Source organism: Triticum urartu, chromosome 3 (assembly GCF_003073215.2).
Source record: "Triticum urartu cultivar G1812 chromosome 3, Tu2.1, whole genome shotgun sequence".
NCBI lineage: Eukaryota > Viridiplantae > Streptophyta > Magnoliopsida > Poales > Poaceae > Triticum > Triticum urartu.
In genome coordinates, this window is record NC_053024.1 from 719,126,660 (window position 1) to 719,384,943 (window position 258,284).

A 258,284-nucleotide genomic window follows, 5' to 3' on the forward strand; every position below is an offset into this window, starting at 1 on the left:
TTGATCCAGCTTCATGTGGCTTTGGACGTCTTTGTGGGTGGTTGTGTTGAGGCGGTGGGAGGGCGATCGTATGCACTGCTTCGCGATGACGATGAAGCTGACCGACGATTCGCTGTCTGCGGAGTCCTAGAAGTTGTGGCCTTGTTGCTGCCAGCCAATGGCTCTTGTTGGTGTTGTTGATCCCCCGTCGGCGCTACCGGCAACCTACTGGCAGCGGCATGCAGCTGCTAGTGCCAGTAATAGAATGTCCTAGCGGGAGCAGCTAGTGGTGCACCATGATAGTGAGCAGGGCCACAGCCGCGGCGCGGTGAGCGGGTAGGTGAGGACGCTCAGCTTCTTGCCGGCGAGCTGGACCTGATGATGTTTCTACTTGCCTGTCGGTGCCGGTGTCCTCGATAACTCAGGGAGACGTCGACGATGGCTTTTGAGAGAGGAAGCATGGGCACTGCAGTGGAGGAGGAACACCTGGCTATGGGAAGTCGCCGCTGGAGGAAGACTGGTAGCATAGCTGATGAAGGGATAGCATTAGTTTGGAGCGCAGGCGAATCGAAAGAGGGACGGGGGATTTATATGGAGATGAAGGAGAGGAGCCGAGGGGCCTTGTGCATCGGTTACCCTGAAAATCCATCAAGATATTACTGAGGTTTCATGGAGATTAGGGAAGCCGAAGATGGAGTGGGAAATCAAGAGGCGTTTTGATACAGGACCCCGAGGGACAGAAGGAAGCGGTGGGATGGGTATCGATCTGGGAGTGGATAAAGAATCGGCGATCGCCCAGCATAGTAACTTCCGCAGTAAACATATCGGTATGTGCTGACGAAAGGAACAAAAAAAATATCACCAACGAAGGGATGCGTTTCTAAACCTGATGGGAAAAAATAAAGATGGCATTGCTGATGTGGCATATGAGATGAGGTGGATATGCTGCTTGTAAAGGAAATGGATTGGTTCTCTCTACAAACTGAACGCTGACATGGCATGATGATATGAACGGTGTACATGTTGAGAGAATTTGTAATAGTGGGAATTAACTTCTTAAGAATGTAAGATTCGTGAAGACATAAGATTGCCATAGTAAAACTCAGGAATAGAAAAATGGGAGGACCGAAACAGGAACACGACGTTCGGATCAGCGGAGAGAAGAACACGGAAACTGACACAAAGCTCATTAAAAAAATTGAATAGTACGTTGTGTGATGGACATTGACATGGTGATGATTTTTTTATGGGAAACGCTTACCATCACCTGGCGGATGAGAACGGCTGCGTCCATCACCTTCCCTGCATGACACGTGTCCAACTGAGCCCGCATACCGTCCTTCATCAAACGCGATTCTGCAACAGTGGCTATGTTTCTGAAACATATGTTGTGTTGCAATGGTCTACGATTGGTCAATTAATGTTTTACAGCAAAACCTCTGTTGCGGAATGTTTTTGCAACAAGACCTCAGTTGCAAAAAAAAACTCAGTTGTAAATTTTTTCCAACAAAATAGCCAATGCAAAAAAATTCTGCAACAAGACTTATCTACTACCCCTATAAAAGAAAGAGAAGGCGGAGAACCAAATCATCCCACCCATCCATCAGCAAAATCCAATGGCCCTTAATCCTTCGGTGTTTAACCCTGCAAACCACGCATCAAGCCATTGATCGATAACCCAACCCCGCCGTTTATTTTTTTTAAAAGGACAAAACCGATCGCACGACTCTCGTCCCTGCGCGCACGACCTCCCTCTTCACACGACTCTCGCCCCTGCGCGCACGGCCTCCCCCTCCTCCTCCTCCCGCGCCGTTCGCCGTCCCACAAACTCCGGCAGCCGTTAGCCGCCCTTCGCCGCGGGAGCCGCTGTAGGAGCCGCTCGCTACTGGAGCCACCGCAGGAGCAGCCGCGGGAGCCGCTCTCCGCTGCAGCCGCCGCCCACAGGAGCCGTCGCGGGAGAAGCCGCGAGGGCCACTCGCCACTGGTGCCACCGCGGGTCGCCCTTCGCCATGGTGGCCGCCGAAGCCGCCCTGCCCCTGGATCCGCTCGCTGCTGGACACAGCTGGAGCCGCCCCGCCCTTGGATCCGCTCGCCGCTGTTCACCGCCGGAGCCGCCCATCGCACTCCCACTCAGCTTGGCCTCCGCCCGCCGCCCCCGGTCCTCAAGCAAGTAAGTTTGCCTTGCGTTCTGAAGCTCAACTATTTCTAATCTGCAGACTAATTACCTTAGAGTCTAATGAACCGTCAATTGGATGGACTGATGAAGCACAAGGGAGAAAGATGTGGTTGTGTCTAGACTCCAAAGAGGGCAAAATAGTTCAATAATTTTCGAAAAATATGGTATTGCCTGAGATATGATGCTTGCACACAAGAGAAGTTCATGCTTGTGATTGCAAAATCGGTGTATATGTAAAGATCTTGTCCTGGCTTCATGAATTGGCTGGGATTTTTGAAAAGTCTCACTTGGGCAGGACAAGTATGGTCTTGATTATATGTATGTTGAATTTCCCACTTTTCTTTTGAGCAGGCTACTTCAATTTTAGGTGAGCTGGCAGGGATCACAAGCATCAATGTTGCATTCCTAAATCTCACATACACAGGTAAGTAATATTCTCCCTCACATAAAGTCCTTTTAGTGCATGTATAGAGTTTTGCTCACTTTCTTTCCGTGGCACCGTATAGTTTATACCTCAGAGAGGTCATTTTAGTGCATGATGTTCTGGTGTAGCTACCATTAGCTTTACTGGAGCAGAGCAACATTTAATAGGAATTCCACCATAAATATTTACCCAAATACAACATTCTTTTCTGAAATTTGAGTTTTTTCTAGAAGGTTTAGGATCTAAGGATGAGCCATCAGTGGTACTGATTATACAACGAGTTTGTACAAAATGTTTGCTGGTGTTGGGTGTTTACCTTTTATGACTTCTGTATCCCCTTATTGTGTTCTCTGTTTCTAGAAAGTAGGCCATTTGTTCCAGGCTTTCAAGTTTCTGCTATAGCCTGAAGGAGAAAGAGTTCATTATTGACCAACAGTTAAAAGCAGGTTCAGCTTTTTACCTCATTTTCCTTCCCCATGTAGCACTTTCTGTTAGTTCGAACAATATCTCAATGCATTATTTACACACCTAGCTTGTGCTCTGTGACCAGAATTGGTAAACTGTAGCCGTGATAATACTACACTGTATTTAGAAATAGCAGGAGGAGATAAAAGCTAGGTGTTGCATATAGGCCGGTGGTGAACCCTTTTAGAGCTGACCTTCCTTCAAAGTTGGATATCATCTACAGTAACCTCACCGCATCTATTTCCATAGATCAACTGAACAAACAAAAGGCACTTAAGAACTTTACTGCTATCCAGGATGTGTTGCCTGACCATCTAAGCGAACTGGCCCACTATGCTAAGGAATTAGGACAGCTCAGTTACTTGATCGGACTGTTTAGCATGCAGAAATTGGAAGCAGGCTTAGAAAAACACCAACAAACTTGAAAGTAGGAAAAGATGCACCCACTCACCATTATTATCTTCCAGTGATAATTTTAGGCTTGTACCAGGAAACTTGAAGAGGCAATTTTAGTTGGTGATGTGCTTTAAAATTTCATATTGATGTTCGGTGTTTCTCCATAATCATGTCTTCTATTTTTTTTAGAATTTTCTAGCATATGAACTATCACATGAATTTTCCTAGCTCCACTAGCCTGCATATTAGTTTTTCTGAAGAAATCAGCTTTGCTGGTTTCAGTAAGCGTCAACGGCATTCCTAGCTAGGGCCAACAACAATAAGGTGAGAGCTATCACAGTGACAGATATAATGCTAGAGGAGCTGAATTGCTTACCTTCTGATGATATTCTAATGAGGGATCCGTAGTTTGTTTCTAGCAATATTTGTGTCATTTCCTTAATTCCATGGTTATGTAGTTATAATTACTCTCTTATTCCATATACGTTTGTCTAGGAAATTGGAGGAGCTGATTCTATATTGGTTCCTTGTTGACCTCTGACCCTGTTGATGCTGTTCTGTATTGTAGAGGTATAAATTTCAAACCTCAAATTTCCAACAATATTTAAATCTGAAGTAATAGTTCTGCATTAGTGTCATCTTTAAGGCTCAGAAACACAACCTATCATACAATCTGAATTTTGACCATTTCACACACACAACCTATCATTTGTGGTTCCGTTAGTATCACATATAATCCAATACTTGGACAATACATACTTCTACAAGACAATGCCTTTTAGTTGGGCTGAATTATACGATATTTACATATCAATGTTATTGCTCATAGTCATTTGCCAATGTTGTGCAAATGGTTTCCACCAAAGAACATGTAGTATTATTTTTAAATTTGTGATAGGTTATGTTCTTCTTTTTTTACTTGCTTCCTCATCTCATTCTTGATAACCGGAGCGCCATTGCTTTCCTTTAAAATAATGTATGTTGGCAAAAAGAAGGTTTTATAGCTCTCGAATCCTTGAAAGTTGTGTTCTTCTTTTATGTCTTTAATAGCATGAACAAATATATGTTCAGGTGATAGCACTTGTGGAAGGATTAGCCCACCAGTGCTCAGAGGGAACGTGCATTCTAAGCTACTCCCTCCGTTCTAAATTACTCGTTGCAGAAGTGGATGTACCTAGAACTAAAATATATCTAGATACATCCATACCTGCGACAAGTAATTCGGAACGGAGGGAGTAGATGGTGCTCTGCTCCAGCCTTCAACAAGTCAATCTTGTTTAGTACTATGGAGTGCAAACTATGCAGATGATGTTTGTGTTTATAAGTTTCTACTAAAACACATATAACTCTTTGTGTGAGTCAGGTGCCCCCTTTCTCATACAATTGAGCCGTGTTCACTTTGAGTGTAACTTGTAGCCTTGTAAATTAAAGAGAACATGTGTTGATTCCCCAGTTTATAGCTGAAACCTTGCACGCCAAAGTTGAACAAGATATGATTGAGCTAAAGATATTCAAATCCAATGCTGAGGCTAATATCGTAGCTATGCCCAAGGCTTTGAATAAAATAATCTTGTGTGTTGCTCGGATGGAGATATTGGAGCAATTTAGTGTGAATATACACCCCTTTTTCAACGAGAAAGGAACTAACAGTGATATGTGCTTTTGTTTGTGTGTTTAAGCATAATGCTTTTGTTTTATGTTTGGACATATAAGGCTGCGTAGAACCACGTTGTGAGAACAAACATAAATAGATGATTGCCAGAGAATAATAATATTAGTCGAGACGTGCGTTGCACGTGCATGCTTACTAGTGTTACAGAAATAGTTCCGTAACAGTACCTGTGTTTCAATAAGTGAGGCGCCCTCAACTGCTCGATTCAGCTGATCTGACGGCTCGCAACTGAAAAAGATCAGCCGGCGGACGCGCTGCGCTTCTCTCTTCTTGCCTCGGGCCTATGCGAAAAAAAGAGCTACAGGGGCAGATGTTTCTTTTCCATTGGAATCTGGTCAAGATGGCTACCTTTCCGCTGGTTTCCTGCTCAGGCTTCCTTCGTTCCGAACGCATCGAGTGTGAAAAAAACAGCAAGAACTTCATTCCTTTGGTTTTGGACCTTTGTGCCGTTAAAAAAAGGAAAGGAAAAAACAACTATACAAACAAGCATCATATATCGTATGCAACATATGCTTGACCTACACACATGTTCAGACATCAAAACCTGTTCACTAATCAGGGCGTCATATTTCAATAACCAAACTTTACATCAATGCATCATACCTAGAGGCTTAGCGGGCTAAATGACTCAAAGTTAGCACTATTGTGCGAAATAGTGGGCTATTACCGTTATTCTCAATTTAGCGTTAAAAGTGCATAACTTTAATGGGAGAGCTCTCAAAAAGTCATAGTGAAACTACATCGGGCTATTTAAACTTTGCTGAGAAGTCCTATGAACAATACCTCTGTGTGCAAAACCGCTTGTTGCCGCCGCCGCCCTCAGATGCACAATACCTTGGGGTGCGCAAAACCAAACTGAACCGGATTTTTTTTTTCAAGTTTCAGTTTCAGTTTTGAAATCTGAAAACCATTTGCATTTCATTTTTTTTGGAGAAACCGAAAACCATTTGGTTGAATTGAATTAACCGAAATTGAGGTTTTTTGGGCTCAAAAGTGTAACAGGAAGCTATAGTTCAATACTTTCTAGCCCATTTAGTGTTTCAATTTACGTGATTAGCCTGATTGCTTATCCAACGTCCCTTCTTTATCTTTTTCTAATTGTTTTTTTCCTCGTTGTGATATACTCCCTCTGTTCCTAAATATTTTTCTTTTTAGAAATTTTAGAGTGTAGATTCGCTCATTTTGCTCCGGATGTAGTCACTTGTTGAAATCTCTAGAAGGAGTATATCATGTATTTACACATGGAAAAGTGATGTGTTGGCTAAAATATTCGCATCAACTTTGGTTAATTTGGTTATTACCGGAACTGAATCAAAAGTAAATGGTTATTACCGAAACCGAACCGTATGTAGGTATAAAACCGTATAAACCGAACTGAATCCACACCCTGAACAATAGCTACTTGAAAGTTCTGCATTTTCCTTCTTCTTTTTTTGACGCGTCAACGGCGGGCTTACGCCTGCCTGAACATTTATTAACCACCGTCAAAGTGTTACAAGCATAGGGAACAGAAATACAGTGGGTTTTGGGGAAGGGAAAAAGCAAAAGGAAAAGATTACATTATGCCATGGGACTACATTCTCCCGGCTAGATGGTACAACATGGAGCCCCAGTCACGGAGCATAATTTGCCTCTGTGGTTTCTAGCAACGATGGGACCAAAGTCGAAGATCGTCGGCTGCCGAACTAGCAATAGTGTGGGGCTGGAGTTGTTGGTTTCGGAAAACCTTGGCGCTTCGTCTCTTCCAAATGTTCTAGAGAACGGCCATCATAATTGTCGATCGTGTCTTGTTGTTGAAATCGCCCTCCCAAGCATGTAGTAGTCCATGCGGTGTATGATGGCAAAGGTTGTTTAGTTCTGCCCAGAGCGGAGCTAGGTGATCAATGGTTTCACATTGGTTACAGAAGGTGCAGTCGGCGTTGGTGGCAATGCCCCGTCTGAAGCGCCTAGCATTCGTGAACAAGCGGTCCTTGTTGGCGAGCCAGACAAAAATTCGGCATTTATTCGGTGCGTAGTTTCTCCAAATGGTTGGCGCAAGGTTGTCCTTGGGCCGCGACTTCCAAACCGCTTGGTAGGCCAGCTTAGTGGTTAACGGTTTGCCTGCCTCCCTCAAAATTCTTCTGTCAGCAACCTGCAAATTCACGTTTACCGAAGCCAAAACATTGCATAGATCATAAAACTCGCACTCAGCCGTGTGAGACAGCCTGGGGGTCAGGTCCAAGGTTAGGTTGTTCGAGACCAAAGCACGAGCCACCGGAGTGTGGATCCGATTGGAGTGAGAGAATAGAGCCGGGAAAAGCTGTGCTAGGGTTTGGGTGGTGTTAGGGAGCCAAAGGCCGAGCCTATTGGAAATATGCCCTAGAGGCAATAATAAATTAGTTGTAAATATGCCAAAGGTCATGATAATCGTTTATTATCCATGCTAAATTTGTATTGATAGGAAACTCAGATACATGTGTGGATACATAGACAACACCATGTCCCTAGTAACACTAGTAGAAAACGGAGCTTTAAAACTGGTTTGTAAATATGCCAAAGGTCATGATAATCGTTTATTATCCATGCTAGAATTGTATTGATAGGAAACTCAGATACATGTATGGATACATAGACAACACCATGTCCCTAGTAACACTAGTAGAAAACGGAGCTTTAAAACTGGTTTGTAAGGGCCTTTAGTGCCGGTTATGGAACCGGCATTAAAGTGTGGGCACTAAAGTCCCCCCCCCTTTAGTGTGGGCGCTAAAGTGCCACCACGTGGCGTGAGCTCACGCCCTGGTATGGGGGACCTTTAGTACCGGTTGGCGGTACTAAAGGTTTTTTTTTGAATTTTTTTTTGAAAATTTTGGAAAAAAATTGATTTTTTTTCGATTTTTAATTTTTCTGAATTATTTGATGATTTAGTCTCTAATCACCTCTATTAACTGCTCAAGTGTGGATCACTCATTCCAAATCATCTAACTTCCCGACCGGTCACCCATCCCTCTCACTACTCCAGCCCGAGCACGCTTAACTTTCGGATTCTATTCTCCTTCGTTTCCAAGTCTGCACTTATTGTTTTCCTGACAATAGTAAGATGTTAATCCTATTAATCCTCAGGAGTTTAGCTTGAGCATGAAGTCACACATTACACCGTTTGAGTTTGAAACTATTATTCTAAAAAAACAGTAATTATTTAGTAACGCTAATATTTATTGAATAAGTTTGACCATAGTTTGACCACAGTTTGACCATAGTTTGACCAAATTTGACCAAAATTCAAAAATTGAAATAATTATTTAGTAACACTAATATTCTTGAATAATTATGTAGTAACATTAATACTTCTTGAATAAGTAGTTTGACCAGATTTAACCAATTTTTTAAAAAAAACTGAAATTTGACCATATCTTTTTTTCCTTTTGGAATTTGAGGATTCTAAAAAATTCCAAACACGCCATAGGCTGTCTCCATTGGATGCGGATTTTCGTGCTGAATTTTTTGATATATTATATGTTTTTTTCCGACATCGTATGCAAAAGTTATAGCCGTTTTACATTTTCCCTACACTTTTTGCAAAACATGTCCAAATTTAAGTTTTCAAATTTTCCTAACTAGTAGATGTAGTAATATAACTACCTCTCGAAGGATTTTATTTTTTGAAGTTTTTATCATTTTCTTTTGATTTTTTCAAAACTGAAATGGCGATACACGGGGGGGGGGGGGGGGGGGGGGGGGGGTAGAGTTTGAAAATTGCCCTAATAGTGCCGGTTTGTGTCTTCAACCGGGACTATAGGTTAAGACTCTGTAATGCCGGTTGGTGACGCAAACCGGTACTATAGGTTAGACCTTTAGTACCGGTTTGTGTCACAAACCGTCACTAAAGGGGCTCGTGGGGCCCTGGCCGGACGCCAGCCTGCCACCACCCCTTTAGTACCGGTTCGTGGCACGAACCGGTACTAACGGTTCATTACGAATCGGCACTATTGCTCACATTAGTGCCGGTTTTTTTACAAACCGGCACTAATGTGCTTCACGTTTGACCCATTTTCTACTAGTGTAAGCCTCTAGTTGATTAGCTCGTTGATCAATAGATGGTTACGGTTTCCTGACCATGGACATTGGATGTCGTTGATAACGGGATCACATCATTAGGAGAATGATGTGATGGACAAGACCCAATCCTAAGCCTAGCACAAGATCATGTAGTTCGTATGCTAAAACTTTTCTAATGTCAAGTATCGTTTCCTTAGACCATGAGATTGTGCAACTCCCGGATACCGTAGGAGTGCTTTGGGTGTGCCAAACGTCACAACGTAACTAGGTGGCTATAAAGGTGCAGTACGGGTATCTCCGAAAGTATCTGTTGGGTTGGCACGAATCGAGACTGGGATTTGTCACTCCGTGTAATGGAGAGGTATCTCTGGGCCCACTCGGTAGGACATCATCATAATGTGCACAATGTCACCAAGGAGTTGATCACGGGATGATGTGTTACGCAACGAGTAAAGAGACTTTCCGGTAACGAGATTGAACAAGGTATCGGGATACCGACGATCGAATCTCGGGCAAGTATCGTACCAATAGACAAAGGGAATTGTATACGGGATTGATTGAATCCTTGACATCGTGGTTCATCCGATGAGATCATCGTGGAGCATGTGGGAGCCAACATGGGTATCCAGATCCCGTTGTTGGTTATTGACCGGAGAGTTGTCTCGGCCATGTCTGCATGACTCAGGGTCTACACACTTAAGGTTCGATGACGCTAGGGTTATAGGGAAAGTATGTACGCGGTTACCGAATGTTGTTCGGAGTCCCGGATGAGATCCCAGACGTCACGAGGAGTTCCTGAATGGTCCGGAGGTAAAGATTTATATATGGGAAGTCCCGTTTTGGTCACCGGAAAGGTTTCGGGTGCTATCGGTAACGTACTGGGACCACCGGGGGGGTCCCGGGGGTCCACCAGGTGGGGCCACCAGCCCTAGAAGGCTGTGTGGGCCAAGTGTGGGAGGGGACCAGCCCTAGGTGGGCTGGTGCGCCCCCCACCAAGGCCCAAGGCACAAGGGAGAGTGGGAGGGGGCAAACCCTAGGTCCAGATGGGCCTTAAGGCCCCCCCTAGGTGCGCCCCCCTCTCTCCCCCCCTGGCCGCCACCCTAGATGGGTTTTGGGGCTGCCGCCGCCCCTAGGGAGGGAACCCTAGATGGGGACGCAGCCCCTCCCCTTCCCCTATCTATACTTGAGGTATTGGGGGCTGCAAGACACACGAGATTATCTCCCTCTTGGCGCAGCCCTACCTCTCTCCCTCCTCGTCTTTCGTAGTGCTTGGCAAAGCCCTGCTGGAGTTCCGCGCTCCTCCACCACCACCACGCCGTCGTGCTGCTGCTGGACGGAGTCTTCCCCAACCTCTCCTTATCCCCTTGCTGGACCAAGGCATGGGAGACGTCACCGGGCTGCACGTGTGTTGAACGCGGAGGCGCCGTGGTTCGGCGCTTAGATCGGAATCAAGTACGAATCCTTCATCCGCGTTCTTGCAACGCTTCCGCTTAGAGATCTACAAGCGTATGTAGATGCACTCCCCTTCCCCTCGTTGCTAGATTACTCCATAGATTGATCTTGGCGATGCGTAGAAAATTTTAAATTTCTGCTACGATCCCCAACAGTGGCATCATGAGCTAGGTCTATGCATAGTTTCTATGCACGAGTAGAACACAAGTTGTTGTGGGCGTCGATTTTGTCAATTTACTTGCCGTTACTAGTCTTATCTTGATTCGGCGGCATCGTGGGATGAAGCGGCCCAGACCGACCTTACACGTACGCTTACGTGAGACTGGTTTCACCGACTGACATGCACTAGTTGCATAAGGTGGCTAGCGGGTGTCTGTCTCTTTGATGAAAAGGGTCCTTATGAAGGGTAAATAGAAATTGGCATATCACGTTGTGGTTTTGGCGTAGGTAAGAAACGTTCTTGCTAGAAACCTATAGCAGCCACGTAAAAACTTGCAACAACAATTAGAGGACGTCTAACTTGTTTTTGCAGCATATGCCTTGTGATGTGATATAGCCAGAAGGATGTGATGAATGATATATGTGATGTATGAGATTGATCATGTTCTTGTAATAGGAATCACGACTTGCATGTCGATGAGTATGACAACCGGCAGGAGCCATAGGAGTTGTCTTAATTTATTTATGACCTGCGTGTCAACATAAACGTCATGTAATTACTTTACTTTATTGCCAAAGCGTTAGCCATAGTAGCAGAAGTAATAGATGATGAGACAACTTCAAGAAGACACGATGATGGAGATCATGATGATGGAGATCATGGTGTCATGTCGGTGACAACGATGATCATGGAGCCCCAAAGATGGAGATCATAAGGAGCAAAATGATATTGGCCATATCATGTCACTATTTGATTGCTTGTGATGTTTATCATGTTTTACATCTTATTTTCTTAGAACGACGGTAGCTTAAATAAGATGATCCCTCGCAATAATTTCAAGAAAGTGTTCCCCCTAACTTTGCACCGTTGTGAAGGTTCGTTGTTTCGAAGCACCACGTGATGATCGGGTGTGATAGATTCTAACGTTCGAATACAACGGGTGTAAGCCAGATTTACACACGCAATACACTTAGGTTGACTTGACGAGCCTAGCATGTACAGACATGGCCTCGGAACACGAAAGACCGAAAGGTCGAGCATGAGTCGTATAGAAGATACGATCAACATGAAGATGTTCACCGATGTTGACTAGTCCATCTCACGTGATGATCGGACACGGCCTAGTTGACTCGGATCATGTTTCACTTAGATTACTAGAGGGATGTCTATCTGAGTAGGAGTTCATTAAATAATTTGATTAGATGAACTTAATTATCATGAACATAGTCTAAATTGTCTTTGCAAATATGTTGTGGATAAATAGCTCACGCTTTAGCTCCCTGTTTTTATATGTTCCTAGAGAAAAGACTAAGTTGAAAGATATTGTAAGCATTGATGCGGACTAGGTCCGTTGCCTGAGGAGTGTCCTCACTGCTACACAGAAGGCTTATGTCTTTGATGCACCGCTCGGTGTGCCAACCCCTCCAGCGTCGTCTGTGGATGTTATGAACATCTGACAGATACGTCCTGATGACTACTTGATAGTTAACTGCACCATACTTTACGGCTTAGAATCGGGATTCCAATGACGTTTTGAACGCCATAGAACATATGAGATGTTCCAAGAGCTGAAATTGGGATTTCAGGCTCATGCCCGTATTGAGAGGTATGAGACCTCTGACAAGTTATTTGCCTACAAGATGGAGGAGAATAGCTCAGCTAGTGAGCATGTGCTCAGAATGTCTGGGTACTACAATCACTTGAATCAAGTTGGAGTTAAACTTCCAGATAAGAGAGTGATTGATAGAGTTCTCTAGTCACTATCACTAAGCTACTAGATCTTCATGATGAATTATGACATGCAAGGGATGGAGATGATTCCGGAGCTGTTCGCGGTGCTTAAGACCGCAAAAGGTAGAAATCAAGAAGGAGCATCAAGTGTTGATGGTTTAACAAGACCACTGGTTTCAATAAGGGCAAGGGCTAGAAGGGAAACTTCATGGATGGCAAACCAGTTGCCGCTCCAGTGAAGGAACCCAAGGTTGAACCCAAACCCGAGACTAAGTGCTTCTATTGTAGGGGGAACGGTCACTAGTAGCGGAATTACCCCAAATGCATGGTAGATAAGAAGGCTGGCAACTTCAACAAAGTATATACGTATTATTAATGTGTACCTCACTAGTACTCCTGGTAGCACCTGTGTATTGGATACCGGTTCAGTTGCTATTATTGGTGACTTGAAGCAAAAGCTACGGACTAAACGGAGACTGGCTAAGGGCAAGGTGACGATGTGTGTTGGAAGTGTTTCCAAAGTTGATGAGATCACCATCGCACGCTCCATCTGGCTTCGGGATTAGTATTGAACCTAGATAAATGTTATCAGGTGTCTACGTTGAGCATGAATATGATTAGATCATGTTCATTGCAATACGATTATTCATTTAAGTTAGAGAATAATGGTTATTCTGTTTACATGAATAATACCTTTCATGGTCATGCACCCTATGCGAATGGTTCAGTGAATCTCGGTCACAGTAATACACATGTTCACGCCAAAAGATGTAGATAGTACCACTTTCTTGTGGCACTGCCGCTTAGGTCATATTGGCGTAAGATGCATGAAGAAACTCCATGTCGATGGATGTTTGGAGTCACTTGATTTTGAATCGCTTGACACATGCGAGCCATGCTTCATGGGCAGGATGACTAAGACCCCGTTTTCAGGTACAATGAAATGGGCAAGTGACTTGTTGGAAATCATACATGCTGATGCGTGTGATCCAATGAGAATTGAAGCGTGCGGTGGATATCGCTATTTTCTCATCTTCACTGACGATTTGAGTAGATATAGGTATATTTACTTAATGAAGCACAAGTCTGAAACGTTTGAAAAGTTCAAGCGATTTCAGAGTGAAGTTAAGAATCATCATAACAAGAAGATCATGTTCCTACGATCTGATCAAAGGGGGATTTTCTGAGTTATGAGTTTGGCAATCACTTAAGACATTGTGGAATTGTTTCGCAGTTGAAGCCACCTGGAACACCACAGGGTAATGGTGTGTCCGTACGTCGTAATCGAACCTTATGAGATATGGTGCGATCTGTGACGTCTCTTACCGATCTACCATTTTCATTTTGAGGTTATGCGTTAGAGACAGCTGCATTCACTTTAGATAGGACACCATCTAAGTCCGTTGAGACGACGTCGTGTGAACATTGGTTTGGCAAGAAACCAAAGCTGTCGTTTCTTAATGTTTGGGGCTGCGATGCTTAAGGCTTCAGCCGGAGAAGCTCGAACCCAAAGCGGACAAACACATCTTCATAGGATACCCAAAGGTGACAGTTGGGTACACCTTCTATCTCAGATCCGAGGGCAAATTGTTTGTCGCTAAGAACGGGTCCTTTCTCGAGAAGGAGTTTCTCTCAAAAGAATTGAGTGGGAGGAAGATAGAACTTGATGAGGTTGTCGAACCTTTACTTCAACCAGAGAGTGATGCAACACAGAAAGAAGTTTTATGTGGTGCCTACGTCTGTTGAATAGGAAGTTAATGATAGTGATCATGAAGCTTCGGATCAAGTTGCTATCGAACCTCGTAGGTCGACAAGGATATGTACTACTCCTGAGTGGTACGGTAATCCTGTCTTAGATATCATGTTGTTAGACAACAATGAACCTACGAGCTATGGAGAAGCGATGGTGGGCCCGTATTCCGACAAATGGTTAGAAGCCATGAAATCCGAGATAGGATCCATGTATCAGAACAAAGTACGGACTTGGGTGGACTTGCCCGATGATCAGCAAGCCATTGAGATAAATGGATCTTTAAGAAGAAGACGGACGTGGGCGGTAATGTTACCGTCTATGAAGCTCGACTTGTGGGAAAGAGTCTTTTCACAAGTTCAAGGAGTTGACTACGATAAGAATTTCTCACCCGTAGCGATGCTTAAGTCCGTCGGAATCATGTTAGCATTAGCTGTATTTTTCGATTATGAAATCTGATAGATGGATGTCAAAAACAAGTTTTCTTACCAGTTTTCGTAAGAAAGATTTGTATGTGATACAATCAAAGTTTTGTCGATCCTAAGGATGCAAAAAGGTATGCTGGCTCCAGCGATCCTTCTATGGACTAGAGCAAGCATCTCGGAGTCAGAATATATGCTTTGTTGGAGTGATCAAAGCTTTTAGGTTTATACAATGTTTGCTAGAAACTTGTATTTACAAGAAAGTGAGTGGGAGCACTACAACATTTCTGATAAGTATATGTGGATGACATATTGTTGATTCGAAATAATGTAGAATTTCTAGAAAGCATAAACGGTTGTTTGAAGAGTGATTTTCAAAGGAAGACCTGGATAAAGCTGCTTACATATTGGGCATCAAGATCTATAGAAATAGATCAAGACGCCCGATGATACTTTCAAAGAACGCACACCTTGACATGTTTTTGAAGGAGTTCAAAATAGATCAGTCAAAGAAGGTGTTCTTACCTGAGTTGTAAGGTGTGAAGTTGAGTAAGACTCAAAGATTGACCACGGCAGAAGAAAGAGGAAGGACGAAGGTCGTCCCCTATGCTTTTGTCATAGGCTCTATACGGTATGCCATGCTGAGTACCGCACCAGATGTGTGCCTTGCCACATGTCTGGCAAGAGGGTACAAAAGGTGATCTAGGAGTGGATCACCAGATAGCAGTCAAAATTATCCTTAGAGGAATAAGGAAATGTTTCTCGGTTATGGAGGTGATAAAGAGTTCGATGTAAAGAGTTACGTCGATGCAAGCTTAACACCTATCGAGATAGCTCTGAGTAGATATACCGGATACGTATAATGGAGCAACAATTTGGAATAGCTCCAAGTGGAACGTGGTAGCAGCATCTACGATATGACATAAAGTTTTGCGAAATACATAGGGATCTGAATATTGCAGACCCGTTGACTACAACCTCTCTCACAAACATAACATGATCAAACCCAGAACTCATTGAGTGTTAATCACATAGTGATGTGAACTAGATTATTGACTCTAGTAAACTCTTTGGATGTTGGTCACATGGCGATGTGACCTGTGAGTGTTAATCACATGGTCATGTCAACTAGATTGTTGACTCTAGTGCAAGTGGGAGACTGTTGGAAATATGCCCTAGAGGCAATAATAAATTAGTTATTATTATATTTCATTGTTCATGATAATCGTTTATTATCCATGCTCGAATTGTATTGATAGGAAACTCAGATACATGTGTGGATACATAGACAACACCATGTCCCTAGTAAGCCTCTAGTTGATAAGCTCGTTGATCAATGGATGGTTACGATTTCCTGACCATGGACATTGGATGTCGTTGATAACGGGATCACATCATTAGGAGAATGATGTGATGGACAAGACCCAATCCTAAGCCTAGCACAAGATCGTGTAGTTTGTATGCTAAAGCTTTTCTAATGTCAAGTATCATTTCCTTAGACCATGAGATTGTGCAACTCCCGGATACCGTAGGAGTGCTTTGGGTGTGCCAAACGTCACAACGTAACTGGGTGGCTATAAAGGTGCACTACGGGTATCTCCGAAAGTGTCTGTTGGGTTGGCACGAATCGAGACTGGGATTTGTCACTCCGTGTAACGGAGAGGTATCTCTGGGCCCACTCGGTAGGACATCATCATAATGTGCACAATGTGACCAAGGAGTTGATCACGGGATGATGTGTTACGAAACGAGTAAAGAGACTTGCCGTAACGAGATTGAAGAAGGTATCGGGATACCTACGATCGAATCTCGGGCAAGTATCGTACCGATAGACAAAGGGAATTGTATACGGGATTGATTGAATCCTTGACATCGTGGTTCATCCGATGAGATCATCGTGGAGCATGTGGGAGCCAACATGGGTATCCAGATCCCGTTGTTGGTTATTGACCGGAGAGTTGTCTCGGCCATGTCTGCATGACTCCCAAGCCCGTAGGGTCTACACACTTAAGGTTCGATGACGCTAGGGTTATAGGGAAAGTATGTACGCGATTACCGAATGTTGTTCGGAGTCCCGGATGAGATCCTGGACATCACGAGGAGTTCCTGAATGGCCCGGAGGTAAAGATTTATATATGAGAAGTCCCGTTTTGGTCACCGGAAAGGTTTTAGGTGCTATCGGTAACGTACTGGGACCACCGGGGGGGTCCTGGGGGTCCACCAGGTGGGCCCACCAGCCCAAGAAGGCTGCGTGGGCCAAGTGTGGGAGGGGACCAGCCCTAGGTGGGCTGGTGCGCCCCCCCCCCCCCACCAAGGCCCAAGGCGCAAGGGAGAGTGGGAGGGGGCAAACCCTAGGTCCAGATGGGCCTTAAGGCCCACCCTAGGTGTGCCCCCCTCTCTCCCCCCTTGGCCGCCACCCTAGATGGGTTTTGGGGCTGCCGCCACCCCTAGGGAGGGAACCCTAGATGGGGGCGCAGCCCCTCCCCTTCCCCTATATATACTTGAGGTATTGGGGGCTGCAAGACACACGAGATTATCTCCTTCTTGGCGCAGCCCTACCTCTCTCCCTCCTCGTCTCTCGTAGTGCTTGGCGAAGCTCTGTTGGAGTTCCGCACTCCTCCACCACCACCACGCCGTCGTGCTGCTGCTGGACGGAGTCTTCCCCAACCTCTCCTTCTCCCCTTGCTGGATCAAGGCGTGGGAGACGTCACCGGGCTGCACGTGTGTTGAACGCGGAGGCGCCGTGGTTCGGCGCTTTGATCGGAATCAACCGCGATCTGAATCGCTATGAGTACGACTCCTTCATCCGCGTTCTTGCAACGCTTCCGCTTAGCGATCTACAAGGGTATGTAGATGCACTCCCCTTCCCCTCGTTGCTAGATTACTCCATAGATTGATCTTGGTGATGCGTAGAAAATTTTAAATTTCTGCTACGATCCCCAACACCAGAATGAGGTAGTAGCGCCGTTGCCAAGTTGCACCTGAGTGTTTGAGCGAAAGAAATCAAGGTCTTTCATGATATCCCGCCAGATAGGGGTAGAATGACTATCGTCTGTTCCCACGTCATGGGTGCTAGACCATCCGTACTTGGAGAAAAGGTAGGAAGGTTGTCGCGAAGCCGCACCGTCATGTAGCTTGGAAATGTGTTTGAGGAGGAGGCAAACATTCATTTGCGTTAGAGATAGGAAGCCGAGGCCTCCATTAGTGAAGGGAGCGCACACGATGTCCCAAGCTACTTTGCAGTTACCCTCGGTAACCGTGTCTTGGCCCATCCAGAAGAAGGCTCGACAGCGTTTCTCAATCTCTTGCACAATGCCGGCGGGAAGAAGAAGAACGCTCATAGCATAGGTTGGTAGGGCCCAGAGAACGGAGCGGACGAGAATTGCCCGCCCGGCCAAGGACAAAAGAAGTCCCCGCCAGCCGGCCAAACGTCGATCGACCTTATCGATGATAAAGAAAAAATCCGCTAGAGTGAGTTTGTGGGTGGAGAGAGGCAATCCTAAGTAAGATTGCGGAAAGGAAGCAACCGGGCAACCAAGAATGGCCGCAAGGTTGTTAGATAGCTCTGGGTCGACGTGAATAGGTGCGAAGGTGCTTTTGTGGAAATTGATGGTAAGGCCGGTGGCCTGGGAGAACTGAAGTAGGATTTGCTTGAGGGTCCACAGTTGTGTTGCATCTGGAGGAAGGACAATAAGAGTGTCGTCAGCATATTGCAAGACGGTGCAAGGGATATCATCCGCAATTGGGTGGGAAAGAAGTTCATTTGCGGAGGCCTGGAGGATTAGGCGCTTGAGGACATCAGCAACTATAATGAAAAGATAGGGGGAGAAAGGGTCACCCTGCCGCAAGCCTTGCCGACACGGGAACCAAGGGCCCGGCTTGCCGTTCAGTAACACGGTGGAGGTGGACGAAGAGTTTAGGTGGTCGGCCCAACAACACCAGGACGGTGGAAAACCTTTTGCGCGTAAGATCGCGGCAAGGGCGACCCAAGACACAGAGTCGAAAACCTTGTGGAAATCAAGCTTGATGACGGTTGCGGGGAGGCGCCGTTTAAAACAAGTTTGGACAATGTCTGCAGCATGAACAAAGTTTTCGGCGATCCCACGGCCCCGAATAAAACCGTTTGCTCGTCATGGATGAGGTGGTCGATTAGAGGCTGGGCCTGAAAGGCGAGACACTTAGACGCAAGCTTGACGGAGCAGTTTTGAAGAGACACTGGGCGATAGTTTTCTGGCTTAGCGGGATCGGACTTCTTTGGAAGGAGCACGATGTGAGCTGTGTTCAAACGCATAAGGTCTGCTGAGCCAGCATGAAAGTCATTAAGCAAATTGAGAAGATCCAATTTAACAAGATCCCAGTTGCTTTTGTAAAAAGCGGGGCCAAAACCATCCGGCCCTGGGCTTGCATCGTCCTTCATGGCCCAAAGAGCAGCCTTTATTTCCTCCAAGGTAAAAGGAGCAGAGAGGTTGGAAGCCTGAGCAGGAGTAATTGAGTTCGGGAGAAGTAGACTATCGAGATCAAAGGAAAAGGAGACCGGATGGATTACGCCAATCAGGTTCTTGAAGAAGTTCAAAAGAACAACCTCCTTGTCACAATGCGTAGTGAAGGTAGTGCCATATATTGTTTTCAAGGGATTTGATTTGGTTTTTACGGTGTCTGACCGAGGCACAAATATGAAGGTATGCCGAGTTTTCGTCACCGAAGAGGCAATCCTTAACCTTTGCTCATTGCCTCCAGTAGGCTGCAATGGCAGCATTATGGCGGTGCAATGAAAGCTTGACCGCAAGCCGAAGATCGGATTCGAGAGACGACAACGTTCTGGCCTCTTCCAGCTTGTCCAGGAAGTTGATAGTGGTATGGCAGTTTAAGGCTGAGATCCTAGGCGATCTTCTGTTGGACAACCACTTTTTTGCCATATCCCTGGTACGCTTTAATTTGAGGGAAAGAATTCCAGCAGATCCAAGGTGGGCATGCTGAGGATCGACGCTCCCCCAATTTGCGGCAACCCGTTCCTTGAATAAAGGGACGTTGAGGAGAGAGCGGTCAAGGCGGAAAACCGAAGATCTAGGGATGGAAGTGGCTGCCGTTAGCCGGATGGGGACGTGATCGGAGGTTGTCCTGGCAAGAGAAGAAAGAGAGGTATCCGGGAATTTTGAGGCCCAGTCCACGCTTGCCAGAGCACGATCAAGCCGGACAAGAATGGGCACCTCCTGCTGGTTTGACCAAGTAAAGCGTCTGTCGAGGAGAGGCAGATCCTGAAGCCGGAGAATGTTGATAGTTGAGGCAAAAAGGTTTGCCTCCAGCATATTGAAATGTGTTGTGGATTTGTCCGACGGCCTAAGGGTGACGTTGAAATCCCCAATGACATTCCAAGGGCAGGAGATTTGAGGTTTGAGATCCACGAGGGATTGCAAGAAGAAAGGTTTAGATGCATTTTCCTTTTTAAACCACCACGTATGTCTTTTTCTTACGAAAGTTTGCATGCACTTTCATGGTTGTTGTCAAAATTTCACATGAGTTTGACAAGTGATATTTCCTGGTTCCTTCGTTCAAAAGTCATGTCTTCATGTGGGCTAGGGCGAGGGTGGGGCTACGTCTGTCAGGGTAACTACGGCCCGCGTCGTTTTTTCCCTATATATAAAAAAAGGAAAACCGTCTCCTCTCTGTCTCGCTCTCCTTCCTCCTCCGCCGCCGCCGCCCGCACGCCGTTCGTACCGGACTCGAGCGGAGATCTTCCTCCTCTCCTCTCGGTAAGCTCTAATCCGCTCATCTCCCTTTCATCTTCTTCGTCTGCGTCGTGAAATTTTGAATCATCTTCCTTCCCCGAGCAACCCCGACGCCAAAACCCTACCCGCCTGACCTAGCTCCGACTCCGATGACGAGAGAGACGGTGTTCTTGAGAGCCCTGCTGCTCTAGTGTATGCTATCGAGATGCATCCCCTGCTCTAGTGTTTGCTGCGATGCCTCGACCCCCCTCTAAAACAGCCCTGCTGCTTTGGTTGTGAACTTGTGGTGCTACTGTAGTTGGTGCACCACTGTGTGATCGATGAATTTAACCGATTTCCTTTTGTTTGCACTGCTGTATAATGAATGTAACGGATTTGCCCCCCTCTCATCTACCGCTGTGCAATTGTTCGCATATGGATTGGGTGAATTTTAGCCTCTCTATAATCTACTGTCAGTGTCAGGTAGGAAGGATCACATTGGAGGGTTGCCTGGCCTCATGGAATTTGTTGCTAATCTCATATCTCTTATATGTTAGATCTTATTGTATTATAATTGTCCATCATTACCCGCCTGACCTAGTCCCGTGTCGGTGTTCTTGAGAGCCCTGCTGCTCTAGTGTAGGCTAGCGAGATGCATCTGCACCTCCCCTTGCTACTGCAACGGCGACCAGTGGTGTTCCCCCATACGGTTTGCTGCGATGGCTCGACCGATGGTGTTTCCGATCTGCTTTTGTTGCTGTGCCTGTGTTCCTGGTAATAATTAGTCGTCTTCTGTTGATATTGTGGTTGCTGCACAACTGTATGATCGTACCAATCTTTTCATTACCGCCGCCTCCCCACCCCCCATCCATTCAATTGTTCGCAAATGGACTGTGTGAATTCTAGTGTTTTTTTTCCTTTGCTTGCACAGAAAGCTCCATAGACTGTACTCCTGTATAACAAATCTAACTGATTTCCCGCCCATCGGATCTACCACCATGCAATCGTTCTCATATGTGTTGGGTGTGGTTTTATGTATGTCCCCGATACTTTGTGTTTTTTTTAAATAGAACAATAATAACAAGATAAACAGCAAAGATAGTCCAAAATCGTTATATGTGTTGGTCAGCCTTTGTGACTACATCTCTCTTGCTGTTTCTATGACCTTACCTGTTGCAACCGTTGATATTTTTGTGTAAATGAAGGCTGGGCTTAAGAATCTACACGGTGTTAATTTAGTTCGTAAGGCTGCATATTCTGTTTTCCGGTTATGATCGATGCCTTTTTTTTAGAACATGATCGATACCTTTTGTTGGGTGGCAACTCTGAAGGATGCTCTAGCTAGCTAGCTTCTGTAACAGTGAGTCTTGTTGGCCGATTTGGCATTCGCCTGTATGCTGTCTGTACCAATTCTACCCCTTCCCCTCAACCCAGCATGCCACACCCATGCCTCTGATAGCTCTTAAGCTATTTATAGGTGTCTTAACTCACTTTTGTGCATTCATTTCTCTTATCCACATGATACTATATGATTTACTTTTCATCAGCTGTCTTTGTGAATCTTTCCGCGGTACTGAAATTCAGAGCTGTTTCACTGAATCTTTGCTCGCTACTCAAATTCATAAGCTCGCACATAGATCGTTGTTCTTTTTTAGACAGTTTTTCTGTCGTGTATGTGTCAGAGAAGTTATAGTGCTATTGATATAAAATGAGAAGTTTATATTTAGCAAGAAACAGCAGCAATATTCTCCTTTAGTGTACCACTTAGTTTCCTCAGGGTATAATACAATTTGGTGACTACATAACTATATATGCTGAGACAAATAGGGAAAGTAGAGAAAAACGGCGGCGTTTGTTGCTACCCTGTGAAAAACTGCACTTGACAGGTGTGTTTACCAAATAGAAGTTCACTTGATTGATAATACCATATGTTCCATTTTATTCCCTAGGTAACTCACGGCACCTAACTAGTCTCTACAATGTATAGGACTGAGTATATTATTAATGATTGCTCAAAACTTAACTTGCTAGGCTTAGTGTGGCACCTTGTTCTGCATACACGAAGTATTTATGCAGTACATCTCTCTTCTTGTCTGTACTGTTCTTTTATTTAAATAATGGGCTCTTTCTACTACCTGGAATTGTTGACGCTTTTTGTGTACTGTTCTACAGTCTACATATTGTCTAACAATTAGTGATGTTTGGTTTCCTAGCTCATCCGGGATGCGTATCTTTGTGAAGACCCCCACTGGCAGCACAATCTGCCTCAAGGTCCACTCATCAGACACCCTGTACACTGTCAAGGCAAAGATCCAGCAGCAGTACCGCCTCTTCTTCGATGGGGTGCACCTAGAAGACAACCATACATTGGCCGATTATGGCATCCAGCATGACTCTACGATTGACCTCCAGGAACAAATGCAAATCTACGTGACGGAGACGCGGGCAGGCAGGACCATTGCCCTTGAGGTTGACAGCCTAGACACCAACGGTAACGTGAAGTCCAAGATCCAGGACATGGAGGGCTTTCCCAAGGGCCAGCAGTGCCTCATCTTCGCCAACAAACAGCTGGAGGATGACAACCGCAGCTTGGCTGACCACAACATCTGGAAGGAGTCCACCCTCCTCCTCGTTCTCCGCCCGTGTAGGCCAGGAGAAAGTAGGATGATGCACATCATTGTCAAGACTCTGTACGGGAAGACCCTCACCCTTGAGGTTGAGAGCTCGTATACCATCGAGAATGTAAAGATGAAGTTCTACGAGCAGGAAGGCACTCCCCCTATGCAGCAGCGCATCATCTTTGCTGGCAAGCAGCTGCAGGACGACCGCACCCTTGCGGACTACAACATTCAGACAGAATCTACCGTTGTTATGGTGAAACGCCTTTGTGGTTGCTGAGCTTCATGGCCTGCCATTCAACAACCAGTTTTATTTTGCTGGAGCCTTCTTTCCAGTAGTGGTACTTTATCAGTAAAGTAGTATGGAGTATCATTGTAGTACTGTACGTTAGCACATAATGTATGCTCAGGTATTGTTCCTTCACAGTTGAAGTATAGTGTGGTTTCAGTAAAACTACGTATTGTTATTGCTCCGGTATTGTTCCTTCATAGTAGAAGTGTGGTGTGTTTCCAGTAAAACTACATACTCCTACAGTCCTACTATCATTTATTAGCATGTTAATGTGTTGCTAGTTCTTTTTATGCCAATACTTTTTGGTGGCCTAAAAAATAAGTTGCCCATCCCTAGCTTAAAAGATAAAACGCCCCCAAAATATGTTGACACTTCTAAATTAGTTATCACATAACTATTTTAGATGCCCCAACGAATGAGAGAGATGGCTTACGAGAGAAGTTGAGGAGGGGGTATCTTATTTTTCAAGCCTTCAAAAAACTGGCCCTATCCATTTATCAAGAGGAACTACTATTAAGGAACTGGAAGCTAACCAAAGGGGTAAAACTGCACAATCGTTTTTGAGAATCTTTTTTCGTAGTGCAAAATCTTGCGTCTTTTCCTCCTATCCTCATCACAGGAAAGGAGAACAGCCAACACCCTCCATAAGAAAAAAAAACATGAAGGGCTCCCTCACTATTTGCGGTCCCGTGAGAAAAACAAAGAGCAGCACCCAGACCCCATGAGCTAGGGTTGGCTCTCTGGGCGGTGCGGCCCCTTCAGCCAGCCAGCCATCCATGGCGTGCTGCCCTTTCGCCGCTGCCATCTCTCCATACCCAGCCATCCCAACGCTGCCCCTCTGTTCACTGCTTCGAGCTTCCGCCCTCTGTGCAATGCATAGAGCTGCCGTCGCCCCCCTTCCAAGGTACTCCACTCATCCCCTCTCTCCTCTCTCCATCCCTCCTACCACAACCCTCATACCCCATCAATCCTTCCTGTTCCGTCTCACTTCTCTGTCCATGCACTTATTTTCTTCTGTTTTTTGTGATTCAATGATTATGAGCCATAGATTGGATATTGTCTACATAGCTATCTTGCACATGAACAACCTAATTGATCCGCATATGTATAGTGTGGATTGTATGGCTTCCTTCTGGTTTCGATACTTGTAAATTATACTCCGATTTATATATGTTATATATTATGGATTTGACTTGGACCTGCATTACACATGTGTTGGTACAATCGTATAGCTGCTTATTTGATCAAACAAACACATTAGCACACTTACCTTCATTTCCTGTGCCTCCCAAAGGTATACCATAATAACAAATGTTATTATTCATTATATTCTTATGTGGGACGCTAACTTGGTTTTCATTTTTTTAGGAAAAAACTATCTTGTGGACTCTGGATATCGAAACCGGACGGGATATCTTGCTCCTTTAAAGGGGAGTACATAGTATCTACTAGAATTCCATCTGGCCTTCCAAGTTTCTCACGTCGCACGTAGAAGCATATCATCATTGCTTGCATCGCATTGCACAACTTCATTCATGATAGCAAGTTGAGTGACATTTTTTTTTGATAAATGTGATGTCGATGTTGAGTAGGTACCTCTAGTAGTACTACAATGGGGAGTGACACCAACACAAGTGGATGCCGTTGAAGAGGAGGAGAACGAATATACAATAAAACTATTCATAGTAGAATAGCTGATGCTTGTCTTGCGATAGCAACATAGGTTAGGTGTGTTGATGTAGGTCATCATCAAGTGAACTATATGTGTTCTCTATGGTCCATGCCTTTTTGTAATATTATTATGGGGTCAATATCTATTTATACGTAATATGCAACACCAAAGTAAATTTGTTGAATTGCGTATGTGTTTTGCATCATCTACGTAGTCATAGTTTTTCTTTGCAAAATGGTAGTTCGATTTGGCTATCAATATACTCCCTCCGCTCCATAATGTAGTCGGTATAGATATTTTGGAAAGCCAAACTTTGCAAAACTTGACCAAGTTTGTAGAGAAAACTACCTATATCTACAATACCAAATATATAAAATATGAAACTACATCTTATGATGAGTCTAACAATATATATTTGGCATTCGTGATGCGAATGTTTTTATCCACAAACTTAGTCAAAGTTTGTAATATTTGACTTTCCAAAAAAGATATATGCACTAGAGAGTTGCTATACGTGCGACAGAAATCCATACGATTTTTGTACGACCAGACTCATCTGGTGGTGTGGGCCCAAACCTCGGGAAATGTGCATGTGTCTTCTTGTATGGAAATCATACAAAATGTGATCGTACGCAAGGCAGTTTCGTATGCACTACATTATAGAATAGAGGGAGTATAGAGTACTACTTTACGGTCAATTAGCATATAAAAATATTCACTCATGGCCCATGGGCATTACAGACAATTCACAACAAAATCTACAATTTCACAGTTCTGTCGACCAAACAGCTATAGCTTTTCCACACCTGAAAGTTCACAACAACTTTCTCACAGCTCACAACAACTTTTCCATAATCTGCAGCTTAACTAAACACAATGTAAGAGTCATTGTTTATATTTTTACCAATTTACTGAGAATACTGTATGTATGCAGCTTGACCGACAAATAGCCTCATTTCCACACTTTATAGTGTGAATACATTTGGAGCTTTAAAGAATAGATTTAAGATCTTGATTCAAAAGTCATTCTACACTTTTCCCACTAGGTTAGAGCATCTCCAGCCGCGCCCCCAACAGGCCCCCCAAGGCCATTTTTAAGCGCCGGCGCTGAAAAAACGGCCCAGCCGCGCACACAGGAGCCCAATTTTCACCGGTTAGGGCCGAAACTGGCGCCGGCGGACCCAGGCCGAAACCGGCGCGCTGGGGGGCGCCCCGGGGTGCAGGGGCAATCATTTTTGGCGTGAAAGAACGCCGGGCCCGCTGAGTCAGCGACCCCGTGCCTCGTCGTCCTCATCGCCTCGGTTTCCCGCGGGGAATCAATGCCAAGGATGTCGCCGATCAGCCTTCCATTGATTCCTCACGGGCGGCGCGGTGAGGCGATGCGCCCCATCCCGCCCCGCGTACACACGGCGCCGCTGCCCCGACTACTATATAAGCCGCCCCTACCTCGCCGGTGGACGCACCCCGCCCGCAGCCCCCCTTTCTCCCCGTGCACGCACATTCGCCCGCGACGAACTTTCTTTCCCTCTCCCCGTGCACGCACAGACTATGGGCGAAAGGTTCCCTGGCGATGGGGCGACGGGCAATGGATTCGGCCGCCGCTCTCTGCACGAGTGGGAAGCCCATCTCCTCCACGAAGCGAACTACCCGGCGCCTCCCGACATGCGCGCCCCAGGGCGGTGGAGGCTCAGCGCCGGGGGCGTCTCCGTCCCCCCGCTGCCCGATGTCGAGCACCCCCACTACTTCCAGGCCGAGGTCGACCGTGTGCAGGCGTCTCTGTCCGAGGAGGAGCGAGCCGTCCCGGAGTACAACACCGGCAACCACGAGGCGTGGGCGACGTACTTCAAACGCCGGCAGGCGAAGCGACTGGCCTCCATCAACAATGCGCCACCGGTGAGGGGGCGCAACAACAGCGACGACCGCCGCCTGTGCTGGTGCGCCCCCGGCTGCACGCTGCACACCGTCCTCGAGTACCTCGAGGGCTTCAACGATCCGCCGCTGACGTACCCGGTCACGCCGGTCCCCCGCCGGAGTTCCGGTCCATGGCTGCCGAGGAGGATGTTGGGCGGGCTTCCTCCTCCTCCCGCTCCTCCTCCCACTCCTCCGGGTCGCCGACGCTCTTTAGCGTTAAGGCCGAGCCCGTGGAAACACCGCTCGGCCGGCGCAACTGCGGCGTCGTCATCAACGAGGGCGGCGGCGGTTCCTCGGGTCTAGCCCGATGCCTCATCGGGCCGAAGACGGAGCCGGGCTTGGCCCCGTGAAGAGCGAGCATGAAGACGAAGCCACCATTAAGTGGGCGCGAGAGGACTGGGCACAGATGGAGATGGAGCGCCAGCGCTGCGCCCTGAATGAGATCGCTGCTCGGCACCGTGGCCGCGACGAGGGAGGCGTCGTCGTTCTCGACGACAGTGACGACGAGGTGCCGTCGCCGGCCAAACAAGTCCGCCATGGGGACCCCGGGCAGAGTCCAGCAGTGATGGTCGCGTGAAGGAGGAGAAGTAGGACGACGATGGTGGTGACTTCGGCGTGTTCAGCGCGTTCTTCGGCCTGTAGGCACGGCCGTTTTTTTCCTTCTTTTTAGTAGACTTATTATTATGATTCTATATGTAAAAAACTATGAACGGCCTAAATATCGCCGGATGTATGCCGTGTTCGCTGAAATTTTCCCAATTATGCTTTTTTTAATTTAAAAAAGAGCGTCTGGGGCCGACCTAGGGGCGGCAGCTGGGAAGCCGATCGTCCCCACACCGAAAATATCACCGGTTCGCCCCCAAGTGGTGCTTTTTTCTAGCCCCTTGGGGGGCGAACGGCTGGAGATGCTCTTAGCCTTGTTTTTGCATGTTGCATCCTAAAATGGGGTTGTGATGAGCTTGTGCTGGAGAAGGAATATGTGACCTCTGATGATGTTGAAACCTCCGACCATGGTGTGGAGGCATTTGACAGTGAAGCTTGGAAGAGCAAAAGGTTGTAGTAGGCTGAGGCAATGTGGACAAACAGAGGCAACACAAGATCTGAAGAAGAAGAAGCAGCAACAACATAGGAAGAAAGCAACAACAGAGACGAGAATGAACTTTTGCCTAGTTGGGCGCCGATGAACTTTCCCCTATGACTGCAATTTATTTGTAAGTAGAGTGAACAACAGTTTATTTGCTAGCGAGGACTGAAATGATGTTTCGAACTGCATATGCTAGTGTCAAGCGTGGAATTCGCCACTAGTGAGAAGGAGTGATCACAACATATGTGGTGAACAATCGAGCATCAACCAGCCCAACGCAGGCCACCAAATGCCAGGGAAAATTGACCCCTGATGCAGGTAGCCTACATGCAGGCAGCCAAACTACATGCATAACATAATTTTAGCCATTATTTAGTCAGTTGACCCAACCGAGTCACAAATACAAAGACCTAAAAAACGATGCAACCTATCAAACACATGCATAGCGTATGCACACTCGCCCACTTCTTTCATAATTGCATTAGATATGTGACAATCTAGTATATATGATAAGCAATAGAATTACATCAAAATACCTACTTGAAAGTGCTTGTCGCCGCTGCCGCCCTCACATGAACAATGCCTACTTTTATGCAGAAGTGCTTGTCGCCGCTGCCGCCCTCACATGAACAATGCCTACTTTTGCTATGTTATAAAAAGTGTCACGTCCAATTGTGTTTAATGAAATATGTCAAACTTTCCATGATTTTGGTCCAGTTTAAATAAAAATCGACCAATCCGCATGAAATTTGTCATGCTTGTTAAGTCACGTTCAAAATGTGTTTACGTCAAAAAAAAGGTGTTGGATGACTGGCTCCGTAGCAGTCTACGTGCGTTCAGAGGTCAAAAGTCCAGTCTTCATGTGGGCTAGGGCGGGTGGGGCTGGGGCTGCGGCCTGTCAGCTGGGTTTGTTGACCGTGGGGCGGCGTCGTCAGTGTCTCTGCAGTTGGCTTCCTTCCTCCACACACCTCTCCTCTCCTTTTTTTTTTGGGTTTTATATAGAAGAGAAAACCCTCTCCTCTCTCTATCTCTCTGCTTCGATCGCTCTCCTCCTCCGCCACCGCCGCCGCAGCGCCGCCCGGCCCATCTTCCTCCTCTCGGTAAGCTCTAACCCGCCTGACCTAACTCCTCCCCCTGCGCTTTCAACGGCCTCGATCCACCTGCCCGTGTTTCCTCAAAAACAGCCCTGCTGCTTTGGGTGTGATGCTTGTGTTCCTCACGGTAGTATTGTAGTTGGTGCACCACTATTAGATTTCCACCTCTCGGATCCAACGCCGTGCAATTGTTCCCATATGGATTGGGTGAATTCTAGCATCTCTAGATCCTACTATCAGTGTCAGGTACTATCCTCAAGGAATTTGTTGCTAATCTCATACTTATCATCTTATATGTTAGATCTTATAGGATTATAAGTGTCCATCATTTCTTCTCGTGGAAGAAACTCTTCATCTATAGATCGATGTCCTCACACCACAGAATCTACTAAGTTAGACACTTCATATTTCTGAATTTTCGTTTTGTTTATATATGCATAAATAAAACAATAATAATAACAAGATAAACAGTGAAGATAGTCCAAAATTGTTTTATGTGTTGGTCAGCCTTTGTGACTAGATTTTTCTTGTTGCTTATACGACCTACCTTGCAAGTGTTGACGTTTCTGTGTAAATAAAAGCTGGACTAAAGCATCTCTGCATGCTGTTAACTCTTTTTAGAAACAGTTGAGGAGTCCCCTATGGTATTTTTCTATTTTATATAAGTGAAATAAAGTGACATAGTTAATTACCAAGGTCAAAGGGCCCAACTGATGCGAAGTAGTCAACCAAGCAGAAAGTTGAGCTTGAAGGTGGGGCTTAACCCTATGACCAATTTCTCTCTGATTTCCGATGAAGATTGGTGCCTTGTAGGGTAGCAACTCGTGCTCGATCTAGCTTGCTAGCTTATGTAACGGTGAGTCTTGTTGCCTGATTTGGCATTTGCCTCCTTGCTGTTGGTTCTGTTCGAAAGTGTTAGTAAGTTAATTGAGAAATTTATGTTTACTTCCAACGTGCCGCACCTGCATCACGATGAAAAATTAAATCTTCCATTAGCAATTAATTGGCATATCAATTACTGATTGTCACAGAGATGCCTGCGGAAAACCCTTTACTAACATGAAAATCAAATCCTTGACAGCCAGCCTGCCAGAATGCCCCCGAAGAAGCGTCTGCACTTGTCGTCCGCTGGTCCCAACCAGGAAGACCACGTCGAGGAAGCAGCTCCCGGTGTCTCTACCTCTGGAAGAGAAGGTACGTTTTGCCGACTCCTGCTCACAATGTGCACGATGCGTGCGCAACAAATTCTACTGTGCGGGTCGTTGAGTGGCTTGCGTGTTTGATGAGCTTGCAGATTCCGAGGAAGAGGACGAAGTTAGCTACAGTAGCAGCGGCGGCGGGGACAACAAAGATAACGATGGCAGCCATTCATCGCAGATTGACGGTGCCGACATGGACGAGTAAGTGAACTGTGAAAACCTCTTTTCCCACCTTCCCACTCCTTCCCCACTCCTTCTATTTCGTCTTCTCTACCTTCCGTCGTGATTTTCTGTCGTCGTCTCGGCTCACATCCCCGTATGGTAGTTCGGTTTGGTGGGTTCATACCGGGGTTCCTCTTGGGAGGAGCTTGGCCTGTTCGTCATGGTTCCAGGCTCTTTGCTTCTAGCCCTCCTGGATCATAATGGTCTTACCTTGCTTAGACGCCCTTGTGACCTCCCTGACCAGCCTTCCAGCAGTGCATATGGTGTTATGCTGTCAAATGGTTCTGTGGAGATGGGAGGCTCTCATGGAACAAAGCATTCAAGATCATCTAGCCCATGTAAGCTCTTCCCGTTGGGTTATCAGTTTCGTAACAGGTACCGCATTTCGGCATTTGTCTGTTTAGGGAACCTTTTCGTGTTTCCTAAGTACGTTGGAAGTGTCTGCTAATTTCTCGGTCATGAATTGCCTTGTCTTCTCTTCTTGCTTGCATTTTTTTTGTTTATACACCCTAAATATTGTTGATACACCCTAGATATTGTCTAACAATGGGTGTTTTTTGGTTTGCTAGCCCATCCAAAGTGCACATCTTTATCAAGAATCCCGCCGGCAGGAAAATCTGTCTCAGGGGGGTCCACTTGTCAGACACCCTTTACACCATCAAGGCAAAGATCCAGGAGCGCTACCGCCTCGTCTTTGATGGGGTGCAGCTGGAAGACAGCCATACAATGGCGGATTATGGCATCCAGCATGATTCCACGCCTGACCTCCAAGAAAAGATGCAAATCTTTGTGACGGAGACGCTAGAAGGCAGGACCATCACTCTAGAGGTCGACAACCTAGACACCATTGACAATGTGAAGGCCAAGATTGAAGATATTGAGGGCTTCCCCAAGGTCCAGCAGTGCCTCATCTTTGCCAACAAGCAGCTGGATGATGAGAAGCGCACTTTGGCTGACCACAACATTGGGAAAGGGTCCACTCTTCTCCTCATCCTCCTCCCGTGCAGGCCAACTGTTGTGATGAAAATATTCGTGAAGATGCTGCGAGGGAACGTTATCTCCCTTGAGGTTGGGCGCTCGGACACTGTTGGCAGTGTGAAGGTGAAGCTCTACGAGCTGGACGGCATGCCCCCTAGACAGCAGCGCCTCATCTTTGCTGGCAAGCAGCTGGAGGACCACCGCACCCTGGCCGACTACAACATTCATATGGAGTGTACCATTCAACTGGTGGGACGTCTTTGTGGTTGTTGAGATTCATGGGCTGCCATCGGACAAGTTTATGTTTGCTGCAGTTGAATTTCCACTAGTGGTATATTATCATCATTCTAGTACCTTAGTAGTGGTTTGTTATCAGTAGAATTATCATCCTGGTACTTCTTAGTAGTGGTGTGTTATCAGTAGAACTATCATCCCTGCCTTGGTCTGTCTTGGCATACGTAAGTTGATTGAGAAATACAGTCTCAATGCAGTTTTGCCGACTCGTTTCTTTCCTTAAAACATACTCCCAACGCTTGGCCCGACCGGCACTTGCATTTAAACATGGACATCCTTCATGCACCTCTGGTCCCGTTCCTCCTTCATGCACCTCTGACGGAACGACGGCGGGGTCTACCTCGTTGTTTAGAGCCTCTCGATGGAGCAGAAGGTCGACTTGGTCGGCCGCTGGCCTGTCGTGCTTGACGGATAGAGGCGGCGTCCGACGAGAACCATCGTCTGCGCCTGCGCCGGTGTATGTTGGCTTCGCCATGGAGCAGGCGCACTTTAACGCCATCATGGCGGTGGCGGAGGAGCAACCGACACCATCGGTGTAAGCGTTCCAGATGTCGCAGGAGGACGAATGCTACAAAATCGACCTCCTCGCGCATCACCGGTTGGTAGAGGGGCAATTCTATGGCGAGCAAGCATGCGAGGCGGCCATGGCGGCCTTGTTCACGAAGGACCTGAACTTATCAACCAGGAGCCGTTCTTTGAGTCCGCACGGCTCGCGCCGACCGGCATGCGTGGTGGCCTCACACCCTCAGCACAGAGGACCGCACTGACTAAGATGCGATCACGGTGGAGATGTACGCGGAGGGGGCAGAGGCGAATACAGACACGAACATGACCGCGTATGTCAGCAGCTCCGTGTCATTCATGCTGCCCCCAACGATCACGAGGCCGACTCGTCCACGTCGACTGTGGACCTCACCTCCACCGGCGACGTCAACAGCCAGGCGGCCGACTCCGGTGAGGAAGAGATGGACATAGTAGACGGGTGTGGGCATGTTCGTGTCCCATGTCTTGCCCTTCCTCGCCGGACGTGGGGAAGACAAGTTCATGGAACACGGATGTCTCGACGGCCGGTGAGAAACTTTTGCTATGTTAAAAAATGTCACATCCGCTTTTGTTTAGTGAATTATGTCAAACTTTTCATGATTTTGATCCAGTTTAAATGAAAATAGTCCAATCCACATGAAATTTGTCGTGTTTGTTTAAGTCACGCTCAAAATGGTGCGGACTGTCTTGGATCTTGGATGGCTGGCTCACGTCGCTGTGTTGTTGCCGGCGGGGCGGGGCTGCGGCCTGTCAGCTGGGTTCGTGGACGTGGGGACGTGTCGTCAGTGTCTCTGCAATTGGCTTCCTTCCCTCGCACACCTCTCCTCTCCATTCTTTTTTTCCTTATAAAAAAGAAAACCCTCTCTCTCTCTCTCTCTCTCTCTCTCTCTCTCTCTCTCTTCGACCGCTCTCCTTCCTCCGCCACAGCCGCCGCAGCGCCAGCCGCACAGCGGACTTGATATTCCGCCTCTCGGTAAGCCCTAATATGCTCCCTCTCCCTTTCATCTTCTTCATCTGCGCCGTGAAATTTTGAATCCTCCTCCTTCCCATCAAGGCAAAGATCCAGGAGCGGTACCGCCTCCTCTTGGACGGGGTGCAGCTGGAAGACAACCGTACATTGGCGGATTACGGCATCCAACATGATTCCACGCTTGACCTCCAAGAAAAGATGCAAATATTCGTGACAGAGACGCTAGAAGGCAGGACCATCACTCTCGAGGTCCATAGCCTAGACACCATTAACAACATGAAGGCCAAGATCGAAGACATTGAGGGATTCCCCAAGGTCCAGCAGTGCCTTATCTTTGCCAACAAACAGCTGGAGGATGGCATGCTCACCTTGGCTGACCTCAACATTTGTAAAGGGTCCACTCTTCTCCTCATCCTCCACCCTTGTAGTCCAGCTGTTCCTTTGTTAATCTACGTGAAGATGCCGGAAGTGGAGATCCTCTTCCTTAAGGTTGGGAGCTCAGATACTGTCGACATTGTCAAGGTGAAGATCTACGAGAAGAACGGTGTTCCCCTAGAAAGCAGCGCCTCATCTTTGCTGGCAAGCAGCTGGAGGATCACCGCACCCTGGCCGACTACAACATTCAAAAGGAGTCTACCTTTCATCTGGTGGGGCGTCTTTGTGGTTGTTGAGATTCATGGCTTGCCATCGAACAGCAAGTTCATGTTTGCTGCAGTCGGTTTTCCAATAGTGCTGAATTATCATCATTCCAGTACCTTAGTAGTGGTGTGTTATCACTAGAATTATCATCCTAGTACGTGATGTGTTGAGTAGTTATCTATCGAGAAAAGAAGCTACTTTTAAGAGTCCCTGCCTTGGTCTGTCCTGGTACAAGTAAGTTGACTGAGAAATACTGTCCGCATGCACTTTCGCCGATTCGTTTCTTTCCTTTCCGCATACTCCTATATACTCTTCATTTGAATAGATTTTCCTTGTCGATGCAATCCTGGTGGCATGTGGATTAGACCGAGGAAGCTCTGACGCGTTGCTGATGATAATAGCGGCTAGATGCTCCGAGATGACGACGACGGCATCAGGTTGCTATGGCGGCTCAGGGGAATGGCTATATGCCTGAGAAAGAAGTATAGGAGGAGCACGGGGATAGGCGTGGTTACTGTTGTATTGTATTTTAGGATAAGGTTAGGTTGGCCTATTGGTGTTCATGTATTACATGACAAAAGATTGTAGCTCTATACTGTATACTATAATGGAACTTTGCAACGTACCAGCGAGCATCCAAGCAAACGATCGATTGATCAGACGTGGAGGCCCTAGTGCAACGGTGCACTCGGATGACCGTTGAGCTGTTTGTCCGAGTCTTCGTCAATGGCCGCGTCCGTTCCTATTCGGCGCGTAGGTCGCTGTGTAGGAACCTAGCTAGCGCATGCCCTCCGATCCTGTTGCCATCATGTACTTTGTAAAAAAACTCTCCTCTCCTATTTTTTCCTTTTCTTGTTTCCTATAAATATGAAACATATCGGTTTAAACTAAGGGTATACGAGTGTAAAAATATTACTCATCAATTATCTTCCAACTGGTCAATACACCTGTGTTGGGGAACGTAGTATTTGAAAAAATTTCCTACGATCACGCAAGATCTATCTAGGAGAAGCATAGCAAAGAGCGGGGAGAGTCTGTCCACGTACCTTCGTAGACCGAAAGCGGAAGCATTAGGTAACGTGGTTGATTTAGTCGAACGTCTTCGTGATCCAACCGATCAAGTATCGAACGCGCGGCACCTCCGCGATCTGCAAACGTTCAGCTCGGTGACGTCCCACGAACTCTAGATCTAGTTGAGGCCGAGGGAGAGTTTCGTCAGCACGATGGCGTGGTGACGGTGATGATGAAGTTACCGACCCATGGCTTCGCCTAAGCACTACGACAATATGACCGAGGTGGAAATCTGTGAAGGGGGGCACCACACACTGCTAAGAAATCAACTTGTGTGTTCTAGGGTGCCCCCCTGCCCCCGTATATAAAGGAGCAAGGGGGAGGCCGGCCGGCCCTATAGGGCGCGCCCAAGGGGGGCAATCCTACTCCTAGTAGGAGTTGGATTCCCCACTTTCCTAGTCCTACTAGGAGAAGAAGGAAGGAGAGGGGAAAGAGAAGGAAGGAGGGGGCGCCGCCCCTCCCCCTTGTCCAATTCGGACTAGGCCCATGGGGGGCGCGCGGCCAGCCCTTGTCTGCCCCTCTCTCTCCCCTAGGCCCAATAAGGCCCATTACTTATCCGGTGGTTCTGATAACCCTTTCGGCACTGATATTTATCCGGTGACCCCCCGAACTCATCCGGTGTCCGAATAACATCGTCCAATATATCATTCTTTATGTCTCGACCATTTTGAGACTTCTTGTCAGGTCCGTGATCACATCCGGGAGTCCGAACTAGCTTCGGTACATCAAATCACATAACTTATAATACATATCGTCATCGAACGTTAAGCGTGCGGACCCTACGGGTTCGAGAACTATGTAGACATGACTGAGACTCATCTCCGGTCAATAACCAATAGCGGAACCTAGATGCTCATATTGGTTCCTACATATTCTATGAAGATCTTTATCGGTCAAACCGCACAACAACATACGTTGTTCCCTTTGTCATCGGTATGTTACTTGCCCGAGATTCGATCGTCGGTATCATCATACCTAGTTCAATCTCGTTACTGGCAAGTCTCTTTACACGTTCTGTAATGCATCATCCCGCAACTAACTCATTAGTTGCAATGCTTGCAAGGCTTATAGTGATGTGCATTACCGAGAGGGCCCAGAGATACCTCTCCGACAATCGGAGTGACAAATCCTAATCTCGAAATACGCCAACCCAACAAGTACCTTTGGAGACACCTGTAGAGCACCTTTATAATCACCCAGTTGCGTTGTGACGTTTGGTAGCACACAAAGTGTTCCTCCGGTAAATGGGAGTTGCATAATCTCATAGTCATAGGAACATGTATAAGTCATGAAGAAAGCAGTAGCAGAATACTAAATGATCGTGTGCTAAGCTAATGGAATGGGTCAAGTCAATGACATAATTCTCCTAATGATGTGATCCCTTTAATCAAATGACAACACATGTCAATGGCTAGGAAACATAACCATCTTTGATCAACGAGCTAGTCAAGTAGAGACATACTAGTGACACTCTGTTTGTCTATGTATTCACACAAGTATTATGTTTCCGGTTAATACAATTCTAGCATGAATAATAAACATTTATCATGAAAATAAGGAAATAAATAATAACTTTATTATTGCCTCCAGGGCATATTTCCTTCAGTCTCCCACTTGCACTAGAGTCAATAATCTAGTTCACATTGCCTGTGATTTTACACCAATAGTTCACATCACCATGTGACTAACACCCATAGTTCACATCGTCATGTGACCAACACCCAAAGGGTTTACTAGAGTCAATAATGTAGTTCACATCGCTATGTGATTAACACCCAAAGAGTACTAAGGTGTGATCATGTTTTTCTTGTGAGAGAAGTTTAGTCAACGGGTCTGCCACATTCAGATCCGTATGTATTTTGCAAATTTCTGTGTCAACAATGCTCTGCACGGAGCTACTCTCGCTAATTGCTCCCACTTTCAATATGTATCCAGATTGAGACTTAGAGTCAACTGGATCAGTGTCAAAACTTGCATCGACGTAACCCTTTACGATGAACCTTTTGTTACCTCCATAATCGAGAAACATATCCTTATTCCACTAAGGATAATTTTGCCCGCTGTCCACTGATCTACTCCTAGATCACTATTGTACTCCCTTGCTAAACTCAGTGTAGGGTATACATAGATCGGGTACACAGCATGGCATACTTTATAGAACCTATGGCTGAGGCATAGGGAATGACTTTCATTCTCTTTCTATCTTCTGCTGTGGTCGGGCTTTGAGTCTTACTCAATTTCACACCTTGTAACACAAGCAAGAACTCTTTCTTTGACTGTTCCATTTTGAACTACTTCGTAATCTTGTCAAGGTATGTACTCATAGAAAAAACTTATCAAGCGTCTTGATCTATCTCTATAGATCTTGATGCTCAATATGTAAGCATCTTCACCGAGGTCTTTCTTTGAAAAAACTTCTTTCAAATACTCCTTTATGCTTTCCAGAAAATTCTATATTATTTCCGATCAACAATATGTCATTCACATATATTTATCAGAAATGTTGTAGTGCTCCCACTCACTTTCTTGTAAATAGAGGCTTCACCGCAAGTCTGTATGAAACTATATGCTTTGATCAACTCATCAAAGCGTATATTCCAACTCTGAGATGCTTGCACCAGTCCATAGATGGATCGTTGGAGCTTGCACATTTTGTTAGTACCTTTAGGATTAACAAAACCTTCTGGTTGCATCATATACAACTCTTCTTTAATAAATCCATTAAGGAATGCAGTTTTGTTTATCCATTTGCTAGATTTCATAAAATGCGGCAATTGCTAACATGATTCGGACAGACTTAAGCTTCGCTACGAGTGAGAAAAAACTCATCGAAGTCAACACCTTGAACTTTGTCAAAAACCTTTTTTGACAAGTCTAGCTTTGTAGATAGTAATACTACCATCAGTGTCCGTCTTCCTCTTGAATATCCATTTATTCTGTATGGTTTGCCGATCATTGGGAAAGTCAACCAAAGTCCACACTTTGTTCTCATACATGGATCCCATCTCAGATTTCATGGCTTCAAGCCATTTTGCGGAATCTGGGCTCATCATCGCTTCCTCATAGTTCGTAGATACGTCATGGTCAAGTAACATAACCTCCAGAATAGGATTACCGTACCACTCTGGTGCGGATCTCACTCTGGTAGACCTACGAGGTTCAGCAGTAACTTGATCTGAAGTTTCATGATCATCATCATTAACTTCCTCACTAATTGGTGTAGGAGTCACAGGAACAGATTTCTGTGATGAACTACTTTCCAATTCGGGAGCAGGTACAATTACCTCATCAAGTTCTACTTTCCTCCCACTCACTTCTTTCGAGAGAAACTCCTTCTCTAGAAAGGATCCATTCTTAGCAACGAATGTCTTGCCTTCGGATCTGTGATAGAAGGTGTACCCAACTGTCTACTTTGGGTATCCTATGAAGACACATTTCTCCGATTTGGGTTTGAGCTTATCAGGATGAAACTTTTTCACATAAGCATCGCAACCCCCAACTTAAAGAAACAACAACTTTGGTTTCTTGCCAAACCACAATTCATATGGTGTTGTCTCAACAGATTTAGATGGTGCCCTATTTAACGTGAATGCAGCTGTCTCTAATGCATAACCCCAAAACGATAGTGGTAGATCGGTGAGAGACATCATAGATCGCACCATATCTAATAAAGCACGGTTACGATGTTCGGACACACCATTACGCAGTGGTGTTCCAGGTGGCTTGAGTTCCGATACTATTCCGCATTGTTTCAAATGAAGACCAAACTCGTAATTCAAATATTCTCCTCCACGATCAGATCGTAGAAACTTTATTTTCTTGTTACGATGATTTTCCACTTCACTCTGAAATTCTTTGAACTTTTCAAATGTTTTAGATTTATGTTTCATTAAGTAGATATACCCATATCTGCTCAAATCATCTGTGAAAGTGAGAAAATAACGATACCCGCCACGAGCCCAACACTCATCGGATTGCATACATCAATATGTATTATTTCCAATAAGTCAGTTGCTCGCTCCATTGTTCCGAAGAACGGAGTCTTAGTCATCTTGCCCATAAGGCATGGTTCGCAAGCATCAAGTGATTCATAATCAAGTGATTCCAAAATCCCATCAGTATGGAGTTTCTTCATGCGCTTTACACCAATATGACCTAAACGGCAGTGCCACAAAAAAGTTGCACTATCATTATTAACTTCGCATCTTTTGGCTTCAATATTATGAATATGTGCATTACTACGATCGAGATCCAACAAACCATTTTCATTGGGTGTATGACCATAAAAGGTTTTATTCATGTAAACAGAACAACAATTATTCTCTAACTTAAATAAATAACCTATTGCAATAAACATGATCAAATCATATTCATGCTCAACGCAAACACCAAATAACACTTATTTAGGTTCAACACTAATCCCGAAAGTATAGGGAGTGCGCGATGATGATCATATCAATCTTGAAACTACTTCCAACACACATCGTCACCTCACCCTCAACTAGTCTCTGTTTATTCTGTAACTCCTGTTTTGAGTTACTAATTTTTAGCAACCGAACAAGTATCAAATACCCATGGGCTACTATAAACACTAGTAAGATACACATCAATAACCTGTATATCAAATATACCCTTTTTTCACTTTGCCATCCTACTTATCCGCCAAGTATCTAGGGAAGTTCCACTTCCAGTGACCATTTCCTTTGCAGTAGAAGCACTCAGTTTCAGGCTTGGGTCTAGCTTTGGGCTTCTTCACGGGAGCAGCAACTTGCTTGCCGTTCTTTTTGAAGTTCCCCTTCTTCCCTTTGCCCTTCTCTTGAAACTAGTGGTCTTGTCAACCATCAACACTTGATGCATTTCTTGATTTCTACCTTCGTCGATTTCAGCATCACGAAGAGCTTGGGAATCGTTTCCGTTATCCCTTGCATACTATAGTTCATCACGAAGTTCTACTAACTTGGTGGTGGTGACTAAATAATTCTGTCAATCACTATCTTATCTGGAAGATTAACTCCCAGTTGATTCAAGCGATTGTAGTACCCAGACAATCTGAGCACATGCTCACTGCTTGAGCTATTCTCCTCCATCTTTTAGCTATAGAACTTGTTGGAGACTTCATATCTCTCAACTCGGGTATTTGCTTGAAATATTAACTTCAACTCCTGGAACATCTCATATGGTCCATGACGTTCAAAACGTCTTTGAAGTCCCGATTCTAAGCCGTTAAGCATGGTGCACTAAACTATCAAGTAGTCATCATATTGAGCTACACTAGTAGAAAAAGGGTCAAACGTGAAGCACATTAGTGCCGGTTTGTATTTGAGCCGGCACTAATGTATACATTAGTGCCGGTTCTAACGGCTAGCCGGGCCGCTTTCATTAGTACCGGTTCGTGGCGAACCTTTAGCACCGGTTCGTGCCACGAACCGGTACTAATGAGAGTGGTGGCAGGATGTTGTCAGAATGGGGCCCCTCCAGCCCCTTTAGTACCGGTTCGTGCCATGAACCGGTACTAAAGGTCGCCCTATATAAACCCTTCGTCCACCAGCACTCTGTTCTTCCCCCTTTCCCCTCTCCCTCTCCTCTGTTCTTCCCTTCTTCCTCTCGAGTTCATCACAAAATTTGCCCAAAATTTGTCAAGATTTGAAGGCCCTCATCCATTGAAATGATCACAAAGGTTAGCAACTTTGTCCTTTCATCTCTCATTGCTAGATTAGCTCTTGCATTGGTTTATATAGTGATTAATTTGTGAGTTTAGTAATTTGGGAGGATATATATATATATGTGCTAGTATTTGATTTATATGCAATTTGAGGTCAAAAATAACACTTAGTTTGCATATGTAGGTGCGGTTTACTTAGTGCCTTCTAAATCTCCATCGTAGCCACTGTCGATCGCCCGCACCGTCCCGTCGCAGGCACCACCTTGTGGTGAGCCTCTTGTTCATGAAATTTTATATAAAAATTGATGTTTGTGTGATTTGGATATATAGGTACTCTTATAATTATCTTACCCGTACGTTGTTTGTTAATCATATAGTGCCATGGTTTTGATATCCGTCCCCGTCGGCCCTAGTCCTTGTTATGATTCGGATGTGGTATGTATATTCTCTTTTAAAACTAGTAGCATTTCGTGTTTATGACAAATTATGCCCATCAAGTTGATGTCACGACCGGTTTTCCAATAAAAATGTTTATTGAGAAACCAATCTTTTGAGTCCAGTATGAGAAAAATCCCCCTTACCGGTAGACAAATTCTTGATACAATAAGCCAGTAGCATAGAATATATTACAGGGTCGAGCTACGGTTGCTCAACCAAATTATTACAAGCACGCCAATAATTATACATAATGGCGGACATGACACAGTGGTGTGGAGGCATACTACTGACTCGAGGATAGGGTGGTGGTGGAAAAACACAGCGGGGAGTGAGATACATGACTCTAAAAGTGGCATCTCATCGAGCGTCGAGGTGAGGCTCGATGAATTTATTTGGTAGCGGAAGCGGATATCATACAGTGACCAAATCCAGGGTCGCACGAGGCTGACTGGGATTCCTCTAGGAGTCGGACTCGCTATCAAATTCTTCATCCATGAGATCGCCTTCGTCAGCATCTGGCCAAATCAACAAGCCAGGTGAGTACTTTGAAAATACTCGCAAGACAGTTCGGACGTAAGATATAACAAATGCATGCATGGATGCGTCATGATTAATTTTAACAGTGGCACATTAATTTGTAAAAACAAGACAGGTAAAAAGGGGGTCGGCGGTAGTCCGCTCGAAAACCCAACAAAATAACTGTAAACCCAATCGGGTGTCTGAAGCGACACCTCGATAGGAAGATAAATGAATAAAGCACGCCGCAGTGGGGCGTCTAGGCGACACCACATAAAGGGCTTTAAAAGAAATGCCATAGTCGGGCGTCTGGGCGACGCCACATACAGGGCTTTAAAAGAAATGCCACAGTCGGGCGTCTGAGCGACGCCACATAAAGGGCTTTAAAAGAAATGCCGCAGTCGGGCGTCTGAGCGACGCCACATAAAGGGCTTGAAAAGAATTGCCACAGTCGGACGTCTGAGCGACATCGCAGAAAGGGCTTTCATTGAAAATAAAATATAACAACGCCACAGTCGGACGTCTGAGCGACGTCACAGAAAGGGCTTTTACTGAAAGTAAATAATAACAATACCACAGTCGGACGTCTGAGCGACATCACAGAAAGGGCTTTTATTCACAAGTAAATAATACCCATAATAAATATTCAATCCATGAAAATAAACAGGTTAGCCCATCCACAGGAATAATCATTTAACCGGACTTAGCACTCATGTGATTCACCGGAGTCTCTGTCATCAAAACTGGCACTTGTCAGGATAAGATAATACTGAACTTGGACATGGAATAGATGATCCAAGGAATATATGACTCTGCAGAGTTTGTACAAAAAATTTCCCACAGCCAACGGATTTCCGTAGTCACGAAGGACTAGTTCCGTTTACGGTATTTCGGAAGAAAACACAGCTAACCAGTACACACCCATCCTACCTCTCGATGCTAGGAATCACCCTAGACATCATCCAAGAAAAACTTTTGAGACGGGGAGATCACAATCTCGAATAGCATGGGATCAAATTTATATACGTGCGCTCTAAGGGGTGCCCCCCTCTCGGTCCCGACCGGAAACACCCATGCCCCCTGACCGGATGACTGGCTTTAATCCAGGGCCATGGAACCATCACCACAGCCTCTCCTTTTTGGTGTGTACCAGGAAAGCGGTTTGCAACTTACTAAGCCATATTCCTTGCGGAAAACATGTGGTAGTACAGGGAAGGAAGAATGGAAGGAACTGGACTGATACGGGTTGACACTGAAGTCATATAGCCTGGCATAAGACTGGCATGCTACAACACTACCATCTTACCCATCCTCATGCCAACACATGGCCATGCATACTCACATCCATCCACTTATGGATTTTCGAAACTCACTTGCCTCATCGTTGCATGTAACATGACATTTATCGGTATACTCCTCAACATTCCATGAAACTACTTAATGCAAACATGCCAAAACAATCATCATATCAAAAGTTCAAACATGCTTGCTTGGTTCAGAGCAGTCGGAGCCTAGCTCGGTGAAGTTTGCGGTCCCGTCACCTCCTTCGGTATCTATGGCATAAAGAAAATATACGCGTTATCGTGAATATCGTGAGGTGCACAAAAATTTCTCCAAATATTTTTCAAATAAATCTGATAAAAAACTAGACAAAATTTTAAGGAAAACAGAAAAAGAATCAATCAAAAATACTTTTCTGTTAAAAAGTTATAAGGGTTTTAGTCCAGGGACTCATCTGTAATGAAACAGAAAGTTCCCAGGGGCTAGCTTACAAAAACAGAAAACGACTCGAATAAGAATGCGCCGGCCCAGCGGGAAAACGCATTTGGCAGAAGACGTTTTCAGAAAACGTTTCGCTAAGAAAGTACAGAGAGGCTGACAGGAGGGTCCCGCCCGTCAGGTTTGAATATTCAAACGGGGCGGCAGAGTTCGACGGTGCCGGAGAGTCGCGGTGGTCACCGGCGGCGATCCACGGCGAGGCAGGGAGATCGGAGAGTACCTCCGTGTTCAGGGCGCCATTCCGCGTCGGTTGGTGGTGGTGGTGGTCGCCGGCGAGTACCACGTCGACGGCGAGCCTTGCTCCGACGGACGGCGGTTCGGGTGGTCGAGGGCCTCGTCGGAGAGAGCTGCGAAGGCCAAATTGACGCTGGGGTTAGCTTACTGGGTGCTAGAGGAGGCTATAGACGAGATTTGGGCGCCGGGGACGGCCTCACCGGAGCGAGTCGAGCTGGTGGCCGAGGCGGATCGGGGCGGCCGGAGTTGGGGGAGGAGACCTCCTCGAGGTCCTCCTGGTGGCTTGGCAGGGTCCTGGAGAGGTGCAGTGAAGGTGTGTGCCCGAGGGCGAGCTCGGGGCCCCTTTTTATAGGTGATCCGAGGCGGTGGCCGTGAACGGGGATCTCCGGCGAAGGTTACGGCGGCGCAGAGCTTGGTCGGGGATGTTTAGGGAGTTGGACGTCATCGTGGAGGTCCACCGGTTCCATTTAGGTGCTAAACGAGCTTGGATTGGGTGCTTTGGGCGAGCTCGACGGAACGGGGCGGCGCGGGCCCGTCGGCGGCAGGGAGCATGTTCCGTGCTTGCCGGGCCACGGCGACGGTGCCACGGGCGGTGCGCTGGCATGGCAGGGACACGCGGAGAGCCAGGGGACGTTGGGCGGCGCCGGGTGGCGTGGCGAGCAGGCTCGGGCCCTCGCTGGCCGCCACGGGAGGCGCAGCCACCGCAGAAGCTTCCAACGCCGGCGAGGCTTGTCGCCACCGACACTTGTGCCCGTCCAAGGGGGCGTGCGGTGCTCTGGCCAGGGAGGAGAGGCCGTGCGCAACGGGCCAGGGGCACTGGTGATGGATGAAAAGTCACTGACGAAAAACGACACCGACTGAATTCTGAAAATCTGAATTTTTCTGAAAGTCTACGGAAACAGTGCCGGCCAAGTGTTCGACGAAATGATTTTGGCATCTAGGGATTTTTCCTTGAGCTGAAACTTGGTGGGGTGGCCTCTCATTGCACCAGGAGGCTGCCTGAATTTTGGTGGAATATTTGGAGAAGTGTAAATATGAATTTTACCAAATTTGTCAAATCTGGTCCAAACTTGCAGTGAGTGAAATTTGAAATTTTTGAAAAGAAGAAGAGTGGATCAAGATGGTTCTAGGTTGTGGGTACTAAGGACTATCCAGGGGAGTTGGTTTGGGATAAAAACTCAAAGGCAATGTGGTACTTGCTTTGAAAATCACTTAAGCTCAAAATAATTGGCAGAAATGATTTGAGAGATAAAATAATTGAAATAAAATCCAAAACTTGTTTGGACTTGTTGAGCCAGAGAATTTAGATTGTTCAAAGGTGGAGGGAGGGATTTTGAGAAGATTTACTATAGGAGACATGGTAAAACCATGGGTGGTTTTCAAGATAAGAAAAACCTCAAAATTCACAGAGTTCTTTTCATAAGAAAAAGAATAATTTCCAAAAATATATTTTGAGAGGGGAACCATCAGAGAAAGAGTTTTAAATGATCAAACACCATAGTTTGAAGAAGATACAAAAATAAAAATCCTTGCCAAAGAAGTATTTAAGAGGAAGTTTTTTTGGAAAATTTTAAATGGCCTCTTTTCAAAAACCACAAAGTTTTTGCTGAAAACCAAATAAAATTTTTGGAGTGTCACAGTTGACATAGAAATTTTTTCTAGGAGGTATGTGAACCGGAAATTCCAACCGACCCTATTGCGGAGAGGTTAAATTTAGTTGAAAGAGAAAATGAGTACTTGAAAGAAAAATTGAAAATAATTGAGGGGGAGAAGATGGAATTGGAGTTGCATGTTGCCGATGTCGTCGATGATCTCAAGATCAAGATGGAGAAAATGCGCTTGAAGATTAGAAAGATTAGAAAATATGCCATCGATAGTGAGGCTTGGTATCATTATGCTGTTGGATCCATTGTTACCTTAGTTGCGATCTTGATCGTATTTGTTGTTGCATTTAAATGCTTTAGCTAGAGAGTTATTTGTTTGTTGCATTTAAGTGTTGTATGAACTTTATGTATGAACTTGTATTAATTGTATGAACTTGTATTAATTTGGTCTATTTGGTGTTGTGTAATGAAGATGAGCCGGCAATGGATGTACGATGACCGATGCTCTCCCCAGTTCGTTGAGGGCGTGCATACTTTTCTGCTTGCGGCTGAGGCAAACAAGCGGGCGGATGGTTTTATGCCTTGTCCATGTGCTCGCTGTAAGAATGGTCACAATTACTCTACGTCAAGAACCATTCACGTCCACCTGTTTAAGTCCGGTTTCATGCCCCATTATAATGTTTGGACCAAGAACGGAGAAAGAGGGGTTATGATGGAAGACAATGAAGAAGAAGAGGACGACGACAGCTATCCTGGCCATGGGTTCCCTGAATACGATGATACAACAATGGGGGAAGAAGCTGAGCCGGCAATGCGGGGAGAAGCTGAAGAAGAGGCATCAGATGAGCCCGTTGATGATCTAGGTCGGGCCATTGCCGATGCAAAGAGAAACTGCGCAAGTGATTTGGAGAAGAAGAAGTTGCAGCGCATGTTAGAGGATCACAAAAAATTGTTGTACCCGAATTGCGTAGGTGACAAGAAAAAGCTGGGCACCACACTGGAATTGCTGCAATGGAAGGCAGAGAATGGTGTATCTGACAAGGGATTTGGAAAGTTGCTGGTAATGATAAAGGATATGCTTCCAAAGGACAACGAATTGCTCGAGAGTATGTACGAAGCAAAGAAGGCTGTCTGCCCTCTAGGGTTACAGGTGCAGAAGATACATGCATGCCCTAATGATTGCATCCTCTACCGCGGTGAGTACAAGGATTTGAACGCTTGCCCGGTATGTGGTGCATTGCGCTATAAGATCTGCCGCGATGACCCTGGTGATGTCGAGGGCCGGCGCCCCAGGAAGAAGATTCCTACCAAGGTGATGTGGTATGCTCCTATAATACCACGGTTGAAACGTTTGTTCCAAAACAAAGAGCATGCCAAGGCGATGCGATGGCACAGAGAAGACCGTAAGAAAGACGGAAAGTTGAGAGTACCCGCTGACGGGTCGCAGTGGAGAAAAATCGAAAGAAAGTATGGGAAGGAGTTTGCAGATGACGCAAGGAGCGTATGGTTTGGTCTAAGCGCAGATGGCATTAATCCTTTTGGGGAGCAGAGCAGCAACCATAGCACCTGGCCTGTGACTCTATGTTTGTATAACCTTCCTCCTTGGTTGTGCATGAAGCGGAAGTTCATTATGATGCCAGTGCTCATCCAAGGCCCTAAGCAACCCGGCAACGACATTGATGTGTACCTAAGGCCATTAGTTGAAGAACTCTTACAACTGTGGAATGGAACGGGTGTACGTGCGTGGGATGAGCACATGGGGGAAGAATTTGACCTAAAGGCGTTGCTGTTCATGACCATCAATGATTGGCCTGCTATCAGTAACCTTTCAGGACAGACAAACAAGGGATACCGCGCATGCACGCACTGTTTGGACGGTACTGACAGTATATATTTGGCTAATAAGAATGTGTACCTGGGACATCGTCGATTTCTTCCGAGCAGGCATCCCGTAAGAAAGAAAGGCAAGCATTTCAAAGGTGAGGCGGATCACTGGACGAAGCCTCGCCACTGTACTGGTGCTGATGTACATGATATGGTCAAGGATTTGAAGGTGGTCTTTGGAAAGGGTCCTGGTGGACAACCTGTTCCGAATGACGCTGACGGACGCGCACCCATGTGGAAGAAGACATCTATATTTTGGGACCTGCCCTATTGGAAAGACCTCGAGGTCCGCTCCACAATCGACGTGATGCACGTGATGAAGAATCTTTGTGTGACCCTGCTTGGCTTCTTGGGCGTGTATGGGAAGACAAAAGATACACCTGAGGCACGGGAGGACCAGCAACGTATGCACGGAAAAGATGGCATACATCAGGGTCATGCAAGCTACGCTCTTACCAAAGAAGAGAAGGAAATCTTCTTTGAATGCCTGCTTAGTATTAAGGTACCGTCTGGCTTCTCGTCAAATATAAAGGGAATAATAAACATGGCAGAGAAAAAGTTCCAGAACCTAAAGTCTCATGACTGCCACGTGATTATGACGCAACTGCTTCCGGTTGCATTGAGGGGGCTTCTACCGGAAAACGTTCGATTAGCCATTGTGAAGCTATGTGCATTTCTCAATGCAATCTCTCAGAAGGTAATCGATCCAGAAATCATACCAAGGTTACAGAATGATTTGGTGCAATGTCTTGTCAGTTTCGAGTTGGTGTTCCCACCATCCTTCTTCAACATCATGACGCACGTCCTAGTTCACCTATGCGAAGAGATTAACGTTTTGTGTCCTGTATTTCTACACAATATGTTCCCCTTTGAGAGGTTCATGGGAGTCTTAAAGAAATATGTTCATAACCGTGCTAGGCCAGAAGGAAGCATCTCCAAGGGCCGTCAAAATGAGGAGGTCATTGAGTTTTGTATTGACTTTATTCCTGACCTTAAGCCGATTGGTGTTCCTGAATCGCGGCATAAGGGCAGACTAGATGGAAAAGGCACGCTAGGAGGGGAACAAATAATATGTATGGAAGGACATTCTCTCACTGAAGCACACTACACAGTTCTACAGAATTCCGCCTTGGTGGCTCCGTATATGGATGAACACAAGAATTTGCTACGCTCCAAACACCCGGAGCGGTCTGATGACTGGATTACACGTGAACAAACCAGGAGTTTCGCCAGCTGGTTGCAAGCACGTACCATGCATGACACCTCTATTGAAGATGACCTGTACTTGCTGTCCCAGTTACCATCTTCGAATATAATGACTTTCAAAGGGTACGAGATAAATGGTAATACATTTTACACGATCGCCCAAGATAAGAAGAGCACCAACCAAAATAGTGGTGTCCGCTTTGATGCAGAAACCAAGACAGGAAAGGAAACATATTATGGTTATATACAGGACATATGGGAACTTGACTATCGACGTGGTTTGAAGGTCCCTTTGTTTCGGTGCAAATGGGTCAATATGACACGAGGCGGGGTAACGGAAGACCCGCAGTATGGAATGACAACAGTGGATCTCAACAATCTTGCGTATGCAGACGAACCATTCGTCCTAGCCAATGATGTGGCATAGGTTTTCTATGTGAAGGACATGTCTACCAAGCCAAGAAAAAGAAAAGATAAGGAAGCGAATGCATCGTACGATGAGTCAAAGCGGCACATAGTTCTTTCTGGGAAGAGAAACATCGTGGGAGTGGATGACAAGACAGACAAGTCAGAAGATTATGAAAAGTTTGATGAAATTGCTCCATTCACAGTGAATATTGACCCGAGCATCCCGTTAAATGATGAAGATTTTCCATGGCTACGACGCAAAGGGACACACGCGAAGAAAAAGTTTCACACCCAAAGATATGGGATGTGATCGGCTTAACTATCATCACTTTCTTCTGTGTTTCACACCCAGGAGGAAATCTCTGTAATAGTTAGGGTAGCTAGTTATGTGTTTTGGCATTTGAAACGCGAAGAAATTTTATGTGCAAGCAAATTCTTTCATGCATTTATTGATTTTTTTCAGCTAAATGACCCTGAAATTTAAAAGCATTTCAAATGAACTCAGAAAAGGATGAAAGTTGGCATGGTATCATAATTTCACCCACATAGCATGTGCAAAAAAGTAGAGAGGGTTACCGCAAAAACTGGATGCACTTCGTGTACAAAATGGACAATCTGTTTCGAAGTATTAGGGTTTCGGACGAAAACTCATCCGTTACAAAGGCATTTCATTTTTAAATAACTTAAGCATTACCAAATTGAATATAATGAGAAAACACACTAATATTAAACATAAGAAAAAAGAAGCATTGGAAAATGTATTTTTAAAGTTAAGTTATTCACAAACTAGTGATTCACACAAATTTCAAATAATTCAAAATTTAAACTATTCAAATTTAAAAACTACCGGCACTAACTGAAAGTTTCTAAAAACTATCAAAAATATTCACAAAGAAACTCTAAATACAGCAAAAAACAACTAAAAATAAATAAAACAAAATAAATAAAGCAGAAAAGAAAAAACTAAATGAAAAAAGCCCACCTACCGGGCCACAGCGGCCTGCATACGACTAGAAACCCAACCTGTTGTTGGGCCAGGATGCAGGCCCGCAAGCCCAATAGGCCCCACAGGGCAGAGTAGCAGAGGTAGGCCCAGAAGGCCTGCTTTAGAGAGGAGCTCGAGACAGCAGCGACGGCGGGGCTTATAAGCAGGTGTGAGCGCCCTTCGGCTAGCGAGGTGGGACTAAACTTCTGCGCCCCTCGCCTGGCAGCGCACCCCCTTTAGTACCGGGTCGTGGCACCAACCGGTACTAAAGGGGGGGCCTTTAGTACCGGTTGGAGCCAGGAACCGGTACTAAAGGGGGGTGCTTCCCCCCGCTTGGCCTGGCCAAAACAGGCCTTTAGTACCGGTTGGTGGCTCCAACCGGTACTAAAGGTGTCCCCTATATAAGAAACACTTCGAAAATTTTCAGTTTCTCATCTCCCACTTCTCTCTGCCGCCGCCCCATCCCGTCGCCGCCCCCGTCGCGCCGTCCCCGTCGACTCCGCGACGCCCCCGTCCTCGTCGCGTCGTCCCCGTCGACTCCGCGGCACCCCCGTCGCCGTCCCGGTCGCCGATCCCCTCGCTTCGCCGTCGCCGTCGCCTTTGGATCGACCTCGCCCTCGCCGTCGCCGTCGCCGTCGCCTCGACCTTGCCCGCGCGCGCTGTGAGCCCTTCCCCCGGCCCCTCTCCTCCCTCCAATCGATCGTAGCGCACACCGGCGCCGGCGCCGGCGCCGACCGTAGCGCACAGACACGCGCGCGCACACACACTACATGCACACACACACACACACTACACACACACTAGATGCGCACACACACAATTTTTCTGTTTTTAGCTTTTAGTTTTTTCTGTTTTTCTGTTTTTCATACAAAGTTTTAGATGAATTAATTAATTAGATTAGATTAATGTCAACTAGTATGTAGAAATGTTAGTTATAATATATATAATGTCAAATGTTATAGAAATGTTAGTTATATAGAAATGTTAGAAATTTTGGAAATGTTAGTTTTAGCTAGCTAGATGAATTAGATTAATTTCAAATTGTTAGACGATGATCGATGTTTTTTTAGTTTCTTCTATTTTTAGTTATAAAATTTAGAATTTGCATATATGAAATCATCACAATCCATCATTTAAAAAATGTTACTTTACTTTTGCGGCATATATTATTTTGTTGTCGACGATGCCCGGCCCGCATCCTCGCCGTCGACACGTCCGCGACGACGTCCTGCTTCAGAGGACCCATGTCCGGAACTGGGCTCCGCCGGGCTGGCACTGGGAGGTGCTACCTTCAGGGGCGCGACGCTTGGTGAGGAACCCGGCCCCGGGTCCCGTCGTCGACCCTCATCTCCTTTGGTGGCATTCGCATGGGCCACTTTCGGTGCGGAGGGAGCCGGCCCCGCCGGAGGTGGTACGTCGCCGTGTCAGGGAGGAGGACGAGCACGTCCATCGCTACATGGCTGCTATGGATGCCAGGTTCTCCAATACCTGGCAGGTTCTTTGGGGAGATCACCCGAGCTATGATCTAGTGATGGTTCCTTCTCTTTGGGTGTCCACCGCCCGCACCTCAGGAACCGCGAGTGGCCTAGATCACTCTGTAGTATTCGATCTTTATTAGCTTGCTAGCTAGCTAGCTAGTGATGTATTCAATATTATATCTATTATTCGAGATGATATATTCGAGATTATATCTATTATTCGAGACGATGTATTCGAGATTATATCTATTATTCGAGATTATACTAAATTGTTTTATATTTCTTTTGGCATAGTTAAATAAAAGCTATGGCGGACAATACCGACAGAGAGAGAGAACAGACCATGTTCGATATCATACGTGGGCCAGATGATGATCAGAATAAAGAAGATTTTGACGGCTCCGAATTTCTAAACAACACCGGAGAGGATGATATGATATTCGATCGCGACGACCGAGAAGGTGAAGTCATGAACTACGACGAAGAACATGTTGATCCTGAAACAACAAACACCGGCGAGGTATATATATTTATATAAGCAGGAATCTGGTGATCATCGCATGTTTTAAATGAGTTGAAGATATATTAACGAATCGATCTTTCTTCTTTCAGCCATCTGGATCGAGCAAATCTTCAGGCAAAAGGACGAAACGAGGCCCGAACAAAAAATTGAAGGAGGGCGTAAAGTACAATATCGAGGCATTCAAACCTAATGGCGAACCATTAGCGCCTAAGAAGATTGCGGACAAGTTCGTTCGTCAGTGCGGAGTTCTTGTGAAGGACCAACTCCCGATCTCCCTTCAAGAATGGAGAAAGCCAGCAAATCCACGTCCAGATGTTACTTTTGTCGACGAGAATCAAAAAAATCTGCTTTGGGATACTCTGATGGAACATTTCACCCTACCAGATAATTTCACAGAAGCAGACGTGCGGAAAGTCAAGGACGCTGCTTTTAGGAAGATGGCGGTTGCATTCAAGAACCACAAGAGAATGACGTGGGAGAAGTACGTCAAGGGAGGAAGGAAGACTCTAGTATTCGAGGGGATACTAGAGAATCAAAGTGCTCATTGGGACGATTTCGTGAAATTCAAGGATTCAGAATTAGCTAAGGAACGGTCGAGAATAAACAAGAAGAATGCCGAAAAAAAGGATAAGTTCCATAAGCTGGGGCCAGGTGGCTACGCGGTGGCAATGCCTAAGTGGGATAAGTCTGAGAAAGAGATGGAGGATGCAGGTGTCACTCCGGTTACTAAGAGCTGGCCCCCCAGGTGCAGGACTTGGTTCTATGCGCATGGGGGGGAGTTGGACCCGAAGACAGGCAATGTTTCGACGAAGGCATGTCTGAACGGAGCCGACGATGCGCTACTTGTTGCAATAGAAGAGGCTCGATTGGGGGTGTTCCAGCCCAATAGAGAGAACGACGAGCTTACGCGTGCCCTGGGAAATCCTGAACACCCGGGAAGAACACGAGGCAAGGGCGCTATTCCGTGGTATGAGGGGTTTTCGGACTGGAACGCCGACTACAGAACCCGTGCGAGAAAGAAGATTGCGGAGGAGAAGAAGAGGAAGATGGAGGAGGAGCAAAGGAAGCTCGACTATGAACGCCTTCAAGGCCTAGAAGCAAGTCAAGCGGAATTGGCAGCTAAATTCCAGCAGTAGTAGGAGCAGATCGACTCACTTAGCCAGTAAAGGGGGTCTCAGCAGCTGCAGCAGCTAGCGGATGATCCAGCATTGGATACCAGCGCCCCATGCATGCCGAGAAGCAGCGTGGGTTCCGCCCCGGGCGACGCAGTAGTGCTGGATAGATACCCCGTGGATGACATCACGGAGAACACTAACTGCGAGCTACACTTCAAAATGAAGAACATATCCATGAAGGTGGCGGACGCCGTTGCTTTTTCAAATTCCCCCAAGGCAACCTTCCATTGCAACCCGATTCCAGCGGGCTATGCTCGTGTCTTGGTTGATGAGGTGGTGGACCAATATTCGGGGCTAGAGCTTGACATTCCTGGAGGTGATGAGGAGCACACACTCGGTGATGAGGAGCACACACTCGGAGAAAGGATTGCATCATTTTTCGAAGGCCACCAACACCGCGTCACCTGACTCCTCGTTGAAGTCCGCCACCGAGTCGCAGACTCCCGCTCCTCCAAGTCCACCAACGCGCGAGGCCACTCCTCCTCCTCCAAGTCCGGCAAAGTGTCAAGCCACTCCTCCTCCAAGTCCGACACAGCGTCAGACGTCCACTCCTCCTCCAAGTCCGGCACAACCTCAGGCAACTCCTCCTCCAAGTCCGGCACAGCTTCAGGCCACTCCTCCTCGTCCAACTCAGCCCCGTCAGCCGTCTCCGCCGCCTCAGCAATCGCAGAAGAGACACCCCGCAGCTATGGTGCGTAGCGGTACCAGTCGAGGTCATAGTACAGGAAGTACAGGCAGAGGCAAGCGATATAAATATGGTCCAAACCTCACTACTCCTCTTCCTGTGAGGGCTTACGACAGGACCGAGGAGCAAACCAATGCCATAGTGCGGGCAGAAGTCGACGCCCATTTTGGACCGAAACCGCCACCGCCGCCAAGGGAGAAAGTGCCTGTGGAAGTAGTTGACCACTTCATTCGTATGGCTCAACCACCAGCTCCTAAGCCTGTTGACACAGACTATGAGCACCACATCAGGAAGTTACATCGACAACGTCTACAGAAGGAGGCGAGCTCGAGCTCGAGCAAACAACAAGCAGCTGTCGAAAAATGCGGGAAAACCATTGCCCAGCTGGCAGAACAGGCGGCGCAATCGACCCCCCCGCTTGTTGTGCCGCCAACAACACGTGACAGTATGCGCGCCCAATATTATTGTGGCCAAACAGTTTACGTTCCCGAGGTGGGCGATGTGGTAATAACCCAGGAGCATATAATGCAGGCTGAAGAACTCAAGATCACTGTTGGACAACTCCTCGAGATCGAGGACATGCCTGTGATTACAGAGGAGGAAATAAAACAGAAATATGTCCGGGGCCAACCTTTGGTCGAGCCAGAAGATGTGAAGAAGCTCCCAACGAGAATGTATGAATTGCATCAATGGTACATGGACATTATCAAGAGATCCGATCGAGAGTCCCTCATGGTGTATGTCAAGAAGGATCATTACTACCATGAGAAAGCTGTGGCCTTTGAGTATTTTGAACTGTTTCAGTTATACAATCAAGACGCACTCGACAAATCTATCGTCAGTTGCTATTGTCTGTAAGTGATTTCTTTCTGTAATTTAAGTCTCAAGCTAGCTGTAGTGATCCTTTTGATCAATCATTACCTGTAATTATCCTCACTATATTCTTTTCTGTGGTATTATGTAGGATGAAGATGTATGAAATGAGAAAAGGTGGACGCTATGGCATTGGGTTCATTGACCCAAACACCGTTAATCAATACACATGGAAAATGAGCAAGTATTATGAAAAGCAGGTAGAGGACAGCATGCTAGAGTTCTTGAAGCGCCTCAAATACAATGAAGATATACTACTTCCTTACAACTTCAAGTGAGTCACACTTTCTTGTACTACAAATTCTCTGTTTTTGCCTACTAGCTAGCTACATGTTTTTGCTTACATATGCCCGCTTAATTAAGACATGCAAACGTGTGTGCATGCAGATTTCACTGGATCTTGTGTATCATTAAAGTTGACGCCGGAACAGTTGAAATACTGGACTCGCTACTCAAAGCAAATAGTGACTACAACATCTTGTATGGGATAGTCAACAGGTAATTTCAATCATTATTAACTATATATCTCGGCCTATTTAGTTCGTCATTTCATGATATGAACTATTTAATAACCCCTTTATTCATTTTCTTTGTCGGCGGGCAGGGCTTGGGCAAGGTTCATCAGCGTCACGGAAGGCGAATGGAAACCACAGCTTAAATGGTTTCGATCCAAGGTAAGTAATTAAGTAGTACTAGCTAGCTAGCTAGCTGCCATCTCTTTAATTATCATGCTTGATTAATTATTATCTGATCAAATTAAATTCCATTCTCATAATAAAGGCCCTGAAGCAGGCGCAGGGGACTAATCTGTGTGCATACTGCGTTTGCGAGAACATTTGCATGATGGCGTCCGAAAGAGGCAGATCTCAAAGACAGGAATGGGTACGCTTGTCAGAACACTATTCACAATTTTTACACCATTATCGATATCTAGTCACACAACTAATACACATGCATATTGATCTCCTTCTTAACAGTTCAAAGAGGTGCGGGACAAGCTCCTAGAAACGGAGCGCGTAGAAGCACTTCAAGAGGAAATAGCAGGATTTTTGCTCGACCAGGTCATAAATCCGAAGGGAGAATACTATTACCCGCTACCGCCCCCATCGAACAGGTCATGAACCACTTCCAATTGTCATCGTGCTCCGAAGGCACCAATTAGGCTAATGCCACTGGCTCCGAAGGCAACATGCATATGTAGGAGAAATTGTATATAGCTATACATGTGTGTATGTGTAAATTAATATGGTGGTTTGTGAGACATTGATGATATATATATGATTGGTTCTACTAGAAATTATATATATATATATATGCATAATGTGTACAATGTGTAGTACCGTAAAATACCAGCAAACGAAAAAGAATTAAAATGGAAAACACAAAATTAAATGAAAAAGAAATCATAAAACCAAAAATCCCTAAACATTTTAGTACCGGTTGGTGTTACCAACCGGTACTAAAGGGCTCCCGGCCTCCGGAGCTGGCTCGTGCCACGTGGTTGCCCTTTAGCACCGGTTCGTGTTGAACCGGTACTAAAGGGGGGGGCTTTAGTGCCGAAATGTTAGTGCCGGTTCCGAAACCGGCACTAAAGGGCCTTACGAACCGGTGCTATTGCCCGGTTCTGCACTAGTGCTAGCGAAACGTTCATAATGTCTGCATCTACTCCTGCAATAGGTCTGTCACCTAGCGGTGCATCAATGACATAATTTTTCTGTGCAACAATGAGGATAAACCTCAGATCACGGACCCAGTCTGCATCATTGCTACTATCATCTTTCAACTTAGTTTTCTCTAGGAACACACATAAAACATAGGGAAGCAAGAACGCGAGCTATTGATCTACAACATTATTTGCAAAGTACTATCAGGACTAAGTTCATGATAAACTAAAGTTCAATTAATCATATTACTTAAGAACTCCCACTTAGATATGTTGGGGAACGTAGTAATTTCAAAAAAATTCCTACGCACACGCAAGTGAAGGAAATATGCCCTAGAGGCAATAATAAAGATATTATTTATTTCCTTGTTTCATGATAAATGTTTATTGTTCATGCTAGAATTGTATTAACCGGAAACATAATACATGTGTCAATACATAGACAAACAGAGTGTCACTAGTATGCTCTACTTGACTAGCTCGTTAATCAAAGATGGTTATGTTTCCTAACCATAGACAAAGAGTTGTTATTTGATTAACGGGATCACATCATTAGGAGAATGATGTCATTGACTTGACCCATTCCGTTAGCTTAGCACTCGATCGTTTAGTATGTTGCTATTGCTTTCTTCATGACTTATACATGTTCCTATGACTATGAGATTATGCAACTCCCGTTTACCAGAGGAACACTTTGTGTGCTACCAAACGTCACAACGTAACTGGGTGATTATAGAGGAGCTCTACAGGTGTCTCCAAAGGTACATGTTGGGTTGGCGTATTTCGAGATTAGGATTTGTCACTCCGATTGTCGGAGAGGTATCTCTGGGCCCTCTTGGTAATGCACATCACATAAGCCTTGCAAGCATTGCAACTAATGAGTTAGTTGCGAGATGATGTATTACGGAATGAGTAAACAGACTTGCCGGTAATGAGATTGAACTAGGTATTGAGATACCGACGATCGAATCTCGGGCAAGTAACATAACGATGACAAAGGGAACAACGTATGTTGTTATGCGGTCTGACCGATAAAGATCTTCGTAGAATATGTGGGAGCCAATATGAGCATCCAGGTTCCGCTATTGGTTATTAACCGGAGACGTGTCTCTTTCATGTCTACATTGTTCTCGAACCCGTAGGGTCCGCACGCTTAAGGTTTCGATGACAGTTCTATTATGAGTTTATGAGTTTTGATGTACCGAAGGAGTTCGGAGTCCCAGATGAGATCGGGGACATGACGAGGAGTCTCGAAATGGTCGAGACGTAAAGATCAATATATTGGACGACTATATTCGGACATCAGAAAGGTTCCGAGTGATTCAGGTATTTTTCGGAGTACCGGAGAGTTACGGGAATTCGCTGGGGAGTATATGGGCCTTATTGGGCTTTAGGGGAAAAAGAGAGGAGAGGTTGGGCGCCCCCTAAGGCCTAGTCCGAATTGGACTAGGGGGAGGGGCTGCGCCCCCTCCTTCCTTCTCTTCTCCCTTCCCTTGCCTTGACTCCTACTCCTACTACTTGGAAGGGGGGGAATCCTACCCCCGATGGGAGTAGGACTCCTCCAGGGCGCGCCATAGGGGCCGGCCCTCTCCCCCCTCCTCCACTCCTTTATATACGTGGCCAAGGGGCACCCCATAGACACACAAGTTGATCCTCGTGATCGTTTTCTTAGCCGTGTGCGGTGCCCCCTTCCACCATAGTCCTCGATAATATTGTAGTGGTGCTTAGGCTGTGCCCCCTTCATGTATTAGAGCACCTTTATAATCACCCAGTTATGTTGTGATGTTTGGTAGCACACAAAGTGTTCCTCCGGTAAACTAGAGTTGCATAATCTCATAGTCATAGGAACATGTATAAGTCATGAACAAAGCAATAGCAACAAACTAAATGATCAAGTGCTATGCTAACGGAATGGGTCAAGTCAATCACATCATTCTCCTAATTATGTGATCCCGTTAATCAAATGACAACTCATGTCTATGGTTAGGAAACATAACCATCTTTGATCAACGAGCTAGTCAAGTAGAGGCATACTAGTGACATACTGTTTGTCTATGTATTCACACAAGTATTATGTTTCCGGTTAATACAATTCTAGCATGAATAATAAACATTTCTCATGATATAAGGAAATAAATAATAACTTTATTATTGCCTCTAGGGCATATTTCCTTCGGTCTCCCACTTGCACTAGAGTCAATAATCTAGTTCACATCGCCATGTGATTTAATACCAATAGTTCACATCACCATGTGATTAACACCCATAGTTCACATCGACATGTGACCAACACCCAAAGGGTTTACTAGAGTCAATAATCTAGTTCACATCGCTATGTGATTAACACCCAAAGAGTACTAAGGTGTGATCATGTTTTGCTTGAGAGAGAATTTTAGTCAACGGGTCTGCCACATTCAGATCCGTAAGTATTTTGCAAATTTCTATGTCAACAATGCTCTACATGGAGCTACTCTAGCTAATTGCTCCCACTTTCAATATGTATCGAGACTGAGATTTTGACTCATCTGGATCTGTGTCAAAATTTGCATCGACGTAACCCTTTATGACGAACCTTTTGTCACCTCCATAATCGAGAAACATATCCTTATTCCACTAAGGATAATTTTGACCAATGTCCAGTGATCTACTCCTAGATCACTATTGTACTCCCTTGCCAAACTCAGGGCAGGGTATACAATAGGTCTGGTACACAGCATGTCATACATTATAGAACCTATGGCTAAGCATAGGGAATGACTTTCATTCTCTCTCTATCTTCTTCCGTGGTCAGGTTTTGAGTCTTACTCAACTTCACACCTTGTAACACAGTCAAGAACTCCTTCTTTGACTGTTCCATTTTGAACTACTTCAAAATCTTGTCAAGGTATGTACTCATTGAAAAACTTATCAAGCATCTTGATCTATCTCTATAGATCTTGATGCTCAATATGTAAGCAGCTTCACAGAGGTCTTTCTTTGAAAAATTCCTTTCAAACATTCTTTATGCTTTGCAGAATAATTCTACATTATCTCCGATCAACAATATGTCATTCACATATACTTATCAGAAATGTTGTAGTGCTCCCACTCACTTTCTTGTAAATACAGGCTTCACCGCAAGTCTGTATAAAACTATATGCTTTGATCAACTTATCAAAGCGTATATTCCAACTCCGACATGCTTGCACCAGTCCATAGATGGATCGCTGGAGCTTGCAAATTTTGTTAGTACCTTTAGGATTGACAAAACCTTCTGGTTGCATCATATACAAATCTTCTTTAATAGACTTAGGCATAGATTGCTAACATTAAGGAATGCAGTTTTGTTTATCCATTTGCCAGATTTCATAAAACACGGCAATTGCTAACATGATTCGGACAGACTTAAGCATAGATACGAGTGAGAAACTCTCATCGTAGTCAACACCTTGGACTTGTCGAAAACCTTTTTGCGACAATTCTATCTTTGTAGATAGTAACACTACCATCAACGTCCGTCTTCCTCTTGAAGATCCATTTAATCTCAATGGCTCGCTGATCAATGGGCAAGTCAATCAAAGTCCATACTTTGTTCTCATACATGGATCTCATCTCAGATTTCATGGCCTCAAGACATTTTGCGGAAATGGGCTCATCATCGTTTCCTCATAGTTCATACGCTCGTCATGGTCAAGTAACATGTCCTCCAGAACAGGATTACCGTACCACCATGGTGCGGATCTCACTCTGGTTTACCTACGAGGTTCGGTAGCAACTTGATATGAAGTTACATGATCATCATCATTAGCCTCCTCACTAATTGGTGTAGTAGTCACAGGAACATATTTCTGTGATGAACTACTTTCCAATAAAGGAGCAGGTACAGTTACCTCATCAAATTGTACTTTCCTCCCACTCACTTCTTTCGAGAGAAACTCCTTCTCTAGAAAGGATCCATTCTCAGCAACGAATATCTTGCCTTCGGATCTGTGATAGAAGGTGTACCCAACATTTCGTTTGGGTATACTATGAAGACGCACTTCTCCGATTTGGGTTTGAGCTTATCAGGTTGAAACTTTTTCACTTAAGCATTGCAACCTCAAACTTTAAGAAACGACAACTTAGGTTTCTTGCCAAACCATAGTTCATACGGTGTCGTCTCAACGGATTTAGATGGTGCACTATTTAACGTGAATGCAGTTGTCTCTAATGCATAACCCCAAAACGATAGTGGTAGATCGGTAAGAGACATCATAGATCGCACCATATCTAATAAAGTACGGTTATGACGTTCGGACACACCATTACACTGTGGTGTTCCAGGTGGCGTGAGTAGTGAAACTATTTCACATTCTTTTAACTGAAGGCCAAACTCGTAACTCAAATATTTTACTTCTGTGATCATATTGTAGAAACTTTTATTTTTTTTACGATGATTCTCCACTTCACTCTGAAATTCTTTGAACTTTTCAAATCTTTCAGACTTGTGTTTCATCAAGTAGATATACTCATATCTGCTCAAATCATCTGTGATGATCAGAAAATAACGATACTTGATGTGAGCCTTAACACTCATCGGACCGCATACATCAGTATGTATTATTTCCAATAAATATGTTGCTCGCTCCATTGTTCCGGAGAACGGAGTCTTAGTCATCTTGCCCATGAGGCATGGTTCGCAAGCATCAACTGTTTCATAATCAAGTGATTCCAAAAATCCATCAACATGGAGTTTCTTCATGCGCTTTACACCAATATGACCTAAACGGCAGTGCCACAAGTAAGTTGCACTATCATTATTAACTTTGCATCTTTTGGTTTCAATATTATGAATATGTGTATCACTACGATCGAGATCCAATGAACCATTTTCATTGGGTGTGTAACCATATAAGGTTTTATTCATGTAAACAAAACAACAATTTATTCTCTTACTTAAATGAATAACCGTATTGCAATAAACATGATCAAATCATATTCATGCTCAACGCAAACACCAAATAACACTTATTTAGGTTCAACACTAATCCTGAAAGTATAGGGAGTGTGCGATGATGATCATATCAATCTTGGAACCACTTCCAACACACATCGTCACTTCACCCTTAACTAGTCTCTGTTCATTCTGCAACTCACGTTTCGAGTTACTACTCTTAGCAACTGAACCAGTATCAAATACCGAGGGGTTGCTACGAACACTAGTAAAATACACATGAATAATCTGTATATCAAATATAGCATTATTCACTTTGCCATCCTTCTTATCCGCCAAATTCTTGGGGCAGTTCCGCTTCTAGTGACCAGTCCCTTTGCAGTAGAAGCACTTAGTCTTAGGCTTAGGACCAGACTTGGGCTTCTTCACTTGAGCAGCAACTTGCTTGCCGTTCTTCTTGAAGTTCCCTTTCTTTCCCTTTGCCCTTTTCTTGAAACTAGTGGTCTTGTTAATCATCAACACTTGATGCTCTTTCTTGATTTCTACCTTCATCGATTTCATCATCATGAAAAGCTCGGGAACCGTTTTCATCATCCCTTGCATACTATAGTTCATCACGAAGTTCTGCTAACTTGGTGATGGTGACTAAAGAATTCTGTCAATCACTATTTTATCTGGAAGATTAACTCCCACTTGATTCAAGCAATTGTAGTACCCAGACAATCTGAACACATGCTCACTGCTTGAGCTATTCTCCTCCATCTTTTAGCTATAGAACTTGTTGGAGACTTCATATCTCTCAACTCGGGTATTTGCTTGAAATATTAACTTCAACTCCTGGAACATCCATATGATCCATGACGTTCAAAACGTCTTTGAAGTCCTGATTCTAAGCTGTTAAGCATGGTGCACTAAACTATCAAGTAGTCATCATATTGAGCTAGCCAAACGTTCATGACGTCTGCATCTGCTCCTGTAATAGGTCTGTCACCTAGCGGTGCATTAAGGACATAATTCTTCTGTGCATCAATGAGGATAAACCTCAGATCATAGATCCAAACCGCATCATTGCTACTAACATCTTTCAACTTAGTTTTCTCTAGGAACATATCAAAAATAAAACAGGGGAGCTAAACGCGAGCTATTGATCTACAACATAGATATGATAATACTACCAGGACTAAGTTCATGATAAATTTAAGTTCAATTAATCATATTACTTAAGAACTTCCACTTAGAAAGACATCCCTCTAATCTTCTAAGTGATCACGTGATCCAAATCAACTAATCCATAACCGATCATCACATGAAATGGAGTAGTTTTCAATGGTGAACATCACTATGTTGATCATATCTACTATATGATTCACGCTCGACCTTTCGGTCTCAGTGTTCCGAGGCCATATCTGCATATGCTAGGCTCGTCAAGTTTAACCTGAGTATTCTGCATGTGCAAAACTGGCTTGCACCTGTTGTAGATGGACGTAGAGCTTATCACACCCGATCATCACGTGGTGTCTGGGCACGACGAACTTTGGCAACAGTGCATACTCAGGGAGAACACTTTTATCTTGAAATTTAGTGAGAGATGATCTTACAATACTACCATCAATAAAAGCAAGATAAGATGCATAAAAGATAAAAATCACATGCAATCAAAATATGTCACATGATATGGCCATCATCATCTTGTGCCTTTGATCTCCATCTCCAAAACATCGTCATGATTTCCATCGTCACCGGCATGACATCATGATCTCCATCATCTTGATCTATATCAATGTGTCGTCACATGGTTGTCTCGCCAACAATTGCTCTTGCAACTATTGCTATCGCATAGCGATAAAGTAAAGCAATTATTTGGCGCTTGCATCTTATGCAATAGAGAGATAACCATAAGGCTTTTGCCTGTTGCCGATAACTTCAACAAAACATGATCATCTCATACAACAACTTATATCTCATCATGTCTTGATCATATCACATCACAACATGTCTTGCAAAAACAAGTTAGACGTCCTCTACTTTGTTGTTGCAAGTTTTACGTGGCTGCTACGGGCTAAGCAAGAACCGTTCTTACCTACGCATCAAAACCACAACGATAGTTTGTCAAGTTGGTGCTGTTTTAAACTTCGCAAGGACCGGGCATAGCCACACTCAGTTCAACTAAAGTTGGAGAAACTGACACCTGCCAGCCACCTGTGTGCAAAGCACGTCGGTAGAACCAGTCTCGCGTAAGCATACGCGTAATGTCGGTCCGGGCCGCTTCATCCAACAATACCGCCGAACCAAAGTGTGACATGCTGGTAAGCAGTATGACTTATATCGCCCACAACTCACTTGTGTTCTACTCGTGCATATTACATCAACGCATAAAACCTGGCTCTGATACCACTGTTGGGGAACGTAGTAATTTCAAAAAAATTCCTACGCACACGCAAGATCATGGTGATGCATAGCAACGACAGGGGAGAGTGTTGTCCATGTACCCTCGTAGACCGAAAGCGGAAGCGTTAGCACAATGCGGTTGATGTAGTCGTACGTCTTCACGATCCGACGATCCAAGTACCGAACTCACGGCACCTCCGAGTTCAGCACACGTTCAGCTCGATGATGTCGCGCGAACTCCGATCCAGCAGAGCTTCATGGGAGAGTTCCGTCAGCACGACGACGTGGTGACGGTAATGATGTTGCTACAGACGCAGGGCTTCGCCTAAGCACCGCTATGATATGACCGAGGTGGATTCTGGTCGAGAGGGGCACCGCACACGGCTAAGAGATCAAGAGATCAATTGTTGTGTCTTTGGGGTGCCCCCTGCCCCGTATATAAAGGAGTGGAGGAGGGGGAGGGCCGGACCTCTCTATGGCGCGCCCTAGGGGAGTCCTACTCCCACCGGGGGTAGGATTTCCCCTTTCCTAGTAGAACTAGGAGCCCTTCCAAGTAGTAGGAGTGGGAGGGAAGGAAAGGGAAGGGAAAAGGAGAAGGAAGGAAGGGGGCGCCCCCTCCCTAGTACAATTCGGACCAGCCCATGGCGAGGGGAGCGGCCACCCTTTGAGGCCTTTCTCTCCTTTCCCGTATGGCCCATTAAGGCCCAATATGAATTCCCGTAACTCCCCGGTACTTCCGAAAATACCCGAATCACTCGAAACTTTTCCGATGTCCGAATATAGTTGTCCAATATATTGATCTTTACGTCTCGACCATTTCGAGACTCCTCGTCATGTCCCCGATCTCATCCGGGACTCCGAACTCCTTTGGTACATCAAAACACATAAACTCATAATATAACCGTCATCGAACTTTAAGCGTGCGGACACTACGGGTTCGAGAACTATGTAGACATGACCAAGACACGTCTCCGGTCAATAACCAATATTGGAACCTGGATGCTCGTATTGGCTCCTACATATTCTACGAAGATCATTATCGGTCAGACCGCATAACAACATACGTTATTCCCTTTGTCATCGGTATGTTACTTGCCCGAGAATCGATCGTCGGTATCTCAATACCTAGTTCAATCTCGTTACCGGCAAGTCTCTTTACTCGTTCCGTAATACATCATCCCGCAACTAACTCATTAGTTGCAATGCTTGCAAGGCTTAAGTGATGTGCATTACCGAGAGGGCCTAGAGATACCTCTCCAACAATCGGAGTGACAAATCCTAATCTTAAAATACGCTAACCCAACAAGTACCTTTGGAGACACCTGTAGAGCTCCTTTATAATCACCCAGTTACGTTGGGACGTTTGGTAGCACACAAAGTGTTCCTCCGGTAAACGAGAGTTGCATAATCTCATAGTCATAGGAACATGTATAAGTCATGAAGAAAGCATGTGATCAAGTGCTATGCTAACGGAATGGGTCAAGTCAATCACATCATTCTCCTAATTATGTGATCCTGTTAATCAAATGACAACTCATGTCTATGGTTAGGAAACATAACCATCTTTGATCAACGAGCTAGTCAAGTAGAGGCATACTAGTGACATACTGTTTGTCTATGTATTCACACATGTATTATGTTTCCGGTTAATACAATTCTAGCATGAATAATAAACATTTCTCATGATATAAGGAAATAAATAATAACTTTATTATTGCCTCTAGGGCATATTTCTTACGCACACGCAAGATCATGATGATGCATAGCAACGAGAGGGGAGAGTGTGTCCACGTACCCTCGTAGACCAAAAGCGTAAGCGTTAGCACAACGCGGTTGATGTAGCCGTATGTCTTCATGATCCGACCGATCAAGTACCGAATGTTCAGCACACGTTCAGCTCGATGACGTCCCTCGAACTCCGATCCAGCCGAGCTTTGAGGGAGAGTTCCGTCAGCACGACGGCGTGGTGACGATGATGATGTTCTACCGACGCAGGGCTTCGTCTAAGCACCGCTACGATATTATCGAGATGGATTATGGTGGACGGGGGCACCGCACACGGCTAAGAGATCAATGATCAATTGTTGTGTCTATGGGGTGCCCCTGCCCCCGTATATAAAGGAGCAAGGGAGGGAGAGGCGGCCAGCCATGAGGAGGCGCCCCAGGAGGAGTCCTACTCCCACCGGGAGTAGGACTCCCTCCTTTCCTAGTTGGAGTAGGAGAAGGGGGAAGGAGGAGGGAGAGACGATGGAAAGGGGGGCGCCGCCCCCCTCCTTGTCCAATTCATACTACAGGGGTAGGGGACGCGCAGCCTGCCCTGGCCGCCCCTCCTCTTCTCCACTAAGGCCCATGTAGGCCCATTAAACCCCCGGTGGGGGGAGGGGGGGTCCGGTAACCCCCGGTACTCCGGCAAAATCCTGATTTCACCCGATACACTTCCGATATCCAAGTATAGGCTTCCAATATATCAATCTTTATGTCTCGACCATTTCGAGACTCCTCGTCATGTCCGTGATCACATCCGGGACTCCGAACTATCTTCGGTACATCAAAACACATAAACTCATAATATAACCGTCATCAAACTTTAAGCGTGCGGACCCTACGAGTTCAAGAACTATGTAGACATGACCGAGACACGTCTCCGGTCAATAACCAATAGCGGAACCTGGATGCTCATATTGGCTCCCACATATTCTACGAAGATCTTTATCGGTCAGACCGCATAACAACATACGTTGTTCCCTTTGTCATCGGTATGTTACTTACCCGAGATTCGACCGTCGGTATCTCAATACCTAGTTCAATCTCATTACCGGCAAGTCTCTTTACTCGTTCTATAATACATCATCCCGCAACTAACTCATTAGTTGCAATGCTTGCAAGGCTTATAGTGATGTGCATTACCGAGTGGGTAGAGATACCTCTCCGACAATCGGAGTGACAAATCCTAATCTCGAAATACGCCAACCCAACAAGTACCTTCGGAGACACTTGTAGAGCACCTTTATAATCACACAGTTACATTGTGACGTTTGGTAGCACACAAAGTGTTCCTCCGGTAAACAGGAGTTGCATAATCTCATAGTCATAAGAACATGTATAAGTCATGAAGAAAGCAGTAGCAGAATACTAAACGATCGTGTGCTAAGCTAACGGAATGGGTCAAGTTAATCACATCATTCTCCTAATGATGTGATCCCATTAATCAATTGACAACTCATGTCAATGGCTAGGAAACCTAACCATCTTTGATCAACGAGCTAGTCAAGTAGAGGCATACTAGTGACACTCTGTTTGTCTATGTATTCACACAAGTATTATGTTTCCGGTTAATACAATTCTAGCATCAATAATAAACATTTATCATGAGAATAAGGAAATAAATAATAACTTTATTATTGCCTCTAGGGCATATTTCCTTCATCCTAGTCCTACTAGGAGAAGAAGGAAGGAGAGGGGAAAGAGAAGGAAGGAGAGGGCGCCGCCCCTCCCCCTAGTCCAATTCGGACTAGGCCCATGGGGGGCGCGCGGCCAGCCCTTGGCCGCCCCTCTCTCTCTCCCCTAGGCCCAATAAGGCCCATTACTTCTTTGGTGGTTCCGATAACCCTTTCGACGCTCTAATATTTATCCAGTGACCCTCGGAACTCATCCGGTGTCCGAATAACATTGTCCAATATATCATTCTTTATGTCTCAACCATTTCGAGACTCCTCGCCATGTCCGTGATCACATCTGGGACTCCGAACTACCTTCGGTACATCAAATCACATAACTCATAATACATATCGTCATCGAACGTTAAGCGTGCGGATCCTACGGGTTCGAGAACTATGTAGACATGACCGAGACTCATCTCCGGTCAATAACCAATAGTGGAACCTGGATGCTCATATTGGTTTCTACATATTCTATGCAGATCTGTATCGGTCAAACCGCACAACAACATACGTTGTTTCCTTTGTCATCGGTATGTTAGTTGCCCGAGATTCGATCGTCGGTATCATCATACCTAGTTCAATCTCGTTACCGGCAAGTCTCTTTACTCATTCCATAATGCATCATCCCATAACTAACTCATTAGTCACATTGCTTGCAAGGCTTATAGTGATGTGCATTACCGAGAGGGTCGAGAGATACCTCTCCGACAATCGGAGTAACAAATCCTAATCTCGATCTATGCCAACTCAACAAACACCATCGGAGACACCTGTAGAGCATCTTTATAATCACCCAGTTATGTTCTGACGTTTGATAGCACACTAAGTGTTCCTCCGGTATTCGGGAGTTGCGTAATCTCATAGTCATAGGAACATGTATAAATCATGAAGAAATCAATAGCAACAAACTAAACGATTATAGTGCTAAGCTAATGGATGGGTATTGTCAATCACATCATTCTCTAATGATGTGATCCCGTTCATCAAATGATAACTCATGTCTATGAATAGGAAACTTAACCGTCTTTGATTAACAGGCTAGTCAAGTAGAGGCATACTAGTGACACTCTGTTTGTCTATGTATTCACACATGTACTAAGTTTCCATTTAATACAATTCTAGCATGAATAATAAACATTTATCATGAAATAAGGAAATATAAATAACAACTTTATTATTGACTGTAGGGCATATTTCCTTCACATTTATCATGAAATAAGAAAATATAAATAATAATTTTATTATTGCCTCTAGGGCATATTTCCTTCAATCTGGGCGCACCCATTGCTGGCGTTTTACAAAAGAGCAACGCCGGCACTAACCTAAAAAAGTTGGTGTGCAAAATATACCAACGCCACCATTGTTTGAGAAATATAGTGTCGGCGTTGATTGGAAATGCCGCGCCAGCAACAAAAGTTGTGGTTAGCCATTTCTCTAATTGTACTAGCTATCCCCAGTGTCTATATAAGCTAAGGGGTTTTAGACCATATGGTAGAGAATCATTTATTTACATATGATCTCGAGGTAGATCATCATATACTTTGTACTCCATCACAATCAATACAATAGAAGAATGACGTAGGGTTTAACCTCTTCGAAAGGGTCTGAACCTAGGTAAAACATTGTGTCCGTCTTTGTCCTGTTACCATCTAGCTCGAAACTACCTACCCGAGATCCGTCAGATTCAACTCCAACACATAGTGTGAAATCATCATGAATGTACTATTTTACTCCGTCCTTGCCAAATTATATTGCATATATTTTTCCCCGAAGTAACATTTTATACATTTTGATCAAGCTTATAGAAGAAATCGTAAAATAAAAAAACAATATCATTAGATTCATAAATAATGTTCTCGCAGAAAAAGATTCGTAAATAATTTTGTTTATGAACTTTGTCAAATTTTACAAAGTTCGAGTTGAAAAAGGAAAATCTTATATGCACTAAAAAAAACACCTTTCCTGTCCTTTGCCCCTCAAAATAAAAAACTCTCATCTCCTCTCTTTTTTTTCTATAAAAAGGAAAACCCTCCTCGCCCATCTCTCCCTCTCGCTTGGACCGATCTCCTTCCTCCTCCGCCGTTGCCGCAGCAACGCCGCCCGCACACACCACCCCATCGGACTCGAGCAGAGCGGAGGGAGATCTTCCTCCTCTCGGTAAGCCCTAACCCGCTCATCTCCCTTTCATCTTCTTCGTCTGCGCCGTGAAATTTTTAATCGTCCTCCTTCCCCGACCTACCCGACGCCTACCCGCCTGACCTAGCTCCGAGTCCGATGACGAGAGAGACGGTGTTGTTGAGAGCCCTGCTGCTCTAGTGTAGGCCACAGATATGCTTCCGCCCCTCCCCTGCTCTTGCAACGGCGACCAGTGTTGTTCCCCCGTACGGTTTGCTCCAATGGCTCGACCGGTGGTGTTCCCTATCTGCTTTGGTTGCGGTGCCTGTGTTCCTGCTAATAAATTAAAGAGTCTTCTGTTCCTAGTGTGATCGTTGCACAACTGTATGATCGATGATGTGTGGCGATCTTTTCATGATTTTTTCTCCATTGAGTCTACCTCCCTTCAATTGTTCGCATATGGATTGGGTGCATTCTAGTTTTTTCATTTGTTTGCACCAAGGCTCCATAGACTGTACCGTTGTATAACAAATGTGAACGATTTCATTGTTTATGGATTCTAGCCCTCTATTAAGGCCCCTACTGTCAGTGTCAGGTAGCTAGGATTACATTGGAGGGTTGTGGGACCTCGTGGAATTTGTTGCTAACCTCATCATCTTCTCATCTTCTGCTAGATCTTAGGATTGTTCATCATTTCTTCCCGTGGAAGAAAGTCTTCATCGAGAGATTATTCGTCATATCAGATACACAAGAGTTGTTATATATGTCCTCGACATGGAACCTAATAAGCTAGATACTTTGTGTTTTTATAATTTTTTGTTTTATTTATATACATAAAAAATAGAACAATAATAACAAGATGAACAGCAAAGATAGTCCAAAATCGTTATATGACTAACATCTCTCTTGTTGCTTCTATGACCTTACCTGTTGCAAACGTTGATATTTTTGTGTAAATGAAGGCTGGGCTTAAGCATCTACACGGTGTTAATTTAGTTCGTAAGGCTGCATATTCTGTTTTTTGGTTATGATTGATGCCGGTTTTTTTTTTTTGAGAACAGGATCGATACCTTTTGTTGGGTGGCAACTCTGAAGGATGCTCTAGCTAGCTAGCTTCTGTAACAGTGAGTCTTGTTGGCTGATTTGGCATTCGCCTGTATGCTGTCTGTACCAATTCTACCCCTTCCCCTCAACCCAACATGCCACACCCATGCCTCTGATAGCTCTTAAGCTATTTATAGGTGTCTTAACTCACTTTTGTGCATTCATTGCTCTTATCCACATGATACTATATGCTTTACTTTTCATCAGCTGTCTTTGTGAATCTTTCCCCGGTACTGAAATTCAGAGCTGATTCAGTGAATCTTTGCTCGCTACTCCAATTCATAAGCTCGCACATAGATTGTTGTTCTTTTTTAGACAGTTTTTTCTGTCGTGTATGTGTCAGAGAAGTTATAGTGCTATTGATATAAAATGAAAAGTTTATATTTAGCAAGAAACAGCAGCAATATTCTCCTTTAGTGTACCACTTAGTTTCCTCAGGGTATAATACAATTTGGTGACTATACAACTATATATGCTGAGACAAATAGGGAAAGTAGAGAAAAACGGCGACGTTTGTTGCTACCCAGTGAAAAACTGCACTTGACAGGTGTGTTTACCAAATAGAAGTTCACTTGATTGATAATACCATATGTTCCATTTTATTCCCTAGGTAACTCACGGCACCTAACTAGTCTCTACAATGTATAGGACTGAGTATATTATTAATGATTGCTCAAAACTTAACTTGCTAGTCTTAGTGTGGCAGCTTGTTCTGTATACACGCAGTATTTATGCAGTACATCTCTCTTCTTGTCTGTACTGTTCTTTTATTTAAATAATGGGCTCTCTACTACCTGGAATTGTCGATGCTTTTTTGTGTACTGTTCTACAGTCTAAATATTGTCTAACAATTGGTGATGTTTGGTTTGCTAGCTCATCCGGAATCCGTATCTTTGTGAAGACCCCCACCGGCAGCACAATCTGCCTCAAGGTCCACTCATCAGACACCCTGTACACTGTCAAGGCAAAGATCCAGCAGCAGTACCGCCTCTTCTTCGATGGGGTGCAGCTAGAGGACAACTGTACATTGGCCGATTATGGCATCCAGCATGACTCTACAATTGACCTCCAGGAAAAGATGCAAATCTACATGACAGAGACGCGGGCAGGCAGGATCATCACCCTTGAGGTTGACAGCCTAGACACCATTAGTAACGTGAAGTCCAAGATCCAGGACATGGAGGGCTTTCCCAAGGGCAAGCAGTGCCTCATCTTTGCCAACAAGCAACTGGAGGACGACAAGCGCACCTTGGCTGACCACAACATCTGGAAGGAGTCCACCCTCCTCCTCGTCCTCCGCCCCTGTAGGCCAGGAGCAAGTAGGATGATGCACATCTTTGTCAAGCCTCTGAAAGGGAAGACTCTCACCCTTGAGGTTGAGAGCTCGTATACCATCGACAATGTCAAGGTGAAGATCTACGAGCAGAAAGGCACTCCCCCTATGGAGCAGCGCCTCATCTTTGGTGGCAAGCAGCTGGAGGACGGCCGCACCCTGGCGGACTACAACATTCAGAGCGAAAACACCGTTCATTTGGTGTACCGCCTTTGTGGTTGCTGAGCTGCATGGCCTGCCATTCAGTAACTAGTTTTATTTTGCTGGAGCCTTCCTTCGAGTAGTAGTGCATTGTCACTAAACTATCATTCTAGTACTGTCCGTTAGTATATATGCGCCAGTATTGTTCCTTCACAATAGAAGCGTATCATTTAGTATAGTATGTCAATGTCTCGAGTAGTTCTTTTTAGTATCTATCAAGAGTCCCTGTGTCTGTATTGTCCTCAGTTGATTGAGAATACAGTTTGTATGCAGTTTGATTGACCGACAAAAGGCCTCCTTTATTTACTCATTTCTTTCATGTCTGCATACCCAGCGCGGTTAATTTATGTATCCATGTTTTCTTCTATGTCATCACCGTGAAAAGTTGAAGTGATGAGGATCGTAACACTATGATTGTATGTTTTTTACAATGAAAAAATATTATCGCATATTGTGAACCACATGAATGTCACATGAGTAGGAATCAGGACTGCAAATAGGAGTTGAAATCAAGTTGTCCTCAATGAAAGGGGCGTGGCGCAGGAGCGGCAGAGGAGGACAAGGAGGTGTTAGTTGTATATGACCCCCTCAGCTACCATGGAGCATTGGGGGCATAGTCACGCTGGTGGGCGGGGTGGCATTGGAGATTTGGGGTGGCAGCATTGAGGGTTTGAAGGTGGATGGGTGTTTCGGCGGCCCATGACGAGGTATTTATAGGAGGGGAGGCTAGAGGGCCATGGGGTGGCCATGGCAAGTGGTACAACGCCAATGGTTAGGCCATGAATGCTCTGGTGTCAGTTTCTATAAGGATAGGTAGGGTTTAGGGATAAAGATTGTTTTGGTCAAATTTGAACAAACCGGGAATAGTTTCAGGGGTGACTCTTTGAGGTGTTAAACATTGTAGGAAGGAGTAGGACTAGACTTGCAAAAGGCCAAAAACAGTTTCTTGGAGTGAAAGGGTATTTAGAAAAATAGTCCCTCTCATCCATCTCAGGATTAACAAGTAAGAGATTATGTTCCCTCAAAATGTGACTTAGGGAGCGTTCGGGTCCTCTCCGATCCTCTTAACTCCGCTCCCGGAGCGGACCAGACTTCAGCTCACTTTAACAGAGCTGTCAAAACCGAGCTCCACCAACTCCGCGGAGTGGAGAGATTCCAAACGGGGCCTTAGGATATATATATGTTGGCAAAAGGTGTTACAGAGACAATCAGCTAAGCTAACAAGCCAGCTCTTCATAACTTCTCAGGAGTACATTTTCTCCTAACTTTTCCCCCATAGCTGAAAAGGGCAATAAGTTGTCCTCTATTTACACTTCACTATATTCAAAGGGAAGTTCGAGCACACTGTGATAAACACTTTTATATTTGTACTACTTAAGTTTGACATATCAAATGGATATGCACAGTTCTCATTAGATTGATCTAATGTAGGCCAAGTGTTCAGTACATCGGAGTTCACACCACATTTTTATTAAGATGATTATATTGTCCACGCAAAAAAAAGATGATTATATTGTGTGAATAATCACTAGTGCAGAACCGGGCAATAGCGCCGGTTCGTAAGGGCCTTTAGTGCCGGTTTGGTAACCGGCGCTAAAATGTAGGCACTAAAGCCCCCCCCCCCCCCTTTAGTACCGGTTCAACACGAACCGGTGCTAAAGGGCAACCACGTGGCACGAGCCAGCTCCGGAGGCCGGGAGCCCTTTAGTACCGGTTGGTAACACCAACCGGTACTAAAATGTTTAGGGATTTTTGGTTTTATGATTTCTTTTTCATTTAATTTTGTCTTTTCCATTTAATTCTTTTTCGTTTGCTGGTATTTTGCGATACTACATATTGTACACGTTATGCATATATATAAATAGAATTTCTAGTAGAACCGATCATAATATATATATATCATCGAATGTCTCACAACCACCATTAATTAATTCACACATATATACACACATGTATATATATATATATATATAATTTCTCCTAATTGGTGCCTTCGGAGCTAGTGGCATTAGCCTAGCTAATTGGTGCCTTCGGAGCACGATAATAATTGGAAGTGGTTCATGGGGCGGTAGCGGGTAATAGTATTCTCCTTTGCGATCTATGACCTGGTCGAGGAAAAAATCCCGCTATTTCCTCTTGAATTGCTTCTATGCGGTCCTGTGCTAGGAGCTTGTCCCGCACCTCTTTGAACTGTTAAGAAGGAGATCAATATGCATGTGTATTAGTTGTGTGACTAGATATCGATAATGGTGTAAAAATTGTGAATAGTGTTCTGACAATCGATATCGTACCCACTCCTGTCTTTGAGATTTGCTCCTTTCGGACGCCATCATGTGAATGTTCTCGCAAATGTAGTATGCACATAGATCATTCCCCGGCGCCTGCTTCAAGGCCTTTACGAGAATGGAATTTGATCAGATAATAATTAATCAAGCATGATAATTAAAGAGATGGCAGCTAGCTAGTACTACTTAATTACTTACCTTGGGTCGATACCATTTCAGACTTTGTTTCCATGGGCCTGGAGTGACCCTGATGAACTTTGCCCAAGCCCTGCCCGCCGACAAAGAAAATGGATAAATGGGATATTAAATAGTTGTTATCAGGAAATGACGAACTAATTAAATAAGCCGAGATATAGTTAATAATGATTGAAATTACCTGTTGACTATCCCCTTCACGATGGTGTAGTCACTTGCTTTCTTAAGTAGTGAGTCTAGTACTTCAACTGTTCCTTCATCAACTTTAATGATTAACAAGATCTAGTGAAATCTGCATGCACACATGTTTGCATGTCTTAATTAAGCGGGCATATGTAAGCAAAAACATGTAGCTATAGCTAGTAGGGAAAACAGAATTTGTAGTACAAGACAGTGTGACTCACTGGAAGTTGTAAGGAAGTAGTATATCTTCATTGTATTTGAGTTCCTTGAAGAACTATAGAATGCTTTCCTCTACACTTTTTTCGTGATAAGGATCTATTTTCCATGTGTATTCATTAATGGTATTTGGGTCAACGAACCCAATGCCATAGCATCCACCTTTTTTCATTTCATAAATCTTCATAAAAGAATATAGTGAGGATAATTACAGGTAATGATTGATCAAAATGATCACTACAGCTAGCTTGAGACTTAAATTACAGAAAGAAATCACTTACAGACAATAGAAACTGACGATAGATTTGTCGAGTGCGTCTTTATTGTATAGCTGAAATAGTTCTGAATACTCAACGGTCACAGCTTTCTCATGGTAGTAATGCTCCTTGTTGACATTCACCATGAGGGACTCTCGATTGGAAATCTTGGTAATGTCCATGTACCATTGATGCAATTCATACATTCTCGTTGGGAGCTTATTGACCTCCTCTGGCTCGACCAAAGGTTGGCCCCGGGCATATTTCCGTTTTATTTCCTCCTCTCTAGTCGGAGACATGGGCTCGATATCGAGGAGTTGTCCAACAGTGATCCCGATCGATTCAGCCTGCGCAATATGCACGTCGGTTATTACCACATCGCCTACCCCGGGAATGTTAACGGTTTTCCCACAATAATATTCGGCGCGCCTACTCTCATGTTTTGTTGGCACAACAAGCGGGGGGATTGATTGCGCCGCCTGTTCTCCCAGCTGGGGAACGGTTTTACCGCTCCTTTTGCCAGCTGATTTGCTCGATCTCAAGCTCGCCTCTTTCTGTAGACGTGCTCGATTTTACTTCCTGAGGTGGCGCTCATAGTCTGTGTCAACAGGCTTGGGAGCTGGTGGTCTAGCCATACGAATGAAGTGGTCAATCTTTTCCACAGGCACTTTCTCCCTTGACGGTAGTGGCGGTTTCGGTGCAAAATGGGCTTCCACCTCGGCCTTCGATATGGCTACGTTTTCCTCCTCGTGACTTGTCGTAAGGCCTCTGCGGAAGAGGCGCGAGGCTTGGACCATATTGAAATCGCTTGCCTCCGCCTGTACCTGCAGTACTACCTCGACTTGTACCGCTACGCACCATAGCTGAGGCGGCTCTCTTCCGTGATTGCTGAGGCGGCGAAGACGGCTGACGTGGCTGAGTTGGAGGAGGAGGAGTGGCCTGAAGCTGTGCCGGACTTAGAGGAGGAGTGGCCTGAAGCTGTGCCGGACTTGGAGGACGAGTGGCCTGACGCTTTGCCGGACTTGGAGGAGTGGCCTGAAGCTGTGCCGGACTTGGAGGAGGAGTGGCCTGACGCGTTGGTGGACTTGGAGGAGCGGGAGTTGTTGGGGAACCTAGTAATTTCAAAAAAATTCCTACGCACACGCAAGATCATGGTGATGCATAGCAACGAGAGGGTAGAGTGTGATCTACGTACCCTTGTAGACCGACAGCGGAAGCGTTAGCACAACGCAGTTGATGTAGTCGTACGTCTTCACGGCCCGACCGATCAAGCACCGAAACTACGGCACCTCCGAGTTTTAGCACACGTTCAGCTCGATGACGATCCCCGGACTCCGATCCAGCAAAGCGTCGGGGAAGAGTTCCGTCAGCATGACGGCGTGGTGACGATCTTGATGTTCTTCCGTCGCAGGGCTTCGCCTAAGCACTGCTACAATATTATCGAGGATAATGGTGGAAGGGGGCCATGCACACGGCTAAGAAAACGATCATGTGGATCAACTTGTGTGTCTAGGGGTGCCCCCTGCCCCCATATATAAAGGAGCAAGGGGAGGAGGCCGGCCGGCCCTATAGGCGCGCCAAGGAGGAGTCCTCCTCCTAGTAGGAGTAGGACTCCTACTAGGAGGGGGAAGGAAGTGGGGAGGGAGAAGGAAAGGGGGGCACCGCCCCCCCTCTCCTAGTCCAATTCGGACCAGGGGGGAGGAGGCGCGCAGCCCACCCTGGCTGCCCTTCTCTCTCTCCACTAAGGCCCATATGGCCCATTACTTCTCTCAGGGGGGTTCCGGTAACCCTCCCGTACTCCGGTTTTCTCCGAAATCACCCGAAACACTTCCGGTGTCTGAATATAGCCGTCCAATATATCAATCTTTATGTCTCGACCATTTCGAGACTCCTCGTTATGTCCGTGATCATATCCGGGACTCCGAACTAACTTCGGTACATCAAAACTCATAAACTCATAATATAACTGTCATCGAAACCTTAAGCGTGCGGACCCTACTGGTTCGAGAACAATGTAGACATGACCGAGACATGTCTCCGGTCAATAACCAATAGCGGAACCTGGATGCTCATATGGCTCCCACATATTGTACGATGATCTTTATCGGTCAGACCGCATAACAACATACGTTGTTCCCTTTGTCATCGGTATGTTACTTGCCCGAGATTTGATCGTCGGTATCTCAATACCTAGTTCAATCTCGTTACCGGCAAGTCTCTTTACTCGTTTCGTAATACATCATCTCGCAACCAACTCATTAGTTGCAATGCTTGCAAGGCTTATGTGATGTGCATTACCGAGAGGGCCCAGAGATACCGCTCCGACAATCGGAGTGACAAATCCTAATCTCGAAATACGCCAACCCAACATTTACCTTTGGAGACACCTGTAGAGCTCCTTTATAATCACCCAGTTACGTTGTGACATTTTGTAGCACACAAAGTGTTCCTCCGGCAAACGGGAGTTGCATAATCTCATAGTCATAGGAACATGTATAAGTCATGAAGAAAGCAATAGCAACATTAAACGATCGGGTGCTAAGCTAATGGAATGGGTCATGTTAATCACATCATTCTTCTAATAATGTGATCCCGTTGATCAAATGACAACACATGTCTATGGTTAGGAAACATAACCATCTTTGATTAACGAGCTAGTCAAGTAGAGGCATACTAGTGACGTTTAGTTTGTCTATGTATTCACACAAGTATTATGTTTCTGGATAATACAATTCTAGCATGAATGATAAACATTTATCATGATATAAGGAAATAAAATAATAACATTATTATTGCCTCTAGGGCATATTTCCTTCAGTCTCCCACTTGCACTACAGTCAATAATCTAGATTACACAGTAATGATTCTAACACCCATGGAGCTTTGGTGCTGATCATGTTTTGCTCGTGGAAGAGGCTTAGTCAACGGGTCTGCAACATTCAGATCCGTATGTATCTTGCAAATCACTATATCTCCCACCAGGACTAGATCCCGGATGGAATTGAAGTTTCTCTTGATGTGCTTGGTTCTCTTGTGAAATCTGGATTCCTTTGCCAAGGCAATTGCACCAGTATTGTCACAAAAGATTTTCATTGGACCCGATGCACTAGGTATGACACCTAGATCAGATATGAACTCCTTCATCCAGACTCCTTCGTTTGCTGCTTCCGAAGCAGGTATGTACTCCGCTTCACATGTAGATCCCGCCACAACGCTTTGTTTAGAACTGCACCAACTGACAGCTCCACCATTTAATGTAAACACGTATCCAGTTTGTGATTTAGAATCGTCCGGATCAGTGTCAAAGCTTGCATCAACGTAACCATTTAGGTCTTTCAGGTATATGAGAAACATATCCTTAGTCCTTTTCAGGTATTTTAGGATGTTTTGACCGCTGTCCAGTGATCCACTCCTGGATTACTTTGGTACCTCCCTGCTAGACTTATAGCAAGACACAAATCAGGTCTGGTACACAGCATTGCATACATGATAGAGCCTATGGCTGAAGCATAGGGAACATCTTTCATTTTCTCTCTATCTTCTGCATTGGTTGGGCATTGAGTCTTACTCAATTTCACACCTTGTAACACAGGCAAGAATCCTTTCTTTGCTTGATCCATTTTGAACTTCTTCAAAATTTTGTCAAGGTATGTGCTTTGTGAAAGTCCAATTAAGCGTCTTGATCTATCTCTATAGATCTTAATGCCCAATATGTAAGCAGCTTCACTGAGGTCTTTCATTGAAAAACTCTTATTCAAGTATCCCTTTATGCTATTCAGAAATTCTATATCATTTCCGATTAGTAATATGTCATCTACATATAATATCAGAAATGCTACAGAGCTCCCACTCACTTTCTTGTAAATACAGGCTTCTCCAAAAGTCTGTACAAAACCAAATGCTTTGATCACACTATCAAAGCGTTTATTCCAACTCCGAGAAGCTTGCAACAGTCCATAAATGGATCGCTGGAGCTTGAACACTTTGTTAGCTCCCTTTGGATCAACAAAACCTTCCGGTTGCATCATATACAACTCTTCTTCCAGAAATCCATTCAGGAATGCAGTTTTGACATCCATTTGCCAAATTTCATAATTATAAAATGCGGCAATTGCTAACATGATTCGGGCAGACTTAAGCATCGCTACGGGTGAGAAGGTCTCATCGTAGTCAATCCCTTGAACTTGTCGAAAACCTTTTGCGACAAGTCAAGCTTTGTAGACAGTAATATTACCGTTAGCGTCAGTCTTCTTCTTGAAGATCCATTTATTCTCAATTGCTTGCCGATCATTGGGCAAGTCAACCAAAGTCCATACTTTGTTCTCATACATGGATCCCATCTCAGATTTCATGGCTTCAAGCCATTTTGCGGAATCTGGGCTCACCATCGCTTCTTCATAGTTCGTAGGTTCATCATGATCTAGTAGCATGACTTCCAGAACAGGATTACTGTCACGACCGGTTTTCCAATAAAAATGTTTATTGAGAAACCAATCTTTTGAGTCCAGTATGAGAAAAATCCCAATTACCGGTAGACAAATTCTTGATACAATAAGCCAGTAGCATAGAATATATTACAGGGTCGAGCTACGGTTGCTCAACCAAATTATTACCAGCACGCCAATAATTATACATAATGGTGGACATGACACAGTGGTGTGGAGGCATACTACTGACTCGAGGATAGGGTGGTGGTGGAAAAACACAGCGGGGAGTGAGATACATGACTCTAAAACTGGCATCTCATCGAGCGTCAAGGTGAGGCTCGATGAATTTATTTGGCAGCGGAAGCGGATATAATACAGTGACTAAATCCAGGGTCGCACGAGACTGACTGGGATTCCTCTAGGCGTCGGACTCGCTATCAAATTCTTCATCCATGAGATCGCCTTCGTCAGCATCTGGCCAAATCAACAAGCCAGGTGAGTACTTTAAAAGTACTCGCAAGACAGTTCGGACGTAAGATATAACAAATGCATGCATGGATGCGTCATGATTAATTTTAACAGTGGCACATTAATTCATAAAAACAAGACAGGTAAAAAGGGGGTCGGCGGTAGTCCACTCGAAAACCCAACAAAATAACTGTAAACCCAATCGGGTGTCTGAAGCGACACCTCGATAGGAAGATAAATGAATAAAGCACGCCGCAGTCGGGCATCTAGGCGACACCACATAAAGGGCTTTAAAAGAAATGCCACAGTCGGGCGTCTGGGCGACGCCACATACAGGGCTTTAAAAGAAATGCCACAGTCGGGCGTCTGAGCGACGCCACATAAAGGGCTTTAAAAGAAATGCCGCAGTCGGGCGTCTGAGCGTCGCCACATAAAGGGCTTTAAAAGAAATGCCACAGTCGGGCGTCTAAGCGACGCCACATAAAGGGCTTTAAAAGAAATGCCGTAGTCAGGCGTCTGAGCGACGCCACATAAAGGGCTTTAAAAGAAATGCCACAGTCGGACTTCTGAGCGACGTCACAGAAAGGGCTTTTACTGAAAGTAAATAATAACAATACCACAGTCGGACGTCTGAGCGACATCACAGAAAGGGCTTTTATTCACAAGTAAATAATACTCATAATAAACATTCAATCCATGAAAATAAACAGGTTAGCCCATCCACAGGAATCATCATTTAACCGGACTTAGCACTCATGTGATTCACCGGAGTTTCTGTCATCAAAACTGGCACTTGTCAGGATAAGATAATACTGAACTTGGACATGGAATATATGATTCAAGGAATATATGACTCTGCAGAGTTTGTACAAAAAAATTTCCCATAGCCAACGGATTTCCGTAGTCACGAAGGACTAGTTCCGTTTACGGTATTTCGGAAGAAAACACAGCTAATCAGTACACACCCATCCTACCTCTCGATGCTAGGAATCACCCTAGACATCGTCCAAGAAAAACTTTTGAGACGGGGAGATCACAATCTCGAATAGCATGGGATCAAATTTATATACGCGCGCTCTAAGGGGTGCCCCCCTCTCGGTCCCAACCGGAAACACCCATGCCCCCTGACCGGATGACTGGCTTTAATCCAGGGCCATGGAACCATCATCACAGCCTCTCCTTTTTGGTGTGTACCAAGAAAGCGGTTTGCAACTTACTAAGCCATATTCCTTGCGGAAAACATGTGGTAGTACAGGGAAGGAAGAATGGAAGGAACTGGACTGATACGGGTTGACACTGAAGTCATATAGCCTGGCATAAGACTGGCATGCTACAACACTGCCATCTTACCCATCCTCATGCCAACACATGGCCATGCATACTCACATCCATCCACTTATGGATTTTCGAAACTCACTTGCCTCATCGTTGCATGTAACATGACATTTATCGGTATACTCATCAACATTCCATGAAACTACTTAATGCAAACATGCCAAAACAATCATCATATCAAAAGTTCAAACATGCTTGCCTGGTTCAGAGCAGTCGGAGCCTAGCTCGGTGAAGTTTGCGGTCCCGTCACCTCCTTCGGTATCTATGGCATAAAGAAAATATACGCGCTATCGTGAATATCGTGAGGTGCACAAAAATTTCTCCAAATATTTTTCAAATAAATCTGATTAAAAACTGGACAAAATTTTAAGGAAAACAGAAAAAGAATCAATCAAAAATACTTTTCTGTTAAAAAGTTATAAGGGTTTTAGTCCAGGGACTCATCTGTAATGAAACAGAAAGTTCCCAGGGGCTAGCTTACAAAAACAGAAAACGACTCGAATAAGAATGCGCCGGCCCAGCGGGAAAACGCATTGGCAGAAGACGTTTTCAGAAAACGTTTCGCTTAGAAAGGACAGAGAGGCTGACAGGCGGGTCCCGCCCGTCAGGTTTGAATATTCAAACGGGGCGGCAGAGTTCGACGGTGCCCGAGAGCCGCGGTGGTCGCCGGCGGCGATCCACGGCGAGGCAGGGAGATCGGAGAGTACCACCGTGTTCAGGGTGCCATTCCGCGTCGGTTGGTGGTGGTGGTGGTCGCCGGCGAGTACCACGTCGACGGCGAGCCTTGCTCCGGCGAACGGCGGTTCGGGTGGTCGAGGGCCTCGTCGGAGAGAGCTGCGAAGGCCAAATTGACGCTGGGGTTAGCCTACTGGGTGCTAGAGGAGACTATAGACGAGATTTGGGCGCCGGGGACGGCCTCACCGGAGCGAATCGAGCTGATGGCCGAGGCGGATCGGGGCGGCCGGAGTTGGGGGAGGAGACCTCCTCGAGGTCCTCCTGGTGGCTTGGCAGGGTCCTGGAGAGGTGCAGTGAAGGTGTGTGCCCGAGGGCGAGCTCGGGGCCCCTTTTTATAGGTGATCCGAGGCGGTGGCCGTGAACGGGGATCTCCGGCGAAGGTTACGGCGGCGCAGAGCTTGGTCGGGGAGTTTAGGGAGTTTGGCGTTAGCGTGGAGGTCCACCGGTTCCATTTAGGTGCTAACCAAGCTTGGATTAGGGTGCTTTGGGCGAGCTCGACGGAACGGGGCGGCGCGGGCCCGTCGGCGGCAGGGAGCACGTTCCGTGCTTGCCGGGCCACGGCGACGGTGCCACGGGCGTGCGCTGGCATGGCAGGGACACGCGGAGAGCCAGGGGACGTTGGGCGGCGCCGGGTGGCGTGGCGAGCGGGCTCGGGCCCTCGCTGGCCGCCACGGGAGGCGCAGCCACCGCAGAAGCTTCCAACGCCGGCGAGGCTCGTCGCCACCGACACCTGTGCCCGTCCAAGGGGGCGTGCGGTGCTCTGGCCAGGGAGGAGAGGCCGTGCGCAACGCGCCAGGGGCACTGGTGATGGATGACAAGTCACTGACGAAAAACGACATCGACTGAATTCTGAAAATCTGAATTTTTCTGAAAGTCTACGGAAACAGTGCCGGCCAAGTGTTCGACGAAATGATTTTGGCATCTAGGGATTTTTCCTTGAGCTGAAACTTGGTGGGGTGGCCTCTCATTGCACCAGGAGGCTGCCTGAATTTTGGTGGAATATTTGGAGAAGTGTAAATATGAATTTCACCAAATTTGTCAAATCTGGTCCAAACTTGCAGTGAGTGAAATTTGAAATTTTTGAAAAGAAGAAGAGTGGATCAAGATGGTTCTAGGTTGTGGGTACTAAGGACTATCCAGGGGAGTTGGTTTGGGATAAAAACTCAAAGGCAAAGTGGTACTTGCTTTGAAAATCACTTAAGCTCAAAATAATTGGCAGAAATGATTTGAGAGATAAAATAATTGAAATAAAATCCAAAACTTGTTTGGACTTGTTGAGACAGAGAATTTAGATTGTTCAAAGGTGGAGGGAGGGATTTTGAGAAGATTTACTATAGGAGACATGGTAAAACCATGGGTGGTTTTCAAGATAAGAAAAACCTCAAAATTCACAGAGTTCTTTTCATAAGAAAAAGAATAATTTCCAAAAATATATTTTGAGAGGGGAACCATCAGAGAAAGAGTTTTAAATGATCAAACACCATAGTTTGAAGAAGATACAAAAATAAAAATCCTTGCCAAAGAAGTTTTTAAGAGGAAGGTTTTCTGGAAAATTTTAAATGGCCTCTTTTCAAAAACCACAAAGTTTTTGCTGAAAACTAAATAAAAATTTTGGAGTGTCACAATTACCGTACCACTCTGGTGCGGATCTTACTCTGGTTGATCTATGAGGTTCAGTAGTATCTTGTTCTGAAGTTTCATGATCATCATTAGCTTCCTCACTAATTGGTGTAGGTGTCACAGAAGTTTCTGTGATGTACTACTTTCCAATAAGGGAGCAGGTACAGTTACCTCGTCAAGTTCTACTTTCCTCCCACTCACTTCTTTCGAGAGAAACTCCTTCTCTAGAAAGTTTCCAAATTTAGCAACAAAAGTCTTGCCTTCGGATCTGTGATAGAAGGTGTATCCAATAGTTTCCTTTGGATATCCTATGAAGACACATTTCTCCGATTTGGGTTCGAGCTTATCAGGTTGAAGCTTTTTCACATAAGCATCACAGCCCCAAACTTTCAGAAACGACAACTTTGGTTTCTTGCCAAACCACAGTTCATAAGGCGTCGTCTCAACGGATTTTGATGGTGCCCTATTTAACGTGAATGCGGCCGTCTCTAGAGCATATCCCCAAAACGATAGCGGTAAATCAGTAAGAGACATCATAGTTCGCACCATATCTAGTAAAGTACGATTACGACGTTTGGACACACCATTACGCTGTGGTGTTCCGGGTGGCGTGAGTTGCAAAACTATTCCGCATTGTTTCAAATGTACACCAAACTCGTAACTCAAATATTCTCCTCCACGGTCAGATTGTAGGAATTTTATTTTCTTGTTACGATGATTTTCTACTTCACTCTGAAATTCTTTGAACTTTTCAAACGTTTCAGAATTATGTTTCATTAAGTAGATATACCCATATCTGCTTAAGTCATCTGTGAAGGTCAGAAAATAACGATATCCACCACGAGCCTCAACATTCATCGGACCACATACATCTGTATGTATGATTTCCAACAAATCTGTTGCTCTCTCCATAGTACTGGAGAACGGTGTTTTTGTCATCTTAACCATAAGGCACGGTTCGCAAGTACCAAGTGATTCATAATCAAGTGGTTCCAAAAGTCCATCAGTATGGAGTTTCTTCATGCGCTTTACACCGATATGACCCAAACAGCAGTGCCACAAATAAGTTGCACTATCATTATCAACTCTGCATCTTTTGGCTTCAACATTATGAATATGTGTGTCACTACTATCGAGATTTAATAAGAATAGACCACTCTTTAAGGGTGCATGACCATAAAAGATATTACTCATATAAATAGAACAACCATTATTTTCTGATTTAAATGAATAACTGTCTCGCATCAAACAAGATCCAGATATAATGTCCATATTCCACTTCGTGGAACATCATTATCCTTTCCAGGGTCAAGCGTCCTTACAGGGGAATATTGCCCATCTCTGCATGGCACTTCTTCAAATGGGAAACGTGAAACACACCATGAACTCCTGACAGTCCTTCGGGTGACTCCATCTTGTTGGCCACTTCTCCCATACGCTCCAAAACTCGGTACGGTCCTACAAATCTCGGGGCTAATTTTCCCTTAACTCCAATTCATTTAACTTCTCGGAGAGGGATCACGCGAGACATGCTCTGTCTCCAATGTCATAGACTACCTCCTTGCGTTTATTAGTCTGCATAACTCTTCTGCCTGGACTGAGCTACCTTCATTATATCTCGAATCAACTTAACACTCTCTTCTGACTCCTTGATCACATTTGGTCCAAACAACTGACGTCTCCAACTTTATCCTACATACTCTTGGGGCATCACACAAATCGAGACAAAACTCGTATTCATTTTGTCTGAAATCCACTCAGTGGAGTATCCTTATCTTTTCCAGGGGTCAAAGGTTCTTACAGGGTACTACCACCCTTAAAATGCACAAATCTTCCATAGAACATATTTCTCATATCCTCAGAATGGCCAAAATTCTTCTTCGTAGAGTAACAACTCATAAAATCCATATCAGTACCAACGATGCTAACTTTATTCATTCTCAAGTGATTACCATCTCTCACTTTTCCATTACATGTCTCAAATCAACACCTCAATATAAAAGAAAAATGTTCTCACTTCTACTACTCCATTTCTTTTGTTGCAAACTCAACTATCTAGCACAAGTTTCCTTCTCCTTAGGGCATTCTCTGGCAAAGTGCCGTGCTCCATTACAACTAAAACATATTACTTCTGACAAGTCTCGAGGTTTCCTTTTTGGGAAACTGTTGAGGTAGTGCCCTGACTCCTTGCACCTATAACAGGTGATATGACTTAGGTCCTTCCTGGTATCCAATCTACTTCTCTTCCTGGACTTTTCCATTCCAATCAGGGCTTCTATTTCCTGTGGGTCATATTCTACTTCCTCTGTCGGGAATTCTACTAGATCCCCATTCAAACAATTTTGGGAGATGTGTCCTTCTTCTCCACATGAATAGCAAGACTTAGTGCAGGGTTCGGGTCTTCTTTAGGCATGTCCTCCATCTCTTCCTTCATCACAACTTCTTCTAAAATTTCCATGAGGACTCCTTTCATTACTTCTTTCTTCTGCTTGGTGGTTCGTTGTACCATGGGGTAAATGTGACACTGAGCAGAATAGTGGGTAGTCGCTTCACACAAGAAACAAGTAATCTGCCTAATTGGGCATTCTTCAACTGGGTGACTTCCTTCACAATTAGGGCATTCATCCTTGTGTTCTTTATGGGTGTGTCCTATTTCTCCACAAATCTTGTATGCACAAGGTTTCTTCATATCCTTTCCATAAGGCTTCAACTTCTGGGACACAAGCCGAGACTTTGGCAAAGTCAACTTAAATTCTTTCCAAATGGTTACTCCTTGCCATCCATTTATGGTTTGGTACATCCTCCACCAAGTAGCAGCACCTCTTTCAAAGCACTGAAGAGCATGCTGGGTCATATCCTTTCCAACTATAGGGTTATTCTCCATGTGATCCTCCATGTTCTAAATCCATCGGTCCGTCTCCAATTGACTATTCGGTCCAGGAAAACATGAGTTCATCTCCATTCGTCCTCTATTGGGTCCATGTGGGTTTGGGGTAAGATAAGAGAGAGGGAGAGGGATACACACAATACAAACAAAAGTTTTTAAAAGACAAATTTTATTGTGGCTGTCGGAAAAACATCAAACAAATGGTAGCTCACAATCATCGCATCTAACATAGGTATAAAACAGGGGTTTGGTTTTCTAAGGGTCAATAAATCTTCAAAATCGCCAACTCTTCAAGTCTTTTTTATGTCTCCGATGGCTTCTTCCCAACGTGCTTGTCTTTCTCAAGTTCTTTTGCCAGATCATCTCCGTTGATGTGAAATCTCTCGTGACATCCTTTAATATTCCGAAGTTGCATTTCAAACTTCTAGGTTTCAACATCCTTGGCATGAACCATGGTCTAGTTCTTGACAAATCTCCGGTTTCTCGAGGTTTTGTTCCTCCAATTTGGCTATTTCAGCTTCTGGGTCCTGAGTTCTTCACGAAATGCTTCCTTATCAAATACTGCTTCCTGCAGATCCATCTTAACTTCCTGATGTAACACTCCAGATCCTGGTGATACACCGGCTAAGGTTAAAACTTCATCTTACTAATAGGTGCTCCATCAGCCTTGTTCCATCAAATCCATTCTAAAGAAATGCATCCTTAACTCAGCACGGTGACAATAGCATCAGCGGGCGATGACATCACGGATAACCATGTTTCTGCTCTTATCATTTCCATGAGCTACCATTCCATAGTTGATATCTCCTGCCTTAGGGTTTTCAAAACTTTGAATTCTCATGCTCCTTGTTTCAGCCTCTCTCCGATACACCTTGATCTCGGGCATTGACAACTTCCATAGTCTGCCAAGTTCCATAAGGGTAGCATTCCTAGGTCATACAAATCTGGGGATTCTTCAGAGCCTCCAATTCTCCTAGTCTTCAGAGTCTTCAACAGCTGTAGTTTCCATTATCATAATGTATGGTAAAATCCTCTTCATTCCAAATGGTCTTACTGGTCTGATATCCTGTACTTCTTGGAGTGGTCTCATCAGTCGAATCTTCGAGTGGTCAAAAGGAAAAGGGGTATGGTTTCACTAAAGGGAAATTTGAATAAACTCGGAAGAGAAGAGAGGTAAAAGATCTTTTTGAAAGGGGAAGTTGTAGAGAAAAATCTTTGCTATGGGCTTGCCAGTTTCTAGGGTCACGTCCTACAGTCAACATGTGCTCTGATACCATCTTGTAGCGACCCAACCCGAATGGGTCAAGTCTCTGTGCTTAAGTGTCATCCCTGGATCGGTATGCTGACACCCACAGTACTCGAGGATTTATAACAGAGGTAAATCACATGTAAAAGTAACGTAAATACTATTACCTAAAATCCAAAATAGCGGAAGTAACAAGGTTGTGGATTCCCATCAACACCAACGGCAAAGTTGAGTGTAGAAATCGTAACCCTAACATATCACTTACTCGTCGTAAGATAATCCTGCAACATGAGACGTTGCAGCCACAGAGGGTCAGTACATTGAATGTACTGGCAAATTCACACCATAGAGAATGATGAACAATGGCTATCACTATATGCATATATGGCTGGTGGAAAAGCTCTATGGTTATTATGTTTTTGCGAAAATCCAATTTTTCCCTACTGCAAAGGAATAAATTTATTTAACTATCATGGTGGTTGTTAAACATTGAGAATGGTTGATAGCATTCTCAATCCCAATTAAGCATCATCATTAAAACCCAACAAAGTTAATTAAAGTAATGTGATGAGATCAACAGGATAATCCAAGAACTAGATACTCAAGATGTCCATAACCGGGGACACGGCTAATCATGATTAGTTTATACACTCTGCAGAGGTTTGCGCACTTTTCCCCACAAGACTCGATCAACTCCGTTGGATTTCTCGCACTACATGGTGTTTGAGAAACGGATGACCGAGACACAGTCTTTCAGAAGCGCTAGCACCTTACGATGGATAGACCGGTACACCTACTTTCCCCTACATCTGCTAGTCTACCCTGTAAGAGTTCGCACGACTTAGTCAACTATGCCAGAGCCCATAATGGCTTGTGGCTGCACACGGAAGTTTCTAGTTTGAAAAATCTCATGATCCCTTTGAGCCTGGGTGGCGGTCCAAAAGAAAACAGGCAAGTCCTGGATTACCCAGGTGCCTAGACAGGCAATCCTAGAATAACCAGGTGCCTTAATCCACCCAGATGTGTGTTTAAGTTGCCACCTTAAGTAAACCATTAATTAACAATCTCACATTTGTCATGGATACTCTCAAAACCCAATCCACATCTACGAGAATAGCATGGCAATATAAGCATAACGTAATAGTAACTCCCAAGGTTTGAATGCAGGGCAATAGGTTCCTACCTCATCAACTACTTCCCAATACCCACAATTTAATTAGATCATAATCATGCAATGTTTGAGGTTTGATCTAATGCAATAAAAACTGGGTATGAAAGAGGTATGATCAAAGTGTGAACTTGCCTGCAATGTTGATGAAGATGATTCGCACTCAAAAATCTTGATAGTTCTACTCGTCACACTCTGGTCAATCTATCGTAAGCAAGCAATAGTAACCACACATAAGCAATCACTCCAAAGATCAGAAAGAACGAAGAAGACGATTCAGAAACATCAAAACCAAGTAAATAACTCTTGCAACATAAAACAATTTCTAACAGTACCAAAATTATGTGAATTTGGCCTTATTATAATGTTTAGGTCAAGAGCTTCGATTTGCAAAAAGAATCAACTCAAACGGAGCTACGAAACTCAAGTTATGATCAAACGAAGTTTGAATTCAAATATGATCTAATTCAAATTTTAAACTTTTCAAAAACATGTTTGAGTTGGATTAAAGGATAGAGGAGATCATAACGAAGACGTGGGCGTTGGTTTCGTTGGATTTGGACTAACGAGTAAAAAGTTATAGTCGTTTGAAAACCAGGGGCTGATCTGTAAAGAAAATATTCACGGATTGGTCCCTGGACTGAAATTAAAAAGAAAAAAACCTATCGAGCGAACGCTCGCTAACAGAACCTAAAGAACAAAAATCGTTCGCTCTGGAGACTTAGACAATGAACGTTCCCTCAATAAAGGCGAACGTTTAGAGAAAAAAACAAAAAAAACAAAAGGATCCGGATCGCCCGATCCAGATCGGACGGACGGGGTGGGGCGACGGTTACCATGGCGGCTGACGGCGTCGGCGGCTCGGCTTCGAGCGGGCGGCGGCTCCGGTGGTTCGCGGCGACGGCGGGGCGGTCGAGGAAGGGCGGCTCGGCGAGGCGGAGACGACGGAGGGGACGGCGGTGGTCGAAGGCGGCGGCTTCGTGAGCTGGTGGTGGAGCGGATCTCGTTGGAGTTGGAAACTCCGGCGAGCGCATTTGGCTGGCTGCGAGGGGCTCCGAGCGTGCGATTTGATGAAAAAGGGGGCTGGGGTCGGGGGTATTTAAAGGAGGGAGGCGTGGAGGAGGGGCAACATGAGGGGAGGTGTGCCCGGCCGGGACTCGGCGGCGGCGGCGGAGTCGGCCACGCTCGGGACTTCGTCCCGAGCTCGAAGATGAGGCGGTTGGAAGCTGGGCCGCGGCCTGGCGAGATGCTGGGTCGGCCCAGTCGGTGAGGCTGAACAGTTTTTTTTAAATTTTTTTTACACAGACAAACAAAAATAACAAAAACAAAAGAAATCAAAATATTATATAGGCATATAATATACCAAAATTTGCAGAAATTTTTTTTCTACAACATGGACATTTTCCTAGTAGTAAATAAAACACACACAAAATCAGATAATTCAAAGAGTGCTACTGGTCTATTAAAAACCTACAAAAATCATTTAAAAAATACCAAAATGATTTCAAATTAATTTTTCTCCAATTTTCTATTGTAGGGAATCATGTTACCCTAATTTCCATATATTTTATTTTTGGAGAAAAATAATTTGAATAAAACTCAACCAATTCCAAATTGAAAATAATTTCAAAAGGACTTTGAATTTGAGTTTCTTTGAAACTCCCAACTCATATTTCATATAATTTGAAGAAGTCATTTTATCTTCTCTCGTGAAAATCATTGAGTTGCATGAAGTTTCAGAAATGAAATATTTCCAAATGAAATCCAATTATTTTCAAATACCCTTTCATTTAATTTAAATGGAAGAAGTCATGTCATCTTCTCTCTAGGGTTTTGTATTTGAAAAGAATTTGAATTCACGAAGATCGGAAAGCAAATATGAAAGTTTGGGAAAGTCCTTTTATTCCCTCTCATTTAACTTTCAAAAGTTTCGAATTCACTCACTTTCAGACAATCAATCAAACAATCAATCAAATCTATCTATTTATTATAACATTCCAAAATTTAGAATTTTGGGATGTTACACCCTGTTTCGAGTTGCAAATGTTAGCAACAGAACCAGTATCAAATACCCAGGTGCTACTGCGAGCATTAGTAAGGTACACATCAATAACATGTATATCACATATACCATTGTTCACCTTGCCGTCCTTCTTATCCGCCAAATACTTGGGGCAGTTCCGCTTCCAGTGACCAGTCTGCTTGCAGTAGAAGCACTCAGTTTCAGGCTTAGGTCCAGGTTTGGGTTTCTTCTCTTGAATAGCAACTTGCTTGCTGTTCTTTTTGAAGTTCCCCTTCTTCTTTCCTTTGCCCTTTTTCTTGAAACTAGTGGCCTTGTTGACCATCAACACTTGATGCTCCTTCTTGATTTCTACCTCCGCAGCTTTCAGCATTGCGAAGAGCTCGGGAATAGTCTGATTCATCCCTTGCATATTATAGTTCATCACGAAGCTCTTGTAGCTTGGTGGCAGTGATTGGAGAATTCTGTCAATGACGCAATCATCTGGAAGATTAACTCCCAATTGAATCAAGTGATTATTATACCCAGACATTTTGAGTATATGCTCACTGACAGAACTGTTCTCCTCCATCTTGCAACTATAGAACTTATTGGAGACTTCATATCTCTCAATCCGGGCATTTGCTTGAAATATTAACTTCAACTCCTGGAACATCTCATATGCTCCATGACGTTCAAAACGTCGTTGAAGTCCCGATTCTAAGTCGTAAAGCATGGCACACTGAACTATCGAGTAGTCATCAGCTTTGCTCTGCCAGACGTTCATAACATCTGGTGTTGCTCCAGCAGCAGGCCTAGCACCCAGCGGTGCTTCCAGGACATAATTCTTCTGTGCAGCAATGAGGATAATCCTCAAGTTACGGACCCAGTCCGTGTAATTGCTACCATCATCTTTCAACTTTGCTTTCTCAAGGAACGCATTAAAATTCAACGGAACAACAGCACGGGCCATCTATCTACAATCAAACATAAACAAGCAAGATACTATCAGGTACTAAGTTCATGATAAATTTAGGTTCAATTAATCATATTACTAAAGAACTCCCACTTAGATAGACATCCCTCTAAACCTCTAAGTGATTACGTGATCCAAATCAACTAAACCATGTCCGATCATCATGTGAGATGGAGTAGTTTCATTGGTGAACATCACTATGTTGATCATATCTACTATATGATTCATGCTCGACCTTTCGATCTCCGTGTTCCGAGGCCATATCTGTATATGCTTGGCTCGTCAAGTATAATCTAAGTATTCTGCGTGTGCAACTGTTTTGCACCCGTTGTATTTGAACGTAGAGCCTATCACACCCGATCATCACGTGGTATCTCAGCACGAAGAACTTTCACAACGGTGCATACTCAGGGAGAACACTTCTTGATAATTAGTGAGAGATCATCTTAAAATGCTACCGTCAATCAAAGCAAGATAAGATGCATAAAAGATAAACATCACATGCAATCAATATAAGTGATATGATATGGCCATCATCATCTTGTGCTTGTGATCTCCATCGTCGAAGCACCGTCGTGATCACCATCGTCACCGGCGCGACACCTTGATCGCCTTCGTAGCATTGTTGTCGTCTCGCCAATCTTATGCTTCCACGACTATCGCTACCGCTTAGTGATAAAGTAAAGCATTACTGCGTAATTGCATTGCATACAATAAAGCGACAACCATATGGCTCCTGCCAGTTGCCGATAACTTGGTTACAAAACATGATCATCTCATACAATAAAATTTAGCATCATGTCTTGACCATATCACATCACAACATGCCTTGCAAAAAAAAGTTAGACGTCCTCTACTTTGTTGTTGCAAGTTTTACGTGGCTGCTACGGGCTTAAGCAAGAACCAATCTAACCTATGCATCAAAACCACAACGATAGTTTGTCAAGTTGGTGTTGTTTTAACCTTCGCAAGGACCGGGCGTAGCCACACTCGGTTCAACTAAAGTTGGAGAAACTGTCACCCGCTAGTCACCTTTGTGCAAAGCACGTCGGGAGAACCGGTCTCGCGTAAGCGTACGCGTAATGTCGGTCCGGGCCGCTTCGTCCAACAATACCGCCGAACCAAAGTATGACATGCTAGTAAGCAGTATGACTTATATCGCCCACAACTCACTTGTGTTCTACTCGTGCAAATAACATCAACACATAAAACCTAGGCTCGGATGCCACTGTTGGGGAACGTAGTAATTTCAAAAAAAATCCTACGCACACACAAGATTATGGTGATGCATAGCAACGAGAGGGGAGAGTGTGATCTACGATCCCTTGTAGACCGACAGCGGAAGCGTTAGCACAACGCGGTTGATGTAGTCGTACGTCTTCACGGCCCGACCGATCAAGCACCGAAACTACGGCACCTCTGAGTTTTAGCACACGTTCAGCTCGATGACGATCCCCGGACTCCGATCTAGCAAAGCGTCGGGGAAGAGTTCCGTCAGCACGACGGCGTGGTGACGATCTTGATGTTCTTCCGTCGCAAGGCTTCGCCTAAGCACTGCTACAATATTATCGAGGATTATGGTGGAAGGGGGCACCGCACACGGCTAAGAAAACGATCACGTGGATCAACTTCTGTGTCTAGGGGTGCCCCCTGCCCCCGTATATAAAGGAGCAAGGGGAGGAGGCCGGCTGGCCCTATAGGCGCGCCAAGGAGGAGTCCTCCTCCTAGTAGGAGTAGGACTCCAACTAGGAGGGGGAAGGAAGTGGGGAGGGAAAAGGAAAGGGGGGCGCCGCCCCCCCTCTCCTAGTCCAATTCGGACTAGGGGGGGAGGAGGCGCGCGGCCCACCCTGGCTGCCCTTCTCTCTCTCCACTAAGGCCCATATGGCCCATTAATTCTCCCGGGGGGGGGTTCCGGTAACCCTCCGGTACTCCGGTTTTCCCCGAAATCACCCGGAACACTTCCGGTGTCCGAATATAGCCGTCCAATATATCAATCTTTATGTCCCGACCATTTCGAGACTCCTCGTTATGTCCATGATCATATCCAGGACTCTGAACGAACTTCGGTACATCAAAACTCATAAACTCATAATATAACTGTCATCGAAACCTTAAGCATGCGGACCCTACGGGTTCGAGAACAATGTAGACATGACTGAGACATGTCTCCGGTCAATAACCAATAGCGGAACCTGGATGCTCATATTGGCTCCCACATATTCTACAAAGATCTTTATCGGTCAGACCGCATAACAACATACGTTGTTCCCTTTATCGGTCAGATTCGATCGTCGGTATCTCAATACCTAGTTCAATCTCGTTACCGGCAAGCCTCTTTACTCGTTTCGTAATACATCATCTCGCAACAAACTCATTAGTTGCAATGCTTGCAAGGCTTATGTGATGTGCATTACCGAGAGGGCCCAGAGATACCTCTCCGACAATCGGAGTGACAAATCCTAATCTCGAAATATGCCAACCCAACATTTACCTTTGGAGACACCTGTAGAGCTCCTTTATAATCACCCAGTTACGTTGTGACATTTGGTAGCACACAAAGTGTTCCTCCGGCAAACAGGAGTTGCATAATCTCATTGTCATAGGAACATGTATAAGTCATGAAGAAAGCAATAGCAACATACTAAACGATCGGGTGCTAAGCTAATGCAATGGGTCATGTCAATCACATCATTCTTCTAATAATGTGATCCCGTTAATCAAATGACAACACATGTCTATGGTTAGGAAACATAACCATCTTTGATTAACGAGCTAGTCAAGTAGAGGCATACTAGTGATGTTTAGTTTGTCTATGTATTCACACAAGTATTATGTTTCCGGATAATACAATTCTAGCATGAATAATAAACATTTATCATGATATAAGGAAATAAAATAATAACATTATTATTGCCTCTAGGGCATATTTCCTTCAGGAGTCTGCTGACTCGGTGGCGGACTACGACAAGGAGTCGGATGACGCGGTGTCGGTGGCCTTCGAAAGATGATGCAATCCTTTCTCCATAGGATGATACGATGGTTGGCCTCTCCTAGTGTGTGCTCATCGTCACCTCCAGGAATGTCAAGCTCTAGCCCCGAATATTGGTCCACCACCTCATCAACCAAGACACGAGCATAGCCCGCTGGAATCGGGTTGCAATGGAAGGTTGCCTCGGGGGGATTTGTAGAAGCAAGGGCGTCCGCCACCTTCATGGATATGTTCTTCATTTTGAAGTGTAGCTCGCAGTTAGTGTTCTCCATGATGTCATCCACTGGGTAGCTATCCAGCAATGCGTCGCTCGGGGCGGAACCCATGCTGCTTCTCAGCATGGATGGGACGGTGCTATCCATTGGTGGATCATCCGCTAGCTGCCGAGACCCCCTTTGCTGGCTAAGTGAGTCGATCTGCTCCTGCTGCCGCTGGAATTTGATTGCCAAGTCCGTGTGCACTGATTCTAGGCCTTGAAGGCGTTCATAGTCTAGCTTCCTCTGCTCCTCCTCCATCTTCCTCTTCCTCTCCTCCGCAATCTTCTTTCTCGCACGGGTTCTGTAGTCGGCGTTCCAGTCCGAAAACCCCTCATACCACGGAATAGCGCCCATGCCTCGTGTTCTTCCCGGGTGTTCAGGATTTCCCAGGGCACGCTTAAGCTCGTCGTTCTCTCTGTTGGGCTCGAACAACCCGGATCGAGCCTCTTCTATTGCAACATGTAGCTTATCTTCGGCTCCGTCCAGACATGCCTTCTTCGAAACTTTGCCTGTCTTCGGGTCCAACTCCCCCCCATGCGCATAGAACCAAGTCCTGCACCTGGGGGGCCAACTCAATGTTTCTGGAGTGACACCTGCATCCAACATCTCTTTCTCAGACTTATCCCACTTAGGCATTCCCACCGCATAGCCACCTAGCCCCAGCTTATGGAACTTATCCTTTTTTGCGGCATTGGCCTTGTTTATTCTCGACCGTTCCTTAGATAATTCCGAATCCTTGAATTTCATGAAATCGTCCCAATGAGCTCTTTGGTTCTCTAGTGTTCCCTCGAATACTGGAGTCTTCCTTCCTCCATTGACGTACTTCGCCCATTCACGAATCTTGTGGTTCTTGAATACAACCGCCATCTTTCTAAGAGCAGCGTCCTTGACTTTCTCCACATCTGCTTTTGTGAAATGATCTGGTAGGGTGAAATGCTCCATCAGCGTTTCCCAAAGCAAATGTTTTTGTCTGTCGTCGACAAAAGTAACTCCTGGACCTGGCTTTGATGGCTCTCTCCATTCTTGAAGGGAGATCGGGAGTTGGTCCTTCACAAGAACTCCGCACTGACGAACGAACTTGTCCGCAATCTTCTTAGGCGCGAATGGTTCGCCATTAGGTCTGATTGCCTCGATATTGTACTTTACGCCCTCCTTCAACTTTTTGTTCGGGCCTCTTTTCGTCCTATTGCCTGAAGATTTGCTCGATCCGGATGGCTGAAAGAAGAAAGATTGATTCATTAATATATCTTCAAGTCATTTAAAACATGTGATGATCACCAGATGCCTGCTTATATAAATATATATACATCGCCGGTCTTTGTTGTTTCAAGATCAACATTTTCTTCGTCATGTTCATAGTTCATGACTTCATCAATTCGGTCGTCGCGATCGAATATCATATCACCCTCCCCGGTGTTGTTTAGATACTCGGAGCCGTCATAATCTTCTTCATTCTGATCATCATCTGGCCCGCGAGGATTGCGTATGATTTTGAACAGGGCCTCTTCTCCCTCTCTGCCGGTATTGTCCGCCATAGGTTTTGTTTAACTAATCCAAAAGAAATATATTCAAATTACAATGCATGGATGCAATCAATTAATAAGGAAAAACTGAATCAATCATAGTACATAATAAGCATCATCGAATATAATCTCGAATACGTCGTCTCGAATAACAGATATAATCTCGAATACATCGTCTCGAATAATAGATATAATCTCGAATACATCTCTCGAATAATAGATATAATCTCGAATACATCGTCTCGAATAATAGATATAATCTCGAATACATTGTCGGATCATGCGGCGCGGGCGGTGGACACCCAAAGAGAAGGAACCCTCACAGGATCATAGCTGAAGTGAGATCCCTGAAGAAACTGCCAGGTATTGGAGAACCTGCCGCCCTCTAACGCAACCATGTAGCGATGGACATGCTCATCCTCCTCCCCGACACGGTGACGTACCACCTCCGGCGGGGCCGGCTCCCTCCGCACCGAGACTGGCCCACGCAAACGCCACCAAACGAGATCAGGGTCGACGACCGGGGCCGGGTTCCTCATCAAGCGGCGCGCCCCTCCAGGCAGCCCTCCCAGTGCCAGCCCGGCAGAGCCCAGTCCCGGAGATGGGTCAGCCGGACGTCGTCGCGGATGGGTCGACGGCAAGGATGCGGGCCGGGCATCGTCGAGAACAAATACTAGCTATATGCCCGCAAAAAGTAACATTTTTTAATGATTGGATTTTGATAACTAAAATTTCTAACATTTTATATAACTAACATTCCTATAACATTTCTAACAATGCTATATAACTAACATTTCTATAACACTTCTAATATTTCTGTAACTAAAAAACAGAAAAAAAAATTATAACATTTCTATATATATAACTAACATTTGTATAACATTTCTAATATTTCTATAACTAAAAAAAGAAAAATTTCTAACTTTTTTATAACTATTTCTATAACTAAAAACCAAAAAAAAACCTAACAATTCTATCTTTTCTATAACATTTCTAACAATGCTATATAACTAACTATTTCTGTAACTAAAAAAGGAAAAATTTCTAACTTTTTTATAACTATTTCTATAACTAAAAAACAGAAAAAATTCCTAACAATTCTAGCTTTTCTATAACATTTCTAACAATGCTATATAACTAACTATTTCTATAACTAAAAAAAGAAAAATGTATGTGTGTGCTCACCGGCGAGGCGAGAGGCGACGGGGGGCGGCGACGGGGACGGCGACGGGCGCGGCGACGACGGGGATGGCGACGACGGGGACAGGGACGGGCCGGGGCGGCGACGACGGGGACGGGCCGGGGCGGCGACGACGGGGACGGGGCGGCATGACGGGGACGGGGACGACGCGGGACGGGCCGGGACGGCGCGGCGGTGACGACGGGGACGACGGGGACGGGGACGACGGGGCGGCGACGCCGGGGGACGGGGCGGTGACGGGGGCGGCGACGAGGGATATGGAGACGGCCGGGGGCGGCGGGCGACGGGGCAGAGGAGAAGAAGCATATGAGAAACTGAAAATTTTGAAGTGTTTAGTTATATAGGATGAACCTTTAGTACCGGTTGGAGCCACCAACCGGTACTAAAGGCCTGTTTTGGCCAGGCCAAGCGGCGGGAACCGCACACCCTTTAGTACCGGGTGGTGGCTCCAACCGGTACTAAAGGGGGGCCTTTAGTACCGGTTGGAGCCACCACCCGGTACTAAAGGGGGTGCGCTGGCAAGGTGCTGTGCGGCAAGTTTAGTCCCACCTCGCTAGCCGAGGGGCGTCCGCACTGGTTTATAAACCCCCGTGCGGTAGCTCTCTCGAGCTCCTCTCCAAAGCAGGCCTACTGGGCCTACATGTTCTGTGCTGCCTTGTGGGCCTACTGGGCCTTTGCGGGCCTGCATCCTGGCCCAACAACAGGTTGGGTTTCTAGTCGTATGCAGGCCGCTCTGGCCCAGTAGGCGGGCTTTTTTTAATTTTTTTGCTTTATTTATATTTTAGTTGTTTTTTGTGTATTTAGAGTTTCTTTGTGAATATTTTTGCTTTAGGTACAAAAAATTACAAACTTTCTGTTAGTGCCTGTAGTTCTCAAATTTGAATAGTTTAAATTTTGAATTATTTGAAATTAGTGTGAATCACTAGTTTGTGAATAACTTAACTTTAAAAATCAGTAAAGGCATGAAAGAATTTTTTTTGCACATAAAATCAGTAAAGGTATTACCATTTATCTCGTACCCTTTGAAAGTCATTATATTCGAATATGGTAACTGGGACAGCAAGTACAGGTCATCTTCAATAGAGGTGTCATGCATGGTACCTGTCTGCAACCAGCTGGCGAAACTCCTGGTTTGTTCACGTGTAATCCATTCATCAGACCGCTCCGGGTGTTTGGAGCGTAGCAAATTCTTGTGTTCATCCATATACGGAGCCACCAAGGCGGAATTTTGTAGAACTGTGTAGTGTGCTTCAGTGAGAGAATGTCCATCCATACATATTATTTGTTCCCCTCCTAGCGTGCCTTTTCCATCCAGTCTGCCCTTATGCCACGATTTAGGAACACCAATCGGCTTAAGGTCAGGAATAAAGTCAATACAAAACTTAATGACCTCCTCATTTTCATGGCCCTTGGAGATGCTTCCTTCTGGCCTAGCACGGTTATGAACATATTTCTTTAAGACTCCCATGAACCTCTCAAAGGGGAACATATTGTGTAGAAATACAGGACCCAAAACGTTAATCTCTTCGCATAGGTGAACTAGGACGTGCGTCATGATGTTGAAGAAGGATGGTGGGAACACCAAATCGAAACTGACAAGACATTGCACCAAATCATTCTCTAACCTTGGTATGATTTCTGGATCGATTACCTTCTGAGAGAATGCATTGAGAAATGCACATAGCTTCACAATGGCTAATCGAACGTTTTCCGGTAAAAGTCCCCTCAATGCAACCTGAAGCAGTTGCGTCATAATCACGTGGCAGTCATGAGACTTTAGGTTCTGCAACTTTTTCTCTGCCATGTTTATTATTCCCTTTATATTCGACGAGAAGCGAGACGGTACCTTAATACTAAGCAGGCATTCAAAGAAGATTTCATTCTCTTCTTTGGTAAGAGCGTAGCTTGCATGACCCTGATGTGTGTCGTCTTTTCCGTGCATACGTTGCTGGTCCTCCCGTGCCTCAGGTGTATCTTTTGTCTTCCCATACACGCCCAAGAAGCCAAGCGGGGTCACACAAAGATTCTTCGTCACGTGCATCACGTCGATTGCGGAGCGGACCTCTAGGTCTTTCCAATAGGGCAGGTCCCAAAATATAGATTTCTTCTTCCACATGGGTGCGCGTCCGTCAGCGTCATTCGGAACAGGTTGTCCACCAGGACCCTTTCCAAAGACCACCTTCAAATCCTTGACCATATCATGTACATCAGCACGAGTACGGTGGCGAGGCTTCGTCCGGTGATCCGCCTCACCTTTGAAATGCTTGCCTTTCTTTCTTACGGGATGCCTGCTCGGAAGAAATCGACGATGTCCCAGGTACACATTCTTCTTACAATTAGCCAAATATATACTGTCGGTATCATCCAAACAGTGCGTGCATGCGCGGTATCCCTTGTTTGTCTGTCCTGAAAGGTTACTGAGAGCAGGCCAATCATTGATGGTCACGAACAGCAATGCCTTTAGGTCAAATTCTTCCCCCATGTGCTCATCCCACGCACGTACACCTGTTCCATTCCACAGTTGTAAGAGTTCTTCAACTAATGGCCTTAGGTACACATCAATGTCGTTGCCGGGTTGCTTAGGGCCTTGGATGAGCACTGGCATCATAATGAACTTCCGCTTCATGCACAACCAAGGAGGAAGGTTATACAAATATAGAGTCACAGGCCAGGTGCTATGGTTGCTGCTCTGCTCCCCAAAAGGATTAATACCATCTGCGCTTAGACCAAACCATACGTTCCTTGCGTCATCTGCAAACTCCTTCCCATACTTTCTTTCGATTTTTCTCCACTGCGACCCATCAGCGGGTACTCTCAACTTTCCGTCTTTCTTACGGTCTTCTCTGTGCCATCGCATCGCCTTGGCATGCTCTTTGTTTTGGAACAAATGTTTCAACCGTGGTATAATAGGAGCATACCACACCACCTTGGCAGGAATCTTCTTCCTGGGGCGCTCGCCCTCGACATCACCAGGGTCATCGCGGCTGATCTTATAGCGCAATGCACCGCATACCGGGCAAGCGTTCAAATCCTCGTACTCACCACGGTAGGGGATGCAATCATTAGGGCATGCATGTATCTTCTGCACCTCTAACCCTAGAGGGCAGACAGCCTTCTTTGCTTGGTATGTACTCTCGGGAAATTCGTTGTCCTTTGGAAGCATATCCTTTATCATTACCAGCAACTTTCCAAATCCCTTGTCAGATACACCATTCTCTGCCTTCCATTGCAGCAATTCCAATGTGGTGCCAAGCTTTTTCTTCTCACCTACGCAATTCGGGTACAACAATTTTTTGTGATCCTCTAACATGCGCTGCAACTTCTTCTTCTCCAAATCACTTGCGCAGTTTCTCTTTGCATCGGCAATGGCCCGACCTAGATCATCAACGGGCTCACCCGATGCCTCTTCTTCAGCTTCTTCCTGCATTGCCGGCTCAGCTGCTTCTCGCATTACCGGCTCAGCTTCTTCCCTCATTGTTGTATCATCGTATTCAGGGAACCCATGGCCAGGATAGCTGTCGTCGTCCTCTTCTTCTTCACTGTCTTCCATCATAACCCCTCTTTCTCCATGCTTGGTCCAAACATTATAGTGGGGCATGAAACCGGACTCAAACAGGTGGACGTGAATGGTTCTTGACGTAGAGTAATTGCGACCATTCTTACAGCCAGCACATGGACAATGCATAAAACCATACGCTCGCTTGTTTGCCTCAGCCGCAAGCAGAAAAGTACGCACGCCATTAATGAACTCGGGAGAGCATCGGTCATCGTACATCCATTGCCGGCTCATCTTCAATACACAGCACCGAAAACATCAAATTAATACAATACATAAAGTTCATACATAAAGAGCATACAACACTTCAATGCAACAAACAAATAACTCTCTAGCTAAAGAATTTAAATGCAACAACAAATGCAATCAAGATCGCAACTAAGGTAACAATTGATCCAACAACATAATGATACCAAGCCTCACTATGAATGGCATATTTTCTAATCTTTCTAATCTTCAAGCGCATTTTCTCCATCTTAATCTTGTGATCATCGATGACATCGACAACATGCAACTCCAATTCCATCTTCTCCCCCTCAATTCTTTTCAATTTTTCCTTCAAATCCTTGTTTTCTCTTTCAACTAAATTTAACCTCTCGACAATAGGGTCGGTTGGAATTTCGGGTTCAACTACCTCCTACATACAAATATCTATGTCAACTTGATGGGCATAATTTGTCATAAACACGAAATGCAATGAATAGTTTTAAAAGAGAATATACCACATCCGAATCATAACCCGGACGAGGGCCGACGGGGACGGATATCAAAACCATGGCACTATGCATAACAAACATCGTATGGGTAAGATAATTATACGAGTAAGTATATATCCAAATCACACAAACATCATTTTTTTATATAAAACTTCATGAACAAGAGGCTCACCACAAGGTGGTGCCGGCGACGGGACATTGCGAGCGATCGATGGTGGTTACGATAGAGATTTAGAAGGTACTAAGTAAACCACACCTACATATGCAAAACTAAATGTTATTTTTGACCTCAAATTGCATATAAATCAAATACTAGCACATATATATATAATTCCTCCCAAATTACTAAACTCAAAAATCAATCACTATATAAAGCATTGCACGAGCTAATCTAGCAATGAGAGATGAAAGGAAAGAGTTGCTAACCTTTGTGATCATTTGAATGGATGGGAGCCTTCAAATCTTGGGCAAAATGTGTGATGAGCTTGAGAGGAAGAGAGAAAAGAACAGAGAGGAGAGGGGAAAGGGGAAGAACAGAGCGAGCTCGGCTGGACGAAGGGTCTATGTAGGACTACCTTTAGTACCGGTTCGTGATACGACCCGGTACTAAAGGTGCTGGAGGGGCCCCGGACTGACAATATCCTGCCACCACTCACTTTAGTACCGGTTCGTGGCACGAACCGGTACTAATGAGAATGGCCCGGCTAGCCGTTGGAACCGGCACTAATGTACACATTAGTGCCGGCTCAAATTCAAACCGCACTAATGTGCTTCACGTTTGACCCTTTTTCTACTAGTGAATGGCAACTAGAATAACAATATTTCTTCCATAGCCTTATACATAAACGTGATGTCAACTACACAAACTACATGATTGCCACATGCGTTGCCACGAAAAATAAATATTGTAATCCATAAACGTATATTGAACTTGACAACATATGGTTTTCCATTCATATTTTTTTGAAAAAGGAGGATTACCCGGCCTCTGCATCTGGGCGATGCATTCAGCCATTTTATTAATTATTAACAAGCAGCTTACAAAGTAGTACAGCAGGTAGTCTGAAGCCATCATCTTAGCAACAACTGTCGCTACTCCTATCCACTTGATGAAGGGATGCCGATAGTCCGAGCCTAATACCAAATAGACATCATACAAAAGCCTAACATCTAAAGCCGGAGGCCCCAACCGAGCCACATACCGGGTTTGGAGTACAAACCGGTCCGACGAACTCTCATGTGTCGTCGCCACCGTCTTCCACCAATCCATCTTCAGAGTAGAAACTAACGCATGACCTTGCTAGGCCTCTCTGCCATCGACGCCACCATGATGCCAGACATCGTCATCCTCCTGCGCGAGTCCATCTCTGCGCATCAGACGTGAGTCCCCACTGCGCCATGCCACCGAGATCCGCCGCCATCAATGAGTAGGATGAAGCACCGCTCCACCTGTTTAGTTGTTCATATAGGAAGTGTTTAGTTGTTTCCGTGGGTTTTGCATGCATTGCATCTGTGTCTCACTTGAGCTTGGTGAGAAAAAATAGGCAAAAAAATTCAACATATGCATGTTGTTTGGTTGCCCGCATCTAGGCTTCTTGCATTAGGGGAGCAATTTTGGCATGACGTTTGGTGTCCTGCATTGTCTTTTTTGCGAGAAGACTTCCGTTCTATTCATCTTCAATCATGGCAGTACAACGAACACCAAAAATAATAAAAACTACATCCCGATTCATAGACCACCTAGCGACGACTACAAGCACTAAAGCGAGCCGAAGGAGCGCCACCGTTATCGCCCCTCCCTCGCCGGCGTTAACATATAGGTAGCATGAATAAGAGTTAATAGATACAAATAACACACAAAGTTACACATTACCATGGAGATAGTGGCGGATGGTGGCCGCGTCCGACACGACGGGCATAGAGTCGTGGGCAACCGATCCCGTCGGCGGCACGGCGAACTAGTTGCTAGCGTCATCGCTGCAACAAAAGTCATCACGAAGGGACGAATTAGAGGGCGCTGAGGCAGAGGATGCGGAGGAGAAATGTAGTGCTCCGCCATGGTAGCGTTAGTGTGGTAGGACGAGGGATAGGAGGTCGAAAGGAACGACGCCGGAGACGACTCTAGCATAGTCGGACGCGGGTAAGGAGGTCGAGAGGAACGATGTCGATGGTGACGCTAGTGTAGTACGACGTGGGCGAGCAAGGCGAGAGGAATGATGCCAATCCAGCAGAATGCGGGCGAGGAGGCTGAGAGGAACGGTGTTGATGGTGGTGACAATGCAGCAAGGCGCTGGAGAGGAGAACGAGAGAAACAACGTCAGTGGTTATGTCAATGTAGTAGGACGCATGAGAGAAATCCGCGAGGAACGATTAGAAGGGATGAAGGAGATTAAAGAGTGTCATTAAAACATACCACACATATGCATATGTACAATCTATGAGAAAGATGTAGATCTACTTGTCTACGATCGTCGAAGCAAAATATATGCAACACAAAAGTCGTGTGAAATTGCAAGATGAGCTACTAGTCAAAGAACATTTCAAACGGTCGACCGAGCGCAGCGAATTTGACCGAATTCGTCCAAAATAGCTCCAGATATGAACACAAAATTAAATATCTATGGTCAAAGAAACTACAAACCGATCGTCTGAATAAAATCATAATATCGATATGCATCTTTTTTGTGTAGACCTTACATCAAATCAGAGCATCGTTGTGTGCAAATTCATATCCAGGGTGTACCCAGCCTAAAGGAGCCCATATGTGCATTAGGAGAGACACCCCGTGAGATCGATAGCATCAGTCGGGCGTGGGCTAGTGAAAAACTGCCAAATCAAGCATTCCCTGAGAGTCAGGCTCATAGCTGCTTTAAAGTCTGTGCAATGCAGGTCCAACAATCAATGTAGACAATCAAACCGGCTCAATTCTTCTTGCGTGGACCTGATTGAAATGTATGCAGGCAACCAAAAATGCCTATAGTGACAAATATCTACACTTGCCCGCTTCTTTCTTAATCGCATGAGATATGCGCGCATCTAGTACTCTATATCTTGACCAATAATGGACAATTTAGACTGAACATACAAGTCTCAAAAATATTTTATATTAATAAACAGAGGGAGTATATAATAAGGAATAGAAGGACCTCAAAATACCTGCTTGGAAGTCTTATGATCAATACCTCTGGTACAGAACCGCTTGTCGCCACTACAACCCTCACATGCGCAATAAATATTTTCTGAAAACAACTTTCGATTTATTCGTCAACTGTTAAGGCAGTGCAAAGTATGCCAGAAATAAAAATAACATACAGGTCCATAGACCACCCTAGCGACCACTACAAGCACTGGGACGAGGCGAAGATGCGCCGCTTTCATCACCTCTCCCTCACCAGAGCTAGGCAAGTCTTGTTGTAGTAGACAGTCAAGAAATCGTCGTGCTAAGGCCCTATAAGACCAGCACACAGAGCAACAACCATATCATCAGGGGCGGAGCTATGTACAGCTCGCCGGTGTCACTAGCACCGGGTCCAATTTGTACATGCTTAATATAATCCATTGATTTAGTGTGTAGGCCATTGATTGTTTAACATGTAAGTATATGTTCGTTTACGTGGACACCGGGTAATTTTCAGTCTAGGTCCGCCCCTGACCATCGTCGATGAAGAGAAACGTAGATTGAAAGGATCCAACCTATAAACACATGAACACCGACGAACGAAGACCATATCCACATGGATCCACTATAGACAGACGCCGACCGAATCAAGATCCGTCGGAGGCAAACCTCCACACGTCGTGCAATAATGATAGTAACACCAATGGAATAAGGCTAGAAAGGGATAATCTTATTCCATCTTGGGAGAGCCACCGATGCTTCGCCTCTTCGACCAGGACACAAAATATATAACAAAACTAAATAAAATAGAAAAAGAAGTCCTCCCACTGGCAAAGGCTAGGATCAACTGCATCTTCATGGTCCTAAGGCCACATAAGACGAGGCAGACCGATGACAACAGGGGCGGAGCCAACGTTGTACCGTTGGGTTCAGATGAACCCAGCGAAATTTGCCAGCTACGTGCATGTTATGCACGACATACTAGGCTGACCCCAATAAAAAATTAAGCTTGACCCCATCAAACTGCTAACGCCACATGAATAGACAAGTAAAAAGGCCCAAAAGCCCACTATCAGGCATGTTTGTTACTAGATCAATACCTGTATGTACGATGAAAGATCCTAAAAAAAACTGTATGTACGATGAACACACAAATGGCAGCCGCACACCTCATTGATTTCCCAACTCTCCTCGCCTCTCTCTCTCCCATCTCGCCCAGGTTTCTGTTAGCCCTAGCCCGTTGCTTCGTCCTCACCTCCTCAGACGCCGACGCCTGACGGAATCGATAGCGACAAGCACGGAAGCGCTCAACTGCAGCTTAATTCGAGCCTTGAAGGCAGTCAGATTACCTCTTTCCTCTTTACGTTCTACCCAATCTAAATCTAATAGCCTAGTACAGGAAACTTTTGCCCTAATTTTCTAATTCTTATTTTCGTGTACTTTGTCTGATGTCGGCTATGGAAAGATATTTTTCAAAGAATAGAAGTCGACCACCTGACCCAGAATTCCAGATAATGATGTGGGGACATCAAGGTCACCCGTTAGATGTAAGAAAAGTGCATCAAATGTTGCTGTCAGTAGTCTCCCGAAGCCTTCTATCAAGAAAGAGATTAATTCATATGAATTGCCCTAAGATCCGGCTGATCAGAGGTTAATGGCGTAGACAAATAAACATGTTACTTTTCCTTTGGTCTATCATCTTCTAAAGCTGCTATTGATATTACCAGTTGCCACACCGTGGAGATGCTTTTCGGCTATGAGTATTGTCAAGAAAAAGTTGCGCAACAAAATTGGTGATCAGTTCACGAGTGATTGTATAATTTGCTATGTGGAGAAAGTGATGTTTTCTCCCATTAGTAATGATGATGTGTTTTATCTTTTTAAGGCCATGAAAAATAGAAAAGGAACGCTCTGAAATGTAAGTGACTTTACATGATTCTTTCACATGATGTCACTTTTATTTTAAACTTGCCAGACTAACTTATTAGTTTCTTCAATGTTTTCAGAAAGATGAGAAGCTGGATCTGAAATATGAATTTTATTTGGTACTACTCTATTTATAATATGTACAAGCGATTTTATAATTTCAACCGATTGGTAATTTATGCGCTCTTCAATTTTAAAGTAACAAATATGTGTGATAAGTCGTATCATTTTCCTATTCATTGTGCTTTCTTTGACTAATATAATCTCGTTGCGATATGTCACAAAGTAGGACTTGGTTCATACGGAATTTTGACAGCTAGTTAGTGAATGAACCCATTGGCGAAAATTCCTGGCTCCGCCCCTGGATGACAACGTTGACAAGAGGCACAAGAAAACTAAGCGCCCGTTCGAGGAGGCGACCAATCCAACAACATACCCGTGTAGCTTTCTTGCAGGGCTTGATCACATCCACAATATCAGCTTGGAAGTTTCATATTTTCTTTTTTTGAACCAACACACATATCTTTTTTTTAGAACACAGCACAGCCGCAGACGCTTATATACACATGCATACATTCATCCCTATCAATACCCAAACGTAGACCCTATCCGTATGAGCAGTGGCGAATCTAGCATACCAATGGAGGATGTACTCAAACTCAACAATGAGAAAATTAAATGTCAACTTCAAGAAAAAATCTATCTCATAATATTTTTCTGAACAACCTTAAATAATCTCAGCTTACTGCTGGAAACATGAACTATTTGCATGGTTTTTTTTCTATATTTGCAAAATATTATATTTGGAACGAAAATTTGCATCTGTATAGCAAAATAGCCACCTCCGTCTTGCGTCCGCTCGGGTTGGCTCGTGGCTCCCGGTGTGGGGCGACGACTGCAGCTTGCGGTGCATCCGCTCGCTAGAGTTTAAGGCATGGAGCTTCGTGGTTTGATCCCCGCATGGCCGCGTACGTTGCTGTTGGCGGCTGTGGCCATGCGTGTGTGAGAGCCCTGGAGTATATGGGTTGAGACTTGAGACATGAGAGCTAGGCTAAGTAAGGACCGTACTAGTAGTTGAAAAATTTTATTTATTAGAGGGTAGGCTTGAGCCCGTTAAAGACTGCTTAGTAGGCTCGCCTCTGCCTATGAGCACCCCTGGGAGACTAAGCCAATATATTATCTTGAGATTGATGAAGTCATCAAAGGCGCTTCGTAGTCGACGGTAACGTCTTCTCCCACGCGCGCATCACCAAAAATCCTGAAAAAAATTTAGGAATAATGCGACCACCAGTAATTGAACCCTGATGGGTTGGGGATACCATTGTCTTTCTAACCATCCAACCACAAGTTGGTTCGCCAACACGCATGTCTTCTAGTCCCCCTGTTTCTAAATATAAGTTTTTTTAGAAATTTTAGTGCGGACTATATATGAATGTACATAGACTTGATTTAGAGTGTAGATTCACTCATTTTGCTCATCTCTAAAAAGATTTATACTTAGGAACGGAGAAAGTATTTACCAAAATTTTCATGTTTGCCGTCAAAATTTCACATGAGATTTTTTTTTGAAATAAAAATTTCACATGAGATTGATAAAAGTGATATTTTCTCGTTCCTTCGGTCAAAAGTCATGTCTTCATGTAACTCCTCACGACAGTTCCTTCCTCGCCCCTTTGTGACGAAAGGACCGCGTCCAGTCTCCTACCTCCGCCAGCGAGGCCGGGGGCTCTCGCCTCCTCCGCCACTCCGGTGACTGGTGGGGGAGGGGATCCCGGATCTCCGCCTTAGTCATGTAGTTAGGGTTAGGATCCGTGTTTCCCACGTCGTGGTTTGTATGGTAGCGACCTCAGCGGTTGGAATAAGTTTTCCCTGGTCTCGGCTGTAAAACTGTTGTAATCTAGTTTCTCATTGCTTGATCGAGATACAGAGAGAGAGAGGGGGGTACATATAGTGGCCGCAGCCAGTTCCACAACGTTGGCGTAGTGGTGATCGTGGGCAGGAGCGTGGGCGCTCCTGAGCCTCCTGAGGTGACCAAGTCTGTTGCCTAACACCCCCCCGCAGTGTCAGCGTCGGGCGGGACAACGTTGAGACTGGAGCGGAGGTCGACGAAGGTCGCAGGCGGCAACCCCTTGGTGAAGATGTCTGCGAACTGAGCACTGGTGGGAACATGAAGAACTCTGACCTCACCTAAGGCTACCTTCTCTCTTACAAAGTGTATGTCTATCTCTATATGCTTTGTTCTACGATGCTGAACAGGATTACATGACATGTATACAGCAGAGATATTATCACAATACACAATAGTGGCCTGGTGAATGGGTCGGTGAATTTCGCCGAGGAGCTGACGAAGCCAAACTGTTTCAGCAACAGCGTGTGCGACAGAGCGATATTAAGCTTCCGCGGAGGACCTGGAAACTGTTAGCTGCCTTTTAGAGGACCAAGAAATCAGATTATCACCCAAATAAACACAGTATCCGGAGGTAGATCGTCGAATGTCCGGGCATCCTGCCCAGTCCGCATCAGAGTACGCTGTAAGAGTGTGGGGGAGGAGGTGTTGATGACGAGGCCATGGTCTAGGGTGCCCTTGAGGTAGCGGAGGATGCGATGGATGTGTTTGAGGTGCGGGAGACGGGGATCATGCATGAAGAGACAAGCCTGCTCGACAGAGTAGGTGAGCTCAGGGCGAGTGAGGGTCATGTACTGCAAGGCTCTTGCGAGGCTACGGTAAAGAGTGGCATCGGGGACAGTGTCACTACCGGAAGAAAGTTTTGACCCTGTTTCAGCAGGAGTGCGCGTCGGATGGCAGTCGAGCATCCCAGCCTTGGAGAGGATGTCGAGGGCGTACTGTCGTTGGGACAGAAAGAGTCCCGAAGAAGAGCGGGAAACGGCGATCCCGAGGAAATGATGGAGGTGCCCGAGGTCTGTCATGCAGAATTCCGCCCGTAGAGAGGAAATGACGTGCTCAAGGAAAGAGGGTGAAGAGGCGGTGAGGACAATGTCGTCAACGTATAAAAGAAGATACGCAACGTGAGCATCCGTTTTGAAGATAAAGAGAGAGGAGTCAGACCGAGAAGGGTGGAAACCAATGGTGTGAAGGAACGCAGCAAAACGTTGAAACCAAGCACGTGGAGCCTGTTTTAAGCCGTAGAGCAATTTCTGCAGATGGCAAACATGATCAGGATAGGTGGGATGAGAAAACCCGAGGGGCTGCCGACAGTACATGGTTTCATTGAGAGATCCATGGAGGAAAGCGTTTTTCATGTCAAGTTGGTGGATCGGCCAAGCTGAGGAGACCGCGAGGCTAAGCACGACACGAATGGTACTGGGTTTAACCACCGGAGAGAAAGTCTCGTCGAAATCAATACCCGGTTGCTGCGAGTCGCCGCGACAAACCCATCGGGCTTTATAGCGCGCGAGCGAGCCGTCAGAGTTGAATTTGTGGCGAAAAACCCACTTCCCCGAGACAACATTGGCGCCGGGAGGACGGGGAACAAGAGACCAGGTATGATTCTGGAGGAGTGCGTCATGTTCGTCCCTCATGGCTTGGAACTAGTGCGGATCAAGCAAGGCTGCTTTGTAGGAAGTAGGGATTGGTGAGATAGGGGGCGAGGAGACGGAGGCGGTGAGATTGAGGCGACGTTGAGGAAGACTGAAACCAGCTTTGCTGCGGGTGCGCATGGTGTGGGCGTTGTCAGGCGTAGGAACGGGAACTGCGCGAGGTGGGAGGGGAGGAGCGACGGAGCGAGAGGTAGAAGAAGCAGAGTGGTGGGGCAGGAGGGAGGGAGAGGAGTTGTTTATGGGTGTGACAGAGGAGGCGGAAGCGGTGGCATGGGGTGGGGCCAAGGTGGCTGCATGGCACGGGTCCGGTGTGGCTGCATGCGGTGGGGTCGGGGGGGATGCATGGGGCGGGACTGGTGGTGTTGCAGTGTGTGGGGTTGGTGGGGTAGTGGGAGAAAGCGACGTGGGGTGAGCAGCGGTGGGTGGCGAGTGGCCGGATGGCGGCCGATCGACGTGAACAGCGCCATGCACGGCATGCACGTCGATCCAGGAAGGCATGAGCGGTGTGACCTGAGCAGGAGTATTTGAGAGGGGGGAGGAGGGACTGTCAGAGCGATTTTCTGCGAAGGGAAACGTGTGTTCGTCGAACGTGACATGTCGAGAGATGATGATCCGACTAGAGGGAAGATGAAGGCAGCGATAGCCACGATGATCGTCGGAATAGCCAAGGAAAACACAAGGCAATGATCATGGGGCAAGTTTGTGGATTGTGGTGGCGGAGAGATTTGGAAAGCACAAGCAACCAAATATGCGAAGGTCGGAATAGGCAGGAGGGGAGAGAAAGAGAGATTCGTATGGAGAGAACTTGGGGCATGTGGTAGTGGGTCGAATATTGAGAAGAAAGGTGGCATGACGAAGGGATTCGACTCAGTATTGTGGTGGCATGGAAGCTTGGAGTAAAAGAGGCGTAGGATGTCGTTGATGCTACGGAGGGACCGTTCAGCCTTTCCATTTTGAGGAGAAGTATAGGGACACAAGAAGCGGAGAAGGATGTCGTGATGAAGAAAAAAATCATGATTGCGAGTGTTGTTGAATTCTCGCACATTGTCACACTGAAGAAAACGAATGGGAAGAGAGAAATGAGTATACACATAGCGTTGGAAGTTGACAAATACAGTGTGCACGTCAGATTTGAAGCGAAGAGGAAATGTCCATATGAAATGCGAGTAGTCATCCACGATTACAAGATAGAATTTAAAACCGGAAACATTAGGGACAGGGGACTGCCACAGATCACAATGTAGCAATTCGAAAGGGAAATAACTACGAGTAGTAGAAGAACTAAAGGGCAATCTAACATGCTTGCCCATTTGACAGGTTTGACACAAGGGGTAGTCATGAGCCTCGCGAACATGCGGCAACTGGAACTCGCGAAGAAGAGTGGTCGTGGTGGCGCTGTTGGGGTGTCCAAACCGTCGATGCCAAAGTGAGATGGAAGCAACCATGGCGTGGACGGACGGTGATGAAGCGACGCCGCGGACAGTGTACAGGTCGTCAGAACTATTGAACCGAGCGATCACTTTCTTGCTGCGAAGATCCTTCACAGAAACACCCAGGGGATCAAACTCAACAGAAACAAGGTTGTCAATGGTGAACTTGCGAACAGAGATCAAGTTTTTGATTAGAGCGGGCGCAACAAGAACTTCACGCAAGGATAGGTTAGGAAAAAGCATAGTAGAACCAGTGCCCGTAATAGGGATGGAGGAACCATTGCCTACTGTTATGGAAGGAAAAAGAGAAGGTTGGAGGGAGGAAAGAGAGGAGCCAGATGCGGACATGTGTGAGGATGCACCAGAATCAAAAATCCACTCCGTACCTGTGTCTTGGGTGGTAAGGGAATTCATGGCCGCGAGGAAGGCAGCCTGGTCTCAGGTCGCACGGTCGGTGTAGAGGACGAGGCAGCAGTAGGAGCCGCCGCCGGCGCCTGACCCCATGGTGATGCAGCAGCGGGCGCGGGCGGTGCCTGATCCCAAGGTGAGGCAGAGGGGCCCCCGTAGTGGTACGCTGATGGAGCCGTTGGCGGGGGCGAAGCTTGATAAAGAGGCACATATGCCGGGTAGGCTTGCGGCGGAGGCCGCGGCCCAAGGAGCCCCGGGGCACCGAGCTGAGGCCGCATGCCAGGTGGCGTCCAGGCGCCGCCGTACGCAGGAGGGGCGCCATAGGGAGAGGGCGCAGACCACGGCATCTACCAGGTCTGGACGAGCCCGGTCCAAGGATCGTGCGAAGGGCGCCATAGTGGTGAAGACGCGGGCGGGGCCAGCGCAGGCCTCGATGATGATGCAGGTGGCGGCGCAGAGGAGGACGAGGACGCCCCCGACGAACGCGGCTGAGGAGGATGGTAGACGGGGTTCTTGCCCTTGTAGTTTGGGCTTGGGCGCCACCCAGGGGGCGGTTGTGTTGGGGACGACCCGGGAGGCGCGGCTGGAGTCGGGGCAGGAGCCGATGCAGCAGGGTGCGTGGTGGCGTGGAAGAGACGCGGGACGCTGGCCTTGCGCGCCTGGTTCTCTCCTCCATCTGAAGCATGGAGCGGGCCTCGGCGAGCGTGGGCAGCGGGCGGAGGAGAGGGTTGAGGGTCGCTTGCTGCGCAAACCGCTCATCGAGCCCGCCCATGAGGGCGTGCAGGAGAGAGCGATCGGCAACCACCTCACCCAGCTCCCGAAGCTCGTCGCCGATCGCCTTGATGCGCTGACAGAAGACCCCCACGGGGGCCATCGCCCTGTGATCGTGCGGAGTTCCGTGTTGAGGGCGGGAGACCCGAGCATCACGGTGTCCTGAAGAGCCGACGGAGTTCGGCCCAGATATCACGCGTGCGGTTGGCGCCGTCGGTGACCACAGGTTGAAAGGCTCGGTCGAGATGCGTGTGTATAACCACTGGATGATAGCAGTCGTCCTTGACCCAGCGGGATCGCTAGGAGCGGGGAGGACATGCGCCGGAGATGTGGTGGAGAAGAGAGCAACGACCAAGATGAATCTCAAAGAGATGGCGCCAGCGATAGTAGTTGTGGCTGTTTAGTCCAGAACAATGGGGATGAAGGGAGTGATATCGTAATGTGTCGCTGAAAGAGAGGGGAGAAAGGAAGGACAAGGGATAGAAGAGGGCTGGCTGGTGTAGCCATGGAAGGGTGGTCCGCGGAGAGAGTGCAGTCGGAAAGAGGAGGTGGTGGTGGTGTTCCCCGGCCGGGGTTGGTTCATCGCGAGGAGGGAGGTAGGGATCGATGTCTGATACCATGGTAAAACTGCTGTAATCTAGTTCTCATTGCTTGGATCGAGATACAGAGAGGGGGGGGGGGTACATATTTATAGTGGCCGCAGCCAGTTCCACAACGTTGGCGTAGTGGTGATCGTGGGCAGGAGCGTGGGCGCTCCTGAGCCTCCTGAGGTGACCAAGTCTGTTGCCTAACATCGGCTAAATCTTGGCAACGCCATGGCAAGGAGGTCGAGGGATCCATGAGAGATTGTCTTCTGTTGTTTTTTTGCTGCTGCAACATATCTGGTGTCCTTTGGTGGGCTGCTGGCGGTTGCCCAAAGCGGCACCGTCCATGTACATGGGAAGACTATGGTCCATGATCTGGGATGGTGGTATGTGGATGACGGTTCATGTGTTGTGCCTCGACCACGTCGGCGGCAAGCAGCGGTTCTGGGATGTGAGGACCGAGGAGTACGAGGATGTCCCCCGGTCGACGCGCCACGGCGAATTCGATTCGCCAACGGCAAGCCTCTCAATCGGCTCACAAAGCCCAATTTGACAATGGTACTTCCTCAACTCCGGCGATGGTATGTGGTAGCGCTGACGAGTGCAGTTATTCCTAGGAACTTTCTTGTTTTTCCTATTTTATGTGGGAATATTCTACAAGTGTTCTTCGACTCATATCTTCCTCTGCCCTTTTTGGGTGATTCTATTTATGTGCGTTGTACTGCAACTTGTGATGAATGGATCAATGACAATATTCTCAAAAAGAGAAGTCATGTCTTGGTGTGGGGCTAGGGCCAACGTCGTCAGTGACGACACCTCTCCTTTTTTTGTATATTGTATAATCCCCGTCTTTCCTCTCCTCTCCTTTTTTTCCTAATCCTTATTAAAAAAAATGAAATCCCTCTTTCTGTCTCTCGCTTGCACCGCTCTCCTTCCTCCTCCTCCTCCGCCGCCGCCGCCGCGCCGCCCTACTCGAGCGGAGCGGACGGAGGTCTTCCTCCTTTCGGTAGGCCCTAATCCGCTCCCTCTCCCTTTCATCTTGTTCGTCCGCGCCGTGAGTCCTCCTTCTTCTCCGTGTGCATCCGCCGCTGCTCTAGTGTTCTTGAGAGCCCTGCTGCTCTAGTGTAGGCTACCGAGATGCATCTGCCCTTGTGTTTGCTGCGATGCCCCTCAAAAACAGCCCTGCTGCTTTGATTGTGATGCCTGTGTTCCTCACGGTAGTTGTTTTTTGATGCCATTGTAGTTGGTGCACCACTGTTTGATTTTTTTATAATGAATGTAACTGATTTCCATCCCTCGGGTCTACCGCCGTGCAATTGTTCGCATATGGATTGGGTGAATTTTAGCCTCTCTAGATCCTACAGTCCGTGTCAGGTAGGATTACATTGGAGGGTTGCGTGGTCTCATGGAATTTGTTGCTAACCTCATACCATCTTATATGTTACATTAGATCTTAGGATTAAAATTGTCCATCATTGCTTCTCGCGAAAGAAACTCTTCATCTAGAGATCGGTGATATACATGGCAGTTCTTGTTATTGTACCCTTGGTCCTCGCACCACAGAATCTAATAAGTTAGACACTTACTATTTTTGAAATTTTGTTTTGTTTATATGCACAAGATAAAAAGATTGTCCAAAATCGTTAGATATTCTAGAACTCCCTCTGTAAAGAAATATAAGAGATGCCTGCGCAGAATCCTTTACTAACATGAAAATCAAATCCTTGACAGACTGCCTGCCAGAATGCCACCGAAGAAGCGCCTGCACCTGTCGCCCGCTCTTCCCAAGCTGGAAGACTATGTCGAGGAAGCTGCTCCTGCTTTCTCTACCTCTGGCACAGAAGGTAGCAAGGATGGTGAGGACGATGCATACGCATCACATTCTTTGTTCTGTACGGGGTCGTTGAGCGGCTTGCTTATGTTTTGATGGGCTTGGCAGATTCTGAGGAGGAAGTTGGCGACAGCAGCAGCAGCGGCAGGTACAACGAAGACGGTGGCAGCCATTCGTTGCAGATTGACGGTGCCAACATACACGAGTAAGTGATCGGAGTTCTGTTTTTACTCTTTAGACAGTTTTTCTGTTTTACATGTGTGTTTCCTGCAGTTAATACTAGCTGCTAGGTGCAAATCAGCCCCTCGGTTGCTGTTAGGATCAGTGCAATATCCTGTTAGGAAAGCATTTTGTTCACCTGATAAACTCTATTATCAGATTCTGGAACACATACTTGGTCAACTTAGACCCCTCAGCTGGCTAAATGAATCAAATCGACTCTTCTTCGGCCTGTCAAATATAAGTTTCCAGTGTTAAAGTACTCCTCAGGTGCTAATAGTCCCATTATGAACACTTATATTGTAGCTACATATTTCTTTGAAAAAGGAACTAAAATATCGCACAACACTTGTAACTGTTCTATTAATTTTTAATCTGTAATTTATATGCCAATCGGTAATTGAAGATGTGATTTTCATGTTAGTCAAGGCTTTTAAATTGTTTATTAATCTTGATCCTTGCAATCAATGCAATTTGTAATCAAGCCTTGTAATTATGTTATTGTGATTGCTTGTTATATCCTATCCACGGAAAAAAGCTTATGTCTATGTGTTATATCCTGGACAGAACATTACATCGTTATACTGAGCTGTAGTTTCATCTTTTCTGTTCACAACGAAAAACATTTGTCAGAAAAACAAGCAATAGTTGGTCGATTGGACTAAAACCAGATATGGTTTGTACATGTGTGCTTTCTGCTTCTTCTCCTGTTTTTATTTATTTGAGATGTTTATTGCTTAGAAAAAGAACATACGAACAACCCCCTCCATAAAAAATAGTGCATACTATTACCGTGTTAATATTGAAAAGCTTCCAAATCTGCACACAAAGCTAGCCTTTGTTTTCGCCATGATTGTTCTTCTCCAGCTATATTGGCCATGCAAATTCGTTAAAGTGTCGGATTAGTGAGTTGTCTTTGTTTGTAGTTGTACCTTTGTTTTCATATGGAGGATAATCAACAAAATAGCCTTTCCCTTTGATTTGGTTAGTCACATGTAAATTCACCTCATGCACATCTAATGATATCCATCATCGAATACAATTGTGATGAGAGGGAATAGAGGGGTGTGCGATGATCGATAAGGAGGAAAGTGGGTGAAATTTGATGTTTGTCCCGACATGATAGGTAGCAAAGCTTGCTGAAGGCGAGTCATCATACACGGACAAGAATCTTGTTTCCACTGCCGCAAGAATCGAATGGTGCACCTTCGTTACTACACAGTAAGACATGTGTTGAAGTTGCCACATGTCCTATATGATTGTCCATACTAAGATGACACCATCCATCGTTGCAGTTGATGGATAATTGCTGGGCACACACATGAAAATTGTTGCTACATGGTTAAGAACATGTGTCAACCGAATAGAAGTATCACTTGATGAATACTTATAACTAGTCTCTTCAATATACAGAACTGAGTGATACCATGTGTATTTTTATGGTTGCTCAAGTCTTGAACTTTGCATGGTAAGCTTAGTGGATACCATGTTTTTGTAGAAACAAGATATTTACAGAGTTTTTTGTGTATTGTTCTGCAGCCTAAATATTGTCTAATAATTGGTGTTTTTTGGTTTGCTAGCCCATCCAAAGTGCACATCTTTGTCAAGAATCTCGCCGGCAGGAAAATCTGTCTCAGAGGGGTCCACTTGTCAGACACCGTTTACACCATCAAGGCAAAGATCCAGGAGCAGTACGGCCTCGTCTTCGACGGGGTGCAGCTGGAAGACAGCCGTACATTGGCTGATTACGGCATAAGGCATGATTCCACGCTTGACCTCCAAGAAAAGATGCAAATCTTCGTGACGGAGACGCTGAGAGGAAGGACCATCACTCTCGAGGTCGACAGCCTAGACACCATTGACAAGGTGAAGGCCAAGATCGAAGACATTGAGAGCTTTCCCAAGGTCCAGCAGTGCCTCATCTTTGCCAACAAACAGCTAGAGGACGACAGGCGCACCTTGGCTGACCACAACATTTCAAAAGGGTCCACTCTTCTCCTCATACTCCTCCCGTGTAGGCCAGTAGAAAGTAGGATGATCCAAATCATTGTCAAGTCCCTGGACGGGAAGACCCTGACCCTTGAGGTCGGGAGCTCGGACACCATCAACAGTGTCAAGGTGAAGATCTATGAGAAAGAGTCCATTCCCCCTAGACAGCAGCGCATCCTCTTTGCTGGCGAGCAGCTGGAGGACCAGCGCACCCTGGCGGACTACAAGATTCTGAGCAATTCTACCCTTGTTCTGGTGCTCCGGCTTTGTGGTTGCTGAGCTGCATGGCCTGCCATTCATCAACCAGTTTTATTTTGCTGGAGCGAAGTAGTGGCGCGTTATCAGTAAACTATCATTCTAGTACTATATGTTAGTATAGATATGCTCCGGGATTGTTCCTTCACAGTACAAGTGTGGTGTCTTATCACTTATCAGTAAAACTACGTACTAGTATCATTTAGTAGTATGTTATTAATGTGTTGAGTAATTCTTTTTATCCATCTATCTAGAGGAACTACTATTAAGAGTCCCTGGCTCTGTAGTGTCATCAGTTGATTGAGAATACAGTCTATATGCAGTTTAACCGACAAATAACCTCCTTTCTGTACTCATTTATTTCATTTCTTCATTCATACCCATTGCAATTAATTTCTGTATCCATGTTTTCATATATATCATCACAGTTAAAAGTTGAAGTGATGAGGATCATAACAGTGTGATTGCATGTTTCTTTTTACAAAGAAGATTTATTATTGCATACTGTAAACCACATGAATGTCACATTGACTTTGAATTTGGACTGCAAATAAGAGTTGGAGTCTAAGTTGTCCTCGTCCTTGCCGTTGGAGGAGAAGGAGGAGGACGGTGGCGTGAAGACAACGATGGGGCGCGGTGTAGGAGCCCTGGAGGGGGACAAGGAGACGTTCGCCGAATAGGCCCCCATTAGCCACCATGGAGCACTGGTGGCATAGGACCTTATGTGGACCATGGTGGGTGACGTGGCATTGGGATTTGGGCTGCAAGGTCTAGGGCTTGAAGGAGGATTGGGACTTAGAGGGCCGATGACGGGGTATTTATAGGAGGGGAGGCAAGTATTACGGCGCCAATGGTTGGGCCATGCGTGCTCTTTTAGAAGGATATGTAGGCTTTAGAGATAAGGACTATTTTTGAAAAATTTGAACAAATAGGGAATAGTTTCAGGGGTAATTCTTTGAGGTGTTTAATATTTGTAGGGAAGGGCTACTTGACTTTAACTTCCAAACCGGTTTGTCAAATGCTCCCCCATGAAAAGTAAAATCAAAATAAATAGTAAAACAATTTATGATTTTTTTATGATAAACTTTGACAAATGTTTTGTATGCTTGCAAAATTTTAGCACAAATGACATGCGTGAAAGGCATGGCAAAAAAAATTCAGCACTCCAAAATGTTTTCAAACTAGCATTTTTGGAACATCGATTTTGTTTTTTGTCACGACTTCGAAGAATGTCATTTTGTGCTAAAATTTTGCAAGCAAACAAAACATTTGTCTAAGTTTACCACAAAACAATTTCAGAATTTTTGAGTTTTTTTACTATTTTTTTGTTTTACTATTCATAAGGGAGCATTTGAGCTCAGATGTAGATACCCCATGTCCGCGTTAAAAGACAAACAACTAAGCTAACAAGGCAGCTCTTTATAACTTCTCGGGAGTATATTTTCTGCTAACTTCCCCTGATAGCTGAAATACGTAGTAAGTTGTCAGAAATCCAAATCTGCTCTATGGAGCATATGCTCCTGCCCACCAAAATGGTTTTTGCAAATGTCCATTTTTTAAAAAATAACAGATATATTTATTGTCATGCCAAAATGCTACCTGCAAATTTTTACGAGGAAAGAGTATTTTGATCTATGCAAAAAAAAGTCAAACGACAAATGCTACACTTAGGCCCCGTTCGGATCCTCTCCTGCTCCCAGCTTCTAGTCTCAGCGCGTGAAGCCGTCCCGAATGCGGCAACTCCAAGAATCTGGCTTCGCGAAGCAAACGACCCTGCCAGTGGAAAAACAAGAAGCTAGTCCAACCCAGCTCCCAGCTTCCAGCTCAAAACGAGAAGTTGCATACCGGTTCGATCTATTTCCTCCCGAGCTCCTGTACGAGCCAGCGAGTAGACGTGGACGCTTCCACACCTTTGACTCCGAACTGGGCCGGCAGCCCATATCACCATCTGCGTTCCCTAACAGCCCATGTCCCTGTAGCCCAGCGCCAGCCCATGCAGCGAAGGGAGAAGCTGGTCACAGCCTCCCGAACGCACGCAACATCTCACAGGAAGCTGGAAGCTGGCGTTGGAACCTGGAGATGTGGATTTTCTGAATCTGGAGGACTTCCGAACGGGCCTTATTTGTTTTTCACCGATGAAGCACAGTCATCCTGTTTCACATGAAAATTGTCAAGCACGGTTGTTACACTAACAAGAACATGTACAAAAATCAGAATTTTTAAATTTTATTTAGTTTTTTTTAACACAGTACAGACGTAAGCGCTCATATACACGCGCATACAGTCACTCCATGAACGCACACACGCACACCCTACCTCTATGAGCAGCTTCAAAAAACAGGCGGCATATCATCTTGAAATTTACAAAGTCACCATAGGCATCTCGTCGTCGATTCATTAGGGAGCATAACCACTCCAGAGCTCCGACGCCGGCGGCTCCGCCGGAGGAAGGGCGCGTCCCTCCTGGAGTGGGCCTCGAGGTGGGCCCCTTCAACATGCCGGATTGGGAGGAGATCCGAGCGAGATCGAAGCGAATCGTGCCGCGGGTGACAGATCGGACACAATGCCTGGAGTTGTCTAGAAGGAGAGTAAAGGAGATTGCCAGCACCTTGGCAGGTGAGATCCCTTCGATTCTACATAGGGAAAGCTCGATCGGATCGAGTAGGGCCGTGATTTCCGCTGATTTGGAGGGGGGCGCCTCGGAGGGACCTGCCATGTTTTCCTTTCACGATTTGAAGGCGGAGCCAGCATTGGTAGATTCTTTAACTGACACAGATTTTGGTAAGAGTAATTAGTGGGGGATGGCCAAGGCTATGTATACCTCGCTGGAAGCTGACGTTTTTTATTCAAACGGGGATAAGAGAGTGATTTCCGCTGTAATTATTAAGAAACGGCATATTCATGGCCTTCCAATTTTTGTTAAGAGTATCAATTTCGCATTAGAGGCTGTGAGGAAGGGGATTTTGGGGTGCTCTATTAGTGGGATGGGAGAGTTTCCTGGTCTTCAAACTGCTTGCCCGTAATTCGCCCATTCTTCAAACGGATTCCTGTTCTTTAAACTCTGTTGAATAAGTTGAATTGCAATTGCTTAGTGACTAAGAACATAGGTTGTTGAGTTTCAAGAGAGTTCATTGTTTGAGCCTTAACATGTGAATTGGTTACCACTATAACGTTAGAAGATTTATAAGAAAGAATTGATGTTATGATGCTAGGAAAAATGATTGAAATTGCCATTGATCAAACTTGTTCACTTTGTTAGCATTCACACTTCATAAATTATTATTTTTATCATTTACCTACTTGAGGACGAGTAGGAATTAATCTTGGGGATGTTGGTACGTCTCCAACGTATCTATAATTAATGAAGTATTCATGCTGTTATTTTATCATTCTTGAATGTTTTACAATCATTTCATAACAACTTTATATCATTTTTTGGGACTAACCTATTGACCCAGTGTTAGTTGCGGTTTTTTTGCTTGTTTTTTACATTGCAGGAAATCAATATCAAACGGAGTCCAAACACCGCGAAACTCCATGAAGATTTTTTATGGACCAGAAGGAACTCAATGGGCCAGAGCTGCACCTGGGAGGTTGATTTGCATCTTAAGGTGTTATTCTAAAGAATAGCTTTGTGGTGGTTTCGTGCCCGACAACAATTTCTATATAACAAGTAATTTTGGAGTGAATTCTAGGCCACACTTGAGGGATTCACATATGATTCAACTATATTAACACTGTTGGGAGATCACACTAGTGAAAGTACGGACCCTAGGCCTTGTTTCTAAGCATTGCAATACCGTTTTTGTGCCCGTTTACTATTTGCTACCTTGTTGTTTTTATAATTTCAGATTACAAAAATTCAATATCTAGCATCCATATTGCACTTGTATCATCATCTCTTCGCCGAACTAGTGCACCTATACAACTTACCATTGTATTGGGTGTGTTGGGGACACAAGAGATTTTTTATTATTTGGTTGCAGAGTTGTTTGAGAGAGACCATCTTCATCCTACACCTCCCACGGATTGATAAACCTTAGGTCATCCACTTGAGGGAAAATTGCTACTGTCCTACAAAACTCTACGCTTGGAGGCCCAACACGAGTCTACAAGAATAAAGTTGCGTAGTAGACATCACGCGGGTAGAGAGGCGCGCTGCCACTAACTACCAGTAGCGCGTTTCCCAAAAGCGCTACTGCTAAGTAGGTATATCAGTAGCGCGGTCAAACACGCGCTACTGCTACCCTTTAGCTGCAGCGCTGTAGCAGTAGTGCAGTACCCCGCGCAACTGCTATACCTAAAACTGACGCTACTGCTAGGCTTTTCCCTAGTAATGGTTCATTCTGACCATCACCCGTTGGTACTGGACATGGATTATCTGGATGATAATATTTTCAGACTACCTGAGGGGCGTGCAAAACAATTTGAATCTAGGTGGCTAAAGGAAGAGACTATCACTGAAACTGTTAAGACATCTTGGGAAAAATCTAAGTCAGAAGGTATTAGCCCTTCACTTGCTGATCGAATGAGAGCCATGCACGCCGATTTGCACAGTTCACATCGTGAAACTCTAAAGGGCCCGAAGAGGAGAATTAATCAATTAAAAAAAGAATTAGAGAGACTGAGGCATGGGTTAATGAATACAAAGTCTCGTTGCTGACAGAAGCAAATTTTCTGGTAATCGGAGATAATTATGGTAATTGAGAACCTTTTGGAGCAAGAGGAAATTTTCTGGCTACAAAGAAGTCATGCAAACTGGTTGACGCACAGGGATCGTAATATGTCGTTCTTTCATAACACAGCCACGCCCAGGAAAAAGAGAAATGATATAAAGAAGCTCTTAGATGACTCAGGGATCTGGAGACAAGATAAGGAGATGAAGGATCATATCACTGGTTATTTTTCAAAACTCTTCACATCAGAAGTTCAACATCAAAATCAAGAGGTTTTGTCCCTTGTTGGTAGTAGAGTTTCTACTGAAATGAATAATGCTCTTCTTGCCCCTTATAATGCTGAAGATGCGTTTTCGATACCGGGGACCTAAGAGCTCCAGGGCGAGATGGACTCCATGCTATCTTCTATAAAAGATTTTGGCCCATGTTAGGGACGACCTAATTGAGGAGGTTCTTCACGAAATCAATACATACACTATCCCAGCTGGTTGGAATGACACTGCGATCCTGATGATTCCAAATGTTAATACACCAGAAAAGGTAACCCAATTTAGGCTGATCATCTTATGTAATGTGGTATATAAAATAATTGCAAAAATGGTGGCCTCCCTTTTGAAGGTTTTCCTGCCAAATATTATTAGCCCAACTCAAAGTGCCTTCGTGCCCGACAAACTAATAACAGATAATATTTTAGTAGCTTGTGAGTGTTTACATACAATATAGAATAAAAGAGAAAGTAGAGAGGGCTTGTGCGCTATAAACTTGATATGCACAAAGCTTATGACAGAGTTGAGTGGCCTTTCTTTAAGGAAATTATGTTGAGACTGGGTTTCCGTCAAGATTGGGTAAATTTTATTATGCAATGCATCTCAACTGTCGAATACTGAGTAAGGATTAATGCGGAGGAAAGTGAGAGCTTCAAGACTAAAAGGGGTTTGAGACACGGAGACGTGTTGTCACCATACCTTTTCTTGTTGTGCGCTAAGGGTTTAAACGCCCTACGTACACATGCAGAGGAAAATGGAAAAATTTCAGGAGTAAGAGTCTGTAGAGACACTCCACCTATCACAAATCTTCTCTTTGCGGATGCTTATGAAAGCAAACCAACACAGTGTGGAAGCTCTCAAGGCAGCGCTAGATCTATATTGTGAAGCTTCGAGACAATTGGTAAGTGTTGAAAAATCTTGCATTTTCTTGAGCATCTGAACAACCATCATCCTCACAAAAAAGGGCAACAGCCAACCTCCCTCTTAAGAAAAAAAACACAAAGAGCTCCCTCACTACTTGCTCTCCCATGAGCAAAAGGAATACCAGGACACAAGCTAGGGTTTGCTTGTCGGCAGCGCGGCGCATTTGGCCGGCCATCTGTGGTCGTGCTACCCTTCCCCGTCGCCGCTGCTCTCCCCGTCCACCATACTCCACTCATCCCTTCTCTCATCCCTTCATCCCTCCTACACAATTCTCACCTCCCATCCATCCTTTATATTCCATCTCGCTTCTCTGTTCATGTACTTATTTTTATTTGTTTTTTTGCGATTCGATGATTATGAGACATAGATTTGATATCATGAACACACATCCCTTAGTACTTGTTTCACATTCAAAAGCTTGATTTGTTATTTTTGTGGTTGAGCGTATCCATAAGCAAAATTTACATAGCTATCTTGCAAAAGGACCAACCTAATTGAACCACATATGTATATTGTAGATTCTATGGTTTCCTTCTGGTTTCGATTCTTATAGATTCCACTCTGGTTTATGTATGTTATATATTATGGATTAGACCTTGACCTGCATTACACATGTTTTAATACAATCATATTGCTGCTTATTTGATCAAACAGTTTGTTCATGTTATCGTTACCTGGCGCACATGACACTGAAGGAAATTTGCCCTAGAGGCAATAATAAATTTGTTATTTTATATTTCCTTATTCGTGATAAATGTTTATTATTCATGGTAGAATTGTATTGATCAGAAACCTAAATACATGTGTGAATACATATACAAACATTGTGTCCCTAGTGAGACTCTACATGACTAGCTCATTGATCAAAGATGGTTAAGGTTTCCTAACCATGCACATGAGTTGTCATTTGATAAGGATCACATAATTAGGAGAATGATGTGATGGATAAGACTCATCCGTTAGCTTAGCATATTGATCGTTCAGTTTTATTGCTATTGCTTTCTTCATGTCAAATACATATTTCTTCAACTATGAGATTATGCAACTCCCGGATACCGGAGGAATGCCTTGTGTGCTATCAAACATCACAACGTAACTGGGTGATTATAAAGATGCTCTACAGGTCTCTCCGAAGGTGTTTGTTGGGTTGGCATGGATCGAGATTAGGATTTGTCACTCCGAGTATCGAAGAGGTATGTCTGGGCCCTCTCGGTAAAGCGCATCATTTCCCGTGCCTCTGATAGGTTTATCATAATAAAAATTGTCATCATTCATCATATTCTTATGTGGGACGCTAACTTGGTGTTCATTTTCAGGGAAATACAATGGACATCGAAACCGAACGAGATATTTTGCTCCTTTTAAGGGAAGTACATGCCATCTACCAGAATTCCTCCTTCGTCATCCACCTCAAGGTAAGTATGAGATTGAGCATGCTTTTGGGTTGCTCAAGAAAAAATGGCGCATATTCCAGTTCTCACCTTGTATGTAGAAGCGTATCATCATTGCTTGCATGGCATTTCATAATTTCATTCATGATAGCAAGTTGAGTGACAATTTTATTGATAAATGTGATGTTGATGATGAGTACGTACCTCCAGTGCTACAATGGGGAGTGATACCAACACAAACAGATCCCGTTGATAAGGAGGAGACCGAAGATACAAGGAAACTATTCATAGTAGGATAGTTGATGCTTGTCTTGTGATAGCAACATAGGTTACCTATATTGATGAAGATCATCATAACTTGAACCATATGTCTTTCTGGTGACCCACAAGTATAGGGGGTCAATTGTAGCTCTTTTTCATAAGTAAGAGTGTCAAACCCAACGAGGAGCAGAAGGAAATGACAAGTAGTTTTCAGTAAGGTAATGTCTGCAAGTGCTGAAACTGTAAGTAGCAAGTAGTTTGGTAGCAAGGTAATTTGTAACGAGCAAGTAACGATAATAGTAAAAAGTATGCAGCATGGTAGCCCAATCCTTTTGAGGCAAATGACAGGCCAAAACAGTCTCTTATGATAAGCAAAGCGTTCTTGAGGGTACACGGGAATTTCATCTAGTCACTTTCATCATGTTCGTTTGATTGTTTGCTACTTTGATAATTTGATATGTGGGTGGACCGGTGCTTAGGTGTTGTTCTTACTTGAACAAACCTCCTACTTATGATTAACCCTCCCGCAAGCATCCGCAACTACGAGAAGAGTATTAAGAATAAATTCTAACCATAGCATTAAACTTTAGGATCCAATCGGTCCCTTACGGAATAGCGCATAAACTGGGGTTTAAGTTTCTGTCACTCTCGCAACCCACCATCTAATTGCTACTCCACAATGCATTCCCTTAGGCCCAAATATGGTGAAGTGTCATGTAGTCGATGTTCACATGACACCACTAAGGGAATCACAACATACATACTATCAAAATATCGAACACATATAAAGTTCACATGATTACTTGCAACACGATTTCTACCGTGACCTCAAGAACAAAAGTAACTACTCACAAATGATAAACATGCTCATGATCAGAGGGGTATTAAAGAGCATAATGGATCTGAACATATAATCTTCCACCAAATAAACCATATAGTAATCAACTACAAGATGTAATCAACACTACTAGTCACCCACAAGCACCAATCTATAGTTCCGGTGGCAAGATTGAATACCAGAGATGAACTAGGGTTTGAGATGAGATGGTGCTGTTGAAGATGTTGATGGAGATTGCCCTCCCCAAGATGGGAGAGTGGTTGGTGATGATGATCACGATGATTTCCCCCTCCAGGAGGGAAGTTCCCCCGGCGGAATCGCTCCGCCGGAGGGCAAAAGTGCTCCTGCTCAAGTTCCGCCTTGAGACGGCAGCGTTCCGTCTCGAGAGCCTTCTCCTTATTTTTTCTAGGTTAAAATCACTTATATACCAGAAGATGGGCACCGGAGGTGGGCCGAGGAGGCCACAACCCACCAGGGCACGCCTGGGGGGCCTGGCGCACCCATGTGGGTTGTGCTCACCTGGTAGCCCCCTCTGGTGTTTATTGGCTCCATATAATCCTTAAATATTCTCCGTGAAGTTTTAGCTTGTTTGGAGTTGTGCAGAATAGGTGGCCTGACGTAGCTTTTCCAGGTCCATATTTCCAGCTGCCGGAATTCTCCCTCTTGGTGTGTTCCTTGCAAATTAAGAGAGAAGGCATTAGAATTACTCCAAAAAGCATTATTATGGATAAAAACATTATAAATAACTGTAAGAAAACATGATGCAAAATGGACGTATCAACTCCCCCAAGCTTAGACCTCACTTATCCTCAAGCGAAAACCAAAATTGAAAAACATGTCCACATTCTTTGAGATAGAGGTATCGATAAAAACAAAATACGAACATAGAAGCATCATGTTGATTATTATAACAGCAACAAAATTACACATAGGACTTTTATCATAGAACTTTTATCATATACTTCTCATGAATAAGTAAAAGTTCATCACATAGTCGAAGTATGAAGTAGATGTTGGGGAACGTAGAAGAATATTAAAATTTTCTACGCATCACCAAGATCAATCTATGGAGTCATCTAGCAACGAGGGAGAGATGAGTGCATCTACATACCCTTGTAGATCGCGTGCGGAAGCGTTCAAGAGAACGGGGTTGATGGAGTCGTACTCGACGTGATCCAAATCACCGATGACCTAGTGCCGAGCGGACGGCACCTCCGCGTTCAACACACGTACGGTTGGGAAGACGTCTCCTCCAACTTGATCCAGCAAGGGGGAAGGAGAGGTTGATGAAAATCTAGCAGCACGACGGCGTGGTGGTGGATGCAGCAGGATCCCGGCAGGGCTTCGCCAAGCGCAAGCGGGGAGGAGAGGTGTTACGGAGGGAGAGGGAGGCGCCAAGAGCAAGGGGTGTGGCTGCCCTCCCTCCCCCCTCTTTATATAGGGGCCTTGGGGGGGTTCTGGCCCTAGGAGATGGATCTCCAAGGGGGCGGCGGCCAAGGGGTGGCTTCCCCCCCCCCAAGCCAAGTGGGGGGCGCCCCCACCCCTAGGGTTTCCCAACCCTAGGCGCAGGGGAGGCCCAAGGGGGGCGCACCAGCCAACCAGGGGCTGGTTCCCCTCCCACTTCAGCCCATGGGGCCCTCCGGGATAGGTGGCCCCACCCGGTGGACCCCCGGGACCATTCCGGTGGTCCCGGTACAATACCGGCGACCCCCGAAACCTTCCTGGTGGCCGAAACTGAACTTCCTATATATAAATCTTTACCTCCGGACCATTCCGGAACTCCTGGTGACGTCCGGGATCTCATCCGGGACTCCGAAAAACTTTCGGGTTACTGCATACTAATATCTCTACAACCCCAGCGTCACCGAACCTTAAGTGTGAAGACCCTACGGGTTCGGGAGACATGCAGACATGACCGAGACGCCTCTCCGGTCAATAAGCAACAGCGGGATCTGGATACCCATGTTGGCTCCCACATGCTCCTCGATGATCTCATCGGATGAACCACGATGTCGAGGATTCAATCAATCCGTATACAATTCCCATTGTCAATCGGTACGTTACTTGCCCGAGACTCGATCGTCGGTATCCCAATACCTCGTTCAATCTCGTTACCGGCAAGTCACTTTACTCGTGTCGTAATGCATGATCCCGTGATCAACAACTTGGTCACATTGAGCTCATTATGATGATGCATTACCGAGTGGGCCCAGAGATACCTCTTCGTCATACGGAGTGACAAATCCCAGTCTCGATTCGTGCCAACCCAACAGACACTTTCGAAGATACCTGTAGTGTACCTTTATAGTCACCCAGTTACGTTGTGACGTTTGGCACACCCAGAGCACTCCTACGGTATCCGGGAGTTGCACAATCTCATGGTCTAAGGAAATGATACTTGACATTCGGAAAAGCTACAGCAAACGAACTACACGATCTTTGAGCTATGCTTAGGATTGGGTCTTGTCCATCACATCATTCTCCTAATGATGTGATCCCGTTATCAATGACATCCAATGTCCATAGTCAGGAAACCACGACTATCTTTTGATCAACGAGCCAGTCAACTAGAGGCTCACTAGGGACGTGTTGTGGTCTATGTATTCACACATGTATTACGATTTCCGGATAACACAATTATAGCATGAACAATATACAATTATCATGAACAAAGAAATATAATAATAACCATTTTATTATTGCCTCTAGGGCATATTTCCAACAGTAGAAACTCTGTTAGAAACCAACAAACTACGTTCTCAGTCTACTTTGCAACTACAATTCATCATCTTTTCAGGAAGAGTCACGTATCGGAGCCTTTCAAGCAAGTCCACATACTCAACTATCATATAGTCCTCTATGGTTGCTAACACTCACCTCGTACCCATGAGCAAAACGTTTCAACCGGACACATAGAAAGATAGGGGCTGATAGTTTCGCCTCCCAACATACTCACCTCAAGGGTGATGTCAACAATAATAACTCATGCTATCTATATTCAACTGGACATATGTTCCTAGATCTTTCCTCACCACATGATGCTTGCCAAAAGAGAAAATAAAAATTAATAGAAGGAAAACTTTGACTCTTTGCATAAAAGTAAATAGATAAAAGTAAAAGATAGGCCCTTCGCAGAGGGAAGTAGAGGATGCCATGCGCTTATTTGTTTGCATACTTAGTCCCTTAGTGCAAGAGAACTTCACGTTGTATTGCCCCTTAAGATGACAACCTTTATTATGCAGTCTATCGCTTTTATTCTTTGTCATCCAAGTTTGTACAACGCTTAATTTTCTCTTACACTAAATGATCTCACATATTTAGAAGCAATTTTTATTGCCTTTTTGCACCAATAACAACTTACTTGAGGGATCTTGCTCAATCGCTAGGTAGGTATGGTGGACACTTGAAAAAGATTTGGGTTTAAGGGTTTTGGATGCACAAGTAGTATCTCTACTTAGTGTGGAATTTTGGCTAGCAAAGATAGGGGCAAGCATTACATGTTAAAGGATCTATGACAATATGACTTCTATGTGAATATAAACATACATAAATCATTAAGTTGTCTTCCTTGTCCAACGTCAACAATTTTGGCATATAATATTTTGATGAGGGCTCACAATCACAAAAGATTTCTAGGATAGTATATTTATATGTGAATATTCTCTTCCCTTATTAATTCTTTCATGAGTTTCATCATTGACTAATGCTATGTTTGTCAATCTCTAATAAAATTTCCTACTTATACTTTTCTTTGTGTTGTGCTATCACCTACCATAGGATTAGTATATGATCTTATTGATTTGTTTCCTTTCTTTTATTTATTTTTTCTTTCTTATTCTTCTCTTTATTTGCAACATGAAAGTAAAGAAAGCAAAACTCAAATTAACTTTATTTTATAACTTGCACACGATTACAAGGATAGATCACTAAGCATACTCTCAAATAAGAAAGGATCAAACAAACTTTATTTCATCTAAAGCAAAAAGATCGAACTAAAATAAGTAAAAGAAAAAAGATAGTAGGATGATACGATACCGGGCCACCTCCCCCAAGCTTGGCGGAAGCCAAGGGGAGTGCCCATACCCGATACTCAATTCACCTTTGGTGGTGAAGAAGATGATGGTGGTGAAAAAGGAATCTTGTCCTCGGATTTGCATGGCAGTGGTGGTGGTGAGAAAGTGCGGGTTTTCCTTTTTGCTTCATCCAACTTCTGACGGAGAGTAAAATTCTCCATCATCAACTCACAATTATCTATCTCGAGCTTTATTATCCTCTTACATAATGCCTCCATGCTCTCGTTCTTAAACCGGGAAGTAACCGATTCATCTTCTTCTTCTTCGGAGGTCAAGCTATAGTGCCTCTCATCCCCATAGGACTTGGGGTTTGCGATGAGATCAGCAACATAGCTCTCACCCTCAGAATCTTGGGAAGACATATTTTCAGATCTACACAGAAAACTGCAAGAAAAGAGAACAGAATATTTTCGTTGCGATACGGTGGTTAACAGGTTCGGGAAGTATATATAGATTTTTTACCTTAGAGGACAAGTACATGGAATAAAAACGGAGTCCGGGAGGTGTCCCAGGTTGGCACAACCCACCTGGGCACGCCAGGCAAGCCTGGCGCACCCTGGTGTCTTGTGCCCACCAGGGGACGCTTCCTAGAAGTTTCTTTATTTCCAAAGTTCTTAAATATTCCAAAACTGACAAAAAATATTTTTGCGGATTTTTCGGAGTCCGTTTACTTACCGTATCACGTACCTCCTTATTTTCACGATTCTAGAGTGTTCCGGAAGGACTCTTTTATGTGTTCCTCTGGTGTCAAAGTTTGGATAATATTACTTTCAACGTTAATGGGTGTACCTAAGATGTAATGCTTTATTCGTTGCCCATTGGCAACCTTCGGGTTAGTACCTTCGGAATTATTTATTTTGATGGCACCAGACCGGTAAACCTCCTCGATGACATATGGGCCTTCTCATTTCGAGAGGAGTTTCCCTGCAAAAAATCTAAAATGAGAGTTGTACAAAAGGGCATATTCTCCGACTTTAAACTCACGCTTTTGGATTCGTTTGTCATGCCATCTTTTAACTTTTTCTTTGAATAACTTTGCATTTTCATAGGCTTGGGTTCTCCATTCATCTAATGAGCTAATATCAAATAACCTCTTTTCACCAGCAAGTTTGAAATCATAATTGGGTTCTTTAACTGCCCAATATGCTTTATGTTCTAACTCAAGAGGCAAATGACAAGCTTTTCCATAAACCATTTTATAAGGAGACATACCCATAGGATTTTTATATGCTGTTCTATAAGCCCAAAGTGCATCATCTAATTTCTTCGACCAATTCTTCATGGACCTATTGAAAGTCTTTTGCAAAACTAACTTCATTTCTCTATTGCTAAGTTCAACTTGACCACTAGACTAAGGATGATAGGGTGATGCAATTCTATGGTTAACATCATATTTAGCAAGCATTTTACGGAAAGCACCATGAATAAAGGGTGAACCACCATCAGTCATTAAATATCTAGGGACTCCAAACCTTGGGAAAATAACTTCCTTAAGCATTTTAATAGATGTGTTGTGATCAGCACTACTAGTTGGAATAGCTTCTACCCAGTTAGTAACATAATCAACACCAACCAAAATATGTGTACACCCATTAGAGGAAGGAAAAGGTCCCATGTAATCAAATCCCCAAACATCAAATGGTTTAACAGCACATAGGCATTTCTTGACGCTTACCGATATTACCTATTCTTTGACATTCATCACATGATGAGACAAACTTACGGGCATCCTTGAAAATAGTAGGCCAATAAAATCTAGATTACAATACCTTGTGAGCAGTTCTATCTCCAACATGATGCCCTCTATAAGCCTCATATTGATATTCCCATAGGATTTGTCCCGTTTCATGCTCAGGTACACAACATCTAATAATACCACCTACTCTTTCTTTATAAAGATGTGGGTCATCCCAAAAGAAATGCCTTAAATCGTAGAAGATTTTTTTTTCTTTTGTTGGTATGTAAAGCTAGGTGGTAAATATTTAGCAACAATGTAATTAGGGTAATCAGCATACCAAGGAGTACTATGAGAAACATTTATTGTGGCTAACTGCTCATCAGGAAAACTATCATCAATAGGATGTGGGTCATCAAGCACATTTTCAAGCCTAGATAAATTATCAGCTATGGGGTTCTCAGCTCCTTTTCTATCAATGATATGGAGATCAAATTCTTGCAACAAGAGAACCCAATGAATAAGTCTAGGTGTAGCATCTTTATTTTCCATAAGATATTTCATAGCAGCATGTTTTGTGTGAACAGTTACTTTGGAATCAACAATATAAGGTCTAAATATATCACAAGCAAACACCACTGCTAAGAATTCTTTTTCACTAGTAGCATAATTCCTTTGAGCACTATCTAGAGTTTTACTAGCATAGTGATTAACATTCAATTTCTTATCAACTCTTTGTCCTAGAATAGCACCAACGGCATAATCACTAGCATCACACATAATTTCAAAAGGAAAGTTCCAATCAGGTGGTTGAACAATAGGTGCAGAAATTAAAGCTTTCTTGAGTGTTTCAAAGGCTTCAAGACAATCATCATCAAAAACAAAAGGAATATCCTTTTGCAAGAGACTAGTGAGAGGCCTAGAAATTTTAGAGAAGTCTTTGATAAATCTCCTATAGAAACCAGCATGACCTAGGAAACTACGAATAACTTTGATGTCCTTTGGACATGGCATTTTCTCAATTGCATCAACCTTAGCTTGGTCCACTTCAATACCTCTTTCGGAAATTTTATGACCCAAGACAATGCCTTCATTAACCATAAAGTGGCACTTCTCCCAATTCAAGACAAGATTTGTTTGTTCACATCTCTGCAAAACTCGCTCAAGATTGCTTAGACAATCATCAAAATACTTCCCATAAACAGAAAAGTCATCCATGAAAACCTCAACAATCTTTTCACAAAAGTCAGAGAATATAGCCATCATGCATCTTTGAAAGGTAGCAGGTGCATTACATAAACCCAAAGGCATACGTCTAGAAGCATAGGTCCCAAAAGGACAAGTAAAAGTGGTCTTTTCTTGATCAGGTTGAGAAACAGGTATTTGTGAAAAGCCAGAATATCCATCAAGGAAGCAAAAATGCATGTGCTTAGATAATCTTTCAAGCATTTGATCAATGAAACGCAAAGGGTAATGATCTTTTCTAGTTGCTTTGTTTAATTTTCTAAAATCAACTACCATTCTATAGCTTGTAACAATTCTTTGCGGACTAAGCTCATTCTTTCATTAGGAACAATAGTTATACCTCCTTTCTTAGGGACACAATGAATAGGACTTACCCATCTACTATCAGCTATGGGATAGATTATAACTACTTCCAGAAGTTTTAGTATTTCCGTTCTTACCTCTTCTTTCATCTTCGGGTTTAACCGACGTTGGTTATCAACATCGGGTTTAGCATCAGGTTCCATATTAATTTTGTGCTGACATAGAGTGGGACTAATGCCCTTTAAATCATCAAGAGTATATCCAATAGCAGCACAGTGCTTCCTTAGAACTTTCAATAATCTTCCTTCTTCATGTTCTGAAAGGTTAGCACTGGTAATAACAAGGTATATTTTCTTTTCACCAAGATAAGCATATTTCAGAGTGTCTGGCTATTGTTTTCATTCAAACACAGGATCACCTTTAGGTTGAGGAGGACCTCGAAGAGTTTCAATAGGAAAATTGTGTTTAAGTAGAGGACGTTGTTCAAAGAAATTTTTGTCTATTTCATTTCTTTCATGCATATGTAAATCATTTTCATGGTCTAGCAAATATTGTTCTAAAGGATCAGTAGGTGGCACAGCAATAGAAGCAAGACCAATTAGTTCATTCTTACTGGGAAATTCTTTTTCATGAAGATTTCTACTAAACTTGGAAAAATTAAACTCATGAGACTCATCACCAAAGCTAACACCGACACTTTGCTTCTTACAATCTATCTTAGCATTAACTTTGTTCAAGAAAGGTCTACCAAAGATAATGGAACAAAAGTTATCTTGTGGGGAACCAAGAACAAGAAAATCAGTAGGTTATTTTATTTTCCCACACAAGACTTCAACATCTCTAACAATCCCAAATGGTGATATAGTGTCTCTATTAGCAAGTTTAATAGTAACATCTATTTCTTCTAACTCAGCAGGTGCTATGTCTTCCATAATTTCTTGATATAAAGTGTAGGGAATAGCACTCACACTAGCACCCATGTCACATAAACCGTGATAAAAAATGATCTGCTATTTTAACTGAAATAACAGGAAGGCCCACAACGAGTCTATGTTTATCTTTTCTATTAGGTTTAGCAATTCTAGCAGCTTCTTCATATAAGTAAATAACACGCCCATCAATATCTTCTTCCAAGAAATCTTTAACCATAGCAATGCTAGGTTCTACTTTAATTTGTTCATCAGGTTTAGGTGTTCTAATATAGCTTTTGTTAACCATAGTTGAAACTTTAGCATGTTCCTTTATCCTAACAGGAAAAGGTGGGTTCTCTATATAAGCAGAAGGAACAACTGGATCAACATTGTAAAGTATAGTTTCTTCTTTAGTTGGTACCGGTTCTTTAATTTCTTCTTTAATAGGTGGGTGATATTTAAATCACTTCTCTTTAGGGAGTTCAACATGAGTAGCAAATGCTTCACAAAAGGAGGCTACTATCTCAGAGTCAAGTCCATATTTAGTGCTAAACTTGTGAAAAGCATCGGTATCCGTAAAAAGATTTAACACAATCATATTTAATTTTAATACCTGACTCTTTACCTTTGTCGATTTCCCAATCTTCAGAGTTGTGTTTAATTCTTTCCAAGAGATCCCACCGGAATTCAATAGGCTTCTTCATAAAAGAACCAGCACAAGAAGTGTCAAGCATGGTTTGATCATTACAAGAAAGCCGAGCATAAAAATTCTTGATAATATTTTCTCTTGAGAGCTCATGATTGGGGCATGAATATAACATTGACTTAAGACTCCCCCAAGCTAGAGCGATAATTTCTCCTTCACGAGGCCAAAAATTATATATATAATTCCGATCATGATGAACTAGATGCATAGGATAAAATTTTTGGTGGAACTCCAATTTCAAACGATTCCAATTCCATGATCCAATATCATCGCATAGCCTATACCATGACAATGCTTTTCCCTTCAAAGATAAAGGGAAAAACTTTTTAATCACTTCATCCTTGGGTAAAACTGCAAGCTTAAACAATCCACAAATTTGTTCCACATGTATCAAGTGCATATCAGGATGTTCACCTCCATCTCCTGCATAAGGATTAGCTAGCAGTTGTTCTATCATACCCGAAGGGATTTCATATTCAATATTTTCAGTAGGTGCAGTAGGTTGAGGGGTAACTAATTGTGGTTCCGGACGAGGTGAAGATACCCCAAACAAACCCCTCAAAGGATTGTTTTCCATAGTAACAAGTGACGATAAATTTCAGCACACTATATAAATGTTTCCTTACCGAATTCCACTTACCAAAGGCGCTTCACTCCCCGGCAACGGCGCCAGAAAATAGCCTTGATGACTGATACATCCATTTTGTATCATGCTTTTATATCAATATTTATTGCATTATGGGCTATTACTTCACATTATGTCACAATACTTATGCCTTTTCTCTCTTATTTTACAAGGTTTACACGAAGAGGGAGAATGCCGGCAGCTGGAATTCTGGGCTGCAAAAGGAGCAAATATTAGGGACCTATTCTGCATAACTCCAAAAGTCCTGAAACTCCACGAAAGTCAGTTTTGGAATATATTAAAAATATTGGGTGAAGAAAGCACTAGAGGGGGGCCACAAACTGTCCACGAGGGTGGAGGGTGCACCCTACCCCCCTGGGAGCACCCCCTGCCTCGTGGGCCACCTGGAAAGCCCCCCGATGCCCATCTTCTGGTATAAGGTGTCTTTTGCCCTGAAAAATCAGAAGGAAAGCTTTCGGGACGAAGCTCCGCCGTCTCGAGGCGGTACCTTGTCGGAACCAATCTAGGGCTCCGGCGGAGCTGTTCTGCCGGGGAAACATCCCTCCGGGAGGGGGAAATCATCACCATTGATCCTCTCATTGGGAGGGGGTCAATCTCCATCAACATCTTCACCAGCACCATCTCCTCTCAAACCCTAGTTCATATCTTGTATCCTATCTTTGTCTTAAAACCTCATATTGGTACCTGTGGGTTGCTAGTAGTGTTGATTACTCCTTGTAGTTGATGCTAGTTGGTTTATTCGGTGGAAGATTATATGTTCAGATCCTTTATGCACATTAATACCCCTCTGATTATGAACATGAATATGATTTGTGAGTAGTTACGTTTGTTCCTGAGGACATGGGAGAAGTCTTGTTATAAGTAGTCATGTGAATTTGGTATTCGTTCGATATTTTGATGAGATGTATGTTGTCTTTCGTCTAGTGCTGTTATGTGAACATCGACTACATAACACTTCACCATTGTTTGGGACTAGGGGAAGGCATTGGGAAGTAATAAGTAGATGATGTGTTGCTAGAGTGACAGAAGCTTAAACCCTAGTTTATGTGTTGCTTCGTAAGGGGTTGATTTGGATCCATATGTTTCATTCTATGGTTAGGTTTACCTTAATTCTTCATTCGTAGTTGCGGATGCTTGCGAGGGGGGTTAATCATAAGTGGGATGCTTGTCCAAGGAAGGGAAGTACCCAAGCACCGGTCCACCCACATATCAAATTATCAAAGTAACGAACGTGAATCATACACTACTGGAATCAGCTACTTTGCCATCTGCCAGCTCTTTGCCGTCTGCTAGCGGACGGCAAAGAATCTCTTTGCCATCAGCTACCCAAAAGCAGACGGCAAAGAACTGGCTGATGGCAAAGTACTTCTTTGCCATCAGCCAGTTCTTTGCCGTCCGCTAGCAGACCGCAAAGAAGCTTTGCCGTCGGCTAGCGGACGGCAAAGAGGGAGGGGGCCCCACTGACGAGCTGGTTTAAAAAAACTTAACGGCCCCCCTCTTTGCCGTCTGCTAGCCGACGGCAAAGAGCAAGTAAGCGGACGGCAAAGGGGGGCGGACGGCAAACGTTTAGGTTACTAACAGCGCCCCACCCCGCCCATCTCTCTGTTCGATCTGCCCCCCTCTCCTCCCCGACGACCACCGCCACCCGCCGCCGCCCCCGCCACCCACCGCCGCCCCTTGCCCCACCTCCCCACACCCCGTCGCCCCACCGTCCCAAGCACTCGCCGCCCCCACCCGCTTTCCTTTATATAAGAGTTTGTCCAAGCTTGTCCTTTGCTACAAAAAGTATTGGGCCACCTTGCTGCACCTTGTTTACTTTTGTTACTTGTTACCCGTTACGAATTACCTTATCACAAAACTATTTGTTACCGATAATTTCAGTGCTTGCAGATAATACCTTACTGAAAACTACTTGTCATTTCCTTCTGCTCCTCGTTGGGTTCGATACTCTTACTTATCGAAAGGACTACGATAGATCCCCTATACTTGTTGGTATGCAACTACGAGAAAAGTATTAAGAATAAATTCTAACCATAGCATTAAACTTTAGGATCCAATCGGTCCCTTACGGAATAGCGCATAAACTGGGGTTTAAGTTTCTGTCACTATGGCAACCCACCATCTAATTGCTACTCCACATTGCATTCACTTAGGCCCAAATATGGTGGAGTGTCATGTAGTCGACGTTCACATGGCACCACTAAGGGAATCACAACATACATACTGTCAAAATATCGAACACATATAAAGTTCACATGATTACTTGCAACATGATTTCTCCCGTGACCTCAAGAACAAAAGTAACTACTCACGAATGATAAACATGCTCATGATCAGAGGGGTATTAAATAGCATAATGGATCTGAACATATAATATTCCACCAAATAAACCATATAGTAATCAACTACAAGATGTAATGAACACTACAAGTCACCCACAAGCACCAATCCATAGTTCCGGTAACAAGATTTAATACAAGAGATGAACTAGGGTTTGAGATGAGCTGTTAATGTTGAAGATGTCGATGGAGATTTCCATCCCCAAGATGGGAGAGTGGTTGGTGATGATGATGACGATGATTTCCCCCTCCGGGAGGGAAGATCCCCCGGCAGAATCGCTCCGCCGGAGGGTAAAAGTGCTCCTACCCAAGTTCCACCTTGAGACAGCGACGTTCAATCCCGAAAGCCTTCTCCTTATTTTTTCTAGGTCAAAATCACTTATATACCAGAAGATGGGCATCGGAGGTGGGCCGAGGAGGCCATAACCCACCAGGGCGAGCCTGGGGGTCCTGGCTCGCCCAGGTGGGTTGTGCCCACCTGGTGGCCCCCTCTGGTGTTTATTGGCTCCAGTATTTCTTAAATAATCCTTAAAAATTCTTTGTGAAGTTTCAGCTTGTTGGGAGATGGGAAGAATAGGTGGCCTAACGTAGCTTTTCGAGGTCCAGATTTCCAGCTATCGGAATTCTCCCTCTTGGTGTGTTCCTTTGCAAATTATGAGGGAAAAGGCATTAGAATTACTCCAAAAAGCATTATTATGGATAAACATATTATAAATAACAGTTAGAAAATATGATGCAAATAGGACGTATCACTTTCCTATGCCTTTTGTAACATTATTATGGGGTCATATTGTTGGGAAACGTTGCATGGAAAACAAAAACATTTCTACGCACACACAATGATCTATCCATGGAGATGCATAGCAACGAGGGGAGAGTGTGTCTACGTACCCTCGTAGACCATAAGAGGAAGCGTTTCACAATGCGGTTGTTGTAGTCGAACTTCTTTGCGCGTCAACCCATCAAGTACCGAGCGCACGGCACCTCCGTGTTCTGCACAAGTTCAGCTCGATGGAATCCCTCGCCTTCTTGATCCAGCAATACAACGAGATAGTATGAGTTCCGTCAGTACGAAGATGTGGTGACGGTGAGGGTGAAGTGATTTCCGCAGGGTTTCGCTTAAGCACTACGAAAATATGACCGGGGTGTGAACGGTGGAGGGGGGCGCCGCACACGGCTAACAATTGATCTGGTGTGTGCTAGGCGCCCCCTCCCACATATATATAGGTGGGAGGGAGGGAGGAGAAGCCATAGGAGTCCCTCCCAAGCCGCCCCCTGCAATATATAACCGAGGGGGAAGGAAAGAGGGGGGAAGGGAAGGAAGTGGGAATCCTAATCCACACTTCCTTTCCCTTCTCCCCTTTCCTTCTCCTCCTTAGGTCGGCCCATATGGGAGGGGGGTGCACCAGCCCCTTGTGGCTGGTGCGTTTCCCCTCTTGTCCCATATATAAGGCACATATCTTTTGCCGGGGGTGCCCGGATCCCCTTCCAGTTACCCGATAAGTACCATGTAACCCCCGAAACACTTCCGGTGTTTGAATAGCATCGTCCTATATATAAATCTTTACCTCTCGACCATTTCGGGACTCCTCGTCATGTCTGTGATCTCATCCGGGAATCCGAACTACATTCGGTCACCAAATCACCAAATAATGTCATATAATACTATATTGTCAATGAACGTTAAGCGTGCGGACCCTACGGGTTTGAGAACTATGTAGACATGACCGAGACACCTCTCTGTTCAATAGCCAATAGCGGAACCTAGATGCCCATATTTTCTCCTATATATTCTACAAAGATCTTTATCGGTCGAACCATTATGACAACATACGTAATTCTGTTTGTCATTGGTATGTTACTTTCCCGAGATTCGATCATCGGTATCTCTATACCTAGTTCAATCTCGTTACCGTTAAGTCTCTTGACTCGTTCTGTAATACAACACCTCGTGACTAACTCCTTAGTCATTTGCTTGCAAGCTTATGAAGTGTATTACCGAGAGGGCCCAGGGATACCTCTCCGATACTCGGAGTGAAAATTCCTAATCTTGATCTATGCCAACTCAACAAATACCTTCAGAGATACCTGTAGAGCATCTTTATAATCACCAAGTTACGTTGTGACGTTTGATAGCACGCAAGGCATTCATGCGGTCTCCGGGAGTTGCATAATTTCATAGTCGAAGGAATATGTATTTGACATGAAGAAAGCAATAGCAATACAACTGAACGATCAATATGCTAAGCTAATGGATGGGTCTTGTCCATCACATCATTCTCCTAATGATGTGATCCCGTTATCACATGACAACTTTTGTCAATGGTTAGGAAACCTTAACCATTTTTTATCAATAAGCTAATCTAGTAGAGGCTCACTAGGGACACGGTATTTTTTTATGTATTCGCACATGTATTTAAGTTTTTGATCAATACAATTCTAGCATGCATAATAAACCTTTATCATGAATAAGGAAATATAAAATAACAACTTTATTATTGCCTCTAGGGCATATTTCCTTCAGTCTCCCACTTGCACCAGAGTCAATAATCTAGTTCACATTGTTATGTGATTAACAGCCATAGTTCACATCGCCATGTGACTAACACCCGAAGAGTTTACTAGAGTCAATAATCTAGTTCACATCGCCATGTGATTAACACTCAAAAGAGCACCAAGGTGTGATCATGTTTTGTTGGTGAGAGAGGTTTAGTCAACGGGTCTGACACATTCAGATCCGTATGTATTTTGCAAATTTCTATGTCTACAATGCTCTGCATGGAGCTACTCTAGATAATTGCTCCCACCTTCAATATGTATCCATATTGAGACTTAGAGTTATCTAGATCAGTGTCAAATCTTGCATCGAAGTAACTCTTTACGACGAACTCTTTATCACCTCGATATCCGAGAAATATTTCCTTAGTCCTCTTAGGTAACTAAGTATAATTTTGACCGCTGTCCAGTGTTCTACTCCTGGATCACAATTGTACCCTCTTGCCAAACTCATGGCAAGGTAGACAATAGGTCGGGTACACAACATGACATACTTTATAGAACCTATGGCTAAGGCATAGGGAATAACTTTCATTCTCTCTCTATCTTCTGTCGTGGTCGGATTTTGAGTTTTACTCAACTTCACACCTTGTAATACAGGCAAGAACCCCTTCTTGGATTGAACCATTTTGAACTTCTTCAAATCTTATCAAGGTATGTGTTTTGTGAAAGTTCTATTAAGCGTCTTGATCTATCCCTATAGATCTTGATGCTCAATCTGTAAGTAGCTTCACCGAGGTCTTTCGTTGAAAAATTCTTATTCAAGTATCCTTATATGCTATCCAGAAATTCTATATCATTTCCAATCAATAATATGTCATCCACATATAATATCAGAAATGCTACAGAGCTCCCACTCACTTTCTTGTAAATACAGGCTTCACCGTAAGACTATATAAAACCATATGCTTCGATCACCTCATCAAAGCGTATATTCCAACTCCAAGATCCTTGCACCAGTCCATATATGGATCGCTGGAGTTTGCACACTTTGTCAGCACCTTTAGGATCGACAAAACCTTCTGGATGCATATATATACAACTCTTCTTTAAGATATATATTAAGTAATGCAGTTTTGACGTCCATTTGCTAGATTTCATAATCATAAAATGTGCCAATTGCTAACATGATTCCGACAGACTTAAGGATCTCTACGGGTGAGAAAGTCTCATCGTAGTCAACTCCTTGAACTTGTCGAAAACCTTTTGCGACAAGTCGAGCTTTGTAGATAGTGACATTACTATCAGCGTCAGTCTTCTTCTTGTAGATCCATTTATTCTCAATGGCTTGTCGATCATCGGGCAAATCCACCAAAGTCCACACTTTGTTCTCATACATGGATCCTATCTCAGATTTTATGGCCTCAAGCCATTTATCGGAATCTGGGCTCATCCTAGCTTCTTCATAGTTCATAGGTTCGCCATGGTCTAATAACAAGACTTCCAGGACAGAAGGTAAGTAGATCCGAAGTTTCATGATCATCATCATTAGCTACCTCTCTAGTTGTTGTAGGCATCACGGGAACGGATTTCTCTGATGTGCTACTCTCCAATTCGACAGAAGGTACAACTATCTCATCTAGTTTTACTTTCCTCCCACTCACTTCTTTCGAGAGAAACTTCTCTTCTAGAAAGGATCCATTCTTAGCAATAAAGAGCTTGCATTCGGATCCATGGCAGAAGGCGTACCCAATGGTATCCTTAGGGTGTCCAATGAAGACACACTTTTCCTCTTTGCGTTCGAGCTTATCAAGCTGAAGCCTTTTTACATAAGCGTTGCATCCCAAAAAATTTAAGAAATGACAGTTTAGGTTTCTCGCCAAACCACAGTTCATACGGTGTTATCTCAACAGATTTAGACGGAGCCATATTTAACGTGAATGTGGCTGTCTCTAATGCATAACCCCAAAACGATAGTGGCAAATCGGTAAGAGACATCATAGAACACACCATATTTAATAAAGTACGATTACGAAGTTTGGACACACCATTACGCTGTGGTGTTCCAGGTGGCCTGAGTTGTGAAACTATTCCACATTGTTTTATATGAAGGACAAACTCATAACTCAAATATTTTCCTCCGCGGTCAGATCGTAGAAACTTTATTTTCTTGTTACGATGATTCTCCACTTCACTCCAAAATTCTTTGAACTTTTCAAATGTTTCAGACTTGTGTTTTAATAAGTAGATATACCCATATCTGCTCAAATTTTGTGTGAAGGCCGGAAAATAACGATATCCGCCGCGTGCTTTGATACATCTCCAACGTATCTATAACTTTTGATTGCTCCATGCTATATTACCTACTGTTTTGGACAATATTGGGCTTTATTTTTCACTTTTATATTATTTTTGGGACTAACCTATTAACCGGAGGCCCAGCCCAGAATTACTATTTTTTGCCTATTTCAGAGTTTCGCAGAAAAGGAATATCAAACGGAGTCCAAACGGAATGAAACCTTCGGGAACGTGATTTTCTCACCGAACATGATCCAGGAGACTTGGACCCTATGTCAAGGAAGCTTCAAGGAAGCCACGAGGTAGGGGGCGCTCCCACCCCCCAGGGCGCGCCCTCCACCCTTGTGGGCCCCACATTGCTCCACCGACGTACTTCTTCCTCCTATATATACCTACGTACCCCCAAACGATCAGAATAGGAGCCAAAAACCTAATTCCACCACCGCAACCTTCTGTACCCACGAGATCCCATCTTGGGGCCTGTTCCAGAGCTCCGCCGGAGGGGCCATCCACCACTGAGGGCTTCTACATCAACACCATAGCCCCTCCGATGAAGTGTAACTAGTTTACCTCAGACCTTCGGGTCCATAATTAGTAGCTAGATGGCTTCTTCTCTCTTTTTGGATCTCAATACAATGTTCTCCCCCTCTCTCATGGAGATCTATTCGATGTAATCTTCTTTTTGCGGTGTGTTTGTTGAGACCGATGAATTGTGGGTTTATCAAGATTATCTATGAACAATATTTGAATCTTCTCTGAATTCTTTTATGTATGATTGGTTATCTTTGCAAGTCTCTTCAAATTATCAGTTTGGTTTGGCCTACTAGATTGGTTTTTCTTGCAATGGGAGAAGTGCTTACCTTTGGGTTCAATCTTGCGGTGTCCTTTCCCAGTGACAGTAGGGGCAGCAAGGCACGTATTGTATTGTTTCCATTGAGGATAACAAGATGGGTTTTTTTTTATCATATTGCATGAATTTATCCCTCTACATCATGTCATCTTACTTAAGGCGTTACTCTGTTTTCATGAACTTAATACTCTAGATGCATGCTGGATAGCGGTCGATGAGTGGAGTAATAGTAGTAGATGCAGGCAGGAGTCGGTCTACTTGTCTCGGACGTGATGCCTATATACATGATCATACCTAGCTATTCTCATAACTATGCTCAATTCTGTCAATTGCTCAACAGTAATTCGTTCACCCACCGTAAAATATTTATGCTCTTGAGAGAAGCCACTAGTGAAACCTATGGCCCCCGGGTCTATCTTCATCATATTAATCTTCCAACACTTTGCTATTACCTTTGCTTTTTACTTTTGTTTTTATTTTACTTTGCATCTTTATCACAAAAATACCAAAAATATTATCTATCATCTCTATCAGATCTCACTCTCGTAAGTGACCGTGAAGGGATTGACAACCCCTTATCGCGTTGGTTGCGAGGAGTTATTTGTTTTGTGTAGGTACGAGGGACTCACGCGTAGCCTCCTACTGGATTGATACCTTGGTTCTCAAAAACTGAGGGAAATACTTAAGCTACTTTGCTGCATCATCCTTTCCTGTTCAAGGAAATCCAACACAGTGCTCAAGAGGTAGCAAGAAGAATTTATGGCGCCGTTGCCCGGGAGTCTATGCAAAAGTCAACATACCAAGTACCCATCACAATCCCTTATCTCCCGCATTACATTATTTGCCATTTGCCTCTCGTTTTCCTCTCCCCCACTTCACCCTTGCTGTTTTATTCGCCCTCTCTTTTCGTTTTCCTTGATGTCTTACTTGGCTCATTTGCTCGTTTGGTTGACATAGTTGAGTATTTATTCTCAAACAGAGAAGCCAATATCTATGGATCCTCATCCGCTTGCCAATCTTTTTAAGAGATCCAATTATGATGTACCAATTCCTAGTGATTTGGATGCACTAGATTATCTTTATAAGGTTTTGCCTGAAATCCGTGAAGTGACTCACGATAGATCTTTGAATAAAAAGCATGATTGCAATGATTTTATTATAAATTCTTTTGATGTCAATTGTGCTAATAAGATGCAAAACCCTAAGCTTGGGGATGCTAGTTTTGCTATGTCTACTACTTGTTGCAATGATCATGATTGGGGTGATTCTTCTTATGATCTTGAAAATTTATTTAAGCCCCATGATGAATATGAGATTGATAATATTGTTTGCAATAATATTGAAAGTGGGTTCGGAAGAGTGTCAACTTTAGATCCCACATATTTGGGGAATGTTCAATCTTATGAAGTTTTTGATAAAAGTGGGTTTGGAGAGGTCATGACTTTAGTTAATGATAATCCCACTATTTTGGAAGAGTGTCAACTTTGCATGCATGTGGATCGTGTTGAGAATATACTTTGTGATAGCTATTTTGTTGAATTTTCCTATGATCCTACATGTAATTATTATGAGAGAGGAAAATATGGTTGTAGAAACTTTCATGCTACTAAATTACCTCTCGTTATGTTGAGATTGCTATTGTCTCTTTCCGCTTCCTTGCATATGCTAGTTTTTGCTTGCCTTGATTTGTTTGCCTATAAGATGCCTATGCATAGGAAGTATGTTAGACTTAGATGTGGTTGTCACATGTTTTATGATGCTCTCTTTGTGCTTCAATTCTTGTCTTTTATGTGAGCATCATTAAAATTATCAATGCCTAGCTAAAAGGCTTTAAAGAAAAGCGCTTGTTGGGAGACAACCCAATATATTTCCTTTCTGACGTTGAATAAATCTTTGATCTAGCCTCTGGTTAGATGTGTTTTTATGTTTTAATTAGTGTTTGTGCCAAGTTAAACCTATAGGATCTTCTTAGATGATAGTTATTTGATCTTGCTGTAATTTCCAGAAACTTTCTGTTCACGAAAACAATTGTTTAAAATCACCAGAACGTGATAAAATAGTGATTCCAATTGCTTCTGATCAATAAACAAATTTCCTAGGTCTTCCTATTTTGGCTGATTTTTTTGAGTTCCATAAGTTTTCGTTAGTAACAGATTACTACAGACTGTTCTGTTGTTGACAGATTCTGTTTTTCGTGTGTCGTTTGCTTATTTTGATAAATCTATGGCTAGTAAAATAGTTTATAAACCATAGATAAGTTGGAATACAGTAGGTTTAACACCAATATAAATAAGGAATGAGTTCATTACAGTACCTTGAAGTGGTCTTTTGTTTCCTTTCGCTAACGGAGCTCACGAGATTTCTGTTGAGTTTTGTGTTGTGAAGTTTTCAAGTTTTGGGTGAAAGATTTTTGATGGACTATGGAACAAGGAGTGGCAAGAGCCTAAGCTTGGGGATGCCCATGGCACCCCCAAGATAATCTAAGGACACCAAAAAGTCAAAGCTTGGGGATGCCCCGGAAGGCATCCCTTCTTTCGTCTACTTCCATCGATAACTTTACTTGGAGCTATATTTTTATTCACCACATGATATGTGTTTTGCTTGGAGCGTCTTGTATGATTTGAGTCTTTTTTTAGTTTACCACAATCATCCTTGATGTACACACCTTTTGAGAGAGCCACACATGATTTGAAAATTATTAGAAAAATCTTTGTGCTTCACTTATATCCTTTGAGTTATATAGTTTTGCTCTAGTACTTCACTTATATCTTTTAGAGCACGCTGGTGGATTTGTTTTATAGAAACTATTGATCTCTCATGCTTCACTTAGATTATTTTGAGAGTCTTAAATAGAATGGTAATTTGCTTAAATAATCCTAATAAGCTAGGTATCAAAAATAGTAAAAACTTTCTTATGAGTGTGTTGAATGCTAAGAGAAGTTTGATGCTTGATGATTGTTTTGAGATATGGAGGTAATAATTTTAAAGTTGTGCTAGTTGAGTAGTTGTGAATTTGACAAATGCTTGTGTTGAAGTTTGCAAGTCCCGTAGCATGCACGTATGGTAAACATTATGTAACAAATTTGAAACATGAGGTGTTCTTTGATTGTCCTCCTTATGAGTGGCGGTCGGGGACGAGCGATGGTCTTTTCCTACCAATCTATCCCCCTAGGAGCATGCACGTAGTGCTTGGTTTGATGACTTGTAATTTTTTGCAATAAGTATGTGAGTTCTTTATGACTAATGTTGAGTCCATGGATTATACGCACTCTCACCCTTCCATCATTGCTAGCCTCTTCGGTACCGTGCATTGCCCTTTCTCACATTGAGAGTTGGTGCAAACTACGCTGGTGCATCCAAACCCCGTGATATGATATGCTCTTTCACACTATATCTTCCTCAAAACAGCCACCATACCTACCTATTATGGCATTTCCATAGCCATTCCGAGATATATTGCCATGCAACTTTCCACCATTCCGTTTATCATGACACATTCATCATTGTCATATTGCTTAGCATGATCATGTAGTTGACATAGTATTTGTGGCAAAGCCACCGTTCATAATTCTTTCATACATGTCACTATCCTTTGCCACACTTGTGCTTCAAAGTAGCACTATAATCTTCATGATAGAGAGTCTCTTGTTTTGTCACTTTCATATACTAGTGCAAATTTTTCATTATAGAACTTGGCTTTCATATTCCAACAATGGGCCTCCTCAAGTGCCCTAGGTCTTCGTGAGCAAGAAAGTTGGATGCACACCCACTTAGTTTCTTTTGTTGAGCTTTCATACATTTCTAGCTCTCGCGCTCATATATTACGTGAAAGTTTATAGGTTTGAGATTACTAAAGTATGAAACAATTGCTTGGATTATCATCGGGGTTGTGCATGATGAGAGCATTCTTGTGTGACGAAAATGGAGCATGACTAAACTCTATGATTTTATAGGGATGAACTTTCTTTGGCCATGTTATTTTGAGAGGACATAATTGCTTAGTTAGTATGCTTGAAGTATTATTATTTTTATGTCAATATGAACTTTTATCTTGAATCTTTCGGATCTGAATATTCATACCACAATTAAGAAGAATTACATTGAAATTATGACAAGTAGCACTCCGCATCAAAAATTCTGTTTTTATCATTTACCTAATCGAGGATGAGCAGGAATTAAGCTTGGGGATGTCTGAAACATCTCTAACGTATCTATAATTTTTGATTGCTCCATGCTATATTATCTACTATTTTGGACAATATTGGGCTTTATTTTCCACTTTTATATTATTTTTGGGACTAACCTATTAACCGGAGGCCCAGCCCAGAATTGTTGTTTTTTGCCTATTTCAGAGTTTCGCAGAAAAGGAATATCAAACGGAGTCCAAGCGGAATGAAACCTTTGGGAACGTGATTTTCTCACCGAACATGATCCAGGAGACTTGGACCCTAAGTCAAGGAAGCTTCGAGGAGTCCTTGAGGTAGGTGTTAGGGAAGGTAGTAATTTCAAAAAATTTCCTACGCACACGCAAGATCATGGTGATGCACAGCAACGAGAGGGGAGAGTGTTGTCTACATACCCTCGTAGACTGGAAGCGGAAGCGTTATAACAACGCGGTTGATGTAGTCGTACGTCTTCACGGCCCGACCGATCAAGCACAGAAACTACGACACCTCCGAGTTTTTGCACACGTCAGCTCGATGACGATCCCCGAACTCCAATCCAGCAAAGTGTCGGGGACGAGTTCCGTCAGCATGACGGAGTGGTGACGATCTTGATGTTCTACCGTCGCAGGGCTTCGCCTAAGCACCGCTACAATATTATCTAGGATTATGGTGGAGGGGGGCACCGCACACGGCTAAGAGATCAATGATCAATTGTTGTGTCTCTGGGGTGCCCCCTGCCCCTGTATATAAAGGAGTGGAGGAGGGGCCGGCCAAGGAGGGTGGGCGCCCAAGGCGGGGAATCCAACTCCCACCGGGAGTAGGACTCCCCCTTTTCCTATTAGGAGTAGGAGAGGGAAGGAAGAGGAAGGAGGGAGGAAGGAAAGGGGGGCCGGCCCCCCTCCCAATTCGGATTGGGCTTGGGGGGGCGCCCCCTCCCTTGCTCATCACCCCTCCTTTCCACTAAGGCCCAATAAGGCCCATATACCACCCGGGGGGTTTCGATAACCTCCCGGTGATCCGGTATTGTCCCAATCTCACCCAGAACCTTTTCGGTGTCCAAATATAGTCGTCCAATATATCGATCTTTATGTCTCGACCATTTCGAGACTCCTCGTCAAGTCCGTGATCACATCCGAGACTCCGAAGAACCTTCGGTACATCAAAATATATAACCTCATAATGAAACTGTCATCGTAACATTAAGCGTGCGGACCCTACGGGTTCGAGAACAATGTAGACATGACCGAGACACGTCTCCAGTCAATAACCAATAGCGGAACCTGGATGCTCATATTGGCTCCTACATATTCTATGAAGATCTTTATCGGTCAGACCGCATAACAACATACGTTGTTCCCTTTGTCATCGGTATGTTACTTGCCCGAGATTCGATCATCGGTATCTCAATACCTAGTTCAATCTCGTTACCGGCAAGTCTCTTTACTCGTTCGATAATACATCATCTTGCAACTAACTTATTAGTTGCATTGCTTGCAAGGCTTAAGTGATGTGCATTACCGAGAGGGCCCAGAGATACCTCTCCGACAATCGGAGCGACAAATCATAATCTCGAAATACGCCAACCCAACATGTACCTTTGGAGACACCTGTAGAGCACCTTTATAATCACCCAGTTATGTTGTGATGTTTGGTAGCACACAAAGTGTTCCTCCGGCAAACGGGAGTTGCATAATCTCATAGTCATAGGAACATGTATAAGTCATGAAGAAAGCAATAGCAACATACTAAACGATCGGTTGCTAAGCTAATGGAATGGGTCATGTCAATCACATCATTATCCTAATGATGTGATCTCGTTAATCAAATGACAACTCATGTCTATGGTTAGGAAACATAACCATCTTCGATTAACGAGCTAGTCAAGTAGAGGCATACTAGTGACACTTTGTTTGTCTATGTATTCACACAAGTATTACGTTTCCGGTTAATACAATTCTATCATGAATAATAAACATTTATCATGATATAAGGAAATAAATAATAACTTTATTATTGCCTCTAGGGCATATTTCCTTCAGTCTCCCACTTGCACTAGAGTCAATAATCTAGATTACATAGTAATGATCCTAACACCTATGGAGCCTTGGTGCTGATCATGTTTTGCTCGTGGAAGAGGCTTAGTCAATGGGTCTGCTACATTCAGATCCGTATGTATCTTGCAAATCTCTATGTCTCCCACCTGGACTAGATCCCGGATGGAATTGAAGCGTCTCTTGATGTGCTTGGTTCTCTTGTGAAATCTGGATTCCTTTGCCAAGGCAATTGCACCAGTATTGTCACAAAAGATTTTCATTAGACCTGATGCACTAGGTATGACACCTAGATCGGATATGAACTCATTCATCCAGACTCCTTCGTTTGCTGCTTCCGAAGTAGCTATGTGTTCCGCTTCACATGTAGATCCCGCCACGACGCTTTGTTTAGAACTGCACCAACTGACAGCTCCACCGTTTAATGTAAATACGTATCCGGTTTGCGATTTAGAATCGTCCGGATCAGTGTCAAAGCTTGCATCAACATAACCATTTACAATGAGCTCTTTGTCACCTCCATATATGAGAAACATAAGCTTAGTCCTTTTCAGGTACTTCAGGATGCTCTTGACCGCTGTCCAGTGATCCACTCCAGGATTACTTTGGTACCTCCCTGCTAGACTTATAGCAAGGCACACATCAGGTCTGGTACACAGCATTGCATACATGATAGAGCCTATGGCTGAAGCATTGGGAACATCTTTCATTTTCTCTCTATCTTCTGCAGTGGTCGGACAGGGAGTCTTACTCAACTTCACACCTTGTAACACAGGCAAGAATCCTTTGTTTGCTTAATCCATTTTGAACTTCTTCAAAACTTTGTCAAGCTATGTTGTCGGTGTCAAAACCGGCGGATCTCGGGTAGGGGGTCCCGAACTGTGCGTCAAGGCTAGATGGTAACAGGAGACAAGGGACACGATGTTTTTACCCAGGTTCGGGCCCTCTCGATGGAGGTAATACCCTACTCCTGCTTGATTAATATTGATGATATGGGTAGTACAAGAGTTGATCTACCACGAGATCAAGGAGGCTAAACCCTAGAAGCTAGCCTATGGTATGATTGTTGTGTATGGAGTTGATTCTGTCCTACGGACTACGACCCTCCGGTTTATATAGACACCGGATAGGGTTAGGGTTACATGGAGTCGGTTATAATGGTAGGAGATCTTGAATATCCGCATCGCCAAGCTTGCCTTCCACGCCAAGGAAAGTCCCATCCGGACACGGGACGAAGTCTTCAATCTTGTATCTTCATAGTCCAGGAGTCCGGCTGAAGGTATAGTCCGGCTATCCGAACACCCCCTAATCCAGGACTCCCTCAGTAGCCCCTGAACCAGGCTTCAATGACGACGAGTCCAGCGCGCAAATTGTCTTCGGCATTGCAAGGCGGGTTCCTCCTCCAAGTCCTTCATAGAAGATTGTAAACACCAAGAGTAGTGTCCGGCTCTGTAAAACAAGCTTCCACATATTGCCATACAGAGAATAATATTAACACAAATCAAATCTGCTGACGTATTCCGCAGTGCGTCATCACACTACAGCCAAGTCCTTCATCTGAATCGTTTTCACCTTTCCACCTCAGCACGTTTCGCGAGGCGGTTTCCTTGGCACGTCTTGTCAAAGCAGAGATCGTGTGCCCCCCTTTTACGGGATTCTCATCAATACGGACGTGGGTAACCCAATCGTGTCCGTTAGCATGTTTTCTTGATTAAAGGCGAGTCCCAAACGGTTACGGGGAGGGCTCTTGGTATTCAACCTCTTTATAAAGAGATCAGGGCCTTACTCCTTTTCTCCAATCCAAAACAAGTTCGCCCGTCGCCTCGAGTTCCAACACCCTAGGCTCCAGATTCTGGGCGCCTCAGACCTTTGACAATGTCCGGTTCCGACCTTCAAGGCCGATGGATGCCCTCCTCCGTCATGGAGGAGGACGTGCTAAAGTTGAGAGAGGCTAAGTTTTTGACCGCCGAAATTCCGCACAGGTTGCCTGCTCAAAGGCAGGTTATCCCCAGTCCCCAACCCGGTGAGAGCATAGTGTTCATGTCTCACTTCCTTCGGGGGTTAGGCTTCTCGATGGATCCCTTTGTGAGGGGACTGCTGTTTTATTACGGGCTGGAATTCCATGACTTAGCTCCGGAGTCCATCCTCCATATCTCCTCGTTTATCATTGTATGTGAAGCGTTCCTCCGTGTTACCCCTCACTTTGGATTATGGCTCAAGACTTTCAAAGTGGAGTCGAAGATGATCAAGGGACGGCACGCAGAGTGCGGAGGTGTGACACTCAAAAATTTTTATTTGGTTTTTCAGCAAAAACTTGGTTGGTTTTTGAAAAGAGGCCATTTAAAATTTTTCCAGAAAACATTCCTCTTAAAAACTTCTTTGGCAAGGATTTTTTATTTTTGTATCCTCTTCAAACTATGGTGTTTGATCATTTAAAACTCTTTCTCTAATGGTTCCCTTCTCAAAGTATATTTTTGGAGATTATTCTTTTTCTTATAAAAAGAACTCTATGAATTTTTAGGTTTTTCTTATCTTGAAACCACCCATGGTTTTACCATGTCTCCTATAGTAAATCTTCTCAAAATCCCTCCCTCCACCTTTGAACAATCTAAATTCTCTGTCTCAGCAAGTCCAAACAAGTTTAGGATTTTTATTTCAATTATTTTATCTCTCAAATCATTTCTGCCAATTATTTTCAACCTGAGTGATTTTCAAAGCAAGTACCTCATTGCCTTTGAATTTTTATCTCAAACCAACTCCTCTGGATTGTCCTTAGTACCTACAACCTAGAACCATCTTGATCCACTCTTCTTCTTTTCAAAAAATTTCAAATTTCACTCACTGCAAGTTTGGACCAGATTTGACAAATTTGATGAAATTCATATCTACACTTCTCCAAAAATTCCACAAAAATTTAGGCAGCCTCCTGGTGCAATGAGAGGCCACCCCACCAAAATTCAGCTCAAGGAAACTTCTCCACATGCCAAAATCATTTCGTCGAACACCTGGCCGGCACTGTTTCCGTAGACTTTCAGAAAAATTCAGATTTTCAGAATTCAGTCAGTGTCGTTTTTCGTCAGTGGCTTGTCATCCATCACCAGTGCCCCCTGGCACGTTGCGCACGACCTCTCCTCCCTGGCCAGAGCACCGCACGCACGCTTGGCCGATTCCTGGCGTCGGTGGCGACGAGCCTCGCCGGCGTTGAAAGCTTCTGCGGTGGCTGCGCCTCCCGTGGCGGCCAGCGAGGGCCCGAGCCCGCTCGCCACGCCACCCGGCGCCGCCCAATGTCCCCTGGCTCTCCGCGTGTCCCTGCCATGCCAGCGCACGCCCGTGGCACCGTCGCCGTGGCCCGGCAAGCACGGAACGTGCTCCCTGCCGCCGACGGGCCCGCGCCGCCCCGTTCCGTCGAGCTCGCCCAAAGCACCCAATCCAAGCTCGTTTAGCACCTAAATGGAACCGGTGGACCTCCACGATGACGCCCAACTCCCTAAACCTCCCCGACCAAGCTCTGCGCCGCCGTAACCTTCGCCGGAGATCCCCGTTCACGGCCACCGCCTCGGATCACCTATAAAAAGGACCCCGAGCTCGCTCACGAGCACACACCTTCACTGCACCTCTCCAGGACCCTGCCAAGCCACCAGGAGGACCTCGAGGAGGTCTCCTCCCCCAACTCCGGCCGCCCCGATCCGCCTCGGCCACCAGCTCGATTCGCTCCGGTGAGGCCGTCCCCGGCGCCCAAATCTCGTCTATAGCCTCCTCTAGCACCCAGTGAGCTAACCCCAGCGTTAATTTGGCCTTCGCAGCTCTCTCCGACGAGGCCCTCGACCACCCGAACCGCCGTCCGCCGGAGCATGACTCGCCGTCGACGTGGTACTCGCTGGCGACCACCACCACCACCAACCGACGCAGAATGGCGCCCTGAACACGGAGGTACCCTCCGATCTCCCTGCCTCGCCGTGGATCGCCGCCGGCGACCACCGCGGCTCTCGAGCACCGTCGAGCTCTGCCGCCTCTTTTAAAAATTCAAACCTGACGGGCGGGACCCGCCTGTCAGCCTCTCTGTCCTTTCTAAGCGAAACGTTTTCTGAAAACGTCTTCTGCCAAATGCGTTTTCCCGCTGGGCCGGCGCATTCTTATTCGAATCGTTTTCTGTTTTTATAAGTTAGCCCCTGGGAACTTTCTGTTTCATTACAGATGAGTCCCTAGACTAAAACCCTTATAACTTTTTAACAGAAAAGTATTTTTGATTGATTCTTTTTCTGTTCTCCTTAAAATTTTGTCTAGGTTTTTATCAGATTTATTTGAAAAAAATTTGGAGAAATTTTTGTGCACCTCACGGTATTCACGATAGCGCGTATATTTTCTTTATGCCATAGATACCGAAGGAGGTGACGGGACCGCGAACTTCACCGAGCTAGGCTCCGACTACTCTAAACCAGGCAAGCATGTTTGAACTTTTGATATGATGATTGTTTTGGCATGTTTGCATTAATTAGTTTATGGCATGTTGATGAACATACCGACGAATGTCATGTTACATGCAACGATGAGGCAAGTGAGTTTCGAAAATCCATGAGTGGATGGATGTGAGTATGCATGGCCATGTGTTGGCATGAGGATGGGTAAGATGGCAGTGTTGTAGCATGCCAGTCTTATGCCAGGCTATATGACTTCAGGGTCAACCCGTATCATTCCAGTTCCTTCCATTCTTCCTTCCCTGTACTACCACATGTTTTCCGCAAGGAATATGGCTTAGTAAGTTGTAAACCGCTTTCCTGGTACACACCAAAAAGGAGAGGCCGTGATGATGGTTCCATGGCCCTGGATTAAAGCTAGTCATCCGGTCAGGGGGCATGGGTGTTTCCGGTTGGGACCGAGAGGGGGGCACCCCTTAGAGCGCGCGTATATAAATTTGATCCCATGCTATTCGAGATTGTGATCTCCCCGTCTCAAAAGTTTTTCTTGGACGATGTCTAGGGTGATTCCTAGCATCGAGAGGTAGGATGCGTGTGTACTGGTTAGCTGTGTTTTCTTCTGAAATACCGTAAACGGAACTAGTCCTTCGTGACTATGGAAATCGGTTGGCTGTGGAAAAATTTTGTACAAACTCTGCAGAGTCATACATTCCTTTGAATCATCTATTCCATGTCCATGTTTGGTATTATCTTATCCTGACCAAATGTCAGTTTTGATGACAGAGACTCCGGTGAATCACATGAGTGCTAAGTCCGGTTAAATGATTATTCCTGTGGATGGACTAACCTGTTTATTTTCATGAATTGAATGTTTATTATGAGTATTATTTACTTGTGAATAAAAGCCCTTTCTGTGATGTCGCTCAGACGTCCAACTGTGGTATTGTTATTATTTACTTTCAGTAAAAAGCCCTTTCTGTGATGTCGCTCAGACGTCCGACTGTGGCATTGTTATATTTTACTTTCAATGGAAGCCCTTTCTACGATGTCGCTCAGACGTCCGACTGTGGCATTTCTTTTAAAGCCCTTTATGTGGCGTCGCTCAGACGCCCGACTGTGGCATTTCTTTTAAAGCCCTTTATGTGGCGTCGCTCAGACGCCCGACCGTGGCATTTCTTTTAAAGCCCTTTATGTGGCGTCGCTCCGATGCTCGACTGTGGCATTTCTTTTAAAGCCCCTTATGTGGTGTCGCCTAGACGCGCGACTGCGGCAGGCTTTATTTATTTATCTTCCTATCGAGGTGTCGCTTCAGACACCCGATTGGGTTTACAGTTATCTTGTTGGGTTTTCGAGCGGACTACCGCCGACCCCCTTTTACCTGTCTTGTTTTTACGAATTAATGTGCCACTGTTAAAATTAATCATGACGTATCCATGCATGCATTTGTTATATCTTACGTCCGAACTGTCTTGCGAGTACTTTCAAAGTACTCACCTGGCTTGTTGATTTGGCCAGATGCTGACGAAGGCGATCTCATGGATGACGAATTTCATAGCGAGTCCGACGCCTAGAGGAATCCCAGTCAGTCTCGTGCGACCCTGGATTTGGTCACTGTATTATATCCGCTTCCGCTACCAAATAAATTCATCGAGCCTCACCTCGACGCTTGATGAGATGCCAGTTTTAGAGTCTTGTATCCCACTCCCCGCTGTGTTTTTCCACCACCACCCTATCCTCGAGTCAGTAGTATGCCTCCACACCACTGTGTCATGTCCGCCATTATGTATAATGATTGGCGTGCTTGTAATAATTTGGTTGAGCAACCGTAGTTCGACCCTGTAATATATTTTATGCTACTGGCTTATTGTATCAAGAATTTGTCTACCGGTAAGGAGGATTTTTCTCATACTGGACTCAAAAGATTGGTTTCTCAATAAATATTTTTATTGGAAAACCGGTCGTGACAAGCTTGGTACAGAGCCAGGCTGACTGTAGGAAGCCACTAGGTGCGAACGCTAATTGATTATTAGCATGATAGAGCCAATTTATATTTTTCTGCAATTGTAGTCATTTCTGACAGTCAGCATAAATTTATGATCTGACCATTCAGAATTTTTGCCTACTTTTGTAGATGGCCGACAACAGCTGCGAGTCTCATACCTTCGCCAACGTGCCCGATGGGTTCGTCAAGCTTCTTTCCTTCATCGTTCAGGTCGCGATGGGGCCATCTGTGCGCCCAGTCTTCACACTCTGCCAGCACCGAGTCAACGATAGTCTGACCATGCACCAGGCCGCGGTGCAGTTCAAAGGAGGGCGTGGTGAGTTATGCCGCTTCCGGTTCTTGGGAAGAGCCATGCCTACGGGGAGGCATGCTATGCAGATGGCAGCCCGCGAGGCGATAGCTCATCTCAGGGATGTCCTCCCCGTGATGAAGACTCGTCGTTACCGTTATCTTCCATGCCATGTGCCTTACACCTGTCACTACGCATTCTCCTGCCCCAGAGGAGAACGAGACGAGGCTTTTGAGATGCTTATTGAGTATCTCCGGGCCCTGGAGGCAGCCTTCGACAACCTGGTGGACGACTTCGTAGCTGCCCGCATGGACTCAGTCCATGGCTGTGCTGCCAACAGGAGGGAGCTCCTGCCCACCGCACCGCCACTGACTTTTGTCTCGTCCTCAGCATCTTATGCACCTACTCGTCGCCTGCCTTCTACCGAAGAATTCAACCAAGTCATTGCGCCCACTCCAGCGCGCACTGCACCACCCTGCGCGCCCACTCCTGTTCGTGTTGTTCCGCCCCTGGCACCCGCTCCATCTACTCGGCGCAACACTACACGTATGGAGCCTATTAGCGAGGAGGAAGTCGAGTCCCCAGCCTCGCTACGCCTCACCCTCGGCAGGGCAAAGGAGGTCGTCAACATCTCCGCCTGAGTACGCTTAGCCGCCATGCAATGAACCGCTTTGTATGATATGTTTATATGTACATAGGTTGTGAGAAGTAGCCTGTTTGCGCATCATGTAGGATCTGGAGGAGTGCACTAGCCATAAATAACATGTCAGGAATATGTACGCATATCCTGAGTGATGTATTGTATAATCACTGTCTGCGTGTAAGATATGTAATGAGCAGTCCTTCTCCGCGCGCAAATCGATTTGTTTTTCTTAAGTAAGCTTGGTTATTTAATTTTATTTGCCAGCTTTATGCATTTATGGAATTGTTTTTGCGACTCTTTTCGCTTTTCTTATGGGTTTTATAAAATATATCCCCAGAGTGAAAAATGTCTCGTCCTTGGACTCGTTCCATGCCAACTCCGTCAGAGGAAAATTATGATACACAACCCAGCAACAAGTTCACACAGGGACAGTCCAGCCAATAGGACAGTGAATCGGCACTTTCACAAATGTGTCGCCTTTATGAGCAGAGTCAGCAACAACATCGGGAAATGATGAACCAAGTCATCAACATGGGAAATCACCATGGACAGTATCAGCAGCATTCCAAGTTATCTGAGCTACAGAAGACACGTCCCCAAACATTTTCTCATACTGACAAGCCTCTTGAGGCCAAGGATTGGCTTCGAGATATGGAGAGAAAATTAGTTATTGCAAAGTGTTCAGACCCCGAGAAGGTACTATATGCCCCGCACTATCTCACAGGAGCAGCTGCATCATGGTGGGAGAATTTTCTGCACATGCACCCCAACGAAAATGATATAACCTGGGATGATTTCAAGGAAGGTTTCCATGGTGCACACATTCCCAAGAGTATTATGAAAATCAAGAAGAGAGAGTTCGATGACCTCAAACAAAGGAACATGACAGTGTCAGAATACAACGGTCAATTTACCCTATTATCTCGCTACGCCAATGAAGAACGTATGACTGAAAGCAAGAAGATGGAGAAATTCCTTCACGGTCTGGCGCCCGCGCTTAAATGCCAACTGGTCGTGCACACTTTTCCAGATTTTAAGACACTAGTGGACAAAGCCATTACTCTGGAAAATGAGAGACGTAGCTTGGAGGATTTACGCAAGCGAAAAAGAGACCAGACTACTCTTGCGCGCAACCACCGAAGCAAGACAGATTTTCAGAAAGGTGGGACACACAAACCTACGACAAACATCTCACGCCCAACCAAGAATTTCCATGCAAGGGACAAAGAGTTCACATATCGCCCAGGCGTTACTTGCTACGCTTGTGGAGAAGAAGGGCACTATGCCAAACAGTGCCCCAAGCCAAGGAACTCGACCCCGAAGCCAAACAATGGTGGAAATAATTCAGCGCCCAAGTGCAACAATTTCAACCCCAACAACAACCACAGGAAGGGTCATCTAAACCACGTGACCAAAGAAGAAGCACAAAACGCTCCGGATATCGTACTCGGTACGTTTCCTGTCAACACAATACTGGCAATGGTTTTGTTTGATTCTGGAGCTTCTCACTCATTCATTTCGAAAAGTTTTGCTTTGCAAAATAATTTTTCGATGCTTCCTCTGGAAAAATCCATGATCATCAAGTCCCCTGGATTTCGGCAAGTTACTCAGAGTTACTGCCAAAATGTGGTTATTGCATTCGAAGGATTGGAATTTCACGCCAATCTTATCATGTTGGAAAATAAAGGACTGGATGTCATCCTAGGGATGGACTGGTTAACCGCCAACAAAGGTTTTATTGACTGTTTCAACCGGACCGTAATTCTCACACACCACCACGGGAAGACAATAAAGGTATCAGCCAAAGAAAGAAAAATACCCCGGCAGCCGAGATTGAATAAGGTGGACGTTTCTGAGTTAAACAAGGTTCCAGTAGTATGTGAATTTCCAGACGTATTTCCCGAAGAACTACCAGGCATGCCACCAGACCGAGAAATAGAATTCAGCATTGAGCTAGCACCAGGAACCACCCCCATATACAAGAAACCATACAGAATGGCACCATCCGAGTTGATTGAGTTGAAGAAACAAATAAAGGAATTACTGGACAAGGGATACATTCGAGCCAGCTCCTCACCTTGGGGATCACCAATTTTATTTGCCAAAAAGAAGGATGGAACACTGAGATTGTGCATAGACTACCGAGCACTTAACATGGTCACAGTCAAGAACAAATACCCGATGCCACGGATAAACGATTTATTTGATCAGCTCGCTCAGGCCATGGTATTCTCAAAGATTGACTTAAGGTCAGGATACCATCAATTAAAAGTGCGAACAGAAGATATCCCCAAAACAGCCTTCACCTCCAGATATGGATTGTATGAGTTCACAGTAATGCCTTTTGGATTAACGAACGCCCCCGCATATTTTGTTCACCTCATGAACAAAGTATTTATGAAGTTTATGGACAAATTCGTTGTGGTATTTATCGACGATATTCTGATATACTCCAAGACACCAGAAGAGCACGCGGAACATCTCAGGATTGTGCTAGGAGAACTCAGGAAACATCAATTGTATGGCAAGTTCAGCAAGTGCGAATTTTGGCTAAGACAAGTAGGCTTTCTAGGCCACGTGCTGACCCAAGACGGTATTGCAGTGGACCCAGAGAAAGTCAGGGCCATACTTGGCTGGAAGTCACCAGCCAGCGTAACGGACATACGAAGTTTCTTGGGAATGGCAGGATATTACCGCAGATTTATTGAAGGATTCTCCACCCTAGCCAAGCCAATGACGCAGTTACTCAAGAAGGACAAGAAGTTTGAACGGACAGAAGCCTGCGAGAAAAGTTTCCAAGAGCTAAAACGGAAATTAACGACAGCACCGGTATTAATTGTGCCAGACATACACAAGAATTTTGAAGTGTATTGTGACGCATCCCGAAAAGGCCTCGGGTGCGTGTTGATGCAAGAAGGCAAGGTTGTCGCATACGCTTCAAGGCAACTCCGCAAGCATGAGGAAAATTATCCCACTCATGACTTAGAAATGGCAGCAGTCATTCATGCACTTAAGGACTGGAGGCATTTCTTACTTGGAAATTGATGTGAAATATACACGGACCATAAAAGTCTGAGATATATTTTCACACAGCCAGAATTAAACTTACGGCAACGACGCTGGTTAGAATTGGTAAAGGATTATGATGTTGGTATCCACTATCATCCAGGAAAGGCAAATGTAGTGGCCGATGCTCTTAGTCGGAACCCCAGCTCCGACGAAAACAGTCTGCAAAGCTTGAGACCTGAATTCCAACAAGAATTTGCCAAACTCAACTTGTTAATGATCGCGGAAGGCACCATATCAAACTTGGAAATAAAGCCCGACCTTGTGGAAAGAATTAAAGAAGCTCAGCCTGGTCACCCCAGCATTGAAGGAATTAAAAGAAAGGTGAGTATGGGCAAGGACTCGGAGTTCGTCATAGGCGATGATGGAATATTACGGTACGGAGACAGACTCTGCGTGCCAAACATAGAGGACCTCAAACAGAAAATTCTAGCTGAAGCACACACCACCCCATATTCGATCCACCCTGGAGGAACCAAAATGTATAAGGATATTCAGGAAAGATTTTGGTGGCACGGTATGAAGAGGGACATAGCCACATTCATTGCATGTTGCGATTCTTGTCAACGCATAAAAGTTGAGCATCAAAAACCAGCCGGAATACTGCAACCAAACAAAATACCTGAGTGGAAATGGGATGAAATAGGGATGGATTTTATTGTCGGACTACCTCGGTCACGACACGGGAATGATGCCATATGGGTCATCACCGATAGATTAACCAAGGTGGCACATTTCATTCCAGTGAAGACAACCTACAACACTCAGAGGCTTGCCAGGATTTATCTCTCCCGTATAGTTTGTCTGCATGGAGTCCCGAAGACTATAATATCCGACAGAGGCACTCAGTTCGTGTCGAGATTCTGGGATCATTTACAACAGGCTCTGGGAACTCAACTGGCCTTCAGTACTGCCTACCATCCCCAGACTGATGGACAGACTTAACGCGTAAACCAAATTTTAGAAGACATGCTGAGAGCATGTGTACTCAGCTATGGAACCAGTTGGGAAGAAAGCCTGCCATATGCCGAGTTCGCATACAACAACAGTTACCAGGCCAGCCTGCAAATGGCACCATTTGAAGCTCTGTACGGACGGAGATGTCGTACCCCGCTAAATTGGTCAGAGACCGGAGACAGCCGTATCTTCGGCCCAGACATGCTCAAAGAAGCCGAGGAAAAAGTCAAGCCAATCAGGGACCAACTCAAGACCGCTCAAAGCCGACAGAAGAGTTATTACGATCAGAAACATCATGGGATCAATTTTGAACCCGGTGAATTTGTGTACCTACGAGTATCACCTATGAGGGGACTGCAACGGTTTAAGATTAAGGGGAAGTTAGCACCAAGATTCATTGGACCATTCTGCATAGTGGCACGAAGAGGCACCGTAGCCTACCAGCTAGACTTACCCGAATAATTATCCGATGTCCACGACGTGTTCCACGTTTCGCAATTAAGGAAGTGCGTAAGCAAACCAGAGAAGCAAGTATCCCATGAGAACATTGACGTGCAACCAGACCTCACCTATCGGGAACGTCCAGTAAAAATATTAGAGGAGTCTGAAAGGAGAACCCGACAGAAAACCATCAAGTTTTTCAAAGTTCAGTGGAGCAACCACACCGAAAGTGAAGCAACCTGGGAAAGGGAGGATTTCCTTCGGACAGAGCATCCACACTTATTTAAGGATCAGCTAAAATCTCGGGGACGAGATTTTTCCTAAGCGGGTAGGTGTTGTGACACTCCAAAATTTTTATTTGGTTTTCAGCAAAAACTTTGTGGTTTTTGAAAAGAGGCCATTTAAAATTTTCCAGAAAACCTTCCTCTTAAAAACTTCTTTGGCATGGATTTTTATTTTTGTATCTTCTTCAAACTATGGTGTTTGATCATTTAAAACTCTTTCTCTGATGGTTCCCCTCTCAAAATATATTTTTGGAAATTATTCTTTTTCTTATGAAAAGAACTCTGTGAATTTTGAGGGTTTTCTTATCTTGAAAACCACCCATGGTTTTACCATGTCTCCTATAGTAAATCTTCTCAAAATCCCTCCCTCCACCTTTGAACAATCTAAATTCTCTGTCTCAGCAAGTCCAAACAAGTTTTGGATTTTTATTTCAATTATTTTATCTCTCAAATCATTTGTGCCAATTATTTTGAACCTGAGTGATTTTCAATGCAAGTACCTCATTGCCTTTGAATTTTTATCTCAAACCAACTCCTCTGGATTGTCCTTAGTACCTACAACCTAGAACCATCTTGATCCACTCTTCTTCTTTTCAAAAAATTTCAAATTTCACTCACTGCAAGTTTGGACCAGATTTGACAAATTTGATGAAATTCATATCTACACTTCTCCAAAAATTCCACAAAAATTTAGGCAGCCTCCTGGTGCAATGAGAGGCCACCCCACCAAAATTCAGCTCAAGGAAACTTCTCCACATGCCAAAATCATTTCGTCGAACACCTGGCCGGCACTGTTTCCGTAGACTTTCAGAAAAATTCAGATTTTCAGAATTCAGTCAGTGTCGTTTTTCGTCAGTGGCTTGTCATCCATCACCAGTGCCCCCTGGCACGTTGCGCACGACCTCTCCTCCCTGGCCAGAGCACCGCACGCACGCTTGGCCGATTCCTGGCGTCGGTGGCGACGAGCCTCGCCGGCGTTGAAAGCTTCTGCGGTGGCTGCGCCTCCCGTGGCGGCCAGCGAGGGCCCGAGCCCGCTCGCCACGCCACCCGGCGCCGCCCAATGTCCCCTGGCTCTCCGCGTGTCCCTGCCATGCCAGCGCACGCCCGTGGCACCATCGCCGTGGCCCGGCAAGCACGGAACGTGCTCCCTGCCGCCGACGGGCCCGCGCCGCCCCGTTCCGTCGAGCTCGCCCAAAGCACCCAATCCAAGCTCGTTTAGCACCTAAATGGAACCGGTGGACCTCCACGATGACGCCCAACTCCCTAAACCTCCCCGACCAAGCTCTGCGCCGCCGTAACCTTCGCCGGAGATCCCCGTTCACGGCCACCGCCTCGGATCACCTATAAAAAGGACCCCGAGCTCGCTCACGAGCACACACCTTCACTGCACCTCTCCAGGACCCTGCCAAGCCACCAGGAGGACCTCGAGGAGGTCTCCTCCCCCAACTCCGGCCGCCCCGATCCGCCTCGGCCACCAGCTCGATTCGCTCCGGTGAGGCCGTCCCCGGCGCCCAAATCTCGTCTATAGCCTCCTCTAGCACCCAGTGAGCTAACCCCAGCGTCAATTTGGCCTTCGCAGCTCTCTCCGACGAGGCCCTCGACCACCCGAACCGTCGTCCGCCGGAGCAAGACTCGCCGTCGACGTGGTACTCGCCGGCGACCACCACCACCACCAACCGACGCGGAATGGCGCCCTGAACACGGAGGTACCCTCCGATCTCCCTGCCTCGCCGTGGATCGCCGTCGGCGACCACCGCGGCTCTCGGGCACCGTCGAGCTCTGCCGCCTCTTTTAAAAATTCAAACCTGACGGGCGGGACCCGCCTGTCAGCCTCTCTGTCCTTTCTAAGCGAAACGTTTTCTGAAAACGTCTTCTGCCAAATGCGTTTTCCCGCTGGGCCGGCGCATTCTTATTCGAATCGTTTTCTTTTTTTATAAGTTAGCCCCTGGGAACTTTCTGTTTCATTACAGATGAGTCCCTGGACTAAAACCCTTATAATTTTTTAACAGTAAAGTATTTTTGATTGATTCTTTTTCTGTTCTCCTTAAAACTTTGTCTAGTTTTTTATCAGATTTATTTGAAAAAATTTGGAGAAATTTTTGTGCACCTCACGGTATTCACGATAGCGCGTATATTTTCTTTATGCCATAGATACCGAAGGAGGTGACGGGACCGCGAACTTCACCGAGCTAGGCTCCGACTACTCTGAACCAGGCAAGCATGTTTGAACTTTTGATATGATGATTGTTTTGGCATGTTTGCATTAAGTAGTTTATTGCATGTTGATGAACATACCGATGAATGTCATGTTACATGCAACGATGAGGCAAGTGAGTTTCGAAAATCCATGAGTCGATGGATGTGAGTATGCATGGCCATGTGTTGGCATGAGGATGGGTAAGATGGCAGTGTTGTAGCATGCCAGTCTTATGCCAGGCTATATGACTTCAGGGTCAACCCGTATCATTCCAGTTCCTTTCATTCTTCCTTCCCTGTACTACCACATGTTTTCTGCAAGGAATATGGCTTAGTAAGTTGTAAACCGCTTTCCTGGTACACACCAAAAAGGAGAGGCCGTGATGATGGTTCCATGGCCCTGGATTAAAGCCAGTCATCCGGTCAGGGGGCATGGGTGTTTCCGGTTGGGACCGAGAGGGGGGCACCCCTTAGAGCGCGCGTATATAAATTTGATCCCATGCTATTCGAGATTGTGATCTCCCCGTCTCAAAAGTTTTTCTTGGACGATGTCTAGGGTGATTCCTATCATCGATAGGTAGGATGGGTGTGTACTGGTTAGCTGTGTTTTCTTCCAAAATACCGTAAACGGAACTAGTCCTTCGTGACTACGGAAATCCGTTGGCTGTGGGAAAATTTTGTACAAACTCTGCAGAGTCATCCATTCCTTTGAATCATCTATTCCATGTCCAAGTTCGGTATTATCTTATCCTGACCAAATGTCAGTTTTGATGACAGAGACTCCGGTGAATCACATGAGTGCTAAGTCCGGTTAAATGATTATTCCTGTGGATGGACTAACCTGTTTATTTTCATGAATTGAATGTTTATTATGAGTATTATTTACTTGTGAATAAAAGCCCTTTCTGTGATGTCGCTCAGATGTCCGACTGTGGTATTGTTATTATTTACTTTCAGTAAAAGCCCTTTCTGTGATGTCGCTCAGACGTCTGACTGTGGCATTGTTATATTTTACTTTCAATGAAAGCCCTTTCTGCGATGTCGCTCAGACGTCCGACTGTGGCATTTCTTTTAAAGCCCTTTATGTGGCGTCGCTCAGACGCCCGACTGTGGCATTTCTTTTAAAGCCCTTTATGTGGCGTCGCTCAGACGCCCGACCGTGGCATTTCTTTTAAAGCCCTTTATGTGGCGTCGCTCCGACGCCCGACTGTGGCATTTATTTTAAAGCCCCTTATGTGGTGTCGCCTAGACGCCCGACTGCGGCATGCTTTATTTATTTATCTTCCTATCGAGGTGTTGCTTCAGACACCCGATTGGGTTTACAGTTATCTTGTTGGGTTTTCGAGCGGACTACCGCTGACCCCCTTTTACCTGTCTTGTTTTTACGAATTAATGTGCCACTGTTAAAATTAATCATGACGTATCCATGCATGCATTTGTTATATCTTACGTCCGAACTGTCTTGCGAGTACTTTCAAAGTACTCACCTGGCTTGTTGATTTGGCCAGATGCTGACGAAGGCGATCTCATGGATGAAGAATTTCATAGCGAGTCCGACGCCTAGAGGAATCCCAGTCAGTCTCGTGCGACCCTGGATTTGGTCACTGTATTATATCCACTTCCGCTACCAAATAAATTCATCGAGCCTCACCTCGACGCTCGATGAGATGCCAGTTTTAGAGTCTTGTATCCCACTCCCCGCTGTGTTTTTCCACCACCACCCTATCCTCGAGTCAGTAGTATGCCTCCACACCACTGTGTCATGTCCGCCATTATGTATAATGATTGGCGTGCTTGTAATAATTTGGTTGAGCAACCATAGTTCGACCCTGTAATATATTTTATGCTACTGGCTTATTGTATCAAGAATTTGTCTACCGGTAAGGAGGATTTTTCTCATACTGGACTCAAAAGATTGGTTTCTCAATAAATATTTTTATTGGAAAACCGGTCGTCACAGGAGGCGCTGTTATAAGCAAAAATGCTGATTCTCCATGGCCCGAGGGCTCTTTTCAAGAGGAGCTGGGCTTGTGGCAATGAGAGTGGTTTTATATCACCGCTCCTCGGAGCACCAAGTGGGTGGCGCTTCCTGCCTTTCGCTCGGGTCCCCCACCACGGCTAGCGTCATGGGTCAACAGAGGGTTAGATTGGGGTTTGCCCAAGGACGTGCCCTTGTTATAGGGCCAAATTAAGGATCTCTTGGAAGGAGACCTCAGCTTGGTCAAGGTGACGCAGGTCATGCTGATTAGCCGAATATTGCCCGGCAAACGTCGCCCCCTTCGCCTGTGGGAGTTTAATCCAGAGGGACCACGAGCTCTCCAGAACTTCATGGGCGCAACGCCTGCGGAGATGTATAAACTGTTCTTCGGATCACAAGAGTTGTGTCCGGATTTAACCGAGGACGCAGGCCTAAGCCGCAATCACCCGGATACTCAAGTAAGCAACCTTGTGCCCGGACCTTTTATCCGTATAATTGTCATGAACTTGCCCCTAAAAGAGTCGTCCTTTTAAACAGGAGTGGATAGCGAAGGCGAAGCTGATCAGGTGTCCGACTCCCCTTCCTGAAACTAGGCCGGATCCCGTGCTGGTCAGGATGCTGGAGACAATGCCTTTGGAGGGGGAGGACAAGGAAGCTATGGCCTCCTCGAAGGAGGCTGCTCCGAAGGGAGGAACCGACAATTCCTCTCCTAAGGGGAAGAAGAGAGCCGCCTCTGATGACCCGGAAACCGTGGCCTTGAAGCGGGGGAGAAAATCCTCGTCAGAGGGTCCAGCGTCGGGGAGTTCCTCGGCCGGACTACACCCTCAAGGGGATCAGCCCTCCAGCGAGCCGTAAGTGGAGAAAGATTTTCCTTTTGAGGGATGATGGAAATCCTTGATTTATATCTGAGAAGATTAACCGAATTTTTGCCTTGTAGCTCGGACCTCAGCCCTTCTCAGCAGAGCTCGTCTTCGGGGGATCTCCTTCCGGAGATGATGGAGAGCGGGACGCCTCCCCCTGCCGTGCCGCCTAGCGAGGCGGGTGACCCTGAGGTGTCGTCGCGGAGAGTTTCTCCGACTCCGGCAGGGGCGGAAGATAACTATGTGGCCCCCCGAGGTTCTCCGCGTCCGGCCTTTGAAAGAGGTCGTGGGACAAGTCCGGCACCGTCTGGTGCTCGGCCGGAGGAGCTAAAAATTCTGCTGGGGCGAGCTTCTATCTCGGAGGAGCACCGTGCATTGATGGGCACGATGATTGAAAGGATCTCATCCGCAGAGAGCGGATTGCATGAGGCCGTCAGAAGTTTACTGACGGGTTTTGAGGTACATTAGATAATGTATACTTTTGTTAGTTGCGCATGAATAAGGTGCGCCCTGTGTAGATAGTAGCCCCTGAGACTCTGCGCGTCGTCAAGAAATGACGGCACGCGGAGGATCATAATCCCAGGTCTAAGATGTCGCCTTTGAATGTAGGCGGCAGGGTGTCCGGAATCGAGCCGGGCTGACGATTTTGCCGAACTAAAGCGGCAACTGGAGGTGGCAGATGCCGACATCACGCTTGTCAATAAGCGGCTTGATGAGGCTCAAGGTATGTAATTCCTCGGGCGGCATCGGGTAAGAACAGTTTTATGCCTGTTTCTTACGATGTGTGTGCTTGACGCAGATGGTGCGGCCGCCGTGGAGAGTCTTAGGGCAGAGCTTGCCCGAGCTAAAGAACAAGCCAGAGAAAGTGATGCGGCTGCCAAGAAAGCCCTTGAAGAACTGAGAGCCGAACAGGCTGCTCATTGCCAAAGCAAGGAAGAGATGGCCGAGATGGCCGAAAAGTTAAAGAGTGCTGCGGACCATTGCAGACTTCTTGAGAAATAAGACCAGGCGAAACAGACGGACTTAGAGAAGGCCGTTGCCAATGCCAAGGACGCGCGCTCTGTGATGAGAGCTGCGAAGGAGGAGCTGCATCAGGCCGAACAGATTGCGGCTGGAAAGCCCTTTCTGCTGCGAAGGAAATTTTGCGATCCGAAGTTTGCTCCGTTGGACCGGATGTGGAGTGAGGAGGATACCTATCTGGATTTGGCAGCTAGTGCTGCTGATGCGACCGAACACTTTTGAGATCAGAAAGATCGCACAGTGGAAAAGCTTTTCTGGTCACAGTTTCACAATCCAGAGCGTCCACTAGCAGTGGTCGATCGTTTGGCTCAATGGGCCGAACTGAATAGGTTGTCCGGGCTCGTCATGAAGTACGTCATGGGTCATCTGTGGCCAGGGAGATCGGAGCCGAAGAGTTATTTCATCTTGGTGCAGCAATTCCTGGACGCCGTGCCGCGTATTGATGCAATGAAGAGGTCAGCATGCATAGAGGGCGCAAGGATGGCTCTTGCCCGTGTCAAGACATACTGGGCAGAGATGGAGACCACCATTGTTGCATCCCGAGATTCGGACAAAAGCCGAGTACCCTCCGAGCACTATTTTCAGGAAGTCCTTGAAGGCGCTCGTGTAATAGAGACGCGGTGCTTGAAAGATGCTATGTTATGATAGCATATGTAATTATAAAGTAATATTTTGAAAGACTGTAGTGGCCTTTTTTATACTTGTGCCTTCAAGTATTGGGAACACCTCCTGTGCGGCCGTTTTAAGATATATATACAAAATCTGAAAGATGGCAGTCGTTGGCTTCAGCCCCCACGCACATAGTGCGGGGGTGCTCGCAGAAGACGCATTTTCACACTTAACCCAACGTCTTGGTCCTACAAAGGAGGTGATAGCGCAGCGGGCCAGGCAACTGGACTATAATGCTTTAACACTTCCACTTAGCCATAGGAGCTTGATAGTGAGACTATTTAGGTAGCCTCTTGGTGGCGACTGCGCTCGCCCGAGTTCGGGGCGCGTATGTGCCTGACTGGGAAGCGACCCTTCGTTAAAGCGGAGGAATCCGATAGATTCCGATAGGTCATCGAGTGGTTGACCAGTCTCACGCTACATCATGACAGTCAGTTTTCGGCTTTCTCTACTGAGGTGCTCGCCCGGCCGAACCGGGGCACGATCGTAGTAGTTCTCCTGGTGCTACCTTAGCTGATAGAGCGGAACGTAAGGTAGCCGAACTCAGGAGCTGGGCAACCCAACATTTGACCAAAGACATGATTCGGAGCTGATGCATATAATGCCAAAACTCGCGCTGCCGAACACTCCTTAAGGTGTTCGGTCTTTATGAGTGCGGGCGAAACAACACTCTTTATTAAAAAAGAAAGCCCCTAGTGTCCAGGTACGTGCAAAAAATTCTGACGTGGCCACATGCCAAGACGCCAGCCTCCTCCTTGGTTATATCAGAAAAAACTAGGGGATGTCTAGCAACAAGAGACAGTAAAAAAGGTTTACGCAGGATCTTAATCTGAAAATAATCCTTTAGGACGGGTCCCTACTGCACATCTGCGCCTGTGTCTCCGTTACCATATCCTAGACGGGCGCCGCACGACGTTCATCTGTAAAAGAGAGGAACTGAGTTGAAAACGGGTCGTGCCGAAAAAGTTTAAAATAAACAAAGTATAAAGGAAAATATATAAGATTGAGCTTTATTGTCTCTTATGCGTAGAGCCCCTAGTGCGGGGGTATATGGCTTCTAGGCCTGCATCAATAATGATTTTGCACCGAACTCGTCCATCCGCGTTCGTGGTCTTGAATGACCTATTTCGAAGTTTTTTGGCCGGTGAGGCCATTTTGCTGTGGGGCTGTCAAAGCGGCCGCACAGTCCTTCGCTTGGGGAGGCGCACTTTAGTGCTTCCCCTTCAAAGAGATGATGCCTCGTGGACCGGGCATCTTAAGCGTAAGAGATGCATAATGCGGTATTGCGTTAAAGCGAGCGAAAGATTCACGTCCCAGTAGTGCTTGATAGCGACTTGAGAACGGGACGATATGGAAGGTCAGCTTTTCGCGGCGGAAGTTATCGGCAGAGCCGAATATGACTTCGAGCCGGAGAAAACCCATACAATGGGTGTCCGGACCAGGTATTACCCCTTGAAAGGAGGTTTTGCTGCGGCGTATTCTTGCTAGGTTTATCCCCATGTGCTGTATTGTATCCCGATATATCAGGTTTAGTCCACTGCCGCCGTCCATAAGGACATTTGAAAACTGGAGCCCGCCAATTATTGGATTGAGTATCAAGGCAGTCCAGCCTACATTCTTGATATTTCTAGAATAATCTATCTGATCGAAAATGATCGGTTTTGACAACCAGTGGCGGGACCCATGGGAATGGGCCGTGTGGTGCGTACCTTTACGGGCGCCGCACGTTTTGTTATGTGAAGTGAGTTCACCGTTTTTACTTCTTGTGGGAAGTTCTTTTGTTTCCTGGTGCTCTGCTTTTGGGGTTCGTCCTCGTCTTTGCTTGGTGTGCCGAGCCCCTTGTGTTCGGCATTGAGTCTGCCGGATTGTTTGAAAACCCAACAGTCTCTGTGGGTATGGTTAGCAGGCTTCCCGGGAGTACTGTGTATTTGACATATCCTGTCCAGGATTTTACTTAGGTTGGATGGATCGTCCATGTTATCCTGTGGGAGCGATTTTGCCTGATTTTGTCGTGAGCCTTTGAATCCGGCATTGATTGCTGTGCTCTTCGGACTTTTGTCCTTAGTCCGGCGACGGTCCTTGTTGCGTCACGGTTTTCCGTTTCCATCCCTAGTTTCGGATGTACTTGGATCGCTGGGGCTGCATCTTGCCAACCAGCTGTCCTCCCCTGCACAAAAGCGGGTCATGAGGCTTGTTAGTGCGGCCATTGTTCTCGGCTTTTCTTGGCCGATGTGTCTGGCGAGCCATTCGTCTCGGACGTTGAGCCTGAAAGCTGCTAAGGCTTCGGCGTCCGGACAGTCGACTATTTGATTCTTTTTAGTGAGGAATCTATTCCAGAACTGTCGAGCTGATTCTCCGGGTTGTTGAGTTATGTGACTAAGATCGTCTGCATCCGGAGGGCGGACATAGGTCCCTTGAAAGTTTGCTCGGAAGGCATCCTCGAGCTCTTCCCAGCTTTTAAGCCAATGCCGGGCTGGCCCTTTAAGCTTAAGGGGTAAATATTTTATGGCGTGGAGATCATCTCCTCTAGCCATATGTATGTGGAGGATATAATCCTCGATCCAAACTCCAGGGTCTGTTGTTCCATCATATGCCTCTATGTTTACGGGTTTGAATCCCTCTGGGAATTCATAGTCCAGAACCTCATCGGTGAAACATAGGGGGTGTGCGGCGCCCCTGTATTTGAGTGTGCCGGATTCTGATGATGATTTCATAGCGTTGCTTACGCGAGCTTGCTTTCTTGGCCCATAAATGGACCTGATTGGGCCATGATGCGAATCCTTAAGTGGGTCGCATGCCGCTTTAGGTGCAGCGCCGCTTGCCCCTTTACGGGGTCGTCTATCCGACCGTGTGGCTTTCTCATTTTTTGAATGCGAGGGCTTTAGGGCCTCTTCGTCGAATTCGGGCAGTAGCTTTCTTTTCAGATAGCTTTTAGTGCGGCGACTGTCGCCGTATTTATCTGCGGTATTGATTACTTTGCTCCATCTAATTCGGAGTGCATCTTCCGCTGTTTTTAGCTTGCGCTTCTGCTTTTTTAGGCTGCGTGCAGTTGCAACGAGCCTGTTGTGGAGATTCTTCTGCTCCATGGGTTCATCCGGCGTGAGGTCGTCCGGAATGCTGTTTTCGCCGGTGGAGGGATGTTCGGTTTCTCTATCCGTGTTGCCCTGTTCGGACGGTTACTCTAAGGCCTGCTTGTCGTCTCCCGGCTCGTCTTGCTTTATGGCTGGGTTTATGTTGAGGCGGGGCTTGGGTCAGCGTTTACGCCGATGCTTTGATTGCTTTTCGGGGGGTTGAACTCCCGTCCCATCCCCTTTTTCCTCGTTGTCGCTTCCTTTAGGGGTATCCACCATGTACACATCGTGAGATGAGGTGGCTGTCCAATGCCCTATGAGCGTTGGTTCGTCGGTATCTCCTGCATCATCATCCATGCTGTCGATGTCTCCGGAGTCAAAGTTGAGCACGTCGTTTAAATTGTCGATAGTGGCTACCAAGTGGGTGGTGGGTGGGTTTTGAATTTCCTTATCATCCGCATCCCACCCTCGCTGACCGTGGTCCGGCCAGGGCTCTCCTGATAAAGAGAGAGACTTAAGAGAATTCAGGATGTCGCCAAAAGGCGAATGTTGAAAGATGTCTGCGGCGGTGAACTCCATTATCGGCGCCCAATCGGATTCGATTGGCAGGGGCACGGGGGGTTCGGAGTCCGGGGAGGAGTCCGGATCCTCGGAGTCACGGGTCATGCAGAGTGCGGGGCTGGAGTTCGGCTCGATCGCCTCTGAGATCGCAGCCCCTGAGGCAGCGTCCAATCGCTGATCCTCGATCGGTGCAGTAGGCTCCGAATCAATGGTCGGAAACGATGCGCGTGCGGCCTCCAAAGCGCTGTTCGGCGGCAGAGCTACATCATGCCCATCGAGACAGTGCGGCGCGCTTGGCTGTGGCTCGAATCCGTCGAAGATCAAGTCCCCGCGGATGTCGGCCGTGTAGTTTAGGCTTCCAAACCTGACCTGATGGCCAAGGGCGTAGCTTTCGGTCTGCTCAAGGTGGCCGAGGGATTGGCCCGCAGAGCGAAGCCGCCGAAGACGAAGATCTGTCCGGGGAGAAAAGTCTCACCCTGGACCGCATCGTTGTTGATGATCGAAGGAGCCATCGGGCCTGAAGGCGACGACACAGAGGAACTCTCAATGACAGCACCAATGTCGGTGTCAAAACCGGCGGATCTCGGGTAGGGGGTCCCGAACTGTGCGTCAAGGCCGGATGGTAACAGGAGACAAGGGACACGATGTTTTTACCCAGGTTTGGGCCCTCTCGATGGAGGTAATACCCTACTCCTGCTTGATTAATATTGATGATATGGGTAGTACAAGAGTTGATCTACCACGAGATCAAGGAGGCTAAACCCTAGAAGCTAGCCTATGGTATGATTGTTGTGTATGGAGTTGATTCTGTCCTACGGACTACGACCCTCCGGTTTATATAGACACCGGATAGGGTTAGGGTTAAATGGAGTCGGTTACAATGGTAGGAGATCTTGAATATCCGCATCGCCAAGCTTGCCTTCCACGCCAAGGAAAGTCCCATCCGGAACCGGGACGAAGTCTTCAATCTTGTATCTTCATAGTCCAGGAGTCCGGCTGAAGGTATAGTCCGGCTATCCGAACACCCCCTAATCCAGGGCTCCCTCATATGTGCTTTGTGAAAGTCCAATTAAGCGTCTTGATCTATCTCTATAGATATTAATGCCCAATATGTAAGCAGTTTCACCGAGGTCTTTCATTGAAAAACTCTTATTCAAGTATCCCTTTATGCTATCCAGAAATTCTATATCATTTCCGATTAGCAATATGTCATCCACATATAATATCAGAAATGCTACAGAGCTCCCACTCACTTTCTTGTAAATACAGGCTTCTCCAAAAGTCTGTACAAAACCAAATGCTTTGATCACACTATCAAAGCGTTTATTCCAACTCCGAGATGCTTGCACCAGTCCATAAATGGATCGCTGGAGCTTGCACACTTTGTTAGCTCCCTTTGGATCGACAAAACCTTCCGGCTGCAACATATACAACTCTTCTTCCAGAAATCCATTCAGGAATGCAGTTTTGACATCCATCTGCCAAATTTCATAATCATAAAATGCGGCAATTGCTAACATGATTCGGATAGACTTAAGCATCGCTACGGGTGAGAAGGTCTCATCGTAGTCAATCCCTTGAACTTGTCGAAAACCTTTTGCGACAAGTCGAGCTTTGTAGACAGTAACATTACCGTCAGCATCAGTCTTCTTCTTGAAGATCCATTTATTTTCAATTGCTTGCCGATCATTGGGCAAGTCAACCAAAGTCCACACTTTGTTCTCATACATGGATCCCATCTCAGATTTCATGGCTTCGAGCCATTTTGCGGAATTTGGGCTCACCATTGCTTCTTCATAGTTCGTAGGTTCATCATGATCTAGTAGCATGACTTCCAGAACAGGATTACCGTACCACTCTGGTGCGGATCTTACTCTGGTTGATCTACGAGGTTCAGTAGTAACTTGTTCTGAAGTTTCATGATCATTATCATTAGCTTCCTCCTTAATTGGTGTAGGTGTCACAGAAACCGGTTTATGTGATGTACTACTTTCCAACAAGGGAGCAGGTACAGTTACCTCATCAAGTTCTACTTTCCTCCCACTCACTTCTTTCGAGAGGAACTCCTTCTCTAGAAAGGATCCATTCTTAGCAACAAATATCTTGCCTTCGGATCTGTGATAGAAGGTGTACCCAACAGTCTCCTTCGGGTATCCTATGAAGACACATTTCTCCGATTTGGGTTCGAGCTTATCAGGTTGAAGCTTTTTCACATAAGCATCGCAGCCCCAAACTTTCAGAAACGACAACTTTGGTTTCTTGCCAAACCATAGTTCATAAGGCGTCGTCTCAACGGATTTTGATGGTGCCCTATTTAACGTGAATGCGGCCGTCTCTAAAGCATAAACCCAAAACGATAGCGGTAAATCTATAAGAGACATCATAGATCGCACCATATCAAGTAAAGTACGATTACGACATTCGGACACACCATTACGCTGTGGTGTTCCGGGTGGCGTGAGTTGCGAAACTATTCCGCATTGTTTCAAATGTAAACCACACTCGTAACTCAAATATTCTCCTCCACGATCAGATCGTAGAAACTTTATTTTCTTGATACGATGATTTTCAACTTCACTCTGAAATTCTTTGAACTTTTCAAATGTTTCAGACTTATGTTTCATTAAGTAGATATACCCATATCTGCTTAAATCATCTGTGAAGGTGAGAAAATAACGATATCCGCCACGAGCCTCAATATTCATCGGACCACATACATCTGTATGTATGATTTCCAACAAATCCGTTGCTCTCTCCATAGTATCGGAGAACGGCGTTTTGGTCATCTTGCCCATGAGGCACGGTTCGCAAGTACCAAGTGATTCATAATCAAGTGATTCCAAAATTCCATCAGTATGGAGTTTCTTCATGCGCTTTACACCGATATGACCTAAACGGCAGTGCCACAAATAAGTTGCACTATCATTATCAACTCTGCATCTTTTGGCTTCAACATTACGAATATGTGTATCACTACTATCGAGATTCATCAAAAATAGACCATTCTTCAAGGGTGCATGACCATAAAAGATATTACTCATATAAATAGAACAACCATTATTCTATAATTTAAATGAATAACCGTCTCGCATCAAACAAGATCCATATATAATGTTCATGCTCAACGCTGGCACCAAATAACAATTATTTAGGTCTAAAACTAATCCCGAAGGTAGATGTAGAGGTAGCGTGCCGACCACGATCAAATCGACTTTGGAACCATTTCCCACGCGCATCGTCACCTCGTCCTTTGCTAGTGTTCACTTAATCCGTAGTCCCTGTTTCGAGTTGCAAATGTTAGCAACAGAACCAGTATCAAATACCCAGGTGCTACTGCGAGCTCTAGTAAGGTACACATCAATTACATGTATATCACATATACCTTTGTTCACCTTGCATCCTTCTTATCCGCCAAATACTTGGGGCAGTTCCGCTTCCAGTGTCCAGTCTGCTTGCAGTAGAAGCACTCAGTTTCAGGCTTAGGTCCATATTTGGGTTTCTTCTCCTGTGCAGTAACTTGCTTACTGTTCTTCTTGAAGTTCCCCTTCTTCTTCCCTTTGCCCTTTTTCTTGAAACCGGCGGTCTTGTTGACCATCAACACTTGATGCTCCTTTTTGATTTCTACCTCCGCAGCCTTTAGCATTGCGAAGAGCTCAGGAATTGTCTTATCCATCCCTTGCATGTTATAGTTCATCACGAAGCTCTTGTAGCTTGGTGGCAGTGATTGAAGAACTCTGTCAATGACACTATCAACAGGAAGATTAACTCCCAGTTGAGTCAAGTGATTATGATACCCAGATATTTTGAGTATATGTTCACTGACAGAACTATTCTCCTCCATCTTGCAGCTATAGAATTTATTGGAGACTTCATATCTCTCAATCCGGGCATTTGCTTGAAATATTATCTTCAACTCCTGGAACATCTCATATGCTCCATGACGTTCAAAACGTCGTTGAAGTCCCGATTCTAAGCCGTAAAGCATAACACACTGAACTATCAAGTAGTCATCAGCTTTGCTCTGCCAGACGTTCATAACATCTGGTGTTGCTCCAGCAGCAGGCCTGGCACCTAGCGGTGCTTCCAGGACGTAATTCTTCTGTGCAGCAATGAGGATAATCCTCAAGTTACGGACCTAGTCCGTGTAATTGCTACCATCATCTTTCAACTTTGCTTTCTCAAGGAACGCATTAAAATTCAACGGAACAACAGCACGGGCCATCTATCTACAATCAAACATAAACAAGCAAGATACTATCAGGTACTAAGTTCATGATAAATTTAAGTTCAATTAATCATATTACTTAAGAACTCCCACTTAGAAAGACATCCCTCTAATCTTCTAAGTGATCACGTGATCCAAATCAACTAAACCATAACCGATCATCACGTGAAATGGAGTAGTTTTCAATGGTGAACATCACTATGTTGATCATATCTACTATATGATTCACGCTCGACCTTTCGGTCTCAGTGTTCCGAGGCCATATTTGCATATGCCAGGCTCGTCAAGTTTAACCTGAGTATTCTGCGTGTGCAAAACTGGCTTGCACCCGTTGTAGATGGACGTAGAGCTTATCACACCCGATCATCACGTGGTGTCTGGGCACGACGAACTTTGGCAACGGTGCATACTCAGGGAGAACACTTTTATCTTGAAATTTAGTGAGAGATCATCTTATAATGCTACCGTCAATCAAAGCAAGATAAGATGCATAAAAGATAAACATCACATGCAATCAATATAAGTGATATGATATGGCCATCATCATCTTGTGCTTGTGATCTCCATCTCCGAAGCATCGTCATGATCACCATCGTCACCGGTGCGACACCTTGATCTCCATCGTAGCGTCGTTGTCTTCTCGCCAATCTTATGCTTCTATGACTATCGCTACCGCTTAGTGATAAAGTAAAGCATTACAGGGCGATTGCATTGCATACAATAAAGCGGCAACCATATGGCTCCTGCCAGTTGCCGATAACTTGGTTACAAAACATGATCATCTCATACAATAAAATTTAGCATCATGCCTTGACCATATCACATCACAACATGCCCTGCAAAGACAAGTTAGACGTCCTGTACTTTGTTTGTTGCAAGTTTTACGTGGCTGCTACGGGCTTAGCAAGAACCAATCTTACCTACGCATCAAAAACCACAATGATAGTTTGTCAAGTTGGTGTTGTTTTAACCTTTGCAAGGACCGGGCGTAGCCACACTCGGTTCAACTAAAGTTGGAGAAACTGACACCCGCCAGCCACCTGTGTGCAAAGCATGTCGGTAGAACCACTCTCGCGTAAGCGTGCGCGTAATGTCGGTCCGGGCCGCTTCATCCAACAATACCGCCGAACCAAAGTATGACATGCTGGTAAGCAGTATGACTTATATCGCCCACAACTCACTTGTGTTCTACTCGTGCATATAACATCAACACATAAAACCTAGGCTCGGATGCCACTGTTAGGGAACGTAGTAATTTCAAAAAAATTCCTACGCACATGCAAGATCATGGTGATGCACAGCAACGAGAGGGGAGAGTGTTGTCTACGTACCCTCGTAGACCGGAAGCGGAAGCGTTATAACAATGCGGTTGATGTAGTCGTACGTCTTCATGGGCCGACCAATCAAGCACCGAAACTATGGCACCTCCGAGTTTTTGCACACGTTCAGCTCAATGACGATCCCTGGACTCCGATCCAGCAAAGTGTCGGGGATGAGTTCCGTTAGCACGACGGCGTGGTGACGATCTTGATGTTCTACCGTCGCAGGGCGTCGCCTAAGCACCGCTACAATATTATCGAGGATTATGGTGGAGGGGGCACCGCACACGGCTAAGAGATCAATGATCAATTGTTGTATCTCTATGGTGCCCCCCTGCCCCCGTATATAAAGGAGTGGAGGAGGGGGCCGGCCAAGGAGGGTGGCGCGCCCAAGGGGGGGAGTCCAACTCCCACCGGGAGTAGGACTCCCCCTTTTCCTATTAGGAGTAGGAGAGGGAAGGAGGGAGGAAGGAAAGGGGGGCCGGCCCCCCTCCCTATTCGGATTGGGCTTGGGGGGCGCCCCCTCCCATGCTCCTTTCCCCTCCTTTCCACTAAGGCCCAATAAGGCCCATATACCTCCCGGCGGGTTCCGATAACCTCCCGGTGATCCGGTATTGTCCCAATCTCACCCAGAACCTTTCCGGTGTCCAAATATAGTCGTCCAATATATCGATCTTTATGTCTCGACCATTTCGAGACTCCTCGTCAAGTCCGTGATCACATCCGGGACTCCGAACAACCTTCGGTACATCAAAATATATAAACTCATAATGAAACTGTCATCCTAACGTTAAGCGTGCGGACCCTACGGGTTCGAGAACAATGTAGACATGACCGAGACACGTCTCCGGTCAATAACCAATAGAGGAACCTGGATGCTCATATTGGCTCCTACATATTCTACGAAGATCTTTATCGGTCAGACCGCATAACAACATACATTGTTCCCTTTGTCATCGGTATGTTACTTGCCCGAGATTCGATCGTCGGTATCTCAATACCTAGTTCAATCTCGTTACCGGCAAGTCTCTTTACTCGTTTCGTAATACATCATCGTGCAACTAACTTATTAGTTGCATTGCTTGCAAGGCTTAAGTGATGTGCATTACCGAGAGGGCCCAGAGATACCTCTCCGACAACCGGAGCGACAAATCCTAATCTCGAAATACGCCAACCCAACATGTACCTTTGGAGACACCTATAGAGCACCTTTATAATCACCCAGTTACATTGTGACGTTTGGTAGCAAACAAAGTGTTCCTCCGGCAAACGGGAGTTGCATAATCTCATAGTCACAGGAACATGTATAAGTCATGAAGAAAGCAATAGCAACATACTAAACGATCGGGTGCTAAGCTAATGGAATGGGTCATGTCAATCACATCATTATCCTAATGATGTGATCTCGTTAATCAAATGACAACTCATGTCTATGGTTAGGAAACATAACCATCTTCGATTAACGAGCTAGTCAAGTAGAGGCATACTAGTGACACTTTGTTTGTCTATGTATTCACACAAGTATTACGTTTCCGGTTAATACAATTCTAGCATGAATAATGAACATTTATCATGATATAAGGAAATAAATAATAACTTTATTATTGCCTCTAGGGCATATTTCCTTTAGTCTCCCACTTGCACTAGAGTCAATAATCTAGATTACATAGTAATGATCCTGATACCTATGGAGCCTTGGTGCTGATCATGTTTTGCTCGTGGAAGAGTCTTAGTCAATGGGTCTGCTACATTCAGATCCGTATGTATCATGCAAATCTCTATGTCTCCCACCTGGACTAGATCCCGGATGGAATTGAAGCGTCTCTTGATGTGCTTGGTTCTCTTGTGAAATCTGGATTCCTTTGCCAAGGCAATTGCACCAGTATTGTCACAAAAGATTTTCATTAGACTCGATGCACTAGGTATGACACCTAGATCGGATATGAACTCCTTCATCCAGACTCCTTCATTTGCTGCTTCTGAAGCAGCTACGTCTTCCGCTTCACATGTAGATCCCGCCACGACGCTTTGTTTAGAACTGCACCAACTGACAGCTCCACCATTTAATGTAAATATGTATCCAGTTTGCGATTTAGAATCGTCCGGATCAGTGTCAAAGCGTGCATCAACGTAACCATTTACGATGAGCTCTTTGTCACCTCCATATATGAGAAACATATCCTTAGTCCTTTTCAGGTACTTCAGGATATTCTTGACCGCTATCCAATGATCCACTCCAGGATTACTTTGGTACCTCCTTGCTAGACTTATAGCAAGGCACACATCAGGTCTGGTAGACAGCATTGCATACATGATAGAGCCTATGGCTGAAGCATAGGGAACATCTTTCATTTTCTCTCTATCTTCTACAGTGGTCGGGCATGGAGCCTTACTCAACTTCACACCTTGTAACACAGGAAAGAATCCTTTGTTTGCTGGATCCATTTTGAACTTCTTCAAAATTTTGTCAAGGTATGTGCTTTGTGAAAGTCCAATTAAGCGTCTTGATCTATCTTTATAGATCTTAATGCCCAATATGTAAGCAGTTTCACCGAGGTCTTTCATTGAAAAACTCTTATTCAAGTATCCCTTTATGCTATCCAGAAATTCTATATCATTTCCGATTAGCAATATGTCATCCACATATAATATCAGAAATGCTACAGAGCTCCCACTCACTTTCTTGTAAATACAGGCTTCTCCAAAAGTCTGTACAAAACCAAATGCTTTGATCACACTATCAAAGCGTTTATTCCAACTCCGAGATGCTTGCACCAGTCCATAAATGGATCGCTGGAGCTTGCACACTTTGTTAGCTCCCTTTGGATCGACAAAACCTTCCGGCTGCATCATATACAACTCTTCTTCCAGAAATCCATTCAGGAATGCAGTTTTGACATCCATCTGCCCAATTTCATAATCATAAAATGTGGCAATTTCTAACATGATACGGACAGACTTAAGCATCGCTACGGGTGAGAAGGTCTCATCATAGTCAATCCCTTGAACTTGTCGAAAACCTTTTGCGACAAGTCGAGCTTTATAGACAGTAACATTACCGTCAGCGTCAGTCTTCTTCTTGAAGATCCATTTATTTTCAATTGCTTGCCGATCATTGGGCAAGTCAACCAAAGTCCACACTTTGTTCTCATACATGGATCCCATCTCAGATGTCATGGCTTCAAGCCATTTTGCGGAATCTGGGCTCACCATTGCTTCTTCATAGTTCATAGGTTCATCATGATCTAGTAGCATGACTTCCAGAACAGAATTACCGTACCGCTCTGGTGCGGATCTTACTCTGGTTGATCTACGAGGTTCAGTAGTAACTTGTTCTGAAGTTTCACGATCATCATCATTAGCTTCCTCCTTAATTGGTGTAGGTGTCACAGAAACCGTTTTATGTGATGTACTACTTTCCAACAAGGGAGCAGGTACAGTTACCTCATCAAGTTCTACTTTCCTCCCACTCACTTCTTTCGAGAGAAACTCCTTCTCTAGAAAGGATCCATTCTTAGCAACAAATGTCTTGCCTTCGGATCTGTGATAGAAGGTGTACCCAACAGTCTCCTTCGGGTATCCTATGAAGACACATTTCTCCGATTTGGGTTCGAGCTTATCAGGTTGAAGCTTTTTCACATAAGCATCGCAGCTCCAAACTTTCAGAAACGACAACTTTGGTTTCTTGCCAAACCATAGTTCATAAGGCGTCGTCTCAACGGATTTTGATGGTGCCCTATTTAACGTGAATGCGGCCGTCTCTAAAGCATAACCCCAAAACGATAGCAGTAAATCTGTAAGAGACATCATAGATCGCACCATATCAAGTAAAGTACGATTACGACGTTCGGACACACCATTACGCTGTGGTGTTCCGGGTGGCGTGAGTTGCGAAACTATTCCGCATTGTTTCAAATGTAAACCAAACTCGTAACTCAAATATTCTCCTCCACGATCAGATCGTAGAAACTTTATTTTCTTCATACGATGATTTTCAACTTCACTCTGAAATTCTTTGAACTTTTCAAATGTTTCAGACTTATGTTTCATTAAGTAGATATACCCATATCTGCTTAAATCATCTATTAAGGTGAGAAAATAACGATATCCGCCACGAGCCTCAATATTCATCGGACCACATACATCTGTATGTATGATTTCCAACAAATCCGTTGCTCTCTCCATAGTACCGGAGAACGGCGTTTTGGTCATCTTGCCCATGAGGCACGGTTCGCAAGTACCAAGTGATTCATAATCAAGTGATTCCAAAAGTCCATCAGTATGGAGTTTCTTCATGCGCTTTACACCGATATGACCTAAATGGCAGTGCCACAAATAAGTTGCACTATCATTATCAACTCTGCATCTTTTGGCTTCAACATTATGAATATGTGTATCACTACTATCGAGATTCATCAAAAATATACCATTCTTAAAGGGTGCATGACCATAAAAGATATTACTCATATAAATAGAACAACCATTATTCTCTGATTTAAATGAATAACCGTCTCGCATCAAACAAGATCCAGATATAATGTTCATGATCAACGCTGGCACCAAATAACAATTATTTAGGTCTAAAACTAATCCCGAAGGTAGATGTAGAGGTAGCGTTCCGAACACGATCACATCGACTTTGGAACCATTTCCCACGCGCAACGTCACCTCGTCCTTTTCCAGTGTTTGCTTAATCCGTAGTCCCTGTTTCGAGTTGCAAATGTTAGCAACAGAACCAGTATCAAATATCCAGGTGCTACTGCGAGCTCTAGTAAGGTACACATCAATAACATGTATATCACATATACCTTTGTTCACCTTGCCATCTTTCTTATCCGCCAAATACTTGGGGCAGTTCCGCTTCCAGTGTCCAGTCTGCTTGCAGTAGAAGCACTCAGTTTCAGGCTTAGGTCCAGATTTGGGTTTCTTCTCCTGAGCAGTAACTTGCTTACTGTTCTTCTTGAAGTTCCCCTTCTTCTTCCCTTTGCCCTTTTTCTTGAAACTGGCGGTCTTGTTGACCATCAACACTTGATGCTCCTTTTTGATTTCTACCTCCGCAGCCTTTAGCATTGCGAAGAGCTCGGGAATTGTCTTATCCATCCCTTGCATGTTATAGTTCATCACAAAGCTCTTGTAGCTTGGTGGCAGTGATTGAAGAACTCTGTCAATGACACTATCAACAGGAAGATTAACTCCCAGTTGAGTCAAGTGATTATGATACCCAGATATTTTGAGTATATGTTCACTGACAGAACTATTCTCCTCCATCTTGCAGCTATAGAATTTATTGGAGACTTCATATCTCTCAATCCGGGCATTTGCTTGAAATATTATCTTCAACTCCTGGAACATCTCATATGCTCCATGACGTTCAAAACGTCGTTGAAGTCCCGATTCTAAGCCGTAAAGCATGGCACACTGAACTATCGAGTAGTCATCAGCTTTGCTCTGCCAGATGTTCATAACATCTGGTGTTGCTCTAGCAACAGGCCTGGCACCTAGCGGTGCTTCCAGGACGTAATTCTTCTGTGCAGCAATGAGGATAATCCTCAAGTTATGGACCCAGTCCGTGTAATTGCTACCATCATCTTTCAACTTTGCTTTCTCAAGGAACGCATTAAAATTCAACGGAACAACAGCACGGGCCATCTATCTACAATCAAACATAAACAAGCAAGATACTATCAGGTACTAAGTTCATGATAAATTTAAGTTCAATTAATCATATTACTTAAGAACTCCCACTTAGAAAGACATCCCTCTAATCTTCTAAGTGATCACGTGATCCAAATCAACTAAACCATAACCGATCATCACGTGAAATGGAGTAGTTTTCAATGGTGAACATCACTATGTTGATCATATCTACTATATGATTCACGCTCGACCTTTCGGTCTCAGTGTTCCGAGGCCATATTTGCATATGCCAGGCTCGTCAAGTTTAACCTGAGTATTCTGCGTGTGCAAAACTGGCTTGCACCCGTTGTAGATGGACGTAGAGCTTATCACACCCGATCATCACGTGGTGTCTGGGCACGACGAACTTTGGCAACGGTGCATACTCAGGGAGAACACTTTTATCTTGAAATTTAGTGAGAGATCATCTTATAATGCTACCGTCAATCAAAGCAAGATAAGATGCATAAAAGATAAACATCACATGCAATCAATATAAGTGATATGATATGGCCATCATCATCTTGTGCTTGTGATCTCCATCTCCGAAGCATCGTCATGATCACCATCGTCACCGGTGCGACACCTTGATCTCCATCGTAGCGTCGTTGTCTTCTCGCCAATCTTATGCTTCTATGACTATCGCTACCGCTTAGTGATAAAGTAAAGCATTACAGGGCGATTGCATTGCATACAATAAAGCGGCAACCATATGGCTCCTGCTAGTTGCCGATAACTTGGTTACAAAACATGATCATCTCATACAATAAAATTTAGCATCATGCCTTGACCATATCACATCACAACATGCCCTGCAAAGACAAGTTAGACGTCCTGTACTTTGTTTGTTGCAAGTTTTACGTGGCTGCTACGGGCTTAGCAAGAACCAATCTTACCTACGCATCAAAAACCACAACGATAGTTTGTCAAGTTGGTGATGTTTTAACATTCACAAGGACCGGCGTAGCCACACTCAGTTCAACTAAAGTTGGAGAAACTGACACCCACCAGCCACCTGTGTGCAAAGCACGTCGGTAGAACTAGTCTCGCGTAAGCGTACGCGTAATGTCGGTCCGGGCCGCTTCATCCAACAATACCGACGAACCAAAGTATGTCATGCTGGTAAGCAGTATGACTTATATCGCCCACAACTCACTTGTGTTCTACTCGTGCATATAACATCAACACATAAAACCTAGGCTCGGATGCCACTGTTAGCGAACGTAGTAATTTCAAAAAAATTCCTACGCACACGCAAGATAATGGTGATGCACAGCAACGAGAGGGGAGAGTGTTTTCTACGTACCCTCGTAGACCGGAAGCGGAAGCGTTATAACAATGCGGTTGATTAGTCGTACGTCTTCACGGGCCGACCGATCAAGCACCGAAACTACGGCACCTCCGAGTTTTTGCACACGTTCAGCTCGATGACGATCCCCAGACTCCGATCCAGCAAAGTGTCGGGGATGAGTTCCGTCAGCATGACGGCATGGTGACGATCTTGATGTTCTACCGTCGCAGGGCGTCGCCTAAGCACCGCTACAATATTATCGAGGATTATGGTGGAGGGGGGCACCACACGCGGCTAAGAGATCAATGATCAATTGTTGTGTCTCTAGGGTGCCCCCCTGCCCCCGTATATAAAGGAGTGGAGGAGGGGCCGGCCAAGGAGGGTGGCGCGCCCAAGGGGGGGAGTCCAACTCCCACCGGGAGTAGGACTCCCCCTTTTCCTATTAGGAGTAGGAGAGGGAAGGAGGGAGGAAGGAAAGGGGGGGGCGGGCCCCCTCCCAATTCGGATTGGGCTTGGGGGGGCGCGCCCCCTCCCTTGATCCTTTCCCCTCCTTTCCACTAAGGCCCAATAAGGCCCATATACCTCCCGGGGGGTTCCGACAACCACCCGGTGATCCGGTATTGTCCCAATCTCACCCAGAACCTTTCCGGTGTCCAAATATAGTCGTCCAATATATCGATCTTTATGTCTTGACCATTTCGAGACTCCTCGTGAAGTCCGTGATCACATACGGGACTCCGAACAACCTTCGGTACATCAAAATATATAAACTCATAATGAAATTGTCATCGTAACGTTAAGGGTGCGGACCCTACGGGTTCAAGAACAATGTAGACATGACCGAGACACGTCTCCGGTCAATAACCAATAGCGGAACCTGGATGCTCATATTGGCTCCTACATATTCTACGAAGATCTTTATCGGTCAGACCGCATAACAACATACGTTGTTCCCTTTGTCATCGGTATGTTACTTGCCCGAGATTCGATCATCGGTATCTCAATACCTAGTTCAATCTCGTTACCGGCAAGTCTCTTTACTCGTTCTGTAATACATCATCGTGCAACTAACTTATTAGTTGCATTGCTTGCAAGGCTTAAGTGATGTACATTACCGAGAGGGCCCAAAGATACCTCTCCGACAATCGGAGCGACAAATCCTAATCTCGAAATACGCCAACCCAACATGTACCTTTGGAGACACCTGTAGAGCACCTTTATAATCACCCAGTTACGTTGTGACGTTTGGTAGCACACAAAGTGTTCCTCCGGTAAACGGGAGTTGCATAATCTCATAGTCATAGGAACATGTATAAGTCATGAAGAAAGCAATAGCAACATACTAAACGATCGGGTGCTAAGCTAATGGAATGGCTCATGTCAATCACATCATTCTCCTAATGATGTGATCCCGTTAATCAAATGACAACTCATGTCTATGGTTAGGAAACATAACCATCTTCGATTAACGAGCTAGTCAAGTAGAGGCATACTAGTGACACTTTGTTTGTCTATGTATTCACACAAGTATTACGTTTCCGGATAATACAATTCTAGCATGAATAATAAACATTTATCATGATATAAGGAAATAAATAATAACTTTATTATTGCCTCTAGGGCATATTTCCTTCAGTAGGGGGGCTTGCCCACCCCCAGGGCGCGCCCTCCACCCTCGTGGGCCCCACATTGCTCCACCAACGTACTTCCTCCTCCTATATATACCTACGTACCCCCAAACGATCAGAATAGGAGCCAAAAACCTAATTCCACCGCCGCAACCTTCTGTACCCACGAGATCCCATCTTGGGGCCTATTCCGGAGCTCCGCCGGAGGGGGCATCCACCACGGAGGGCTTCTACATCAACACCATAGCCCCTCCGATGAAATGTGAGTAGTTTACCTCAGACCTTCGGGTCCATAGTTAGTAGCTAGGTGGCTTCTTCTCTCTTTTTGGATCTCAATACAATGTTCTCCCCCTCTCTCGTGGAGATCTATTCGATGTAATCTTCTTTTTGCGGTGTGTTTGTTGAGACCGATGAATTGTGGGTTTATGATCAATATTATCTATGAACAATATTTGAATCTTCTCTGAATTCTTTTATGTACGATTGGTTATGTTTGCAAGTCTCTTTGAATTATCGGTTTGGTTTGGCCTACTAGATTGGTTTTTCTTGCAACGGGAGAAGTGCTTAGCTTTGGGTTCAATCTTGCGGTGTCCTTTCCCAGTGACAGTAGGGGCAGCAAGGCACGTATTGTATTGTTGCCATCGAGGATAACAAGATGGGTTTTTTATCATATTGCATGAATTTATCCCTCTACATCTTGTCATCTTGCTTAAGGCGTTACTCTATTTTCATGAACTTAATACTCTAGATGCATGCTGGATAGCAGTCGATGAGTGGAGTAATAGTAGTAGATGCAGGCAGGAGTCGGTCTACTTGTCTCGGACGTGATGCATATATACATGATCATACCTAGATATTCTCATAACTATGCTCAATTCTATCAATTGCTCAACAGTAATTCGTTCACCCACCGTAAAATATTTATGCTCTTGAGAGAAGCCACTAGTGAAACCTATGGCCCCCGGGTCTATCTTCATCATATTAATCTTCCAACACTTTGCTATTACCTTTGCTTTTTACCTTTGCGTTGGTTGCGAGAAGTTATTTGTTTTGTGTAGGTACGAGGGACTCGCGCGTAGCCTCCTACTGGATTGATACCTTGGTTCTCAAAAACTGAGGGAAATCCTTACGCTACTTTGCTGCATCATCATTTCCTCTTCAAGGAAATCCAACGCAGTGCTCAAGAGGTAGCATGCTTCAACACTCATCAGACCGCATTCATCAGTATGTATTATTTCCAATAAGTCATTAGCTCGCTCCATTGTTCCGGAGAACGGAGTTTTAGTCATCTTGCCCATGAGGCATGGTTCACAAGTATCAAGTGATTAGTCCATCCGCATGGAGTTTCTTCATGCGCTTTACACCAATATGACCTAAATGGCAGCGCCACAAATATGTTGCACTACCATTGTCAACTTTGCATCTTTTGGCATCAATTTTATGAATATGTGTATCACTATGATCGATTTTCAATAAACCATTTACATTGGGTGTATGACCATAGAAGGTTTTATTCATGTAAACAGGACAACAATTATTTTCTGACTTAAATGAATAACTGTATCGCAATAAACATGATCTAATCATATTCATGCTTAACACAAACACCAAATAACATTTATTTAGGTCCAACACTAATCCTGAAGGTAGAGGGAGTGTGCGATGGTGATCTTATCAACCTTGGAATCACTTCCAACACACATCGTTACCTCGCCCTTAACTAGTCTCTATTCATTTTGCAACTCCTGTTTTGATTTACTAATCTTAGCAACTGAACCGGTATCAAATACCTAGGGGTTACTATAAACACTAGTAATTAAAATACACATCAATAACATGTATATCAAATATACCTTTGTTCACTTTGCCATCCTTCTTATCTGGCATGTATTTGGGGAAGTTCCGCTTCTAGTGACCATTTCCTTTGCATTAGAAGCACTCAGTTTCAGGGTTGGTGTCCAGCTTTGAGTTTCTTCATGGGAGTGGCAACTTGCTCGCCATTCATCTTGAAGTTCCCTTTCTTTCCCTTGCCTTTTTTCTTGAAACTAGTGGTCTTGTTAACCATCAACGCTTGATGCTCTTTCTTGATTTCTACCTTCTCCGATTTCAGCATCGCGAAGAGCTCGGGAATAAGTTTCGTTATCCCTTGCATATTAGTTCATCACTAAGTTCTAGTAGCTTGGTGATAGTGACTAGAGAATTATGTCAATCACTATCTTATCTAGAAGATTAACTCCCACTTAATTCAAGTGATTGTAGTACCCAAACATTCTGAGCACATGCTCACTGGCTGTGCTATTCTCCTCCATCTTGTAGGCAAAGTATTTGTTAGAGGTCTCATACCTCTCAACACAGGCATGATTCTGAAAGAGCAATTTCAACTCATGGAACATCTCATAGGCTCTGTGGCGTTCAAAAATGTTTTTGAAGTCCCGGTTCTAAGCCGTAAAGCATAGCGCACTAAACTATCAAGTAGTCATCATATCGAGCTTTGCAAAATGTTCATATCGTCTGCATCTGCTCCTGCAACAGGTCTGTCACCTAGAGGTGCATCAAGGACATAATTCTTCTGTGTAGCAATGAGGATAATCCTCAGATCACGGACACAGTCCGCATCATTGCTACTATCATCTTTCAACTTGGTTTTTTCTAGGAACATATCAAAAATAGGGGAACTACATCGTGGGCTATTGATCTACAACATAGATTTGCAAATTCTATCAGGACTAAGTTCATGATAAAATAAGTTCAATTAGTCAAATTACTAATGAACTCCCACTTAAAAACATCCCTCAAGTTTTCTTAGTGATACATGGTCCATATCAACTAACCCATGTCTGATCATCATGTGAGATGGGGTAGTCATCAATGGTGAACATATCTCTATGTTGATCATATCTACTATATGACTCATGTTCGACCTTTCGGTCTCCAGTGTTCCGAGGCCATGTCTGTACATGCTAGGGTCGTCAAGTTTAACCCAAGTATTCTACATGTGCAAAATTGTCTTACACCCATTGTATGTGAACGTAGAGTCTACTACACCCGATCATCACGTGGTGTCTCGAAATGACGAACTTTCGCAATTGTGCATACTCGGGGAGAATAGTTGTATCTTGAAATTTAGTGAAGGGATCATCTTATAATGCTACCATCGTTCTAAGCAAAACAAGATGCATAAAATATAAACATAACATGCAATCAAAATATGTGACGTGATATGGCCATCATCATCTCGTGCTTTTGATCTCCATCTCCAAAGCATCGCGATGATCTCCATCATCACCGGCTCAACACCTTGATCTCCATCGTTGCGTCGTGGTCATCTCGCCAACTATTGCCTCTACAACTATCGCTAACGCATAGTGATAAAGTAAAGCAATTACATGGCGTTTGCACTTCATACAATAAAGATACAACCATAAGGCTTCTGCCGGTTGTCGATAACTTACAAATCATGATCATATCATACAATAACGTTTATCACATCATGTCTTGACCATATCACATCACAACATGCCCTGCAAAAATAAGTTAAACGTCCTCTACTTTGTTGTTGCAAGTTTTACATGACTGCTACGGGCTTCTAGCAAGAACCGTTCTTACCTACGCATAAAACCACAACGGTGTTTCATCAAGTTTGCTATTTCAACCTTCTTCAAGGACCGGCCGTGGTCAAAATGATTCAACTAAAGTAGGAGAAACAGACACCCGCCGGCCACCTGTCAGTGGAACCGGTCTCATGTGCGTGGACATGTAAGGTTGGTCCGGGCCGCTTCATCCCATGAACCGCCGAATCAAAATAAGACGTTGGTGGTAAGCAGTATGACTACACCACCCACAACTTTATGTGCTCTACTCGTGCATATCACCTACGCATAGACATGGCTCTGATGCCACTGTTGGGAAACGTTGCATGGAAACAAAAAAATTCTACGCACACACAATTCTCTATCCATGGAGATGCATAGCAACGAGAGAAGAGTGTGTCTACGTACCCTCATAGAACGTCAGCGGAAGCGTTTCACAACGCAGTTGATGTAGTCGAACTTCTTCGCGCTTCACCCGATCAAGTGCCGAACGCACGGCACCTCCGCGTTCTGCACACGTTCAGCTCGATGACGTCCCTCGCCTCGTTGATCCAGCAAGACGTCGAGGTAGTAGATGAGTTCCTTCAGCACGACGGCGTGGTGACGGTGATGGTGAAGTGATCTCCGCAGGGATTCGCCTAAGCACTACGAAAATATGACCGGGGGTGTAAACGGTGGGGGGGGGGGGCGCCGCACACGGCTAACAATTGATCTGGTGTGTGCTAGGCGCCCCCCTCCCAGATATATATATGTGGGAGGGAGGGAGGTGCAGCCATAGGAGGCGCCCAAGTAGGAGGAATCCTACTTGGAGTCCCTCCCAAGCCGCCCCCTGCCATATATAACCGAGGGGGAAGGAAAGAGGGGGGAGATGGAAGGAAGTGGGAATCCTAATCCATACTTTCCTTTCCCTTCTCCCCTTTCCTTCTCCTCCTTAGGCCTGCCCATATGGGGGGCGCACCATCCCCTTGTGGGTGGTGCGTTTCCCCTCTTGGCCCATAAGGTCCATATCTTTTGCCGGGGGTGCCGGGAACCCCTTCCGGTGACCCGATAAGTACCCGGTAACCGCCGAAATACTTCTGGTATCTGAATACCATCGTCCTATATATCAATCTTTACCTCTTGACCATTTAGAGACTCCTCGTCATGTCTGTGATCTCATCTGGGACTCCGAACAACATTCAGTCACCAAATCACATTACTCATATAATACTATATCGTCAACGAACGTTAAGCGTGCGGAGCCTATGGGTTCGAGAACTATGTAGACATGACCGGGACACCACTCTCATCAATAACCAATAGCGGAACCTGGATGCCCATGTTGGCTCCTACATATTGTACATAGATCTTTATCGGTCGAACCGTTATGACAACATACGTAATTCCCTTTGTCATCGGAATGTTACTTGCCCGAGATTCGGTCGTTGGTATCTCTATGCCTAGTTCAATCTCGTTACCGGCAAGTCTCTTTACTCGTTCCATAATACATCACCTCGTGACTAACTCCTTAGTCATTTGCTTGCAAGCTTACGATGTGTATTACCGAGAGGGCCCAAAGATACCTCTCCGATACTCGGAGTGACAAATCCTAATCTCAATCTATGACAACTCAGCAAACACCTTCAGAGATACTTTTAGAGCATCTTTATAATCACTCAGTTACGTTGTGACGTTTGATAGCACAAAAGGAATTCCTCTGGTATCCGGGAGTTGCATAATCTCATAGTCGAAGAAATATGTATTTGACATGAAAAAAACTATAGCAATAAAACTGAACGATGAATATGCTAAGCTAACGGATGGGTCTTGTCCATCACATCATTCTCCTAATGATATCTCATGTCAATGGTTAGGAAAGCTCAACCATCTTTGATCAACGAGCTAGTCTAGTAGAGGCTCACAAGGGACACGGTATTTGTTTATGTATTCACACATGTATTTAAGTTTCTGATCAATACAATTTTAGCATGAATAATAAATCTTTATCATGAATAAGGAAATATAAAATAACAACTTTATTATTACCTCTAGGGCATATTTCTTTCACATATCTATTTATACGTAATATGCAACATCAAAGTATAGTCGTTGAACTGCATATGTGTTAGCTATGAATCATCCACATTGTCATAGTTTTTCTTTGCAAAACGGTAGCTCGATTTGCCTATCAATGTACAAATCATTAATTTTATATGGTAAATTATCATATAAACATATTCACTCATGGCCCAGGGGAATTAGAGACAATTCATAGCAAAATCTACAATTACACAGTTGTTTCAACCAAACTGCTTCCAGCTACAACTGAAAGTTCACATCAGCTTTCTCTAGTTCACATCAGCTTTTTCAGATCTGCAACTCAACTAGACATGCTACAACTGAAAGTTCATACCAGCTTTCTCACAGTTCACAACAACTTTTTTTCAGAATCTGCAGCTCAACCAAACACACCATAAAAGTCCTTGTCTGTATTGTCAGCAGTTGATGAGAATAGAGTATGTATGTAGTTTGACCGACAAATAGCCTCATGTCCACACTTTACAGTTTGTATGCAGTGTGAATACGTTTGCAGCTCTAAAGAATAGATTTAAGATCCCGAATCAGAGGTCATTCCACACTTTCCCCAGGCATGTTAGGCTTGTTCTTGCATGTTGCATCTTCAATAACTGGATCCATCAATGGGGTTGTGATAAGCTTGTGCCAGAGGAGGAAGATGTGACGGTTGATGATCTTGAAACATCCGACCATGGTGTGGAGGCATTTGATAGTGAAGCTTGGAAGAGAAAAAGATCGGAGTGGGCTGAGGCAATGTAGGCCAATAGAGGTAACACAAGGATCTAAAGAAGCAGCACCACATGAAGCATCAACAATAGAGGAACAAGCAACAAATGCGTGCGGACTGTGTTGATCCAGCTTAAATGAAAATCATTCAATCCACATGAAATTTGTCTGTTTAAGCCGCGTTCAAAAATGCGTGCGGACTGTGTTGGATGGCTGGCTCACGTAGCAGCGTGTCAAGGTCAAAAGTCATGGACCATGGCCATGGGGCCGCGTCGTCAGTGTCTCTGCAGTTGGCTTCCTTGCTCCACACACCTCTCCTCTCTTTTCTTTGTTTATTTATTTATATATACTAGTATAAAAGGTGAGAACCCTCTCCTGTTCTCTATCTCTCGCTTCGACCGCTCTCCTCCTTCGACCGCCACCGCCGCCGCAGCGCCGCCCGATCTTCCTCCCTCTCGGTAAGCTCTAATCCGTCCCCTCTGCTTCTCCTCCTTCGCCCTCTCCTCATCCTTCCCCGACGCCAAAACCCTACCCGCCTGACCTAGCTCCGACTCCGATGACGAGAGAGACGGTGTTCTTGAGAGCCCTGCTGCTCTTGTTTAGCCTACCGAGATGCATCCGCCCCTCCCCTGCTCTTGCAACGGCCTCGAACCCATGCCCGTACGTGGTTCCATAAAAACAGCCCTGCTGATTTGGTTGTGATGCTTGTCAGCTTGTGTTCCTCACGGTAGTTGTTTTTTGATGCTATATATTAATTGTACTTGGTGTCTTGGTGCACCACTGCTTGATTTTTGATAATGAACGTAACCGAGTTTCACCTCTCCGATCTCTAGCATGTGTAGATCCTACTGTCAGTGTCAGGTACCATCCTCATGGACCTATACTGTCGGTGTCAGGTAGGTTCCTCACTTAATTTGTTGCTAATCTCATACCATCATTGCTTCTCGTGGAAGAAACTCTTCATATAGTGATCGATGGAGATACATCGGCGTTATTGTTATATGTGTGTCCTCATACCACAGAATCTACAAGTTAGACACTCCATATTTCTGAAATTTTGTTTTGTTTATGTGCATAAACAGCGAAGATAGTCCAAAATTGTTATATGTACTGGTCAGCCTTTGTTACTAGATTTCTCTTGTTGCTTGTACGACCTTGTTGCAAGTGTTGACGTTTTTGTGTAACTTTGTTTTGACCTAAAACAGTTGGGGAGTCCCCTATGCCATTTTTCTATTTTATATAAGTGAAACAAAGTTACATAATTACAAAGGTCATGAGACCATGATGTAGAGGGGAGGTTACAAGCCCAAAGTGCTCAAACTAATGCAAAGTAGTCAACCAAGCAGAAAGTAGAGCTTGAAGGTCGGGCTTAACCCTATGACCAATAACCAATATCTCTCTGATTTCCGATGAAGATCGATGCCTTGTAGGGTAGCAACTCATGCTCTAGCTTGCTAGCTTCTGTAACAGTGAGTCTTGCTGGCTGATTTGGCATTTTGCCTGCTCGCTGTTGGTTCCATAATTCTATCCCAGTAGAAAGTGTTAGTAAGTTAATTTAGAACTTTATGTTTACTTCCAACCTGCCGCACCTGCATCATGATGAGAAATCAAACCCTCCATTAGCAATTAATTGGCATATCAATTACTGACTGTCACAGAGATGCCTGCGCAAAATCCTTTATACTAACATGAAAATCAAATCCTTCACAGCCAGCCTACCAGAATGCCCCCGAAGAAGTGCCTGGACTTGTCGTCGGCTGGTCCCAACCTGGAAGACCACGTGGGGGAAGCTGCTCCCGGTGTCTCTACCTCTGGCACTGAAGGTAGCATGCATGGTGAGTTTTGCCGACTCCTTCTGCTCGCAATGTGATGATGCGTACACATCACATTCTTTGTTGTGTGGGATCGTTGAGTGGCTTGCGTGTTTGATGGGCTTGGCAGATTCCAAGGAGGAAGTTGGCGACAGCAGCAGCGGCGGCGAGGACAACAAAGACGACAGTCGCAGCCATTCGTCGCAGATCGACGGTGCTGACATGGACGAGTAAGTGATCGGAGTTCTTTTTTAGACAGTTTTTCTATTTTGTATGCGTGTCTCCTGCAGTTAATACTAGCTGCTAGGTGCATATCAGCCCCTCGGTGCTGTTAGGATCAGTGCAATAACCTGTTAGGAAAGCATTTTGTTCACTGGATAAACTATATTATAATTTTCTGGAACACATACTTTGTCAGCTTAGATCCCTCAGCTGGCTGATTGAATCAAATCGACTCTTCTTCGGCCTGTCAAATATGAGTTTACAGTGTTCAAGTACTCCTAAGGTGCTAATAGTCCCATTATGAACACCTGAACGTTATATTATAGCTGCATATTTCTTTGAAAAGGGAACTAAAATATCACAGAACACTTTTAACTGTTCTATAAAGTTTAAATCAGTAATTGATATGCCAATCGGTAATGGAGAATTTGATTTTCATGTTAGTCAATGCTTATAAATTGTTTATTAATCTTGAACCTTGCAATCAATGCAAGTTGTTATATCCACCGGAACAAGCTTATGTATATTAATTGGTAAGTTTATTGGCCAGAAGATTGCTTCGTTTATACTGAACTGTAGTTTCATCTTTTTCACAATGAAAAACATTTGTCATAGCAACAAGCAATAGTTGGTTGATTGGATTAAAACCAGAGATAGAACATATGAACAACCCCTTCCATCAAATAGTGCATATTATTAATGTGTTAATATTGAAAAGCTTCCATACCTGCACTAACCGGTGTATTCGCCATGAATGTTCTTCTCAAGCTATATTGGCAATGCATATTTTCGTTGAAGTGTGGGATTAATGAGTTGTCTTTGTTCGAAGTTCTATGTTTTGTTTTTCTATATGGAGGATAATCAACAAAATAGCTTTTCTCCTTTGATTTGGTTAGTCGTAATTAAATTCACCTCATGCACATCTGACGATATGCACCATCATATTTTGAATACGTTTGTGTTGAGAGGGAATAGAGGTGTAGGTGTGTGCGATGATTGACAAGGAGGGAAGTGGGAGAAACTTTCTGTTTGTCCCCACACGATAGGTAGCAGAGTTTGCTGAAGGTGAGGCATCATACTTGGAGAAGAATCTTGTTTGCAACTGCCTCAAGAATCGAATGGTGCACCTTCGTTACCACACAGTAGGACATGTGTTGAAGTTGCCCCATGTCCTATATGATTGTCCATACTAAGATGCCACCATTCATCGCTGGTGGTGATTGAGAACATGGTAGAGATTTGCTGGGCATTATGGTGATTGGGAACATGACATCGGAGTGGGACGAAATGGTGGAGGAAAGGACCATTAGCATAACGGAACTGCAAGACTGATGGGGAATGATGGGGGGGGTCAGAGGGTGATGATGCAGCTGTATTGGGGTGGGTTTTGGGCTGAGAGAGGTGAGGAGAGAGATGCCTACGGGGAGCAAGACAACACCGCCACTGGTGGTGGCTGTATAGGTGGGACTGTGGGAGTAGAGAAAGATGCCGATGTTTGCTGCTACACGGTTAAGAAAATGTGTCTCACTTGACATGCGTGTTACCCGAATAGAAGTATCACTTGATGAATACTTATAACTAGTCTCTTCAATATAAAGAACTGAGTGATACCATGTATATTTTTATGGTTGCTCAAGTCTTGAACTTTGCATGCAAGGCTCAGTGCGATACCATGTTTTGTATAAACCAGGTATTTACGGAGTAGATTTCTCTGCTTGCTTGTATTGTTTTTAACTGAGGTACTTGCTTCTGTACCTATTGGAATTGTTGATGTTTCTGTTTATTGTTCTACAGATTAAATATTGTCTAACAATTGGTGGTTTTTGGTTTGCTAGCCCATCCAAAGTGCACATCTTTGTCAAGAATCCGGCCGGCAGGAAAATCTGTCTCAGGGGGGTCCACTTGTCAGACACCCTTTACACCATCAAGGCAAAGATCCAGGAGCGGTACCGCCTCATCTTCGACAGGGTGCAGCTGGAAGACAACCGTACATTGGCGGATTACGGCATCCAGCATGATTCCACGCTTAATCTCCAAGAAAAAGATGCAAATCTTTGTTACGGAGACGCTAGAAGGCAGGACCATCACTGTCGAGGTCGACAGCCTTGACACCATTGACAACGTGAAGGCTAAGATCGAGGACATTGAGGGCTTTCCCAAGGTCCAGCAGTGCCTCATCTTTGCCAACAAACAGCTGGAGGACGGCAAGCTCACCTTGGCTGACCACAACATTTGTAAAGGGTCCACTCTTCTCCTCATCCTCCTCCCATGCACTCCAACTGTTGTGATGGAAATATTTGTGAAGATGCTGGGAGGAAACACCGTCACCCTTGAGGTTGGAAGCTCGGACACTGTTGACAGTGTGAAGGTGAAGCTCTACGAGCTGGACGGTACCCCCCCTAGACAGCAACGCCTCATTTTTGCTGGCAATCAGCTTGAGGACCACCGCACCCTGGCGGACTACAACATTCAGAAAGAATGTACCATTCATCTGCTGGGACGTCTTTGCGGCTGTTGAGATGCGTGCCCTGCCATGGAACAACAAGTTCATGTTTGCTGCAATCGGTTTTCCAGTAGTGGTGTATTATCGTCATTGTAGTTCCTTACTGGTGGTGTTTTATCAGTAGAACTGTCATCCTAGTACGTGAGTAGTTTTTATCTATCGAGGAAAGAACCAACTATTAAGAATCCTTGGGTCTGTCTTGGCATAAGTTGATTGAGAAATACAGGTCTGCATGCAGTTTCGCCGACGCGTTTTCTGTTTTTTTTTCTTTCGTGAGAGTCACGGTTTTGCTTCCGCGAGAGGCACGGTTGTGTTTACACGAAAGTCACGGCCGCGCCTCTCGGAAAGGGAAAAAAATACGCGTTTTTTGTTTTTTTTTTCTTTCGCGAGAGTCACGGTTTTGCTTTCGCGAGAGACACGGTTGTGCTTCGCGAGAGTCACGGCCGTGCCTCTCGGAAACGAAAAAAAACGCGTTTTCTGTTTTTTTTTCCTTTCACGAGAGTCACGGTTTTGCTTCTACGAGAGGCACGGTTGTGATTTCGCGATAGGCACGGGCGTGCCTCTTTCGGAAAGGAAAAAAAACCGTGCTCCCTATTCGGTTTTTTTGCCCGGTTTTTTTCGTCCGGTTTTTTTGTGAAAAAAAAAGTTCGTCAAAACCTATCAACATGGGATCTAGTTTTGAAGATCTCGACGCGAGAAATCCAATGGTGAAAACGGTTCGAGATTTACACGCACGGTTTAAGAGATAAAACGTTTTGAAGAAACGGATCTACGAAAAAAGGGAAAACTCCCAGGTTGTGACAAGTGGCGCGCTGCATGTGCGCCACTTGTCGCAACCTGGAAAAGTGGAGTGTTTTTTGCAACGAGTACTCCTTAATTAATGATTTCGCCAAGATCATCAAGATTTGTCGGGGCTTCTTGTGGGCTGGGGCGGCGGATGCTAGGGGCCGGCAGTCGCCTAAGTGGGCCGGTGGAATAGGCCTTCCAAACCTGTGCTGGTTAAACCCGGCTACGCGGGCTCGCTGGCTATGGTTACAGAGGACTGACATCACGCGAACCTGCGCAGAATTCAAGATTGACACGACGTCGGAGTCACTCCAGATATACCAAGCGGTAGTTTTCGTGGAGCTAGGGGATGGTTCTGATTGTCTCTTTTGGGAGGACCGGTGGCTCGAAGGGTGGAGGGTGCAAGAGATTGCTCCTCTAGTATACGCGAAGGTCAAGCCCTGGTTCAGAGCCTCGAGATCGGTAGTGAAGGCAGTAGGGGGTTGCTAGGTGAGGAATCTAGGCTCGGATCTATCCCAGCCCGAGCTCGAGTAGTTCCTCAGTTTTTGGAACAACATTGCGGAGGTGCAACTACGGCAGGGGATTGCGGACAAGGTCTGTTGGCGTGGGAGACCTCAAATGCTTTCTTAGTAAGATCGGCGTACGCCAGCAAATTCATCGGCCGCGAGCATGATCTAGAGGCAAGCTTCACATGGCACTTGCGGGGTCCACTGCATTGCAAGTTCTTCAGCTGGCTGATTCTTAATGACCTGGTTTGGACGTCGGACAGGCTGGCGCGACGATGTTTGCCTCATCAAGACGCATGCCCTCTGTGTAATCAAGAACAAGAGTCGATCGACCATCTACTGATCGCTTGCGTTTTCGCCGCTCGGTGTGATTTTAGGCGCTCACGGCCTTGAGCCAGGAGGGTCGGGCTCCGGGGCCCAATGACCGCCTACTACCCTGGTGCGCGGCTCTCGCCTCGGGCCAATGGAAAATCAAGGATCTTATCACCTTCGCGATGCTGGTCCTTTGGGAGACGTGGGAACACCGGAACGCGGTCGTGTTTGATAACGCCTCCTCGTCGTACTCGGCAGATTATACAGGTGGCGAGGGAGTGGGTCTTGGCAGGGGGCAAAGACCAAATTACATGACTCTAAATCTCCCCGCTAGCCCGCATCGTCAACCTTTGCACCCTGCGAGCAGCAAACGCACCATATTTATGCATGTATTACATGTTTCTATGGAAACTTAAAATTGCATCGTGTTTGAATAATCGTGTCACTGAATGTGCTACATGCCTACATGTTCAAATTAAAACAAGATCCCTCGTAAGATAGTACAAGACAGAAATAACAGCAGCACATCTCTTTCTTTCAACAAAAAGAAATGTTCCTATATTCATGATAATTACCAAGATTGCTTGAAAAAAGATGCACAGTGTGAAGATAAAAGTTACTAGAAAAAGAATGCATCATCATGTGAAATGTTCATCTATTTCAATGAAAAAGTCTGCCCAGATTGTGAAAAAGGTAATTTGGTGCTAACAAAAAAAAACCTTCCAATAAAATGGTAAAAGAAGTCACATAATGCCGTGAAATATGATTGCGCGAGATTAACTAGATATTTGGGGATTCAAGAAAAGAGCACCCCCCCCCCCCCCCCCCCCCTCCTATCTATGTTTGACCAAGAGTATTGAAAAATGTATATAACATCCACAATCTGAAATTAGTACCATTAGATTCTTCATAAAGTAACTTGTCCGTACACACAGGCAAGCCAGCCACCGCCACCTCCTCCAAAAAAGTTAGGGTTCCATTATCTCCCGCCGGCGCAACCGCCGAGCCGCCTCGTCTCCGGTGGCCCTACGACCATTGGGACACGGTGGATCCTGGCACTTGTCGGCGGGAGGGCTCCGTGTTTAGATGTTTCTTTTGGTTTTGTTAGGGTCTGTGTCCTGCTCAGGAAGACGAGACGGCGGCAACTCCGTGAAGATGGAATAAGGTTCTCCCCTCCTTGCCCCTGTTCTGGTGGTGCGTTTAGCATCGTCGGAAGGCATGTGGAGGTGTGTCTGCAGTGGATCTTGCAGCATTCGGTCGGTGGTTGTCGTTGGTGGATCTACTCAGATCTGGTCTTCGTTCGTCGATGCTCATGTGTTTTCATGTTTGGTCCTTATGATTTACGCGTCTCTTCATCGGTTGCGGTTCCTGTTCTGGTGCTGATTCTATGGGGCCTTAGCACGACAACTTCCCTGACTGTCACAACAAGTTTTGCCCGTCTCCGGCGTGGGAAGGGCGATGACGAAGGCGCACCTTTGGCTCGCTTTAGTGCAAGATAGTCTATGAATCTGGATATAATTTTTATTATTTCTGATGTTTGATGTTCATTGTACTACCATGATTGAAGATCGAAGATGAATAGATCAAGAGTTTTCTCACAAAAAAGAGATTCTTCATAAAGTATATTTTTTATTATATTTATTTAATATTTAAGATGCTAGTAGTTTATTCTATAATAAATTTGGTCAAATGTTGAAGATTGCTTAGCTTCACTTTTAATGTTCCTTACTCGCCTTACTACATCGTCTCCTATTATCAAAGTTATGTTCGGCTGTTGATTCATGCTGGAACAAACTAGTGTTCGAACGCTAGATGTTGCGTTCCCGACACATCCAACAATTCCACATGTTTTTCTGGCCAGTAGGTTTGTCATTTTGTTGTTTCTCCAGGCTGCCCTTTCATTCATTTCCGTTTGACAACATGGAGGAACTGCAGAAAAGAAACAATTGAACTATTAAAACTGTCCAAGTTTTTTCTTGCTCATCGGCATGTTCTTCTTCTCTTCCCTGGGAGCAAAAGGAACAGTAGGTGTACATAAGCAGAAGCATGCATGCTGCTAAGCGGTTTCTCACTTCACAGGATAACTGCGACAGGTACATCTTTCTCCATGGCTGTGTGCATCAAGAGATGCAGAGATCGGAGGGCATACCTCCTTTTCGAAACAAAAAAAACATCTTCCTCCATGTCAAAGTTGACAAAAAATAGTATGCGATATATTTTGAGTTTTTGACATAGACGTAGTATTAACAAGTCAGCAAGAATATTAAAAATTTGTCTATTTTTTCCTTATTACAGAAAAACATATTTCACTTATATATTTCCGAAGCACTCACTTATATAGTACTATACGGTACGTAGAAGCGATTTCTCCATCTAAAATCTTCTGAATTCATCGCCGTGGATCCTCCAACTCAACAAGGCATCTTCATCCCGGAGAAGTCCATGTCCGGGTACTGGGACTTGAGTTTCTTGAGCATGTCCTGGTTCTGCATCTCCTCGCTGGTGGGCAGGCCCATCTGCTTCTGGCGCTGGTCGAACATCATCTTCTCCACGGTCTGCCTCGTCTCGGGGTCCAGATCCGAGAGCCTGCTGCTCTCTGGTTTGGCACGCTGGGTGTCGATCTCCGGATCGCCCTTGATTAGGGATTTCCACCACTCGCTCTTCGTGAGCAGTATGGACAGCGACCTCCCGTCCTCGATGCTCCAGAAGCAGTCCTCGACCTTGACCGGTTTGTGGAGGTCGCCGTCGATGATGGGAGGCTGGCCCTTGAGCCCGACCTTGAGATGGTCCTTCTTGATCTCGCATAGGACGAACCTCGCCTTGGTTCCTTCGGGGACGGGGATGGAGAGGTTCACCTCCGGTAGCTGCTGCGACCACGAGTACTTGTCCAGGTCAAGGCCGTTGCCAGCGTTTGGTTGTCTCGCTTTGCTCTCCTCCTTCACCTTCTCCATCTCCGTGCTGTTATCCTTCTTGGCGGCGAGGACGGGGCGTCGACCCGTTGGCTGGGCAGCTGAGGTTGCTGCCAGTCCACCCAAGTTCGAGTCCTGGCTCGAACGCGCGGTGCTCGCGGAGTTTCTCCTATAAAAAAATGCCAACAAGGGTTAGCTTTTGGGTTGGTTTCATTTTTTTTATTCTTCTTGGCGGCCGCTGCCTGCTGCTGCTGGGGTGGCGACGCCTCATCCTCCTGCATGATGTCCTCGGAGATGATCGCCATGGCAGGGCTTCGATTGCCTAGGGGAGGTGCCGGACTGCCGGCCCTTGCGCTCGCGTCGAGATCTCGCTGAGACGTATTGGGGTGGGTTTTGGATCGCGGACGAGTTGACGAGGCTCTGGCCTTTGGCTTCCATCCGTTTATACTGTGACATGTTCGAGGCCGACCCGGCTGAGATTTCCGAGTAAATGGCACTGGTGGTCTGAGAACTTGCATTGCGGGTGCACTTCAGTCACGGTACTTGCAAACCGGAAAAACCCCGTCATAGAACTTGCGTTGCGGGTGCAGTTTGGTCATAGAGGCCATCTGAACCGGCCAGCCGCCCAGTTTTCTCTCTTTTGCAATCAGGTGGCGCATGTGACATCAGTTGGGCGCGGAAATTGTCACACGGCGCTCACATGAGTTCCTGGCCGGCTTCTTTTTTTCACAAAGGCCCCTGGTTTCGTATGTAATCTTGTATTTTTGAGAATGATTTTGTATTGACCACTTAAGTGCCATGACTCACGTTTTGCTCCTGTTTTTTTATTTTCACAAAGGCTCCTGCTGCTGTTCCGCAGAAAGAGAACATGACAAGCAGCCATCAACGTGACATAGAGGACACAGGAATGGATAAGAAAATAATTCCTTATCATCTCACATACCCAATCATTCAAGCAACTGGTCCCTCGACGGCCGGAACCCTCGACATCTACAAGTAAACACAAAGGTTTTATGGCACTTTGGGACACCTCGGCCCCGGGGAAAGCCAAAGTTCATGTATGGAGACTGCTGAGGAATGGACTGGCCGTGGGCTCTGAACTATACAGAAGAAGAATCAAACCAGGAGTGTTTTGTGTGGCGTGCGGAAGGGAAGAGACCATACTACCTTGATTCTGGACGTGCCCACACTCCTCACTTTTTTGGCAGCTGTTGCGCTCGGAAACGGGAGCTATGGTGGCAAACCCACCAGAGATGATTAGTTCCCAGAGTGAGCTGTCGAACTGGCTACTAGGATGGTTCGCAGGTGCTGCAGAGGACGAGAAGGAGCTGTTCATCCATGCTGTGTACGGGTTATGGTTGGCAAGGAACGAAGCTAGAGACGGTAAAAGAATTGCCGAGCCACATGCAATAATGGCGTCCGTGCTCAGCCATGCAAAGGAATGGCAAGAAGTACATGCTGCAGCGCCCAGATCTCCAAAAGTTATCGAGCAGCAGAGATGGGAACCTCCGGAGGCGGGCTGGGTGAAGATTAATGCGGACGGAGCCACGGCAAGAGGCGGAGGAAGAGGAGGAGGGGGAGTTGTGCTTAGGGATCAGAATGGAGCTTATATAGTGGGAGCATGCTATTTCTTCCCCCAGGTTGCTGATTCGGAAGCAGCAGAAGTTCTAGCAGCCAAAAAGGCGTTGGAGTTGGCTAGAGAGTGCAGCGTCAGGAAAGTTCATCTGGAGTTGGACTGTCAGATGGCTGTGAAAATGATCAATGCAACCGACAGAAATCTGAGCGGTGTTGGGCCTTGGATCTGGGAGGTGAAAGAAATGATAAACTCGTTTGAAGAAGTGAAGGTTACTTGGATGCGACGCTCCGCGAATAAGGTGGCACATAAACTAGTGCGGGTAGGTGTAGGAGATGAAATAAGTAATGTTTGGCGCATGGTGCCTCCGGACTCTATTTTGGATGTAATTGCGGATGAAATTCCGAACCTTAATAACTAAATAAAGTGGTGTGGTACCCTTCAAAAAAAAAGCAACTGGTCCAATCAAGCTAACAAATTACAGGAAGCTTCCCGCAATTTTTTTTTTGGCAAGAAGCACGCATTCTCTCCCTCCCTCTCTCTCTCTATATTGAAATTATGTGTTACGAAAATCATGTAACTACAACCGGACCACACTATTACGGAATTTAGTAAATTGACCATATGACTTACTACATTACATACTTGCGCAACATGATGTGCCCCGCCGTGCTAGGCAGCCGCACGTCCGCACAGCAAGCACATAGGCGCTGCATGCATAGAGCACATGCATGCGTGATATTTTTTTCTCTTACGATTTTTCTTGTTTTTTCCCCTTTAGTCATACGTACTCTCTAAAAATATTTATAGAAAACCGGGCGGCTGGCCGGTTCAGATGCCCCGTGTGACCAAACTGCACCCGCAACGCAAGTTCTATAACGATTTTTTCCAGTTTACAAATACCGTAATTAAAGTGCTCCCGCAATGCAAGTTTTTAGACTGCCAGTGTCATTTACTCAAGATTTCCGGAGGTGCCCGGCCCCGGACTGAGTCGTATTCCGCTTCGACTACGTACGTTATGTGCAGGCACCCCGTCTCAGCTGTCCGCAAGTGTCCGATGCCACGTACGTACTGCTCAATGCCTCCGATGCGCCGACGTTCCTTGTCTTCTTCACTTCATCCTGACCTGAAGTCCAACTCATTTACATCCTACTATGATTCGAGTTGCTGATTACATGCATGACTGCAAACAGTACAAGGGCGCTCATCTAAACGAAGCGGCCTATTGCACTTGGAAAAAGCAAATTGGGCCTAAGAGCATCTCTAGTTGATGCCTAAAAATTTAGGCACTTAGACGGCCCCTTATACCTTAACTCCTTATATCTGATCCGCTAAATAAAAATGGTTCCTAGCCAAATCCCTAAACTTAACTCCATATAACTTACATTTGGCCCATGCATTTCATCGAACACTTGCAATGAAGCGCGCACACACAACACACATACAAGCTAGAATGTGGTGGCCAGGCGACCGCAGCGGTACCGGAAGTATCGGCGGCAGCGAAAGCAACAACACCAGAAAGCCCGTAAAAACCAAATTTAATCATGGGCCACTATACCGTTTGTGATTGCAAAATAGACTAAAAATAGCATTGGCGCAAAATAAAGCACGTGATTTGGATAAAGCTTTGTGCGTGAATCCCAAATCATAGAGCTACGGCTGATGCAAATAAAAGGTGCACATCTTTCACCGTGCTCACCTTGTTCCTCAAACCGTAGGAGGCAGGGGAGCCTCGCCGGGGAGGCAGAGGGCGGCGCTCGAGCCTGCGGCGGCATCAACGGGTAGGCAGAGAGGCGGCGACTCGTCAGGCCGTGGCTGGTGACAACCGTCAAAGGTGGTGTGGCCTTTCACCCGCAAAAAAAAAAAGGTGGTGTGGCCATGCACGGAGTGGTCCGTGACTAGCCTGCTCCGTTGAGCGGCACGTTGTCGCACAAGTGGCAGGTGGATGCTAAGCACTAGACCCCTGCAACCCCGCAGTCAGAGAGAGAAGCCGGAACCCAAAGTGAAACAAGCCCGAGCCTCACCTAGCGCATGAAGAACAATAAACCGTGCGACCCCCCTGCTCCCCCCCCCAACGATCGGCCCCCTCAACAATATGCACGTACGTACGTACGTATATGTGTACTAGCGAGCCTGATTTGATTAGAATTAGGCCTAATCTATATTGGCTGGCCTGTAGTTACGTGCGTATGGCTAAAAGCCCACGAACATTTACAGCCCAGCTCACCGTTTTAATCATGCCATCGTAGACATTCCTTCCGTCGCGTATCAAACTCCTTTCTCAAACCCTAAAAAAGGATTGAACTCCTTCTACGGCGTCCGCCGCCGCCGCCGATCTCGCCCGCTTGCCATCGGAAGGAGTCATCAGCCATGTGATCTGACTAAGGCAATGGGAGCGGTGCAGCCGGTGCTAGCACCTTCTCCATCCACGCTGCGCTGATCCTGATGGACTGCCGCCTGCCGGCTAGCTCTATCCGCCTCGGTGCGGTGCCCCCGATTCTACCCGGCCGTCACAGCATCGATCAAGTAGGTATGAACTTGTAGTACATGATTATCTTATTGAACACTCAATTCTGAAGTTACACAGTATATACAATCTGTAGCTAGTATCTAAAGTAATTGAATAATAATACTAATTAGATGTGTCTTTTTTCTACTTATGCCATGACTCAAGGATTAAAAGAACACACCAGGCCCCCCGGTGATTGTTAAAAAAAAAAGAACATACCAACAATAAATTCCTTGGTTTATATACTAATATGAATGCACTTTCGTTTTTATAGACAAACATATGTTGCCATACGTTGCACATGTGGTAGAAAGCTCCAAAATCCTTATCAAATGAAGATGTGTCTACCAGGAAATATATTAAACAAACGCTATATTGACACTCGATATGTTGTAGTTTTTATGTCAGTTTTGCTAAACCACATCTAGATATCAGCTTTTTATGTCTTAGTTGATCATTTTGCCATTTCGCCCCCCCCCCCCTACGTTCAAATCCTGGCTCCGCCCCTGAAGCCAGCGACACCGAATCGTTTGTCACACTCGAAGCCGGCAACACTCCTAGGAGAAAAATCAGAGTTGGGAACGCCCAACGGGCTAGTCTCCAAAATTGTGCCTCCGAGAAATTCAACAAAATATAGACATTAATACATTTTTTTCATAAACTTGGTCAAACATAAAGAAATTTGACTTAGAACAAAACTAAACCTTCGATGAATTTGGAACAAAAGTACTTGATAGTATTATATGAACATCCATTGAATATTTTTTTTACAAAAAGATATTACATTTGGACGGCAATTACTGCTGTTTGCGAGAAGCTCGTGCGAAGCTTCCGGGCGAAGAAGAAAGTCCTGAAATTCCATCCAACATGTCGGGTAGGGTGGGGTTTCGCCTGTCAAGTTGGCTCGACCCACCTGTGTCGCGCCATGGAACGCGGGACCGTGTCTCTGTAGTCGCTTCCCTCCCGACACCAATTAGAAACCTTTTATGAAATTTGACCAAACTTACATAAAAATGTATCTACATTTACAATACAAAATAATGTTATTAGATTAATGTGAACCAAGCTATTATTAGTTTGTTAGAAGGACAGTAGGACCCTTGGCCCATCAGTGTTTAATTTTTTAGACTTGACATTGATGCTCGCACACTCCTGAATTTATTTTCAGTCTTTTCGGCAATGTTGTGGTAGAAGACGTTCCTGTCGACGATAAGGCACATGTGGTGACTTCGTCAATCTCAAGATGTGATGCCAACTCAGTCTCTTAGAGGTGCTCTTAGGATAGAGTGTGTGCGCGCTTTCATAGGGGTGAGTGTATGTGAGCGACTTCGATTGTACTGTGTTAAAAATGGCAATAGATTAATATAAAAAAAATTTATTACAAATGGTCATATTTTTTTATAAACTTGACAAAATATTATAAAGTTTACCTGGAAAAAAATAAATTATATGTCCTATAATCTGGCCAAGATGCATAAACTTGATCAAAAATTAAACTGAATAAAAATAAATTATATGCACTATGATTTGGCCAAAATGGAGAAAGAGCTAAGAAGCATCACCATGTTAAATTGTATTGTATCCGTCGAAAAAATGTCCAAGAAAACATATGGATGGCAACTGTTGGTGAGAAATTCATGTTGGAGTAGGGTTGGGTCTTGGGTGCGGCCTGTGAGTTGGCTTGACCCGCCTGCGCTTGGTCCGTGGACTGCGGGGCCGCGTCGTCAGTGCCTCAGAAGTTGATCTCATTTCCTACCCGGCCCTCTCTTCTACTCCTATATCCTCCTCCGCCCGCACGCCATCCCTACCGGACTCCATAGGAGCGGAGCGGAGATCTTCCTCCTCCTCTCGGTAGGCCCCGGCCAGTTCTGGGCAGGTGGTCCGGCGCCGTCTCTCTTTTGCGGCCGCTCACGCCAATGGCCCAAGCGCAGACGCCGCCCGGAGGCACAAGGCGGCGCTGTCGGCAGAGCCAGGAGAAGCAGCGGCGCCAACTAATTCTTATTCCTGGCTCCATGGGGAGCAGCGGTAAGGCGGTGTTCCTGTGCAGTTCATGGCCTCTGTCTCTGTGGTGTACGTACATGAAGAATTTTGAAAAGAGGGGACTCACATTGCCAGATCCAATCGTGAACAAAGATTAACCAGTGTAGTATTGTGAGTGGACATATAGGAGTGACATCGACATGCTTATCGCCTCAGGATATTCTCTGTTGTGGACAATCATTTTGACCTGTGCCGGTCAGATGGGTTTACAAACAGAAACAGAGAGGTACCTGCAGATGCAAATTGCTGAATTTTTTTACCTGCTCTTTGTATGAAACGCCCATGTCTAATGGTATGTAGTAGTACCAAGTAAGAATTCTTATTCGAGATGTACTTTTCTTCCCTTTTTTCTGCTTATTTCTGACAGATATACACATACATTCTCTGTTTTCTAGGCAGGCTGAAGAATGCACTTGGAGTTGGGAGGATCTAAGACTCAGGAGAATATTCTAGTTTCTGCGCCATCTGTCATTGGTTTCTATAGGATGGTTCTCAACAGGCAAGGATCTTTTCACCTTCGCTCAACATTTCTTTATATTCAACTTAGTTCAATAACACATTACATAGTTGATAGCTAAACCAGAAAGGTTAACTGTTAATCGTGCATTTATGAAAGGACTGTACGAGACTCTCCTACAGTCATTCACAGTTAAAAGAAAAAATCGTGCATCTACGAAAGTGTGAGCGGTTGCGTCTTGTATTTCGTATCCTGCTTAGCAGACATAGTCTTTAACCATTTTGTGTCAGGTTAACTTGATTGTATATTGAGTATTGACATATTGTTTTGCTTCGGCTATACAAAATCGACCTCGCTGGACCGCATTATCCATGAGTTCACTGATGTCTCAGCTTCTGATTTTAAGAACCTGTTCACTTTACTTTCTTTTGTGTTGAACTCTTCCTGGAGATAATTTTCTATATTTATCTATTAAGAAAGGGAAATCTTTGATATGGCCTGATACTTTCATGTATGTCTTGGCACAAAATATGCAAAGATTGAGCTGCATCATAGTACATATCGATAGCACATATATCAATCCAACAACTTACAGTATTATCAATTAGGGACATAATCAGAATGTACAGTTGCGCAGACAGATATATGAAACTGCTAAACAGCAGAGCCGCTAGTACATAAGGAGCAAATCCACCTGTAAATCTTAATATACCAGCTTTACAAAATCAGCAGATCATAACTAAATGTCCCGAACGTACAGGAGTTCCATCTTATCGGCCATCTGGATGCATGATCTCTGAGAATACAGCTTTCTGTCCTGAGATGCTCATTGTTGAACCTGAAGATGGTCGCACCCTGGGGGCCATGAGTAATGGCATGTTCAATAATGGTGTATCCTCAGAGAGGTTCTGGTCGTCCTCCTGCAGCTGTAGTGCGACCTGGAGGCTCCACAGAACATCACCCATAGATGGCCTATCCAGGCTATGTTCAGCAACACATTGCTCTGCAGTCTCTGCAAATTTTCTGAAGCACTGGGGGGTGATTTTGTCCATAAGATAGGGGTCGATGATCTCGTTGAGCACGCCTTTCCTCTGGCAAGACAGCGCCCATTCACGCAAGCCCACTTGCTCCTCGGGAAGCTCAGGATCTATTACTGGACGTGCACACAGAACCTCAAACAAAACAACCCCAAAGGAGTACACATCTGATTTGTTGGTGAGTCGCTGCCGCCGGAAGTACTCAGGATCTAGATATCCGAAGGTGCCTTTCACAACCGTGCTCACATGGGTATTGTCCACGTCTGCACTAGCCTTAGACAACCCAAAGTCGGAAACCTTTGCCACCCACTTGTCATCCAACAGAATGTTAGTACTCTTCACATCACGGTGGATGATGGTCCGCTTGGCACCGGTGTGAAGGTAGTGCAGCCCCAGTGCGGCTCCAATGCATATGACAAGACGGTGCTCCCATGGCAATGGTGGTTTGTTCGTGTTGTACAGGTGATCCTGAAGTGTCCCATTGGCCATGTAATCATATAACAAGATCATCTCGGACTCTTCATCGCAATAGCCAATCAGTGACACAAGGTGGCGATGCCGGAGATTGGTCAGCATCTCGATTTCATTCCGAAATTCCTGAATGCCCTGTTGGGACTGCGGGTTACCACGCTTGATTGCCACCTTCTGCCTACCAGCTATCTGACTGTGGTATACATTCCCAAACCCACCTTTGCCTAGGAGAAAGGTCTCGTCGAAGTTGTTGGTGGCTTTCTGGATTTGCTTGAACGAGAAGTGGTGGCAAAGCTTCAAATCTTGCGAGTCCGAGGTCGCCAATAGCAATTCTCTGTCTTCGTTGGGAGGATTCCCGTTGGTGTTGCCATGAGTGTAGTTAGTTTTCTTCCGCCTGTACATAACATAAATACAGAAACTGGAAATGAACAAAGCCAAGACACCAGAAGCAGCTCCACCTCCAATGATCGCTGGGATTCTAGCATTTGTTTTATCTTGACCATGAGATTCTGACCCATCACGATTTTGCTTGGGCGTAGGGTTGACACCAGCAAGATTATTATTGCTGTTATCCTGTAGTTTGAAGACCTCCAGACCATTCAGAATTGCATCATAATATTCTGGACCGACACTGAGATCAGGGTGGAGTGCTACCCAGAGATCTGTCTGACCATGACCAACTGTGACAATGACGTAGTTGGTGTAAACTGGTATACCAATTCCTCCGCTCCAATCAATGACATCCATCTGCTCCACTGCTGTCTGGTTGTTGATGTATATGACGAATTGCCTCTGGCCTATCTTGGTCATTGGATACTGGATCTCACAGAAATGGAACCTCAAAAGGTAGTAGAACCCTGCGTCGACAGGCAAAATCCATGTAAGATTATACCTCATGTTGATATGTGCGTCTGTCCCCATAGATCTTGCTGTCTCATAGATATAGATCGGTGCTATGTAATCCGGCATGCTAAGCGGGTAACTGATTGTGACATTGCTGTTTTTGTAAAAATTCACACCATTTGAAGACCCATGAATATAGCGGGAGTCCTCTTCCCACGAGCGGTAAAAGCCAGAATCATATTTCCCAGAGATGGTCGCACCCCCAACATTAAGGCGGTACATTGTTTGAAGGGCTATGCTAGAGGAAATAGGGATTAGATCTGGGTTCCCACCATTCACAAATCTTGGTACTGGTATCGTGAAGATGTCAGGAGTTGGCACAATCTCAATGCCATTCACAAACGCGTAAGACCCAGTGTGGCGTGGTGATGGGGAAAATGTGACACTAAGTTCAGATGAAGTAACATTCAAGGAGTATTCACGGACGAGGTAACTATGACCCATGGCCTGAGCAGTCTGGGAAGGATTGAAGTCATTTAGAAGGCTAGAGGTCCCTGCAGTGACACTAAACAAGGCATCTGCGGCAGAATGTTCGGCATAAGTAGTTGGATAGAAGTAGAGCCGAAGGAACATGCGGCCAGGGTCAACCCCAAGAGTATATGTGGAATTTGAAGTGAAGATGCGTGCAGTCAAGTAAGGTACTGGGGATGGAAGTGAGGGGTCTAGGTATGACGCCTTGGCTGAAAGACCAGGAAGTGCTAGCCCAAAGTTAGCATCCCCTTCCCATGTTCGACCATCGGAATCACTGGCACTGCTCGTGGCGCCACATCGCATGAGGAACTGGTCAGAGCCTTCGGACAGCACGGGAAACAACAAGAGAGCTATCAGTGTGAGGCATAAGTTGGCAAATAGCTGAACTGGGTAAGCCATTACTGATCAAATGTCTGAGAGTTTCTCTTCGTTGATATATTATTCCAAGAACAATTGTATCAAGCAAGAATACTGGACTGAGGCATTGTTGCAGAGATTTTTAGAATTAGCAAACAAAGTTGATTTCGTGTATTGTCCTTGCTTATTGGCGTGGCGGTTGCACAACAGGACCCCACCTGAACTTGCAGAACAGAAGGACAAAAAGAATTAGTTGCAAACTGTGTGAGGACACCCATATATTAGTCAATAAAAAAGTGATCCATTAAGCGTTTGAAGGTACTAGGACAGTTAGGAAGAACATTATGTCTAGCCATCAACTACAAATTTACAAATCCTGCAAGAGCAGTAGAAATCTAATAATTTGAAAACAAATCAGGACTACATGCTGCTGGGACATGGGAGTAGCAGATCTTTTCCCAGGCAAAGCCATATTATGTACTCCTCCGCTCCATAACGTAGTGCATATACTTTTTTTGAAAAGTCAAACTTTGATCCAATTTATAGACAAAACTATTTATATCTACAATACCAAATATATAAAATACGAAACTACATATTATAATGAATATAATGATATATGTTTGACATTCTAGATGTAAATGTTTTCTCCGCGAACTTGGTCAAAGTTTGTGAGGTTTGACTTTTCAAAAAATCTATATGCACTACATTATGTAACAAAGGGAGTAGTAAAAAGGCATATTATGGTTGCCATAAGATGTCAAGCTTTCATTCAAAATTGTTTCTACTTTGAGTCCTACTGTTATGTATGTGTTGTACATGGCTAGATAGACACCCCAAAATCAGGGATATATATTATTAGTTGGTAGCTTTAGGTATTAGCTCTATATAAGGTCCTCTTGTACTCATTCCAACTAAGCAGGAAATAAACTGATCTAATCCCTGCTGGATGCTGTAAAAAAAACTGATACAATCCCTGAAGCGTGTCTGACATGAAGGTGCCGTCGTACTTCTTGCCGTTCAAGTTAGTTATCCTACCATGCTCCATAGTACCTCCCCATAATAGAGATGAAGTTTAGTAACCATTATTTAGCTAACAAATCTCAAGGAGTGCATAAACAGAGAGGAGTAACCAAAAAAAGGATTGGAGAAACCATAAGGTTATGTTTACCTTACAAGATAGCTGAAGCAAATTGCCAGTGAAAGCAAGATCAAAAATCTACAGGACAGATGATACATATCTGGTAGCTATGCCCTTGGTTGGTGAAGTGACTCAGGACCAGGCGATGATGGTTGGGGGCAAAAGGGAAGATATGGAGTGGAGTTTGACAAACAAGTACCTTACTTTTCCCAAAATTGGATAAATAACTAACTATTTTTCTTTATATGAATAATTTCTGTTTTTATTTTGCTGACACTCTGATTTCAGCACATCAATTTTATGTGCTCTGAAACATTGTCTTGTTATACATCATGTTTATAAATTATGTTTGCTTTTCCTTACCTGAAAATTCACACCTCGACAGAAGGAACGCGGCCATCTAAATAATTTATGTAATATCTACACCCATTACAGTTTAGGTACTTCCACATTTTTAATATTCCGGTACTAGAACATGGTAAAATACGTGTGCCTGCAATTTTTTGTACAAAATTGTGTTCTATTCAACGTAGAAAGGAATAAAATGTTATAATTATATTATAATAGTAATATGATAGCAGTTTCTTCTACAAAAAGTAAGAAAGGCAACGTCCTTAAATCTGAAATAAGGAGAAGAAAGTGAGAAAAGAGAGTGTAACCGATAAAATGCACAATGTAAGAGGATTTCCAAGAAAGAAAAATATGAAGACCCACACTCTGGTCAATGGCATGCAAGAATTGACAAAACAATTCAGTAGCTTTCATGACTGACTTATGAATGACATGAATGGTATCTCAGAATTGACAGCTCCATACAAAGTGATTGTTTTTCTTCATGTTTGGATTTATAATTTATAATAAAGAAACGAGAATGCTGGATGATCAAGCTACATCTCTGCATATAATTATTTATCAGCTAGATATTTATTACTTAGCTATTGAAAGTAGAAGAAAGTAAGTAAAATGTTATAATTATAATATGATAGCAGTTTTTTTACAAAAAGTGAGAGGCAACATCCTACAAACTGAAATAAGGAGAAGAAAGTAAGGAAAGAAAGTGTAATCGAGAAAATGGAAAATGCAAGGATTTCCAAGAAAGAAAACAATATGAAGACCCATACTCTGGTCAATGGCATGCCAAAATTGACAAAACTAATTCAGTAGCTTTCATGACTGACTTACGAATTGCCTTGGCCTGAATGGTATCTCAGAATTGACAGCTCCATGGAAAGTGATTGTGTTTCTTTTCATGTTGGGATTTATAATTTAGAAGAAAGAACGAGTATGACGGATGATCAAGCTATATCGCAGCATACAATAATTTATCAGCCAGATATTTATTACTTAGCTATTGAAATCAGAATAATCTTGTAATGTTGAGGAAAAACCCGAAACATCTTGTATATTTACTAATTGGAGGCTTCTTTCATGCCACTGTAATGGTCCACATCAAGTTATTTGATCAATTGGATCCTTATTATGTGGCTAGAATTGAATGAGGGATATGGTGGTACAGAGTCCATACAAAATACTAGGCCTACCATGCACGAGGTTTATCTACCTCATATCTTGATGAAGCCGGTGTTTAATTACAATGTTCCCAACAATATAAAAGGAGGGTTGTTTTCACAGTAAATAAATAGTCCAGACAGTAAGTGTCCAGATGCATCCTTGGGGATCTGGAGTTGGTGGAATGGTCTGAACTGATGAGCATTTTATGGGAGATTCGCCTTACTGGGCAGGATGATTCTGTTGTTTGGGAGCTCGCTCTTAACAAGATAAGATATTAACTGCTAAGTATATAGGGTTCGAGCTTTGACTTTCAGGGGATCATGTGGCTGATACTCCTATGCACATGCTTTATGGGCTTGGGATTCGTTTGAAGAAGCGAGTTGTTCGCCTGACGAGTGATTCAGAACAGAGTTCCTACAGAGACAACTTCAGAAAAGTTGAAAGAAATGTCTCAGGCAATTAATGGTCTTTGTCTTTTTTCTTCTTGCCCTGTTGTGTCTTTTGCTTGGTTTACTGTCAAGGATGCTTTGGGCTGGGTGAGGGCACCTGAATCAACCAGTTGGTAAGGGAACTATTATCGAAGCCCTTTTTAGATTTGCGCCTCGGCGCTTCTATGGGTGATGTGGCGCACCCGTGATTGTTAGATTTTTCAAAGGCAAGCTCTTCTAACATCTCGCTGACGGAATTTGCACAACTGACCATCTTCTTGGTGCAGCACTGCCGGGCTGGCTATTTCGGGGAGGAAGATCCACGCAGGCGGATGCTGACTTGATCGTCGCCAGCTTCATTCAGGCAACCGTCTGTTGATTCAGGCTCATCAGTCAGGAGCGATAGCTTCAGCCGTTGGTTGGGCGTGGTTTGTGGGTGGGCTGATGGGCCTTTCTGGCCGGCATTTTGGTTCTCATGCGTGTTCTCTTTTGGACAAAGAAGTGGCACAAGTTACATCTGCGACATTGCGATGTTTGATTCTAAGGCTGCCTCTGCTGCATGTTCTGGTGTTCTGTTCTGATCCCTGAACCTGTTGGGTTGGGTCTGTATGAAAGGTTGGCATGCATTCGTACGTACGCCTGGCCTCTGAAAGAAGCGTCCAGATACTTACCTTGGTGTACCATGCATGAGATTTAATTAAAGTTTGTGCTTAGTTGCAAAGATTGTTTTCAACCAAATAAAAAGAGAGGGTTGTTTTCAACCAATAAAAAAACGTTGTTTTGAAAGTAAATAGTCTGAACATGTTAGATAATTAAGGACACGTATAGCGTGCTTATCTAGCATGATGGAGGTATATTTGTAGACAATAAGTGTCCAGCTACATCCTTGGGAGAGTGGTCTGAACCGAGGATAGTACCTTACTGAGCAGGATGATTATATCTGCTATTTGCTAAATCATCCCTATACACAGCTAAGATATGTATCGAGCTCTTTGACTTTCATGGGAGTGTTATACACGGCTAAGACACTCCTGTGTAAATGCTTTGAGGGCTTCGGGTTCCTCTGAAGAACAGAGCTGTTCTCCAGGCAAGTTATTCAGGACAGAGTTCCTATGAGGGAACAACTTCAGAAAAGATAATCGAAATGGCCCAATTGAACGCTCTTTTCCTTTTTGTAGCTTAAGGAGAGTGTTGATCGTGTTTTCTTCTCCTGTCCTGTTATTTGGATTTGCGCCTCAGTGCTTTATCCGTGCGATGATATGTGGCGCACTATTGCTTGTTTGAGTTTTACTAGAAGCCAAGCTTCTCTGACAGTCCGCTGATGTAACTCGCAGGTCGACTGTCTTCTTGCAGCGACCACAGTTGGTTTCGTCTCGAGTGCTACATTCGGCCGTTGGTCGGGCGTAGCTTCTGGGTTGGGTTATCGGCCTTCCTGGCCGCCATTTTGGTTCTGCTGCATGCATGCGCTGGTTTTCTGTTTTGTCTTGAGTCAGATTTCCCTTCCCCTGGGCTGTTTGTGTCCCTGAACCTGCTGGGTCTGTATGGGAGCTGGTCCATAAACGAAGCGTACAACTCGCTACCTTCGTATACCGTATACCGTATCATTGCTAGTCACGATGGAGTTGCTTGGTGAATTGGTGATGTTTAATAGTCAGATTGAATGTGGTACTGTCTCGGCAAATCAACGTGCATGAATGTACGATCCTGTTGCAAGGGTTTAAGGATACACAAAATACATGCCTGCACGGTTGGTTGGCTTTGGCTCCCTATATATCTATCGTCCACCAAGCAAGCTGGGCTTGAACAACCGGGGGTTGATGGGGGGCATTCAATCAACCTGCCCTGGGCGTGGTCACCGCGGTGCAGTATGCATGCATTCAGTCACTAAGGTACTATTTATTGATGGCGCATAGGCTGCTTCGGCGATGGAACTGCACGGCGACTAGATGGCGGTCATCCAGGACTCCGGTAGTCGTTTGTCTTGTCTGATGGCATCCTAAGCCCTGTTTGTTTGGGCTTTTGCTTCTACTTTTGCAGTTTTTTTTCTTTTGGCCAAAAAGTCATAAAAGCTCCTAAATAGGTGCTTTTAGGAGCTTTTATGGCTTTTGGAGACAAAGTATTGTTATATTGATTCATCAAAAGTCATAAAAGCTTCAAAAGCACCTATTTAGGAGCTTTTGTGGCTTTTTGATCAAAGTAGAAGCAAAAGCCCAAACAAATACGGACTAGACCTGGTTTAGCAAGGCATGCTGCCGTGTGTGTGGTGAATGATCCGTTTTCCCCTCGACTAACCGGTTGATGTATGTTAGAGTATGTAATGGGCCGAATGGGCCCGTTAGTCTTAGGGTTAATTAGAGATAAGAGTTGCTTGCTTAGGGGTCAAGTAAGCCTTGTTTGGGAGTCAAGTAAACCTCTCTATATAAAGAGAGGAGATGTATCAATCTAATCAAGCAAGAATTAATAAGGAAATCCCTTCCCTCTTGCCCGGCCGTGGGCAAAAAGGCCCCCGGCCGGCACTCTCGCGCCCTCCTTCTAACAGCGCCATAACAATTTGATGTATCAATCTAATCAAGTAAGAAGCAATTAATATTTGCTCGGCTTCCCTTAGGGAGCCGGGAGACCTAAACCCTAGCCACCTCCTGCCTTCGTCGCCACTGCTCTTGACACAAGGACGGCGCCACGCCGCCGGCCGCCGCGCACCAGCCCTCGCCCTTCCCCCTCTTTCCCCTACAACCTACGCCCTAGATCCGGTAGGGCCCTAGCTCTTAACAATTTGGTATCAGGTAGCTCAGTTCCGATCATGTCTTCGTCGCCGCCCACCCCGTCGCTTCCGCTGCCGACCGTCACCACCGCGCCGCTAGCCATCTACACCGCGCCGCTGCCCTCCCCGTCCGCGCCGCTGGTCACATCCTCCGGCGCCGCCACCGCCCAGATGCCGGCGCCCTCCACCGCACCACCGTCCGCCGTCTACACCCCGAAGGAGATCACCGGGGTCCTCAACGACCTCGTCACAGCCGTCCAGGGGATCCGGCTGTACCTGGCCAGCCCCTACAGGCCGCCGCCGCCCCTTCCGCTGACCGCCACCGCCGGGCTGCCGGCCCTGCCGTGGTACTCGCCGCATCCAGGGGCCTACGCGACATTCGCTGGGACGCTGCACTAGTAGAAAACGGGCCATTAGCACCGGTTCGTAAGGCCCTTTAGTGCCGGTTTCGGAACCGGCACTAACATTTCGGCACTAAAGGCCCCCCCTTAGTACCGTTTCAGCACGAACCGGTGCTAAAGGGCAACCACGTGGCACGAGCCAGCTCCGGGGGCCGGGAGCCCTTTAGTACCGGTTGGTAACACCAACCGGTACTAAAATGTTTGGGGGGTTTTTGGTTTTATGATTTCTTTTTCATTTAATTTTGTGTTTTCCATTTTAATTCTTTTTCGTTTGCTGGTATTTTACAGTACTACACATTGTACACGTTATGCATATATATATATATATAAATAGAATTTCTAGTAGAACCAATCATATATATATATCATCAATGTCTCACAAACCACCATATTAATTTACACATACACACATGTATAGCTATATACAATTTCTCCTACATATGCATGTTGCCTTCGGAGCCAGTGGCATTAGCCTAATTGGTGCCTTTGGAGCACGATGACAATTGGAAGTGGTTCATGACATGTTCGATGGGGGCGGTAGCGGGTAATAGTATTCTCCCTTCGGATTTATGACCTGGTCGAGCAAAAATCCCGCTATTTCCTCTTGAAGTGCTTCTACGCGCTCCGTTTCTAGGAGCTTGTCCGGCACCTTTTTGAACTGTTAAGAAGGAGATCAATATGCATGTGTATTAGTTGTGTGACTAGATATCGATAATGGTGTAAAAATTGTGAATAGTGTTCTGACAAGCGTACCCATTCCTGTCTTTGAGATCTGCTCCTTTCGGACGCCATCATGTGAATGTTCTCGCAAACGCAGTATGCACACAGATTAGTCCCCTGCGCCTGCTTCAGGGCCTTTATTACGAGAATGGAATTTAATTTGATCAGATAATAATTAATCAAGCATGATAATTAAAGAGATGGCAGCTAGCTAGCTAGCTAGTACTACTTAATTACTTACCTTGGATCGAAACCATTTCAGCTGTGGTTTCCATTCGCCTTCCGTGACGCTGATGAACCTTGCCTAAGCCCTGTCCGCCGACAAAGAAAATGAATAAAGGGGTTATTAAATAGTTCATATCATGAAATGACGAACTAAATAGGCCGAGATATATAGTTAATAATGATTGAAATTACCTGTTGACTATCCCATACAAGATGTTGTAGTCACTATTTGCTTTGAGTAGCGAGTCCAGTATTTCAACTGTTCCGGCGTCAACTTTAATGATACACAAGATCCAGTGAAATCTGCATGCACACACGTTTGCATGTCTTAATTAAGCGGGCATATGTAAGCAAAAACATGTAGCTAGCTAGTAGGCAAAAACAGAGAATTTGTAGTACAAGAAAGTGTGACTCACTCAAAGTTGTAAGGAAGTAGTATATCTTCATTGTATTTGAGGCCCTTCAGGAACTCTAGCATGTTGTCCTCTACCTGCTTTTCATAATACTTGCTCATTTTCCATGTGTATTGATTAACGGTGTTTGGGTCAATGAACCCAATGCCATAGCGTCCACCTTTTCTCATTTCATATATCTTCATCCTGCATAATACAACAGAAAAGAATATAGTGAGGATAATTACAGGTAATGATTAATCAAAAGGATCACTACAGCTAGCTTGAGACTTAAATTAATTACAGAAAGAAATCACTTAAAGACAATAGCAACTGACGATAGATTTGTCGAGTGCGTCTTGATTGTATAACTGAAACAGTTCAGAATACTCAACGGCCACAGCTTTCTCATGGTAGTAATGATCCTTCTTGACATACACCATGAGGGACTCTCGATCGGATCTCTTGGTAATGTCCATGTACCATTGATGCAATTCATACATTCTCGTTGGGAGCTTCTTGACATCTTCTGGCTTGACCAAAGGTTGGCCCCGGACATATTTCTGTTTTATTTCCTCCTCTGTAATCACAGGCATGTCCTCGATCTCGAGGAGTTGTCCAACAGTGATCTTGAGTTCTTCAGCCTGCATTATATGCTCCTGGGTTATTACCACATCGCCCACCTCGGGAACGTAAACTGTTTGGCCACAATAATATTGGGCGCGCGTACTGTCACGTGTTGTCGGCACAACAAGCGGGGGGTCGATTGCGCCGCCTGTTCTCCCAGCTGGGCAACGGTTTTCCCGCATTTTTCCACAGCTGCTTGTTGTTTGCTCGAGCTCGAGCTCGCCTCCTTCTGTAGACGTTGTCGATGTAACTTCCTGATGTGGCGCTCATAGTCTGTGTCAACAGGCTTAGGAGCTGGTGGTTGAGCCATACGAATGAAGTGGTCAACTACTTTTACAGGCACTTTCTCCCTTGGCGGCGGTGGCGGTTTCGGTCCAAAATGGGCGTCGACTTCTGCCCGCACTATGGCATTGGTTTGCTCCTCGGTCCTGTCGTAAGCCCTCACAGGAAGAGGAGTAGTGAGGTTTGGACCATATTTATATCGCTTGCCTCCGCCTGTACTTCCTGTACTATGACCTCGACTGGTACCGCTACGCACCATAGCTGCGGGGTGTCTCTTCTGCAATTGCTGAGGCGGCGGAGACGGCTGACGGGGCTGAGTTGGACGAGGAGGAGTGGCCTGAAGCTGTGCCGGACTTGGAGGAGGAGTGGCTTGACACTTTGCCGGACTTGGAGGAGGAGGAGTGGCCTCACGCGTTGGTGGACTTGGAGGAGCGGGAGTCTGCTGACTCGGTGGCGGACTTCGACGAGGAGTCGGGTGACGCGGTGTCGGTGGCCTTCGAAAAATGATGCAATCCTTTCTCCATAGGATGATACGATGTTTGGCATCTCCGAGTGTGTGCTCCTCATCACCTCCGGGAATGTCAAGCTCTAGCCCCGAATATTGGTCCACCACCTCATCAACCAAGACACGAGCATAGCCCGCTGGAATCGGGTTGCAATGGAAGGTTGCCTCGGGGGAATTTGAAAAAGCAACGGCGTCCGCCACCTTCATGGATGAAGGAAATATGCCCTAGAGGCAATAATAAAGTTATTATTTATTTCCTTATAATCATGATAAATGTTTATTATTCATGCTAGAATTGTATTAACCGGAAACATAATACATGTGTGAATACATAGACAAACAAAGTGTCACTAGTATGCCTCTACTTGACTAGCTCGTTAATCAAAGATGGTTATGTTTCCTAACCATGAACAATGAGTTGTTATTTGATTAACGAGGTCACATCATTAGTTGAATGATCTGATTGACATGACCCATTCCATTAGCTTAGCACCCGATCGTTTAGTATGTTGCTATTGCTTTCTTCATGACTTATACATGTTCCTATGACTATGAGATTATGCAACTCCCGTTTACCGGAGGAACACTTTGGGTGCTACCAAACGTCACAACGTTACTGGCTGATTATAAAGGAGCATTACAGGTGTCTCCAAAGGTAGATGTTGGGTTGGTGTATTTCGAGATTAGGATTTGTCACTCCGATTGTCGGAGAGGTATCTCTGGGCCCTCTCGGTAATACACATCACATAAGCCTTGCAAGCATTACAACTAATATGTTAGTTGTGAGATGATGTATTACGGAATGAGTAAAGAGACTTGCCGGTAACGAGATTGAACTAGGTATTGGATACCGACGATCGAATCTCGGGCAAGTAACATACCGATGACAAAGGGAACAACGTATGTTGTTATGCGGTCTGACCGATAAAGATCTTCGTAGAATATGTAGGAGCCAATATGGGCATCCTGGTCCCGCTATTGGTTATTGACCGGAGACGTATCTCGGTCATGTCTACATTGTTCTCGAACCCGTAGGGTCCGCACGCTTAAGGTTACGATGACAGTTTCATTATGAGTTTATGCATTTTGATGTACCGAAGGTTGTTCGGAGTCCCGGATGTGATCACGGACATGACGAGGAGTCTCGAAATGGTCGAGACGTAAAGATTGATATATTAGAAGCCTATGTTTGGACATCGGAAGTGTTCCGGGTGAAATCGGGATTTTACTGGGTTACCGGGAGGTTACCGGAACCCCTCGGGAGCCATATGGGCCTTCATGGGCCTTAGTGGAAAGGAGAAAGGGGCAGCCCAAGGTGGCTGCGCCACTTCCCCCTCCCCTAGTCCTATTAGGACTAGGAGAAGGTATCCGCCCCCCCTCTATCTCTTTCCCCCCTTGGGAATCCTAGTTGGAATAGGATTGGGGGGGGAGTCCTACTCCCGGAAGGAGTAGGACTCCTCCTGCGCCTCTCTCCCTGGCCGGCGCCCCCCTCCCCCCTTGGCTCCTTTATATACTGAGGTAGAGGCACCCTAGAACACACAAGTTGATCCACATGATCTATTCCTTAGCCGTGTGCGGTGCCCCCTGCCACCATATACCTCGATAATACTGTAGCGGAGTTTAGGCGAAGCCCTGCTGCTGTAGTACATCAAGATCGTCACCACGCCGTCGTGCTGACGGAACTCTTCCCCGACACTTTGCTGGATCGGAGTCCGGGGATCGTCATCGAGCTGAACGTGTGCTCGAACTCGGAGGTGCCGTAGTTTCGATGCTCTATCGGTTGGATCGTGAAGACGTACGACTACTTCCTCTACGTCGTGTCATCGCTTCCGCAGTCGGTCTACGTTGGGTACGTAGACAACACTCTCCCCCTCATTGCTATGCATCACATGATCTTGCGTGTGCGTAGGAAATTTTTTGAAATTACTACGAAACCCAACAATGGATATGTTCTTCATTTTGAAGTGTAGCTCGCAGTTAGTGTTCTCCGTGATGTCATCCACGGGGTATCTATCCAGCACTACTGCGTCGCCCGGGGCGGAACCCACGCTGCTTGGCATGGATGGGGCGGTGGTATCCAATGCTGGATCATCCGTTAGCTGCTGCAGCTGCTGAGACCCCCTTTGCTGGCTAAGTGAGTCGATCTGCTCCTGCTGCCGCTGGAATTTAGCTGCCAATTCCGCTTGACTTGCTTCTAGGCCTTGAAGGCGTTCATAGTCGAGCTTCCTTTGCTCCTCCTCCATCTTCCTCTTCTTCTCCTCCGCAATCTTCTTTCTCGCACGGGTTCTGTAGTCGGCGTTCCAGTCCGAAAACCCCTCATACCACGGAATAGCGCCCTTGCCTCGTGTTCTTCCCGGGTGTTCAGGATTTCCCAGGGCACGCGTAAGCTCGTCGTTCTCTCTATTGGGCTGGAACACCCCCGATCGAGCCTCTTCTATTGCAACAAGTAGCGCATCGTCGGCTCCGTTCAGACATGCCTTCGTTGAAACATTGCCTGTCTTCGGGTCCAACTCCCCCCCATGCGCATAGAACCAAGTCCTGCACCTGGGGGGCAGCTCTTACTAACCGGAGTGACACCTGCATCCTCCATCTCTTTCTCAGACTTATCCCACTTAGGCATTGCCACCGCGTAGCCACCTGGCCCCAGCTTATGGAACTTATCCTTTTTTTCGGCATTGGCCTTGTTTATTCTCGACCGTTCCTTAGCTAATTCTGAATCCTTGAATTTCACGAAATCGTCCCAATGAGCACTTTGATTCTCTAGTATCCCCTCGAATACTGGAGTCTTCCTTCCTCCCTTGACGTACTTCTCCCACGTCATTCTCTTGTGGTTCTTGAATGCAACCGCCATCTTCCTAAAAGTAGCGTCCTTGACTTTCCGCACGTCTGCTTCTGTGAAATTATCTGGTAAGGTGAAATGTTCCATGAGAGTATCCCAAAGCAGATTTTTTTGCTTCTTGTCGACAAAAGTAACATCTGGACGTGGATTTGCTGGCTTTCTCCATTCTTGAAGGGAGATCCGGAGTTGGTCCTTCACAATAACTCCGCACTGACAAACGAACTTGTCCGCAATCTTCTTAGGCGCTAATGGTTCGCCATTAGGTCTGATTGCCTCGATATTGTACTTTACGCCCTCCTTCAACTTTTTGTTCGGGCCTCGTTTCGTCCTTTTGCCTGAAGATTTGCTCGATCCGGATGGCTGAAAGAAGAAAGATCGATTCGTTAATATATCTTCAACTCATTTAAAACATGCGAGGATCAACATGTTCTTCGTCGTAGTTCATGACTTCATCTTCTCGGTCGTCGTGATCGAATATCATATCACCCTCTCCGGTGTTGTTTAGAAATTCGGAGCTGTCAAAATCTTCTTCATTCTGATCATCATCTCGCCCGCGTATGATATCGAGCATGGTCTGTTCTCTATCTTTGTCGGTATTGTCCGCCATAGCTTTTATTTAATATGCCAAAAGAAATATAAAACAATTTAGTATAATCTCAAATAATAGATATAATCTCGAATACATCGTCTCGAATAATAGATATAATCTCGAATACATCATCTCGAATAATAGATATAATATTGAATACATCACTAGCTAGCTAGCTAGCAAGCTAATAAAGATCGAATAGTACAGAGTAATCTAGGCCACTCGCGGTTCCTGAGGTGCGGGCGGTGGACACCCAAAGAGAAGGAACCATCACTGGATCATAGATCGGGTGATCTCCCCAAAGAACCTGCCAGGTATTGGAGAACCTGACGTCCATAGCAGCCATGTAGCGATGGATGTGCTCGTCCTCCTCCCTGACACGGCGACGTACCACCTCCGGCGGGGCCGGCTCCCTCCGCACCAAAAGTGGCCCACGTGAATGCCACCAAAGGAGATGAGGGTCGACGACGGGACCCGGGGCCGGGTTCCTCACCAAGCGTCGCGCCCCTGAAGGTAGCACCTCCCAGTGCCAGCCCGGCGGAGCCCAGTCCCGGACATGGGTCCTCTGAAGCAGGACGTCGTCGCGGACGTGTCAACGGCGAGGATGCGGGCCGGGCATCGTCGACAACAAAATACTATATGCCGCAAAAGTAAAGTAACATTTTTTAAATGATGGATTGTGATGATTTCATATATGCAAATTCTAAATTTTATAACTAAAAATATAAGAAACTAAAAAAACATCGATCATCGTCTAACAATTTGAAATTAATCTAATTCATCTAGCTAGCTAAAACTAACATTTCCAAAATTTCTAACATTTCTATATAACTAACATTTCTATAACATTTGACATTATATATATTATAACTAACATTTCTACATACTATTTGACATTAATCTAATCTAATTAATTAATTCATCTAAAACTTTGTATGAAAAACAGAAAAACAGAAAAAACTAAAAGCTAAAAACAGAAAAATTGTGTGTGTGCGCGCGTCTAGTGTGTGTGTAGTGTGTGTCTGTGTGTGCGCGCGCACGGTCGGCGCCGGCGCCGGCGCCGGTGTGCGCTACGATCGATTGGAGACGAGGAGAGGGGCCGGGGGAGGGGGTCACAGCGCGCGCGGGCAAGGTCGAGGCGACGGCGACGGCGAGGGCGAGGTCGATCCAAAGGCGACGGCGACGGCGAAGCGAGGGGATCGGCGACCGGGACGGCGACGGGGGTGCCGCGGAGTCGACGGGGACGACACGACGAGGACGGGGGCGTCGCGGAGTCGACGGGGACGGCGCGACGGGGGCGGCGACGGCGCGGGACGGGGCGGCGGCAGAGAAAAGTGGGAGATGAGAAACTGAAATTTTTCGAAGTGTTTCTTATATAGGGGACACCTTTAGTACCGGTTGGTGCCACGACCCGGGACTAAAGGGGGTGCGCTGCCAGGCGAGGGGCGCAGAAGTTTAGTCCCACCTCGCTAGCCGAAGGGCGCTCACACCTGCTTATAAGCCCCGCCGCCGCTGCTGTCTCGAGCTCCTCTCTAATGCAGGCCTTCTGTGCCTACCTCTGCTACTCTGCCCTGTGGGGCCTATTGGGCTTGCGGGCCTGCATCCTGGCCCAACAACAGGTTGGGTTTCTAGTCGTATGCAGGCCGCTGTGGCCCGGTAGGTGGGCTTTTTTCATTTAGTTTTTTCTTTTCTGCTTTATTTATTTTGTTTTATTTATTTTTAGTTGTTTTTTGCTGTATTTAGAGTTTCTTTGTGAATATTTTTGATAGTTTTTAGAAACTTTCAGTTAGTGCCGGTAGTTTTTAAATTTGAATTGTTTAAATTTTGAATTATTTGAAATTTGTGTGAATCACTAGTTTGTGAATAACTTAACTTTAAAAATACATTTTCCAGTGATTCTTTTTTATTATGTTTAATATTAGTGTGTTTTATCATTATATTCAATTTGGTAATGCTTAAGTTATTTAAAAATGAAATGCCTTTGTAACGGATGAGTTTTCGTTCGAAACCCTGATACTTCGAAACAGATTGTCCATTTTGTACACGAAGTGTATCCAGTTTTTGTGGTAACCCTCTCTACTTTTTTGCACATGCTATGTGGGTGAAATTATGATACCATGCCAACTTTCATCCTTTTCTGAGTTCATTTGAAATGCTTTTCAATTTCAGGGTCATTTAGCTGAAAAAATCAATAAATGCATGAAAGAATTTGCTTGCACATAAAATTTCTTCGCGTTTCAAATGCCAAAACACATAACTACCTAACTATTACAGAGATTCCCTCCTGGGTGTGAAACACAGAAGAAAGTGATGATAGCTAAGCTGATCACATCCCAGATCTTTGGGTGTGAAACTTTTTCTTCGCGTGTGTCCCTTTGTGTCGTAGCCATGGAAAATCTTCATCATTTAACGGGATGCTCGGGTCAATATTCACTGTGAATGAAGCAATTTCATCTAACTTTTCATAATCTTCTGACTTGTCTGTCTTGTCATCCACTCCCACGATGTTTCTCTTCCCAGAAAGAACTATGTGCCGCTTTGACTCATCGTACGATGCATTCGCTTCCTTATCTTTTCTTTTTCTTGGCTTGGTAGACATGTCCTTCACATAGAAAACCTGTGCCACATCGTTGGCTAGGACGAATGGTTCGTCTGCATACGCAAGATTGTTGAGATCCACTGTTGTCATTCCGTACTGCGGGTCTTCCGTTACCCCGCCTCGTATCATATTGACCCATTTGCACCGAAACAAAGGGACCTTCAAACCACGTCGATAGTCAAGTTCCCATATGTCCTGTATATAACCATAATATGTTTCCTTTCCCGTCTTGGTTTCTGCATCAAAGCGGACAACACTGTTTTGGTTGGTGATCTTCTTATCTCGGGCGATCATGTAAAATGTATTACCATTTATCTCGTACCCTTTGAAAGTCATTATATTTGAAGATGGTAACTGGGACAGCAAGTACAGGTCATCTTCAATAGACGTGTCATGCATGGTACGTGCTTGCAACCAGCTGGCGAAACTCCTAGTTTGTTCATGTGTAATCCAGTCATCAGACCGCTCCGGGTGTTTGGAGCGTAGCAAATTCTTGTGTTCATCCATATATGGAGCCACCAAGGCGGAATTCTGTAGAACTGTGTAGTGTGCTTCAGTGAGAGAATGTCCGTCCATACATATTATTTGTTCCCCTCCTAGCGTGCCTTTTCCATCCAGTCTGCCCTTATGCCGCGATTCAGGAACACCAATCGGCTTAAGGTCAGGAATAAAGTCAATACAAAACTCAATGACCTCCTCATTTTGACGGCCCTTGGAGATGCTTCCTTCTGGCCTAGCACGGTTATGAACATATTTCTTTAAGACTCCCATGAACCTCTCAAAGGGGAACATATTGTGTAGAAATACAGGACCCAAAACGTTAATCTCTTCGCATAGGTGAACTAGGACGTGCGTCATGATGTTGAAGAAGGATGGTGGGAACACCAACTCGAAACTGACAAGACATTGCACCAAATCATTCTGTAACCTTGGTATGATTTCTGGATCGATTACCTTCTGAGAGATTGCATTGAGAAATGCACATAGCTTCACAATGGCTAATCGAACATTTTCCCGGTAGAAGCCCCCTCAATGCAACCGGAAGCAGTTGCGTCATAATCACGTGGCAGTCATGAGACTTTAGGTTCTGGAACTTTTTCTCTGCCATGTTTATTATTCCCTTTATATTCGATGAGAAGCCAGACGGTACCTTAATACTGAGCAGGCATTCAAAGAAGATTTCCTTCTCTTCTTTGGTAAGAGCGTAGCTTGCATGACCCTGATGTATGCCGTCTTTTCCGTGCATACGTTGCTGGTCCTCCCGTGCCTCAGGTGTATCTTTTGTCTTCCCATACACGCCCAAGAAGCCAAGCAGGGTCACACAAAGATTCTTCGTCACGTGCATCACGTCGATTGCGGAGCGGACCTCGAGGTCTTTCCAATAGGGCAGGTCCCAAAATATAGATTTCTTCTTCCACATGGGTGCGCGTCCGTCAGCGTCATTCGGAACAGGTTGTCCACCAGGACCCTTTCCAAAGACCACCTTCAAATCCTTGGCCATATCATGTACATCAGCACCAGTACGGTGGCGAGGCTTCTTCCGGTGATCTGCCTCACCTTTGAAATGCTTGCCTTTCTTTCTTACGGGATGCCTGCTCGGAAGAAATCGACGATGTCCCAGGTACACATTCTTCTTACAATTAGCCAAATATATACTGTCGGTATCGTCCAAACAGTGCGTGCATGCGCGGTATCCCTTGTTTGTCTGTCCTAAAAGGTTACTGAGAGCAGGCCAATCATTGATGGTCACGAACAACAACGCCTTTAGGTCAAATTCTTTCCCCATGTGCTCATCCCACGCACGTACACCTGTTCCATTCCACAGTTGTAAGAGTTCTTCAACTAATGGCCTTAGGTACACATCAATGTCGTTGCCGGGTTGCTTAGGGCCTTGGATGAGCACTGGCATCATAATGAACTTCCGCTTCATGCACAACCAAGGAGGAAGGTTATACAAACATAGAGTCACAGGCCAGGTGCTATGGTTGCTGCTCTGCTCCCCAAAAGGATTAATGCCATCTGCGCTTAGACCAAACCATACGCTCCTTGCGTCATCTGCAAACTCCTTCCCGTACTTTCTTTCGATTTTTCTCCACTGCGACCCGTCAGCGGGTACTCTCAACTTTCCGTCTTTCTTACGGTCTTCTCTGTGCCATCGCATCGCCTTGGCATGCTCTTTGTTTTGGAACAAACGTTTCAACCGTGGTATTATAGGAGCATACCACATCACCTTGGCAGGAATCTTCTTCCTGGGGCGCCGGCCCTCGACATCACCAGGGTCATCGCGGCAGATCTTATAGCGCAATGCACCACATACCGGGCAAGCATTCAAATCCTCGTACTCACCGCGGTAGAGGATGCAATCATTAGGGCATGCATGTATCTTCTGCACCTCTAACCCTAGAGGGCAGACAACCTTCTTTGCTTCGTACGTACTCTCGGGCAATTCGTTGTCCTCTGGAAGCATATCCTTTATCATTACCAGCAACTTTCCAAATCCCTTGTCAGATACACCATTCTCTGCCTTCCATTGCAGCAATTCCAGTGTGGTGCCCAGCTTTTTCTTGTCACCTACGCAATTCGGGTACAACAATTTTTTGTGATCCTCTAACATGCGCTGCAACTTCTTCTTCTCCAAATCACTTGCGCAGTTTCTCTTTGCATCGGCAATGGCCCGACCTAGATCATCAACGGGCTCATCTGATGCCTCTTCTTCAGCTTCTTCCCGCATTTCCGGCTCAGCTTCTTCCCGCATTACCGGCTCAGCTTCTTCCCCCATTGTTGTATCATCGTATTCAGGGAACCCATGGCCAGGATAGCTGTCGTCGTCCTCTTCTTCTTCATTGTCTTCCATCATAACCCCTCTTTCTCCGTGCTTGGTCCAAACATTATAATGGGGCATGAAACCGGTCTTAAACAGGTGGACGTGAATGGTTCTTGACGTAGAGTAATTGTGACCATTCTTACAGCGAGCACATGGACAAGGCATAAAACCATCCGCCCGCTTGTTTGCCTTAGCCGCAAGCAGAAAAGTACGCACGCCCTCAACGAACTGGGGAGAGCATCGGTCATCGTACATCCATTGCCGGCTCATCTTCATTACACAACACCGAATAGACCAAATTAATACAAGTTCATACATAAAGTTCATACAACACTTAAATGCAACAAACAAATAACTCTCTAGCTAAAGCATTTAAATGCAACAACAAATACGATCAAGATCACAAGTAAGGTAACAATGGATCCAACAGCATAATGATACCAAGCCTCACTATCGATGGCATATTTTCTAATCTTTCTAATCTTCAAGCGCATTTTCTCCATCTTGATCTTGTGATCATCGACGACATCGGCAACATGCAACTCCAATTCCATCTTCTCCCCCTCAATTCTTTTCAATTTTTCTTTCAAGTACTCGTTTTCTCTTTCAACTAAAGTTAACCTCTCGGCAATAGGGTCGGTTGGAATTTCAGGTTCAGATACCTCCTAGAAAAAATTTCTATGTCAACTTGATGGGCATAATTTGTCATAAACACGAAATGCAACTAGTTTTAAAAGAGAATATACATACCACATCCGAATCATAACAAGGACTAGGCCCGACGGGGACGGATATCAAAACCATGGCACTATATGTATAACAAACAACGTACGGGTAAGATAATTATACGAGTAACTATATATCCAAATCACAATCATCAATTTTTATATAAAATTTCATGAACAAGAGGCTCACCACAAGGTGGTGCCGGCGACGGGACGGTGCGGGCGATCGACGGTGGCTACGATGGAGATTTAGAAGGCACTAAGTAAACCACACCTACATATGCAAACTAAGTGTTATTTTTGACCTCAAATTGCATATAAATCAAATACTAGCACATATATATATATATATATATCCTCCCAAATTACTAAACTCACAAATTAATCACTATATAAACCAATGCAAGAGCTAATCTAGCAATGAGAGATGAAAGGAAAAAGTTGCTAACCTTTGTGATCATTTGAATGGATGAGGGCCTTCAAATCTTGACAAATTTTGGGCAAAATGTGTGATGAGCTCGAGAGGAAGAGGGAAAGAATAGAGAGGAGATGGGAAAGGGGAAGAACAGAGGGAGCTCGGGTGGACGAAGGGTTTATGTAGGACGACCTTTAGTACCGGTTCGTGCCAAGAACCGGTACTAAAGGGGCTGGAGGGGCCCCAGTCTGACAACATCCTGCCACCACTCTCATTAGTACCGGTTCGTGGCACGAACCGGTGCTAAAGGTTCGCCACGAACCGGTACTAATGAAAGCGGCCCGGCTAGCCGTTGGAACCGGCACTAATGTATACATTAGTGCCGGCTCAAATACAAAACCGGCACTAATGTGCTTCACGATTGACCCTTTTTCTACTAGTGCTGCTGCCCCAGCTGCAGCTGCCGCCCGCCGCCACCCCGCAGTGGCCGGCGCCGGCTCCTGCCGCGCCTCCAGTGCCCATCGCCGCCCCCGCGCCGCCGTGGCTGTCGTGGCAGCCGCCGCACCAGGCGGCCTTCGCCGCGCTCGCCGGGCCACTGCAGCTGCCATCCATCGCCACCACCGCCCAGCCCTGGCTGCAGTGGCAGCCGCCGCTCCTGGCGGCCTCCGCCGCGCCCGGCGCTCCACCGCAGCAGCCGCTGCCGCTGCCCGGTGCGCCACCGTCGCAGCCGCTGCAGCTGCAGCAGCCACCGCCGGTCAGCTCCGGCCCCGCATCGACCGCACCGGCGGGAGTCCCGCTCCACCAAGTCTAGTCCCCGCCGTCGCCGTCACCGCTTCCGTCTTGGATCGCTACCCGCCACGTGACGGCGGCGTTAAGCTGCAGGCTACTGCGCGCGGCCTCCTAGCGTGTCGGCGTGTGCAGGAGATGCGTGGTCTGCAGCTGCCGCTCATCCAAGTTGCCCTTCGCTGCGCAAAGGACCTCGATCTCATCCGCTGCGCCGGGGATCTTGGGCATGCGGTTTCCCCCACGGGCAGCGGGCATGCTGTTTTCCCCGCGGGCAGCGACCTCAAAGTCTGCGACATCGACGGTTGGGGGGGCGCACCCCTCCTCGTCATTCTCCATCACAAGCCCTCCACTCTTCCCTGTGCGGTGCAGACCAACAGCCGTCCGGCAGGAAGAAAGCATGGTGTCACCGACAACAGCGCACCACGTAGCACCACTGCATTCCGTCACCGGCCGCCGCGAGGGCGCCTCTACTGGTCACTCTTGCGACCACTTCCAGGTGGTCCTACACATGCACTCCTTTTGTCCAGATGGTGTCCATGGGATCCAGGTGGCTGTACACGTGCATGTCAGACGTGCGGATGGTGTCCACTTTTTGTTAAGGGGTCCAAAATAAAGCGTCACAGTCCATTTCAGGTTGAGAATAATAAAACAAGCCGAGATGTAAAAGGCTTGTTTTTAGGTGTTAGGTTTGTGTTGCATCGAGTCATGGTTATAAGTTGGTTAGGCTGCAGCTTGAGGACAAGCTGCATGTCCAGGTGGGGTGTAGTGTTAGAGTATGTAATGGGCCTAATGGGCCCGTTAGTCTTAGGGTTAATTAGAGATAAGAATTGCTTGCTTAGGGGTCAAGTAAGCCTTGCTTGGGAGTCAAGTAAACCTCTCTATATAAAGAGAGGAGATGTATCAATCTAATCAAGCAAGAATTAAGAAGGAAATCCCTTCCCTCTTGCCCGGCCGTGGGCAAAAAGGCCCCCAGCCGGCACTCTCGCGCCCTCCTTCTAGCAGCGCCATAACAATGTACGTTTTCTCCTCTTCTTAATGCAAAGATGGGAGCTCCTAGCCCTCTGATGAGGTTTTGCGAAAAAATGTTACGAGAATTATCGAAAAGACTTGGTTACACCTCTGATTTCCAAACCCAATTCTGACCTGGATGTGATGCAGCACCTTGATATGGTACAAAAGATGCAATAACAATCTTCTACCTAAAGAACTTGCAATCACGTCAGGGTGTTCGGCTTTGCCTGACTATAGTACAGTATGTGGGAAGGAAAGAAACGAGTCCATTGCTGCTGCAGACTGTATTTCTCAATCAACTGATGTCCATACCGATGCACTCATAACCCTTCTTTTTGTCTATTGATAGGTAAAAAGAACTACTCAACACATTAACCTACCACTAAATGATATACATACCTTTTACTGATAAGTGATAACACGCCACTGCTGGAAGGGAACAAGAATGGAGCGATACTGGTACAAGAATGATAGGTTAACTGGTAGCACACAACTACTGGAACTTAAGAGTGCAGGCAAGTAAAAACTGCTTGCTCAATAGCAGGCCATGTATCTCAACAACCGCAAAGGCAGGGCACCAACTAAAGGGTAGACTCACTATGGATGTTGTAGTCTGCCAGGGTTTGCCACATCTCCAGCAGCTTCCCTACAAAGATGAGGCACTGCTGTCTCGGGTAAGGGGCAAAGTTCATCTCGTATAGCTTCACCATGACACTCTCGACGGTATCCGAGCTCCCAACCTCGAGAGAGATGGTTTTCCTTTTAGGTTCTCCACATGGATCTGCATCATGTCTCCTCTGGGAATGCACGGGAGGATTCATGCTGGATGTTGTAATCAGCGAGCCTACGGTTGTTGTCTAGCTGCACCCCGTTGTAGACGAGGAAGTGGTGTCCCTGGATCATTGCTTTGATAGAACCCAAGGAATTTTATGGGTTGACCCTGAGGCGGATCGTCGTACGGGCGGGGTTCTTGACGAAAATGTACATTGTTCTAAAATTAGGCAAAAAACCAAACACATCACTAGTTGTTAGAACTATGCACAGAAACGTTCAGCAAATCCAACAGGCGGCAGGGGCACCAAGAGAAATCTAGCTAGCCTGAAAGGTGGACAAATACACAGAAATATAGCAAATACTAGTTTCTTCCGCAAGAAAAAAGAAGAACAATTTGTAGCATTGCAAAGACCAAACCGAGATGAGCAACGAATTCTATCAGGCAACCATCCAATGTAATCCTACCTTGACTCACTTGACAGTACGCTCTAGCTAGCTATAGTCTAGAGATACACACATCGTATAGTATACATAAGCAAAACACTGCGGATCGACGTTGATCGATGCTTGTTGCTTCCACTGGAGAGGAGAACCCTGCGGGAGATCAATCGGAGGTACCTAGTAGCAGAGTTAGGGTTTGGGGATCGAATATATAGATGGCGTTGTTTTTATAGGGTCCAGTCCAATCGGTTCCGTTTTACAGTACAATACAGCCGATTAAATCAGGTAGAGTTCATCTTTATTTGCCCACATCTCTACATATATGCCATAATTAATTTTCAGCCACAAAATTAATAAATACTACTAGTAGTATTCTTATAGATGTACAATACCAAATGTTTCTATGGAAAGTATAACATCGCAGAGTTTCTGTGCCATTCGGTCTAGACGTGTTTGAATCATTAATCATTGCCATCTCTCTTCAAACTAAACTAACGCACCCTTGTAAGGTCCTATGAATATAGAAAAGGGCACATTTTATTTAACAAAAAATGTTCCTATGATTCATGAGAATTACTGAAATATAATCTGGTGCATCCCGGTGTAGCACTCCTGCGGCCTTGGACGGTTTCGGGAAGAGAAGCCGCCAGAACATGCACCCCCCCCCCCCCCCCCCCCCCCCCGAAATAGCGAATTGACGAGATTGCGCATTTCTACAAGTTCGCCATTAGTCCAGTAGCATCACCAAACAGCGCCAGAAGCTCTTTCATAGACAGCAATTCGCTCTCTTTTGGTTTGAGGAAAGGCACTGCATCATCTGCTTAACGCACACCCCATCTATCCATCGGTTCGAACACACCAGCAGCATCTGCCTTGTCCACCATCGTAAGAACATCCATGATCGGAAGGAACAAGAGGGCAAGAGGGGATCTCCCTACCTCAACCTGTGCGCATGCCAAATACAATGGCCCGGTTTACCATTCATCAACATCTTCGAACTTGCCGTGGTAAGAAGCAGAGAAACTCAAAAACACCATCTTGGCCCAAAACACCCCTTCTTTAAGACTTACATCAATAGAGGCCATGAGATGGAATAAAAAGCTCGCACCATGTCCAATTTAATTTATATGGGAGGGATCTTGCGACAATGAAAGGTATTGACCTATTGATCGACCAGTAGGAAATTATCTTGGATTGATCGTCTCCAGATGAATGCGCTTCGATTCACCATAATGAGCATATTCAACATAGGACTCACCTGCAACGCAAGAGCCTTGGCGAAAATCTTAGCTAAAACATGAATCCGAATAATGGGCCGGAAGACCATGACTAGCGCTGTCTGGTTGTAGATGGCCGAGTTTTGACGCGGATCTTCATACAACTCCACATAGCCTCCACTGTGCGTGAGATTTTTGGTTTTTTTCTGGCCCAGGCAAAGATGGACGAATTTCAGTCATTAAAAAAATTCCACAAAACCTTGGACGAAATTGCAAAATCAAAAGTTAAATTTTGAATGAAATTTGACCAAATTTTTTACTAGGCCGAAAGGTACTTTTCCGCCCCAAGCCGAGATGGCCGAAATTGGAATTTTTCAGCCGGAAATCAAAATTATGGTGTGCTTTGAGTTGATGATCGCCTACGACGAAGTCTGAGTCGTTTGCTCAAGATTTTGGATGGCGATGATGCATCTAAGGGGGGAGTGATGATGATGACGCCTCTGTGCTGTCTCAGTGAGGCCCTCTTTGGAGGGGTGTGCGTAGGGCATGTGTTTGCCGCTCAGCAGTTGTGATGGTTTCATTAGGTTTTCACTCATAATTGGGCAATCTGGTTTTCGCTCGGTTTTCTCTAATTAACCGAGTAACTCTTTTCTTTTTAATGAATGCATAAATCCTTTCAAACAAAAAAGCAGTAACTCGGTACTAATAAATGATACTACATCGTAACTGTAACACATCCCTACTTGAAAGCAACAAGACTGGAGCAAGATATTCTAACACACTAGAATGTTAGTTTTACTCATAAGTCACAAACACACCACAAATGTCACCCGGAAGGAAGACTCCAGCAAAATAAAACTAGTGGTTGCACGGCCATCCATCCATCTCAACGAAGACGTAGACACAAATGAAGGGTGCACTCCTCATGAACCTTGTAGTCCGCCAAGGTGCCGCTCTCCAGCTGCCTGGCAGCAAAGATGAGGCGTTGCTCTTTCGGGAAAGGGGCGTAGTTCCTCTCATAGATCTTCACCTTGACGCTATCAATGGTGTCCAAGCTCCCAACCTCGAGAGTGATGGTCTTCCCAGTCAGCACCTTCATGAAGATCTGGATCATGTCTCCTCTCCGAATACACGGGTGGAGGACAAGGAGTATTGTGGACTCCTTGCAGATCTTGTGGTCTGCCAAGGTGCGGTTCCCGTTCTCTAGACGCTTGCCAGCGAAGATGAGGCACTGCTGATCTACGGGGAAGCCCTCGAGGCGATAGATCTTGGCCTTCACGCTGTCGATAGTGTCTAGGATGTCAACGTCAAGCTTGTTGATGATTCTGCCCATCAGTGTCTCCATCACGTAGATCTGCGTCTTCTCTTCAAGGTCAAGAGTGGAGTCCTGCTGGATGTTGTAATCGGCAAATGTACTCTCATCCTCTAGGTGCACCCCACTGAAGATGAGGTGATACCGCTTCTGGATCTTCTCCTTGACGGAACGGAAGGTGTCTGATGGGTGAACCCAGACCCGGATGGTTCTACCGGTGGGGTTCTTGACAAAGATGTTCATTGTTCTGGATGAGCAAAAACCAAACACTGGCAGTCGTTAGGCACTTGTATGTTTAAGCTATAGAGCAATGCACAAAAACGTCAACAATTCCAGCAGGTACGTACTTAAGCAACGGGAGAAATCTTGTCACAAGGTGGAGCAGTACATATAAAGATAGTTTCTTCCCAAAAGAAGTTAGTGATGAACAGTTTATGACGTTGTCCTAAGATCTAAAACTGAGATGATCCTAGCAATCACCGACATGAGATCCTCGCACTAGCTTGTAGCATAGAATATGGATACGCCCAAAACAACAATGAACAGCTCCGTACGTACCTTGAAGTGGATCGACCATACGTCGATGCTTGTTGCTTCCGCCGGAGAGAGAGCAGGCAGGGAGGGAGATCGCGATCCGGAGTAGTACGAGAGTTAGGGTTGGGGATAGAATATATAGATGGCATTCTTTTTATAGGGTCCAGTCCAATCGATTAGGTTTTACAATACCATCGCACATATACACCCTTAATTAATTTCTTTCACAAAATTGGAATATCATTTTTTTTCTTGCACGGATCCCACTCATTTTGGCCGTTTTTTTTCATTGGTTTCCTGACCCCGGTTTTCATTTGCTTTTTATGCTTTTCTTTTTCTGGATTCATGCTGCTTCTTTCATTGGGGGTTTTGCCTTTCTGATTGTTTTTTTCTGTTTCTTTTGTTTTCCTAGATTTTAAACATTTTTTACAAAATACATGAATATTTTTAAAAAATTATAAATACTTTAGAGAATTATGAATTTTTTCAAATCTCATGATTTATTATAATTTTGTAAAAAAATAATTTATGATTTTTAAAATTTCATTAACATCCTACTATAAAATAATGCTTTTTCGTAAGAGGAGTTGCTGGCTTTTTAACCTGTTTTTTTGGGTGAATTCAGTTTTCTTTTGGACAGAAGGAGCAACGCTGCAGCGCCATTGGTCCTGGCCAAAAGTGAGTAATACTATCATCTAATCATCACCGTGGGTGATGCCATGTTATTATCAGTATTTTAGAAAGATATGTTAATATTTTTAAGAAAATAGTTGCCACAGGTATGAATACTTCCCAGAAAATTAATAAATAGTAGTCTTAATTTATTGTAGAATAATTTCCGGGATGATGTTCAGTTTCCAAGAGAAGTGCATCACAATTTTTCCGCAACTCTCTCATTTTTACCACACACACCACGTGGGCATGCCATGTGATCATGCCAAGTTTCATATTTTTTTAAGAATTCATTTACACCTTTTTAGAAATCAAAATTCATTTATCCCAATTAAATACCTAAAAATTCATTCACAACTCGCACATGCGACGACCCTGCCGACAGGACAAACAGCTCCAACTTTCCCTTCAAAGCCTAGACTGTCTGCCGGCTTTGGTATGGCTGCTGGACCTCCACCTCTACACCGTTCGTCCAATGGCCATCGGCGCCGGTCATCTTCGGTGCTAACAACAAACAAGCGCCTAAAGCACTTCCCACTCGTCATCCCAAGAACAAGCTCAAGGGGGACGTCGTGATGCTGCAACTGCTAGTGTTGACACCCCCCCCCCCCCCCCCCCCCCGGCCCCCCAGCGGTGTGTGCTCTTCACCGGCGTTCCCATCGTTGTCAGTTACGGTCGCCCCCACCGCTCAAACTCAATCAGCCCTAGACGGTAATGCGGCGACTTCGGCCTCTTTTGACACTACTGGCCATCTGATGAAGAGTAAAAAAATGGGTCTTTGGTGTTTCAAATGCAGTTCATATGACCATCTATCTAAGGATTGCACGGTGGTTCATTTTTGTCGCATTTGCAACAACTACAAGCATCATATGCACCGCTACCCTGTTCTCAAGCAATCAATGCCAGGCGCCGCTTGGTGGATGCGGTTTAGTTATTACAATGTTTGTGCAACTTCTGGACTCACTCTTCAAGGAGAACCTTGTCTTCTTATGTGGTGGAGGCCGAGGTTGCAAAAATCTCCGCGGTTCAAACTTTGTGGAAGTGGGAAGCCGTGCCTCATGAAGCCAATGCTTTTTTAGTTTCTTTCCGTTCTGTGGAGATTTTGCAGCATGTGACAACGTTTGAGTATAATGTCAAATCACATCACGTGAAGATTGCTTTTAGTGAATGGAATGTTGATACGTCTCCAACGTATCTATAACTTTTTATTGTTCCATACTATATTATATTTTGTTTTGGACATTAATGGGCTTTATTATACACTTTTATATTATTTTTAGGACTAACCTATTAACCGGAGGCCCAACCCAGAATTGATGTTTTTTGTCTATTTCAGAGTTTCGCAGAAAAAGAATATCAAACGGAGTCCAAACGGAATGAAACCTTCGGGAATGTGATTTTCGGAACGAACGTGATCCAGAGGACTTGGACCCTACGTCAAGACATCAACTAGGAGGGCACGAGGTAGGAGGGCGCGCCCTCCACCCTCGTGGGCCCCACGTTGCTCCATCGACGTACTTCTTCCTCCTATATATACCCACGTACCCTCAAACTATCAGATACGGAGACAAAAACCTAATTCCACCGCCGCAACCTTCTGTACCCGTGAGATCCCATCTTGGGGCCTTTTCTGGAGCTCCGCCAGAGGGGGCATAGATCATGGAGGGCTTCTACATCAACACCATAGCCTCTCCGATGATGTGTGAGTAGTTTACCTCAGACCTTCGGGTCCATAGTTATTAGCTAGATGGCTTCTTCTCTCTTTTTGGATCTCAATACAATGTTCTCCCCCTCTCTTGTGGAGATCTATTCGATGTAATCTTCTTTTGCGGTGTGTTTGTTGAGACCGATGAATTGTGGGTTTATGATCAAGTTTATCTATGACCAATATTTGAATCTTCTCTGAATTCTTTTATGTATGATTGGTTATCTTTGCAAGTCTCTTCGAATTATCAGTTTGGTTTGGCCTACTAGATTGATCTTTCTTGCAATGGGAGAAGTGCTTAGTGTAGGACCTTGAAGTAGATGTGTCTAGAGGGGGGTGATTAGACACTTAGTGCTAAAGTTGCAGTTTTTAAACTTTTTCGGTTTAAGTGGAGTTTAGGCACAATTTCAACATTCATAACACATATCAAGCAAGCATCAAAGAGTATATGAGCAGCGGAAAGTAAAGCACGCATCTTGCAAGAATGTAAAGGGAAGGGTTTGGAGAATTCAAACGCAATTGGTGACACGGATGTTTTTGGCATGGTTCGGATAGGTGGTGCTATCCTACATCCACGTTGATGGAGACTTCAACCCACAAAGGGTAACGGTTGCGCGAGTCCACGGAGGGCTCCACCCACGAAGGGTCCATGAAGAATCAACCTTGTCTATCCCACCATGGCCATCGCCCACGAAGGACTTGCCTCACTAGCGGTAGATCTTCACGAAGTAGGCGATCTCCTTGCCCTTACAAACTCCTTGGTTCAACTCCACAATCTTGTCGGAGGCTCCCAAGTGACACCTAGCCAATCTAGGAGACACCACTCTCCAAGAAGTAACAAATGGTGTGTTGATGATGAACTCCTTGCTCTTGTGCTTCAAATGATAGTCTCCCCAACACTCAACTCTCTCAAATAGGATTTAGATCTAGTGGAAAGAAGATTTGAGTGGAAAGCAACTTGGGGAAGGCTAGAGATCAAGATTCATATGGTAGGAATGGAATATCTTGGCCTCAACACATGAGTAGGTGGTTCTCTCTCAGAACATGTGAGTTGGAAGTGTAGATGTGTTCTGATGGCTCTCTCTACGAATGAAGAGGAGGTGGAGGGGTATATATAGCCTCCACACAAAATCCAACCGTTACACACAATTTACCAAACTCGGTGGGACCGAATCAACAAACTCGGTCGGACCGATTTAGTAAACCTAGTGACCGTTAGGAATTTTCGGTGGGACTGACATGCAACTCGGTAGGACCGATATGGTTAGGGTTAGGGCATAACGTAATCTCGGTGAGACCGATTACACAAACTCGGTGAGACCGATTTGGTAATAAGCTAACCAGAGAGTTGGTCAGGTAAACTCGGTGGGACCGATTTGCTCTTTCGGTGAGACCGAAAAGTTACAAAAAGGAAACAGAGAGTTTGCATTGTAATCTCGGTAGTACCAATTGTCTAAACTCGGTGAGACTGATTTTGGCAATGGACATACACAGAGAGATTACAATCCCATCTCGGTGAGACCGAGATCCCTATCGGTAGAACCGATTTTCTAGGGTTTGGCAGTGGCTATGACATGTGAAACTCGGTGGCGCCGGGTTGAAAGAATCGGTGGGGCCGAGTTTGACTTTAGGTTTAGGTCAAGTGTGGATATGGGAAAGTAGCTGAGGGTTTTGGAGCATATCACTAAGCACATGAAGCAAGAGGCTCATTAAGCAACACCTCATCCCTCCTTGATAGTATTGGCTTTTCCTATAGACTCAATGTGATCTTGGATCACTAAAATGTAAAATGAAGAGTCTTGAGCTTGAAGGTTTAGCCAGTCCTTTGTCCTTAGCATCTTGAAGGAGTTTCCACATCCTTTAGTCCATGCCACTCCATTGTTGAACTTATCTGAAACATACTAGATAAAAGTGTTAGTCCAACAAGAGATATGTTGACATCAATTACCAAAACCACCTGGGGAGCAATTGTGCTTTCACTTAGCTTTGGGTTCAATCTTGCGGTTTCCTTTCCCAGTGACAGTAGGGGCAGCAAGGCATGTATTGTATTGTTTCCGTCGAGGATAACAAGATGGGGTTTATATCATATTGCATGAGTTTATCCCTCTACATCATGTCATCTTACTTAAAGCGTTACTATGTTCTTATGATCTTAATACTCTAGATGCATGCTGGATATCGGTCGATGTGTGGAGTAATAGTAGTAGATGCAGGCAGGAGTCGGTCTACTTGGCTCGGACGTGATGCCTATTTACATGATCATACCTAGATATTCTCATAACTATGCTCAATTCTGTCAATTGCTGAACAGTAATTTGTTCACCCACCGTAATACTTATACTCTTGAGAGAAACCACTAGTGAAACCTATGGCCCCCGGGTCTATCTTCCATCATATTAATCTTCCAACACTTAGCTATTTTTATTACCTTTTATTTTACTTTGCATCTTTATCATGAAAATACCAAAAATATTATCTTATCATATCTATCAGATCTCACCCTCGTAAGTGACCGTGAAGGGATTGACAACCCCTTTATTGTGTTGGTTGCGATGATTTATTTGTTTGTGTAGGTGCGAGGGACTCGTGCGTGGCCTCCTACTGAACTGATACCTTGGTTCTCAAAAACTGAGGGAAATACTTACGCTACTTTGTTGCATCACCCTTTCCTCTTCAAGGGAAAACCAACGCAGTGCTCAAGAGGTAACAAATGTCAAGGAGTTTCCGTCGCTACTTCCCTTGCAGCTTGTTTAGGTGCACGTCACCGATTTTCACCACCTCTACGCCATTTCCTTGGTCTGTGGGCGGTCGGATCAGGTATTTGTGCCACTCAGGATGTTGACTTGGTTTGCTTGCGTCGACACGATATTGTGTGGATCCAGGTGGCTGTTTATGACATGGATATTTTAGTCAAACATGATGGGTCTGATGAAGCCTCAGTCTCCTCTGATGCTTATGTCAAACTTAATGGGGGGTGCATTTCGGTTTGTGCTAGAGGAGGATGATTTTATGGCTCATGATGACTTCATTCCTCGGATTTTGGAAAACCATGATGATGGGCATGCTGATGGTGCTAACAGGGATGAGGATATACCAAATAGAGATGCTAGTAAGCGAGCAAAAAACGTCTGAATTCATGGTGGTAATACGACATCTGGGGCATAAACTGTATCAACTGTTGTCCCCATGCAGACTACTCATGTGGGCTTTGTACATGCGTCACCATTGTTTCTTCTACATTTCCTGTGCCAACCGAGTCTGCTCAGGCAATTTTGACTATTTTGACCTGTGGACGAAATCAATTCACAAAATGAACTGCCCGTGAAACTATTTCACAGCACTGACCCTTTTGTGTAGCGCCCGCCACGCAGGCGCCACACCCTACGGTGCAGCGCCTAGCTCGCGGGCGTTGCACGCCAGTCCACCGTGGCAGTCCTTGGGCCCGCACCCAGCAGTGCAGCGCCTCCTAGCTAGGCGCCACACATGTAATGTGCAGCACCTAGCGTTCGGGCGCTGCACTGTGACTTATCCAGCGGCTGGGCCCCCCTCCCCCACTCCCCCCACCCCACACACCCCAACCCGAGCTTTGCCCCCTCTCCCACTCTCTCCCCCTCTCAAATCCTCTCCCAAAACTTGCAAATTTGAAGAATTTGTCCGTGGATTTCGAAGTCATACCCTCCCTCAAGGTAATCTTCTCCGATCCCTTGTTTTGATCCAAGTAATGCTAGTTTGGGAAACCCTAGTTTTGTTTGGATCTAGAGATTTGCATGGAGATGTGAGATCTTTGCTTGCCAATTTCCTATGATTAGGCTTTGTTAGTATGTTAGGGTTATTCTTATGGGTGTTCTTATGTTGGTGCTAGGGTTATGGTTAGGGTTATTGTTAGGGTTATGGTTAGGGTTAGGGTTATGGTTAGGGTTAGGGTTAGGGTTAGGGTTGTTGTTTGATATATATGTATTAGGGTTTGTATTCCGTGTTAATCCTTAAATTAGTACTCATGGAAGCAATGTTACGATGTGTTGTTTGAATGCTTATAGGGATGGGAAGAACATGTGTGTTTGTTCATCATGGGGACAAAGACGCCTTCTTGAAAGGCAATATTGAACCGGATCCGGATGAGGTAGATATGTTGTTTGATAGTAGTCCTAGCTATGCGGAGCTCTTGCAACAAGTGAGGAAAGATTTGAATTGGATGGACCCTAGTGATATCGTTGAGTTGGAGGGAAGGCATAATGTAGGTTTTGGAATGCACATCCGTTGGAAGACAATGCGTATCAACTCGGAGCAACGTTGGGTTGCATACAAGGAAACGGTGGCCGATTCACTTGACAAGGCTCTTGAGTTATTTGCAACGAAGAAGGTTGATTCAAATTTGCATTTGGACTTGAACCGGAAACCCTCCCCTTTGGTTGCTAGTAGCCCCCCACCCTTGAAGCGAGATGAAATTGTTGAACCTCTTTTGACCCAAGAAGTGAGGCCAACATTGAGCCCGTTTACAAACAACCAAGATGAAGCTTTGCAAGAGGACAATGATGAGTATGCAGACGATGACAATGAAGTTGATCTCCATGACAACAATGTGGGTGATCTTGACAAATATCATTTGCAAGAGACAATGGACCATTCCATCCCTTTTTCCCGTGCATATGCATCGGATTCGGATGACGAAGGTCCCGATGAACAAGTTGATGAGGAGGGGTTCACGGTGAAGGAGGCCGAAGCTTTCGAGAAGGTATTCGGTCGGGATCACAAGACACCATTGTTCAAGGATGTTAGTCTCGCGGATGAAGCCGTTGTGGATGGTGGCAAATCTATATCTCTTGGGGTTAGGCCAAGCTCTCACCGTGATTTGGGAGACGACAAGAACCGGATTGGTAAAGGGTGTAAGTTCGAAACCTTCTTGGAATTGAAGATGTGGCTCGACAACTACTCGGTTACGCATTATCGTCCACACAAGGTGGTGCATTCGGACGTCAATGTGCGCTACACGGTTGCATGTGCATGTGAAGATGAAATATGTCCGTGGATTGTGCGTGCAAGACCATGGAAAGGAGGTCCCGCTTGGCACGTAGTGAGTTGTGTGCCAACTCACATGTGCCGAGGCAAAAGGGTGGATGGCAAGATTGTGTCCCAAGACCACAGACAACTCACGTCTGAGTTCATCGCTTACAGGCTCTCCAACTCAATATCCACAGTTGCAACAATGAGCGCCCAACATGTCATTGACCTTGTGAAAGCCATCTTTCATTACAAGGTGAAGTACGGCAAGGCATGGAAGGCGAAGCAAGCCGCATTTAAGATGTTGTATGGTACTTGGGAGGAAGCATACAACCGAATCCCTAGGTTGTTGTTAGCCATGGCCGCCACAAACCCGGGCATGGTTCATGTTGTCGAGCCTCATGGGCACCAAACAACGGTTTATGAAGGAAAGAAAGTCCGAGTATTTGGCCGTGCATTTTGGGCGTTCGAGCAATGCGTGAGGGCTTTTGAACACTGTAGGCCGGTCATCTCCATTGATGGCACGTTCTTGACCAGACAATACAAGGGCACCTTGTTGGTTGCGATAGCAAGTGATGCCAATAACCGGGTGTTGCCATTGGCATTTGCTTTGGTTGAGGCGGAGAACAATGACAACTGGGAGTGGTTTATGCGTCTTTTGAGGACGAAGATGTTACCCGCTCAAAGGAAAATTTGTGTCATATCGGATCGGCATGCAGGAATTCTTAACGCAGTGGAGATTGACATTCCCGGGCATGCTCCGTTGCACCATCGATGGTGCATGAGGCACTTTTGTTTGAACTTCTATAGGGCATGTGGCCTTAAGGAGTTGGCCGATGATCTTCAAGATTGTTGTCTTGCTTTCTCCGAGAAGTGGTTCGCCGCTTTGTTGAACAAATTGCGCGCACACAAAAAACTTGATCACGGGGGTCAAGACTTTATGAATAGGCACATTCCCCACCGGAACAAGTGGGCACGTGCTTTTGATGAAGATGGCCGAAGATACGGTCAAATGACAAGCAATATGGCCGAATTCTTCAATAGGGTGCTCAAAGGTGCACGTGGATTACCTGTGACGGCAATAGTTCAATACACATTTGACAAGATGAATGCGTACTTTCTAAAGTACTCAATGGAAACTGATGCATAGATAGCGGGTGAGAACCCGCGCAAGTACAAGTACAAGTTCCCACCCAAGGTTGATGAATGGTTAGAATTTCAATCATGAGAGGCGGACTCAGAAGAAGCTATATTATATGACAACGAAGAGTGGAAGTATGAAGTGAAAGAGCCAGGAGGAACCACAAACGATGGCCGGCAACATGGAGGTCGGGCATTCAAGGTGTCGTTAACACAATGTGATTGCTCTTGCGGGAGGCCATTGTTGCTTCATCTCCCATTCTCACATTTGTATACCGCCGGTCGCGTTAGAAATGTGGACATCAATCACCCACGCACCGTGAGGGAGTTGGAGTTCTCAATCATGACGGTCAAGAAAACATGGGCTCCCCGCTTTCACCCATACTTTGACCAATCACAATGGCCGGAGTACCATGGAGTTCAACTATGGCCGGATCCGGAGTTGAAGGTTGTTAAACGTGGTAGACGTAAAACAAAGCGTTTTAGAGGCGACATGGACGGATGGGGCCATGGTGGCCGCCGCGAAGCGGGAAACGATCAATTCCAAGAGCCTCATGAGAGCTCCCGTTGTGGGGAATGCAAAGGTCATGGCCACAACAAAAGAAAATGTACGAAACCAAGGAAAAGGTCCAAGAAAAATGATGCAAGCACTAGCCAACAAGGAGCTACACAAGGGAGCCAACCAAGTGGTAGCCAACAAGTGCCAAGCCAACCAAGAGGTAGCCAACAAGTGCGAAGGCAACAACGTGGTAGCCAACAAGTGCCAAGGCAACCAAGTGGGAGCCAACCTAGTGGTAGCCAACAAGTGCCAAGGCAACCAAGTGGGAGCCAACCTAGTGGTAGCCACCAAGTGCCAAGGCAACCAAGTGGGAGCCAACCTAGTGGTAGCCAACAAGTGCCTAGCCAACCAAGTGGTAGCCACCAAGTGCCAAGCCAACCAAGTGTTAGTCAAAGAGGATCTAGGCAACAAAGAGGTCGGCAACTAGGACTTACAAGAGGCCGTGGTGGTGGTAGTTTAGGCCGTGGTGGTGGTAGAGCTCGTGGTGGTGGTGTTGGCCGTGGCGATGGTCTTGGCCTTGGTGATGGACTTGGCCGTGGTGATGGACAAGGGCAAGGTCGTTATAGAGGAATGTTTGGATACCTCGATGGACCATTTCCGTATGTTGCTCACTAACTATAATGTTTCAAATGTTCTTGTTTTCCATATGTTATTTTTTTCATATGTTCCATTTGTTTGTATTGTCTTTACTAACCATTATGTTTCACTCATTGTAGGTATGGCGGCTTCCCAACCCAACAAACCAACAATGAAGGAGGATGGCGAAGATGAGATGGCGGGATGGTGGGAGAAGGCTGCGAAGAAGCTTAGAGAGGAGGATGCAGCCAAGCTAAAGAAGAAAAAGGAAGAGGAGCTTGAGGAGAAGAGGAAGGAAGAAGAGAGAGCGTCAAATGCGATGCGCGCTAGGGAGCAAGCATTGGTGAGGAAATGTGAGGAGGCACAGAAGAAGCGTCAAAAGGATTTTGAAGAAGGAACCATGAAGCTTTGGGCAATTGCAGCTGAAAAAAAAGAGAGGGAGGAAAAGATATTCATGGAGAGGGTGGTTAAGGAGGCCCACCTCATAAGGAAAAGGGAGGAGGAAGAGGAAGAAGAGAAGAAGAAGAAGAAGAAGAAGGGAAAGGGGCCTTGCTCTACGCAATAGAGCTATGTCATGAACTACTATCTCTCCTGTTCGATTTGGTTGTGAACTACTATGTGTCATGAACTACTATCTCTCCTCTTCGATTTGGTTGTGATCTACTATGTGTCATGAAGTACTATGTATTATGAATTAGTATGTGTCGTGAAGTACTATGTGTCGTGAAGTACTATGTGTCACAGTTCTTTGCTTGCTATGTGTAGTGTGGTGCCTCAGCGCTAGGCGTCACACTGTACAGTGCAGCGCCTAGAGCTGAGGCGTTGCACACATGGACTGAGCTAAACAGAGAGCAAACTTTCTGTTTGTAAGCTACAGCCACTGCAGCGCCTCGCATGGAGGCGCCACACTCTACAGTGCAACGCCCAGTGTGGCGCCAACAGAGAGCAAACTTTGCTGGGCGTTGCACTGTACAGTGTGGCGCCTCGGTGCTAGGTGCTGCACTGGCTGTAGCTTGCAACCAGAGTGTTTGCTCTCTGGTTAGCTCAGTCCATGTGTGCAGCACTCGAGGCGCCACACTATACAGTCAACGCCCGCTGCAGGGCTGTAGCTTGCAAACAGAATCATTATCAGGTAGAGATGAGGAAGGGAGAGGGGGACTTGGTGCACCCAGAGGGTGATTGTCATGGTTCAGAGTTCAATGTGGTTGAGCAGGGAGTTGAGGTCACCCTCGAGGATCCAGACCAGTTCAAACATGTCGAGACTGCCAATGTGAATGATCAAGATGAGGGCTTTAATGGTGAAGCTAATGAAGATCAAGTTCAACATTATGAAGACAACAAGTGCAACATAGAGGACCAAGTTCAACATTGCTAAGACATCAACTCCAAGTTCAACATAGAGCTAGTTCCTAAGACATACAAATAAAGGACTATGGCTGGTTCCTAAGAAGAGCTAGTTCCTTGAGCGCTTTTTGGCTGCTCCCCCCCCCCCCACTTGCTGGCTCCCCCCCTCTTGTTGGCTAACTTCTTGACCTTGAATAGTGTGAATGAAAAGCAAAGAGGGCAAATACCACAAAGTTCATCATTGGAGCTGAAGGGATCACTGAGTTGCCTTTCCTGACTAATGCGTTGTACTGGTGTTGGGCTACCTCATCAAAAACAGTGGGTTCTTCCAAAATCTTCTCAGCATACGCCGGCTTGCATACCTCCACACGGGTACTTGCAAGAAACCATGTGAGATAGTTGTTGAACGCTACAGGGCAGTGCTCACGAAGCTGGACTCCTTTTCCAGCCCTAGCTTGCTCCACACTAAGCGCAAACTGTACGACATACTTTCTGTGATGCTTGGCCCAATCCTTAATCTTCCGCTGCCTTTTCCTATCCAACCTGCAAGTTAGAAACATAATATTAGTAGCATCGAAACCGCCGAGAAGCTGCTAAGTACTCAAGGTTAATTATATCTTATGCGTGTAGCAACTTGTCCGTGTCCTCCCACTCCGGCGGATGTGCCTGGAACAAACCAAACTGACGGCGCACTCGATGTGGGAGGTGAAGCTCAACCGCCCAGTTGCATATGAGTGGGCACCGCATACGCCAGAGATCCCTATCCCTAGTGCACATCGGATTCAGCCTAAACTCTAAAGGGTCACCAAAACTATCTCCTGTTCCATACGGCTCCCATATCACCTGCAAAATGGGATAGAATGCAAAATTGATATCGAGTTGCAATAGAAGCATCATAATCACTTATGCCATGTCAATTCACCTGCTCAGGCGTGATCGCGTCAAGCTCACTCTGGTACAACTTGTACATGACCGAGGGATCATCTGTCGTCTCATTTATCACATCCCACTTGTAAGCCCAAGTGGGTAGCCGTAGTAGGTCGCCTTTGTCGTCCCAATCATTGTACTTCACCTTCTTCGGACGTCCAACCGGCAAACGCTCCCAGCTCCATATGGAAAGTGCGAGCAAACAACCACCAATACCTCCAGATGACCTACAACAGGCTTCGTCCAACTGCACATAAAATAGAACATGGTTCAATTAAGAGCAAGATCGCATTCATAATGTAGCAATGAAGTGAAAAAGAAACAACTTCATACCTATCTATACAAGTAAGCCAGTGTCGCCGAACCCCAACTCCATTTGCTATCGAAGACGGTCAACGCCTTCAGCCACATCCATGGAGCATTCTTGCCTGTGCCATCAGCAAACATAGTCCTGGATATCACATACCACATGTAGACACGAGCATATATCTTGACCGTGTCCTCATCAACTTCCGGTGGGCAAGTACCAAAGTGCTCAGTAATCCACGTGAAAGTAGCACCGGCTGCGACTCTTTCCTTCTTCTTGTTTTCTGCTGCTGGTTCCGGAGGCTCCGGAGGAACCATACCGATAAGGGCATGCATCTGCGCGCGCCACCCATCGGAGTCGGTGCTCATACATAGAGGATTCCCATCGATAGGAAGACCGGTGATCATAGCAATATCCTGGAGCGTCACTGTCATCTCCCCGGTCCGTAGATGGAAACTATGTGTCTCCGGCCGCCAATGATCAATAAGCGCGGTGAGTGCTGGAGCATTGTTGGGTGGCGTCGACCGTCTGACCATATGAATGAAAGGGAGAAGTCCTGTCTCCCTTACATACGGTGTGTATCGCTCATCATAGCGCATCCACCCAAGGGTGACCCCGTGAGAACGAAGCTTCAAAGGTGCAAGCGCCTACAAACAAACAATTCATAACATTACATATGGGGCATTTGTGTTTGAAATAAATACGAAATTCATAAAACAGGCCACTTTCATTATTACCCGCTGCTCCACCGCCATAGCGTACGACCAGTGTTGTTTGTCCCAGTGATCATCGAGAAGCCAAACCATCCTAACAATTTTGAAAGAAAGCTTTCTTGTCAACACGATTATCTTTTCAATACAAATAAACTAAAGTACGCCTACTAGATGCAAAATACAAAGCATATGTATCCAAACCATTCTTGCCAATACAAATGTAATTTCAATAAACTAAACTAAGCCTACCTCATGCAAGATTCAATACAAATATCTTTTCCATATAAATAAAATGTCAACCTATGTATCCAAACTATATAAATAACATGTCAACCTATGTATCCAAACCACATTCTAGTCTAACAAGGGTTCCCCAAATCGAATACATGCAAGATTCAAACAAAAATTCCCTAAATCTAATACACACAAGATTCAAACAAGGGTTCCTCAAATCTCCGAAATAGCATACATTCTATGGATAGAAAGAAGGGGATCGGAGAAAATTACCTTCTAGGATGGATTGGTGAAGGAATCCACGGGCCAAATCGTCAGATTTGATGATTCTTTAACAGGGGATTGAGAGGGGGAGAGGAGGAAGCCGCCGGCCGCCTGTTCTGTAACTCCTCTGGAACGAATGGGTGGGGTGGGGGGGGGCAGCGGGCGGCTGGCATCTAAGTCACAGTGCGGCGCCTGCGGGCCGGGCGCTGCACATTACGGTGCAGCGCCTAGCTCTGAGGCGCTGCACTGCTGGGTGCGGGCCCAAGGGCTGCCACGGTGGACTGGCGTGCAACGCCCCCGAGCTAGGCGCTGCACCGTAGGGTGTGGCGCCTGCGTGGCGGGCGCTACACAAAAGGGTCAGTGCTGTGAAATAGTTTCACGGGCAGTTCATTTTGTGAATTGATTTCGTCCATAGGTCAAAATAGTCAAAATTCCCGTATGCTCAAGCACTGGCGTCATCCGACGCTCCTTCAGGCCAAGGAGCCGTACACATGCATGTGCAGGGCAGTGTCCATGCTTCCAATTATTGAGATTTCTGCTGTCTCCATTTATGAAGGGACCCAGGGTGCCAGTTTGAGGAGTTTTTTCTTTCTTTCTTCAACTAGCAAAGTGATCCGCGTAATTGCACAGGCTAGACCTTAAGTATTTATTTATATTTAAAAAAATTAATATACCAAAAAATAATAGGTTTTGTTGTCAATCGTTGTAAACTTTGTGACTACTCAATCTCATGATATTAGTAATATATATTTTTTCATATTGAGTGTTTTATTTTGTTGTTGAAATATGGAAAATTCATGTACTTTTTAGTTCAACATGATGGTTTAATAAGTAGCAATACAATGCATTCACTTATTGAAAGGTGTTCATTCAGTATACTGGGTTTGGTTTGATTTAGTGAGCATTAAGTGTCCATATCAAGCAATAATCCACACTAACTCTTTCCTAATAAATGGTTTGTCCATAAGAAACAAGCAATAATCAGCAATTATTCTTTCTTGATAAAAAATGTGTCCATATCAATCAATAATCAACAGTAATTCTTTCCTAAAAGATGCACTTTTTATAGTCCTTTTTCTGGTAGTAGTTTATAGAAGCCACGTAGTTCCATGTCCTTATGATATTATATACTGTCCCTTTTCTTTGGTTGGAATGTATCAAGGAAGAATGGACGGAAGGTCTGCCACTGCTTGTTTACTGGTGATGCTTGTGTTGTTCGGAAGCACTACATCTGGAGGTATGTTCTCTATGTTGTTGTTTATGTAGAGTTCTTAGTGCATATGTTATTCCAAGCAAGAACATTGAAAATATAAATAAGATTTCAAGATCGTATTACCAAAGTTTTCTCAACTAGTACGTTGATGCACATTTTGCGTATGTCCTTTACGATTTGGGTACATCTTACTACTTTTATGCGGCGTTGTATGAATCATGTCATTACAATCAATGTCCCACCTTTATGTATAATTTTTATTATGTTTGCGATATGCAAAGAAATGTGCGGTTGTTCAATTTCCGCTCGTGATCTGCAACAATCTAGCATGAAAGCATGAATGTGAGTTTTGGGGCCAGGGCAGGAGGCGGAGGAGGACGAGCGCCGGAGGGAGGAGGAGGAGGAGGAGGAGGGGGCCGCCGGAGAGGGAGGGGGAGGAGGGGGCCGCCGGCGGAGAGGGAGGAGGAGGGGGCTGCCAGCAAAGGTGGAGGAGGAGGGAGGGACCTTGGGGGGAGGAGGATGACAACGACGGAGGAGGTGGGACGGAGGGAGGACGACGGCCGCGACGGTGATGGAGGCGACAGAGGCGATGAGAGAGTGTGAGGGGGAGAGTGAGAGGACGCGCTCGGGGCGCCGGTTTGGATAAGGGCCCTTAGTGGTAGTGCTTGTCCATCAAAAGTGCTATTGCTAAAATCTATAGCAGCAGTGCTTTTAACTGGAAAAGCGCTACTACTACACATGTAGCAGTAGGGCTTTCTACAAAACACGGTACTGCTAAGGCTAAGCATGTTAAAAAATCAAAAATACATTGATCATCAATGATCTTTTTGTGTAGAATCTAAATTGTCAATAGGAATCTTCCCTGGTTCAGTTTAAGAACCGGTGAAGATTCCTATTGCGGTCACAGATCCTACACACATAGAGTTTAATGAAGATCAAGTGGTTGTGATGGTTTGAGAATCACCATATTTAAGGTGGTAAATATTCTATTCGCGGAGCGAGGTGGGACTAAACTTTGGTCTTATTGGGACTGAATTTAGCAGTACGGTTAGGGAAAAAGCGCTATTGCTAAGATCAATAGCAGTAGCGCTTTTAACGAATGAGCGCTACTAGTATCCCTAGCATACCTGGAACGGTATGGCAATTGTAGTAGTAGCGCGTTTCCTAGCTACAACGCTACTGCTATCATCATATTCGCAGCGCTCATCCTGCCCAAGCGCTACTGCCATTTGGCAGCAACGCTTGCTTTTTAAAAGCGCTACTGGTGAGCTCCGGTGTATAAGCATTTCGCTAGTAGTGTGGCTCTTACGAGGAAAGATCCAGTGATGACGGTGTGGATTCGGACGCGCTCGAGGCCGAAGAAGATTAGTTAGTTAAGTTTAGTATGTTAGAAGTAGTTATATGCTCTTCGAATTGAGTATTTTGAATCAAGTAGTTCAAACTTATGTTACGCAGTGCATTGTGTATTACTTTTGTTTCAAAATGTGTTTGAATCAAGTGGCTTCAATTAGTGTTTGAAATGAAGTTTTGTGCAAACTAGTTCCAGAGAGTTACATTTTGCTCTGTTTACCATGGTACGCGTCCAGTTCCATCTCCGACGGACGTCGGGCACTTTTTTGCCCGTGTCCACGGCTTGATCTTTTTCTGCCCCTCATTAGAGTGAGTCTACTTAGTGAACTGACAGGACACGGAGATCGATTGAACAATATGCAGGAGTCGTGAACCGCGCACAAGGTCCTTCTTAAACTTGAAACAAGTGAAATAATTGTTCTGGGTCATCTTGGTTGTATTCAGTAGTTAGTAGGGGAAGTTGTGATTGATATCTCTCTTCCCTGTAAGGAAACCCATCACAAGTCCTCAAACTGACGTGCCCTTCCAATCGGGGTTATAATTGCGTTGTGCCTTGGGCCGATTTATCGGGAAATCCCTATTTGACGCGCTTTGCGTTAAAATGTCGTTGTTTCGCATAGGAGATAGAGCGGTTGTTTGGATTGGGCCGGCTTGTTTCAACGTTCCCGGTTTTGGGAACTTTCTAGAGGTTCTCAGCCATTTTTCTACGGTTTTGGGAAACTTCTAGAAGGTTCTTGAACTGTCATTTTTTCTGTTCTATTTTTATCCTTTTTGTCTTCATGTTCTTTTTCTTTTTTCTCCTTTTTTCTTTTTTCTTTTTTTATGAACTGTTTATTTTCTTTTCTTTCATGTTTTAGTTTCTTTGTATTTCAATTTGCATTTTATTTTTTTACCTTTTTCATAAAATGTTTAGAAAATTACAAAATGTTCGCATTTTTACAAATATATTTGGAAATTTCATAAAATGTTCCTGTTTCTAAAATTTTGTTCAGAAATTTGTAAAAATGGCCAGTTTTTGTTTGCTTCAAAAAAGTAATCGAAAATTCATAAAACATATAGAATATTCAAGTTTTTGAAAATATTTCCATTTTTATGTATTAATTCATTTTTCGCGTTTCCAAAAAAAATTTGGGACTTTCAAGTTGTTCTTTACTTCAAATTTTGTTCTCTAATTTCAAAAAATGTTGAGGAATTTGAATTTTTTTTGTTCCCATGTTAAATTGTTGGTCTCGATTTTAAGGAAAAATATCTAAATTAAAACTTTTACGCATTTTTTTGTTCCCATATTCAAATTTGTTCTTGGTATCAAATTTTTTTCTCTAAATTCATAAAATATTCGGGATTTTAATAAAAAATCCCATGTTCAAATTTTGTTCTTAATTTGAAAATGTTGTTATCTAAATTCAAAAAAAATTGGGATTTCAATTTTTTGTTCAAAATTAGAAAGTATTCATAATTTTTGAAAATTTGGTTGTGGTTGTTAAGGATTGTTCGGAAGTACAAACTTTTGCTCCATTTTTTTGGAAATCTGTTCATGATTGTTTTCAAGTGTTATGTTTTGCGGCTGTCTTTAGGTCTTGTAGTATCGTGTTGTACTTCTGTCAGTATATCTCGAAAGGCCCTTTGGCTAGCAGCACGCCCACAAATGAGTGGGCGGTGGCAGGTTCAAATCCCTTAAACTCCTGTTTTTCGCGTTCGTCATTTTTCACCTTGCACCGTGTGGGCCAGCCCAGTTAGCGCGCCCCCCTCTGCGTCAGGTTCCTATATGATGCAAAATGCATCGTATAGGAGGTCCTCTGCCAAACGATTTATTGGGAACATACTGATAAATCGAGCCTATTCCTAAAATTGTGTATTTGTGTTTGCAGATCTTGTTATGTAATATGTACAGTTGTCCTTTTTTCTGTCATTGTACAAGGATTCAAAGGAAAGGAATCAAGGTAATACTTCTGTCCAATATTATTTTTTGTTGAAAATAGCATATTTTAGTGCTGAAAACCTGAGATTTGAAAACAAAAGGCCAAATAATAGTCAACCGATAAAATCGATTAATCGTCTGATTTCTGATAATCATTTAATCCGCAGCCGATCGAGATATAACGTTAAGTGATACCCTCAACGGTATATACTACCGATGTAGGGTCTCCGCGCGAGTAGCAACGTTTTTCGAATGACATTACCAGGCTTTTTCCTACTATTGTAACAGGTAGCACATCCGTACTTGAAAACAACAAGATTGGAGCAACATATACTAATAGTAGTAGAATTATAGTTTTTACTCATAAGTCACAACACACCGCTAATGTCAGCTGGATGGAAGACTCCAGCAAAAATAAAACTAGTGGTTGGACGGCCATCCATGCATCTCAACCACCACGAAGGCGTAAACTCTCCCTAGAGGGGAGAATATCTAGTGATACCAGACCTTAAATGCTCCCATGATACTATTTCAAAAAACTCAATTTTAAATGCTTCAAAAAATTGTGAGATAAATCATGAATGTTCATAAGGTATGTGTCAACAGCACCTAAAAATTTCAGCTTCAAATTCGAAATGCACATTGAGAAACAAAAAAGACAAATCCAGATGTGAATAGGCTTTTGTCTTTTTGTGACACTATTCATTTTAGATTTTTCATTTTGTTTCTTAATGTGTTTTTCGAATTTGGATCTGATTTTTTAAGGGGTTGTAGTCACATATGCTGTGAACATCCACAAGAAATTTCAGTATTTTTTGAAACATCTAAAATTGATTTTCCAAAATTGGTATCACGGGAGCATTTAGTGTGTGGTATACTCTCCCAAGAGTCAAATAAAGGGTGCAATGCTTTGTAATCTTGGAGTCCGCCAAGGTGCGCCCTCCCTCCAGCTGCCTGCCAGCAAAGATGAGGCGTTGCACATTCGGGAAAGGGGCGTGGTCCCTCTCATAGATCTTCACCTTGACACTATCGACGGTTTCCGAGCTCCCAACCTGGAGAGTGATGGTCTTCCTAGTTAGCCCCTTCACGAAGATCTGCATCATGTGTCCTCTTGGAATACATGGGAGGAGGACGAGGATTATCGTGGACTCCATGCATATGTTGTGGTCTGCCAAGGTGCGGTTCCCGTTCTCTAGACGCTTGCCGGCGAAGAGAAGGCACTGCTGATCTACAAGAAAGCCCTTGAGGCGATAGATCTTGGCCTTCACGCCGTCGATAGTGTCTAGGCTGTTGAAGTCAAGGTCGATGGTGTTGCCCATCAACGTCTCCATCACGTGGATCTGCATCTTCTCTTCAAGGTCAAGAGTGGAGTCCTCCTGGATGTTGTAATCGGCCAATCTACAGTTATCCTGTAGCTGCACCCCATTGAAGATGAGGCGATACCGCTTGTGGATGTTCTCCATGACGGAACACACGGTGTCTGATGGGTGAACCCAGACCTGGAACGCTGTTCCGGTGGGGTTATTGACAAAGATGTTCATTGTTCTGGATGAGCAAAAACCGAACACCGGCAGTCGTTAGACACTTATATATTTAGGCTATAGAGCAATGCACAAAAACGTCAACAATTCCAGCAGGTGCGTGGATAAGCAAAAGGAGAAATCTAGTCACAATGTTGAGCAGTACATATAAGTATATAATGATAGTTTCTTCCCAAGAAAAGTTAATGATTAACAGTTTATAACATTGTTCTAAGTTCTATCTGAGATTAATTATCAGATGAACAACAAATTCCATCGGGCAACCATTCAATGTAATCCTAGAAAATACCGACATGAGATCCTCTAGCTAGTAGTATATAGGATATATAGAATAGAAAGGCGCAAAACAACAATGACCAGCTCCGTACCTTGAAGTGGATCGACCATACGTCGATGCTTGTTGCTCCCGCTGGAGAGAGAGCAGGCAGGGAGGGAGATCGATCCGGAGCAGTACGAGAGTTAGGGTTGGGGATAGAATATATAGATGGCGTTCTATTTATAGGGTCCAGTCCAATCGATTAGGTTTTACAATACCATCGCACATATATACACCCTTAATTAATTTCTGTCACAAAATTGGAATATCATTTTTTTCTTGCACAGATCCCACTCATTTCGGCCGATTTTTTTCATTGGTTTCCTGACCCCGGTTTTCCTTTGCTTTTTGTGCGTTTCTTTTTCTGGATTCATGCTGCTTCTTTCGTCGGGGGTTTTGCCTTTCTGCTTCTTTTTTTTCTGTTTCTTTTGTTTTCCTAGTTTTTAAATATTTTGTACAAAACACATGAATATTTTTAAAAATTTATAAATATTTTAGAGAATTGTGCATTTATCAAATCTCATGATTTATTGTAATTTTGTAAACAAAATTTTAATTTATGCTTTTTGAAATTTCATAAACATCCTAAATTCTATAAAAAAAATGCTTTTTTGTAAGAGGAGTTGCTGGCTTCTTAACATGTTTTGTTTTTGGTGAATTTGGTTTTCTTTTGGAGCGAAGGAGCAACGCTACAGCACTATTGGTCTTGGCCCACAGTGAGTAATACTATCATCTATTCATCACCGTGGGTGATGCCATGTTATTATCAGCATTTTTGAAAAAAATGTTATTATTTTTACATGGTAGAAAAAAATCAAAACAAATACTAGAAAAAATTGCATTTCTTTTGCATGGTAGTTAATTTGGTGCATGAGGTCCGCTTCAATTTTTAGATCATTTTGACACCTGAGTATCTCTCAGCAGAAAAGACAATTTTTGGGGTCTGTAAAAAAGTTTACTGTTCATGTATTGTTTCGACTCAATTTGTATTTTTCTTATGAGAGCTACTCACATGTCTAAATGATCTAAACATTGGAATGGACCTCACGAAATAAACTATCTACTATGCAAAAGAAAAATTATTTGTTTGCGTATTTTTTCTAACGGGGTATAGATGAGTCTAGGCACCGAATCACTGCACTTAGAGAGAGAGAGAGAGAGAACAACTCAAGTCAATGTGGATGGATACCCCTTGCGGAGGATGAAATAGGCCTTTTATAGCCGACATCAAATCTGCCTGCTGAGGTGTCGGAACACGTCCCTGAGGCTCCGACATGAACCTCCAAAATGGCCTAGAATGCAGACGGATGTTTGCTGGACATAACACTAGAGCCAGGGAAATATTGTGGGAGTGTCGTATTTCGGAGCCAATCCCGGGAAGCCCGGATTCCGAGACCAACTCTGCAGCTGTATTCGGTTGGACACGATGTCAGTCGGAGTCTGCTTCAGATGTAGGTCTAGATTCTCGGGCATCCTGGAGAGGAATATCCAGAGACTACTGATTTACTCGTCCTATTTCGTCCCAAGCGTCCGTCCTTCTTCCCTTTCATCTTCACATAGTAGTACTTGTTTTCCAATCCAGTACCTTATGCACCGACGGTCTGCATCCTAATTG

The 258,284-nt window shown here is 45.0% G+C and overlaps 3 protein-coding genes and 1 pseudogene across 3 annotated transcripts; 1 reads left to right on the forward strand and 3 right to left on the reverse strand.

The window, feature by feature from the left end:
- The first annotated feature begins 20,335 nt into the window (after positions 1-20,335).
- LOC125546184 lies at positions 20,336-197,516 on the forward strand (annotated as a pseudogene).
- Positions 197,517-201,516: 4,000 nt separating this feature from the next.
- Positions 201,517-202,319, reverse strand: LOC125547291 (protein BOBBER 1-like). The gene is made up of 2 exons (XM_048711225.1): positions 202,202-202,319; positions 201,517-202,115 (listed from the first exon to the last, which is right to left on the reverse strand). The coding sequence occupies exons 1-2, from the start codon at positions 202,317-202,319 to the stop codon at positions 201,517-201,519; spliced, it is 717 nt and encodes a 238-aa protein (XP_048567182.1).
- Positions 202,320-209,130: 6,811 nt separating this feature from the next.
- Positions 209,131-213,112, reverse strand: LOC125546185 (receptor-like protein kinase FERONIA). Its single transcript, XM_048710356.1, has 2 exons — positions 213,004-213,112; positions 209,131-212,050 (listed from the first exon to the last, which is right to left on the reverse strand). Exon 2 carries the CDS (start codon positions 211,872-211,874, stop codon positions 209,364-209,366), a length of 2,511 nt encoding a protein of 836 aa, XP_048566313.1. The 5' UTR covers positions 211,875-212,050; positions 213,004-213,112; the 3' UTR covers positions 209,131-209,363.
- A 22,820-nt stretch (positions 213,113-235,932) lies between these two features.
- LOC125546186 (polyubiquitin 11-like) lies at positions 235,933-256,158 on the reverse strand. Its single transcript, XM_048710357.1, has 4 exons — positions 255,691-256,158; positions 242,860-242,864; positions 236,560-236,605; positions 235,933-236,358 (listed from the first exon to the last, which is right to left on the reverse strand). The coding sequence occupies exons 1-4, from the start codon at positions 256,156-256,158 to the stop codon at positions 235,933-235,935; spliced, it is 945 nt and encodes a 314-aa protein (XP_048566314.1).
- Positions 256,159-258,284: the final 2,126 nt, after the last annotated feature.

Excerpts from the sequence above, each read along its gene's own strand:
- LOC125547291 (XM_048711225.1), bottom strand. The coding sequence starts at position 202,319 with ATGGCGATCATCTCCGAGGACATCATGCAGGAGGATGAGGCGTCGCCA. Across the intron at positions 202,116-202,201 it reads CAACCCAAAAGCTAACCCTT|CTGCCCAGCCAACGGGTCGA; the intron begins GTTGGCATTTTT and ends CAGCAACCTCAG.
- LOC125546186 (XM_048710357.1), bottom strand. The coding sequence starts at position 256,158 with ATGCAGATCCACGTGATGGAGACGTTGATGGGCAACACCATCGACCTT. Across the intron at positions 236,359-236,559 it reads CCACCGGTAGAACCATCCGG|CTTGACGTTGACATCCTAGA; the intron begins GTCTGGGTTCAC and ends ATCATCAACAAG.
- LOC125546185 (XM_048710356.1), bottom strand. The coding sequence starts at position 211,874 with ATGGCTTACCCAGTTCAGCTATTTGCCAACTTATGCCTCACACTGATA.